This window comes from Rhea pennata, chromosome 1 (assembly GCF_028389875.1).
Source record: "Rhea pennata isolate bPtePen1 chromosome 1, bPtePen1.pri, whole genome shotgun sequence".
Taxonomy (NCBI): Eukaryota; Metazoa; Chordata; class Aves; order Rheiformes; family Rheidae; genus Rhea; species Rhea pennata.
The window spans coordinates 88,175,097-88,434,693 of NC_084663.1; the positions used below are offsets into that span (position 1 = coordinate 88,175,097).

General features: G+C 37.9%; 1 protein-coding gene across 2 annotated transcripts; it reads right to left on the reverse strand.

The window, feature by feature from the left end:
• Positions 1-7,876: 7,876 nt before the first annotated feature.
• On the reverse strand, positions 7,877-203,539 carry STXBP5L (syntaxin binding protein 5L). Of its 2 annotated transcripts, XM_062571688.1 has the most exons (27): positions 203,342-203,539; positions 186,111-186,208; positions 135,485-135,566; positions 133,532-133,632; positions 112,308-112,442; positions 104,560-104,623; positions 97,601-97,684; positions 90,151-90,274; positions 88,948-89,026; positions 87,211-87,365; positions 83,863-83,935; positions 82,458-82,605; positions 80,638-80,705; positions 79,352-79,392; positions 76,211-76,428; positions 72,212-72,384; positions 66,290-66,415; positions 61,289-61,440; positions 56,548-56,619; positions 49,996-50,061; positions 30,203-30,373; positions 14,633-14,872; positions 13,340-13,700; positions 12,183-12,348; positions 9,529-9,640; positions 8,907-9,127; positions 7,877-7,918 (listed from the first exon to the last, which is right to left on the reverse strand). In XM_062571688.1, the coding sequence occupies exons 1-27, from the start codon at positions 203,537-203,539 to the stop codon at positions 7,877-7,879; spliced, it is 3,570 nt and encodes a 1,189-aa protein (XP_062427672.1). The 2 variants fall into 2 exon arrangements, with proteins under 2 accessions (XP_062427672.1, XP_062427682.1); XM_062571698.1 differs by lacking the exon at positions 56,548-56,619.
• Between the last annotated feature and the right edge of the window lie 56,058 nt (positions 203,540-259,597).

Sequence of the window (259,597 nt, forward strand, 5' to 3'; positions counted from 1 at the left end):
CTTGCCTCCTGTGAGAAATGTTCAGGTCCCTATTTATTCTCTCCTCTTGTTTCTGAACTTCTGCTGGATCTTTTTTAAGAAGTGTCATTTTGAAGTTTCCCTTATAGCAGGAGTTGAAAAGATGCATGCTTGGCTTTGAAGAACCTGGTAGCATGCTTGAACTTGTTATCTTCAGATGCGGTGCTTGCGGGATGGCCATTATCCTGACATCAGAAGTACCTTGCGCTGAGGCTGCAAGAACATAGTGAGTTTTTGTAAGTGCTAATGGGGCCTGCAAAAAGGCCATATCCTGGACTTTGATCTACCACCTGCCCGTTGTGCAGCAAAATGGACACATGGTATTGAGTCAGAACGCTAGGTAATGATGCCTTGACTGCCCTTCTCAACATTGACTTGACCTTGTTTCCTCTTTTTTACTTTTGTTTCATTCTTCACTTTGCATTGTGATCTCTGTCTCTGTCTCTCTCTCTCTCTCTCTCTCTCTCTCTCTCTCTCTCTTTGTGCATGTGTATCGTTTCTGCCCTCTCTACACCACATCTGTCACACTGATAGATGAGATCTTTGTGCACATCATTCAGTTCATAAACAGTTGAGTTTTTTTAATTCTCCAAACTTATTAAAGCTTTTTGTTATTAACAGCTCTGAGCCTTGGCACCCTGGTGTCTGAACACTTGTGTGCTCTGCCTGTAGAGATGCTGAGTTGGATTCATTATCAGTTCACATGGCCTAATGATTTCCTGTTCCTGGATGTCATGCAGTGACACACCTGTTCTGTATTTCAGGCCTCACTAGAGTTACTGTAATTTAAGCTGCTTGTTCTTTGGCATATTATAATATTTTCCTCCTGCATTCTGGATTTAGAATTGCAGAAGGATGGATCCTGAGGCCTATTCTCAACAAACTCTGTGTTTTAGGGGGTGGATGCTAATCAATAAAATGACTGACACACAACTAAACTTGTTTGATAAACAAGCTCAATGAATTCATTATAGTTAAGCAGTAATACAGAGCTAATGAGAAGATTAAAGGTGGCCACTGCTCTGTGAGGTGGCTGCTGCATTTGAGTAGTATTGGAATTGGTTCTGAGCTGTTGCCTGACTGCTGCTATCTACATTTCTTAATTCTGATTAGATTTTTAACTACTAATGAGACTAAGCAGGGGAAGCAGAGGAGGACTTCGGTATGGTAAGCAAAGGCTCTGCTTTGGATTGAGCTTCAGCTCAATCAGTCAACAGAGTGATCAGTCAACAGATGATAGCTGTTTTCTGGAGCTGGGAGGCAAGCCAAAAATAGGTTGGCTGCGGGTGTATTTATTTTTTGTTCCCCTCCCTCCTGTGAAGGGCCCAGGCCAACGTATAGTTGAAAACTGGATTTTCTTGTAACTTGGGACCTGACAACTAATGTGTAGGTTAATCTCGATATTCTTGTAGACAGAGCATGCTTCATCCGTGTTTGCTCTCAGTTCCTCAGCTTGTCTGCGTCTCTTTGTAGTCCACTTCTGCCTTCTGTTAGCTGGCACTGCACAGCAGGCGCAATATCACACATGGCCCAGCAGCTCAGGAAGATGATGACTTTATTCTCGAACACTGGGAAAGGGGTAGGAATTACGTTTACTACAGCTGCCTCATCGCTCAGTGTACACAGAATTGTGCCTGCAGCCTAGTTCTGCAGTGCGCCCCGTTCCGCCCTTGCTGGCCTGATAGACCACAGTCTGTCTGCCGCAATAAATTGGGATAGGACCCGATACCAACAAAACACTGTGGTCACCAGGAACATGTCTTCACATTATGTGAAGCAGCATGAGCCATCTTCTCACACAGAAAGCCAATGCCCTTAGGTTGTTGAGTAGCCTTTGTCCATTCAGTTCATACCTGCTTTCTGGTCAAAATGATTCAAATTCTCATTCAACCTACAACTGGAACTGAAGTGCATGTTCTGAACCCCTTTCTTTATCAGGCAGAATTTTCCCGGGCTTAGTAGCATGAACACCTACCACTGATGGCTGAGATAGCTGCTTGGTACTTTTCTTCATGTGTAGGCTACAGTCTTGTTCTGTCTTGGTCTGGGGTGTGGTTTTTTTTTTTTTTTTTTTTTTTTTTTTTTTTTTTTTCCTGATGCTTTCTTTCCCTACATCGGTGCCTACTGGAAGTGCTTATAGTTGGGTGATGGTGGGGGAGAGAGGCATGTGACAAAATAACATGCTAGTAATCTGATCTGCTTTAGTGCTCTTGCTTTTTTCCTGTGCTACTTGCATTTCGTCAAGAGAGTTGTAGAGTGTTTTTCCTGACATTTTTTTCCTATAAACCCGGCTGACAAGAGGAGAGAGGGGTGAACGAGCAGCTTGGTAGCTTTGACCGACACTTTTGAGCCTCTGCTGGCAGAGCAGTTGTACTGTATTGCTGGTACCGGCCCTTCAGTAAGCTTCCTTCTGCACTTGCGGGAGAAAACGGAGAGGGTCTGAGGCCTGTGCGATGACTTGATGTACCGAAAGAGCTGACAGTGATGTGGGACTTGTGCGTTTGCATGTCAGGTAAGGGCAGCGTGTTTCAACTTGTAAACAACTGCTTTTAACCCAGAGGTGGAGGTGGCGTGAAGGGTGTGCCCAGTCAAGTAAGAAGTCCAAGTACAAAGCTAGCACTCCTGAAGACTGATGTCAGGAACATGAGCTCCGTGGAGTAAAGCGTAACATTAGCTGTGGTTCAGGTTTGTTCCTGTTTGAACTGTGGGAGGGAGGGATATGGTCTTTCTCACCTCAGTAACAGCTGTGCCTGGATTTTTCCAAATTCCTGAACAAGTTAGTAGTGTAAATTCCATCCAAAGATGTTAGATATCTCATGCACCCTTTGAAATACTATAAAGAATCTAGCACAAAGGGTTCAAAAAAAGAGATCTACACCAGCTAATATCAACTCTTTCCTTTATTCGCTTTCCCATATATTTCTTTGTTTTTACTGGGGACTCAGAACAACTTCAGTCAAAGGTGCTTAGTTTTCCCTTTGTGATACTGATTTAGGACATCTGTGGAAAAAGGAAAAGGTTAGCATGGGAGTGTGGTTCACCCCGGATTAGCCTTCACTCTGAAATATATGCAATGACTTGTTAACGAAACCCACACGTAATCTGTCCACGCTTCCTTGACACTGAATCTGAATACTGGTTGCTATTTAAAAAAGTACAATGTTTGATTTGTTGATTTACTCACAAAACAAAACACATAAATGAAAACATTCATTTGCCTATTGCTTACACACCTATGTGAAGAGTTGACTACAAATGGCCACAAGTAATTCCTTAATGAGAGAGAGTGTGTACTTGCTAAGACCATACCAATGCAAAAAAAAACCATTCAGAACTGAAATATACTGTGCTTGAATTCACCTTTAGATTATGGAAAACGATGTAGGGGGGCCGGGATATTTAAGGGGCTTGTAATTAAATGAAATCTGACTTTTTGCTTCTGTTACAATACACATTTATAAACGGAGGAGTCCTGAGGTTGAATACAGCTTTTATTTAAGCTGCAATATGTTTTTACTTCTTGAATTGTATATTTAAAAAATTGTATGTGCATTTGCATTATAATATATATATTTGAGTGTAAGATGGCTTCTGTAAAAAGAATATGTAGATTATTTTAGAGAATTTCTGTATGTGACAGCTTTATACAATATGTGCAGTAAATAGAGTATTTCTGTTATATTTATGTAAGAATCTATATTCTGATAATACAGGGAATGTTTAACTGATACTCAGGAGTGCAGTCAGCTCACTTCAACATGTAAATAGTTGAATTTTAGGACTGTAAAAAAATCATTTAGAAAACAGATGATTTTACAAAACAAAACCTGATATTCGATATTTCCTTTAGCTTGTCTTTTAATTCAAGATTTGAATTAAAAATTCAATTGAATTTAAAACTCTAGGAATGTATTTTTTTGAAAAATAAAGTAACTTGTACTTCACTGAAGACTTGCCTACTGTCATGTAAAGAAAACACATAAAGAATCTAATGTAGTGTATAATCTGTGTATCTCCAGCTCGATGCGTAGGGGTAAACACATCTGGTCAAGCCTGGAGATATGCGTATGCTCTTGCAAGCTCTGCGTATCTGGTTTTCAGATGTGGTTGGGATAACGTGAGTGATAAAGGTATTCAAATGAACAAGAAGCGTTTTAAATTTTAAGAAATATTTATAGCCAATCTGGTCTATTTTAACGTGATTGAGATGATGATGATAACTCGAGTTATCATAACTAAAGGTTAGGCTTTTGCTTGAACTGGTGCTGTCTTAGTGGAAAAGGTGAAAGCACATGATTTCAACATACACAGTGACAGCGACTGTCCTTAAATTTCTTACAGCAATTGAAGTCAGATGCTCTGTTGGTAGCTCCAAATGCTGCATCTTTATTATTACTTTCATAAATAGTCTTTAGTAGAGTTCAGGTCAGGCCTTTCAAAAATCCCACACTCCCCCTCATTTCACAAGAGATCAACCAGGCAAGAGTTTTACCTCCCTCATTGAAAATTTTAAGTGAAGGTTTCTTTTCACATACATGGTAAATCTTGATAGAAAGCATTTAACAGAGTGCACTAACAAACTTATACAACATATACATTACATATATATATATTTTTATATATAGAACATTCTATATACAAACATATACAACTTTTCAGATCTCTACAGACTACAAGAAAATTGATAATTATAATCACAAGTGGTGAACTTAACGGAAATAGTAATTTGTTACTCTCTGGAAATATGTAAAATATGTAGGGATGGAAAGGAAGATACAGCTGTGACCTGATGAGTACTAGAGAAAAGTTGCTTGAAAGAGTCTATTATTAAAAAATTGCAAGTTAGAGGGATGCTAAATTCTCACTTTTCTGTTGCATAAAAATGCAAATTGAAGTCTATTGGCAGGCTTTTTCCCTGTTTCTAAGCTAGAGACTGCTGCCAAAGCAAGTCAGACATGGTGTAAATGACTTACTGAAGACACTCCTCTCTCCGGTCATGCTGTAGTGATTAGTAACTAAAAAAAGGTGCTCTTACATTTTTGCATTTGATTCTCAAATGAGTGAGTGCACTCTCGCTCCAGCCTGAAGACACTTTCACTGAAGTCAAGGTAGTGAAGACCTCTGCAATATTAGCAACCTACCTGAGGTCCAACCTACTGAAAATTTATGTAGAACTAGTAGCTACCTTGTTATTTAAGTGTACCAACCGTGACCTGACTGTGAGGTGCTAGCACTCACCTGGGCTGCTTTCCTAGAAGATGACATGTTATGCTAATTTGTAGGGGAAACTGGCTCTGTAGCTATGGGTGAAGAAGTTCCACCCTTGACTTGAAGCTGTCCTCCTCATCTGTACTACGTTAGAGCAGAAGCCAGTGCAGAGCTGGTTACAGAACAAACTCTGGTGGAACGGCCTTCACTCGCTCTTAATGATGCCTACTTAGCTTGTCCAAAGAAGCAGAGAAGCTACAAAGAATAAGGTCTATAAATTCGATTGGAGGGGTTGAAGGATTGGGTGCACAAAATGATTTTTTGTAGCCCAGAGATCAGTGGTTTAGGAGCACAGGTCAGAGCCCAGGCAGAGTAAATACACATTTATGCAGAAAACAGAATTGCTACAATGTTTTTTTTTATTTGTCATTCTAGATGCCTGGTTACAGTGATTCTTCATCATATGCAAGGGGCTAGTTCTGTGATCAGGAAGGAGTTCCTCAACCTGGTTCGTACTGGCATCAGAGTGGTGAGTCCGCTGCTTCCTGGAATACACACAGACATCCTGTTCGGTCATGGCAATTACAGCTCCTTAATTCTGAGCAGAAATCCAGGCGTACTTACTTAGACTTTGACTTTTTTCCACACAAGTTTCTACCATCTTAGTTTTTTAGTTTCTACAATTATAGTGCAGTTTTTTTCCATGACAGAGAAGCTTGTCACGTTTCCAGTTGTTAGAGCTGTCAGAGCTATAATTTTGATATTGTCTGCAGAGAAATGTAAAAATTCTGTAAAGCATAGAATTCCTATTGTGCCACAATGTGAATTTACAGCTTAACACCTCAGATCTGTTCTGTCCCTTTACCTTGCACAGCTGGGCTGATGGTGAAGCCAGACTTCTTGAACCTGCAATGCTGTACGATTTCCTGGGCTCTATTTTATTAAAGGAAAACGAAAGCTTCGGGGGAAGCATCTTTGAGAAAGCTCATCCAGTATGATACAAACACCAGTGAAGTTAAGATCTCTTTAGGGGGGGGGGGCTGTCTGTCTGCATCAAAGTGTCAGTCAAGACTCCTTGAAGGGACAGAGGTTGTTTTTCTTCTCAGAATTTTTAATGCTACTTTTCCTCCTCCTCCTCGCTCTCCTTTTCTAATTTGAACTTGTACCCATGTACTTGAAAACAGGCCTTTGGTGCCCTGTTTCAAAGCTAATTGTGGAAAATTTTTCTAATTTCATACTTGGCCTCTGTGAAAATCAAGAGCTTGTAGGCTACTGTAACTACATCATACTCATGTGGAATAAGAGTCTGTTCACATAAATAGGTAGCAGGTGCTACTTACTGCTCTCTCCTGTATTTACAAGTTGGTGAGGTTTTTGCAGAGTTCACTGTAGAAACCATACAAGCCACTTTGAAGCAGAAGCAAATTACTTCTTTTAGCAATATGAACAGAAAATCTAATTGCCACACACCTGTGGTGTACGTGCCAGTTCAGTGGCATACGCAGAGGGTTGTTCTTCATGCTCCTCCCCAGGCCCGTCTTTTAGTCTTGCTGTAGTGATCTCTGTCCACCAGCTTTATGGGGGTTACCCTGCAGTTCCCTTAGCATAATTTCAACCTCCTGCTTAAGGAAAGTTCCTATTCTGCAAGATGCTGAGCCGCTATTTTGAGTGCAAATTGACAGGACTCTCCACCTCGTAGCACTATTTTCCATCTTGCCTCTGCTAAATTCAAAAGTGATTTCACAAGCTTGTCTTCTATTCCTACTACTGAGAAATAAGGCAACCAAGTGATACAGAAACTACTGGGATGAAAAATATCATAGCCCCCTTCAAGGACAACTGAGATGAATCTAGAGCACATTTTACAGATAAGGTAGTACAGATAAGGATGACATTTCATGTGCTCTGGATTGCAAATAAACTGTCTACTCTCATGTTTAAATGACATTTCAGTTAGTGCCTGCCTAGCTACTTGAAAAAGCTGTAATTCTGGGCACAGGATTTTGAAGTTATTTATTCTTCTCCTAGGAATTAAACAGCACTGATTTCAAGCAAGGTTTTTTCAAGGAAAATAAATAGCAGATAAGAAAATGCAGCTCAACTCATTTTTCTGTCGAGAACAGTAGCAAACATGCTTGAAATGTACTGGCTTTTTTTGTCATTTTAAAAATAAAGGTTTTTGCTGTTTAAGTTTTTTTTCTCAGAATAGAAATAAATCCTGTTTTTCTTCAGTCACAACATGCTTTCTTTTTCTTTTTTTTTAAGTTGTCAATTAGTCATGCAAGTTTTATAAGTGCATTAAAATTCTAGTTTGTACACAGTATTTTTAACCAGACACTCCCCACTCTGTTCATACCTACAGCTTCTGAAAACCTACATGCCACAGTGCTGGTTGAGTTCCATTTGGGGGAAAAAAAATTGGCTGTTGCATAAGCCAGGTGTTGGAGTAGGACCCACATGATTCTGGCTTCAGTCTTACAGTCTGTAAAATTTCTCCTCGTCTCTGACTGTGATGAATCCAATTGAGTAACAGGAAAACATCTTCTAGGAGAAAAATAGTTGTTTCTGGCCAGCGACTGTAGTTTTGGGAATGAATGGCAGTTCCCTGAACAGTGCTCTTAGTAAAGCAACAAGTAGATTCCTTAAACCTCTAAAACTGGTACCATTTTTTGTCCTTGTATTTCAGCATCACCTATAGAAATAGGAAACAAACAAACAAAGGGATATAAAACTGCCCTGCATATGGTAAAGTGGTTGATACAAGCCTACTACTCTAGTATCACAAATGACTTGGGTCAATTACCTGTCACAAACCTGGTAAGTAAAAAAGAAACATCAACATAATGCTTTACTGTGTTGCTAGGTCTTGATTCTGCTGAGATACTTTTAATTTCGTAATTGTTACATTTCTACAAAAAAAAGAAAAATACTTACCTGTTATTCCTGATCATTAAATGATTTTTCCTGAGGAACATTAATATACTTCTGTGCTTTTTAAGGAAGAGTGGGAAATAAGCTCCTATGGAGCACAGTAGATATGCCCTGAATACATAAACTTTTTCCATATTTTAGGGCAAGATCCTATTGAGTATTTTCACCTCACCCTTACAACAGCCCAGGAAAGGCAAAGGTCTTGTCTAGAGATGAGACACAAGTTAAACCATCTGTATAGATAGATGAAAAATGTGCATTATGGGAAGTATTCTTTATTGTTGGTTTATTTTTAGAGAAAATCACTTCAGTTGGTTCCTAACCTTAACACCATGAGATGGAAGAGCATTCTGTTGCCATCTATAAGCACAGATGCTGTCTGTGCTAGCCAGCCTATTCTACACAACTGTACCTCAGTGTTGTACCTAGGCATTTTATGCCCTACTGCATTGATCTACTGTAACAAGTGGCTTTAAAAAAAAAAATTCACGGCGCATTAGTGACAAAAGATGAGAAGTGCTGCATTCTAAATTCAGACGCTAACAGTGGATACTCATCTGTGAAAACAGGAGAGGCCAGCATTAACGCTGGGCATTCCCATTATGTAGGTTAGGGGCAGGAGAAGTGTTGTATAAGTGAAAGCAAGTACACCTAAAATGAGATGACTGACTGAGTGGGGAGAACAGCATTTGAATTTCCTGAAGGTAAGCGTGTTCCTAGTTCTGGCGGTGTGTTGCCTGGACCCCTACCTCGTGTGCATGCTTGGAAAATGCCTCTGCGCTGGCCATCATGCTCGCAGTCCTTTCATCCAGTTCTCCCAGCTTCTGTCCTCTCTCATCAAGGGCAATGCGTGCACGTGTCAAGTCCCCAATAACTCCTCCTGCAGCGCCCCTCACACCTTCGATTCCCCCTGATCCGGGGATGTGCTGAGCAAGACTGCGAGAGGCTTTTCCGGCTGTGGCCTCACCAACTGCAAAGAAGAAGCAGACAGAAGGGAATGAGCGCTCTGCCCTGGCTCTGTCAGTGCCTCAGTCCTTTGAGCACCAGCCTTGCAGCGGTGATGCTGTTTGATGTGCAGCTGGCACACGTGGAGGACTTGGCTCTCTGGCAAGGGAGGACACTAGGTGCCTTGGCAATTGCACTGCAACAGAGTAGTCAGCAACAGTCATGGACCCCCTACTCAGCTGCTCAAAAAATTCTGCTGAGGAAAGGGAAACAAACACACACACACAGATAAGGACCCTCCCCTTTCTTCATGCTGTCAGCTTTATTTTTTCCATCAATGATATAAATCTTGTATACCTTGCCAGTCCTAGCTGACAAGGGCAGGGGATCCCATGTGTTAATTTCTGCAAAAGAAGCAGCACTTACAAAGCTCCTCTCTGTCAAAAGCCTGTCCACTTCCTCCAAAAAGTCCTTTGAGAAAGCCTCTGTTTTGGGCTTCTGGTGTTTCCACAGGCGTAAACAAATCCCCAAGCATGTCCTAGTAGAGTCAGATACAAGTACACATGAAAAAAAAAAAAATCAGTGCGGTGAAAGGGGTTATAGGGGTTTTCTTCATTTGGATTAGGTGAAAGACCCAAACACATTGGATCTAATCAATTACTTACATCGCTGTTGAATGAAGAGCAGTAACATTTGTGACTATGTGGGCTAACCAGATTCACTTATGCTTTTATAGGAACTAGGTTTGTCACTGCCTAGGCTCACATTCATTAATACAGAGAAAACATTTTATAAGCAACACACAAAGCAAAAATAGTGATAACTTTTTTTTTTTTTTTTTTTTTTTTTGATTAGGAACAGCAGTGGCAATACTGTAATTGAATAAGCAATTTGTTGTGAATTATGTGTTTTGCTGTGGTGCTTATCCAGGCAAGCAAGGCAATCACTCTTTGCACTTTGTATTGTATCTGAGTTCAGTGCTTTCTAACAGTTCATTGTGTCTCCCCTTCCCCCCCAATAAAACCAAACCCTCTCTGCCTTTCTTTGCACTGCTCTTGTGCATTTTGGCAATGCCATCAGTAATAAGCCTGTCTGAAGGTTTTGTCATGATGCCACAGGTTTTGGAGTAGTCCAACCACATTTGAGGCAAACAAATCTCAGGCTCAGCTTTATTTGCAAGGGTATTTGGAAAGTGAGCGCTTCAGAGTAAAACTGATAAACAAGCATGGAGCCCCATTAGCGTGTGAACTCAATGAGGCTGTGCTATGAGGACAGTTGCTGAGTCCCTGGTGCTCAGCTCTGTGTTTGCTCAGCCAAGCCTTGGTAGGCAGATGCAGTTTTTGTGCTGCAAGGAGCATGAGGCTCCCAAGAAGCCAAGCGCCTCGGACAGAGCCATGACTCGCGTACTGCTCCTTTGCACAGTCACCTGCTCTAGGGAGAAAAATTAGTGCAGTGCTTTGAGCACAGCTAGACCTTCTCAGGCAGCCTGGCTTATTTCGCTAGGTAGCAAGTGTTACTGGGTCAGCTGCTTTTTTTTGTACAGGGATAATGCCTGTGCAAGCCACTATCACTAGCCTCTGCGTTAAACCCAGATGTGAGTAGCCACAGCATGGCAGTACAGAAAAGTCAGGGCTGTGGGTCCCTTCTGTTGTATAACTATTAAGGTTAATAATATAAAATATGTAGCTCATAAGAGCTGCTAGCTATCGGTCCATCATCCAAGATGCATTGATCAGCCCTTTTGATAAATTTGTTTCCCTGCAAAATAATCTCCTTTCCAATGCACATAAGCTTGCCTCTAATGCTCAGTCCTCTCAGTGATTCTTCAGTCTTGAAACCGACAATGCTGTGATGTGATTCGAGTTGCTCAGCACATGCTATTCCCCAGGGCATAGTGAGTACTGGCAGGACCATTTTTTTTCCTATCCTAGTTCACTGCTAATTATATAACCTAGAACTTATTCCTCTCTCTTTTCTTTTATTACTCATGTGTCTCCCTGTAACCTCTTACAATTCCTGCTTTTCAGTAAATGATATTTTAATTTCCATAATATATATATATGTGTGTGTGTGTGTGTGTGTGTGTGTGTGTGTAAATAAAGTAAAGCCCTTTTGTGCAAAATAAATGATTTTAATTAGACCATCTCCATAGCTACTGTATTTTAATGTACAACAGGAGATGCTCTGCTCATGTGGAAAAATGGGTGGGTGGGCGGGAAGGGGCTGTACCAATTACAGGAGTGAAAACAACAGTAAATAATTAAAAACATATCTAAATTAAGCTTATTTTTTGATACTAAATGTACCAGCTTCTGCTGTGCTCCCACCTGTCTACTGCATGCTCCATGTCTAAAGATATTTTTAGGTAAAATAAGAAATGATAAAATATGGGAAAGAATTCCTATCATCTGCACTAAGGCAGTTTCTGTGTGGCTGGATACTTGCTGGTAGCAACTGCTGTAGGTATGAATTTGTAACTTTCCCTTCAGTCATTTTTAAACTGTAGGTCTTTGGTATAGCAGAACTCTTAAGAGAAGCAGGCTGTGGAGAGTCCCATTTGGGTTCATATCAGGCTGCGCAGTGAGCTAGCAGAGACTGCAATTAGGGGAGGGCAGGCTGTGGCCTCAGGACAACCACTAGGTCATAGAAGTTGGTGTGAGGTGACAGTGCCATGAACAGCAGCCCAAGAGCAGTTGAGCTGCTCACCTCTATTCTGCCTCTGTAGTGTGATGCAGACAGGGCAGACACAAAGGCATATGTCTGTCCTGCTCCTGCAGCAAAGATTTCACTTAAAATACTAACAACAGAAACGTCTATTATTTTTTTCAAATATGTGTGCTTGCTATTTAACATCAAGTTATCATCTCTGGTAATGCTAATATTTTTTTTAACCATTTCAAAACTTCTCTTTCAAGTTCAAATGATAGACTGGTATGAAATGTTGCTCTGAGAACTCTACCAGTAAATGTGTGCCTCTCCAGATAACCTGGTAATTTGCAGATGCTGAGATCATGGGTCAAGCCACTGGCTCTCCCACACAAACATACAGGCAGACAAATATCTAAGGGAAGCAGTCCTACCTGTAGGTTGTCACACATCTCCTGGCTGTATGTCAGGCGCTGGATCTCTGTGGGAGAGCTGAGGTACAAAGCTTGCCCTTCGTTAGTGAAACAAAAGGTCCGCGCTATCCTCATATCTGTTACAGGCAAATAGTTGACGTCCAGCAGTGGGCGAAGGCTGGGCAAGCTGCAGAGAAGTAGATACCTGTGTTAGTCACCAAATGTCACACTTGTTATAGCTAGTCTATGGCTCCACTTCAGACACGTCAGTTGATGGTGTTCATAACTGGAATAGTCAAAGTGCAGTTGGGGAGGGGGGAATTTCTGCCATAAACACAGCACCTTTCGTTCATACTTTTTTTTCCTGCATGGAGATGTTTCAGCTGCCTTGCTTCAGTGATCCTGAAGCTTCTACTGCTTTATGGATTTGTGACAGGACTGAAACACAGCGTGGCTTGTGCCACATGGCTGGGTCAGGGGCTTGCCAGGGTCCATTGCTGGGGTAAAGACTGTCCCCAGCTACCACGTGGGCAGGCATGGGAGAGGGTGTGAGACGGCACTGCTCGCACCCCGTGTGGAAAATTTCCTGTTTCCCCTTTGCTGTGCTCCAGCTTGTCCTTCACCTCATTAGCTGCAGAAGAGGACAGCAGTTTCCAAATTTTGTCTGACCTGGCAAGGGGACAGTGGGGGATGATGAGGAGCTACAAGGATACTGTTCAGTAAGCACAATGGTGGCAACTGCGAGGAAGTGAAACGAGGTATCCTGAGTGGAAAATACTCTCAATGATAAGAGGGGGGCTTGCTACAGCCCACTGGATAAGCAGTACCTCTATACATGAGCTTTCTATACTTTCTATCCTTGATGTACTGTAACTGAGCAAAATTATCACAGGATTCTTTTGCAATAATTAAAAAATCATCGGCAATCACTTTTAAACACGAGAAAGTTCCTATGAACTCCCCATGAAGGGACTGACCATGGAAAAGGTGGAGGAATGGGCAAGGCAGCTCCCAGTGGAATATTTAATTGCATATTAGACATGCACTAACTGCAGCCACAAGGGAGTTAATACAGAGCATCAACCACTGTAAACATGTCACAGCAAGTGCAAGTGGGAAGTGACAACACTGTACCACTTCTTCATTTAGTTTTGCCATAAGATTAGTTAGATAAATACCTCAGTGTCATGATGTGCCCGTTGGCACAAAAGCAAGCCAGACAGACGCTGTTACAGAGGGTGACCACATCTGCTCGCAATAAAAAGGATGTTTCGGTGATGTTGTGGACATAAAGACATGTTTGGGAGGGCAATGAGAAGACTTTAGCTTGTTTTTCTGAACAAATGACTGCAAACTGATGATCACCCATATCCTGGGAGGAAGAAGGGGAATGCATGACAAGTTTCCTTTTTCTTGTTTTTTCACTATCATCAGCACTGTTTGGGTCGCGCCACACTTCATACGGTGGATGTGTCAGAGTCCCCATGCAGTCCAAGCACGCAAAGGTCAGCACGGCTCCTTTCAATGTCAGAACTGTGCCTGCAAAGTATAATTTCCTCTCACTGGCACTGGCATTAAAATAAAACTGGTTGTCAGTTCTATGAACACACAAAGCATAGCTGACGTTCAGGTTTGCCTTCTGTAAACACAGTAGACATTAATCTAGCTCAGGTTGGAGGTCTTTCTTGCTCAGTTCTTTGTGACCACAGAGGAGGGTGAACAAATACGCTGCAGTTACTGAAAACATCTGAGGCAGCCTGTATCAAACACTGTATATAATATATGCTATTGAATACCATAAAAGTAGGCTGTTTTTATCACTACATTATAGTAGTACAACACTGATTCCCTTGTTAGTCACGTGACCTTCCAGGGTTGTTACTTTAAACAAACTCGGGGGCTCTCTAGCAGTCTCCCTGATGAGATTCACTCCTATGTATTCTCTGATTTTTGTCATTATTTTCCTTCAACCATACTAAACATATACTTCCTCCCCTCAGAGCTGCCCTCTCTTTGCCCTCTATTCTTTCTACTCTACCATCTGTCACTCACTCAGCCAAGAATCACTCCCGGTAAATCAACCTGCCAACATTTTTGTTGCCTTTTCTGAGCTCCCTTCTGTTTCTCTGTAGCTTCCTGATAGCAAGAGAGCCAAACTGTTCACAGCAATGCAGACAGGCTCACGTCAGAGCTGTGCACAGAACTGTAATTACCCAATCTGAAGCAACTCAGCCAATTTCCATATCCTTGCAAGAAATGTATGTAACTTTGCCCAAGGTCTGCGGTAATCTTCAGGACTAACACAACCAAAGTGTCTCAGTTCTTGAAGTTACAGGTCTCTCATGAGTATCTCAATGTAATGAGTTACCATCGTTTGATAATTTATTGAGAATTTTTTGCCAAAAAGGCCATACAAAATCATACAGTTATTTCTGCTGTTGTATCAAGATAGTAAGTAGATGTACTCTTACCACTTGGTGAGACCATGACTGGCTCTGTCTGCCGTAATTCATCACTAGCAGGCAGATTAAGAGAGAGGATTAAGACCATACCAAGGCCTGTTCCAACCCAGAGACAGGGGGAGACAGCAGAGTCATTCTTCCGAGCGAAGGACTCCATGAAGTACAAAGCTGTAATTGCTTCCTTGGAGTCCCTGTCGATACTGGACACGCTGGAGCTTCGGGAACGGCTGAAAGAGTTTTCCCGGTTTTCTGCATAAATAAATACAATCAAAAAGGTATAAGCCAGCAATCCTAGAACAGATATAAGCCTTCAGCAAATATGGTAGAATACTGTATTTCCTATACTGAGTTCTTACAACCTGGGCAAACATCCTGATGCTAGCATGACACCACTTTCTTGCCAGTATATAAATAAGTGTGGAAAATGCTGGCAGACCTCATCAGATAGCTCTGCATTAGAAATAGCTGCTTATTACAGAGATTAGCATAGCCTAATTAGAATTTACAACAGCCTTAGCTCAAAGGACTTGTTCTAAATAGCATGAAATAATTTTAGGCCCATATGTTACCAGTGCATTTAAAATTAATCCGTGTATCTCATTGCTGCAGGACACGAAGGGAAGGAGTCATTACCAGCTTCAGAATGTGTCCTTTGCCCTGCTGCTGTTTCCATTGCTGGGGATTAGTAGCACTGCGTTCACAGCCGTCATTTATTGTCAGCCTATTAATAACTAACTGCTCTCTAGGGTAAGGACACCCATTGCTAAAATGGATCCCAGACTCAGAAATGTCGCAGAGTGCAAATCAGCTCTGGCTTCCCAGGTACTGAAATGAGATGCTTGCTTTGCCTCTTTGGCAACAGCTGCACAGCGAGCCTCCACTCACAGGTCATCTTTTTCCCTGTGCTTTAGCAGGCATCACTGTGTGTCAAGCTGAGAACAGAGCTCTATTGTCCTCACTGCAAATGCATGTCTACAGAGAAATGATGATGAGCATGGCCTGACTGCTGCAGGCTTCAAGGTTCTCCTCACTCAGCCTTGCCTTGTGTCCAGAAAAACAAATGCTGTGCAAGGGTGCTCCTGCCATTACCAAGAAGTGTAAGTAAGTGGCAGCAAGGGAGGCCAAAAAATTACTAAATAGTCAAGGAGCCAGAGGGAAAGGAGTTAGAGTGGCTGTTACCATAGCCTTTGCAAAACAATTTGTGCTAGTGCTAATGTCTAACAACCTGGAGCTATAGGCTGCTCTAGACCATTTGAAAGCTCCCATGCTCTTCCACGACATAAACATCAAGAGGGCCAGGAGGCTCTGAAGATGGAGGAATATTTGAAGCTACTGCACCTGAGATACTGTTTCTGATCCTATCACTACTCAGTAGATCTGTGTCTGATAAAGAAATTATCCTTCTTATACCTCAGAGAAAAGAGCTGTCTCTTCAGAGCCACAGAAACAACTAAGATGAATGCTTCCTGTCATGGATGAAGAATAAAATTAGAAAAGGACTCTGTAATACTAAAACTTAAACTGGACTAAATCTGTTATTATATTATATTGTGTCCTGCTCTCCACTAGAAACGGCACACTGACTTTCTTCCTTGAACAATATGCTTCAGCGTTACATTCCCTTACCAAGATGACTCCACAGTAGCCGCCAAAATTATCCTCTTCAGAGAAACTACCTGGGAATGACTGGAGAGAACCACAGCAGAACATTACTACAACCACAGCAGCCCTTTCCTACATATGCCACCTTAAAAACTGGCATACAGGGCTGGGGGGCTCATTGTCATTCTGCTTGTTCATACTGGTACAGCTTCTCTTCTTCAACTTGTCAAACAGACGCTTCACAGGGTAGTGTTCCCTGGCACTTTAGTCCCTCTCTAATGGAGGAGAAACTTATATCCAGTTGCATTTCCAAGGATTGGGTTCTCCTCACCCTGTATCACCTTTATGTGGGCATTATTGCTGCTGTCCAGTTCTGGCTCGGTACTGCTAAATGTAGCTGCATTAAAATGGGATTGTTTATTCCTGTGCAAACACACCTTCTAATCCCTTGAGAATTAGTGTCTCCCATAGCCTCAAGCTATTAGTACTTCTCCTGCTGTGGAGTGGTTGGCCCAGCTCCTTCCTGAGCACTGTGACAGCTGCTGGACAAAGGAGAGGTGGGCAGTAATTTCAAAGCAGAGATTTTCAGGACCCCATGCATTTTTTGTTCGAAGAGTATCTAATTTTTAAAATAGATTATTATATAATCCATTTTGTCTTTATATATAAAGGTATATTACAATCAGAGTCACATTAAATTCAGATATAGTGGTGCTCAAACTGAGAACAATCTTGAAAGGACAAATGCATCTGCTCAGTTAGCGTAGGTGACATACAGGGAACTTAAAATATATGATGTGCCATTTTGCATGTGTCATCAAGCTTTTTCCCCTCCCTTAAATAACAAGAAATGTTCCTCACTCCTGTGCAGTACAATTAACTAATACCTCCTAGCAGAAGTGACATTAACAGATATAATCTTTGGGACACTTTTGGGAACATACTGTGCCATTTTCTATTAAATAGACTCATCAAACTGAAATTCAAAAGACCAGCATGACACATATCTCAAACTTTGATGTCATTAAACATATTTGAACAGGAAAGCAAAACCTATGAAAGGTCACAGTCACTATGAGAGTTTATTGGCTAATTTAAAACAAAGTAAAAATCTCCCGTTCCTAGATTTTTGGGATAAAATTTAATTTTAGGACTATTCCCTGGGACTCCCTTCTCAAAATGATGACACCCCAAATTCTCTATTTAGAAACCACCCCATTATATTTGAGAGAAACATAAAAACATTGCTTGGGAAGCTGTAAAAACTTGTCAGCATCTTTTCTAGCATGATTTGTATCTTCTAAAAGGATGTCCCATCTGCTAAAAGCAGTTCCGTACAAACACTATCAGTCTGTAGTAATCCTTAACTCTATTGCCAAATCCTGAGCTTTCTCTTATATTTTCCTTCCGTTGCACGAGGGTGACTAGCAAGAATGTCAGTTAAAATGCATCTTTTTGCATGATTCTGAATCAGCACCACGACGACTTTCAAGTGCTTCCTGCGACCCACGGCCAAACAAAGTTTATTCGGTTTCTCTGCTTCAGTCAGGCTGTTGCTGCTCCTAGAATCTGGAGTCCCTGCAGATACAGAAGTTTCTCCCCTGGAAGCCCCTGGGAACCTTCCTATCGTCCACGGAAGCCCTCTTGCACAGTGCACCCCGGTCCCTGAGTTTGCTGGGCAGGTCACTTTTATCCCTTCTACTTCTAGGGGTCCTTTCCCTCCTAAAAGGCGAGACTGCCAAGCCTCTGCAAGACTGTGTCTCTTCACCACTTTACCACAGAAGGGACAACCTTTAACTCCAGCAGCATTCCCATTTGCCTGCAGAGTTTAATGATTCTATATTTTCCCCCAAATTTCCACTGCATCACGAGATGGGATTTTTGGTTATTGTTATTTATTTATTTATTTTTAACATGAAATTCTTCATTAAAAACTTTTATTTTAGCTCCTACATTTGAGTTCCTAAATTGGGGAAATCCCCAAGACCTACTACATGGAATTATTTCATTAACCTGGGCAGAAACCATGTTTTTCTTTTATAATACCTTTATTTATTTATTTATTCATTTAGTATTTATTTACTTGCTCTTCTCCAAAAGAGAATCTGGCTGTCTCTACAGCCCTTCGGTCTGATTTCTGCCTATACTTTTCCTCTAGAGGTCAGTTCTCATGTCTCATATGGATGGGCTAGTTAAAAAAACAGACCGTGACACTGTTTTCAAAGTTGTTACTTTAAATCTCATCATGGTGTCTGTGTCAACTAACTTGCCAAGTATATCAAGATATGGGATCAGCTTATTGTGTAATTTCTCACAATCAACATTAGATTATACTTTTCAAGACTTTTCAAACTAGTTCTGCTTTCTTCAAGATGTTCGAACTCACAGTGTGGGTTAGTGAGATGCAGACGGACACTCGAGAATCAACTTCCTTCACAACACTAGACTGACTATTAAATTCCAGTTGTAAGCAATAGCCTGCAAGCTGAATGCTTCTGATAAAAACAAATTGAAAGAAAAAAAAGAGAAAAACCTCTAACTTGCTACCCACCTCACTCACTGACAGAAACAGACAGGACACTTCAACTCACATGCTAGGATAAAAACGAAGCCAGTGTTTTTAAGTAAGTCTTACCTTTGTTCATCCATGTGTGAGCAGTATAGTGACGCTCGTCGTGTGAGAATGTACTGATTCCGTGTAATTGCTGAAGCATTGCCCGTCTGGAAATGTAACCTACTGCCACAAAACCGCATGCATTGCAAAAGGACAAGAACAATTGAGCCAACCGTCATCATGACATTTATGTGAAAGCAGCCCTGAGCAGTTACCGTTCTAGCTGGTTCCTCGCCTGACAGAGCAGGCCCACTGCGCGGGTGTCTAGAAGAAGATTTAATTTAGAGTTCTAGGGTTTTCTGAGAATTTAAAATATAGTTCAAGCAAACAACTCCGTATTTTTCAATGGCCACCTTTACAGAGCACTGGCAGAGAATATTTTGTCTTTTATTTACTTTTTTATTTATTAATTCCCTTTTGTTTAGTGGGAGTAACACTGGAATTTCTGTACTTTCCTATGGAATTAAAAAAAGAGAGAGAAAATACTAAAGAAAATACTTAGGCTACTGGCTTGTGTATCTTCAGCTCTACTCTCAGCTTTAGCAAAAGCCTTACAAGGGGAACATATCCTCACATAAAATCTTTTCCATGAGATTATCATAGTGATTATGCTAAAATAATGGAGTAAAGACTAACACAGAAACATAAAGTCATTCTCTTTCTGAAGTTAGGTATCATGAAAGCAAAATTATCACTTTGTATGAAGAATGAAAGAAAACTACAGGGACAAAGAGGACCATTTCCACTGTAATGTTTACATTCATTCCTGGAGAGTTTTGCAATCAACTGTCAGTGTCCTGGATTCTCTTTGTAGGTTTTCTTATGGTTTTAAATTACTGAATAACTGATCTGCTTGCAAAATCTATATGAAATTTCACATTTTGTAATATGAAAATCAGTATATTCTGGAAACAAAACTAAATGGTTTATGCTCTCTTCATTTGGAAATTTCTGAAAGTTTCAATCCCAAATATCTGACCTAACAGAAGCTAATGAAAACATTAAAACATTTACCAGTCTAAGTATCACCACCTTAAAAATCTTAAGAGAAATTTGTCACTTTTTAAATATGCAAATTGTTATTGATTCAGGAAATCATGCAAAGCTCTGAATGCCAGTGTAAACATACAGTAAAGGAATTACACTTCAAACATGACTTTGCACGCTGTAACATCATACGGACATAAACAGACACTGAATCGTACTAGTGACGGCAATGCTTCAGCAACACAGAGGAGAAAGGGGCAGGAAGTAACACTGCAGGGTTTTCATACATTTAAGAACACTGCACGTTTATTTGGCTGAAAACACCTTCAAACACATTTTAATAGCGCCACTCTAAAGCTGCATTCCACATTAAAGCAACTCATTAGAAAGCAGCAGAAGTTGTTTTAAGTGCAAATGCTGCACTAATAATTTGGAATTTTACTATGAATTATTTCCTACTAGATCACATCAAACCAATTTCCCTAAAATTAAAAAGAATGTGAATGTATTGCTTGCAAAGCATTCAAATCAGGATGGCTGTGTTTGCTTACACAGACCTCACACCTGTGGGACATTTGGCCTTGCTGGAAAATCTCTGGAATAGATTATCCTGCTGTTGCATAGTTATAGCAGTGTAACTCTAAAAGCTTTACAGAATTATACTGACATAAGACTGATGTGAATGATAACAAATAAAGCCCTGAAAGAGAAAACAGATTCAGGTCACCAGACTTGGATCTTTATGTTGATATTTCCAGAATATGGAAAAGTTCAGGCTTAGGTTTTGCTTCAGCATGTTTTAAAAACAGGTACAGCCAGACTAGTTTTTCATATTAAGAATAAGGTAGAAATAGCACTTTTATAGCAAGATGAAAATGTTAGAGATCTTTACAGTAGGTAATCTGTACCAATTTTCCATAATCAATTGTATGAATCACTTGCCTGTACTTTCACAAGCAAAGTATCTTCACATTCAGATCACTAAGATCTCAATTTCAATACAGATTATAAATTTGGATTTGTGTTTTTAGTCAAAGATACCAGAAATCTCTAGAATTTAAATCTAAATCTAGAACCCATTCTGACTGAAGCATCTTCACAACACTCATGGTTTGGAAAAGAATAATTTGTGTAACTTTCATAGGTGGAAGTGCCCAAGGGTAAGGAGGAGACAAAGGACATAATAGAAAAAAAGCCTTAGGTTCATTCAGTAGAGGAGTCAAAATAGCTACTGTCATAACGAAGCAAGTGAAAACATTTTTAAAGGATTTTTTTCAGTTTTCTGCTTGCTTATATGAGTACAGTGTAACTCTACTGTAATTATGAAGTGTTTTATTTTGAAGTAAACATTTGGAATGGCTTTTATCATGCAATTTGAGCTATCTAAAATTATTCATATGTTCTTCCCTAGCTCTGTATATATAACAGCCTAGAATCTATTCCATTTTGTCACAGAAGTATCAGAAACAACTTAATAGTGTGTTCCACTTCAAAAAAAATCAGATATAGAAAAATAATTTATGTTGGTCAGAAGTGATTGCTAACAAGCACAAAAACCAAGTATGTAGTGCAAAATGCACCTTCCAAATTCAACACCTTTAGAATACAGTGTGAAATTAGTTTAACTTGGAATCAAGTCACCATTAACATTAAAACTGAGTAGACATTCAGTAGCTGTAAGAAGAGTAAAATTTTTGTTTAGCTGGTTGTTTTAAATAATAAGGAAAATATGTAGCTTCCTATAAGAAAAGAAGTGAATTCTATTATCCAACAGGTACCTCACGGAAACACCTCACGTGCCTTCAAACAAGGCTCTTGCCCCTTTCTTCCTTGGACTTTCCTAGCCACTAGATGCCTTCATTTCTCAGTCATTCTCATTTCTCAGATTACCACCACCCCACACTGCTTCTTCCAAGGATGTGGACATCTAAAATTCTCCTGTGGCCAGATTTAGGCAGACACACACTTAAACTCTACTCAAATCTCTGAAGGAAGGTAGTGGTTAGATCTGATGAAGATTATGATTATGATTAAGATTAAATGATGACAGCTGGCTGGTTATGATGCTCAGCTGTGAGGGCAAGCCTAAGGCTTCTGACCCTTCTGGTCCCATTTTTTATTTGTTGAGGACCTAATATAAAATGTCAACATGTGGAGAGCTACACTTGAACACCATCCACAGGGTCTAGAAACTGGTCTCCCCTTTGCCATAACAACCTACTTTTTATGCAGGTCCTCTAACCACCAGACTTCTTGGGTAAGTGGCATGCCCCATCCATTTGGTTAGGACATTCATTATGTTAGGCAGCCTACCTAGCCCCCAAGCCTGCATCCTAAAGTGATAGACTGAGGTAGGTGGGCTGGATTGTGCCCTTACTCCCAGGACTAGCTGCTGTTGGTTGTGATTTGGTACAGCACAGGCAGAGTGGGTTTTGTCCCTTGCTCACTTCTAGAATCTTTCTACATCTCTTTTCTAAGAGGAAGCAGGAAAAGAGCCTTAAAAAAAATTATCAGAAAACAAGCAGAAACACTCTCATCTCCTCCATAACTAAAAAGGAATGTACCATTACAGACAAGCCATTCCTGGAAACAATTATATTACCTCTTGAATAATTTGTGGAGCTTATAGTTTAGTGCCCAAATGGAGTACTTTGAAATGGATATGAAAATCTTATAGAAAACACTAGAACATCATTCCCTGGAACACTTACTCTTTTGGTGCCACATTTTTTATTTCAGCTCTGCAGGATTGGCTTTTAATATATCTTTGAGTTTGCAGTGCTGGGGGGGGGGCAGAAGTGATGTGATTCTGCTAAGTATTGGGGAAAAAAATCACCCCAACTTTCTTAATAACTTTCCTCTGCACAACCTTTTGTCTGCCCCTCTTCACAGACAAGAAATACAGTTGTGAGAAGCTGAGCAGCTAGCAGAGACTGTAGCTTATCACAGAGTCTATAAGCTATCTCCTACTATGCTATTCCTATTTTTACTCATTACAACTATGTAAACTCAAATGCTTCTAAAATTGAAATGATTCTCAAGTAGAAGCAATACCCTAATAAATCACTCACTGAGAAATAAAGACAGAAATCTAAAGTCAAGGGCTTTTATATCTGTTGTGAAAGGCTACCTAGCAAAACCCCTTGCCTACTGATGGGTGGTTCCCTGAGTTCTGTAATGTCCTCAGTTGATCTGGCAAGTGTCAGTTTGCCCGGCTAGTTGGGAAAAAAAGTCCATCAGAAATCATTTATTGTAGATTATCAAGAGGCACAACACAGGGAATGCAGTGGAGAATAAAAGCTGTTCTGAAAACCTGCTGGAGATGCAGTAACCTCCTCAGAGAGTCCATTTCTGCACGTAACTCTCCCTATGGTTAGAGTGGTTCCCTCACTGTCTCCCTTAGGTTGTCATTCTGCTGTAGTAATCTACAGCTGTTATTTCCTAGCCTTCTCTCAGCAGACATGAACAGCACTTTCTTTTCCTCTCTGCAGTACCCTGCCCTGTATTTGGAGAATATTGCACTTCCTTTTCAACATGTTTCTAGATCAAGCAATCAAGTTGTTTCAATCTTTCCTTAGAGGCCCAGTGGCCTCTAGAGTTCAAAGTGGCCTTTGAAGATGGTAGTTTCCATCTTCTAGACTATCATCAGTTGGTTAGCATCAACTGTGGGCTTCCGACTCAACAGACCCACGAAAAAGGGAAAAATGATAAAAAATAAAAGAAATTCTCCTCTTCTTGCTCTCTCCCAAAATGAGAACTAATGGCTCCATTCATTCATCCAGCCCCCCAAAATCCAGTGGAATATACATACAACACTACTACAAATAGCATAACAGTTTAGTCATAATTTACAAGAGAAAAAATGATGCAAAACTTATAGTAGTAATGGTAAGAAATACTGCAATGCACAGTGCAAGTCATCAGTTGATCTGGTTGCTCAGGTTGCAGACTTTCTTTAACATGAACACTCAAGTATTACATTTCTATGGCCTTAACTACAGCACACAGGAACTATGATAACAAACATTAGCACTTCTCTAGAGTTTCATCCATGAATTTATAGGCAAATACTGATTAAGGTGAAGAAAGATTCTGGAGCCTTATTACAGAAACAATAGTCCAAAGAAATGGGCAAACTTCAGAAAGTTATCTTAGAATTTGCTGAATCTAAAAAAACAAAACAAAAAACCTCAAAAAACTCATCATCCCCAAAACCTCAAAACCTAAACCAAAATCCAAAAAGAAGAAAAAACAGAAGCCCCTGCCAGGCCATATATGAAGCTTCTTATCATTTTTATCACTAAAACCCCTGAGTAAGAACAGAAGTTTAAAGTATATATCATAGATAGTTAGATAGTTCAGATACTATTCATCTCCAGAACATACTGGACAAAACCAGGCAAGAAACAAAGTAATTTATCCAAAGAACAATTTTAGTCATTCTATATGCAGATTCAAAAGAAATGCTTCAAGTGAAGGTATACTGGATCTATTAAAATGGAAATTGCATTTTACTTGCCGTAGAGTTTTAAACAAAGTCACCGAAGATAATGGCTACCAATCCCTCAGTGGTTGATTCTGCTAGCTCACACTGGCATTTCAATTCAAATACTCTGCATCAAATGTTGACTATGTATAATCAAATGAGTGAACCAAAAAAATGAATTTAAAGATCTTGCCCTTAGCATTCTTAGAAAATTGCAGTGTAACTCAAATCCCTGTTAAGATTCCTTGGTTGGAGACAATTATGTAGCACTAAGACCTAATGAACATGCCATGGGCCAGTTCATCTACATTGAAATTCTTGACCAGAGAGAGATCTCTGAAAATGGAGCTCTAATGAGTTTAATGAGTATGCAGTATTATTTCTTGGACTGAGGTGGACTGTGTAGGATCCGTGCAACAGCACAGAGGGCAAGCCAGTTAGGGCTGCACATTTTCCTCCCAGAAGCTAAACAAAAGGTTAATAGACTCCTTGTTTCAATGTTTCTGTGAAGACACTAGCAGACAAAACAAGAGAATAGCTGGAGCAGATGAAGAGGTGATCAGTGCAAATGGCTATAGCCTGCAAGGAGGTCCACTAAGTTTTGAGAAAAAATGAATTCCCTTTCCACAGGATAATATGGTGGGAAGGAATCTCTGTAAGGATCTCCTTGAATAGTATGTGTTCATGTACATTTTTACAGCACACCGTTAGCTTGATAATCAAAAATGTTGTCTATACCCTGTGTAAGAAGGCTTTATCTAAGAAATATAATTACTAACTCCTAAAGTCTTAGACCAGTCAAAAAGGACTAGAAGAAGTACAGAATTTGGAAGTTGTTCAGCAATGGAATTTGCTGTATTTATGGTTTTATTTTGAATGCACTTAAGTTCTTAAATTAGTGCAAGGAAGAAACAGTTTGATCAAAATGATGTGAATATAGGATTGCTTAGAATCAATAATATGCTATTGAGAACCTGTAAAATTTTCCTCCTACTTTTCCTGCTAAAGTTAGATATGGAGCATTCAGCAGCTCCAGAGTTAATCAGTGCAGCTATGACAATACTGCATTTATGAAAGATACTAAAGATACACACAAAAATCTGTAACATTTTAAATAGCATAAATGGTATTTGAGAAATGCTGTACTAATGTCCAGCAGCAAATATTGACAAAAATATAATCATAACAAGCTATTTAATCTAGATACTAGTCTCTTGGGAAAATAAATCAGCCTTTGAAACTGAAATAGCAGTAATTTTTAGCCTAGAATAAAATTAACTTGCATATGAAGACCTTGAGAGCCTTCTAACAAGTTTTCTATATCAGATGAGGATGCTTGGGAAAGATGTTTAAGCAATAACAATAAAGATTCAAGCAAAATCACTCTTACTCTGCTACTGTTGCTTGGTTTTTGAACTGTTCTTCAACGAATGTGGAATAAATGCCAGCATTTTATGAAGCTTAACAGTTTGCAGTATTGTGACTGGCAGAAAGAAAGACTGCTCCTCTCCATTTTCTTCCAAAGCTTGATCTATCTTGCAAAGACATTCTTCAAAATGTTTTTCTACCGAAGGAATCCTTTTACACATACAAAGAGATAAGAGTCAGCAAAACATCTTGAAGATCATCTAAAGGAATGAAGTAACATCTTGAAGTCAGAAGAATTTACTGTGTGAAGATTGCCTGAAAATAGACTTGAGGAAAGTACTGGAAATACAGATGCTGCTGTACTAAAAGATCAGATTTAAATAAATGGGTTTTGAAACCCAATGTGAGAGTAAAAGAGTGATTTATTATTCTAATATATATGCTATGGTTAGTCACCAAAGTGTACTATTTTTTAAATCAAATCAGTTAGTAAAGGTTGGAAAGAGCAGGAACTGGAAAAATTATTAAAAAATCTGCAAGTGTTTTCAGTGCCTCAGAGACAGGCCCTCAGCTTAAGAAAAGCTAAGAACCATTTACCCCCACACAAAGGACTTCTTTATGTATAAAAAGTGCTTAACATTACCGAGATAGCAATCTCTAATCAAAATTCTAGTCAAGTAGAATAATAGAATCCTAACTAAAGACTAACCTGAAATATCATCTCTCTCTGAAATAGCAAGGATATATTTATTTCTTGTAAACATATTCATTCCTTCTTACAGTATATATTCCCAATCAGCCAAGAAATTCTTTTTTGGGGGAAGAAAGGGAGGTTGAAAGAGCCCAGAAAATGTTTATTCTAAGTACATTCTTTCTCAAATCTTTTAACTTCTTATCTTCCTTCCCCCTCACCTGTCTCTTTACCACCAATCTAAGAACTTTTCAAGGATCAGGTCACCTTCTACCATGATATTTAATATAAAATCCTACTGAGATAGATCAAATCACTTGTGAAAGCAATGTGTCTAGAAATTGAAGATACACGAAGAACTACAAAGTGTCAATCATTCCAAACTAATCAGCTAGAGGAGCTAGCATTCAAAAGACCAATACCATCTAAAAAAGAAGTTTATACAAGTTAGATAGATGGTTTCATTTCAGTGGGAGAATATAAGGCATCAGAAAGTTATTTTAGTTAACAGATGTGCTAAAGAGTGACTTGCGTATGTGTTTGCGCACATAAACCCACATACTCAGGAACAAACTCAAACCATGCTCTATCATATTACATGTTAATACAAAATATCCTTAAGACTCTGGCTAGCTCTTTCTTGAAGCATGGAAAACTGTTTTACAGTCATTTCACTGACCTTACTAAGAGCTGTAATATCATTCCAGTGACACCAGTGATACTTTTAAATATGTCAGTTACACTAGTTTACTCTACATCCCTGAAAAGAGGTTAAATGACCATCTTGAGAAAGATACATATTTTAATATTAAATTTGATAGGTAGTATAGTTAGTGATGAGCATTACAAACTGAATCTTTCATGATATGGATATGCAGAAAAGCATCATGATGCCATCAAAAGTATCACCATACTCCTGAACTTTTTGTACAAGAGTGTAAATGGGGCAGTAGGTTCTTTCTTGCTTCTGCCATTGACACTACTTACTCTAGTAAGGATGGGAGGGAGAAGTAAAAGAAGAAACACATTAAGGATTGGGAAGTATTATAGCCAAGTTATATGTAATAGTGCAAGCACTGCAGCAGTATCAGCTACAGTAATAATTCTAATAGAGTTTGGCATTACAAAGAATCAAGAAACTACTGTGGCAGTGATATATTGCCCACCATGAGCTGTAATCTGACAGGAGTACTTACCATCTTCGGTGCACAGAGAGATGTAGGTGAAAGTGTTATATAAGAACTACATATTATAATCATCAACAATAACTAATCTGGAGGAAAATATGGTGATTACCTAGCTGAAAAGTTCTCTTATGCATAGGTGTTTATAAAGGCCTTGGAGCCTTCTAAATCTACTTTAGTAAAAATATTCATTTAGGAACCATTAATTAATCTGAATTTACTTTTTAGATGATAGAAGGTTTAGTATTTGAACAGGATTACTTCTTATAAGTGATTTCTGGAGGATGATGGAAATGATTACTCTTTGTTATATATTATACAAAGTCTACAATATAGTTCAACATTTTCACTGTTCAGCCTATGACTTCACCTATGAAGAATTCACAATATTGTAAAGCTCACTCAAAGGCCAAGTTAGCTACAGATGCCAGTCAGTAGCACTGTTACTGCGACGCATGGGAGGATATACAACACCTGGGCTAACAGTTTTGGGCAAGTAAAGAAAACCTGGGTCCTGTATTGCTTTGCATTAGTAATAAAGTGAAAACTTGCTACAGTTATCTAAACATTACTTCAGTGAGGTCTGGGGATGTTAAAACACCCTAGTTTTACATGCAGTCTAAGGCAATGGTTGGATGGTCACTAAAGAAACAGCTGTGTCAATTGAAATATCACTACTCTCAGGGTTTTGTTCCTGTTCCTCTGCAGAAGGTTAATGCTCCTCCACTAAAGGCAGTGAGATAATGTGACCCAATACAGAAAGCTGTCTAAATTAAGCTAAATGATTCTGTACTTAAGCAGATGGGGACAGCTCAAACAATTCCTCTTCCATCAGTATCTGTTCTGGCACGACAGCCTCTGGCAATAGGAGGTGACTTCTAGCAGAAGAGCAATGACATAGATGGAAGCTGCTAACACCTGCAGCGAACAGCCTTTTTTGCAGCAAATGTTCAGCCATGCCTCCTTGTATGTCCTGTGGGACAATGTAGGTCAATGCTGCTCTTAAATCAAATGGAGGGAGCTGCTTGAGGACATCGCAGCAATCCTTGGGATATCAGCTCCATTCCAGCCAAGAACATAATCTTGGAGCATTATATACTTAACTAATGTTTTCTTATTAGGTCTCAGACAAATAGACCATATTTTTCTGTGGTGTGATCTCACACTAGTCGTAAGAAAGGCTCGGTAAAAATTCTCCTATTTTATATTATCCTAAAGAATTTCTTTTTTTTTTTTTTTTTTTTTTTTTTAGCAATTTGCAGCTAGTTGCAAAGGTATTTGCTACAATTTCCATTCAAAAATACAAAACTAGACACTCTGAGTGATATAATTCTCCTTTGCTCTGTCCTCATCAACAATGGGTAAAATTGGTGAGTCCTGGTCTCAGCTGTGAAGAACTTCTGTGGCGCAAGCACTTTTGCAGACAGGCAGGTCAGGATACTAATACTTCTTGCAAGAAGTGGGATTAGGGTCATTGAGTTCCTGATGGCCTAAAATACATAGCACCATGGGGGGTGTAGCCAGGGCTACAGTCAAATAGCAGCCCTAGAAGTTTAATATCACTTAGACACTTAAGCAATTATCCTGCAACTTCATTAAATTTAAAAAAAGAATTTTTAAGAGTTAATTGTTAAAATCAATCATTTTTCAAATTAAAAAATTACATTTTATCACTTATATTGTTTAAATATTTTAAAATTTATATTTATTATTAAATAGTCAACACTACAGTTCTATGTTTTTTTGAGTATCTTGCTTTTTCAGTTTTTGATAAGCTGAACCTTTTCTGCACAGATAATGTATTCTTATATTGCAGGAATATGGGAAAAGCTGAAAGCCTGGGAGTTAGGAGTAAAGCAAAGGGCACCAACAACAGAGTGAGAACACTATCAAGATTGAAGGAAGATACATTAGCTGAATGCTCCTGCTTAAACACTCTGCGGTGAAATAGCTGGCAGTGTTGAAATTGAAATGTGCTTATTCTAAGTTTCGAGCACAATGTACAGCCACTTTGTGTATCCACTTTGTGTATCTCAGTTTTACTGAGTCTCTGCGTTCAGGTAGATCAAGATTTGAAGACTGCTTTTTCAGGAATTAGAGGTAGAAACTTCTCACAAGTATAAAAATGAATTACATTATGAGCAATATTTTTATAGTAAAGGGTGGTCAAGGGTTGTAGAATTTTATGAAATATTCAGTACTAATGAATAAATAAATGTATATGTGCAAAGCCTGAACTCGCATTCTAAAAATATCTTACTCATTTTCCCACTTGATAACTAGACACCAGGAGAGTTTAAAATGTTAGTATTCCTGGCTGCCACAATTACTGTACAGAAGCCACTATAAGCAATTGCTTTTTTTGGAACAAAGCATCCGATCGGTACAGGCGAGGGGACGACGGGAAGAGTTGGGAAAGGCTTAGCATCCCGCGTCTCTAGGCAGCACAGAGCTCAGGAGCAGGCTGGTTAGTAACAACACTAACACACAGGGACCGCTCTAGTTCTAAACAGTCAAATGAAGACAGCAGTTTAGGGCAATGACTAAGACAAAGATCATGCCAAATAGAGTGTAACTTATTTGCTTTCACAGCTAGTGAGAAAGTGAAAAATCACAAATACCTAGAAACATTGTCATTGCCACCCACCTTCTGTGGTGACTGGGAGAGAAATCTCCATGCAGGCGGCAGACTGCGCTTTTCTAAAGGGGGGCCTCCCAGGCCCGCGGCGATTTGCTTTGGTGACATCCGCGCTAGAAAGTCGTTTTCCTGAACTGCAGCTCTGGGACGTTGGGCTTGTACAGTGACCATTGACATGATCTGGAAAGTGAATGCAGAAATTACTAGGCAAAGTGTCAGCTCTCAAAATTCAGACTGGAGGAAAAACGGAAGTTCCATTACGTAGGAATGATCTAACCAAATCCTCTGAGATAAACTACTTGTTTTATCAATCTGGCACACATACGTAGGAATAACTCATTATATTTTCGAGGTATATTTTGAAATTTAAAAAGGGACATACAACTGGTACCTGTTCCTACAGCTGCAGATTGGACTGCATTTTGTTGATGTATGTATACAGGCAGTTTATTGAGATATAGATGGTAACACTTATCTCTGATGATCTGTCTCCTCATTAGATACCACATAAATCTGAAAACTATCTTTTTTCTTTGCTCTCCTAAGTAATTGCAAGTGTAATTTACTACAAGATGGAGCTTAGCACGAGATATCTTACCCTCCTGACTTGACAATGCCATGAAGCAGGCACCTATGTTTGGGATAATTGTAAGATTAGCTATAATATTGCTCAGTGTTGGATACAACAGTAAGAGGAGATGAATTACTGAAAGTAATTTTTCCCTCAACATACGAAAGGATACGCAGCCAGAATTATTTCTGGTCTGCATATAATTCACACTTACCATCAGGAAAACAATTCACCTGCTACGTAATTAATGCAAATAACAAGTAAAGAACAAATTCAGAACTATGCGAGCACACTGACTATTTCTATTCAAAACAATGGAAGCTCAACTCTATAGCTAGGGGCAAACTTGGAGCTTCTGCCTTTGTTTTAAATGTCAGGCTATTTATATCTCAAAATTAGTCCTTTAGATTCCGTACATATATATCAAATTCAGTTAATTCTCTTTGGTTTGTGTTGTATCCAAGAAAATATATTTTTAATATATTTTAAATATATTTTTAATATAGCGATACAAATTTCTTTCTCTGTTATTATGCCATTGTACACCATCAAAATTTATTTCTATGTTCAAATGAGAAAACTGGCACAGATCCTATACTGAACATAGCATATAGCATACTATTTTATCTAATCTTGTAAGTCACATCCCTTTCTTGTGAAAGCAGTTTAGTCTTGATGAACAAAACAGGAAAGAATTTATTTTAGAAAGCAATTTAGCATTGGTACTGCATAACGAAATGGCTCTGTAGGAGACAACTTTCATGACTCTTATCATGTTTCTTAATGCATGACTACTGAATTAACAGTAGATTAAAAAAATGACGTGGATGATTCATTCAACTTGGAGCTAGGGAAATTTTCAAAATATGCTTCAACTATTCATATATTTCAGTAGATAGTCCTTAGAGATCAGGGCTTTGTTCAAGGGCACAGGCTGACTGTTCAACCTCAGCAACAGCTCCTCATCCTGCTGCTTGCTTTCTTCAAAATTCAGTTTGTGTGAAGGAGTTTCAGCATGATATCTAATTACCTCCAGGGAGATCCTAGGAACTGGTGAGGAACATTACAGAGTAAAAAGAATCAATTCTATAGAAGCATTCAACAACAGTTTTAAGTCCCTCTCCCTGGACATTGCACAGAATGGATGCAATTCATCTAAGTCCCTATTTACTATGACATATTTTAAGAGCAATGGTTAGTATGCTTGTTTGCCTCAGCTTACCTTCACGGGCCCAAATTAAACAAAAAAAATCAACAGGATCTGGGTACCTAATTCTCTTTAGTTGTTCTGTCCATGCCTTTCCAAACAAGCAAAACCAGTTCCTGTGCAGAAAATAAATCAGATCTCTTCCTAGAAGCTGCCAGGATTCCCTTCAAGAACGGAAGCTGGTGAAATGTTCATGAGTGTTAAAACATTGAAGGAAGGAGGGATTTTAGTGATTAGCTACACCCTTTTCTATATTTTGAAACAGTTCTGTTCTTCCAGTTAGATACAATTATTTCTCAAAGGTATACAATAGCAGCAATGCAACTCTTCAAACCTCAGTAAAAAACCCCAAAACAAAAACAAAACCAAAGAAAAAGTGCAAAAAGACTAGTGTCATTCTGAAATTATGATAGCAACATTTTTGTTGAGACACTGGGGAGAATGAACAAGATCAAACTCACCTAATTCTATGAGAAAACTCTAGTATGTATTTAAAAAGGAATTTCTTGCATACTGTTATGATATAAACTGAACGATACAAAACTTATGTGAAGAGAGGCTAAGTACTGTTTGAGAAACGGTTCCTCACTGCATCATCTGAAAGAGAATGAAGTGTGTAAGAAAACTGATAAGAAAAAAACAATAGTAGCTTGATATAGTATGCTCTCTAAGGGTGACTGTGAGGATGCTCCTGCTATCACCCTTTGACAAAATGACTACAGTGATTTATTAGCCCTTTAAGACTAGAGTCTCCTGATCCTCCTTTCCACTACAGATATCTTCTGGTTACCCCAAAGAACAGACAGAGGTGCCTTTTAAAGACCTGGCTTTTTCCAGTTCTGTTTGGTTTGAGAGACAGGACAGTATTTTAACTTTCTCCTTTGCTGACTTCCTGCTTGCATCATGCGGCCATTCGGGTCTTCTGGTACCAGAAGCGTTGGTTGATATTGAGCACCAGTCAATACCAGAGACATTAAGAGTGGTACTGAAGAAGCAGTGCACAGACAGCTCTGTGCTGTTAATGCCACTAGCTTCTACCTCCAGCCTATTCTAAAGAAGGCAGGGACTAGTTGCTTGGGGAGAAAGCTGTGCACAGAAAACCTCTCTCTCTTTTCTTCTTCTTTTGACAGCTGCATTTGCCACCTCCTCCTATCCCTTTCCAGGGATGCCATTGTCACTGGTGCTATGTGGTCCCATGTAAAAGCCATCCCACTCTACCTGGGCAGCAGTCTTTTCTCCTCTTTGTGGCTAGTGAACTAAATAGCCAGAGCTAAGTTTGAATCTATTCTGGTCATTAATTTAAATGTGTAAGGCTTATGCAATCCATTGCAGGTAATCATAGTAGATTGCCCTACAGTATAACAAGTTACTCCATTTTATGCTGATTTAACTCCACGGATTTAATCAAGCTGAAACAGCCTATTTCCCTGCAACAGGTACCTCTTCCAAAAAGAAATGGAACCATGCTGGAGGGAAGGCCAGTGCATCACACAAAATACCAGGCAGATGATGAGATTAAAAGGAACTGAAGAATTATAAAATTAGTTACTGTGACCTAGACAGAACTACCGATGTGCCGTAAGAGAGAGGCAGTGTGTGACATGGCAGTAAACCATGGCAGGCTGTAATCTGATTTCTTTCTTCTTTTTTTTCCTTTTTCTTTTCCTTTCTTTTTTTTTCTTTTTTTTTTTCAAAGACTATTACACAGACATAAGGCACACAAGATATATACATGTGCTAATTTTAGTTTACACATATTAATGTGTGTGTTACATAGCCTGCATTGTCAAACACTGCAGTCATACAACTTTTTCACAGTACTTGGTGATCTTTTCAAAAAGCAAAAGGAACCAACAATATATTGGTGAAAAGCTGACTCTGTTGAAACAAAATGTACTGAATGTACGTAAGAAAGGACTAACATGTTTTTGCAGTTGTTGCCTAGATAGTTGTATTGCAGTGGACATTACAAGAAAAATGACAAGAAAAACTTCTCTTTTTCAGTTCTGACAAAATGATAAAGTCACACAGAAAAACTAGTTGAAAACCACTTCTAAATAATGATGCAAGAGAGGCTGAGAACAAAGGAATTTAAATACGATTAATCAGAAGTATGATAATATCACCCTAATTTGGAAGGAAAGGCAATAAAATAGCTCAATAAAAGAGCAGGCAGAAGGAGCAGAGAGCACTGTTTTAATATGAAGCAGAAAGATCTGCCAAAATGAGTAAGTCCCAGAGAATCTCCTCAGCAGATGCTGAAGATTACTATCTATGCTATTAAAGGGTAGGAAAAGTCTATCTGTTTGCAGTACGGGATTTTTGTGTGTTATCAATAAATTAGATTTTGGCTGGTAATTATGGGTGTGACTAACACCCTTTTTTCTCACAGCAAAAAAGATATACCCTTAAACCAAAAAAAAATTAGACCTTATATAACTGTACAAATAGCAAGCAAAACAGTCTCAATCTTGCATAGAAAATTATCAAACTCTGTGCAAAAATAGTGTAATCATTCATTAATAAGAATATAAATTGAGATCTTAAATTGTTAACAGATTCTTCTTAACTGAAAATCCCTTGCAAAGTCATGATCACAATTTTCTCTTGGTACAGTTCTGTTAGCCAGGCAAGGGAGAAGGTGCAGCCCCTAGTAGAGATCAGTACAGATGTTCCGCCAGCAAATGTGCATTATTGTCATCATGCTTTCTTCAGTTTGAACAGGAAGGCTGAACTATCCTATTGGCATATTGCTTGTACATTTAGGTCCACACTAAGGGTATAAGATACTGTCATTATAACACACTGCCTGAATAATATAATAGTGTTCCCATAATGGTAAAGAGCTCCTGTCATGCACTTAATCCTAGACATCACCATTTTCCTGAAAACAAGGTGAATGGATTTATTTTTCATAGAAATAACAGGAAGATTTTCAACCACATCACAGTATTTTAACTGTACGAGCAGCAAAGTATGTGTGTTGTCACTGACAGAGCCTCTCAAAAACATTTACTAGTAATTATGAGCAATGAAACTACAATACAAAATGAATAATATCTAAATGAAGAATACAAATAATATATTACTGTACCTCATAACATCACTTCTACTTTATTCTCAATAAGCAGACCTTGTCATTTCAAAATTAAAAATAAATCTGGCTTTGTTCCTTAAGAACAGTGGTAACAATTTAGAATACTTCAGATTAATTCTATTGCTTGGATTCCTCTGCTGGATCTCTAGTGATTGTATAACATCACACTACTGGACCCATTTTCTAAAAAAGTGCTGGTCATGTTGATTTTAAACATTTTGACTTTTCATCCGTACTTGGGAAGATATTTTTTTCGCTGAAAATCTTTGATTTTAACTGGAGGTTAAGAATAGCTGAAATAATTGAGCTAGCAACAGTGCTCTCATTTGTAATATCTCTTTAGTGCTGGCTTCCAGACACAGTTATTGAAACAAATAGCTACTGAAACAAGAACATCAGAAGAACGCAAATTTGTTTTTCCACAGAACACATTGCAGATCTTTTCAGACCTGTTGGCGTATTTTTTACCTTGATATCTGAAATGCCTACAGGATTACAGGTTCTTTAGAATTTTTTGTTGACCTATACCTTACTTGTCAGCTCTGCCTAAGTTATATTTAATTTCTATATCATTATCCCTCACAAGAACTGAAGTTGGTACCATTTTATTTTGCAACATGATCAATAAGTGATGCATTTGTTATTCATAATTATTTTGGGTGCAAAAATTTAATCTTTGTCCAAAGTGTCCTTGGTGGTGTGCCAGTACAATTTACAGGAAGAACAGCTGTTCCATAGATGTTAACATACAAATAACTTGCTTGCAAATATTCAATGGAAAAAGGCACAGATGTGGTCAAACAAAGCATTACAAATATAATTAAGCTTGCATATCATTCTGCAGCAACCAAACAACTCTAAAGGAATCCAAGTTTTAGTCAAATCTTCTAATAGTCTATTAAAATACTTCTAATTCTAAAAAAATCTTTTTATTCTAATAAAATTACTCTGTGCAGAGACCAGAGAATACAATACTACCTATGTGTGTGTTTGTCTTGAAAAAAAAAGGACTTACCTTGATGGCACTCAGTGAGGAGCTCTTTATTAAGTAAAAACTGAGAACTTAGGAAAAGTGAATATCTGTGATACTGTGATCCTATCAAATGAGTATGAGTTTATTAGTCAGCTCTTAAATGTATGATGATCCTTACTGCTTGTTTTGCCGTTCAGTTAACAAAGATGTTATCCTACTTTTCCTTCATGATTAAATTTAAACATATCAGTTATAAACATTTTGACTAAAATATCATATCATTTTAATAATTTTAAGTATGAATGAAAACAGCACTCATTTTTCTTTAATTTTTCATGCCCATGTGCATTCCTTTAAACCACTAAACCACTTACTCACTGGCTAAATCTCCCACATGTATCAGCACACACTCTCACTCTCACACATGCACACACACTTGCATTTTTTTTTTTTTTTTTAATCTGGAAGCTTTAGAAGTCACAGCACAGCCACAGCCCCTTTCCGCATGTTAAAGATAATATAGAGAACATACCTATTACTCTATAACAGTCTACAGAGCTAAGCTGCTGCTAACTCCCATTGCTTTTTTTCCCTCATTCTTATTTGCACTGGCAGGGTGTTAATATTTCAATTAATACAGCTTTTTTTTTTTTTTTTTTTTTTTTTTTTTTTTTTTTTTTAATGTTGGACAGCTAACATTCTCTAATTTAGGAGGAAACTGATGTTGTACAGCTGACATTTAGCATACAAAAGAGACATTTTTATGTATAAGTCCTAGGTACCAGACTATCAAAATCCAAAACTGAAAATGTGAAATGGTAGAGAAACATGTAAAACCCCTTTTTTCCTAAAAATTAAAACTATTCACCCAGTTCAGAGTGTTTTCCATCCCAGTAGTGATCAACAGCGATCAAACTTGTGGCAAGGAAAGCCAACTGCATCCTTGACCGTACTAGCAAGAGCGTAGCCAGCAGGAGCAAAGCCATCATGCCAAGGTAAGAATCTTTCCCTTTCGTCTGACACGTGTGAGACTGCCTCCGAAGCAGTGCCCAGTTTGGGATCCTTCTTACAAGATATTGAGATACATGAGTGAATTCAGCAGAGGTCCTCCAAGACGGCAAGCCACACAGGATGTACAAGGAGAGGCTGACACAACTGCTTGTTTTTCCAGCCTTAAGAAGAGAAGTCTCAAGGGAGACCTGAGGGTTGTCTGTGACTACCTGATCAGAGGGTACAAAGAAGATGGAGCCAGACTCTTCCCAGGGATGCACAATGGTAGGACTAGAGGCAAAGGACACAGCTGGAACATGGGAAATTCTGACTAGGTATTAGGGAAAACTTTGTTACAATGTGGGTGGTCAAATACTGATCAAATATAGCCTGCCCAGACAGATCATGAAATCTCTGCTCTGGGAGGTGTTCAAGGCTTGAACAGCCACAGCCCTAAGCAATCTGATATAACTAGACATTCTTTGAACAGGCGGATGGGCTAGATGACCTCCACAGGTTCCTTCCAACGTTAACTATTCTATGGTTCCAAATATAATTAAACTTCAGATGATTCCTTAGTTCGACTGGTATTCAGACTAAAAAGCAATCAGAAGCAGCATGCTGGACTGCCTATAATCACTTTTACATAACTAAAAAATATATTAATTTACAATGTATAATGTCAAATAGTTCAAGAAAAGTGTTGTTACAGCTGGATGCCTGAGTTCTTTTTCTAAAAATGACAGGCCAAGGGGGAAAGCAATGCTTATAGTCCCAAATTTTCAGGGATACTCTTTAGCGCTGAAAACAAACTTAGAGATTCAGGGTGATAATAATTAGTCGAGAACTCTCCACTTAAAATCAATCAGTTTGTCTGAAGTGACAATAAGCAAAAAGAGACTAATGGCTTCAAATTTTGCTGCTTGAATGCACAGCATTTGTTCTGAGGTAGTAGTGACTAGGAAGCAATGTCTATCATGAATCTAATAAAGTCTGCTATTACAAAAGTTAAACTATGTTGAAAGGGTGAAGAAAGACTTGTGTTACGCTACGTCTCACCCCTAAAATAAAGATAAGAGGTACTTTTCAACAAGTGGGTCCTCTTTTGTAGGCTTAGGTGCCTCAAGGAAGCATCCATTAGATGCTTCAACAGAAGTTTGGACCAGATGATCTACAGATGTCTCTTCCAACATCAACCATTCTGTGATTCTGTGATCAGGAAAGTGAAACTTTCCCTTCAAAGAACCACAAAGGCATGAAATAATCTAACTGCAATATGAAAACATATCATATTATATGCATAAATATTTGGAGAAAAACAAACAAACAAACAGATTCCACAAACCTTGTACATGCATAACATGGAATACAGTCATAACCAAACCTCCTTTGATTCTCTCTTACAATTGCATTTTATGAAGTTAACTTTCAGAATTAAGATTTTGAGAGCTTTGTGTGAGAAGAAATTTCTCAAATCCTTGAAAAATCTGAACTTCACTTTCAGTTAACTGTTACTTTGTGTAATTTTCCACTACTGTATAAAATGAGAGACATAATCGCTGAGCTAAGAATTCATTCACTGCCTAAAAATGCCTGTAGAAAGCATAAGAAATTACATTAATATTTCGAAGAACATAACTTGGCAAGAGGAAACAAAACAATGGCTGTCTCTATTTGAATTTTCTTTTGTTCTTTGGCTAACAAAGTCTAAATGACAGCATAAATTCATACAGTGAAGCCATCTGTTTATGGGAATTAAAAATTATCAGTTACCCAGTATCCCAGTATTAGCAGTTACTCAGTATTAGTAGTTACCCAGCAGTTAGCACTACATGAAAATAAAAAGACATGGAGATCAGCTTCATTATTAGTCATACAAGAGGCAAAATGGAGTCCTAGAGTATCTTTAAGTCATGAAAATCCTATACAAGATAAAACCAGCTGCCTTCACTCATGGGATCACGTCACTCCCTTAAACACTAGCAAACTACTCCTCAAGCAATTGTCAGTACTGGTAGCACCTCCCCTGAAATAGATTTAACCTCTACTTAGCCTCTATTATTTTAATTCAAAGCAAAGTGAAAGCAAGGACATTACATGATCCGGCTCCTAAGAAGGGAGCAGAGCTGTAAGCTGCCAGATGGTAATGTATTTCCCAATTAGCTGCAGTCAGTGCTGAGAGAAGGTGATGTATCTCTTTGAAAACTTGTTACCCAATGCCAATAGATGGATGCGTAACTTCTTATCATGTGAAGGTGCTGCCCTGCCAAAGACCTGAGTATCTTTAATACAAGCCAGAAAATATTGTTTTCCACTGAATATTAGGACTATTGATAGAAACTTAGGTAGCAACCAAGTAGCAGATAAATAATCTGTAAGAGCTCTACCAAGGTAGCCAGGTAGGTACACTTTGGAGTAAAACTAGATGAAAAACTAGATGAAATGTAGACATTATTCATAACCTTGTACAGGAACTCTAGTCTAAATTTAGCTCCTCACTTTGGGGGAGGGGAGAGAGAAAGCTTTTTTCCAGCTAATTGTAAAATAAGCCATCTACAATTCAGCACAGTTTAAATGGGTAGAATAATTAAAAGGAATCTTCCATCCCTTTTTGACAGTCATGAAGCAGAATTAAAACAAGTTCCTTTGTTTTATTTGTTACTTTTTAAGCCTGCTTCTGCAGTTGAGTAGCCATGAACAACTAGCAGCTAACACACTGAATGCTGCTGTTGTGTGAGTTATCCCTAGCAGTCTACTAGGCTCACTGGTGTTGATAATACATGAGGACAGAGTACCCCAAAACTGCAATAGTGACAGCAAACATAACGCTTAAGTGACTATTTGGTATTATCCCTCAGTCTGTAAGGAATTTTTGGAATAACTGAGCTCCACCAGTTTCTACAGGCCAGTGAAACAGACCTTCCCTTATTTTTAGTTTATATTGAATTTGTTCTGTATTATTCAAAAATAATGAATACAGGCAACTAGAAGAATGGTAGAAACATGATCATTTTCAAATCATTAATCTGCAAATCTGCAGTTGTGATACTGCATATTTATTCCCCTCTTGGCTGCCTACCTCCAAAGGAGGGATCTTCAAGAACCTCCCTACAAATCATCCATTTACAATAGATCATTATGTCTTCTACACTCTTCAGCTGAATTTGTTTAACCTTGTAAACCTTTCCTGCATATACTTGTCCTGCATCTCATTCCTTTTTTTTTTTTTTTTTGACATAAAACTGCCTCCAATTTGTCAATATATTTTAGGTAATATTTATGATATCATCCAGCACCCTCACCATGAGCTGTAGGCAAGACTGTTTTTCTCTGATATGTGATCTGAAAGTTCTCTGTCTCAAGATGTTAAACAGAATCAAATCACAATTTTGATTCCCATATTACATAGCAAAGCCCTCACTGCCTCTAGACAGAATATTTTGTTTCTTGCTTTGCTAAATACCTATCAGTAGAGTCTATTAATCAAGAAATTAACCTATTTTTCCCTTAAGATTCAAGACTTTCACATGTGCTAATGAAATGTAAAGGTATTTCACGTTGTGTGTTCCTCATGGTGATCCTTTTTAATAATAGTAACAAAAAGAAGTCTGATCTGTAAAACATGACTTAGCGTAAGATCCTACTCTATGATTATTTCAATACTCTACGTATTCACTTTCCTTTTTAATTGCACCCCATGCAATTAGTGATAAAAATTATTTCTACAGGTCTACAACTGCCTGCCTCTCTCCTTTTACCATTTTGGAATCTCAGTACTACTATTTTCCACTCCAAAATTCTCTGGTGCATTCCTATATTCAGTTTCTCAAATATCATTGTTAATGATGGAGTAAATTATATCAGCTAATTCAGTTTGTACACTGAAATCTGCATAAACTGAATTGAATTTCTCAAATATTTTGCAACATTTCTGTACTGTCTTTACCAGGAGTTATCAGCAGTTTTCTAAGTTGCTCAATCATTTATAATCATTATAATGTGGAAAGCATATTTATTCCCCTAATGTTTGCCTTGGGGACTAGTGCTATGTTGTTCTGTACACACATGATTCCTAGTGACAGAAATTAAGTTCAGATGCATTATGCAAGAATATGATTCAACTTTATTTTCTATCTCTGGAAAGACACTCAGAATAATGAGACAGGGCCACAAGGCTTTTTCAGTCATCTTACATGAGAAACTTCCCATGAGAGCAAACCAGAAAGGACTCCTTGGGACTGAGAATATTTAAAGATAATTATAAAAATTTTTGTGTGAACCATACAATCTAGTCCAAATGCCAGGATGGATGCCTTTAGCGTGCATAATTAAGAGGGCATGATTTGCCCCAAACATTTTTAGGTTATACAGCATCTTAATTTTTCACTTCATGTTTTCTGCAGTCAATTTCTGCTCTCATTATGTATTTCCACTGAAATATTAAAGAACTGAAGAAAAAGTTACAAGAATCCATGTACTTAACAGTTGGTTGAGGCAAGCCTCAAGAAGAGTTCTGAGATACAAATGACTGATTTTTGATCTGATTTCTCAGAAGTTCAAAGACACCATGTAATATACAAGTTTAAGTGTCTTATCAGTGCTGTGGCATGGAATTTGTAAACCAAGTAAAGAAAATGGACTAGTGCATGCATTGGGTGTTACAGACAGAAATAAACACCATTGACAACCAGTTATAATAGTTCGAGCATGTCCAAAGTTCTGGAGCCATTTCATATTAAAATACTATACACCCAGTGTATGATGGTTGGCAAAATGTGTCTATATGACATAAATGAGCATTAAACAAGCAAAATTCTGAGAGCTGCCAACAGAACTGTATGAGTTAATAGGTGGTTTTTAGAAAGCCTTTTCAGACAAAGCCTCCATGGTTATTGTGTTATCTCATGATTCAGTTGGTAAAATGCTTTGCCAATGAATGCAAGGAAGTTCAAAGCTGTTGGCTTTCGCCTACCGTACCAAGATCAGTCTTAAGATCTGTTGGCAGACTTAACTTTCTTGATCCTTTAACTGAAACAACAGAAAAAGGAGAAAGGCAGTTGTTAATAAGAAAGAAAGAAAAAGTAGCGAGGGAAAACAACATGCCATCTTCTGGTTAATAATATATTAAGAGTTTGTGAGCACACTTTTTTAGCACTGTATAAAGGTAGAATTACTGTTTAAATATTTTAATGTACTACTGCTCAGCAAAATAAATGTAACTAAGAAAAGAGGCACTGGAAAAAACACTACTCCAGCTCTCAAGAAATGGATGGTGCATTACATAGCTTTGGCTATGTGTGGCAATATCTTACCTTGTGATGAGAGGAATGATGAAAGAGCAAATGATACTAAAGTAAATATTGCAAATGCTGGTTTTGCAGCAAATTGCAAATATTTAAACACCCAGAAACCAAGTTAATAAGAGGGTGCAATAAAATTACAGGTCCTCATGACATTATATCTCAAAGCACTATTTGAAAAAGAGAGGCCATATTGTAGAGGTAATGGACTCAGAACATACTATTGTACATATTGTGGAAAAGCAGACAGATCACACAGAAATGAAATATAGCAGCTGCAGAATAAAATGTGGTGTTATCTAGACATTAAAATATTACACTCTATTTCCTGAAAATTTAATTATGTGTTGCATACTAATTAAAAACAAAACTATGCTTTTGATTTTGCTTCAAAATGTTTTCATTGTTTTATACGAGCACATTTTTAAACAATGAGCACCAGAGACCTGAAATGAAGCATGTCTTGCAGCAATCAAAAGGACCTTGAATTTGTGAAAGAAAAAAAAGTCTTAAGAAACCATTTATTAATTATTCAGAAGACTTCATTTCCAATATGGTTCTTTCATGTCACCATCATTCATCATTTTTTCCACATTATTTTGTAGCTTTTATAGCTTACCCATACTCTCAATTAATAAAAGTGAGCAATGAAGTATTAGATAATTCTTTTATCACTTCTGAAGAAAATCCCACCTGATAAATATCACAATGGCAGGAACACTGGGACATATAAAATAAGGAACAAGTCATTTGCAAATGCTATTTAATAAGCATTTAGGTCAGAAGGATGCCCAGAACAGTTACTTAAAGCTTCAAGTCACAGAGCCCCTAAGAGAAACTGAAGAACTGAGTGTCAAAAGCTACAATACCTGCAATGTGGCAGAGGAAAGTATCAAATCACATCTACACTAGGAAGTATTTTTTGGGGGGAGGGGGAGGAGAGAAGAGTAGGGGAGCCCTTAACACTCTTGAGCAAGTTTTTAGTATCAGAAGAACCAGCACAGCCCTCAGTAACTCTTTTATAGCTGTCATTACAACTGTGTGTTTTAGGACTAGGTGAGGAGATCATCTCAGAGCAACCCAAAGTCAAAATATGTATCACTAACACGAACAAATGAAAATCAACTAAGTAGGAAAACAAACATTAGGCTCCTAAATCCATTTGAGGCACTCACAGAAAAGGTGATCTGATTTTCAGAACGATCTTTAAAAAATGCTCCATTTATTTGTGCAGATATCATACACTTTCAGGCTAGGATTAAAATATTTCAGAACTGTAAAACCTAGCTACATTTGATACTAAGGAGCCTTATTAGTGCTTTCATCATGGAGGTTTTGAGCTTTGTAAAGTGTTGGTTTAACATCTTGTAATTCTATGTTACAGGTATTTCTGTAGTACCAGGATTACATGTCTTAGGTTTTATGCCACAGCTGTTACCAAATTGTAGCTTACATACCATGGAGATATGTCTGAACTGGAAGATTGCAGAAATAGTTCCCAACTATCTGTGTGCAGGCTCTTGTTAGACATTCCTCTCAAAGACCCTAGATGGGCAGTATCTGTGAGCTCCCATGGCTCCAGGTGTACAATACTGAAGGTTGCAATCTAACTAACACTGTCTCAGGATGCTGAAGTGACTGAGGCTGAGAAAGAAAGGGTGAAGTGTATAAAGCTCATGAGTCATGCTACAGGTACTGGGACAGTATGGGCATCCCAATCTGGGAAAAAAAAGAAAAAAAAAAGAAAAAAAAAGGAAAAACGATTTTAAAAAAAGGAGAGAAACAGGGGCATAAGCTTGAGGTTCTTCTTTAGAGGGAGGTGTTTTTAGAGGGAATTCCATTTCCCTTCCATTTGTATTTAGAGGGAACGTACCAGAGCTCTGAGGGTAGAAAGAAAAAATGGAACTGATTGCTTTCATATTTTAAGTGATTAAAACTATGCATAACACTTTTATAGGTATAACTAATGTTTAATAATAAACTGATCAGGAAGCAGATATTGCTATGTAACCTATTTTTAATATCTAAATCATGCCTATTTTACTAGCTCTACATTTATTAAAAAGGAGGATCATGTTTAGTAAATCCATCTTGCTAGGAAAGAGCTTTTGAAAATTAATTTAATTTAATAATGAAGCAGAGTATAAAGGCACAAGAGGATAGCAGAATCATTTATCATCCTTACTTGTTTGTGTTCGTACTTGAGGTAGCGAGCAGAAACTGCAAGGCCGCAGTGCAAGGCACTGTCCAAACACATATCAAGAAAGCCCCTACCCAGAAGAGCTTAATGTCTAAAGTCAAGACCTCCAAAGATGGAATAAGAAAGAGACTCACAGAGAGTCAGCATGCGTGGCTGGGCCGCTAGCTAAGACGAGAACCCAGAACTCCTGACCAGATAATGTCCTATCAGAGAACCCTATGGTTCCCGTTAGCTCTTCAATGAAAATGTCAAGGCACAACCAACACACAAATGTGTGCTTGTAGCTATGGCATTCGGTGATGTGCTCCTTCCAGCTGGTACAACAGGAGTGTACTCAGAGAATTAAGTATTATTCAAAGAAAGGTGACTTCATATGACTATTTTTCTATTAGACAAATAGAATGGCTTTCAAACACTTTGGAATACCAGGCCTCATATTCAGCTGCTAAAACATGGCTTCAAGAGTCTAATACTTAAACACTCAGTTGGACAATTAGGGCCTCTTCATGCACACTGCAAGGTCCTGCTGATCTGGCTACCAGCACTCAGGGCCAACGTAGGGACAGTGCAGCTGGGGACTGCCCCCTTCCCATAGGACCTGCTTTTAAGTTAAGCTGTGACCATGTGACCCCTGTCTGAGCTACACCACAGCAAAGTTAGTCTCAAGCCCCACTGTAGCTCTGTCCTTGCCTGGCCACGGGCCTGATCAGTTTGGACCTCGGTGACCAGACTGGCTTTAGCCCATCCCCATGGGCCATCACGGGACTGTGCTGGACCCTGGCTACCATGCCTGAGTTTGCCTGGCATGTTTACCTGGCTCAGGTGCTGCAGCATGGAGCCCTCGCTGGGGAGGCCCTGCCTGCTGGCACAGCATCGTGCTTTCCTCATGGCTCCCCAGCCCTTAGGGAGCAGCCAGCCCTTGCTGCTCCCTCATATGCATATCCCTGCTCAAGATATTAAACACATTAATTCATCTGATCAGAAAAATTCTCACGGGCCAGAAAACCGATAAAATACCTCCTGTGTTCTCCATGCAGGTGCTAACCTCTCTTTTACGATTAATTAGCCTTCTGATTAGTAAACATGGTTTTAAGTTCAATATAAACAAGGGGAAATAATTATGCTGGCAGTGGTATCAATAACCAAGTTTCAAAAGAAACCATATTCTACGTTTTCATATACAAAAAATGTTTTGAAACTCATTTGAAAATTTACTTTTTCTTGCTTTCCACCAGAAGAATTTAACATACAGAATCAAATCTCTTCAGCTACTTTGCAGTAACGCAAGAGTTAAAAAAGAATGACTCTTATCAATTTCATAAAATTCTTCTCGTAAAAAAGCTATTTAAAAACATTTCATGTGAAAAAATGGTAGCTTTACATGAGCCCAGTCCTAGCTAATTTAACCAGTGGAATGAATCAAGATAGTAGCACTTGGAAATCACAATAAGCATAAGAACTAGAAATCATTTCATTAAGAATCTGCTCAGAAGCTCAAGGAAATCCCCTGTAAAAGTCTTACATTGCTTTCTCTAATCTATAGTCTTAAATGCCTTTTGGATACAGGTACCCAACAACAAGGTGATTCCCCAAGAACAAATACAAACACACTTTCATTTTAAAATGCACATCGGAGAATTCACTCTCCTAATTATGAACTAATGAAATTCTTTCCTACTAGCCTTTGTAAGAAATCTAAAATGTCCCTTGCATCTTATAGAAAATCTAACAACAAAGTGAAATAATTTTCTCAAAGATACATGCTTTGTGCTCACAATGTGTTCTCAAGCTACATACTTCAATACGAAGCTGCATATATAGAACCAAAGAATCAAGGAACTGAAAACCTGTACTCCTAAAAGCCCCTGACTACATTATCTTTGGTGAGATGATAAAAACAAAAGTAAAGTTTACTGGATTTTGTAATACATTATATGGAAATTAAATCCTGCATTTGCATGTGGTACCATTCACATTTTGAGGGCATTCAAGGCCTTGGAGCTTATACATTTTTGTAAGAGCTACTGAGCACTACAGCTCCCATTGAGGAGTGAATGTAATACAAAGTCTTGATTTTTGAGCCCCAAATCACAAACAGAGACAAACAGATCACAAAACCTTATCATACTATGATTTCTATGAGGATGAACTACATGCAAACTGACATTCTTCATTCAAAGACTATGGTATCCCTGAGTAAGATATTCTGATGCTATTGAAAAATGCTGATCTCAACTTTTCTTTATATGATCTGATTTTTTTTAATCCAATCAAATACCATTTTATGCACCTTACTGCATCACTGTTCACATAAAATACGATTTAAAAAGTTAAGTATTTTCTTTCTGCAATTTTTACCAGTATTATTCCATATATCACCATATGTGGGACACTGCCACCACTCAGATATTTGAAAGTAAACAGACTCTTCCAAATGGTTTTATTAATTTCCTGTCTTCCTATTGGAAAGCCAGTACTGCATTTAAATGGTAATTCAATTGAAAGAAGATACCAGCAGTCAAAAAAGATCATTGCTGTCTTCTGCCTACCATTCTTAGAGAATAAGTTTGAAATTTCTTCATTTGCTGCTACCTGCTGTGTGATGTTGTGAATTTTAGAGATGCTTTCATCAGATGGTTTAATTACATGTTATAGTCTGAAGTTGATCAGATTGGGAATCTGATTTTTCACTTACGTTGTTTGCAAAGCCATGCCTTTCTAAATACTACACAAGGAGCACCTAAAAAGACAGTCCTGCTGTGAAACAAATTTAAAAAACTGTATAATAAAGGAAGTTGGATTTGTACTGAAACTGGAAAATAGTCCAGCACATATGCATTCTTAAGAATGCATAAGAATTTCATTCTTATGAAAGCACTGCATCTTTTGCTCAGTGCTCCAACACTCACAGTACTAGGTTCCACAAGAGAGATCAGTGACAGAACTCAAATGACTAATTTTGATTTGGGAAAAGAAAAAAAATAAAATAAAAAGAGAGAAACATCAAGGCTGAATTACTAAGCTTAACTAGGCCTGGTTTTGTAGCTCCACAGTCAGAGGTTAAAACACTGGAGTCTTGAAATATGTACTTGAATACACCAAAAGTGTGCTCAAAATAGCTTCCATTCTGATGGCTCCAAGGAAGAAGGTGCCAGCAAGTTACCAGTTGGCCATCAAGAGTATGGCGTACTCCAGCAGTTTGCTATCGGAGTATGTACTGCACATACTCAGGGTCAGCAACTGGCATGAGCTTCACTGCTAGTGAAGACTTAGTGTTGACGTTGTCTGGCAACCACAATGAATCATAGCAAGTCAAAATCTGTTCCTTCCCTCTTTGCAACGCCATCAGCTGATAATGTAGCCCTTGGGCAGCAGTTTGTATTACTTGACTCCACAATTTTTTCCCCCTGTTTTAGCTGTATTTCTGAAAGAAAAAGTCTTGGCCTATCTTCAGCAGAGATATATGGTGGCTGTTTTTACAAACACAGGCATCATGGGAATCTAGAGAGCAGAATGCAATTCCATTATGAATCTTTGTGTGCCATGAGCATTAAAAAGATCAAAACCAAGACCAGAAATAGAAGGATCCTGGCCAGTGAACCTATAAGTATGCAGATCAAACAGTTTTATTCCCATAAGGGAGAAATGCTAGCCAGTACAAAGACTGTTGTAGCTGTGAGGCTGTATGATAAGTTAGTTTCAGTCCCAAGTTCTTGGTGATCACAATTTTGAGATTGGTTACTCCAAAAGTTTAGTCTGGATTTTGTTTAGAATTAGAGAGGGTATCTCAAAGCTGAATTATTTCATTTTTGACAACTGTATTACCTTTTGAAAAATAATTAATATCAATCACAACAAAAGTAATGTCCATTATGAACTGCAGTTCATCTTAATAATAGTTACTACCAATAAAATTTCACCTGATTTCGCATTTTAAAGATCCAAATATAGCTTGGGAAACAACATAGAAGGGCTAAAAAAGGAAACATTTATACATTTGTCAAATCTTCCCTGCCAAATGTTCTCCAAAAATATAAAAACAGAACAAATTCTGGAGCAAATTAACTTATAGTTACCTAAAATATCTATTTTTGAACAGTAGCACAATGAAAATTGAAATGAACTCCAGAAAAAGTCAGGTACTATAGGCTTCATTCATCATTATAAAGCTACATATACAATAATGCCAAACCAGTGAACTCTTAGCTTTAGTAAAAAGAAGTCTGTAGCCTGTTTTTGGAGAAAGGAATGAAAAGATGAACCCCAGTGACACACACAATAAATAGTCCACTCATACCAAGTAATCAAACGTTTTGTTTTAAAGTCCAACTCATGATTTTCTGAGACATAGAACATGAGTTTGAACTCCTGGTTCAACAGGAGTTCAAGCAATATTGTTATAGTTGATTTTACTTTGATATTCTCATGTCTGCAAAAGCTCGGTTGCAAAGACTATAAGGAAATACATATTTTTTCAGAACAGCTATTTTGGTTATAGTCCTCGATGTATCAGGAAAACGCTTTTATTAGTTTCAGCTGTTGTAAATTAATAACTGCTAGACTACACTCACCATGAATGCATCTCTTTAAAAACAAATAAAACATCTGAAATAATAACAGAGGATTTGAATGGCATATTTATGGGAATTTATGTTACCATAATTAAGAAAAAAAGGAAAAGTATCTATTAATATTTACCCAAGTACAAGGAAAGGAAGTGTGATACGCATACCACAAGGAAAATGGCTACAGCTGCTTATTTTCCTACTTATTACTAGAAAACAGTTCTAATCAACAATCCTTTAGATAGTGAACTCACTTAAAGAGATAAATGCAGACTAGGCACTTTAAGAAAGTCTCTAGGAAAGTGCTGAACTATACCTTCTGAAGGACTATGGGTAAAATGGAGAACATTTACAACTTTTTTAAAGGCTAGGATTTCACTGCAGGGTCATAGTGGTTGATTAGCTAATATTTTTATTTGAGGTTATGTTTCTACTGCAAATTATAGCACATAAGCACTGGTGAGTTCTCACGGTTAACTTTCCCTCTCTAATTTGTTCTTCATCAAAAAATTTCTGTATGTGCACATACGTATAATACATATATACAATTATCGGGATGCTTTATTAGAAAAAAAGTCAAGAAGTCTTTTAAGAAAACAGGGAAATAAGCTCCTAAGAAAAATCCTGAATCCATTTGAAATACAGGAATATACCTCTAAGGTGTTGTCTGTTCAAATGCTTTCATACTCTTCACCTGAAGAGGCACCATATACATTTAACTTTCCTTTAAATGTGCAGACTTAGTGTTATATTCTGCTACACAGCAAGCACTTTGCCAAAGTATTCTTCCTTTTGGAATTGTGACTGTGCATTTCACTTCTTAGGGATTAACGAAACACAGTGATGCATGACATGAATTGCTTATACAGACTGCAGGAAGAGATGCCAATCACCTTTACCTGAAGTGGGAGACTTGCAACGTTCTAGCTCCAGGGAAACTGGACTGTCACTGAGTTCAGTCAGGCCTGAAAAAATGGAGTTAAAAAGTTAAGTTACAATTTAACAGGGCATGCTTCAACTTCTGTGGTTGGTGGCATTCTACAGTTCAAAGTCAAATTGGAGAAAGGAATGGTGTGAAAGGTAAGGAAATATCTATTTCAGAATAACTGCAGTTATCAGGCTGCCACTACAGAAATTTAAATCTGGTTTAAAATCACACCTCTTAAATAAGAGGTGTTATTAATTAAGATTTGCTTTCTGAATGCCTCTGGGAAGACAAAGACTGACTGTACCTAATAAGTGAAAACAAGTAAATACAGCTTAAAATTTAAATGTCTGTGATATGCATCAAATGAAACTCATTCATCCCTGTTAGACTGATATGGAAACAATTCTGTATGCTTCCGACTACTGCAGAATGCAGGAAGGAAACCATAAAACAGAAGAAAAAGACAGTTCTGGTGAAAGAAGAAAGTAAATACAAAAATTACTTCTACTGCGTAGTATTTGGATCTTTTGTATGAATTCACACAAGGTAGCTCATTTTAAAGAGCAGACATTATGATAATGCTACCTGAATATAACAAACAGTATCTTGGGTAAGACACTATATATATTATTTACTAATGTGTGTGAAGAGTTCATCTGCAGCAGTCTACCATGGAAGATGACAACAAGCAATGTTTACACTGCCTGAAAAGCTTAAGTTTTTGTCTGTTACCAAACCAAGGTTACCTTTGGTATAGATTGCATGTACATTGTGAAACATGCCCTTTGGCATGCAAGGGAGAGGAAACCTGAGCTCAAGTTATCCTTTACTATAGGCTAACTGTTTGTGTAGCCTAGTGAATATCAGCCCACAGTCCTGTGATGTGCATACTGCAATACTGACAGTGTGTCCACACACACACATACACAGAGAATAAATTGAGATACTCTTGAAATCAAGTATCTTATTAGGACTTCTCAATATATTTATATCTGGCACCATGTCTCTTGCAATGTGACATATATTTTAACTTCTATGGCTTCTAGACTGTCCACCTCTGAGACCCTGGCCTCTAAAATTTGTCTAGACTCTGTGTTAAAAAATATTTTCTGGTACCTCTCAGTCACCAGTGCTGGTCTCTTGGTACTAAAAATAGTGGAACCTTGACGTAGGTGTTGACATTTTTATTGCAGTGTAATTTTGAACTGCTCTAAAATATGGGGACAATTGTGAGAGAACTTTGGCAAAACAGCAGTACAGATGTGGCTTGTTAAGTAAGCAGTAAGGGCACATTTGTTCTTGACTTTTACATCATAAAAGATCACAATCTGGATATTAATGTTAACAAACAAAGGCTTTTTTCTCATTTTGAAAAATTTCTTTGAATCTTGCTTTGATTCAACTTAAAATCTTAAAGAGAGTTTTATATTCCAATCAGTTCTGAGTGCAACCACTTTTGGAGTTATGACAGAACTCATGCACTGCATCCACTCCAGGAACATCTCTACATGCAGCTTTCTAACTGCAAATCTGAATTCTACCTGATTCTAAGGACTCTCCATATACCATTTCAATCTGCAGATTTGGGACATACTTGATCTTCGGTTGCACAGCTTTCAGCGTGAATTTGACACAAATGTATAGCATCAGAGGCTTTGGACAAATAAAAAGAAATACTAAATTCTGTTTCTTTTCCAAAGTGTATTAAGTTATTAAAATTGTAATATTACAGTTGCAATGTTGTGATTAATGAACATTTTCTATATTGTGTAGAGTTAGCACTGGTGACAGTTCTAATGTCAAATCCCAGGTCAGATTTTTCTTCTAAATATAATTTCTTTTTTGTGAGCTCACTGAAACACTATCACCACGCAATGTAAATTATGCTGCTGTGAACTATGAAGGAAATACACCAAATCACACCACTGTTCTGAAAAACCAGGAGCAACCACAGTGAGAATACAGTTTTACAACTTACTACTCTTAACATACATTTCATGGTATGATATCTTAAAATAGTGAATATGTGAACTTCTCTACTAACTTAGACTTGTCAAGCCACTAATGGTCCCCACCAACAGATTCTTTAAAAAAAAGTGCAATAAATCACCACATTAAAGAAAAGTGGTTCAATCTGCCCTGCACAAAGGCATTATCTTAATCTTAGATACTTAGATTTGCTTATGCACTGACACTTCCAGAATTTCCACTGCCACAAGTCTTTCTTTTAATCAAATTATTATTATTATTATTATAACCAGTTCCTATCATCACTCATCCGAATATCCGAAGTCGTCTCTAATCTTACTAAATTTTCAGCCCCCAAGATGTTCTGTGACAATACTTGTGCAATCAAAATAATTCACTGAAAGGAACAAACATACCTTTTATCAACTTTTGATGTGCCACCTTTGATTTCAGTAAAGTTTATCTTTTGTTTCTCTTATGAGTTAAGAAAGCAGGCTCTCAATCTTTTTGTACTACTGCTTATTTTCTACAGTATTTTCTTAAGGAATCTTTTAAATAATTCCTCATATGCAATTATTTCCATGCAGTTCAGTTTTCTTTGACTCTCTGAGAGACTACAACAGCTACTGAAGTTACACTAGAAAAATACTTTCAATTTTCATTTTCAAATCCTGTAGGCCCAATTTGTGCAACCACAAAAACAGTCACCTGTGAGAAAAGGTATGCACTGACATTAGAATGAAACTGGCTTTGATTTGAACAAATTATAAACATATGAACATCACACAATGTGAAAATATTGCATATGTGGCAGTTTTAAAGACATATCCCATGGACACTTTTTGAAGTTTATTGTGATTACCATTTTCCCTTTATCAAAGAACCAAAAATGTACTGTATAACTGGGAGTAACCACTTCTGTAAATTCAACACTTAAAATTTCAGTCTATGATTACATTATTTGGACTGATCATTTGCTAAAAGCACCCAATGCTGTCACATCTTTAACACTTTAAATGATACATGGCAACAGATTAGAAGATACTGTAGGCTAGGTTTTAAGTGAATAGCCATATTCTCAGCTAGCTATAGTTTCTGAAGTATGCACTATACTTAAACATAAATCAAACATAGTATGGTACTTCAGTGTGGAGAAAATGGATTAGGATAATAATGGGTTTACTTACTGTTTTATGGATACTTACGATATTTATAAGCAATTACTGATCTATAAGGACTGATAACATACAGTTTTCTGTCTGCTTCTTTCACAGCTAAGATACTTTTGCTTACATCCTCTCAACTGGCATGTCTGAAGGAGGAATCAAGACTTCTCAGTGAAAAGTCTGGATTCTGAAAACTAGTTTCCAATAAATCAACACCCTCTTAACTTGCTGACTTTTTGGATGCTTCATAAAGACTAATCATTTTCTTTTTTTGTCGACAGATAGTATGAATTCCTAGTAAAAAACTGACTTTCTTTTTCAAGTTGCTATTTTTATCTTCTGCTGCCAATACTGTCTCTAGATGTGGTAAATGTACTTGCTTTAATACTTCAGAGTATAACTGACATAATAACACGTAAAACTTGATTTCAGTTGAAACAAAACAAAACAATTCTGCACTACTTCACAAAGATTTTACTTGTCTTGGTACATAGTCTTGCTACAAAAGAAGGCGGCTGCCAGCTGTTGTTACAACAAATAGAACGGGTCATCAACAGCAGAAAGCTAGCTCTGGCTTTCCACCTACCCTTCATTTTAGCCTCTTACTGTCCTGAGATTACTTTCCCTGACAGGATCTAATGGTCCTAAAATAGACATTCCGGTCTCTTTCATTTTATGGTCAGAGTTGAGTTCATTTCTCCTTCAAATTCCTTTCCTTCTTCTTGCTTCTCCCTTCCTATTTTCACTTCACAAACCACAGAATGTGCTGTCTGAATGTTAATGTCGAATTCTATTCCAGACTCTTTCCAATCTGGTTTGCACATGTATATCTTGCTCTTATCAAGCTCTCTATAGATTTATTTGCCAAATTTCAAATTATTCTACTACTGTGCTTTGCATATCAGATGTCCTTGACATTATTGATCATGTCTTCCCTTTGGAAAACCTACTTTCTCCAAGATACTGCTTCTTATTCCTATTTGATGTTTTTTTTCTCTCCTTCTTCAGCTGCAAGACACCCCAGACTGAAACCCTGGCTCTTTCCTTACCTCTCTATCCCAATATTCAAAGAGCTTCTCACCTACAAACAGGGTGATAAATATCTTTGTTAGCCTAATAATTCATGAACACAAATCTATAACTTGGATTCCTTTCATCAAAGTCATAGTGGTATTCTTCTCCTCCTAAAATTTACTGACAAGTGTTCAGACATCAACTTATCATGGCCAAGATGAACTCCAGTTCCTCCTGCAGAAACCTGCTCACTCTTCACTATCTTATCACAGTAAACAGCACCACTGTCTTCCCTTATACTTAAATCTGTGACACTGGTTTCCTCCATGGAACATCACACTTCTTTGACTCTCAGATTCAGGCTGGATATAAAACTATCTTCTTTTCTTGCTACAGTCATCTCCAAAATATGACTGATGAAACTCTAAGTATTTGGCTCATTGATGATATTATTTTTGTCTTTAATACCTGTAAATCTGATTCTCTCAGGCTGATCCTGGCAAGATTATCTTCTTGGTTCATTACTCTAACTGATTCAACTTCCAACATGTCTTTCCATTTTTATTAAAATAACCCTCAATATTTCATATTCATGCTTATGTTATCACGATTGATTCCTGTTTTTGCCTTGATAATACCAACTTCTACTGCACAATTTTCCACCCCCAAAATTTCTTTTCCCATCACCATCCCTTTTAAGAGAGGATAAATGCCTATTCAAAGTCTGTAAATCCATCCTCAATCCCTCCTCCCCTTAAAATTGGTATAAAATATACAGCAAAGCATAACCTGAGGATGATTTAGCAAATGGAGACTTGGCATAGTTACTGCTTACTAGTTAAGTTATTTTACATTCTATTATGAAATAATATTTTTGCCCTGTTCTTTGTCTTATTGTTAGGTGTGTCTTTTATATCATAAGGAATTTTAGGTCAGGGACTATCATTATATTTGTGCAGTACATACACCTATATAAGTAATGACCGGCAAAAACAACAACAGAAGAATTCCTGAGGAAAAGAATAAAGCTTCTAATGACCCAGCGAAGGAGTCAAACTCATATACTTCAGTTAGGACATATCCAGAAAGATTTTGGGGACTTTCCTGATTTTGGAATTATAGATAATAACCAGATACTGCATTTGTAGCTGCAAAAAACTCATGGTCCTTGTCTGTCAGTTTGGATGATCATGTTGGTCTTTCCTGGTCTTAGAATTTATTAACTTTATTTTCGGGGAAAAAAATCCCAAACCTATCACTGCAGTCTGTCATTCAGGTTCTCTCTTACAGACTTGAAATAAAACTAGCAAGACCTGATTAATAAAGGTTAAGACATTATAAACCAATGTTTTACACACCTGCTAAATGCATAACTGGCCTAGTCTTTTAAATAAACAGTCCATCTTTTATTAAGTACTATGAAATAAAATCACAGAAATAAGTTGCTGAGCAATCAGTGTACAGAAAGGAAATAGAATTTCTAGTGTGAGTATACAATTGTATTTTAATTGACATATGACTCCATATTTATGTGAAATCATGAAATAACCACCACCCCATTCTATCTTGCTTACACTGAATATTTAATTTAAAACTGCCTATCCAATTGTTCTGGCAAAATTACTTTAAAAACAGATGAATAGGAGGCATCCTGGAGACCTAATTACATATAAGCATTGCAGTTAATTAAGATACATACAGCTCATCTGTTGAACAGTCATTTTAGCAAAATTAATTACAACTTTGTTCACCACATTCTGCAGTGATGAATACTAATATTTAAATTTCATATCAGTCTATAACTTAACAATTTAAAAATATTAAAAGCATTATTTTTCATAACACTGATGCATTTTTTTTACCCACTTCACATTCTCTGTTGAAGATCAGAGCCATTGGATGGTTCCCTAAAGCCAAACACTCAAGATTAAAATTTAAAATTTCACAGTACCCAGTCCAATGCTTACTCATTTAAACCACATTGCTCTTCTGAAAATAAGGAAGAATTAATTTATAACTACAACCAGGCAGTGCCATTGCAAAGCAAGAAATGCTTCATATAAGTAGATGAACGCTGAAATACATACAAAAACAATGGAAGATACTGTCATCAATAACTTAACATTATTGAAAAATCATTGTAAGGCCCAACCTGCCTCAAGTAAATCAATGGACATAAGAAGAAAATGGATCTGAAATAGCTGTATAATATAGAAAATTGTCAAAACGAAGCACAATTTGACATTACAAGATGTAATAAATTTGCATGCATGCTGAATGTGTTTAAAAACACATTACAAAGCACAAACACATGTTTTAAGTCAGGCATATTCTGACTGTGATAAAGCTATTTGCCTAACCTTTATAGAACTTACTCTGATAGGAAGTACGGATCCGTTTCGTTAAATCTGGATAAAAGTTAGACAGGCCACGCATGCAAAAGTTGTCTTTGGAACATGCCAGTACACCAGCATCAGCAGCAGGCAGAGGAAAGAGAGAAAAAACAGTCTAAAGTGAAAGGAAGTGATATCATAACTAGCATACAGAACAGCCAAGGTGAAGAAATTTCAGCAGATGCTTACCTTCAGATTAAAAGATATAACAAGAAAAATAATCGAAAAAGTAAAGGATGTGGGATGGATGGTAAGGAAGCAGCTGAGCTTTTATTTCAGATGCATAATTTCTCTAGCAATCTCAAAATAGGTACTCTTAATAGTGCTTTTTTTGCCAATGAGCTCCAGTCTAGCAGCACTGCATAGCTGGAACATTGCCTTAAAGGACTGCCCAAGAATGTCTCTGACAGAGAGCAATCCTGTGTGATGCAATGCTGATACAGCTGTTTCCACGTCAGTCAGCCTTCACCTTTTGTACAGGGCTCGGCAGCATACTGCCTGTGGCTGCTCAAGTTATGCTGGGAGCTGCTATGAGTCTGGCCAGTCCAGACAGAGAAGTTAAATGTGGCTTAAAGCTTCTCATCGCTTCTCTCCTCAGCTCTGCCAAATTTAACACCTAGCACAGAGGAGAATTAACCTTGCTATGATTAAATGACTATAAAGTGAGATAAATGGTCTTTCAGGAATAGAAGCAAGCCTGAAGAATTGCATTTTATTCTCTAAGTTTTACTTTTCTTTGGCGTACCACCTTATTTCTAATGAAAACAGTTTCCATTTACTCTATGGAGAAACAGTATTTGATGATTTAGCGCAGGGCCTGCTGATGAACACGCTGATGTCACAGAACCACTATAATCTGCTGCTTTTATAATTTTTTGGATAGATTTAAAACACTGAATATTTTCAAACACATTCTAAAATCTAATTTTAAAACTTTGGAACTGTATAAATAACATTTCACCATTATGTCCGACTCAATTTACTATGAAATATGCAAACAGGTTGGCCAGTCTAGTGAAGAGGGCTTTAAACTAGGTGGAAGGGGAGGGGGGGTGTCATACAGACAGGGTAGACAAGAAAACACAAGTTGGGTTGGGGGGCCTCCAACAGGTGCTTGCAGCTGGGGATGTGGGTTTGGGACATGGCTATGGGCGACCCCCTTACACCTTTCCTGGGAAACCTGCAGGCATGACCACCTCTTTGAAATGCATGTACACCAATGCACGCAGCATGGGGATCAAACAGGAGGAACTGGAGATCTGTGTGTGATTGCAGGGCCATGATCTCATTGCAGTCACAGAGACATAGTGGGATAGCTCACATGACTGGAATGCTGCCATGGATGGCTATGTGCTTTTAAGGAGAGACAGGCCAGGAAGGCGAGGTGGTGGAGTTGCAACTGGAATGCATCAAGTTCTGCCTAGGCGGGGAGGAGGAGGAGGCGGTTGAGAGCTTATGGGTAAAGATCAAAGGGCAGGCTAGCATGGGGGACACTGTTGTGGGTGTCTACTACAGGCTGCCTGACCAGGAAGAGAAAGTTGATGAGGCCTTCTATAGACAGCTGGAGGTAGCCCCACGATCACAGGCCCTGGTTCTCATGGGGGACTTCAACTACCCTGACATCTGCTGCAAGGACTACACACCAAGGCACAGGTGGTCCAGCAGGCTCCTGCAATGCATTGATGATAACTTCTTGTCACAAGTGGTGGAGGAGCCTACGAAGAAGGGTGTCCTGCTGGACCTTGTCCTTACCAACAGAGACGGACTGGTTAGAGATGTGAAGGTTGGGGGCAGCCTTGGCTGCAGTGACCATGAGATGGTGGAGTTCAGGATCCTGCAGGAAAGAAGTAAGGCAACAAACAGGATTGCAACCCTGGACTTCAGGAGAGCGGACTTCGGGCTCTTCAGGGACCTACTTGGAGGAATCTCATGGGTTAAGGCCCTAGAAGAAGGGAGGTCCAGGAGAGCTGGCTAGCATTCAAACATCACTTCCTCCAAGCTCAAGAGCAGTGCATCCCAAGAAGTAAGAAGTGCAACAAAAGGGGCAGGAGACCTGCATGGGTGAGCAAGGAACTCTTGGCCAAATTCAGACAGAAGAAGAAAATACACAGAATGTGAAAGAGGGGACAGGCTACTTCGGAGAAGTATAGGAATGCAGCCAGAGTATGTAGAGATGCGTCGAGGGAGGCTAAGGCCATGTTGGAATTGAGTCTTGCAAGGGATGTCAAGGACAATAGGAAGGGCTTCTTCAAATACATCAGCAGGAAGAGGAGAACTAGGGAAAATGTGGGCACGCTACTGAATGGGGCAGGGGGCCTGGTGACAAGGGATACAGAGAAGGCAGAATTACTGAATGCCTTCTTTGCTTCAGTCTTCACTGCTAAGGGCAACCCTCAGGAATCCTGTAGCCTGGATGTGAGGGAGAGAGTCTGGAGAAAGGAAGACTTTCCTTTGGTTGAGGAGGATAGGATTACAGATCTTCTGGGCAGGCTAGACATCCATAAATCCATGGGCCCAGATGGGATGCACTCACGGGTACTGAGGGAGCTAGTGGATGTTGTTGCCAGGCCCTGGAGAACCGGAGAGGTGCCTGAGGACTGGAAGAACGCCAATGTCACTCCAGTCTTCAAGAAGAGCAAGAAGGAGGACCCAGGAAACTATAGGCTGGTCAGCCTCACCTCCACCCCTGGAAAGGTGATGGAACAGCTCCTTCTGGATGTCATCTCCAGACATGTGGAGGAAAAGAAGGTGATCAGGAGTACCCAGCATGGATTCACAAAGGGGAAATCCTGCTTCACCAATCTGATAGCCTTCTGTGATGGAATGACTGGCTGGGGAGATGAGGGGAGGGCAGTGGACGTTGTGTACCTTGACTTCAGCAAGGCTTTCGACACTGTCTCCCATAACATCCTCCTAGGTAAGCTCAGGAAGTGTGGGTTAGAAGAGTGGACAGTGAGGTGGCTTGAGAACTGGCTGAAAGGCAGAGCTCAGAGGATCGTCATCAGAGGCACGGAGCCTAGTTGGAGGCCTGTGGCTAGTGGCATCCCCCAGGGCTCAGTACTGGATCCCATCCTTTTCAACTTGTGCATCAATGACACGGATGAGGGGACTGAGTGCCTCCTCAGCAAGTTTGCTGATGATACCAAGCTGGGAGGAGTGGCTGATACACCTGAGGGCTGTGCTGCCATTCAGAGAGACCTGGAAAGGCTGGAGAGCTGGGTGGAGAGGAACTTCATGAGGTTCAACAAGGGCAAGTGCGGGGTCCTGCACCTAGGGAAAAATAACCCTAGGCACCAGTACAGGCTGGGGGCTGACCTTCTGGAGAGAAGCTCTGCAGAGAAGGACCTGGAAGTGCTGGTGGATGCCAAGTTGACCATGGCCTTGTGGCCAGGAAGGCCAATGGTATCCTGGGGTGCATTAGGAAGAGTGTTGCTGGCAGGGGAGGTGATCCTGCCCCTCTGCTCAGCCCTGGTGAGGCCTCATCTCGAGTACTGTGTCCAGTTCTGGGCTCCCCACTACAAGACACACATGGAGCTACTGGAGAGAGTCCAGCGTAGGGCTACGAAGATGGTCAGAGGGCTGGAGCATCTGCCCTACGAGGAATGGCTGTGAGAGCTGGGCCTGTTTAGCCTGGGGAAGAGAAGACTGAGGGGGGATCTTATCAATGTGTATAAGTACCTGAAGGGAGGGTGTCATGGAGATGGGGACAAACTCTTTTCAGTTGTCCCATGTGACAGGACAAGAGGCGATGGGCAGAAATCGAAGCACAGGAAGTTCCGCCTGAATGAGAGGAGGAATTTCTTCACTGTGAGAGTGACAGAGCACTGGCACAGGTTGCCCAGAGAGGTTGTGGAGTCTCCTTCTCTGGAGATCTTCAAAGCCCGCCTGGATGCAACCCTGTCTACCATGCTCTAGGTGACCCTGCTGAGCAGGGACGTTGGACTAGATGATCTCCAGAGGTCCCTTCCAACCTTACTGATTCTATGATTCTATGATTCTATGCAAACCAAAAAGACTTAAAACATGTAAGACTTTCTGACTTTTTCCTCACAAAAGTCATTTTTTTAAGATTAATAAAAAATTATGCCAAAATTTATCTGTGCTAATGGACTGATACTTCTAACATGCAGTGCATCATAATAGTCAGGAAGATAAAATACGCTCCTCTTAGTGTCATATTTTAAATAGTGGTACAGCTGGATTTAGTAAGTTTATATCGAGTTTTACTTCGCTAACAAAATGGCTAATTTGAGCTGCTTTTCCTATCTAAATAACATCTTTCTCAGGTATTACGTTATCCTTTGAATACATCTGTTTGTTCAAATACGAATAAATAGCTCTTGGCAGCAGATACAATTAACTTTAAACTGAAGTCTTACCTATTGGGCTGAACTTTGTGAAACCTAGAAGAAAACTGCATACAAGTCAGGTGACCATCAGAGTCAGAGACTGTCAGAACAATTCACTGCTTTACTCATTCCAATTTCTTAGAGACTCAGCTAAGGGGATTACTTGCTGACCTCCATCCCAAAAGCATAAACTTTGTAAAACATTCTGGTTTTGAGAAAGTGTCAGTATTGAAAGCATGTCAGCTTTCTTTCATCAAGTTACAGAAATTCCATTGGCTGGCAGATAGTCATGCATTTCAAAAGCACTATAAGAAGCCACAGGCAAAAAAACAAAGAACATATCAGGCTCATAACCACCATATTTTATCTCCTACCTGCAGCAAACTGCTTGCTTTTGCGAGGAGAACGGGGTTGACGCTGGTAAGGATCATTTGATCCATATAGGTCAAGGGTTCCCATGCTCAGCAGTACTGTCTTCTGCATGAAGTCCACTACAGCCAAACCGTTGCAGTTTCCAAATGCCACTCTGAGAACAGAAATGTTCCTCAAAGGTATTAATATGAAATTAAATAGTACAAACAATAATTATTCTACATTGTACAAAAAAAGCTTTCTAAAAAAACCTCTTCTCAAAGTTTGGATTTTATAATTTTTATAATTTATTATTATGGATTTGTAAGCTTGTATCCTGAAACAGAATAACTGACATTCCAAAAAGCAGACTGTCCACTTTAATTAACATTCTGTGCTACATATATTACAATAATATCCAAATGTTGCTTTACTGAAAAGTATCATTCTAATAATGATGTAAATACTGTAATATAAATTAAGACTAAGTTTAGACTAAATAGTTATATATAAATATAAAATACAGCGATTAATACATAAATATAAATAATGCATAAAAACATTTAGCTAATTATAAATTATAAATGGAATATGTTAAGCTGTGTTGTAGAATACCCAGATCTGAAGGATATTTATAAAACTTCTTTCCAAGTCCACCATTTCAGCTACATTACAGATTTCTGCTAAATCAGTCTGTAACCCTCTGAAACATTTCCACAGCAGGCATTTTGATGGTGGTTAGAAACATGGGCAAGATCTCCCAACTGCTATGAGATTACCTAAGATCTGGAAGGCAATCTCAGTCTAAGGAAAAGGAGGTGGGAACATTTCTTTCCTTTGCTGTTTAGTCATTCCCTTTAGAAGTATTCGGCCCCTGCTTCTGCTTTATTGCATTCTACCAATTTCCTGCTGACACTAATTTCAGAAAGGGGGAAGAATTTGTGTTGACCAGCAGAACTTTCCCCTCCTCTCTCACAAAAGATGCTTTATGTCCCTGTTTTTTTCATAGCTTGGAAGGTGTAGAGGTAAGGGGGGAGACAAAGCATGGATCTAGCTAAGGAAAAAGAATAAAAAAGGGAAAAGGAACAACAAGAAAAAAAAAAGATACTAACTATGTCTCTGTGTAGGAACTAGGAAAAAGCCTGAAGTTAACCCTAGCACACAAAACCCAGTCTATCTCAGCAGATAATATTTTTGTTCCATACTCTCAGTAACACATTGAGCCTATTTAAGATTTAGTATTAAAATAGAAAAAAAATTGACTTATTTCTGTGTAATTTAAATAATGGCAAATAAATTCACAGAGAACTATGGCTATCCAAAGAATCTATGTGCCAAACTCCTGGCTCTGCATTGCTGGAGACTCCATTTAAGCAGGAACTGATAATTATTCTATGCAAGTCTTTCCTTTTCTGTCAGACTACAGCTTTAACTCGCAGATAGAAAGGATCAGAGGTACAGCCACCAGGAAACTCAGAGTCCCAAACCAAGGTCAATCAGATTAGGAATCATTCTTGATCAAGTTCCATGATTTTACATAAAAATTGATGAAAGTTGTCAGTTCAAAGTACTGCAAGGTATTTGGGTACTCTAAAACTGAGCTGTGCATTCACCCCCATCTGACTCTTCTCAATATAGCTTCAAAATACGTTTAAAGAGATGCATTAATTTGTATGTAGAAAAGCAGTATGAAGAGAAGTAATGAGATGGAAAGGGAACTATGATAGATGAAATATGTTCCTTTGTTGCACATTTTCTCCTGCTTCCATCATGCAAATGAGGGGTCCATGTAGCAAATAGAAAAGGAAAAGGGTGAAAATAAGGATTTTTCTTATTTGTCAGTCTGGTGAATTAAGGTACCATGTACAACAGTGGTTCAAATTCTACTGATTGCCACTACATCATGTTTTCTACCCTAGACTTAATAGTGCATTTAGTACAGCATCTATGGATGTACTGCAAGCATGGTATTTTCCTTTAGTTGATTCTTCACTGATTTGTTGTCTAAATAGGAATATACTCCTGCTCAAAATGGGTACAAAATACACTTTTATTTTGCTATACTTTGTGCTTATTTGAGAAGATGCACTGGAGAATAAACTCCACGGTACTCCAACTCTATGTACTTATTGTACAGTTATATCTGTTCCAGAAATTACTAAAACACATTTCATTTAATCACAAAAGATTTTTTTATAAAGCTTCCTTGGGAGAAAAAGGAACACTACCAATCGTATTTGCCAGAAGACCATTCTGTACTAGGTTTTATATAAGTCTTCATGTTTCACAACACAACTGATTGATACAGAAAAGAAAAAAATTATTTCACTATTTTTATTGTCATTCTTGCACTTTTCCTTTAAAGTATTTGTTGATAGGCATGGTCAGATAAAGGGTATTGCAATAAAAGGACTACTTGTATAAATTTTGACAGCAATCCTGTGTTCATAAAAGACCAGCTAAGTGCAAAAATGGAAATATAAGCCAATATAAATGACACATGCCAGTCTTATCTATTAAGGCTTTAGGCAATAAAACTGATAGCCACTTGCATCTGAAAACGATTAACCTGAGATTTATAATTTTAGAAAACACAAACAAACAAAACCCACAAGAGTTAGTCAGTCACTCCGTGGTCAGCAAGTCATCAAATCAACAAAATGGAACACCAATTTGTGGTCAGCAGTTTCCAAAACTTCCTTAAGTTCACTCAAAAGCATGGACACACATTTCCTATCATATCTGAGAACTTAATTACTCTAAGGAGAAAATGAAAAATTGCTCATTTATATTAATAATGCTTCTGAGGAAAGAGAAGAAAAACATTTAGGTGAGATTACTGTTAACAAGCCTTCAAATAAATTCCTAACACTTCAAATCTTTTTACAGTCAAATACAAAATAAGCACAATAAATTTCTCAAAGTTGAGTTCTGAATGGAATTAGTTGCTAGGAGAAATTCTATTCTGTAAAGAAACTTCACAGAAGTGTCATAAAATCCTCCTCAGCTATTCCTTGACAATTAATATTTAGATTGTTGCATATATGGAGCACAGGAGCAGGTAATAAATTTTCAGCAACTGTCTTCATTCCAATAAAAGGTACTTTGAGTTATATTTAGTATTTTCATTTAACCTTGCAGATATTCAAATGCATTTAAAGAATTTTGTAATTTCTGCTTTTCTACTTTCATTATCTTAATAAGTTTGAAAGTACAATTTGAGGATTCATTGTAACACAAATAAGATAGGTGTTAGTATGTTTAATTTGTAGATTACCATCACTAAAAATAAACAAAATAAATAAAAACAGATAAAATTTCCCAATGCCTCTGTTGGTTTATCTTTGCTGAGATAAATTTTTTGCATATCTTGGTTTAGTCCTTTTTCGTGGCTGCAGTAACATCAAGGACACCAAGTTCCTACTACTTGTAATACATAGTTACAGAAATAAAAATCATTAAGAGTACCGAAAGCAGATACTCCAGCACACACTTACTCACTATCCTATTCCTTCCTCCTAGTTAAACTAGCTACTATAGGAAAAAAATAGAAAGGCAAAAAAAAAAAAGATCCAAATAAACAACATCACAACTAGCATTACAAAAACGACATATCCTCAAGCTTTATGCTGAAATAACACAATTATTTTGTCAGATTGAGGCTAGATAGCAGGAGAAAAGTAAAGCATCAAAAAAAATCTGATGAAAAGAAAAGGTTATCACTTCTCAGTATAGGCTGAGGAAAAGGCTGAGAGAGACAACTGAGAGGAAGACAGGAAGAGGGAAAGGACTCTGCAGAAGAAATTCAAAGAAATACTTTTTTTTGGTAAGCTTTGTAGTAATGTTAACTTTAGGCTCTGGGGCTTTTTTTTTTTTTTTTTTTTTTTTTTTGATCATCTTACATGCTTATCTCTGAAACACTTATATATGTAGTAAACTTGTTTTTAAAGCAACTGTCCTGTAAACTTTTACTGTTGCTAGGAAAGGAAGCAATTTAAAATATTTTATTGAATCAGGTATGTTTAGGAAAGCATTGTGAGTGCCTGCAGCCAGATACTGGCTTAAGGCCTGAGACCTGTAAGAGAGCAAATTAGGCAAAAAAGAACAATTTTCACAAGTGACAAATGCATCCTGGTATGGTAAAACAAAAGAAATTTCTAGTCTCCATGACAGGCAACCGTCTGGAAATTCAGGACAAAAACCCAACACAAAACAATCTCTAGGCCACAGTATTTTTGCACAAACGTAAAGGCTCTGCTAAAAATTTCCCAAGTGTCTGAACAGAGTCAAGTGATCTATTGAAAATCAGGGGGGGTCAGGCACTGAATACCCACTGAGGCTTACGCTTTTTATTGAAGTAACATCTCCCATAAAAATCAGTTTAATGTATCTGGGCAGCTCTCAATGGAAGAAAACATTAAAAATCAGCAACTAAATAGAGCCAGAGCAAAACACAGACACATCTACCTGCATTTTCATACAGAATTTAGCATTTAAATGTTCCTTACTCAATTTTCAGTTTCAAGCCCCTAGTTCTTTTGTGAAAATATACAATCTATTTCAATACATGTATGAAGATTAGTGCACAAAAATGTTGCAATCACAAGAGAACTTCTCAATTAAATATATGAGGTCATGATAAATGACATTTAACACTTAATCACATCACTAACTGGTATGAAATGTATTTAATCTTGGTGATCCTTTCAAAATATCTTTGAAAATTATAAATCTGAAAGATGATCAGATTTTGTTTGAAAGGACGAACAAAGTGATCTGAAAAGATTCAGTCATTTAACCAGGGATAGTAAAAGTATTTGCAATAAGGACAGTTTAGTATCTCATATTACAATCATGAGTCACCTGTCCAAGCAATTTTTTCCCAAGAATGTGGGTAACAGCATGCTTTGATTTTTTCACTCTGACTTTAAGGATCTGCAGAGAACTCTGAAGTACAACCAGAACATACACCATTTGGCGCAAAAAAAGAATAAATCAATACACCTTAGTTCTGAGTTACTTACAGTCCATAAGCAGAGTTTACAGCAAGACTGGTAATCTGTTGTGGAGGCTCGCCATCCACCCACACCAACTGAATAACAAGATCTGCTTGGTATCCAGGAGGCATTCGCACAGGTCGAGTCTTAACACTAAAAAGAAAAGGGTAAAAAGTTAGAACAGAGTGGGCAATGAGTAACAGCTCCTTCCCTTGAGGAAATACTAGTGAAGTAGTTACGCCTTAATCAGCTGACAGTAGTTCTAGCATTTGTAACATATTGTGAATATAGTGGTACGTTGACACTATGCATTGCAATTAGAACAGGTATATTGTGGAGGAATTCCAAGTTTTGATTTTCATTTCTACTGTAAGAATAAATCTGAAAACTTCAGCATTCACTAGAAGAGAAACTCTGGAGAAGGTGTAGGTGAGGTGAACAGTTTGGATGAATAAAAATATTTTTTGTATAATCACTTTGCTTTAATTTTCCTTTTTGATAACATTTCCTTGTTTATATAATTATACTATATAATGTATAATTAAAAAATCAACACGAATAATCAACTTAAAAGGAAAATTTCGAGTACTTTCTTCTAAAATTTTGAAACAAGACATCACTATTTCGATGCAACTTTCTTGCTCTAAATTAAAGCTGTTTTTGGTAGTGTGAGCACTTTTCAAAAAACAATTCAGCAGAATTCCATTCTTCTCCTTGCTCAAATCCCAGCTCAGCATACGGACTCTGTCCTGCAACACTGGGTGTATCAGAAGAGCAGAACTGTTGATCTTGCATCACCCATTACCATGAATTCTGTTTTACAGCAAACAGACCTGGGTTCAATGTATTCAGTAACTAATCTCCAATAGGCATAATGAATTACTAAAATAATGAAAATTTAGCAATTAGCCACCCTCATGTACAGGGATGTTGAAATTTAAGCCCAATTTTCAATCATACCCATCTGCACAAACTCCTGGTAATATGAGCATGTCTTGATGGCCTACAAATCATGAAGGAAGAAACGAGAAGAAAATAGTGAGTTTCAACTTTTCCAGAAGACTTCTGATAAAATTTTCTCATCTGTCCTGTAGCAGAGCAGCAGGGTATAGATGCTTGCCAGCGAAATCAAGCAAGCTGAATCACAGCATCCCTGATCAGAGCTACAACATCACAAAAATATATAGAAAGGAAAAAGCTTTGCAAAGAAAAAAAAAAGCTCTTCAAGAAATCTTGACTAGGACCCTGAGGGCTGAAACAATTCTCCTCAAGCTCAGACAGATTTGAACCTTGGCATACACTCCAGTAGGAAGTGAGCTAGAAAGAAAAAAATTCAGTTAGACCCACAAAGATGCCTAGGACTGACCATGAGTTCAGTTGTAGGATGCCATTTGACATTAGAGTATCAAAAGGAGGCTATATAGCTAAAGATATTGGAGAACATGATTCCTTCTTCTGCAGCCCTGACTGTTGTGTTTCAGACTAAGTTCAAAAGGGCTGTCGAGGATGGAAGGTAAGCCATTGTGTTGCCAAGATGGCTGGACGTGTGGCTTGTGAGTGGAATATATGAGTGATATATTTGATAACTGTTTTCTCAAAATACATCCCCACACTGACACAGAATTGTTTAACCATTTCAGTCATCCAGTTCTCACTCTACTGCTTATATTTTTACTGTAGAGGGCTTACTAACCTTCCCAAATCTTTCACTTATTCACTCTTTAATGAGAAAAGTATTCTTCACCTATCTTTCTAAATGGATTTCTTAACAGTGGATTGATACACTATTTGCTTCCTTTTTTTCTGCAGTATTACTCAGATCTTACATATCCATTTATCTGAAAGAATAATCAGTCACTTGAGTCAGATCCTCTCTTAGGAAAGATGGCACAACACAGAAAAAAAGGCAGAAGCTCCCTCCACCCCCTTCTCTTCCTTATCATCCAGGACCAGCTGTGAGAATAGAACTCCAGACATGGATCAGGCTTACTACTCCTCTCTCCACTTAGGGCTCCTGTAGTCACAAAAGCAAAAGAAAAGGAGTTAACAGCATCAATCTTGACCCAAACAGGAAGAGGGCCTGATCATTACATTCAACTAATGGAGATGAATGGTATCTTATCTGCCTAGTTAGAAAGAAAAAAAATAACCACTTTCATTTTATTTCATAAGGAATCTTGTCACTCAAGGCTGATGCCAGCCAGCAGCAGATACAGCAATGTACTAGAGCTACTGCATGCCACAGAAATCATAGGAACCAAAAAGTGGCACTGGCAGGAGTAAGATAAGACTTTGCGATGTGCAGGTTCACCAAAACAGAATAAGCATATGCTATAGTGTGGTTGCATGAGTTACTTTGTAGGAACTACTAAGCAGTTGTGTCAAACCTGAAGAGAGGAAGCAGTAGAAACAGGAGTTGGTACAAGTGCTGAAAGAGTTGAATAGTTTACTGTTAGACATGTGAGGACTATCTTACCATCATTTACAATTTTATTAGGGCCTGTAGCCTCCTCAAACTCCACAGCCTCATCAGAGTATATTTATTAGTCCAATTAGAAAATTAAAACTGTGTCCTATAATCTCCATAAAATGTTGGCTGCTGTGATCATAGCAGAACATACGCAACATTTCAGTAAGAGGAACAAGACCTTCACCTAGAGCTTCAAGACATAACCATCTCTTCCCACCTTCCACGATCCTGATTTTCTCCTACATTTTTCCCATTCTGACTGCGTAAGTGTAGAAAGTTGTAAATGTCAGCAATAGATCTGTATATTTGTTACCTATAAACAGTAAAGCTCTGCTCAAAGTTTTGCACTCTTACCTGTCTGCTGACAATAAAGCCTTGGTCTTTCCACTTGTTCATAAGGCAGAAGTTCTGCAGTGATGTTTCCTATGAGCTTAATGAAGCCCTCGATTACTCAGGAATATTGAGAACAAAGGGAAGAACATTTGTGCACCCAAGCTGCTAAGGGAGAGGGATCCTTTTGAGAGCTGGGGAAGCTAGAAACAAGAGCTGCAAATAACTGCAAATAAGAAGCACAGCAAGCAGAAGGAAGCTGAATACAAAATAGTCCATCAGAGTATCTTCTGTCCAGTTGCCCTTTCAGCTGAGAAGACATAATTTCCATTCCCAGTGGAAGATGCGAGGGAACACTGGAGTGAAGCATGTTGTTATGCTGAGTTCCATCCAGTGTCTGAGACAAGGTAACATATTTATCTCTCTTCCTCTTAAACAAAGTATCACAAGGCTGACACCGACTGCAGAATTAATTCTGAACATCTAAAATATGTTTTTACTATGTTGTTATTACTTTTCCAGTGGGTCTTTAATAGCACATTGAAAAATTTAGAGAACTCAAAGTCCTTTATTTTTTTTTTTCCAAATTGTTGTTACCTGGGCAAAAAACAAACATCTTTGTATACCTTTTACTGTAAGTCTGAGGTGAGTCTTTAGGAAGCTGGATGTTATTTCACAAGGATATTCTCCAAACCTAGAATAAGTTGTACTAGGTGAAAGATCATTAGAATGGAGTACATGAGTTTCAGATTTGGCTCAGTTTGTCATTCCTATGCTTCGGTAGCAACTTTCCCCTTTATGGATGTTTGAGCATTTCCCTGGTTTTAGAGACTATCCTGCTTGAATACTGACTTTCTTTCTTCTTCATCTTTCTTTTTTTTTTAGTCTGCTTTTCTTAAATTGTTTATATCAGTTATGAGCCTGAAGCAGACTGCAGGAGTATGTACAGAAGGAATATAGATATTTTAGAGTTTTTATTGACTTGTTCTTATTATGCTACACTGAATTAACTTGCTGCCAATTTTGTTGTTCAGTTTTCTTCACGAGATAATCACAGACAGATCTTTATCACTTTGGAGATATCTGTCAAAACCCATCATTAACCTAATTTTGAGAAGATAATAAATCTGAGAACAAAGACTTACTTTCTGGCTACAAGTTTTTGATGATGTTATATATGTGACAAAATGTTTTATCAGGATTATTACTGGTAATAAATACATCAGTTTCCTACGTTATTTCAAAAGCATGTTTATTATAAGAACTTCTGAAATAAGCAAAAATTATTTTTTTCACACCTCTCTTGATAACATTTACTTTTGATTTCAGAAAAATGCTAAGCCTTCATTACTTCAGTATGTTCAATCACTTGCTTCCTAGTACCTATCTGCAAAGACAAATATGTTCAGACAATGACTTCGGGTAATGACTATCAAAAGTATGTGGCACACTGCACCACCCATTCGTTGGATTGAGGTGGAGAAGCAACTATGAAAAGAAACACAAAAAATAGTCCGTATACAAAATTTTATGAATAATATCATTATAGTTCAAGTTTTGCAACCACCTTTCAACCATAAGTGGCTGCAGCTTTAAATTACTATCACTGTATCTTAGATTCTGTACTGCTGCCCACCTGTATGACTTGCGTATAAACTCACTACCAGCATCCAGGTGTTTAGTGGGTTTTCTGCATTTCCAGCACTACTTTCATCTTATCATCATACTTCTGCTTAGAATAGAAGTCTTTGGACAGAAAAGGAAAGAGGGCCTGGTTAGGTTTTGGGGAAAGAATGGAGATATTTCTATCTCTTTCTCTATAGAAAGGGATGTGAAAGTGCACATTATACTTCTAAATCAATGAAAGAGCGAATATGCCAGCAGTGGTAGTAGTATCATTATTTTGATTTAAAAAAAATCACTTAACAAAATAATAATATCCTTACTTTGTGCAAAATTGGACAAAAGTCAGTCTGCCAGTTTAAGGTGAGATTATCTAGTGAGCTAAGCAAATGTCTAAACACTAACCAGCAGTACCTCTACGAGTTCACAAGAACCTTTCTACCTTCAAGATAAGATAAAGGTCTGACATTTAGCTGCCTTACTGAATGAGGTGGACAGATTAACTGGATGTCAAGTAAATACTGTCAATTATGCATGAGCAATGTCACAATATTGCTTTTAAATGCTAAGACACTATTTTCAGGAACGCAACAGACTGAATGTCTGCAAAGTTAAGCAATGTTCACTTAAACTGCTTTTGAAATAACTGAAGCATTAAAATATTTAATAATAATTAGACTAAAATAATAACAAATTCACTAAAAGGAGAGCAATCATTGTTGTCAGCAGTGCACTATAATTGCTGTGAAACTACAGTTTACAGAACCTTGTACAGAATACTGTTTTGAAACTATTCAAACCCGTAATTCAGCTGCCTTATTAGAAAGAACACAATAATCTATTCCAAATACTGTCAGTGTACTATAGCAAATAACAATTTGGTACTTTCTAAAGATGTAAAATGCATACACACTTCCACATAGTGAAACTGTTTCATAACTTTATATTTTCAAGATTGTTTTATGATTATACCAGTTCCCCTCTCCCACTCCCCATAAAATGCATACATATTTTTTCACAAAGAAAGATTCAAGTGTTATATTAATTAATCAATGAGGGAAAGTTTTGCAAATTATGGTTTTATGGAAATCTCTTTGTGAACTCAAAAAAACAGTTATGTTCCTCAGAAGTTTCTTGAACTATTCTGTAGTGCTTATATTCCATTCAAAATGTGCCTGTGAGAAGGAGATTTACTCCTACATCATACTGGAAAATTACAGCTGAACCTTTAGTATAACAGTCGATTAACTGTCCTCATATTTTATTTGCTAAATTTTTTTCCCATTTTACTAAAACTTCAGGTTGAATCTCACTTGATCTTTTCAGTCCTTACTTCCAGTCTTTTTACATCCCTTGTTAAATATTTTATTGTAACTCTTTTGTTAATTTTGTATTCTGTTTTCTTCTCATTTTGTGCCACGTACATATGATCAGCCTCCTTTTATTGATGGTTAATGAGGTCATTAATAGAATTGCTACAAATACTTTTTAGAAAGATAAGTTTTTGAACAGTGGCATAGTCTTACCTAAGACATGGGATACTGTCCTTCATCATTCCTTCACATGCTACGGTGTTGGTACTGCCTGAAAGGTTCTTTAAAGAAGGAAGCTGGGATGAGGCATCAGGAAATGGAGGAATTATTTCTGGTTCAGGAGTAATGATATCTTCTACTTCATACTGAAGTCGTACCTCTAATGACTTAAATAAATAAAAAGCTAGGTTATAATTTAATAAAGAAAGCTACTGAAAATTCTATTACTTTCAAATAAATACCAGTAAGTCTGTCTTTCTAAAAATAAAAACACCTTTATCTTCATTATTTGCAGGCAAAGAAAATTGTCACTTCACTCCACTGCAGCCTAACAGCATAAGCAGATAGGAATTACTCATCTACCCTACACTGGTGATGGGTATGTAGGCATATTCCTTCAGGTCTTACTTTGATCCAAGCCTTTTATTGTAAGTGAAAGGAAAGAATATAAATACACATTTCTAACATTTAACATGAAAAGAGAAATTCATCATTCACCCTAAGATAGACATTATTCCAATATATGAAGGCATCATTAACGATTAATGTCCTGAAATTTTCTGCCGATTGTCCAACATTCTTTTCCTAAGCAAATTAACTAAAAGAATCACCAACTCCACCTCCGTACTGCTAGTATACCAAAGTCTCTATCAGACAGATTTTAGCCAGAATGCAAAAACCTGACAGTGTGGAGAGTACTGACCAATGGACTTCACCTGTCCATAGGTAAGGGTCAGGAAATCACACAGAGGTAACAGTCCATATTCTCTAGCTGGCAAATAAATTTGGCAGATTCTAGAAAGCAAAGTCCAAACTAGTTATTTTTCACATTCATTCTAGGTTAGGGAAAAGGAGACAGGCTCTAATCTACATGACTAATTATCTCAAAGAATCATAATAAATGTTGGGTAATTTTTTATATCTTATGAATTGTTCAAGGAGTTTGCTGTTTCGAAAAGAAACAAGGTACAGCCCTCAAAGTGGTAAGGTCTTGGGAATACTATTTGAACAGTAACTTCGGTGCTGTTTTTCTGAAGTGGTCATCAAATCAGAAGCAATTACAGATGCAGACACTGCAAAATTCTTCTCAGTTAGTGATCTCTCTCTGAGACATCATCTATACCAAGATGAAAATGGCACCATTAGGATAATAGCTAGGTTTTAGGAAATCAGGAGATAAAGATCACTGAACACTCTCCTCTTCCTAAATTCAAGTGTTGTGTTAAAACACACAAGGTTTCAGAAAGAAGTGATTCTATTCAATTAGAAGGAAAAATGCTCTGTCCCAAAATTTCACTTTTGCTTCTCCACTCCAATAACTACAGATATTTTTTGCCTGAAACAACGAAGAAACCTACAGACAGCCTTTGCCTTCAAAGACTAATGAGCAAAATACTGTGTTCTAATCTCTTGGAAGTAATTGTTGCCTGAACGAAACAATTTATAATGCTGTTTAATCTTCATGCTTGACTGAAATAACTATTGAAGAATATGTTTCTTCTGTGTACCACGTTAGAAAGACATTATTCTTTTTTGGTCATTTTTCTTTGTGTCTTTCTTTCCTACTAGTTATCATTCACTTGCAGACAGAAAGAAAAATTTAGGCTAATCACATGACTGTGAATTTTTTTTTACGCATTAGTCCTGGCTGACTGGGCCTTGAAAGGAATGCAGACCTGCCATACCAGTTTATTTGACACACTGTGCAAAGATCTTTTTAGAGTATTCCATTACTAGGTTCATTGATTCTTCTTACGACATTCCAGCTAATGCAAACTTTTTTCTCTGGTTCTTTTCAAGAGCTTGAAAGAGGAGCTACACTGAGGAAAGACTGGCACTACCATAGTATTTGAAATTCCTTTCCTTAGAAAGTGATCATGCTTAGTAGACACCTCTTTCTTATAAAGCGGGAAAGCTTAACACATTTTTCTTTGATAGACCAGACGGAATAGATTCAGACAGCAAAAAAGGAAAAACGCTTTTTACATAACTGTATGGCAACGACTCCAGTGCTGGATAAGAAGCAGAATTTTTGTCTCATGTATACTACTAGCCTTCAAAGTCTGATATGGAATGATGCAAATAATTCTATTCAGGAAATCTCATAGACAACACATGCCCTAGGATACACTCAAGGGTAGACTTAACCTGTCACATGAAGAAACCTCTGTGTAGCCTCCATGCTTTCTGTTCACCATAGCAATGACGTTACAAGACTGATGTCAGACAGACAAATTAATATGGTTCCTTCTTAAAATGCTGCCTGCTGCTGGACACAAGGGATTTGCAGACTGAATTCAAGCTGAGTTTAGGCTGGTTGCTAGAGAAGAGAGGACACTCAGTGCTAGAACTTGGGCTCACTATAGGCAGAGAAAGGTCCTGAGACAAGCTCAGGCTCAGTATAAACAAAGCTAGACAACCTAAGTCGGGAATTAATTCCAAAAAAGACTAATACTTTTTATATATATAAAAGGACCAATCACAAGTGAAGAATGAGTGCTTGCAATGAAAATGCTAAAACCAAAAGCTAAGGCACATCTGCAGAATAGGGATGCACAAAACCCGCGGGAACTCACTGACTATGTCAGCAGTATTAGGTAATAGTGGATCAACTCTTTACAGAACAATTCCTTATATAAATGCTTCCAAACTACAGATGAAATTTGAAAAACTGTTAAATTGTATATATTGTTATGTGTTAGAAAATACAACTTCTGCTGCAATTCAGCTGAAAGAGACAGGAAAACAAGGAAAATAAAAGAGAGGTAATAAAAGATAATGTGCAGCTGCTATGGAATAATATAAGGACACTCAGATATAATAATAGCATTATAGATCAACTGGTCAGTAATGCAAAATTACTGTTCATTAGTTTTTAAACATTCCTGGAAGGGTAATGAATCTCCTAGCCAACTGGCACATGATTACAGCCCAAAAGTGACACGAATGTTTTTGCCAGGCTAGAGCCATAGATATCAAAAGGACATTCTAATATTGTGAAAAGGAAAAGAATTTTTGTTGGAGAGGTGGAAAATGGAAGGGAAAGTTTGGTTCTGCCACTGGGGTTTGTTGAGAGCTGGCAGACACAGATAAAGACTTTCTGGCAAGAGAGTGCCTAAACATGCAAACTGTTCTCTAGATTCTCTAAAGCCAGTTAATGGCAAGTCTGAAGCAAAGACATTCATGTTTAGATTGTCTTATGCTTAAGAGTAGTCTTTTGTTAAACGTCTTAGACTTAAGAAAGAATACTTTATACTATGAGTGCTGTTCAGCCACTCCATTAGCAATTGTTGCTGCTCCTGTGCAGAACAATACAAAGTTTAAGTCAGACTTGCTGTGTTACTATGGTAAATACAAGGTGACCGCAGTGCAGTTAAAAGAATATGAACTATCTGCTTCTACGTCAAATCAAGTGAACAAGATGCTAAGGAACTTATCAGTTTCAACTGCTTAGGCATAAGTAGTTTGACATTATGTATAATGTCCACTTTTGAGGAAACAGAGCCAGCATAAACCAAAAATCCAGCAACTATTTTGTTAAAGATAGTGATAATTTGAAGTTCCCTTGTGTTACAAACAGTATGAATATAAACTAAGGAGATGGAATTCTTCAATTAAAAGGAGCAATATTATGTTTGTATGCAATGTATATTATCTGATAAAACATACAGCATCCAAAATTTTTAGAGCAGGTAAGTATGCAGCATCATAAAGTCTTAAAAGCAAATCAGGTCTGAAATCCATACTATGTTGCCATTAATGAAAAAGTGGAGAGCTGGCTCCTAAAACCTCAGTTAGATTTTTGTTATCAACTTCAGCAGGATCAAGACCTCACTTAAAAGGTTTAAAATTGAATGTTCCTAGAGCTTTATTTACATAGTTTGATATAAGTTATATTTAAGTATATAAGCACAGATGCAGCAGGGCACAGAGGCAGCAGGGCACTTAGAAATGGCGGTTTATTATAAGAGAGTAAAATTCTGAAGGACTTACTGCAATTTCAGTATTTACTTCATGTCTGCTGAACTTGTAAACAACCACATACGCAGAAACTCCTGCCACACAGAAAATTCGACTTTCAGGACACCAGTACATCATCTGAACAGCAAAAGGGTCTTCTTCCACAATATCAGCTGTTGCTTTTCCTTCCCCTGATTTCTGTTTTTCAAACACCTTTGATGTTTTTAACTTGTACAACATCTGTAGAGTAACTGCAAAATATTAAAACATATCAAAAATACTGTTTAACATTAAGCAAAATAGTTATAAAATTCCTCAGAAGTGATAATCTTTTCAGTTGTGGCATAACAAAGAATCATATGAAGGCCTACAGGAAAGAAATAGGGGTATTATACATTATATTCTGGTACACGGTATTGGTTAGATATGCATTTAATATTTCCAAAATGGGTATTTGCCTGTGGAGTATTTGTTAATACTTTCTGAGACAGTATGTCAAAGGTGTGTGCCAATCATATATCCATATTTGTGTTCATACTCAGTGTTGAGGAGAAGCTGTGTTATATGTAGCTATTTTTCTAATGAGATAAGATTTCTTTTCTTTGAGATTATTGTCTTGAGAGAAAGTGGATGTATGGCATTTCAAGGGAAAAAATAGGAAAGTAATCTGTAGACTGGGCAACACAAAGACTTTCAGAAAAAGTACAGGAGTTCCAGAATGCTTTGAATAATTGACTAGCAAATTACTAATAAATATATCTACATCTGTACCTATATATCAGACCTTTACATCCAGAACCTGGGTGAAGACTAGAACATCACTGCAATGAGTTTTGGAGGTGAAGGGATTATAACTAATCACATTCTGATTTACTGACAAACCTTTTACAGCTGCTCTGTGTGAGTGCTCCTTAGACACTCACAGCACTGGGGAGAGAGTATAAACTATTAACATCCTTGCCTGTTGTGTTTTACCCTTTTCCTGCATTAATTTATGGCATTAATTAATGACTGCATAAGGTCAGAACAACAGGCAGTCAGACTCAGCACCTTAAGGGTATAAATGTATGTAAAGGTAAAGCTGTTTCATGTGTCAGTGTTATTGTGCTGTATCACTCAAGCTAGCTTGTGTAATAGATAACAAAAAGATGGAAGAACAGTGTCTTAAGTACGTAATGAGACTAAAAATACAGCGTAATTACATTTTAATTTTGCAGTGCAGATATATTCTAGGAGTCTCAGCATATGCATGCTACTAAACCTTCACAAATTACAGCAAGAGCTTCTATAATGAATACATAATTCCTCTGGACCTCTGTGATGGTGGAAGAGGCCCCAGGATGTACTAAACCCCACTGGCAAATCTAACTGGCACTTAGAATCGGACACCTTGGGTCTGTGTATACTGGGACTGGAAGAATTGCAGCATCTTAGAGCATAGTAAGGAAAAAGAAAGACTCTATGCCTTATGCTTCTGGGAATTACTATGCATTATCCGCACAGAAGCAAATAAGAAACAACAATGGCTTTTGAGCAAAGATAAATTTGGAAAACTGCTTCAATGGCTGAGCAACTCCCTGTCTCCAACAGATCTGTGCTCTGAGATACAAAATTGCTTGATTAAAATATGCCTACTGGTGAAGCACTTTCTGCTTTCAAGTATTAGCAGGACATCATGTTTGCCATGAAATTCTCAAACAAAATTTGAACTCCAATAAAATAATTTAAATTAAAACTTTGTAACTAGTAAGTAACAAGTACTGTGCCAGTAAGGCAGTGTGTTATCTTGAGAAGTAGTATTATGACCAGGACTTCAGAGATGCATTGAAAATTCCACTACTGTTAAAAGGATCTTTGAATATTCAGAATCATCTAAGCGTTTACTTCTAAGACCAATTCCCATTGCAGCATGTACATACTGTTTAGTGAGTTATATTTATTCTTTATTTATCCTCGATGAGAAGTTTTTTTCCTTTCCCCATTCCTGTCAATATTTATAGAAGAAATCACAAGTACATTGGTTCCAATGCAACATACTTGCTAAATGCTTTGAAGTCTTAGAACACTCTGTTTTGTTTCAGAGTAACATTATTTCCTTCATTTGCACATTCGTGTCAAGGTGAGAACAGATATGTAATGAAATACGCGCAAGACTAGGTCTAATGCCTCACGTGTAATGCTCTGTATGAAAGTCATTACCCTCATTTTCTTTATATTAAAGCTCTTTAAAACTTGTTGCCTTTGTGGATTTACTCCTAGAACCTCAACACCTGTTTTTGCACAAACTTAGAAGTAAATGTTATCAAGTCACTGTCTCTACTACTGATAGCTTCTAAAATAGGTCTTTTAATCCTTTTCTTCTTTTTGGTGCTCACCATAACTTGGAAATGATGGAAGATACAAACTCTAAGGCTGATATTTTTCTGTTTTTCTTCCATTTTCAAATAAACAAAATGTGTAATAAACAGCTAATATCTAGTCATGTTCATTGGCAGGCCTATAAAAAATTCCTGTATGCAACAAGGCTTTGAAAATCCTCATTTTCTCCTTGTCCAACCTGAGGAGTGAAAGGATTTGCTATTAGACAAAAAGACAATTAAATGAGAAACTCATCAGGTTTAGCCAATACTAAAATCTTGTATATCTTCCTCATATTTGGATGGAACTGGTAGTACTATTACTCATGATAATTCTGCAGTGCTAAGTGGAAGTAGGAGGTAGTATAAGTATTTTATGCTCTGCGTTCTTTATCACTATGTAGACTGGTCATTAGTATCAAACTGAATCTCCTTATGTCTAACAGTTCAGAGAGCTATTCCTTTCACATAAACTTTTCTAAAGAAGTGGGAAGACACTGATACCTCATGGAAGAGATATTCTACTCAGAGATCCTAGGATCACAGCGGAAATAGAATACAAGGTATCTCTACTGCAACGTCTATGAAACACAATTACATCATTTGAATCAAAATATTTTAGATTCCAGCCCAAATATACGTGCTTTTAAGACAGATATGGGGTTTTATCACTCTCCTTGACTTTGACTCATTTCAGCCTAACATATCTCACTAGCAGAGTTTTTTCTTCCCCCTAATTTACTCACTTAGTTTTATCTCATTATTCCAAATTATACTATCTCAGATATTACTACTCATATTAACTTTAAACACTTACTGGCAGAAGCATCCCAAAACTTTACTGATCCATCTGCATGGCTTAAAAGAAAAAACATAAAAATTAAATGTGTTAAAACAAGATGAAACTCTAACCATTTTATACTTTCAGTGAGCGATAAATATAATACTGTACTTTGTGTGGTAACTCTTCATACCTAATTGACAATATACAGTAATGTCCATATTAACTATAAGAACACTTTGTTATTCATTTATTTAGGCTAGTAAGATTTTTTTTAATGTATTTCCTATAAAGAACTTACCCACTAAAGAATTTTGAAGATTACACTAGGATGACAATAGTTGCCATACTAACAACAACTGTAAGACACAGTACCTTTGGCCTTGCAGTGGGCCAGCATCAAGTTTCTGCACTGTAAAAATGCCATATAAATCAAATTTTGAAAAGACAGAGGTGAAGTTCATTTTTCTTAAAAACTTACTATGTGTTTTTATTAATAGAAGATCATTCTTGGAGTAGAATCGGAGAAAAGATATATTTCTGTTTAAAACGAGAACAATATGTTCTTCCCCTTATAGGTACTCCAGTTGATACCATAATCTTATTTTTAAAAATAGCTTTTAGGTATTATTGATTTTAACAATTTACCAAATGTCTTGCTGTCATCTATGTGGTCGAGACTGGCAAACATAGACTCCACTGCGTAAGAAGGCTGTTTTACAGGCTTCTGTTTTATAGCGGAGTGCCTTGAAAACCCAGCAGGGATTGTTCATGGGGTTGCCATTGTGACCTGAGACTTTCTATGCCTTTTTTCTTTGGGTCCATTTCTCACTTGCAAGGTGAAATTCATCCCAGTGCACCACTTCATCACTAATGCTGGTGTATTAAGAAGAATTCCAAAACATTTCTTGATACAGATTCCCCAGGAACTCAAAAGTGTGGAAGAACAACTGGCCTCCTTTTTAATGCTATTCTCTGTGTGCTTCATGGCCACAAATTTCTCTTGCAATGGACACTCCTTTCCAAAGATCCCACCTTCATAATTTTATAGATTTGCCTTTTAGCACTTGGTCCTTACTCAAGAATTCTCACAATAGTTTGCCCCTGAGTACAAAGCTCTGTTCTCTCCAGCAAACACAATTTTCTCTGGTGACTCCAAGAATAGAAGACCAAGAATAAAAACCACTTACTTCAATTAAAGAGGCCAGAATATTTATACTTTGACACCCTGTCAAGATTCAACTCTCATCTGTGGCTAGTCCATAGTCAAAAGCTCTAGACACTAATATTTTAAAAGCACAAAACTTCAGTTTCAATCTCACCCTGTAATAATAATTTCAGGATATGTCTGTGCTCCAAGGTTCCATGCTCCACCACTGACTGGCCACTCCTAAGCAAAGAACAAGAATACTGAGATCAGAACTAATCTGAATGAGTTTTGCTTGACCGGTTAATTTTTGAACTCAAGAGTTGGCAACATCTTCTTCTAAAAAGTAACACAGCTCAGAAAAAAGGAGCTTTAAAATTTACTAGCATTTTTATGTCATCTGTTGAAGTTCTATGTTTTTTAAAATTTCCACATAACTACTTGGGAGGGTGAAATACAGCTTTACTGCAGTAATTCATAATTGAAATTACAGGAAGAAATAGCAAACAATCCTGCCACTTTTTTTCACATGAATTGACTCTTAGAGCTTGTATAGGACACTGAACAGGACTGAGAATCAGTTTTGAGTATGAGGAATACTGAAGATACTTGTCCCCAAAAATTAGGGAATATCCAAGCATAACATCAAGGGATACAAGATGAGGAAATGTGACTTTCACAGAACATACAAAATCATCATCCCTTCTCTGCCTTTTGTGTAATGGCAAGACATCCATTCTCTTTCTGGGATGAGGCTGGTAGAGCAAAATGTGGAGGATGACATATGTGCAGAGTGGGTGAGGATGCATGTAGAATATGAGAGCGTGGAAAAAAATGGGGAGCACAAAGTGGATATGTGAACATATGGAATGGATGTATGGGAGCACAGAAATGGGTGGATGGCAAGTAAGTAATCAGCTACATTCAGAGGGTGTATTTGTGTGTGCACAAATAAAGCATGTGGACAAAAGAGTGTACAATGAGTATAGATGGGTGGGGAAAGTTTGAGAAGCTATGCATACAAAACAAGCACAGATAAGCAGATAGGTTGAAGTGAGAGAAAAAATATTTTCTTAAGTGCTTTTCTCAATCAATAGCCAAAAGAAATAAATAGGGTCCAGTCTCTCTGTTCATGGAACACTATGCAGCTCCAAGGAGAATACTTCTGTTCATATGAATAGAAAAATGATGATAACTCCAATTTGTTTATCCAAAGTTTTTTTTAGATTATTTATGATGGATTCATTCTAATCAAAACACACACCAGATTAATGTTTGAAATCTATAAAATAATAGTATTTCCTCTTTTTATTTCTGCAGCTGGTATAATTTCTAAAATCATTTCATTAAGACTTTAGTAGCTCAGTAAAATAATTATTAATATTCCTATTTAATAAAAATTTTACAGAGATGCTGTGAACTCTCAACTTCTATGGAAACTCTTCCTCTAACTTCTTTTGGTTGTAATGATTTAAGGTGCTACGTTTTCCTCCAGTAGAGATAGCATATTCAGACAAATTTGAGTTTTATACCGATGACATTCCTTTAGCTCAATCTGAGGTGGTATAACTCCAGCAGTCACACCATTAAGTCCTATATAATGGTGGTTAACAGTTGTACTTAACTGATGGTGTTTCAGAGGGACAAATATCAGGCCATAAGGAACCACAAAAGGAAGACTGCCTGCAGCCTCCTCTGCCCTTACCAAATAGGCTCTGTGGCAGCTGCCCAGGTTCTAAGCTCTTGCTGTGTACCATCTGAGGCACTAGATAGGCACAGGCTCCCTGAACTGGATGTTTCCTCTGAGGAAAAGCACTAGGTGTGTTTAAGCACCACTACAGGTCATATTCAACCTCTGAGCTGCTGGTTGGACCAACTTGGAAGTGAGTATTGAAGAAAAGCACAATGAAAAAAAAATCAGCAAGGTATTACAAAAGTATAAGTTGTACATCTAGTTACATGTTTTTCATATAAAACAATATTATTTTCGTTTACCTTATTGCTGTATCCTTGCTTTTTATGTTTTGCTCCTACAGAATAGAGTACAGGAATCAAATCTGGAGGACAGTCGGCAAAATACTCTGTGCAGGTAACAGGTGACTCATGAATGTCAATGGGATATGGATTTTCAAAGATTGGAAAACTAGTCAAGGAAGACAATTTATTAGAACCACTGTGATACTGAAGCATATAAGAAAAAATATTCTTATATTAAAGTACATAAAATAATCTAAGCAAAATTATTACCAATAAATGACATTTCCCTTAGTTTTTCAAACATAGATATCATACTTGATGTCAATAAAATGTGTAGTTATTCAAATAAGGATACAAAAACTATTGTGTTGTGTAAGAACTCTCTTCTTGTAATGTAAATACCCATTCATGTGACTAGTTCCTAATGTTAATAGGACTACTCATGTGAATGAGGATTAGGATTTAATTTTTCCTAATATCTTAAAATTTTATTTAAGAAATATAGGGCTTACACTTTTTCTCATGCATATGATTTATGTTATAACCTAAGAATTAGTATACAGTTGTGGATTTTATACTGAATATTTTTGCTTATTGTGCTGATAGATCGCTGATTCTACAAGAACAATAGCAGTAACAGATGAAGTGGATCTTCTGACTTGCATCATTTCAGACCATCTGATCAAAGGGATGGCCTCACTCCTAGCCGATTACACAGTGCCATTCATAATTCAAAAATGCAGAAAGTCTGATTTCTATTACATCCGTTTTATACTGCTGAGATGACTCAAATCAGTCTTGAAAGTGAGTGAGATCAGAATATGATTCAGCTAAAATATTTTAAGATGTTAAGGGCAAAAATCTATTCTTAGTTGTACCAATGTGAATGTGGATGTACATAACTGGTGTTGTTGGAGGCATAACAAAATAAGAATCAGATCCTGCATTACGTAGCGTATAGTTCCGTTTTCATAACAATATTGATCCCAGGGTGAAAGAATTATTTGTCACTTAAAACAGCAACTGGATTATGAAAGAATCCTATAGATCCGTTGCTATAAATCGATGCCATTATTTATTAACATGCTTGAGTAAATAGGTAAGTGGTAGTCCCTGCAGAGTCTAGTAAAGTCAGACATGCATAAAAGTACTTGTTGAATCTGGCTTCCAACACACAAATTTAGGTCATAACTCAGCATGTGCATGTTGGAGGGCTGTGCTGAAGAGACCACAGGCTTAGATTTATTCCTAAGCTTAAAAAATATATTATCATAAAGTGCCTATCTATTAAAACCTTAGCTATTAAGGTGGAGGTAAACACATAGAATTATCCCAAAGAATGACTAACTTTAGATTGTAAAATGACATTGATAACATTTGGACAGCTTTTACCTGCTAACTTCATATAAGACTTCAAACTTACTTGGTTTGTGTCAGGTCAACAACAATGAGATCTTTTTCCAAAAGCACAACTACAGCATAGGGTTCTTGAAATTCTGTAAGTGAAGAATCAAGTATAAAAAACATGCAGTTCTCCTATTAGTCATTTTAAATAAGCAAGTCAGCTTTATAACCTGTAAACACTCACAGTATATTAAACAAAAGATTTGAGATACAGATCCTACAATAACTAGACACACATGCAAAAAGAAAGCATTTGATTAGGGTCAGAAAGGAACTGAGAAGAGGAACTGGGTAGATGTCTCCCATAACATCCTCCTAGGTAAGCTCAGGAAGTGCAGGCTAGATGAGTGGACAGTGAGGTGGACTGAGAACTGGCTGAAAGGCAGAGCTCAGAGGGTCGTCATCAGTGGTGCAGAGTCTAGCTGGAGGCCTGTGCTAGTGGACTTCCCCAAGGCTCAGTACTGGGGCCAGTCTTATTCAACTTATTCATCAATGACACGGATGAGGGGACGGAGTGCCTCCTCAGCAAGTTTGCTGATGATACCAAGCTGGGAGGAGTGGCTGATACACCCGAGGGCTGTGCTGCCATTCAGAGAGACCTGGACAGGCTGGAGAGTTGGGCAGAGAGGAACTTCATGAAATTCAACAAGGGCAAGTGCAGAGTCCTGCACCTAGAGAAAAATAACCCCATGCACCAGTACAGGCTGGGGGCTGACATTCTGGAGAGCAGCTCTGCAGAGAAGGACCTGGGAGTGCTGGTGGATGACAAGTTGACTATGAGCCAGCAACGTGCCCTTGTGGACAAGAAGGCTAGTGGTATCCTGGGGTATATTAGGAGGAGTGTTGCCAGCAAGTTGAGGGAGGTGATCCTGCCCCTCTACTCAGCCCTGGGCAAGCCTCATCTTGAGTACTGTGTCCAGTTCTGGGCTCCCTCAGAGACACAAGAGAGACATGGAGCTACTGGAGAGAGTCCAGCATAGGGCTACAAAAAGGATCAGAGGGCTGGAGCATCTGCCCTATGAGGAACGGCTGTGAGAGCTGGGCCTCTTCAGCCTGGGGAAGAGAAGACTGAGAGGGGATCTCATCAATGTCTACAAATACCTTAAGGGGAGGTGTCAAGAGGATAGGACCAGACTCTTTTCAGTTGTCCCATATGACAGGACAAGAGGCAATGGGCACAAACTGAACCACAGAAGTTCTGCCTGAATAAAAGGAAGAACTTCTTTACTGTGAGAGTGATGGAGCACTGGAACAGGTTGCCCAGTTGTGGAGTCTCCTTCTCTGGAGATAATCAAAAGCTGCCTGGACATGATCCTGTGCAACGTGCTCTAGGTGACCTTGCCTGAGTCGGGGGGAGTGGACTAGATGATCTCCATAGGTCCTTTCCAACATCAACCATTCTGTGATTCTGTGAAGAGAAATGACTTTTGGGCCAGATAGCTGATCACTATACATGACAGAACTTAAATGGCGTATTATAGCACACCAACAGGATGGCAAATTGAAAGTAAAGAAATAGAATATGTGGAAGCTGCAGTATTATTGCATCACTGAACCAATTACTACACAGAAAATATGTCTTTGTTCTCCAAGTAATACTCTTCAGTGTATGACTGTTCTTCAAAAACAGCCTGTGAACAGCTGGTCATTTCCACCTGATGATGCATAATGACCTCAATTTCAAAGGAATTCCAAAGGAAAATGTTCTCTAGACTCTCATTTCAACAATAACAAGGGAAAATGGAAGAAACAACATGATAGAAGTATTCTGGAGAGTTAGCAGATGACCCAAAAGATACCCTTGTGTAGCAAGTTGGGGCAGAGTTGGGAGGGGGTGGGGGAGAGAGTACCCATGTGAGACTGAGAGCATGAAAAGGAGACCTGCTCATTATTTCACTAAAGTAAGCAGCTGCACTTGATGTGGTGGACTGTGATCTTTCAGTCACTTTTATAAGAGAGCATTTTAATCTAAGCTTTGTCGCATGCTGGCATTCAAATTATGGTGCTATCAAGTTTAGCAGAGTTGATTTTTGCTTTTTAAATATAGATGAGTTTACTTGAGTTCAACACTGACAGTTCAACTGGAGAAAGATATTTAAAACTACGTAATTGTTTATGACTTTTCCCCAGAAAATCCATTTCATAATAGAAGCTTGTATTACTTGACCTGCTTTACAAAGCTGCCTAATTGTTGTAATACTCCTGTAAGTCTGCTATGTTCAATTCAGATTATATCATGTTCCTTATTCCCATACTCTTTAGCAGATTAAACAGTTGTGGTCTATTCTTAATGCTTTTTATCCTCTATAATTGGTAAATATTTTCAGATTGAAAATATTGAAAATTGAGGAGTATATGCTCCTCTACATGCACAGGGTACCTCCATGTTAATAATGTAAATATTATTTTAAAAATTGTAAATATAAAATCAAGACTATCAGTTGAACAGTAGTGAGCCATTTCAGCATGTACAGGCTTACATTACACTCATCAAATAGTCGATGCCAAAAGGCTGATTAAAGTGACTTATTTACTTCCCTTTCAGGCTTGCTATGAATGCATATCATTTGATAGCTTGTTGTCATACCAGCCTGTGAATAACACTGGTTAAACCAAAAATGTAAATATTACCATGTGAGCTGAGGGAAGAGCTATCAATCCTTAATATTGGAAAGTATCACTGTATTTGTCATAATTAAATGAAAGCCAAAACTAACTTTGACTACTGAAAATTAAATTCATTGCATGAGATTGAAATAAATAGGCACTTTATCTTTATCAAGTGCTTTTAATATGCATTTGATTTAGCTACATATAAAAGACTTATTTCACTTTTCTGCCTGAGAGCTTAAAATGTTAATTTCTTCTTGGCTTACAGTTTTTCTTACTTCGCTTTCTGGAGTTTCCTATGAATTTATTTCAGAATTTAGCAGTCCAACAATACGCAGTAAAACTCTTAAAGAACTGAATTCAGGCTGATGAGTAAGAATCTATTAAAATATTTTGCAGAAAAGTGACAGTTTAAACTTAAATAATTTACCAGTCTGTCCATTTCAAGCCTCATAAGAAGTGTCAGAAATATAAGCATATATATGTTATTAATAGCAATATTTCCTCACATTAGCTCACGTGTTTCAAGCTTATATCGGGAGACCATTGCAGGCTTTATTGTTCACACATTATCTGTTTCCAATGTTAGGAACGCAAATAGGTCTCATTTACTTTCAGTCATTTTATTTATTTTGAGATGGAGACAACTGCCAGAATGGAAGACCCCAGTTCACCGAATACAATTAAGACACTAAGGTTGGAGAGAAGACCACTTCATTTACATTTTCTATAGCTGTGTGTTGTTCAGTGAACTCACCATTTGGATAGGGGGTTTCACAAAGAGTTAAAAAATCAACTATAGGGTGATCCATTTCAAGAACTGTAATCGCTTTCCCATGCATGATGGTTAGACTTGGTCTTCTACAAGCTTTGTCATATGACAGTCCACCAGAAAATATCACAAATGGTTCACTGTGTTGAAAGTCAAAACATGGTAATTAAAAGTTTGCATTGCAACAGTACTTTTTAAATAAAAATAGGTTTGCAAAAAGTAAAAGAGAAAGATTCTGAAAGTACTTTATTAACTCAGGAATGTAACTGCACTGAATTACAAAGTTGAAAGGATCCAGTCCTTTGTCAAAATATCTGTTGATATACTGAAATTTCTTCTCTTTAAGATAAGACCTATTATGAAAGACCTTCTACTTTAATGCAGCTGCAAATTTCATATCATTTATGACAGTGACCGTTTTATTCCGTTTTGCTCCCCTGCCTTCTACTTTTTTTTTTTTTTTTTTTTTAAGTTTAGGCGAATTTCAACCAAATTAGACAGATGAAGTTTCCAAAACATTAAATCTCTACTGTCAGCTAGATATAGCTGATAGATCTATAAATATCCTGAGAGAAAAGTGGTGAGGTGAGATCATTCTTTATCAGGTATTTGAAAATCCATATAAATGAGAAAACTTATACAGTCTGTAACCACAGCAAAAATTTAAAACACAGCTGGTACCTCATTCAATACCAAAGTCAATTACTTCCAAGACAAATCTGTCTCTCAGATGCTAAAAGAACTGATTTCTTTTTAGAATGAAAGTTTATCTGAGTTTTTCAAAATTTCTTGCAAAAAAAGACATTCTTACTTTGACCAAAAGTAGATTTAGGCCTACAATACAAAAGTCCTTTTCCTGAATGCCACTTTGTGTCTATCTTTCTACCTTGATCCTGGTGAACTTCCCCAGGCTGCAATGGCCCAGGCAACCTTCCTTAAACATTTCGCTCTTCGAAGAGGGCTTTTCAAGAAAAACAATGTAAGTTCAGTGGTATTTGAAGTTCTGAGAGTTGATGAAGAGGTCTGTGGCTGAACTCAATACATTGCTGCTCACTGCACACTCATATTTGGCAAAAACGTCAGTCCTATGAAGGGACTTTCGTGAGGCCAACAGCGAAGTTGGGGAACAGCAAAGGATCACATGAATGTGACGACGCTACACATGAGGCTGAGGACGAGCCCTTCCTCTGCCTAGGACAGATGAGATCTGCTCATGATATATTAGAACCATAAACTATATACCATTAGTCCTAAAAATCTCATACTCAAATTTTACATAAATTTGGAACATTACATACATTCTCACAAGGAAAAGAAACATTTCATTTCAGACTATTTAGTACACTATGCAAAAAAGCTTAATCGTTATTAATTAATACCAGCACTATAACCTTATTTTACTTTAAGTTTTGTATTTTAAAAAACAGCTTAAGTTTTAACTCAAATGAATTTAAAACACAATATCAAAGCAAAAACTGTGAAAATAAATTTCACAGGCTATCCAGAAACTTGACTTAGATGATTTCTTTATTCCTATACTTCCATTCTATGGTCAAGACAGAGTGTCTCCATAAGAGAGTAACTAGAAAACAGCAGCACTAAAGGTCACAACTGAAGTATAAAACATTTGCATGTCCTGCAGTACTCTACAAATGCAAGTTTGCAAGAGTAGGTCTACTTTTGGTTTTACCTAGACTTCACCTACAGAGGAATAAAACTTACCTGTTTTTACAGGTCTTGTACTCTACTTTTAGAATTGGTTTACAAGATTCAGTTTTTTTTCCATCTCTCTGAATTTTTCCTAGGAAGAGGATGAAAACTTTATTAAAACATCATTATAAGCGAACTATCAAAGTAAAATATACACAGTGAAGCAACTGTATAAGTATCAAAAGAATTTAACTTTAAAGCTATAGAAGATGACAAAAAATTAACACCTATTTCCCTAATATATGAACTTGTCTAAACTATGTTTATCAAGGCTTTAAGCTTTTACTGCCACATATGTCTAAAGGACTGTATAGTACACTTTAAAGACATCTAAAAACCATCTGCACTACTGTCAGGATGACACTCAATCAGTAATTAACAAATCTGAACAACTGTGTACCTCAGTTTTTTACTAAGTCATTCTTAGATTGACTCAATTCATCCTGTTGACAAAATGTTATTATATGCTCTGGACTGTGACCAGGTCAGTGATAAAATTAAATGAAATATACAATTGAAGTTCACAGGTTCTTTATTAGTTACGGCTCAGTACTATCTTTCAGTCAGAGAAGAATCATTTGTAAACCAGAACATGAACAATTATGTTTTGATTGCTTTGGAAGGCTTAAGTTTGCTTTCTACAGCAATCTGACTGGAGGATACAGAAAAGACTGAGCTAAACTCTTCTTGAAGATGCACAGTGATAGAACAAGAAACAAAGGACACAAGTTGGAACATTGGAAATTCTGGTTAGAAATAGGAAAAAATTATACTATGAAAGTGTTTAAATACTGGAGTAGGTTGCTTAGAGAACATGCGGAATATCTGTCCTTGGATGTGTTCAAGACTTAACTGGACCACTCTGAGCAACCTGATCTAATTTGGCCTGTTTTGAGCTGCAAGTTCAACCGGAGGACCTCTGAAAGACCCTTCCAACATAAATTATGATTCTATGTTTCTAAAAATGATAGAAAGATGACATTAGAGCAACATTACCCAATAAGAAGTATTTATGAAACTGATAGAAAACAAAGCATGTTTGTGAAAACTGTTATCTGATTTTGACAATATTTTGCAGCTACTTTGCAGATTAAAAATATTTACATGAAAATTATCTCTTCATTAGGGTTACAGTAATGAAAAAAGAAATGAACATAGATATTAGCAAATAACATAGGCAGTATTGCATTGCTTCACTTTAATTAACAAAATTACCATGTGGAATTGTTGTCTGGAATGGTCTATTAGGACTTTTCAGGTTCCAGAGGGTCAAGCTGCCATCAGAGTGACTGCACATGAACTGTTTCCCTTCATGGTGCCAAGCAACAGAATGAATAGCCTATAAAAATGGTAGAAGTTGAGATGGAATACAGTGTTTTTACCGATGATATTTTAATGTATGACTTTGGATTATTTTTATCTAGTGGTATATCAACAATTGAATGGTTCTTGTTTATCCACAGTTCATTACCAGCACTGTTTAGTAACACATGACTATAATCAGTTGTTCATTGAGAAAAAAAAATCTACCATAAATGCTAACACAACACAGGAACATAAGGAAGTCTGTACTGTATCCGACCAAAATGGCAGTAGTAGGTTGTTAAGGGAAGACAATAAGAACAAGGGATATACAGTGCAATCATTACATCTCTGATAGCTCTCCTTGAAATATTTTATTGGGCAAATGTATAGGGAACGCTGTGTAACAGGTTTTTACTTGTTACAGGTAACATAAAACATATGCAAGCTTCCCCAAAAGACTATTTAGGAAAAGCAAAAACAGTACTTTGTTCTGTAATCTATTTTTTCCCCACATTCTTCAGTTTCTGATTGAGTACACAGAAATCTGGAATATTTAGGAATAAAAACAAAGACTAAAGTGACCAGGACTGTTTCAGTGATATAGAAAATTAATAAAACAGTAACATAAGGTAATTTTGAAATTGGCAGTGCTTCAGAGAATGGGAATCTGGCACTCCTATGTACATAATGCAAGTCGCATGTAATGAATATTAAGTATACTGAAAAGTAATACTTTTAAATTAATAGAAATATCTTAATATTTTATACACAATTAGTGAAATTGACTGGCACAAAATATCGGAAGTTAAAATAGCTCAAGAAGGATAAGACACTTAGAGTATAATGAGACTATCCACAATTACATCAGACAATCTCAAAAGATAATAAAACTACCAAAAAATATTTTCTGACAAGAACGAAAGTTTTGTCTCGTTGAATACCAGAGTTTCTCACACACTCCCTTTGGAAGCACTTGCTTCTGGTACTGTAAGAAGCAGAACACAGCACAGAGTCGGACACTTGTCTCAATTAGGCCAACAAGTTTTATGAACTATTATGGCAGGACATTGAAGTGGAGAGGGAGGCAAGATGAAGGAACTGAGGCTTTTTTAAAGTTTGGATTCTTCAGCATAATCCACCAGTTGGGGAGGAGGTAAGCAGAAGAGAAAAATTCCTTCCTGTCTCTGGCATACAACTACACTATGTGCAGCTCTATCTTGTCTTGATATTTATCTTTTTTATCTATATTTAACAAGTGACCAAAAATGTTTGTTTTTTTTGGAATTTGATTAATATTAAACAAAATTATTTTGGTATAATCTGTTGGTCATTTCATTTAAAAACAAGTTAATCAATGGCTCAGATAACCAATGTGTGACTAATTCAACAGGAGAGGATGACAATGTCAGTTGCAGAGTCTTATGCAAGACAATAAATACTGTAAATGAGGTACAGGTAAACCAAACAAATAATGGAAAGATGAGATAGGAAGAGAACAGAAAGAGCAAATGAGTTCACAGAAGTGAAGGAGTCAAGGATGGTCTTTAAATAATGAAGACGCAGCTGTAAGAGGCAAGTGTGTGAAACTGGAATGATAATAAAAATGTAATTTGCATTGGAGTTGAGGATGATGAAGAAAAGAGCAAAAGTTAACAGGGAAAAGTCTGGAAAGAAAAGGACTAGTACAAAAATATCACCTACAACTAACTTACAACCAAATAACGCAAGTAAACCAAATGCAATTTCACACAGATATTGAAGAAAGTTTTTGGTAGACATTTTATTTAAATACATTAAAAGTTAGAGATCCAGAAACAAAAAAGTTGAATCTTAAAAAAGTAAACAGCTTACTGGAAAAAAGAAACCTGTGCAGATACAATTCTTTTCTGAGGCCTGAGATATGTTTTTTCCTTTCTTTCTTTTTTTTTCCTCCCTCGCAAGAAGCAATATAATTGTATCTGGATTGCTAGGCAAAACAGGAAGTGAAGGAATTGTAAAGTGATTCTGTTAAGTATTTTATTTTGCAAACCATAACTTGAAATTTACTGAATTTTCCCTGGAATCTGTTTTCCTTCCAGAAACGTTAGTTGCCAAATAGCATAAAACACAGTGTATTTTTTATGTAAGTGTAAATAAGTGAGATATATTTTTGAATGTAGTTCAATAAATTTTCATTTTTGCACTCCAAGAAATGCTAACACCTTGTGTACACTTACAGTTGTGCATAGACTTTTTACCTGCTTTATTCAAATAACTTTAACATCATGCCTGGATAGTCCTAAGTGCTAGAATTGTTCAAATTAGTTTTGCTTAAGCTGATAAGGAATTATCCTAAGTGTTGCTGGTCACTACTCAAAACTCCTTGTTGGTCTTGCTCTCTTAATAAGTATATTGATTGATATGGTTGGTAAAGGCTGATGGTCCAGAGATGACTTCAGAAGAAACCAATGAAAAGGCTGTGACCCCTCCCCAGAACTTTACTCAGCACCTGAGGTAGGAAAGTACATCCACAAAATGAGCCTTGGCAGTAAGATGTTTCAGATATTGCAAAAGGAATTTGACATGTCTTGTATCTCAACAACTTGCCAACATGCTGATAAGCTAGTCATACCAATAAAGACACAGCAAATGGAGCTGAACAAGCTGAACTGTAGATGTTTATCTTAAAGTGAAATAATAGATGTCACTCAAACCTTTTACTTACCAGAGTGGGGTGGGCACACAATTCCTCATAAAGACCCATAAGACACCAAAGCGAGTATTGAAGCAATGAACGGTAACGCATGAAGATGTGTTACCATGCACAGTCCAGTGCTGCTTCTCTCAAGTAATAAGCCTACGATCTGTGGGGAGCACGGCTTCACTTACACTGAAGGCATGTCTAAACTTGTTCAAATTAATTCTGACATGAGCTCATTCATGCTTGCTATCATGTCAAATTGGAATCCACTTTTGATATGTTACCACATATAGAGGCATTTCATGTGGTTAGAGTTGCTAACTGTGTCCGAGCAGGAGCTACTAACTAGTAGCTAAAAAATATACCAAGCTGCTTGTTAAACTGCCTCTCAGCTGCTAGGTGTAAACTGCCAGTATACACCTCCTGTTAAGTGGAGCTGAGGAGGAATGCTCCCACAGTCACAGACAGTTGGCTTAGCAGCAACTCAAGTTCACCTGTTAGACTTTACTCCAAAATGAGCAAGAATTATTTAGAATTGGTTTTGAGGGCTCATCTGGGAGTCATGACTGTTACTGAAAGGTGTACAGAACAAGTTCCTAACTTTCTCTCTGCTAGAATATATCTAGCACTCTGATTGACTCCTGTAGCATCCACATAATAAAGGAGCACTAAGAACAAGTCTTTGCCACAGTCGATGACTCATGTGAATATTCACACAGTTTACACATAAACGTTATCACTGCAGATTGGATATACGTCTCCTTCTGCAGTATCCACAACTGCTGCATACCTGATTCTATATACAATCTTCTCCCATATTCAGCATGTACTGAAATTAAGCATGCCCAACACCTTTTCAGTTCCCTCCCAAGCACAAAACTCTTCCAACTGGTGAGAACTCAGATGGGACTCCAGAACCATTTTTAATTATATTTTGAACAAGCACCACATTTTCTTATCACTTGAGTCTTAGGAATCCTTTGTGTTAGTAGTACTGCAAGACTATCACATGAACGGCCACATCAAATTTGATACCTCCATAATTGCACAGTACTTGATAAAGGTAGGGAAAAGTCATGTGGAAAATATCTCTGAGGTCTCTATTCCTCATTTTGGAGATGTGGTCAGATTAAAGATGATGATTATGCTTCAGTAACCTCAGAATATGTTTTGACACAACTTGTCAAACATTTAAACAATCTGCATATGAAGACAGCTGCTTCTTTGGGTCTGACAACTTTCAACAATAACTTGCAGAGTCTTTGAAGGATCTGGATTCTCTGTGTGCTCCCTTTCCAAGGTTTCCTCTCTTTAGAAACAAACTTTTGAAGGAATTTAGAAAAGGGTTTGCAAGAGGAGCCCTAAACAGAGGGCATAATGTAGGAGCATTGATCTAAAAAGCCTGAATTCACACTCAACAGATAAGATTGCCACTGGGAAGATGATGATCATCATCACACAAAAAAACAACAAAAGCAACAACAACTCAAAGAGCAGACACAAGAGTACTTATCAGAAGGTTCAATCTTCATTCTGGCATCAGGTGTTTTACAAGTGAGAATGTTTTAGTTAGTTTTTTGAGAAGCTTTGAAACAGGAGAGGAGAATATATAAAAACTTCCTGCATCTGGAGCTGATGACCTGAGGCAGCTTCCAGCTGGACTTCAGCTCAGCTATGAGAGAGTCAGGTGTACTTTTAGTAACTCCAGTGAATAAGCCATGAATATCAGGAAGAAGTTTGAAAGGGAAGATACGGGCTTATAAGAACACCAAGCATGGGAAGGAAAAACAAAGGACGTACTTCTGCAAATATTGGACAGATCCTGCTAACATTGTAGGGAACAACTCACTTCCCAGTGAAAAAAATACTCATACGTTGAGGACATGTCTGCAGCATATGTCACATGTCCAAGTCTAAGTCTCATGTGATACAAAGCATCACACTGGTATGACAAGGCATGCCCCCTAGAAAGGATAGGCAAGATTTAATAGAGGTGAAAGCCTAACGAACTGAGAGCCATTATCTCTTGATGATCCCTTTGTTAATCAGCTATCCAAATGCTGAAATAAAGAGGATCTCTTACATCTGAGCTTAGTGTCCACTACCTCTAAAACCTTGATTAAAAAACAAACAAACAAACAAAAAACCAACCCAACCCACTCAACGTGTTGAAAAATCTGAATGGAAGAGGTCAGTGTTTCTGACTGACAATGAAATGAAGGCATTTCTTGTAGCTGTATGAAAACAAGGATCTTAAGAGTCAAAAGATATGAAACTATTCCTGTTTTTAACAAATGAATGAGAGAAGATACAGTATCCATCCTGAACTTAGAAAAGAAGAACATTTAGATTTGCAGACACACAATGTTGGCTTCCTTTTCTCTTCAGTATCAGAAAACACCTGCTGTTAACTTCTTGCCCTAGTGCTACACAGTAATTGATTCTACAGATTTGAGTAACAATAGAGAGTCTGCTTCCCAAAGCCTGGTTTAGAGTAGACAAGGACCCAATACCATCAGGGAACCACAGAACTGTGAAAGGATGACTATGGGGACGGAATCTTGAGCATGCTTACATCTGCTCCAAGCATCATGTCATTACTAGGATGCACACCTACTTGAAGAAGATGACAAAGAAGAATGAACTTGCCTTGGTGCTGAATGCTCACAGTGAATCCAAGACAACAGAATAAGTTGTGTCTCACAGTAGGTACCAAGTACTCCTTGATAGAGAAGTCTGGTGCCAGGAGAATTTTTGACATTAAACAGAAGCATCTGCTTCACTGATGAGCCAGATAAAGCTGGTGCCATCTGACTATCCTTAGAGATGTCACAAGAGGAGGTGGTGAGTACAAGTAGTGGACAAGGTACCCAGGTGTTTCACTATCAAATATGGTAACTACATTAGTTTAAAGTCTGGTGCTAAGAAAGCATACCAATAGTAAGAAAAGCAAGGCTCGACTAATTTAATCCAGACTCAGCTCAAAGAAGCATTCAGTGAAGATACAGATCATCTACTACACTTTATCTGAGATTTCATAGGTATCCTGAAATTGCTGGCTGGCTCAGTGTCAGAAGAACAATTCTGAAAAACTGGTCAGAGTTTACAGGGCACAGAGTCCTTGGATCAGTCCAGATGGAAAGGTGAAGGGAAGCAGAAAATGTTTTCAGATTCTAATACCACATAACCAACCTATAAGAGTTGCAAACTTGGGTTAGTCCCAAGTACAACCCCTTTTCTAGCAGATGTGGTACATTATCAGTCTAGGTCCTACAAGTCTGGAAAAAAAAATACAGCAGTTAGTCACACAACCCTTTTGAAGACAGAAGAAGAATCTTGCAAGTGTGTCAGTAGACAATAGCTAGCCCTCACAAGATGTTCAAGGCTGAGAAATGACAATGCAAGCAGCCATCAAAGAGAAAAGCATGAGACTGGGAAAAAGACCAAGCCTATTTCCTGAGGACAGTAGTAAAAAATGTGGAAAAAATAAGTTGTATGAGAAATTTTGAACATCTAAGCATTCTCTCTCAACAAGCAATTAAAAAGAATGGAAATAGTATTATGACTGTCCTGCTTTACATAGTCTTGTTTGGAGCACAACAGAAGACATGAACAGGTCCCTCTAGGAGTCCTGAAAAGTGAAAATGTCCTATCTCAAGTAACAGAACAGATGCATTTTCACAAGTGTGCAGGTATGCACAGGTAGACATTCATCACTTAGATGAATGGGACATATCTTGAGGATTAAGTGCTGGCCTGTTTTAACTCTGAATCATCCTGTCTTTTATGGTATTTGCTATGTGGATGCTTAGAATTTTAATCTGGCAGCTCAGTATAGTGTCAATGTGTCTGCACAAACATGCTTTAAAGAGTGCAGGATTCAGAGACTCAGATTACTTTTTGGAGGACAATAACTGTGTGCACTCCTTATACTTTATAAGATGATGTGTAGAAGAAGGAGAAAGATCTGAAAGAAATCAGGTATACCCTGGATCACTCCACAAAGACTTTGCTTTGCTACCTTCAGTTGTAACTGCACTTACATTCATCCAAGTTAAAGTTTACAGAAAGACTGGCAGAACAATGCATGTTTTCTTTTGGGGTAAATCGTAATAACTAGGAGTGTATCTATTTTTGAAGTAAAACATTTATTGACACAAGAACTGAATCTATGTTTGATACAACTTAGTTACAAATGATAAGAAACTATAGTCTGATTGAGGTACGAGAATAAAACACAGAAATCCCTTTACTCAAATCTTGACTATTGGGTAATACGAAGAACCCTACAGAGTAATTTACCTTTCATACTAATAATGTACTAGCATTATGCAATAAAGATGATAATATGTGGTATGTAAAATATATAATAATTCCTAATGTAGCTATATCTCAGAGTCATTTCATTACTATATTCTTCTAAGACTGGGGATCCTCACACAGACGAACTTCCTAGAATCAAGGGGAAGAGACTCTCTGTCTTAGTACACTCAACAGAGGCTAACACGTTGAGATCTTGAGGTCTAAAGATTTCATCTCTATTGTCAATAACTCATTCAAAAGCAGAGCAAACAGTATTTCTAGAACAAGAAGTACCTTAAAATAAATACCCACCTGCTAGTTAAAACACGTGACAAACTGCTGAATAATACTTTCGCTGAATTAATGGAAATTGCTTACCTCATCATAATAGGCTCTCAGATCAGCTCTTTTAGATCGTAAGTCCCAGAATACTATAGTCCCGTTTTCATAGCCTATCAGTAGCTGGAGGAGGGAAGTGAACACAGTTATAACTTCAGATTCAAAAGGTGTACACAAACAATTAAGAACCTCATGATTTTAAGACTTTTTTAAAAATATAAGCACTACAAAAAGAAATGCCAAACTGATGTGCAAAATTGTAGTTTACACTATACATAACCTATTTTCACATTATCTGACAATTCAGCTTCTGAAATGGAAGGAAAAAAACACAGGCTTTATACGCTTCCTTTTTTTTCTACAAGACTGTGCAACTGGCCAGTCCTCGCAATTTTGTATCTGCTGAGAAATTATGGATGTAGCATGTTCCTCTCAGCTGTTACCGTTTTGCGCCCCAGTTGTATGAAAAACTGTTTGACACCTAAGTGATCACTTAAATAACACTAAACCAAAGAGTTCCCACATTAAATTCTCACTTAGCTACAGATATTTTATTTTCTACTGCTTTAAAAAGATTTTGAAGAAGGAACTCTTGCAGCAAATAATGAACTACATATTTTCTTCTGAACTGAAAATAAATAAACCAGTAAGTCAATTTCTGCTTCTTTCAGAACTAGTATGGCCTATAAACACCCACAATTGAGAAATACCAGTAATAAAGATTTGTCTAAACAGGAAAGAGAAGAAAAATAACAAGTAGGAGATAAAGAATGAACAAATGAACACAATGCTTTCTCCTGCATTGAAAGACCTGAATTAGCGGTTGGATACAGTATTGAGTACACTTCATTTGAACAATTTATTTTCACAGTAACACAATTAATTTCAGTTCTTATAGAAGATGTCAAGTCTGGTCTACTTAGGTACCCTGCAGATTCTTTCTTACAGCCCGCATCTTTGTAAGAATCTGTCTTGGATGTGAAGATTCAGGGAATGACCAAATTGGCAGGCTCACGGATTTCTATTATGGACTATTTTATACACCTAGCAGTGATAACTGTAATTGTTCTTTGCCCATAAAAACATGGATCACAGAGTACAGGAAAGCATTTAGAGTTCCTATATTAAGAATTTGAGCAGAAGAGAGACAAGAATATTTCTTAGTCTGTGACACCTTATCAGGATCTTTGCAATCATTTTAGCTTGCATAAGTCATAAAAAAGGAACTTTACTGAATTGAAAAAAGTGATGTTTTGTTTAGCAAGATAAATATCATTAGTGCATAAATACCACTGCAACAGTGTCTGGGAACTCTCTCAGATCTACTAAATATAATTCTTTATATTGCTGTGAGAATATTCATTATGAGAAGATCCATTACATAATCTGGGAATGATTTACAGTTCAAAAATTTAGTGTTTGAATATGAATTATATCTCATTATTTAAGAATTTTGCTCCTGACCAAAATCCAAACTGTACTGGAGAAATTCCACAGATTCTATGGATTCTGCAGCAGAGTAAATATGAAAAAACATCCTGTTTAGACAGCACAGAATTAACAAGACAGCACTGGTGTCAGGATGCTGCATGGTATTCTAGTTAGTAGATTCCCATTGGGAGAGTAAACAAAGAATCTTACTGCACTTTCTTTCACTGCTACTGTACTGATCCTAGCTGGAAAACTATTGCTCGTGGAGGACTTAGTGATCAACATAACAGTAAATCTGAGTAGGTGCAGGCCTGCACCTGTGCTATGCTGTGCTGCAGTGCACACAGGGCTGTGCTGTGGCTGCAGGATAAACTCACTTGGCTAAATTGTAACAGAGGAGCCCGTAGGCAGCATCCACTTGCCACTGTGTCCCACTGCACCACCTGTGCATCCTTATCTTTAAGTTCTCATGTGAATGCCTTTATACTTGACAGCAGAAATGATGAATAGAATTGTGTTGTTCTAAGAAAATCCTGTTAGAGGTCTAAAGACCAAAATGGTGAACTTCTCCACAGATGCGATAGGCACAGTGTGCAGTGCCCTGAGCGGAGGTCTGTTTGATGCTGCACAACTCAGTGTTCCCAGCATATGCAGGGATGTAAGATTATCTACCCTCTTTTTCCTTTTTGTGTTAGCTCCAATAAATAGTATTTTAATCAATATCTTACGGTGTTTGAATGCCTTTCTTACTGAGATCATAATGAATACTAGCACTGGTACATTATAGCTGGGTACTAAGCCAGTTGAGTTGAGTTTCTATCTTCCAGTATTCTTCTCTCCTCAGCTTTTGTACAAATGTAATCAGGAAACTGAAGGAATAGAAAAACATTTAATATGTGACTCGGTTTATTATAAACCTTTCTCGCTGGTGAAGGTGGTTTGCCTTTTGATTGTTGTCACTCTTTTGCAGAGACATTGTGCTCCAGGTAATTACTGTAAGGTCAAATATCCCCTTTCAGAGACAGCTGAAATACTTATCACACAACAGCATTATAGAATTGCAAGATACAAAGCAGTATGAATTCAGGAAAGAAGTCCACTGAAAGATGATCAGCTCTGCTGCATAGCTTGGAATCTCTCTATCACCTGCTCAGATATGCCATTGCAGCCATGTTGTTTAACTGATTATACATTGATATGACAATAAAGTCAGAACTCCAACAGGATGAATGGGATTAGTCTCATATCCAGTAATTTTATGATGGTCTGAATTCTGACCTGTCTGGACCGTAGAGAACTCAAAAGTTCTCATGTCTCTGGATCACGAAAAGCACTAGAGAGATCTGTAAGAAAAACTCCATGTCTGTAATATTTAATTCAGTAAAAAAGATAAAAGTCCATATGTGTGGTTAGAGGAGAAAACAAAGAGGAAAAATACCAGTAAATATGTGTAAAAGAGTTCAGAAAGGAAGAAGAAAAGATTTCCCTTTAACTTGAATTTCATGGCATCTCTTTTAATTACGTATAATTAATTAGAATATTAATTATTACCTAGTATAGCTCAGACTTCTGAATACATTAAAGGCTTTTCATACATCAAGCAAAGTACATTCTTTATTTCTTTGGGAGAAGGACTCCCTCTGTGACTCCTACCTGTTAGATAAAAAGTGGACATATTCCTGTACTATGGAAAGTCCTGGAATTTGTTATTTATTTATTAGTTATAGTGACTGTATTTAAATTGCATTCAGACACAAAGGTAAACAAGAGTTCTATTTTGCTACAAGCTATACATACACATGATGCATGCATGATAGACATGTAGCTCCTTACACTGAAGAATTTCCAATCTAAATAGAAAATAAATAAAAACTGTATTGGCATCTACATTTTACATACTGGTGTTGAGACAGTGCAAGCTTTTTAAGGAGTATGTGATCTGGAAAAGTGTTACTTGGGAAACTTTTAGCACTACAGGGTGACCTAGGGAGTATCTCTTTCTTGGACACAGTTAGAAGGGAGAAAAGAGAATGGCACCTCTTCCTGCTTTCTTTAAGTTTAGAAGTGGGCAGAAGGCTGCATGAAATTCAAAGGGGAGAGGAGCCAAGGCAAGATCTTTCACATCCAGTGCAGTTGCTGCACATTTTGTCTTAAGAAAGTGCTTTGGATGATGGTGTTTTAGGGAGATTTCTTCACCATCAGCAAATTGCATCCTGGTACATGCCAGCACCTTTCCTTGTCCTGGTAGCGCTAAACAGCTCTGTGTATGTTGTTGGGGGAACCCTGCCAAAATGCACACTGTATTTAGGTGTTACTAGATCTCAGAATAGATACTCAGTGACAGGAAATTTAGTCCTCCAACTAATGGTTAATAATATTAAACCGTTTCCTGTTAAGCTTTCACCAATTGCTGGAAAAGGTTCCTGGGCAGGTCACTACAGCTAATGTCTTCTGTGTCAGCAAGAAAAAATATGTTTACTACAGATCCGCCACTTACAAATGTCTACGCACTTCAGCCTGTTACTAATGCACACTTACTCACTGATTTGGCAGACACAGTTTTATTTCATGTACTCAGTCATCAGGACCCCAAATTGTTCTTAAGCGACAATCTAAACGCCCAGATTCTCTGTCATCTGTCTTCCAGCCACAACTTGCTAGATCCATAACAGAGATTGTCTTCAAATTCTGCCTTGATGATTTCTGCAGGGCACTCTGGAAAACTTTTGAATGGGAGAAGTCTTCTGGAACAAAATTAACCCTTTTGACACAGAAAAGCTGGTCATCAGTCATTGATATCAACTATTGAACTGTTAGGAATAGGAAGAATTTTTTGGAAATGAATATACAATTGGCATACAAAAGTCCTGTAACTAACTTCCAAAAAGAGATCTTATAATTGTCCTAACTTCAGACTTCAGACTGTCTGTGTTTTAGGACCCTCCTCTACTCAGTACTCTCTAAACATCAGTCCCACAGGAAAATGCTACTTACTTTCCTCAGTGAAACACGCCTAGATCTGTAATCAGCTTTGTGATATCCTTGAGCAGGATAGCCAAGATAGAGCACAAGAATATTTGTATCTTCAGCAGTGATTATGACCAATTTGTACTCAACATTTAATTTCTGAAGCATATGTAAATGAACACAAGTATCTGCTGCCCCCTCATGAGGTGATTGGGGAGTCTGATTTCTTCCATAAACATCTCACGATGGTCTTTGGTTGGCTTAAGCTGAAAAGCTAAGTAGGGTATGCTTTGAAACTGCGCTTTGTGAACTATTTCTTAAGGACGGCTGTACTAAATTAAACAAAAGGTCTATCTACCACAGTGTTTTGTAATTAAAAAAGCAAACACCAAAGAAGAGTATGTGAAGAAGGCAAGTAGCCATCACTGATTTTCTTTTTTGATTGCTTCTGAGTATTAAGTTGACATTTTCACTGAATTATTAACCATTACTGTAAAAGCTTACTAAAAAACAGTAATGATCACTTCAGACCCATTGCTTTATATACCAGAATTATTCTTTCCCCAATATGTAATACTTCCCATAATTTACAGTGAATTTTAATTGCCATTTTACTGCTGAGTTTGAATCTCCTGAAGTCCAACAAACTTGGCTGCATCACTGCTTACTCTCTTTTTTATATGTCAAACAGCAAAAGTCTCAGAAATACTTTTTACTCCCCCCATCCTTCTGAAGGGTGATTGTTTTTTCCTTTATTCTTTCAACAAAAATTTGGTAAGATTTATTTGAAAGATTTAGTTTACAATTTTCTCAACTGCTAGTTCTTGTGATCTGGAGCTATGTCCTACATTTAGTGCTTGGTTCTTCTCTTTGTGTACCTTTTCCTGCTATCTTCCAGTAAACAACAGTGTATTAATTCCACGGTCTTCTGCACTTACATGTAATCATCAGGCACATTCTGCAAATCTGCTAATGTTTTGCTAGCATCATTTGTTCTTTACACTACTCTCAATCTATCAATGACATGAAAAGCTGCACTGGAATGGTTTCAATGTGGCTTAGATTTTATACGCTCTCTCTCCATGTTTGTTCTTCATAGAGATCCATCTGATTTTGTCATTGCCAGAGCCTTCTTAGTATGCCAGTACTTTAGCAGGGCCCAGATGTCTCCAATGTGTCCTCTGAGCAACAAGCAATTGTATTTCCAAGCAAATTCTTCCATAGCTCCCTTTCCTGAGACCTTTTCATGGCAAAATACTTCAGATTTCTGTTTGGATATGGTCTATGATATCCGTTTAAGGAATGTTCGCTCTCAAGAAAATTTTAAAAGAATTATTGTATCCTTATTCTTTATACTGTGTACTTTAGGTAGGTCATCAACAGCTCCTGTTGTGGTCAGAGGACAAGAGCTACACTTGAGTAATAACTACCTGATAACAATCAAGGTATAGTCATCAATACTTAAATAACATTTCTTGACAACTTCTGGTTTGAAGCTGAAACACTATGTAGGCTTCATAGTGTTTAATTGCCTTCATTTGCTCTACCCTCAATTGTTTGATCTTTTGTAATTCTTCAAAAAAGTTTTAGAGGTCCAATCTGAAATAACGAGCAAATGGAGAGCTACCTGGCAAGTGCATTATTTGCACATATTTCAGCCTGCAATATAGAAAAGTCCAGGCAATGACAATACAAATGAAATTCAGATGCAGCCTCCAGCCTTTTTTTCCTAAGCATCTATACTAATTTCAGCATAAAGTCCTCTACATCACATAAGAAATTCAGACTGCTGGTAGTTTCCAGTTACCATCAACTGTTATATAACTGAGGGACACAGTCAAATAGATACACTATTTGCAAGATGCAGTCCTGTATAAATGCTCACTGAAATGAATTTGGCAAAAGTCATCACAAAAAATGATTATATAGTTATATGTCCCTTCTACACAGGCAAAATGCTCAGAAATTCCATGCCATCATATAAATAAAGACAACACAAATAAAACTAGTACCGTGACAACCAAATTTCATTTTGAAAAAGCTACTGCACAAATAAATCTGACTCAGATTTTGCCTCCTGATGTTATCTATCAGGGCCCTATCTTTCACACTATATATTTTGCTTCCATTAGTTGACAGCTCCTTGCTATTCTGAGCTCTGTTCACAAACAGTAACATGTTCCAAATGTGGGATATTATCATTAGTACTATTGCAGAAGAAAAGATTTATGATCTCAGAAAAACTTATTAAAACTTATGAAGATTTCCTCAAAATACCATGCTTGTTCAAACCTGAAGTCCTCACACAGTCTTTAGGCAATTCTTTCTTAAGTAAAACTCAAATTTATTTAATCAGGAACAATTTTGACTGACTGTAGATTTCAAAGTTTCGTTTATATCTCAGAATCATACCATTTTTCCCTCATCAAAATTTCCACAGAGATCTGCTTTCTAAAAAAATGTAATTTACTAGAAGTTCCCTTATAGATATAATAATGAAAGCAGATAATTAATTTAGTGAGTAAGCAAAAAGAAAGTGCTATTAAGGTCAATGAGGGCTATGAAACATTGCAGTATTTTATATCATTAGTTGTACTCACTTTTCCCTCATCTCTTGGGCTGTCACTTAAATGTACTACTGGCCCAGGGTGAGTCTTTGTGGATCTGCAAAACAAAAAATTAATTCAAATCTGTGATTTTTTTTTTTTTTTTTTTTTTTTTGTATAAAGAGCTAGATGCTTACCTTAATTTTCAGGTATGTTAACTGTACTTCAAATGGTTTAAAAGCCAAACAGGGGAAAATACTTACCTTAATGTTATCGATATCTTTCTCTGTTGTCTTCTTAATTCCTTTTTTTGCCTTGTTATTGGCAAAGACTCTTTTTTGTTAATAAATCCTTTCTTTTCTAATTTTTAATCTCACTGGTCTTCCTATTAAAGTTTTCATCTAATTTCTAGGGAATTTTGCTCTTTCTGTGGTCCACTCCCTCTCCCTGCCCGATTTTAAGGTTAATCTGTCAAAAGTTCATTAAGTCTTCACTGGTTTCGTTTCAAAAACTGCTATCAAGCCCCACCAACTTCCAGTGTCATGAATGGCGAGGCTTCAGTAACCTCACGTACACTGCTCCATCAGCTTCACTGAGGTTTCCAAGACAGAGCATCTTGACTTTGTCCATTCTACAAAGCCTTATGGCATCTTCAGCTGAACTATTAAAATTACACTCACAGTGCATGTTCAGGGAGGCTCCCCAGCCACCAGACCCATCCCATGAGCTTTCATAACCCACTAAAAAGATTCCCTATTGTTCATGCTATCTCCTACCTTTTTGTAATAAGTATCAGCAACTTGCTATGCGGCTCAGAACAAGGACTGCCACACAAGTCATCGCTGTCAAGCACCTGACAGCAAATGCAAATCATAGGGAAGCAAAGGGACAAATGAAGATTTTTGAATTGTCACCTTTTCTGACCAGTCCTTTGCAGTCTGCTTGTCGTACAGAGTACAAAGATGAATGCCAGCCCATAGAGCTTCAGGTTATTTGAATGCCTGAACAGAAGAGGACCTTTCCTTCCTCAAGATTCTGGGGCCAGAGCGCACAAGACATAGAAATCAACATAGGAATTAGACTTGCTCTCCCTACTTATTTGGCTGCTCTGGGCTCGGCAAAGCTCACTAAGAGAAGAAATATGGCAGAGACTGGCAGAGTCCACAAAGCTAAGCATTCACATGTGGAAACTGAATCTAAAATTCCGTGGGTTCCCAGTTGAAAAAAATTCTGTAGCAGGCAGCTGTATAAAACCACAAAAAATAAAACAAAACAAAATGTTCTCCAGCCAGTGTCCTCAAAGGAATCCCCCAAACTAACGGTGTCTCCCTCCATTTGGCTCAAATACTGAACTGTAGCAAAACTGGCTTCAAAACACTTTGTTCTGCCATGTCAAACTCCAAATCAAGACTGAGGTTGATATGCAAAAATTTGCAGGCAACTTGAATATTAAAACGCTGTAGAGTAACACATATCCTCATAGACCACTCCTCTCCATAACAATATATTCCAACATTCTTTAGAGCATGCATGCTTTCCTCTGCTCTCTATTTTTTCCCATGAGATGTTTTAATTATCTCAACTGTTAGGATCACTCGGGTTTGGGTATGTACCCTAGAAAAATGTTGCACATAGAGGGACTGCCAGGCTGTAAGCTCTAAAGTCAATTTTGCCTAGGGGTAGACACCATGGCTGCACTAAAGCAGGTTTATGGGAAACAATTATTTAGTTAACTATGTTATATCAATAATATTAGTTTACAGAACTCATGAAACACTATCAGAGCTACAGATAAATTAATTACTACTTGTATACAGTACATCATACTGCATGTGGAAATGTCTACACAAGCCAACATTTTGCCTCGTTGTAGCTTTAGTGTTGGTAAATATAAAATATTTTATTTCCTCTCACTCCTATTATGGTAGAGTTGTCAACGAGATGACAAAGTTGTATGCTGTCATACAGTGGCAAAGAAAGTAAAATACTGTTGAATTAAATTAAAAGCAAAAGTACAGATCCAGAAGTTCCTGAAAAAGGATGAAAGTGTGCTTGGAAACCAATCACATATGAGGATATCTTGAATAAAACACACTGCTGTTTATGTCAGATATTTCTATATTGGCATTCCTTCTAACTGTCTTTGTGACACTGCATAAAAAGTAACTAGATCCTAACTCTAGAGAAGTGGGAAAATAGGGAAGAAGCAGCAGAAGAAATAAATTGGAAGTGAAATGCTTGAGCAGAGAAATCTTCATTCCCAAATACTAACTGGAATACAGCTGAGAGTGACTGAGAACATAAAGCTCTATAAAGAGATTAGAAGGATAAAAAAAGAAGCCAAGTTCATAAATAGCAGGTCAACCCCCAAAATATCAGCTATGAGCTGCAGTAAAGAAGCTCAAAAAATTATCTTCAACTGAGCAAGAAGAAAGAATAAGCTGCTTAACCATGGGAGGAAAAAATTTCAGAAAAATAAACTGCAGAAGAATTGAAAAATGGAACAAAAGGTTCTCATAACACCTGTATAAGGCGAGAAGTGTGTTAACAAATTATTGATGTATTGAACTGTTTCCTATTTCATCAGAAGTTATTCCAGAGAGCAGTGTGCATTGATTTATTTGGTGCATGTTCATTATCGGAGAAGAGATGATATGCCAACTACATAAGACTTTACTCCTAATAAGAAAAACAAGAATGAAATGGAAAAACTATTTACTGTGAAAATGAATATTGTAACGATATAAGGTTTTATATTATTTATTTATTTCAAAATTAGAAAGCTCAAAAAATAAGTTATCTTAGCAATTTTATACTTTGGAGTGGGGAAAATGTGGAAAATATATAGATGATGTAGGAAGACATCCCATCATTCTTGGAAATTCTATTCACTCTGAGAAACTGAGTGGCATAAGTAATGTTGAAAGAACTTCATGAAACAGCAAAACAAGGTAGGTAAAAATGATACAATGACAAAAAAAATTAAACCAAGAGAAAACAATTTTTCTTTTGAAAAAAATAGCAAGAACAATTGTAGAAGCACTAGGCTGTAAAGATTTCTGAGAAGAATGAAAATCAGCATGAGATAGAAAGTGATACAAAAAGTCGGAAGAGAAAAAAGGAAAACACCTATATTAGTCACTGTTACAGAGCTGGAGATGACTGAATACTACAGTGCTGAGAAAAGGATGGGCATAAAGAGATACTCCTATAGTACCAGTAGTTAGTGATCACCTGCAGTTCTGCTCTCACAGAAGTGCAGTGCACTAAACATTTTAAGATTTCTGGTTCATTGGTAGAGTCACTGGGAAATTAAAAAAAGTGAGTAAGTTACATATATAGTTTCCATACTGTGGATCAAGGCTGGCTCTTGGGGCAGGTAAGAATCAATTCAACTTCAGGATGCAATTCTGGATTTTTAGACAACTGATTTCTAAGATGTCTAGAAGAAGGACACCATGAAGTTTGCACTTTCTTTACACTAGGAACCATTTGCATTTGGATCACAGCACAGAGGCTGTGATTGAGTTGCTCCTGGGCTGCTACCTCTGCTTCTGTTTGCTGCTCTCCTTCACCACAGTGGAACTGCTGGCTTCCAGACACACCTATGGAATGGAGCTGGGCAAGGAAAGGGCTAAGAAAGAAAAGAGAAGGTTTGATTCTGTCATAACTGACTTCTAATTTTCCCACTTCTGTGATACTCCAAAACCTGTAATTTTTGACAAGTTTCAGTTACTCATTCATTAGTGGGACATTCAAACACTGGGATCTGCACACTTGGGAAGGGTCCAAAACATCTGACTCTGCAGGCTGAGAAAAACAATCCCATAATAGTTGGAGTAAATGGAGACATATGTTGAGGTCACTGACTACTCCTCTCTTCTAGATCTCTTTCAAAAGGATTTGATTAGAGAGTAGAAAACCTAGCAGTACGATGAGCACTAAACACCTCTGATCAAGGAGTAGCTCTGCTGCACGTCAGAGAAATGACAAGTGAAAAAGTTTTAACTTATTATGTCTTCTCAGCTGAAAAGATGCTTTTATTGTGCTCTGAGGTAGTAGTAATGTATGAGATAAAAATGGCTGAGACAAATGTTTCTAAAATTACCTGTATTCTAATCATCTTTCTTAGTTCTGAACAAGGTGAGGTCCACCACAACTTAAACAGTGCACATTATATAGTGATTTATAAATTTTTTTTCTTGTCATTTCCAGCACTAGTTATGCCTTAGTACTGAAAATCACTCGAAATAAAAAGAAGGAAAAAAAATGTTTCTTTTGCATTATTTCAGACTTTAATTTCTCACTGATGTTACATACTGCTTTAAAGCAGGCTGGATGATCTCTTCTATATGAGAACAAAATAGTATCATACCACAGATAAAATAGGTATTTCCACCATCCTTCTGATCTATTTCTCCACTTGATACTTCTGAATTATTTGGAAAAGGAGAAAAACACTACCATTCCAAAATGTAGTGCTCTACAGCTCTTTCAGGATATTTTGATACAAAAAGAGACAAAAAAAAATCATGATAAAAACAAACAAAAAAAATTGAACCCTCTCATTTTAAGTCAATAATAGGCATGTAGGGCAAAGCAGTAAGATTTCTTGCATCATATGCAAAGGTTACACCTGGAGTTATTTGTCTTCCAAATCTCTAAACTACTGCTGAGTCACTTTACCTGAACCTTGCCCTGCAAAGAACCACTATATTTTTCTAACACTGTTAGAAAAAAATTGTTGCAGTCAAGTCATTTTATAGGCCTCACTGCCTGACAGTAGTTTTTTTTTTTTTTTTTTTTTTTTCCTTTTTCCCTGAGGATGAGGAATGAACTAATCTCAGTCAGTCTGAAGAAACTCTTTGTGAGGTTGAAACCTTGCTAAGTCCAGAAATTGGCTAAAATGAACTGTTGGAATATGTTTTCTATGCCCCATATTTTTTGCACCTATGCAATACCATTTGTTTTATTACTTATTGAATAACTTCATCATGACCTTACACGAAAAAATTTATTCTGTGATGAAAGGCTACAATATAGCTTGTATGTGAAAGAAAGGAGAAAATGACAACACAGGTATTTTAATCTTTTCAGGTTATGTTGACCGCTACTTTATGTGGAGGCCCTCCCCATCCATGATCTGGAGAACTAACAGAACTGGAATTTTATCTGTTTTTTTGTTTGTTTGTTTTTCACTCTCACAAGACCAAAGACATAATCTGGCTTTACAGTGACTCAGAGATACAGGGATTAACATTCCAAAGTTGAAGCAGTTCAAGTTTTAAAAAATTTTATCAATTCCATCTTTTATTGGTTTTCAGGGTAAAAACTTGAACTCTTGAAGACAACTGAGTTAAAGTCACATTATGAGAATTCACTGGGATTTCAGAGGGGAACTGAAAATCAGTGCAAATAATAAAGATGGATTTTGAGAGAAAATCAAGTTGTTAGCCTGCAAGCATAGAAACTTCAGATGAGAGTTACACAAAGGGAAAACTCCTTCAGGCTTGTTTGGGCAGATGACATACATGCCTGACACACTCAAAATTCTATTCATAAACTCTCCACATAAACTGAGGATACAAAAGCAGCAAAGCAATCATTTTTCCTGGGCTTATTTTGCCTGTAAATTTGACCCAAATATGCCTGCACAGAAAGCAAATGCTCTGCTTCCAAGCTTTACAGAGAATAGTAACATCTTTAAACTAATCCCATACTTTGAAATGATATATCCCGCAATGAAAAACAATGTTATGAGCACTCTTACATCTTAAAAGATTCATTCACAGTCAGGCTGAAGCGGTTCCCGAGAACATATATACATATGTTTTGCTGTTTTCCCTCACCTTTGAAAATACCTAGCATCAATAGCCCCTATGATTTTATAAGTCCTGAGCAACCTGGTCTGACCTCGTAGCTGATCTGGTTCAAGCAAGAGGTTGGTCTAGAGACCTTCTGAGGTGCCTTACAATCTGAATTATATGATTCTAGAATACAAAAATATGACAGCAATACTATAATTAATGGATTAAAAATATAATCAAATAAGAACACAACCATTGGCCCAAAATAAAGTGAGTTCTTGCAAAAATACAGCTCAGTGTGATTGAAAAGGAAAGACTGCTACCAAAAGCTCATTCTCATGAAATGCATCTAGAGTTAATAGTCAATTTAAAGGTAATCTAAGTTATGCTTTTCCCACAAGAAAGCGATTGTGCTGGAAAAGACATGATAGTCTGTTATTATCTTATGCTGTAAGACAGAGTTCAAGTAACTTTATCAGGAGAAGTTATCTAGTTTCAACATCAACAGTGCTATAGCATCTGCTAAAGGTGCCTGCTGTCATAAGCGTCACTGTCATCCCCAGCAGCCTCTCACTTAAATATAGACAAACTAATCTGAAAACATACAGCATCCCAGTATCTACAGGTAAGGACAACTTCTTCCATCCAATATCAAGCAGTACAAGAGGAGACTGAATGGAGATGAGACAGCTTTCTTACACTAGCACACTGCTTACAGGGATAAAGGTACACTTGAAAGACTGATTGAACTAAAAGTAGTAATGAATGAATACTTGTACTCAACTGTCACCAAAGTGGTACATGACAAACTACAGATTTTTTTTAGAAGAAGAAATGATTATGGTAACCATACAATCTCTCTGAGTACTTGAGGTGACAAAACATATCTGCATTGTATTATTGTCTTTAACAACTTTCTGGAAGAAAAACAAATCAGAAAACATAAACATACTTTTGCATAGCCAAAACACAGCAAAGAAATTCAGGAGAGGCTGCTTGTTTACCAAAAAGTTCCCGGTAGCCTCTTGCACAACAGCTAGCCTATCTCAGCAGCTCAGCACCTGAAGCTCACTAGCAAGCAGTCCTCGCATCCCACATACTTTTTCATTGAATAAAAGCATCATTCCAATAATTTCTCAATAAAAGAGCTACATGATAGCCATAAAAAAGAAATAAAAGACTTATGCAAAAGAGTTTTGAACTCATTAGGAAGTGGAATGAGGTAGAAAAATTCCATTTAGTAAAAACTTAAGTTTTGAAATTGGTTTCTATGCAGAAGAAAAGCACTCTAATCTCTGGAGGAAGAAAAATTCCAAACATTCACAAAAACAAAAATGTGTTGTTGTTCTCAAATTTTCCAAGACATTATATACTCAACATAATGCATATAAAAACAAAAGGAAAGAAAAGAAAACTAAACTAAATATATCAACATTATCAAAACAAAATGAGAAAGAGGAAATAGCTAAGATACTTCCCTCCTGACACCCTTCCCCCACCAACCACCATCACCAAAATGAACATAGTAATTCTGGCCTAAACCCTAAACCTAACCAAGCAGCAGCTTGGTCTAGAGACCTCCAGAAGGCCCTTGCTATATAAACTATTCTACAATTCAATAAAGAAAAGTAATACATAGAGTCTGAAAATCAATATGCTCCATTATTATCTTCTGAGGATGTTTGGAAGAGATCAAACTATACTGATAAAAACAGTCTGAATTTGTGAGATTCATGATTGTTATCTGTATTTAATTGAACCTGAGTGTAATACAGGTTCCCAAGTAACTTAAGAATATAATTACACAATCATATAGCTAATTTCCCAGTCTCATAATAAACAACGAATACTGTACAGGTTTTCATTAAAATAAAAGGTTTTTTAGAGACTTGTAAATACTTGTAAAAACAAAATATTCTGAAGAAGGAATCTTTAGACAGCTGCCTGCAATACGAAAATGACCACAGACACAAACGCAAAAACATTTGCACTTACAGTTCTATTGCCTTGTTCCACATGATAACATATCCAGAAAGAATGAAGGACTCAATATTTACAATATGTGTATTTCCCCTCTCTGTTCCAACATAAAGCCATTTACTCTGGAAAGGTAGATGGCAGTAAGTAATCCTGTAAAGGAGAAAAAAAAAAAGGAACTAAACACTGTATCAGGAGTATTTTCAACACATTTACAGATGAAATATGTGTCCTTTGCATTTTAGAAATTGAAGAAAGGCTGCACAGCCTTTTTCAGCAAGTGCAGTTTTTGCAGGTCATCTGCAAGAAAATCACACTAGAAAACGTGAAACAAAAAAGGCCCATCCCGCCTGCCTACAGTAAGGGCAGGCAAAAAGCACCACAGCACTTGAGCACAACACTAGTTACATCATCCCTAAATTTGCAAATTGCACTATGCAAGTATCCAAGATTCTCAAGCTAGGCTTTCTTATTTTCATCCTTACAATAAGCTATTCTTCCAATTCATAAAGAGGAAGTTAGTGGGACATCAGCACGATCCATGTTTTGAACAACGGATGTGTAACACCGGCATTCACACAAGGAAACATTCACTTTATTGGCTGCCAGTTGGGAAGAGTAGGGCACTAGACAGAGCACTACCAAATGCAATTAAGCATTATACGATATATGCTCTGAATCCTAAATTCATCTCATTCTTACAGGGTGATACACCAGTGCTGTATTTGTTTGGATGCCAGGATAATGTCTCAGGATAATACCTAAAAATTTGCACAGATACGATGAATGAGTAGATTCAGGTTTGTTTTATATTATAGTACTCACATTCAAACAAAACTGATTCCACATAAAATATAAAACCATTTATGGCTGAAATGTATTTGAAAGCATGCTACCTACACAGACTGAAACTTCATCTGATCTTATGGTAAAGCCTTGGGAATTTTGGCAAATAGCAGTTATTTTGCTTGGTAAGCCATATATGATTACATTTATCAGTCAATTCCACAAGCAAAGTATTTCTAGCTTTGATACACAAGCTGGAGTCAACAGCTATGCAATACTTTTAACCTTAAAAAGAACAAACAAACAATGAGCAGTATTCACGAACCTATATACTTCCAAGTTATATTCTTATGGTATACCAATCTTTTTGAATTCATTATAAAAGAATGAGAGGAGTGCTGACTATCTTCCAGTAATCTAACCTTACATCTGTAAAGTCCCCTGAGTAGACAAGCATTTGCCGCCCTTATAATTAAAGGATTTGTTTAACATTCATACAGATTTCACATATTTTCTATAATTGTTCCCTGTATGGGAACTCTCATCAGACAGAAAGATTCCAAACAGATTTATACAGTATTTGAATAGTTTTACAATTTTCAAAATATCTGCTCAAGTGTTAGAACATTTACTGCTGAATGCATTAAAGTGAGCAAAATGTATTTGCACTTTATATATCAGTCTAGATTGAACACAGTTAAGATATGTAGTCTTCAAATCCTGATTTATGGGGAAAATTGTCACTAAATAAGGACTCCAGCACAAGGCTTGCCCTTCACAGATATCCTATTTTGTTGATTCGGTTGAGACTGAAATATGATACAAGCTTTGTTCTGTCCTTCTGTGCAGGAGTACATTTTTTTATTAGTGGTGTAATTATGGCAGTGATACTACTGCCTGTAGTGGGAAGAGAATTAAGTTTTTCAAGACAATGACTTTCAAAATGGGAATTACAGCTTAGTGTGTATAAAATAAAAAGTCTTCAAGCAGCAACTTGGTATTTGTATTGTGGGTGCAGCCAAATCGACAATTACCTGAAACAAGTAATTGCAGTAGTAGTATCTCACCTACATTTTGCTTGCTGGAACTTTAGCTCTTAGCTTTATTGCTCCCTTCATAACAAAGAAAAAAATACCCTTCCCATTTTGCAGTTGTATGATGTGAAGGTACTTTTCATGTTTCTCCTGATCCTTTTGTTCTTTAAACTAAACAACTCAAATTTCTTTCTCCGTAGAAGCACCATTTACTGTACTTCTGGTCAGATTCAAATTTAGACCAAATTTTTATTTTTCTAGTTTCTATACTAGCTCTGCTTTTCTCTCTTGTACTCCAAAGTGTTTGTGGTACATGCACGTTTTATTAGGTCCCAGTCCCATGCAAAAATCTCCCTGGATGCCTGGCTGATTAATCCTCCTAACCATCTCACATTAATGCTTATTCAATGCTTGCTTGTAGTAAACTGTTAAATTCCAGGAAGAGAAAAAAAATTGTGTCTTTGATGGTGAAAGCTGTCTAATGACTGACAGATGACTCGTGAGTGACAGAGTGAACCCTATTTGACTTGAATATTGCTACTCCAAATTCTTGCATTAGTGTTATCAAGCTAGCAGGTTTAAGGTAATGTAGAACCACAATAATTTTCATTGTTCTGACAAACTCATTCACAAGCCAGTACTGTATACATTAAAAAAATAGATCTGCCAAGCACAAGCCTGAAGCCAGTATCTAGATGATGAACAAAGAATCAAAATCACCCCTGACCCAATGCAACACTGTTTTTGCTTGCTATTTTTCCATTTTTGAAATTTGCTTCTAATAGTTCTAGGTTATGATCTCCAGCATGTACTGCAACCACCTTCAAATGGAAGTCTAATTGCCCAACTATTGCATTACCTCTATTTGCCCACCATGAGTTTAAAAATTCAAGAGCAATGTTTCAAGAGCAATGTCCTGCTTTAAGAGCATGATCAAACCAGAGCATAAATCAGTGGCCATCAGTAGCTATTCTCATTTTCTGATGTGGCCAGTACACCAACAGCTACTAAGTCTGGATATGTAGTACGACCAGAAGAGATGACAACAAAGACAATGACCACAAAGACTACTGCTGTCTTAAGCACAGCTATTTCTTCTTAAATAATTTTGTTTTGTTAAAATTATAAGACAGCCAATGAGAAAATATTCTGCATAGTCTTTCTTCCTCAATGAAAAGACTACAGTATAAGACTTGTTTACCAAAATTGTTACTACACAGTATCAAACACTGCCTTTTAGAATATGTGAGTTGATAAGAAAATGCAATCTCCTTAAAGAAATCTGTGTCTAAAAAAAACCAGCAAAAAATAGTGATCAGGATGAAAACATTGAAGTCTCTGTACACCTCTATTTGTCCTTCAATATCACAGTATAAAACAAAGTCCAATATGTATATAATATGAAATTAAAACAACAGAGAAAATGCCAAAATATACATAAAACATCCTGGTTTTCCACTATAGTAATATAAAAATAGTACACAAGTTGTCCTAGCTATCGACTGACTACATGTAATAAACTTACAAATATTTTAGAAATTAAAAACATATTAAAGCATAGGACATTATTAGGTGTTTTAATACAATGTGTTGTTAGGCTTCACCAAACAAAGTAAATGATTTTCACTTTCTCAGAAAACTATGCACTTTGCTGGAGTAGTTTCCTTAACGTTATATAAACTGAATGCAAACTGTTTTATGGTATTACTGAATTTTGTTTTACAGAAAGTATTAACTTGACTTTAAGACTTGAAAGCTTTGACTCAGATTCATAATGAAAATATTCCATTTCAGCAAGTACTACAGCTATATAATGATTTCTTCAGGAGAAAATACTAAAATTTTTACTGTGCAAGGAAGGCATCTCTCTATTAGTCATATATTCCCCAAGTATATTAAGGTGTCTTTTGATGCCTGTACAAAAGCCAGTCAACCATTTTCACATTAAGAAAGCATGAATCAGAGTGGTTTTTGCAAGTATGAAGCGTTTCTACTTAAACAGGTTTTCAATCTGAGTGAGATAACATGAAACCTGATTAAAAGGAGTCCTGAGAATTTGCTCAACATTGGCTACTTACAGGAAGTCAACAACAGCAGTGGATATTCAACATTCTTAGGAGCCAGATGTTAAATAGCAGCAAAATCAATACAAATTTCATTGGCCATTACAAGATATAGTAAAAAGTATGGACCAATACCATTAAAGGAGTTCCTATGCAGCCAAAAATAAACTAGAACATTGTATCAGTTTTTCAAGGTATTCAAAACACAAAGCAGGATATAAAATGTAATAAAAATTAATAAGCACCAAACAAAACATCTAAATCAGAATTTATTAGGCAAAAATTCACTAGATAATTTTAGAAGTGTTTTCAGGATTTTTATATAAGCTATGAGAAATAACACCATAATTTAATGGGACATTATCAAAAACTAAAACAAAAAATTAAATCTCATTTTAAAAAGGAATTTATTATTCTTGATTAGCAAATCTTGAGATAAATTTTTTAAGAAAATCAAAGTACTCCACAGACTAAGCATTCTGACCAAAAAAAGTTCATTGCAGCCTACTAGAATATCAGGAGTTTTTAGTAATTTAGACTGCTACATTCCCTCATATACTAGTAAATTGTTTAGATGGCTTAATATCATCTTTCTTGCAACAATACTGAAAAGTAAAGGGAAATCATATTGTTCTCAGAAATATAAAGGATAATGTCCAGAACACTTCCTGCTACTTCGTTATTTCTGTTTTTTCCTGGGGGCTTTGATTTCATATCTTAAATTCAAAACTGTAACTGAATTTATATTACCATATGCCTTTCTTCCCATAGATAATCTTAAATATGGGCAAGCATTCAACACGAACCAGCCCTTACGCCAGGAACTGACTGGCAGTAAGAAGGGTTTGGTTTCTAAAAGTTCCCACTAAAAACAAACATCAGCTCAAATCCCCCCTCAGAAACTACCAAACTAAATTACTCTATCTCCTTATTCAGCATGTTTACAGAAAGAAGGTTTAAGCAGAATGTAAGAAGACGAGAAAAATAAGGGATGACAGAAGGAAATGTAACCCTTCGGAAATGTAAATAACTAACAGCAAGCAAGCCTGCTAGCTGCAAGGCAGAGCAGCCATAATGTGGCCCAGGCTCCTCTCATAGCTGTAAGTGACTACTAAGCTATCTAACCATGGTCTTAAACCTAATTCATAAGGCATTAGCATCCAAACATGGGTAAGTCCTTCTGCTGAGAAAGCTGATCTGCTTCCTGAAAAGATTATACCAGTCTTAGAAGTCTAACTTTTAGTTAGTGATCACAACTTCCCTTCTGGCTCATGGGATTGTCTCCAAAGTGCTTGATTGAATCCAATGTTTTCTGTGCTCTCCTTTAATTTATGTTACTCACCTCAGCTGGCCAACACCAGTAGTTGATTGCCACCTGATACGCTAGCCATCATCCTCAGAACTAGCAAATGACTGGCTGCTGTTCTATCAGATCCTCTTTTAAAACAACTCTTTTTAGAGAGAAATCTGTGGCCTGTGCAGCCCTCACTGAACCTTCACAACAGCAGAGGAAAAGTGCTAGGGAAAGGCCTTTCCCTTTCTTTTTGACCTGTGCAAGATTTCTTCCTGCCAGTATGGCATCTACAGCTGCATAGGTGCCTTGTGACTTTATATGCAGTCCTCTTCTCCCTACATCAGCAGGCAAAAGTGTTATTTCAAATCTCCTCCCCCCCCTTGGCTTTTTTTTGAATAACACAAAATGTCCTCACTGATGAAAGTAAGGCTGGGCTCCTCTAGTCAGTTCCCCCTCATTCTTCAGTGGTAGAAAACAGATTACCCCTTTCTGAGAGCAGTTATCTTCAGAAAGTGTTGGGCTGCTTTTCAGTGGGTTTATGAGCAAGCGTTTCAGCTGAAATTATTGCTTTAAGTCACAAAATGCACACAAGTACATTTAGATAGGTATTCATGTGGTGTAACAAATCAGTAGCCTCCCTGAAATACCTAAACAGAAGCCCAGGCTATACGTACAGTCAATGAAGACAGTAAGTTGTCTCCAGCAGACCATTTAGAGGATGTAAGTTAAAAGATGGTTGCACTCTGGAGGTATCTTTTTTTCTTCCCGGACTATGCAGAACACCAGAGCTCATCTGCTGCGTAAATACTTTATAAAACGCAACCTTGAAGTATCTAGTAGTATATTGTTAAAGATTAGTTAAAATTCAAATCTCAAATTTATAACTCTAATATATTTATGTAAGCTGATTCTGAATTAAAAAAGGAGAAAATAGAATGATTTTCAGAATACAGTTTAGAAAAGCAACTTCCTTAAAATAAATGATTAAAATAGCTGATATTAGGTAACTGCATAATAAATAAGAGAGAATACTTAAGAATGCTGCTTTAAAATGATAAATAAATGAAATATTAGCAATAAGAATATGCAAATAAACTTACAATTCTGAAGAAAAAGTCATACATTTGCCTTAAGGTCCAACACGCATAGGGTTGTTTTGGTTATTTAGAAAATGAAAAACTATAAGGATGATTTCTGCACATTTTAATCATCCGAATAGTTAAGGTGTGTAAAGGACATGTGCATTAGCAATAATCCATGCAGTCTGCCTTTCATATATCATGTGTTTGCAGCCAGATGGCTGTGCAGTTCCCCAGGCAGACTGGAGTTGTGTCTGCCCCTAGTAATCCTAACAGTGTTTCCCTGCAGCATATAAGAACTATTTAGCAGGAAGTTCTAGGAAGGCAAAAATCCAAGATGAACTCCATTATTAGAACTCCAATGTTTAATTTAAACATTTAGTTTAATTTAGTTAAAGTATGTGCACAGTGTATAAGGCTGACATAGAAATATAGGAAATACTTATTAATTAATAACTTGCCTGACTCACAGTCAGATGAAATACAGAGCAATTCAATACATCTGGTCAGTTTTTCATTTCAGGGTTTTTATGACACCATATTACAACACAGAGTTTTATTTCATTCAGAATATATTCTCCACATACCACACAAGGTCAATCCAAACATTTATAGTAGTCCAACTCAGGTAAGCCAGATCAGTATGGTAATTTCACATAATTTGAACAGAAAGAAAACTACATAAAGGTGTGGAATTCTTGGCATGGAATCAGGCACTTTTTTTTAGGAAAAAAGGAAAGTATAAACTAAATAAGGGAAAGCATTGCTCAATTATCAAAAGATGTACTTTTTGCTTATGTATCTTACCACTTTTTAGTCCTATATAGTCAATAAAATATCTGACAAATAGACATTTTTCACATGCTTGTGCATCAGCAATTATCAAAATAATCCAAATCAAGTCTTATTATTAAAAAGGAGGTGTTACACCTCCTCCATCACTTATCACATCCTCAACCGAACAAAGAAAGATTGGGAGATTAAAAAAAAAAGTCATAGTTAATGGTGATTACTTTAGTACTAACCAGAGACAGGCTGGTAATGACCATATTATAGTTTAAAAAGAAAAAAAAAAAGGAAAAAAAAGTAGTTATGGGACATGAGGAACAAATCAAAATTAAATTGGAAAAGCAGTATTTCAGAACTGAAATTTAATGAGTATTAAGAGGGAAATATGAATATTTATATATATATACATTTATATAAAAGAGGGAAATATCATATAAATGATTTTGGTTTTGTATGTCTGCAATATTTCCTCCAAACAAATTTGGAAAAATACTGAGATGGATGAATCGGAATTGATAGTGATCCTAGTAGAATGAATCAAACATGCCTTTGACACTGATCTTTGTAGTCCATTTTCGTTTAAATGCAATTTGGCTATATTTAAATTAAGAAAAATCCTCTATGTTCCATGTATATTTTCCTCTAACATTGTCAGTCAACCTTTGTTTTGGATTAACATTAATTGCTCCTTCTTATTTTGTTTTCATTAATTACATAGGAAAAATTTAAGCAGAGCTGAAAACCCACTACATAACTTGTTAGATGCTCATGACAGCATAATGAAGACATTGCGGTAAAATCCACCATTATTATTTGCAGTTTCTGAACACAAAAGCAGCATTAAGGAAAATGATATTCTGAAAACACTGCATGAACATTATCTTCTCTAGATTTTTCCAGCTATTATATAGGCTGCTCAAAATTATTCTTCATTGTTTTTGACTACAGTGTATACCCTACAATTACAGATTATGAAAGTACAGGGTGGGTGAAGAATATTTAATGACTAGTATAATAATTAGAACTTCTATTTTCCCATCAAATTAATCATGAGTTGAATGTGACTCCTCTGAATTTGCTTACTTACTATTTATAACTGCTTGGTGAATCATTTGTAGCAATAAATTACAGCTTATTAATGAAAGTCACAAACTGTTGACAATTAACAAGTTATTCAGTTTATTGGCTTCTGTGACTATTCACCGCCTGAATTGTCAATACTTACGGCAATAGGACCACTTGAAGATACCACTTAGTCTTAGTCTTTTTAAAGGGGCAGAGTAGTCTTTAGAGAGCAGTATTTTAAAGAAGGAGATGATAAAGTGAATTGCCCCCACAAATATGTAATCAAAGCAGTGGTAACAGTCTAATCTAATCCCATACTGAGAAGATGCCATACATCTGTTTGCCAATGCCCTTTTAAAGTATGGTATCTCAGATTGTTCAACATCTGAGCAATGCACAAACCAATTTTATTTGTCTCTATTTTACAGTATGTTAGCTACAAGTGTTCATCACAACAATAGTATTTTCACCTATAGATTTTAAGATAAGAAATAAATACTTGAAGCTCATCTCTTCTGCCTAATAAGGACTGCAGGATTTCTTCAAATAAATTACTGCTTGATCTAGAAAATGTTAAAAGATATCTGTCTTGATTTAAGGAATTCCGTTGAAGGAAGATTCCCTACAAATGAAGTACAATAAATCAGAATTCTATCTCTAAACTATAACTTCAATATAAACATCTGAAACAAAACAAAGTATTCCTCTGTTTGCGAAAACACTGTATATAATTAAAACAGTTAATTATATACACTATGTATATATTAACATAGTTAATTATATACACAGTTTCCATAAATACTATTTGGAAGGAGTGTTGAAAAATCATTTTGACTTAATGTATTTACAGTTTTATTTTAAGAAAATAGCCTAAATTGCGTTGATGGCTATTACAAATACTGATTTGTTTTGATACACCAAACAAACATTTGCTGCTATTCTGCAGTAAATTATTTAACTTGTCAACTGGCTGGTGGTTCACTGCTGCTTTTGAAGTGTTTAAGACATACATGTGTTTTTTATGGTATTCATTACCTGAAATATTTTACTTAAACAAGCTACAAGAATAAGAAAAAAGGATAAAAGAAGCAGTAAAAAAAATGTGCATAAAATGTTTCTTTCTCAAGATATCTTGGTTATGTCATTAGCTGGATTTCTTTTTTGGATCTACTGGAGCTTTCTGAAGCATCTAGATTTTCCTGATCAACCCTTTAAAGTGTTAGAAGCTAAAATAGAGAATAAAATAAAGCATTATCAGTAATAGTTTCAGCTCTTTTTCCTTCTTCTTGCCTATTAAAATGGTCCTGAGTAACAGCAGATCATGCTTCTGTTTCTTCAGAAGTGATTAGTTCCTATACAAAACTTCTGGGCAGATGAAATAATTCCATAAGCCTAAAATTAAGGTTATTATTCCGTTGTCAGTCTACCATTTCAAGCAAGTTTGCAGTCACAACTACAAATAGTAGTTTACAGCATTCCATAAATGTTTGTCTTAAGGCACAAATGATTATGTTAACTATACAAGAAACAAAATGTTACGGTAGCAACTGTAGGAGCATTTATAGTAGGTGTTATAAATTATTTACGAGCAGTTAATTCAAACTTAAAAGAACCTAGATAACTCAGAAAATGCAGTTTTAAAAATATATTAGATGCACTACGTTTTACCAGACTAAATGCATAAACTTGGAGCTCTCTCTTCAATACAGACTGAAGTATCTAGAATTTATATAAGCATAAATATAAGGCATTTAGAAAAAGCCTTACAAGGTTATTACAGCACTTTATAGCGACACTCAAAATATAAAGTATGCAGCAAGTCCTTTAAAAAAAAAAAAAAAAATCCTATTTTTTACCTTTTATTTCCTAATTCTCTTACAATTCCATAAAACATCATCTGGTCCTATTTCATACTTCATAACATACCCCAAAAGACCACTGCACTATATCTCCTTATAATTAAAAAACCCAGGCACTTAAATCCAAATCCTCAGTAACTCAGTGGCTCCCTGCAACAGCAACACTGCATCATTTTATCCTGCATTCCTAGATCTCCAGAACATTTTAAAGGTCATCCTCAAAAACCCTGCTTGCAAGAGTACCCCAATTTCGGTAGTCTACACTAACTTTTTTCATCTTCAAGATGACAGAAAACTGCTTTCCTTTCTCTGGGACAAATGCACAACAAAGAGACATGCTCATTTGTCAACTCCCATTTTATGCTTTTGATTGTAAACTCTGATTTCTTGTATGTTGGAACAGGTCACTGACCATGATGTGCTCTCCCTGACTAGATCTTTAATACAATATAGCTGTGTAACCAGTGGGCTTGGAACTAGGGAATGAGACAAGGAAACTAAACGTATTTTCAGCATGGAAACTTGCTTCCTTAGCAGAAAGAAAGCACGACAGTGTCCTACTTTCCATTGCCTTTCAATTTGTTTCTGATGTCAGCTCAAGGCCTTAGACAACAGAGCTGAGAAAAGTTCCACAAAATCAGTGAAGTGAGAAAATTAATGAAACGGTGTAGGCAAACAGACGAGATCGTTGCTTTCATCTTTAAGGGAAAGACGGTGCTCATGATTTTTCTCTTGTCTGTTGGCTTGTGAAATCAGTTTCTTTTTAATAGCACTTCATCTGCTCTCCATTAATTTTTTTGAAGGTTAAATAAAAATGTAGTTTTTACATCACCATCACAATGCTTGATATTGTGATGGTGATGGACATTGCAGTCCACAATAACAGCATTCTGTTTCATCTTAGCAATAATGGAAAACCAAAAAAGAAAAGATAAAAGAGTGGAGTGGAGTTCTCAAGAGAAAGTTTTTGATTCATTTCCTTCATTGATTCTGTAAAAGCTGCATAAAAAAATAAATAAATAAGAATAGTTGCCGCCTTCATTTCATCTAACACGGATGCTATAAAAAGAAAATGCATTTTTTGCTTCCTAACCTTACGGCTTCAAAATAGTAATTTGAGACTTACCTCAGAGATAAAAGGTTGAAGCTAAACAGCTTGGCTTTTCATAGCTTTGAGAAAGGTAAACTAAAGATATGCCACTGCTTCATCCCCAAAACAATTTGCTGCAACATACAGAAATCTGTGTTCTCACTATTTTATATCAATACTGTTATTTTCACAGAACTGGTAAGGTTGGAAGCGACCTCTGGAGATCATCCAGTCCAACCCGCCTTCTCAAGCAGGGTCACCTACAGCATGTTAGACAGGGTTGCATCCAGGTGGGCCTTGAAGATCTCCAGAGAAGGAGACTCCACAGCCTCTCCGGGCAACCTGTGCCAGTGCTCTATTTTGAGTGATTATCAGGATTATATCAGTCTTTATAATTGATTTCACAGTAAAAAAAAATTTAGTTTTATATGTATGTGCATGTATGTGTGTCTACATTTTCTGTGTATACGCACTTTATTTTTTTTAAAAAAACAGCTTCCATCAATTATAATCATGTAATAGTATTGGAGACCAGCTGTTATTGTTTGTTATGCTTCAGCAGACAGGGACTCTGTGATTAACAGTCTCTGTTTTTCTGCAATCTGTAGTCTCTCTTCTCTTCTTGCTCGCACACTGCTTAATGAAATAATCTCAACATTGTCATTACTGGCTCTATTTCTGATTTACTGGAATAACGCCTAGAGTTTATCATGACAGAAGGAAAAGTGTCCTAAATCACTACACTGGATTCTGCTTAATGCTGTTATGTGCTTGAACAGGAAAGGGGTGATATGGTTTCCAAGAACAAAATGACTTCATGGGAAAGACTGGTTATACAAGATGTCTTAAAATTTAAATTTGAAAATGTGACAGTAGTAAAATGTAAAATTAAAAATCGAATTCCTGTAACAGTATACTGTAACATTTTTTCAGGTAACAACCTGAAAAAAAACAACTGATAATGTAGACTATTCCACACTGAATTGGAGTTTACACTCTTATCTGAATTTACTTAAATTTTTGATGAAATCTTTTTGTGCTGTTGTCTAATATATGTATGTATGAATGATATGAACGGGATGACCTAACTATGACGATTAGGTTATAATGTATTTTTGTTTTACAATAGTGGAAATCTCATTTGTTATAACTAAGGCTGAAAACACTGACGATAAATATACGGTAGAGCGTATATATTTTGTTTTCTGCTATCCAAATTTGGCAGTGCAGCTGCTATTGGGAATACAACATAACATGTCATCCAGTGTTGCCTCAAAAAAGTGGAAATTTTATGACAAACATGATATATTTTTCTACAAGCTATTAGAAATAACAACCATACTGCTTAGTATAGATCTAAAATTTTTCAGAATATAGTAACATGTCTAGTGCTGAGAGTTAAAGGATTTTTCTGAGGAAAGAAACCAACACAAACAAAATACTCAGACAGATAATCAGTGGTGGCTGGTTGACAGAAGACTTGAAATATTATTTCAGAATGTGTTTTTCTTCCCTACTGTAAGTACAGTAGAACTGTAAGAACAAAAGTAGAGTAGAAAATAAGAACAAAACTGCACAGAGATTTCTGCAACACGGAATTTTGAGGAGATATCTGTTTTCTCACAGAAATAAGAGAAGGAAGTAGAATCAGAGTGACACAGAGGAAGACATAATCTGGAAGAGAGGGTTTGTCAGGGCATAAGGCCCTCTCATATCCATACTGTTGCCAAGTCCTCAGCTAACCGTACTAAGTAGGCATTCTTCTCCAGCAGTTCTATGGGTCAGGATTGTTTCATATATGTGCATACACACATGTAGAGCAAATTGAAAAAAAATATTAACTCTAATAACTAAATTTCACTTTTCAAACATTTTAACCATGCTGTATTTATAGCCACAATATTTGGCTTACTACCAGTTAGGAACAGCAACTCTGGTGTTTCAGAGCTGAGAAACGTCTTGCTTGGAAACTTTCATTTAATATGCTTTCTGCAGCACAGTAGAGTCCCAGATCAAATCCAATGATTCTCCTATTCATTTCAATGGGCTTTAGATCAGGTCACAAAATATTTTTTGTTAAAAGCTTTAAATAAACTAATAATGGCCAAATGGGGGAAATGGTCATGATCTGCTACGGTTTTAGCAAATAGGGAAAAGTAGAAGTGACTGGTTGTAAGCCACCTTTTCAGTTCTTTGGTCCTTGCGCTATTAAATGCTGCTGTGATATCTAGAATTAATCCACATATAGGATATTAGCTGATGTTAACCTACTTTAATGCACAAATTTGAAGAAAACCTGAATTGATTTGCAATGGATTCAAAGCCAAGGAAAAGGAAAATATTTCTCAAATTATTCATCATACGTTGTCGTGATCCTTTTCAAGTCCTGGACAGATGTTTTTTAAAACAAATATATTACTTAATCAATGTAACTTGGTAGCTATATTTGCTATTTTGAGACTTTTCTGAGTAGCTACCACAAATCAAATTACTATGCATCAAATTACTATGCATATACATTACTATGTATCAAATACTGTGCTCTGTAATGTTGTTATTACATGTTTTTTAGTCTCAATATCGAAATAATAATCAGCATATATATTGAAGATCTATTTTTACACAGCTTAATATATCTTAAATAGGTCTACTTGCCTTTGTAGAAGTTAGGGTTTTTTTTAGCAAACGTGTATAAAAGCAGACACTGTGGCATGAAGTATGTTAAGGACATTTTTAACTGAAATTAAACTGAAAATAATAATGGGCAGAGTCTAGGTGGATTAAAAATTACTTTGAGGAAAGACTGTGAAAGTCATCATTAAAAAAGAACAAATACTTAAGTTCAGTGCTGAATCTGGATCTTTTTATTTTTCTACAATGCAAAATATGACTGATTCTTCTAGAAGAGAGTTTATTGCCTCATATACAGATTAGAAAACATATGTTGCTAATCATGGTAGAATCTAGATATTTCTGGAAATAGCAACCAACAGATTTCTATGGTAAACACTCAACAAATCAACAAAAAGTGACGTTACTTTAAAGTAACATTTACTCTATAGTAATTAAGCGTAGAGCAACAGTTTTAAACTCACCAGTTTAAGTACTTGCAGCACTTTCACTATTCTAGCACCAACTCATATTGCACTACAAACCCATCCAAAAAGATAAGCATAAAAAAATAAAACCAAAATAATTAAAATTAAGCTATGCTGTTGTCTATGCTGCTGTGACAATATATATTGTTATTACTAGCTCAGATTGATCAGATATGTACAATGCACACTAACTAAGGTTTTGATTTTCAAAAGGAAAAATTTTGAAAAGCCAGGGTGAAGTGAGGGAACAGGTAGACTACAAAATAAGGAACTGACTACACTCAAGGTAGATGCAAATTAAGGGCAAATTCTAAAAGAGAAGATAAATGAAATTCCAAGTGTGGTAACAAGGATCTTTAATAAATATCTGTTTACAGCTATAGAAAATATCAGAAATAGCACCTATATTTACAAGGGTGAAACATCAGTGTGAGGAATGACAGACCTCTTAAATATTCACATGTGAGACTCCTAAAGTACTCAGAATTACAGGATTAAAAAGTAACATGAGTTTACCATTGGCAGACTATTCCAAAATATCCTGATTTCCTTCTAAAAGAAAACATTTTTAGACAAGGGAAATGTAGGAGATCTAGCATATGTTGATTTAAATTAAGTATTTATAAAAAGCACTACTATAAAATTCTAGTTTTAATGCCTATTTTCTATTTTATTTTACTGGAATACAGATATTTTATTTGATATTTAAGAGGTTCTCAAGGATTAGCCTTATGGCTGATCTTGCAATTTCATAAGTGAGCTTGTCACTTACACTAACATCTTGTAAGTGGGCAGTATTCCAGAGGAGGGACAATCTGTACTAATGGAGTACAGGAAATGGGATGAAATTTAAAGCGGAAAGGGTGAGGCCTCAAATGTCAAAGAGTAAGACCTTCCACTTTAGTGTTGGAACTCACGATGTAGAAGCAACAGAAAAAGTTCATTTCAATTTCATATGTCCTGCTTTGCTTCCATTCTTCAAGCATTATACCGAAAAGCGGAGTGGTGTATGGTAGCTAGATATACATCACTGAAGTGTATTGTATGTGTTACTTGATCACAGCAAGACAATAAGCACTGATGAAACAAAGCCATGTAAAAGGAAGACGTTATTTAGGTATGCACCAGAAAACATATTCCTGATTACAAGGAAATGGTAATGGTAAAGTCCATAGCACAGATAGGATGCTTCTCCTTGTCTAGTCATTAGCTCAGTGACACTGGATGTGAGAAGACCAACCAATAAGGAAAAAAGGGAATTTAAGTACCAAATTTATGAAGGAAAATACAGATTTTTGTAGTGAGAAAAAGAGAATCGGTTATGGATATGAATGAGCTGTTTAAGTGCAAAGAAGTGAGACAAAATATTTAAAATACATGACTGGATACTAGACTGTGAATACTAGAATAAATGGATATAAAATACCCACAAATTAAGTTTATTCTAGAAACTGGAATGTTTCTTGCCATCAGAGGGAAGAGGTTCTAAAGCCATTTTCCCTAATAAGGGTAGCGGACTTGAAACTGAGTAGTTAAAAAATAGCTTGATCATTATATGAAAAGAACTATAGGAAATGGTTGGCCTGTAATCGCAGAGAACAAGACTGAGGCGTCCCTTGAGCTCCAGCCCCCACATTTAAGCCCCATTAAAGAGAAAATATTAGAAATTATGTAAATTTTCACTGTACTGTTGTGGAATTCCATAATCTCGTAAGTATAACACATTGAAACTGCTGATTCTTGACCTCAAGATGCTGATGTTTAGTACAGTTGCTCTCTCTTGAATGGTGTAACTTGAATGGAGAAATAAAAATGATATTTTTGTTTAGATACCTGCAATCCTGTGAAGTTCATCTTTGTGTGCATCTTCCTCTCATGCAGCATTTTTTTGTAATTTTGTATTATTGTATTGTAATTGTATTGTAATTTTGTATTATTTTGTAATTTTTGTATTATTCCATGCCATTTAGATTTGAAAGTCTGTAATAAATATTTTTCAGGTTCTCCCTATCTGCCTCTCTCATTAAGACTTTGAAAGATATTTTACATACTCATAAAAAAAATCAGTTTTTGCCTTGTCTTGAGCATATTATACTAATTTTCACACAAAGAATCTCTGCATCAGGAAGTTCTGTAAAAAATTCTCCAAGAAGTGGAAGTGAATGAATATCAACACCATGGCTTCTTTTGCCCTCCTCAGTTTTTTCTATCATAATCATCCTGGGAAAGTTTAAATCCTTTCCATAAACTTTCTCTCTGTGCAAAACATCGTTATAAAAATTGTAATTAGAATCTGTACTATAATAGAGCATGCATATGTCACTGCACCGAACCTATTAACTATTTTCATGTTTGACAACAGACCTCTGTCTAGTTTGAAGTATACAAACAATACAGAATTTGCAGTCAGGTAAATCAGATGCCTCCCTTATGAGCTAGGCAAACTATTACAGGAATTCAGTTCCTTGAATAGCCAGTGAGACATAATCTAAGTTTAGGAGTGTCTAACACACACGTACAGATTCGGATAGTACGGAGAATGCAGAGCCAGTCACCAATATTAATTTAATAGCCTCTTGCTGTCACTTTGATGAGGCAAACACTTACCAGCACAGAATATAAAATCCTGCCAAGATACAGCAAGGCTCTAACTGCTCTCAGGAAAGAATAAAGACCAAACGTACAAAAGAAAATTCAACTGATCCTAGAAGGTCTCCATTTTTCCTCTTTATTTCCAAGCATTGTAGTAATACCCTTTTCCACTCTATTTAAATATTGCAAAATCACCAATGTATGTACTAAATATTATTCAGCTAAAACTGACTGAGAACTGCTCCAGAAGTTACCCAGTTAAAAGGCTCTTCTTCCTCTGTGCCAGCATACCCATTACACTGACGGAAGTGTTACAGATCAGTGCCCCAGAGCCAGTCATACAAACTGTCACCTGCTGTTTGCCCAATACAGTTATGGCAATTGGGCCCAGTGCATTAAGATGGATTTAAAGACCCGACAGAATTTTTACACTGTATTTATGTACGATGAGTATAATGAGGTAATGCATAATCTGATGTAGTGCTGTCAGCTCACTTGTATTATGCCAGTTAGCACTGGATGAAATAAGAAAAAGAGGAAGGCTACCCACCAGGTCAGTTACAATGCAACTGTACTAGCTCAGTTTTGGAGAAACAGGAGATGAACCGTATTCATAAGTGAAACTAATACACACAAATCTAAAAGACCTGGATTTCACACTGTATTTGTTGCTAGTTCCCCTCTTGCCCTCCTTTATTTAAAACTATGATCACTTTCTTACACAGGAAAACTGTGTTAACTGTTTGATATTTAAAGTCATTTTTACTGAGGTTGACTCTGATTGTACTAAAATAAAAGATTAAAGTTTTTGGTAGTTCAGTTTAATCTTAATGCTCTTTACAGCGACTAAAGACAGCATCTAGTCTCACTAGCTGAGTTATTTATCTTGCCTAAAATATCCACTGAAGATGAATCTGGCATCTTCTATGATATCAAAGAAGTAAAGGGAAGGATGAATCTATGGAACATCAACATAATGTTATTCTTCATGATAACATTATGTTGAGTTCCATACTCCAAATCAATGGCTTCAAGAGCTTTGGAAGCCATTGTTATGGAGTATTCACACAAGTCAAAAAGCTTTACCTATGCTTCCTATTTGTAAACAGAACATCAAATCACACAGTATCAACCATATGCTACTGTCAAGCATGTCTAGGAGTAACAGTTTTATCATTACAGGTCTTGATTTGGTGCCAAGCAGTAAAACTAAATGCTTACATTTACATTTTTTTGAAGGTTCCTAATACTCTGATCTACCTTTCAATTGCAGCAGGAGGAAATTAAGATGGTAGTTTTGTATGTGGATACAAGGCAAAAAAAAAAGCCATATTATAAAAAGCCCAGGGCATTACACTGCAAAACAAAAATACCAGTTTGCCATTATGTCTCATTCTTCAGTGTTCCTTCTATGCATATGCCAAAGTAAAGGAGCAAAGAATTGTCAGAGACAAGTTAATATAGTTAATGTTGAAACAGTATATCCTGGAATTATTTATATTCTAGGAGTTTGCTTGTTCCCAAGAGAATACCCCTCACTAGAGGCAAAATATGTTAACAACAAATCAGAACAAGACGTAAATCTAGAAAGGTTGCTATGACTTCACGGCTACAAAAGGACGTTCTGTTAGTTAAGTGTTATTCACAAACCGAATGTTACATGGCAAATGAAAGATAAGCTGTCTTCTGTAAAACTATTAAATGCAAACACAGATCTGGTTGCAGAGTTCTCTGCACTATTTATCTGTGTTGCTGCCAATATCTGAGGAAAGGAATAAACATATTTTTGATGTTTGGGAGAGGAAGAATGTATACACTTGGGGAAACTGGACTCAAGTAGTTAGTTACACATGTACATAAATGCTAAGAAGAGCAGATTTTGGTCCACTATCCTGCTACCTTAAATGTCATGAAAAAGAATCAAATTAAATAATTCAACAATATGAAAACCGGCAAAACAGAAGAAAACACACTGACTAATGCACAAAGACTTAAGTAGCATTTGTCAGTCTAACAGAATCAAACAGATGTACGAATCTTGCTTCAAATATTGTAAAAGCTTAAAATGAACTGGTTCTACGTGAAATCTAATTGATTTAAGTCAAATTAACTGAGAATCTGGACGACTACAATGATCTTCCATGTGGAGATAAAATACTAGAATTTTAAGTGCATTATGTTGTACTATTTTATAAAATAAATCTCTCAGATGTTCAGGAAGAAAGATCTAAGTCAAACCACATCAAGGAGACAAAAATATTGTATGAGTAAAATTACCACCTTAATAATCCCTCAAGGGAGAAATATGTAAATATTTAAATATGTAAAATTAGAAGCAGAAACATGCACCATTCTCATAGCTAAACTGCATCTGAACTCTCCTCAAGAAAGAATTCCTGTCTATAAAGTTATTTCTTCATATTTACCAAAATCTCTTGTTAACTTAAAACTTAATGTGCTTATTTGCCATTATTATATACCACTGGATCAGGACATCTACTTGACAACCTTTGATGTGCCAATTAAGTGCTTTTCAAGGATTGTGCCTGTACCAGTTACTTAAAATACGCACAATAGAACTGATATTAGTTTGTTGGGGGGAGGGGGTTTCTCCCACTCACAATTTACTAGATTTTGATAAAAGGCTAGCTAGCTAGCTAGCTATGCTTTTTTCTTTCTTTCCCTTTTCTTTACAGATAATTCTACCTTTAAACAAAAACATTTTTTAATCTCAATTCAAATATGGCATAACACAAAATTTAGTTTTACACAAAGCTTTCCAGGATTCCAAATATCTTACTTCCAAATGTTTTGCCTGGTGTTTTAAGCTATCAGAAGCAAAAGAAATGTGCAGAAAATTTAATGACACCTTTTGCTCTCATTTAAGCCCAAATATGTGTTTACATATATTAATACGTAACATGTATATGTTTACATATATTAATATATTTACATGTATTAATTTAGAAATTCTAAAACAATTCTGACCAAGATACCATGCTAGCCACTCCAAGGAAAAAAAAAAAAAAGAAAAAAAATACCCCAATCCCTCCCCCAGCTAAATAGATGGACAGACTCTGCATTCTTTTAAGTGTAGTTTCCTTAGATTTAAGGAAGGTTGCTGACTGGAAACGTTAGACTAAGACACGCTGGAATAGATTCTACAATATTTAGATTGATCAACTACAAAAAGGAAGTAATTTACCTACCTCATGAGCATAGCAAGATTCAAATTTTTTTTACATATGTAATATTATGACTTATTGTCCAGAAGCAGCTAGCAAATGTACGTATGATTTTTGCCATCCTCCTCTATACCCACTTATTCACCCCAGTCCCAACCACTTAATGTATTTTTCCTATACGTTATAAACTCTTTTAAATAAGAATTTATATTTTGTAAATTATTATATAGTACTCCCCACAACAAACTCACAACTTGATGACATTTAAGTGTAAGCACAACATAGATACAGATTCACAATATGGATGTGAATAATAAATACCAAAGAAAAAATCTATTTCCATAGCAATTTTCAGATTTGCTCCAGACAAAGATTTGATCAACTTGTTTACTTTACAGCTGTGATAAAGTTAGTACTGATTGCTTTCACCACTGCACCTCCAGAAAGACCAAGTGCGTATACTAACAGAATTCAAATCTCATTTAGAACACTAATCAAAACTGTGCTATGCACTGTATTTATATTAAAAAAAATCCATCTCAAAGATGAAGTACAGAATAACAGTTCTGCTAAAGGATTTGCAGAAAGCTACTGCTGCATTTGTGCACTGAAACGTTCTTCTGACTACTGACCTAATTCCTTAACAAAATGACCAAACTTTTTCTTAATATAACTGTAACAATCAGCATTCCTAGTATTGCAGCATGCTTTATTTGAGCAGCTAAATACAGATTAAGGTGCCTAACTTCTGTCTATCTGAGTATGAAAATAACAACCATTGATGTAATCTATTTTGTGTAGGGATTTATAAAATTTTGTACGGTACAAGTAAAATTTAGAAAAGCAGGCCTCAGATTTATTTGAGATTTACCATAATAATGTAAAAGTCACAAATTATTTATGTCAAAATTCCAGTATTTGACAAAAAAAGAAATCCTTTCAAGGTAGAGAAATGAATTCTTACCCTGATACAGCCAGCTGAGGTACTTTGGCTTTTACTTAACAGACCAACCTAAAGGTTGACAGTGCTCATGCCCTGCCTTTAAAAAGAACTACTAGTCACATCAGGTCATGTAAATTAAAGGTCAAATAAAAAGACTTTGACAAAAAACTGTTTCTAGTTCTGAGAAGGCTGCTGCAACACAAAGTCTTTTTGCTCTTTGGAAATAAGATTCAAAGAATGGAAGAAAAAAATTCAAGACAAAAATTACACCTTCTATTAGAATGACAAAATAATAAGTAGGTATTATTGAAAACATGTAAAGTAATTTTTTTAAAATGAGATTATTTTGTGTTATACAGTCTTACCGTTCTCTATTAAATTTCAGAGAATGAAGGATAGCTGGTCGTTTCTGTCTGAGATTCCACAAATGAAGTGTGTCATCTGCACTTGCACTGACCAAAGCACCCTATAGCAGACACAAAATATGGCATAACAGATTATTCTTCTGCAGATTCTGTCTTGTTTTTTAAGAAATTCTCAATGTCAGTGATCCAGCTGTAGAAAGCTGTACAGTTTCTGAGAAATATTTGCTACCATAAAATCCACTCTATTTGAGCTGACCTGGTAAATGTAAACATTTTAAATGAGTTCAAGATTAGACAAAGTTAAATTAAAACTCCATCAATTTAAAACAAAAATTAAAGCTTCATACGAATCTTATACATCTGAACTCTCTGTATTTCTACAGTGATGAGAGGAAGAACAGAGATTTACAAAAAAGGAGAGAGAGAGCATTTATTCCAAAAGGTGATGCTGAAGGATATAATTGAAGGAAAAAGTGATTAGTGAGCAAACACACACACATATATATATACACACACACACACACACATAACTGTGCTAAGCAGAGTTTAGAGGTCACATCAAGACAACACAAAATTCAAAACCGGAACTGGGTAAAGCAGGTAAGAGAGTAGGCACAGTTAGCACGGGGAGAGGAACTATGAAGATCTAAGAGATACAGACAAAAGGAAAGAGTGTCTGTCACAGATCAATAATTCTCTGAAGACTGGCTGTGCTTCTGATTCCCAAGAAATGGGCTTCTTCCAAAGTCCAGATCTCTATCTGCCTGGACAGATGGAAGTAGCCATATTCTTTCACCTTTCTATGTTTCTCCTCACTATGGAACAGTGAGGTCAGCTACTTCTGCTACAGAGGTTTATTAAACTTACACCTCAAATCAGGTCTGGTAGAAAGAAAAGATCAATTCTCATGTACCTGTAGGGCACAGAGGAACTAGATATTGCCTAAACAGCAGGCAATGCTCAATTATGGGGAGAGCGGAGGATATAAATGAATGATCAGGTCATACCAACCATGACTCTCTAATGGAGATAAAGCTCTCTTTTGCATCTTGGATATTGTTCCTAATCCTAGCATCTGTTCTTTTCAATATCAACATATGCAAAGACAATTTACGAAGGTGAGACTTCTCTAATACAGAGTAATCCATACTTTCTCATTTCCCAAGGAGTTTAGGCCAATGTTAGAGAGAGGATTATCTCCACCACAGAGCTCAAATTAATCCCATGTATTTGGCCGCCTTCTGGTCACCTAGCGAGAAGAAAGAATACTGATTCAAATCTTGGATTCCCTATTTCCTCCCCCCACCTTCCTCTGAAGGATTTGACTGGAGTGATTATTTTTAAAATATCAGACACTTTTTCCAAACAAGCCTTTTTTATCTTTATGCTCAGAACTCACAGATCATAGTATGTTCAGCAGAGTCCTTTTGCCTATTACTTGCAAAGACTTGCCAGAGAACTTCTGCACAGAGCAAGCTACAATCTCATACCATTCTTATATATTGTCCAGACTTGGGTGTTGACAAACCATTTACAAAGACTAACATGTTGGTTTGAATGATAATTCCTGTAATTGCTTTTCCTTGCTACAAGTAGTAGCATACCCTCAATTTGTGAACTTTCAGGCAGTCACCATCATCATCCTCCCATAGAAAGATTTAAGCTCATTTATTAATTTCTACTTGAAACAGGACTGTGCAGCAGATTCAGTAACTTAAAGGATTTTATATCTACCTGCACAGCCTGATGTGTTGATTGCCTTTTGTTCAGTATTTTATACTGATGTATATGAAGGTAACACTTTCCCCCACATTAATTCTCTTAAATAGTCTTCTAAAAGCCCATGCAGTAAATGTCTTTTGGATGTAAGCTGCTTATCTGTTGACCTAATTTGCCATATGAAAGTTATTTAACTAAATTTATATGGAAGAACCTGAATAAGCATATCCTTACCTCATTGATTAAGAACTGAAGCTGCAGGACTGCAGCACCACTCTCATGTTGGCAGTAGCAATCGACACCAGGCCTGCCCAATCTGTTTCCGTCAGAGTCAAGGGTTCTAATATTTTTGTTATCACCAGAAGAGGGGAATAATAATAATAAAAAAGACCTATCAGTTAACCTCTAATTAACCTCAATTGTTCTTGCTTGCTGTAAACTAAAAGAATTCACACCAACTTTACACTGTTAACTTTACACTGTTTTAATTAAAATATGAACACATGCAATTATGTTCTTGGCTGCTTTTGCATATGAAATAAAGAGTACAAATTAACAAGAAGATTCAGCAGGATTTACTTTAAATTCCTTTTTACACAATATTGGTTCACATTACACATGAGTGTGTCGGATTTTTATACTTATTAAGATAATACAAAATTAGTGATTGAGAATTAAGATCAGTAACAGTTCTGTGGCAGTTTCTTTTTTTTAAACTAAACAAGTGCTTATTAGAGTGAGTCATATCACACTTACATAAAAGTCCACAGGTGACTCTTGCTGTCTCGTCAACACAGCACAGTGCAGTGCCACACAGAGATACTCAAGCCCAGCCGTGCATTACATGCTCTATACCAATTCTTGAGTGAAATCACAATTACGCTGCTTCTGCCAACCCACCTACTTCACTGAGAATTAATGTAGATTTTTCTGCAAAGCAATGCATCATGTTGCCTAGATGTATCATGGATGCAGCTTTCTGCCTGTTTCCTTTGGATCTTTCCTTCTACATGCTTAACTGCAACTCTAACTTAGATACAGCTTTTCAGTCTGAGTCACAGAGTTTAACCAAAAACTGCTCTTCCAGAAATTTACCAAAAGGTAAAACAAAAGAAGAGAAGAATATGAAACATATTATTAACAACCATGTTGTAGGAAACAGATGAAAAAATTCCATATGTATTCATGACAGAAAGCATTATGATTGGAAAAAAAAATTACAAGATGGGACCCTATCTACTTGTCATACCTTCTCCTATTAGCATATTTTAAATTCCTGAATAAAAATGCCAACTGCTCACCCAAACTGACTGCAAGTGTCAGAAGAGCATAATCTTTAATTCCTCCTTAGTAAGTGAAGAGATCTGTAGTAAATTCTTCCAAAATTAGCCACAGGGAAGCAAATTCCCTAGTCAGTAAATTTGAAGGTTAAAACTTTTCTGTGTTAAGTAATTACTTTTCCAGTTATTAAGCAAGTAACTTAGTTGGCAATCATGCACCTTTGGAGACCTGAGTTCCGCACTTGACTTGGCCAGCTGGCTTGCTTGATAACCTTGGGGGAAAAAAAATCCCTTTTCCTCCCTATGCCTTCATTTCCCTGTTTTTAAACTGGAGATACTGGAGATAGTGTTTTACAAAAAAAAAAAAAAAAAAAAAAAAAAAAAAAAACGGTATCTCTTTTAATAATGATCTCCGTGCACTACAGATGAAAAGCTTTACCTAAAACTCAAACATCATAATTATATTATGGTATGGCAAGAATAAATTACTGGGTGACCCTAAATGCCACTTGTTCCCAAACTGTTGTCCTGAATACAATCCTAAGTGAGAAAATATTAAAGTGTACATCACTTAAATTACCTTTATAAAATGGACCTTTTTAAAAATTACCCTAATATTGCCCTGATTAATCAGCTATCACCATTCATTATCAAGAGACTAAATCAGTTTTCCGGGAAACATCCTAATGAGCTACATGATTTTACTCAGCATATTCCAAACAAAGTACTCACCAATATTTCACATTCACTTGCATACGCATTTGCCAAGAAGTACTTCACAAATTATTATGTAAGAGATAAAATATACTGTCTGCTTCAGTCTGGCCAGTTGCCCTGAATTAAGGACTGATGCTTAAATAACAGCATTGTCACTGACCGATGGTTGTATTCAAATACTCTGGGAGTGGCACTGGGGTCCTTCCAGCAGAAGAAACTGAAGAAATAGGATGACCCAGCAGATGTTTTTGGCACTCTAGCCTGTCTTTCACAAACTTTGTGTTTTGTTGCCAAGCTTGGAGAAGTACAGTCTTAATTCATCAAACTTGCTTATACCAGTACCCCCCAGGACATATAGCAGAAGTAGTAGTAGTGGAAGGTTTGGACTGAATTTATTCTTTTACTTTTATCTTTTTATTAAATAATGACGCTGCTACCAGGGAGAGTGGAATACTTTCTGAAGATATTAAAAGGGGGGGACTAATACTGATGCAACTGAATACCTTACATCATGAATTTTAAGCCTAAAAGCCAGTCTCTGTCTCTTCTCTCTTATCAGTATGTGGAAGTTCCTAAGGACCTTTACAGGCAACATGTCAGATTATATTAATTAATATATACAAGGGAAAAAGATAAAAATTAAGTTTGGGGTCTAGAGTCAAACAAACAGAACCAGAAGTACATGTATTAAGCAGTATTAGTGTGACAGTAGTAACATTCTAACAAGGAAAAGTTCTTTTAGAGAGGAACATTTAATGCCCTATTTTTATGATCTGTAAGTATGAAATGAAGTATTTTGCTCTGTCTTCCCTTACATGCAACAGTGTTTTGGAGAATATTTCAGCATACTACATACATGCATCACATCTGACCTTCAGTGCAGTATGCTGTTTATACTGCTTCAGGCTTGTTCTGTAGCTATACAAATAAGAGAATCTGAGGAGTCAGCTAAATCCTTTCCCTCAGTGGTTAGAGGAGCACAAATCTGAAGAAAAACTAAAAAGAAAGGAGAACACCTTATAATAAAAATTAAAACAAACACAACAATTTCTCTGATCTTTTCTCCTACTACCAAAAATATGGATAATTATTCCCAAGATTCTCATAAGCATGGTATATAGTAGCAACCTCCATCAGTGCTCCAAAGCTTTCTTAATCCAGCATTCATTTTTACTATGTGGTACAGATAGATTTGATGTCTCTCATTTGTCTCAGAATTTAGTACTAATAAAATCTAAAGACTTGAAGTCCTGTGTGTTTACTGAGAACCAAAAGCACAGATACTTTCAAACTGACTCCTAGACTTGAGACTAGGGTTTCCTGCAGCAGGTGTTCAACTCCTCAGAATCAGAACATCCAAAGGTGAGACATGTTCTTCTTTCTCAAGATGTGCAATTCTTTAGTATTGTCAGATCTAAATGTCGTCAAGTTAAATCTTCTTGGAAAAAAAAAAAAAAAAGGACTGTAGTCTGACTTGTTTCTCCTGGCATACTTGCAAGGTAGAGGAGTTGAAGTCATGGTATCCCAAAGGACCTTATGCCAAGGCATGCCAAGTAGCTAATATAAATATCCAATGTCAACTAAAACAGTTGAATTATATATGGCACCTTTTCAAAACCAAAACTTAATAGGAGAGAAAAGCGAAAAGAAGAGAAAAGCGAAAAGAAGAGAAAAGCGAAAAGAAAAAGCTATGTAAATAAATGACCCCAGCATTTTTCAAATATTTAACTAACTTGTCCAAGACTAAAAGCAATCTGCATACAGAAATGAACACTGAAGTAAGGTATTAATAAGCAGAAATCATGATCTGAAGAACCTCACACTCATGATTTTTATTAAAAGATACAGTGGTGGAAAAGAGCAATGCCATTAATAACCTCTCCTTTAAAACATTCAGGAATTGTGGGCTGCTGCAGATGTAGCAGTGCTGCTTGCAGGAGGCGCTATCATTTGATTTGCACTGACTGGTGCATGTTTGAGTAGGAAAATGCAGCACACTAAGAGCAGATGCTTGTGGGATGGTGTTACTCCATTATATAAACCAACTGTAAAATTGATATAGCAGGTTACTTGAGAATATAGGACAGCTTTTTCTTGCAAAAGAAGTACTCCACTGATTTGATTTCTTAGTTAAAATGTGCCACTGTATCTAACTAAATAATGAATAGAATGGTCAAATGATTAAATCAAAACACTAAACAACCAGAACATCTAGAAGGTTAGTCAGTTGTCACCCTGTCGCAAGATGAATTTTGTCAAAGATAACAATTAAGAAAACACTAGATATACAGTAAAATTATCTTTAGGTCAAAGTTTATCACCTAGACTTGCAGTTCTGGACTGATGCACTGATTATTCATATAGTCACTTCCAGTTCCTGGAACATTAATTTTTACGCTTCCTTCCCAGAATGTCTGTAAACCTTACATATGTCAATTCTCTGTATTGTATGGATAGTCTATATTCTGATATAAATAAAATTCTATAATCCTAATTTTTGTACTTCATATGGGTTTCCAGCTGAGTTACTCTCCTTCCATGAGATAGTGTATTTTAATTTAAACATTCCAAGTAGCAAAGAATTCATGATTTCTGAAGTATATTGCTCCAGTGTTAAGTTACCCTCATTATTATTAGAAATGCTGTGTTATATGTAGAATGCATACATTTAACTTCAGTTCCTAGCTCTTGGATCTCATTATGTCTTTGTATGCTAAATTAAGTAACTTTATTAACAGAAATTTCCTACTGTAGGTGCTTTGAAACTATGTATTTTATCCACCTTTTGCATAATACCCTGAGCTTCTTTATTTTTACATTGCACAATAGTTATGTTAAATCTTGAATAGTTCTTGCTTTTTTATAATTTGTTTTCATCATCTTTCAAGCATGGAAAACATAGCCACACATCATCTTAGTAAAGATTTCTTTTGTAAAAAAACACACAACATTATTATTCTTTAAATTCAATATACCTTGGTTTATACAACTATGAGTGAAAAAAATCTAGTTCCCAATTTGACAGGGTAACTAAATGTTCTTTATGTTTTTTGAGACTTCCCTACTGCTTTGCAAAAAACAACTCCCCTGCTAACCCCTTATTCTGTTAACTATGTTTAACTGAACTTACTGAATTTCTCAGGAAGGACATGCAACCACATTCTAACTGTATGACCTTCTATTTGCTGTGGATTCACTGGAAACTACTTCATTAAACAATAACTGTTAGTGGCTTTTTTTTGTTGCTTTAAACATAAAGGGATTCAATTTTGCAAAGAGCTGCAGTATGTCTTGAGTTCATTCAGCTGTTAATAAAGAGCTCTTCTCTCTTCCCCTTAGCTACCAAAAGGTGAAATACTGCTGCGTGTGGCTGCTTTTTTAAGATCCTAAACCTCTATCTATCTGTCATATATTCAAAGTACCCAGGAAGTCAATCCTTGGCAGACACTTATATGTTGCTGTGTAGTGCAGCCTAATTCTCAGTGGCTGAGTCCTTCTTTATTTCCTGTTTATCTCAAATACAGAGATCACCTAGCTTTAAATTTCCCCCCTAAAAGGAGCTACTAGCCTGTGAAAGCTCCACATATAGAGCTCGCAGAGTTTTCCCAGCAGAAACACTAAAAGCTCTGTATTTTGAGACCATCCTTCTATCACAGTAGTAACAAATGACATTATGAATTTGCATTTACAAAGGGATACCTCTTTTTCAGGTAGTCAGGAGTGCAAGCTCACTAGCACATGCAAACAAAACGAGAGGCAATGAAGGAAGACTGAATCTGTAGAAATGAGTGAAGGGCATATTTATTATATAAATAGATGCTGTTATTTCAGAGAAACTATCAGACACACATTTAGTCAAAGGCATAAAGAATACAGCAATGGACATGAGAGCTTATCTGTAAAAGATTCCTTATATACAAATCTGATAAAATGATACAGAATGAACAAATAAACTGGGAAAGAATAATACTTTAATCCTGGAGATTACAGAAAACTAAGCTGAGCTACAAATAGAAGTCTGCACATTTTGGAATGTCCTAAAGCCAGAAAGGCACTTTACTACAACCAAGGAGCCTGCACAACATCACACAGAGATACAGATAAAAATCCAATGATAAAACTACTTTTTTATTCAATTTGCTGCCTTTTAGGAAAACTACGCAAATCAGATGCTTTACTGGCTATCTATAAACATGGGGCACAGACAGTAGTCTAGCACACTCTCTCTTACAACAGAAACCACACAGGTAGTTTTAAGTCAGCCATTTTTAAGTCTGCTTTCTCAGCTTTCAGATACTATTATTTAACACAGTATCTATTTTGTAAATCTGTATACCCACAAAATATATTACACAGATTATTACATCATGTACAGCTAGTGAAAAAAAATGTAATCATCTATAATGATTTTATAATAAGAAGTGTTGCACTTGAAAGGTAAGTGTGGATGTTGTGTTAATACTTGCTTTATCTGTTTGTACACATTACCCTGAATTTGTTCATAATAGGTTCAGAGTAGGTTTTAAGAAATTTTGTCCTTGCTCTACAAGAAAAAGGGGAATATTATGTATACTCTACATAAGATCAAAACTTAACAATCCTCATATTTTCTGACAGCACAGAATTAAAAGCGCTCGTTGGATTTTTAGCAATTTTATAACAGCAATCACAAAGTGCTGATTTTCCTTATAGCTGCCAGTTATGAGGAACAGTGATCACAATCATTTTTTTTTTAATGGTCAAAAATAATATCTAAAAATAAAAAGACATTTTCCAAATATTACTTCTTCCCATCATTGCTATAATTAAAATAAACTATTAAACCTTCATCTATGTCACGAAAGAGCTTGAGAACACACATTGCACTTTCTCTTTTAAACAGAGACAGCAATTAGACATGACTGGACATCTTTAAGATAAGACTGCATATTTTCCCAAGTTCTAATTTCATCCACAACCACTGGAATTAGAACAAAGTCCTGAAGATGATGTGGCCAGGCCTATAGTCTGCAGGAGATGAGATTAGTTGATTGAATAGTGTGCCCTTCTAATCTGAAAGTGCATGAGTATCTGTTTTGGCTAATATAGATGAGGGGAAGAAAACCTCCTTGTGCTTTCAGAATAATGACAGATTGCCCTGATTACATCTGATCACTTCTTCATACCGGATACTTCACACCAATGAGTGCCAGACAATCACACTTCTGTGTTCCGTAAGCATGAAAGGAGCTTTAAGCCAAGCTCTGTGTACATTAAACATGCCATTTCCATACTCCCAGTTTGATCAAAGCAGAAGCAATTTATTCCAGAAGCACACAAACAACTATTTAACATGGGCCATTTTTCTGCTTTCAAACATCATAGATGTTTGAAATATAGATGCAAGAAGAACATCCTGGATTTTACTTTTATCATGTGATAGGATTCCCCCCAATCTACTTCTGCTTAGACTTGTCAAAAAAACAATTCAGAACTGAAACAAAGAATGAAAAATTTCAGCTGAGAAGGTAAGATAATTCCATACTTCTTCGAAAGAATATGAGCATCTCAGCAAGACTTTCTATTGAAAGGCCTTTAACTGGAAAATAATTGCTTTCTATAATTACTGCATTTGCTCTCAAAGTTAGATTCACAATGAAATGCAAAGCCTAACAAATCAATCTGATTTATAAAACTGAACCTGTTTTTTTTTTTTTTTTTTTTAAGTTACTCCCTGAAAACCTTCCAGACTACTAGCTATTAAGGCAGTTAATCAACTAGGAAAATGAGGTGACTGTCCAATAATAGATTGTTAAGTAGAGCTTGTATTCTGAGTCACATTTTTACTGGAAGAACTCAACTTCATAAATCAAACTAAGGCAATATTCCATGAGTTTTCTGATTATATTGGAATAAGCAATGAGCGGTACTGTACATATATAACCTTAAGGCATTGAAGTAAGAGTGGACGGATGATGATTCTTGTCCAGTCTTATTTAGTAACTGTGAGAAAATTTCCTTGTTCAGCATCACAGAACGCTTTTGTTAACAGAGTAGTCTAATTATCATTATCAGTATTCCTATAGAGATGTATTGTACAAGCGCACTTTATCACACAGAAAATTACACTCACACAAGGGCACTAATGCACTGAGAAAGACAGTACAAAGCCTGAGTCAAGATCAGGTAAGTGATTAGTGGTTTATAGTTCATTTGTTTGATTTCTTGAACATTTCCCTTGTTCGAAAGGCATGCTCTATAATATCAAGATGCCAAAAGAAATATTTTAAAAAGACTTCAAAAATACTTCGCCTATTTTATTGTTTATCCATCCACAAGATAATATAGATGCTGAAGTCATACACCACATTCGTTTTAGACAGTGCAGTGCTGCCTAAATTATTAAAATTGTTTTATTACTTAAAAGAAAACTGCTCACAGCTTTTTAGTCAGGTTATAAGTAACTCCTCGAATTCATCAGCTGCTTCAGCTCTGTTATCATCTATTTTGAACTGAATGATTTCAGGATCTCTAGTACAACACCAAGAAGACTCTACATTCTATGACTTATTAAAAGCAAGTTGTAGAATTGAGTAGAAATTTCATTCCTACTCCAGGAAAATAGAAGAGTGACGCTTCCATAATTTCAGATGAGGTTTATTAATACTCAGCATTTTCGAGAATCAACATATTCTGAGAATAAAACTGGATCTAACAGATACCTTCCAGGATTCCAATCTTTCAGTGCAAATTATTCAAAGTCTGCATGCTTCAGAGAAGCAGGACACTGTCCCCAAACTTGCAATAGTAATATGTCATTTGAGTTCCAGAAAAATCTAATTCTGAATCTTGCTGGACTAGAGTTAAAAGGGATGAGAACTGCTTTTACAATTCCTTGGCAATTCAGATGAAAAAAAGGCTGAAGGCATTCCTACCCTCTAAGTGATTATGCTTTGTAGAATCTGAGAGAACCATAACACTGGCATAGCTGAAGTGTAGCTCTCGTGCAGAGGCTGTATCAGGTCACTAACAGCAAGACTGTGCTAACATGGGGGGCCTTGTAATAATCCAAATCCCTCTCTAACAGGATGAAAAGGTGTTGAGGCTCGATCATTGTCATGGTAGCCCGGTCCTACTATGGATTGCTGTGTTGTTTGGCTAGCTCTATAGTGCTTGTTACCTACTTCAGAAAGCAACTTGTATGCTCTCAGCCAGCTGGTACAAGCTGACATACTCAAGCTGCTCATAGTGAGATCCCATGCAGAGGACATTTGCATCTATATTGAATAGCTAGAATCAGAGTAATCCTTGGCTTGAGGCTTATCCATAGTCCTTCACATGTCCTTACAGATTGCCTAGCATGCCAAAACAACCACATATAACACCACAGGCCTGTTCTGCACATGATTACATGGAGACTTAGTGGCTTTCATTACAAGTCTTGATGTGGGCTAATTTTTGTTAAGTAAATGTGCTGCCCCTCAGGACTAGGCTTACAACACTTCAGCATAAAGCTGCATAGCTCCAGATATGGCCATACAAACAGCTGCAGATCCAGCACAAGATAGAACACCAGAAGGACCTAGGTTCTCAAAAGACCACGAGAGAAATGCCTTAAGTCCATCTTATCTGTGTTTTTCAAATGTGATGTGAGAAGGAAGCCTGCAGGAATATTACTGGAATATAGAACTGGCAAAAGAAGCAAGACATGCTGTAGATCATTCACATTGCCTATTTTAGAAGTCCCTGTTTTAATTATAATTACTAAGCCAGGTTTTGCCTGGAGAGAGACAGTTGTTGCTATCTAAAAGGGAACTTTAGAGCAATCTACCATGCACATAGCATGAACAAATGGAGAATGGAAACCTGGAGCCAAAGAGGAAGAAATCCAGCCTGACAGCAGCATGCACACATCCATTGGGTGAGTTTCTCCCACACTGATTTTGAGAAGTCTGAGGTATCAACTGCACAGCCGTATGGCTATGTATATAGGCTTTAGTACATAAAAGGTAGGTAGGATTAGGAAGGGTGGCCACCTTTGACTAGCTAAAGCCTTTGGCCCTATCATGAGAGGCAAAACAGAAATCTTTTTTGAGAGGTTAAACACATGTATATACTGTCAGCTTTCATGTTGCTGGAGTTATATTTCTTTAATCCTATACTATATACAAGACTTGAAAGCAGATACAAAGGTCAGATGATTCCTTCCAGGTCACTGACCCAACATCAGATAATGAAAACTCTGTGATCAAGAAGTATTTAAACATCTAAAAATAAACCATAAACAATCAAAATTCACACATACCGTTCTCAAGCTAAGATTTTTATCCTTTTGAAAGATTCTCTGAATCTTCAAAGAATGGATAAACTTGAAGCCTATTAGCTGCCACTACTCTGACTGATAAAGTTTAGGTCTGCACAGGGAAATGCCAGTATCTGTGCAGATAAACTTGGAGCTGCACTAGAAGGCCTACTGAAAAGAGAATAATGCATTAGAACAAGCACTGACAAGATATACTTACAGCTACTGACGGTACTTGGAAGCTTTCCTGACCAAATTTGCTGATGGATCTCTCTGAGAAGAGATATACTCTGAGATGAGTATATATACTCATATCTTAATAAGCAACAGAAATATAGGTGCATTTTTTAAAGTTATATGGTTTAGATACGTAACACCAAAACATTGAATTTGGCACGAAAAATTGAACTGATTTTTATGCGAGTGGAAAGAGATGAAATGCTTCAAGAAAGGGAAATTTCTCCAACTGTCCGTGTTTGAATACAAATGTTTATTCTTACTTGGTCTTACTCCTTCCTCTCTGCCAAAGACAGGCATCAGAACTTGCAAATGATCGGTGCCTACAACAGCTACTTTCCTGCAAGTTAAGCTGTGATTATGTAGAATATACTTGTTTTCACACAAGAACACAAAAACCTCTCAGAAAGTCCTCTGCCTTTATATCCTACAGCAAAACATTCTTTATTAAGCCCAGATTTGCCAATGAGTTCAGCTCTATATATATAGAATAGGCTAATTAATAAATTACGCCTCTGTTTTCTAACTCATTGCCCATTTTTTCTTGTAACTTGATTTTTTTGATTTTGTTGTTCTTTTTATACAATCAACAGTAAAGAAGGAGCCCATGCCGATCTTGTCAGGAATAAACTCACCACCTTGAAGCTTTTCCTGGGACTAAAATCTGCACTTCCCCCACTACAAAGAATTAGAGATCACTGGTTGCTCAATACGATTTCTATGATCTCATTACAAAATTATGATTTTTTTAAATTAAAGCACACACACCAAAGCAGATTTAAAATCCAAACCACAAAGACATATTTCTTGCAGCCTACTCAGCATTCATATTCATTGCACATTAATCACCTGAAGGCCTTATTGTTAATGGTACTACAAAAGGATAGTGATAATATCAGAATTAAGTAGTCCCTCTGACATCAAAAGAAGAATATATTCAATAATATTTATCAAATTGCAATTTAAGTCTCTGAATAGTTTATCTATCTAATAATTAAAATATACACAATGTTTCATAAATTTGTATTTTATAAAAAAAATTCAAAGTTCAGCCTACTGTAGACGATAGAAAAAGTAGTCTACTAGCGTTAGGAGGATTAAGTTTTGTACTGGAAATCCACAGCATGTTAGAATCAGGGGTTAGAAGTCAGGCTGTTCTATTCATTTATTATCTTTCTGACAGCGAATAGTGGTATTTTGTTCATTCCTTCTAGACTACAGTTTTACAATGGGAATACACAAAATCCACTTGCTAGCTCCAACCACTAGAGTTATGCACAGAAATTTAAACATTTTGCTTCATTGGGAAAGTTCAAACACTTATACTGTTCATTGAACACACATTATTATTCTGTACTATATTTGTTCATTAATGAAGAGGGTGCAGAAATAAAAGTGGGTTAAGAAATTAATTTATAGTGCTAAGGCAGGTATCTCCTCCATACTAGCTATTCTACCCCATTACTAGTATATTCTACACTGGCTGGAAGAGGAAAACAGTTTTTGATACTTTGAGATTCATCAGAAAGAGGTTTTTTTTGATGTTCTTTTGGTTTGTTGTTGTTGTTTTTAAGTGATGCAGGTATAGCCTAAACTTCTGACAACTTGAAGACATTTATGCTTGTGGATGATTAATGCATCCATCCCACTTTACCTAACAGAATTCAAGATAAGGACACCAGCTTTAACGCACTCTATTGCTATCTTTTTAAAACAACGTTTTCTATAACAGGCAACATCTCTGAATACAAAATATTGAGATGTGGGTCGTATTTGTCCCACATTGCTATCACCAGCAATCATGTTCATCTAATTCAATACAGATGACACAACTGGACCCTACTTTAGCTGTTTTATATTCTGTCTGAGAGAGGGAATTTATCAGATGAAGGAAACAGCAGAAGAGCAAAGCTACTGTAGTCCTCTGCTGGCCCAATGCCTGACAGAAGTAAGCGCGGCAGAGTATAACTGAGGGCAGCTCCTCCTTTGTTTTAAGCCTGTTTGATTCACATATCATAAATTCCAAGCTCTGCACTAAGTCACTTAGTGTGCCAAAGTGTCCTGCATTAATTCAGGTATGTTTTGACATATTGTTTGCAAGACAGATTATGAAACTTAAAACAGATTTATACTTCATTTGCCAAGATTCTCACACTTTTTCCAGCACTGAATTTATTCCGCTTCACCGTACTACAGAAAAGAAAGAGTAGTCAATTATATGTTGTCTAGCCAGAGCTCTTAATACTACATCTTTTCATCAATTGTTCTTTCCTTCCAGGTCCAGCTTTACAAACCTTACTAGAATTGCTGGATTAAAACAAACTGAAGGAGAAAAAAAACACTAGAGAAAGTACTAAAAAAAGATTACTCTGGCTGATATTATTTTTTTAGAACTAAATATCTCTGACAGTTTTATGGAGGAAAAGGAAAAATTCTTGGCTGTTAGTTTTCTTCTAGGATGGGAGACAAACGTGCATGGGTTGTTTTAGGAAGAAATGACTGGTAGGAAAATCAAACTTTTGGCTCTACAACAGCAGAAAGGCATGATCACCCTTTTTTCTGACTGCTTCATCAAATTCTAAGCTGCAATTCACAGGCAGCAGTGTGAAGCCTTAAAAATGTTGCAGGTCTCATTCAGATTATAGTAATTCAGTGGAAAAAGTAAGTCTCTGTAGTATTTTTTTCTCCAGTGAAGTCCTTTCAAGAATATTTAATTGCTTCATATCTGATCTATCTTTGCTGCTTTACAGTAAATATTTCCTGAACAGTATTGTGGGCAACCTTTATTCATCCTCCGTATACTCATCACATCTGTCCCCAGCAGTGAAACCACAACAGGGTGTAGAGTAAGCAGAGGCAACATATGTAGATGTCATGTCTAAGATGATAGCCACTGCAGTCTTTTAACGTAACCAACGATACATCATAAGAGCACATGCACTGACTTCTCAAGAACCTTAGCACTTTCTCCACCAAGGCAATTTCATTCCAAATACGTATTCCTCAAGAGATTCCAGTGGGGCCATGAAACTATCTGGTCTGCTCTTCTGTGTTACAAAGCCATAAATCCATTTATTTATCTCCCAATGAAGCCAATAGCGTGAGTTTAACAGAAATTTGTCTTCCAGAGAGCCAGTAAAATTTAAGACATCGAGAGACAAATATCTTATGACTTTACTTGGTAATACATTCCAAAGACTATGTACAAACATAGTGAGAGTGACGGAGCACTGGAACAGGTTGCCCAGAGAGGCTGTGGAGTCTCCTCCTCTGGAGATCTTCAAGGCCTGCCTGGATGCAACCCTGTCTACCATGCTCTAGGTGACCCTGCTGAGCAGGGAGGTTGGACTAGATGATCTCCAGAGGTCCCTTCCAACCTTACCGATTCTATGATTCTATGAAACATTGTGAAAAATATGATGCCAATTTCTAATTTTAATTTGTCAGACTTTAATTTCAAGCTAGCAATATCATGCATTTCTATGAAAGTGAACCTCTTTAGTACCCATTTTCTTCCTGTGAAAGGACTTGTACAAAGCAATAAAGCCATCACTCAGTCTTCTTTTTAATGAACTAAAACAGACCGAGATCCTCAAGTCTCTCAGTGTAACATTTTTTTTCGAGTCAAATCACTTCTGTAGCTCTCCTGTAAAGATCTCTATTAAGATTTCTACAGTTCTTTCATATACACAAAATCAAAAAGACAAGACAAGCAAAAGAAAGAGAGAAAATAGCAAGAGTATCCTTAGCAGGCACTGCGTTCTGGTTACACAGCCCTTGGCTGAGGTTAGTATTTACATTACACAGCCTAGTAATTTAGCACCTCCGCTACTGGAAATACTTCAACCAGCAATGCAAAATTAAACTAGTAATGAAGCAGTCAGTTGTTAAACTTCAGTTTCAGCAACACACCTTCCTATTGGTAAGGCAAGTAACCAATTCTCTAAACAATAACTCTTACATTAAGGTATAGAATCATGAATGGAAACCTTTATCATTTATTTACTGCTCCAGAAAATGATTTCAGCCTTCTGCGTCTTCAATGGAAGCGTATTTGTCCATTTTATCGTTATCTATGTTACTAAATGCTCCTTGAAAACACAGCTTTTTCTCTGCAGATGAAGTAGTCTACTGGCCTTTTCCTGCAGCCAGTCAGAGAGATTTTCCAATATGGTCCTCTTTAAACTCAGGGGCAATAAGTATGCCTTATATCAGAAAAAAGTAAATACATTCTTCTCTTTTCACTTTCTTTTTGGATAAAGATAGACAGAGCTGTGACTTACTATAGCAGGTATGAAGTCTTCAGTATGCTAACCACAGTTGCTGCTATTCACAGTAGCACCAGAGCTTTTGGAATGGCTTGGGCTGCCACTTATAATTAGATTTGTGTCCTTTCTAACTAGGAAGGCTGTCAGAAAAGTAATGGTCTGTTGTTAGTTGGTATAATCAAAGTCTCTGCCATTGTACAGCAGAAAGAAGAGATATACTGCCAGATATATTTTTAGGACACTTTGGGAACATTTCTGTCCAAGGAACAGATTTCTCAATGGTAATTATTTTGCTGTTTCTTCCTCCTCTCTCCTCCCTGGCTTCTAAAACAACATATGATTTAAAAGACAGGTGGACCTTTCTAAGTCACAGACTACTCTTGAGCACTAAGATATTACCCTGTGGCTGAAAACATCAGTCATCTCAGCTATCAGGCTTCCATCATACTCAAAACTAGACTTTTTAAACTGAAGGTGAATCTCAGTACCATTGCTGGACAGAAGGCAAAGACAAAGATTTCCCCAGTCCTAAAGCAGGTTCTCAGAGCACGGTTCATGCTATAGAATTATTCTATCAGCTACAGATACCTACAGAGTCTTTCCATGGCACAACTCCAGATACTGTATTCAACCTATAAAGCCTTGGCTAATCTGAAACCTCATTAATAAGAATATTGTTAGCCTTGTAGTGTAGTTAAAACCACAAGCACCGAGAAGAACACCTCTCATTTGGAGGCTTAATTTTTCATGTGATTCATGAATGTGATTGTCATTTAAAAGTTCCTTTTTTCCTTAGTACTGAGAAAGAAACTGACAAAAAGCACTTCAGAGTGATTATGTCTGAAAGTACGATTATTATTGTATCATTACAGAACTACATAAAACGCCTTTTATTTAAAAGAAGGCACCTAAACCTTTAGGAATAAACATTTTGGTATATACTGAAAAATACATACCTCCCAAGCACAACAGTCTATTTTTTTCAAGAACTGAGAGATTAGTAAGCATTGACAATTGTGACTAATAAGGAGTTCCAACCTAGTGCTCCTGATTCCCTGGCTTTCACTAACAAATAACTATAGCACAGTGTATAAAATAACAAGAAAATTCTTTATTAGACTTCAAACAATTAGAGTAGCAACAGTATTCTGTAACAGCTGTATTATTCAAATAAAAATCTCAAATTTCAGATGGACAACAAATAACACAGGCAATGTCAGGTAAGCAACAGTATACAAGAATTTCCTGATATTTTGGAAATAGAGTATTTTCTGTAGCCCTTCTAACTGTCCACATCCCTCATATTGTGTGAAAGCATCCATGTTTTCTGCAAGCTAGTATCATTTGACTTTCCACCAGCACAAACACAGCATTCAAACTGACTCAAGAACATTTTTCATGGTATACATTTCAATTTGCTTTTTGTTTGTTTATTTGTTAAAGAAAAGAGAGTACTGGTCAAGAACGCTCTCTTTTTCAGAGAGAAAAACTTAATCCAATGACAACTGCTCTAAGTAGATTAAAAAAAATACTTGTAAAAAGAGTACATTTCAAATACACAAGTAAGAAAGTTTCTCCATACACAGCTTAGCTCTCCAGGCTCTCAGGTCTACACAGCTCCAGATGTGCACCATAAAAAGGTCTCTGAAGCAGGAATAAGCACAACCTGTGAAGGCTTTGGTGACAAATACTGTCTACTGATCTGTTTACAAGTCTAAAATTGTAAGGAAATCAGGACAAGGCCTGAAGACAATTTTTTATTCAGGAAAGATACGGAAGAGCATGAGTTCCTCCAATCCTAAAAGCCACATTTACCTTCAGCAAGAAGATACAGAAACAAAAGAAAGTAGCCACTGAGTAAAAAGATACATATTAAATCATGCAAACCTACGACGAAGTGGCAGAAAAGGAAGGCTTAAGAGAGATGAAAAGCATAAAGCACCGCCTCACACATTTTCCCACAGTGTAGGGAGAGAACACAACCCAGCCTTGCCCTAGTTCTTCTTCCAAAGTTCATGTCCTGGGCCCTGGTGAAGCATTACTCCTGTGCCCCAGCATGATTGCAGACATTACAGCAGACCTGCCAGGTCCGTCATTTCCAAGGTAGCAATCACCAGAACTCCCTGACAGCTCAGAGCTGCTGACATTAAATCTTCTTAGGACACAAAACAAAGGAAAGGAAAGGAAAAAAATTCAGATCAGCTAGGGATGCGAGGGCTCCAAATAAAAGTTCATGAAAACAAAGCTCCCCACAGCATACTTGCAAAGAAGGCATGCTAACTCCATACAGCCCCTCTTTGGTGCCTAGGAGAGATCTCTTTATCATCCATCATCTCCATGCTCCAAGGTCCCAGTGTGCTGCCTCTCACCCCTGACCCTCTCCCCTTCCCTCCACATGCTGGAAACTTCCCACAGCTGAGAGAACTCAGAGGCTCACAGGGAAAGCAGTCTTCCCCTGGAATCCCCCCAGCAAGGGTAAGGCAAATAGAAAGCCTCTCTTTCTGCTACCCAATTACAACCCTTTATCATAACACAAGCAAGCAACCAAAAGTGCTGTTGGTTACAGCTACATCTGTTGGTTTAGGAATAAGAAAGAGGTCTCTCAGACATCAGCTGGTGCAACAGGCACAGAAGAACAAGCCACTAGAGCATTCCCTCTGCAGAAGATAAGCTGACCTACTCAGAGGCTGTGGCATCACTGCTGTGCTCTGAGAGGCCAGATACATTTTGCACTGTACTTAGCCAATGATTTAGAGAGGAAGAACAAAACCTACAAAATCTATAACCTCTTCTCAGAGTTTGTGTCACATTAAGAAAATGATATCCGTATTAGTCAGTCATCCAGAAAAGGGTAAGACCTAGAGTCCTAATGCAGGTTCCCTCTGCAGTAAAAATCTTTGCAAATCTTTTTGATAATAAAGAAATGCCAGAAGGCAGAACCCTGTACTGGTAGTGGTGTTTTTACCACGCTTCACAGGAATCTTGTGTAGCTGAGACAACTGTAGCACTAAAAAAGTTCATTGCAGCTGTAGAACTACGGATTAGTCCAACAAAGTTTTGAAATGACAGAAACTAACCATTTATTGTTGATATGTCAAAAATACCAAAGAACCAGAGTTTTACGAAGAGTCTTCCCATGATCTTAAAAAAAAATACATAACATAAACATAGAATAACAGTAATTCAAATGTTCTCAGAAATCAATAAAAAAGCACATTGTAACATTCCATTTTATAAACAGGGAGTAAATAGGAAGTGAAATGTGGCTGAAGATCTGAGCAATTGTTGAAAAGTATTGGCATGGTTAAAGCAGACACAAATATTCTGAAAGAAACTTATCTCATACTTTAAATGCATGTATACCTATGGGGGAATCCACAACTGATTACTATCCAAAGAAGAACACATGAGCCTTCTCAGAAGTTTCATAGTTTTCATGATCTGGTATCAGAAAATAACTTGGGGAGACATACTGGGATATTTTTTACATTTTTGGTTATGTCATACAGTAAGACTTTCCAAGATTTTTTTTTTATCACAATAGGTATATGGTATCCCACTATTACCATAATCAATATTAAAAGGTTTTAAGTGTAGCAGATACATAGCAATTTATCATTTTTGATTTTCTTGAATAGAAAGCGATACAGTACAGTTCCACAAACTTCTATGCATAGTTCCATATCGAGGACATATAAACACATGCAAAAGCTTGCTGTAAATTGCGAACGTAACTAATTTCATATTGTTATTTTGTTTCATAGGCTCACAAAAACTCACTCTCTAAATACACTTATTCTTGAAGAATAGTTGAGATAGCTGTTTTACATTACTAAAAACTAGGAATCTTTAAATGACTGCCACATTTTGAGATTTTGTTTTTAAGTCACTGGGTATTTTCTAACAACTGCTTTCTGTCCATCAGAAATTAAGTACTTGGAGGTAATGCAAGAGATTTCATCTAATTCTGCAGATTACTTAATGTGAATTGTCCTTACATACATACAGTTAAGAGTTTTCAGACTATCAAGCCATCTGTTTTATTGCATATGCAGAACACTATTGGTCTTTTCACAAAGACAAGAAATCTATATATAGGATGTTACATAAACAATGTAATAAAAACAGCAATATTTTGAAAATTCAAAATCTATTTTACAGAAAAAATGTAAATCTATAACATGAAAAAAGGAAAATAGAGTTGTTTATTATTATGTATAAACTGTAATCTTTCATAGTTCAGCCTACAGTAATAAATTATAAATTAATTTCATTTCACACTGTTCTTACAGTGTGTTCTTCTTCTATTTGTGCTTTAATATGTGGGCTCCCTTGTAACTCATGTAATCACAGATAATATTCATGTGGCTATGTAATTGTATAAATACTATTTATTAAAATAACAAGGGTGGTAATTTATCTTTCACTGTCAAGTTGTAACTCCTCTTTATTTTAGAATTTCAGTAAAACAGTTCACTATACTTATTTCTCCAGAATGAAAAAGTGATAATTAAACAGAAGTTATTGTTACATTGTGTGAAAACTGTAATGGTTCCCTAAATTGGAAATGAAAAGACTACAGTAGAGAAAAGAGCAAAATAGAACATTTAGGTATTTGGAAACCACAGAACAAAATAAGTTCACATGAAAGAAGGAATAAAAAATAGCCTAATTAACTTCAAGCCTAGCCTCCCTGATGACAGAAGACCTGCTAGCTATGAGACATTCAATCTGTAGTATCTTTCCATAGCCCTTGGTTAAGATCTGAGAGAATTCAGATGAGGGTAATCCTTTCTCAGCCCAGCTCCAAAAACCATGTACTAATGCAGATGAGAGAGTTACCTGTTCAGAAGAGTTTAAACAATGTTATGCATAAACATAAACTGATTTTCAAAAATATTTAAAATCTATAAACTGCACAGATACCTTCAAATGATAAAGAAAAAATCTTTCACTTCCTCCTATTTAAGGACATTACTATGATACAAGAATTCTCAAATCTGAACAATGCAGCACTGATGAAATACATATATACCATACGTCCTTGCTTTATGAGGCATATACCAGAAATCTCCATTTAACTGTGAACAGTACCACACCCAGACATCCCTAAATTTCTCCTAATCATACTTCATACAAGAGCACATGCATGCTCCACTCTTTCACCATAAGCCTATACCCTGCCATCAAAAGTAGAACCCTCACTGCACACCCCCCACTTTGCAGCTCTGTACTGTCTATGTAGAAGGCTCACCCTGTTCCGTCAGACGTGCTATCACGCCCTGTCACTTCCTACACGAGTCACAGTGAGGCTTGCAAGCAGAGCAGAGGAGCTGAGAGCTCACACACTATCTTGCTCCTCCTAAGAGCAGCAGTGCACCCTAGACCCCAAACCTCCTCATTTCAATTTCTCACAGACTACTTTTTAGAATATGCTTCTTCTACAATTCAAAATTAAAAGCCATCCAGCCTTGAAAAATCTCCAGGAAATCTCTAGGAAAAATCTCCACTGGATTTTTTAAAATTACTTTCAGAGATCACTCTCAAAGTTGTAGAGATTCAGTAGTTAACTAGCAGGTTGTATAGAACAAAACTTACTCTATAATGTTCATTGTACCTGCTGTAAGAGTCACTAACTCAGCAGCGGGTGGGGAAACCGGTAATGTAAGTTCTGATGAAAGCTGGACTGTGGGATTACCAGGAAATGAAATAATTTTTCTTTAAAAAGAAAGACAAAAATCAGAAAAATTAGAGGTAACAGGAGAATAGACTGCAGCACTCTCTGTAGTCAGTGTGCATTTATCTGAACCATTTAAAAGCACACCAAGCAGAATGCTGAACAGAGAGCCTAGAAAAGAAGTAAGGAAGTACAATACCCAAGCCTAGAGAACTGCAAAGAAAGAGTAGGAGAAAACACTATCCAACTTATGAAATTCTATTTCTAAACCATCGAATTTCCATGTCAGACTGATATGTATGTACATCTTGCAAGCGTATCACAGCAAGAAAGGAGGAAAGAATCATCTTCTTAACTCCACTTGACTGTAGCCATTTAAATGAAGTTTTGAGGTCTGCACAAGCTCATGCTGAAATTCTTGAACAAATGCCAAAAACTATTACTGAAATTACATCAGAATAAAAGAAAGAGATTCCTGTATGAGTAAGAAATTAACTAGAAGTCAAAACAAAACTCAGAAAATAAGCAGCTATTTGTGTCATTCCATCATGCGTGATTTCAAAGAATAAATACTAATATTCAAGCAACCCTACTAACATTATGTTTCTGTAAGAAATGTTAACTATAGAGGTATCTCTTTAAGATATTGTTCAAAGAAAAGTATTTTTGCTTTTTCTTATATATATCATGTTTTCAATTCTGTTGTTAAGGAAACTTTTGATCAAGTAGTTAAGAAGTTGATGATGTGCTTGTTTAGAAACCCATTCAGCTTGAATAAAACATTCCATAAACGGTTCATATAAGCTACCAGAGCTCCTATCTTTTCCCCATAACACAGCAATAATGAGAATAAATGCTTTAGCATTCCCCAGACACTCCACCATTATTTATTGTCTTGGACCCCCAGAATCTGGAATTTTAAAGTGCTCTCCCTGTCTAGTACTGGGTGAATCCAGAATGCCTTAACTTCCTATGTCAAATATAGTCAACCTAGTAAGTCTGAAGAAACAATAACTACTTTGAAAAACATACTATCCAAAATGAATACATTTTGAAAAATAAATTCCTTTCTTTGGTGTTAGGTGTTGACATCAGTCTGGAGTACTGTGTGAGCTGATGATAATGTCACAGAGAATGAGATGTAAGTACCAAGACAAGATACTGGACAGTCTTAAAGGAGGAGAAAGGAAGTCAAAAGACTTCTAAGGAATCCTTGGGGCCCAACAGTTCATTTATTAGAATCTAGCAAACATTATCTGTTATCATTCTTTTTTTCTCTTGCAACATGCAGAGATAGAAACTAACCTGAGATAGTAGCCATCAAAGCAAGCTTTGTAGGTAGTCTGGAAAAAAATAGACAAAATAAAGATTGTCCTCATCCTGGTACTCAGATCCCATAGCAGAAACTAACACAAGCTTTGAAGGAAGGTGACCTACTGCATGTCGCTTAATCTCTTTTCAACTGCTGCCAAATCCTTGGAATAAAACAAAAATATTGGGAAATATATATATAAAATAAAAATATGCAAGTATAAATACATATGTATGTATGAATGCAACTGACGGCATATGACTGCCATGTTAAAAATCTGTATTTTTCCTAAACATCACATGATATTCTTATTGTTCAATTCAGTTGCTCAAAATTCGCCTCTTGAACTCAGGGAAATAAAATAGAAGCAACAAATTTCTGCAGAAATCCCAGCTCAGTTTACAGTTGAAAGGACAATTTTTACTGAGCTAACTCTAATAATAACCTCCGTCTAAGTTAGCTGCTTTTTGCTCAATCACTTTCTCTTTTACAGTCAACATAACCTTTGGTTACAAGAAGAACTAGATCAATAGCATCAACATGGACTGATCGCTCCCAAGGTTTTTGTCCATTGTTAAGCCAAAGATGTCAAAATTGCCCCAACTCTCAAGTCATGTTTGCGCCTCAACTATGTGCTGAGATAATTTTAAAAGTAAATTGATTTTTTAGATCTTTCTATTTTATTCTTCATTTACTGTTTTTGCACCAGTAACATATGGATAAGAATGGATGTCCAGCTTACAGATGAGGTAATCTCCAAAAAACACACTGATGTAGCTTTCACAGTTTGTCAAATTCAAAAAGTCAATGTATGATAACGGGAATCAAAGTTCCCCAAATTTGATCCTAATCCAGATTTGTTATTCAGTCATCTTACGTATAACAAGTACAAGGGACAGAGAATAAAATATGTTAAATTCTTATTCAAGTAAAACATCCAAAAGCTAATAAAAAGGATAAGAATTACTTTTTTTTTTTTTTTTTTTTTTTTTCCCCAACCTGGAAAGCAAAGCTATAAAGCAGGATGTTGACAATACTGAAGTTACTCTAAGTTTCTTATGTCTTTAATTGCATACAACATGCATGTAGGAGAGAAACATGTATTAAAGTGGAAAAAATCACATACATCTAGTTAAGTAGGGCTTTTTGTATACATGACTGTACAGAATAGAAGAGCAGTATCTATTTATATGCAGTGTTGTAGGAGAATATATTTTCAGGCAGTTTTCAAACTATATGCAACCCAGTTATCTTGTGTAACATAAAAAAGAGAGATAGAGCTCAGAGAAAACAGAGCAAGAGACTTTAATATATCATATCCATCCTCTTATCCCACAGCTTTCTGCCTAACTGGTGTCCAGAAATCATTCATTGGAATTATTTGTCTTCCTTACAGTCCCTACTTGCAAAAGATAAAATTGTAAGCTCCTGCCATTTATTTTCCTTAGATATCTATCTAGTTTTATCTCCACTTGAAACAGAAAAAGGAATACCTTCAAAAGAACCAGCTTAATTTGCTAGAGTTTCAAGGTCCTGAAAACTTATAAATTATTTTCCTTTTTGATGTTACCAGATGTCTCTTTCTGCAACAGTAAGTTACCTGTTTTGCCCACACTCACACTGCAACATCCCACTTATTTCGTGCATAATTTTAGCAACTGTTCTCAATACATGCAGTGTAATTGCAATGCTGATGTGAATACCTGAACATAAATGGAAACATTGTTTATAGTCATATTTTTGTTGCTGTGCACTAAAGGATTCAACATTGCAACGCTATCACAGACAGACAATTTAAACCTCAACAATCCTACCTCTGAGACAGGGTAATGAAATTTGGTCAACAGAAATTAGGACTGTGAATCACAAGCAAATTATAAAGACAATTCAAGGGAAGAAAGGGGATGAGAATTCAGGCCTTCCTGATTTCCAGTTAAAGAGAAAAGTTATTAAGGAAAGCAGCAGAGAGAGGTTTTTCTACAGACTTTGAGACTCCTGAAATGTGTTTTGGGAACACATTTTAATAATATCAATGAGTTAACCTAAATAAATGAAAGAAACTAATAGAATCTATTCCTTTTTCCCCTAGAAGGAACAGCAATTAAGGAAAAGGCAAACTCTGCATAAGGTTTTGAAGAAGCCTGCCAAAATTCTGCTCATTTTCATTTCTCAGCTATTTAATAATTCAGGTAGTACAATGCAGTCAAAATGCAGTCAAAATGCCCATTTACCATTTCTGCTTTAGAATAAAGCATTAGTCAGTGTTTTTTAATTGTGTTGCCTGTCTTTGAAACTGTCATTGCCCTTTCTCATCTTACAACCTCGAGGAGAAGACCAGTGTTAATACTTCCATGTCTTGAAAAAATCATGCAGTGCTACATCCACATCTTGTAAAGTATGAGAAGGTCCTTTTAAAAATTGCATTCACATATATTTTCAAAATGCTTATTTTTCTTCAAATTCCAACCAGGTAAAATTGCTTCTGAATAGTTCTATTCTGCTACTCTTTCTACTTGAATGTTTTTTCCCTTCATTCTTTTAATTCCCAGGTATCAGTTTCAAAGAACACATGTTCTTTGTTAAGGTCACCATAACAGAATATAACAATAGGTTGTATTTTACACACATTTTGTAATGAAAAATGTAGAAGTTAGAATTCATGGTGGTTTGGCTTGGGATACATTGGAGGCTGTACAAACACATGATGCCATATTCATACAAATGTCAGTATTCTAGGACTCCTGAGTCAAGAACCTTCATTTATATAGAGGTCTGATATGTGCTAAGCCCTTAGCTCCCTGGCAACGTGATCCATGCTGGGGCTGTGCTGTCAGTGCTTCCTGGAAGACGCCTCAAAGAATGAAAACACTCTGTGGATCAGTCATTTTTTCTTCTATTTTGTGCCCAGAATTAAAAAGGGAAGAGATCCAAAGCTCATAGCAGCAACTGGAATATACACAGCCAGCATACTTGTGTAACTGGCAGTAGCCTGAAGAATTTGTAAGGGTTCTTACTAAAAACATTGACATTACATTAGTGCAAGATCCTGGCTAGAAATGTCAGAAACTGAGTGGCACTGTTTGAAAACAAGCAGTGCTTTCCCCTCATGGGCATCAAGTGACATAGATTTAAGCAAACAGATATATACTGAATGAAAAAGAGGGACAAAAGTATAGGTCAGAGTTTCTTTCACAATCTTGAGCGGCTACTGAAGTAACTTACCACTGTTGTGCCTCCTTGCTACGACCCTGCCCCTTCACTGTGGTGGCTTAGCAGAGTATAGCTGCTGGGCAGATCTAACTGGCTTATAATTAGTATGTGAGTAAAGTCTGTTCCAGCTTACTAGCTTCCCTTGCTTTTATAATAGATATGAGGCTATTGTCCAGATGTTGCTCACACGGACAACCTGACTTGCTGTTTATTCTTTAACAGATGTCACCAATACCCTTCTGGCGTCCTTTTTCAAGACTTCCAAACATCAGCCAGAAGGCACTGCTAGTTAAGTTTACCCAAACAGCCAGACAACTGCAGTCACTCATCCAAGTTTTGTGGGCTCCAAGCAGACAAAATGCATGCCACCTCCACGTCTGGAATCTATGTAGCTGCATTACAATGAGTTTGTGCTAACTATTGATGATTGCTCTGAAAAGAATATTAAAAGAAAAAGAATGTATTCATTGCAACATTTGGCCACCGGACAATAAATACGATAGAGGTAGGTAACCAAAATATGTTCATAAAACTACTGAATGTACATTATCTCAAAATTAATCCATCTGCTAACTTTAATGAAGTCAAGAATCACGTTGACAAAAATACTGCATGTTCATGTAATTAAATATTAACTCTAATTTATTTCTAAGAGACAGAATTAAAATTAGAACTGCAGACATAAATACAGCATATCTTTTTTTTAATACACTTGACTTCCTGAGTTATGTTTTCTCATTAGCATAATAAATAATGATTTCTCCTGTCTTTCTAAATAAAAATAAACACTTCATTGGATATAGTATTGCCATTATGTAAAAGATAAATGAACAATAGTCAATTTGTTGTACATAAACTCATTGAGAGAACTTTTAAACGTTCCCTTGAGACAACATAGCTATGATTGATGTACTGATTTATTGCAGCTTGCCCAGAAGTTTACATTCAGCAACTGTGCAATGGATTTCACTCTTAAAATCTATGAACTTCACGGAATGATACTAGTTTTAAGCTCTGAACCTTCTGAAAAAGAAATAGTCTAAATGAAACCTCAAAAAGCCATTCTAGAACTAATAATAAAAACAATCCAGCTTCTTTTTGGACTGTTGCAATTCGTAAGTATTGAGTTATACAGTATATTTTTGATGCTATTAAATTTGATCATGTCTTGCTCAGAAACTGCAAAGGAAATAGTTTCATCTAATGCAATTATTTGCTAGCAGGATCTCTGGAATATCTTCAAAAGACATATGAACAAATGAATGGAAAATGGAATAGCCTTCCTCATTTTCCATGTGATGTGTCTTTAATAATATGAGTGTATTAATGATCACATTAAAAAGAAAGTGATTCATAATAAGCTTTTAAGGTAAAAAGTGATTATTATAATTAGATAATTTTATCTTTCACATAATATATAATTCACACAATACACATAATCACAGGTTTTTGTTATGTGATTCATGTGCTATTATTACTCTGTTTCAGCCGGCAAATGTACCTTATGGACTGAATATTGATTTCAAGACGTCAACACTGAGTGTTGTTCAACAGTGCACATTGTGCATTCACCCTTTCGCTGCTAAACTGCAGAATTGTTTTAAAAGCCTCATTTAGACAAGATGTTTGCATAAAAATGGTGCCGTCCTCTACTCAACACAGAGAAATACATGCTTCCTCCTGGCTTGTTTGTCCCCCGAGACCACAGATCCTAATATAATAAAAAACTTTTCAATACTTCTTTTGCATCTAAGGCAAGATGGCCAAATTCTGTTTCTCAGAGATTTTGGATGGTCCCAAAACCCCTTCATTAATATGCAGTGCTAACCTGCGAGAAGCATGGGTATCAAATTATTTCATGAGCTTCTTTTTTGTGGCCAGGGAGATAATGTGGCTAGTGAGGCTCCATAGGGTTGCCTAGGAGGCCAAAGTTACTCACCCTTTTCATTTGTGACTTGACAGCTAAACTAGTGCTGGTAAAATCTGCAAGGAAAGCAAAAGGTATTCTTTGAGAATAAATAAAAAGGGGGAAAGTCAGCTCTGCAGAATTCCAGACTCTGAGGCCCAGGCAAACAAAATGGAGTAATGAAACCCAAAAAGTAGTGACTAAGTAGTTTTCAGGAATCATGGCACACAAGCAACTCATTATGAACTTCCAAAAACAAAGGCTACTGTGAACTTTGGATATGTGATTACAAGATTAGAGGCATTATCAAAAGAGATAATAGAATATTGGGAATATTGTCTGTGAATATCACAGACAAAAAGAGAAAATGCACCGAAAAGAATCAAGGACAAAGAGAGTATACAAGCTATCAATACAGTTTATCAAAAAGAAGACTGAGATGATCTGATTATTGTCTATAAGTCTGCTTCAAGAAGGAAAAATGGATACTAAAGAGCTCTTTAATCTGAGAAAGTCATAACAAGAAGCAGTTGCTAAATGCTGAAGTGGAAAAAGAAACAAATTAGAAATACAGAAAATATATCATTTTTAAACAATGAGGATATTTCAGGAAATCAGTATAGAAGTAGAACAGTGAATTTTGCATTTTATATCTTCATATCAAGTCTTACATCTTATTGATGCATACAGTTCAGCTAAAGCATAAGTTACTGGGTTTTATACAGAGGCAGGTAGATGGAATTAAAGGGCTTACAGTATCCTGGGGATCAGTCTTTGGATGTATCTATGAGGAGCTCAAAGTCTTTGTTCATACCATGGGGACACAAAGCCTGTGCTCAGGCACAGATTTTTATATAAGCCTTGGAACACAATGGGAGACAATTAGGGCTTAGTCTACCCAGAACACGTGTCTAGCTATAGCTGCACAGGGTGCTGGAACCACAGTAAGAGTTGGAGAATCTTTAATTACAGTCTGTAATTATGGTGCCTGGTCCCAGGAAAAGCCCTCAGTGACACTTCCATTGCTGATACACTCCTGGTTAATCAGGCAGGAACCTTCAAGTAACCAGATTGCCTGATTCCAACAACTGTCATCAAATGCCTTTATATCTACAGTTTAAAACCAAGGGAATATAAAAGACCATAGAGGACTGTGGAAATCATCTAAAATGTAAGGTGCCACTTGGAAAACAGATTACCATATCTACGCTGCAAAATAAAATAATACTAAGGGCAAACCTAGGATCAGGTTCACTAATTGTCTGTGTGACATAATTGTACTTAGCTCCCAGGCTCTCTTTTGGAGTGCCCCATTTATCTCAGTCTGAAATATAACCAGGGAGAGGTTCACAGTGAGGAATATTCTAGGGACTACTCCCCATTGCCAATATGAAAAGATTGTACTAGTTTGGCTTTCTGATGTGTACAGTCATTCAGCTCTATCTCCAAAGGTTTTTCATCCTCAGATACCACATTACGCATTCATACCACATCATGGAGCTTGCAAGCCACATCCTTGGTCTCATGTTATAACAGCACCATGCACTGAAAAACACCCTTGCTTTAATTCAAAGGCTTTGAAATGAAAATAGAAAACAAACCAAAACTTTTATCTTGGGCCCATGGAAGATCTTTGCTTGTTATGCTGAGTGACTGTGGCCTTATTCCATGAGGCAGAAAGACCTGTACAGTTTGGGGAAAGCCATTCCATTTTCTGGAGTCCAGTAAACATTCCTTAAGATGGACAAATTTTTGCACTGTCCATGGAGCCTCACTGGTTCACTCAAGAATCACTGGTTCATTCAAGCTTTTGAAAAGGAAGAATAGATATCAAAAACTTCCCTTGGCACCAGGAAAATCCTGAAGTATGACAGAGGTCTATCCTGAACCTGTTGCAATTCACTCCCATCTATCCCCTCTACCTTTACAGTGTAGAGGGTAACATCTGACAGACGGATTGACTTTGAGGTCTTTCTTGGAAGAGCACAGTGTTTTTGCAACAGGAAAAAACTTCCCTTGGCACCAGGAAAATCCTGAAGTATGACAGAGGTCTATCCTGAACCTGTTGCAATTCACTCCCATCTATCCCCTCTACCTTTACAGTGTAGAGGGTAACATCTGACAGACGGATTGACTTTGAGGTCTTTCTTGGAAGAGCACAGTGTTTTTGCAACAGGAAACTACTAACCTTAGCTATTCATATCCTACATTCTGAAGATTGAAGTATATGTGCTCTCCAAGCTTCCAAATACGGTCACATGAAGTATAATATAAATCTAATGTAGGTAAATTGTCCCATGCAAAAGGACTAGAGGCAATGGGCAAAAACTGAACCACAGGAAGTTCCGCCTGAATGTGAGGGGGAATTTCTTCACTGTGAGAGTGATGGAGCACTGGCACAGGTTGCCCAGAGAGGTTGTGGAGTCTCCTTCTCTGGAGATATTCAAGGCCTGCCTGGATGCAAACCTGTCCAACACGCTCTAGGTGACCCTGCTGAGCAGGGAGGTTGGACTAGAGATGATCTCCAGAAGTCCCTTCCAACCTTACCCATTCTGTGATTCTGTGATTCTGTGTAAATTAATGTCATTAAGTCTCTTTGAGCTCAGTAACTTCTCAGTGTTTAACAAAGAAAACTTAAAAATTGCTTCAACATCCAGCACTTCTGAATTTAAGCCAATTTGGAAGTGACACGTTCCAAAGCATTTGCTCTGTTCCAGGCATACTGTTCCACGTATATTGATTTGTATACTGGGTATGTATATTATACCACTGTTACATGTATATTGTTTAAGTTCTAATCTTTTTTAATCCATAAAGTTATGCCTGACTGACTTAACAGGCCTGCATTTTTATCAATTTAAGTCAGTATTTTTACTGAGAACTCAGTACACAATAAAAACATATTTCTGTCAGTAATAATGAAACAGCAACATGGAAATAAAAGGAAGAGAAGTACAAAGAGTGATAGCAGTGTTTTACTGCTGTTAAACTCAGCCACCAAATAAATAACAAATTCTTAAATAGAAAATCAAACTACCAGGAGGGAAATGCTCACTTAGAGAATGAGAATGGGGAAAGAAATGAAAAAAGGAAAAATCAAGACAGAAACATAACTCTTCACTGTTCCAAGAGAAGCTATCATGTAATTATACACTAAGATCTGACAAAATTATATAAACATAATAATAGGCAATAGATGACATGAGAAAAATTTTGAGTACTTGAATGTCACGTATCATTGAATGTCATACCAAAAAACATCCATCTCAGCCACCAATGGTGATTTTTTAACAAGAACTGTACTTTATATTTCTAGTCTTCATAAAAATCATGCAGCAGCCAATATGCCAACAAAATTAGAGAGTAACCCTCTGCGTAGCTTACTTCCCGGGACTTTTTTCTCCTTTTGTTATCATCACTGACTACACAGAGGCTATAAACAATTTGTCCAGGAAAATTCCTCAGAGTATTAGAAAATGAAAGGATAAGGGGAAAGAGGATGGAAATCAAAGAAGCAGGCATGAATTAAAAATATGTATTAAGATTTATATTAGACTTAGATTTATATTAAGAGTTTTTAGACAATCTATGTGGTTTGTCTGAAGTAAAACAAGATAAAGCAAAAACATGTTTAAAAAGTATTCATATAAATAACTGTCAAAGTTAGGAAGTGCACAGTCATATTTGCATATAACATCTGAATAGGAAAGCTAAACTTACAACTAAAGAGTAATTTAAAACTAACTAGGTAACTGTTGCAGACATCACTCTTTCAAAGATGATGACAAAAAAAACTATTCAAAAGAAGAGTTTGGAACTTTGCATACAGATATTATTCTGAAAGAAACAAAAGTGCACTTGACAAAATCTTGCATATGGAAATTCTAGTTAAGGAATAGCCATCCTACAAGTTAAGAGAAGCTTCTAAAATAGAGATAGTTCTCATTGAATCTTACAGGCTTCGGTGAACAACACATATATTAATAAAATCTAGACTGTTAGTTATATAATTGCACTCAATCTTTTGAAACATCATGTTGTATGTGGAACTCTGTGACCTGACTCCCTCTTGCTCGTGTGTCTCATTTTTGTGCTTTACCTTGCTTTTTTGATGGCAAATTTTAAGGACAGATTTAATCTACCACATTTGCAAGATGCTTGGCAAACTGAAAATCAATCTAGTTAATACTTCCAGTTCTTCTGTAACTTCAAATGTTAAATACTAAAGGGAGAAATCCTATTGAGTGGTTTCCTGATTGGTCTAAACAAATTTCAGTTAATGCTACCACCAAATGTTATGCTGCTGCTTTTCTCATTGCTGCATAGTCCTATACTCTTCCTTGGGCTGACACTAGGGCTCATTCCACTGCTACACAGGCACAACAGGAAACCAACTGTGCTGAAAAGCAGCTCCGCAACAAAGCAGCCCCTTCCTCTCAAAAGTCTAGTTTTCAGTGAGATCAGTTCGTGGACCTGGCTCACCAGCCAGCAAGAGGGAGGAAATGGCAATTCATGGTTGTTGGTGGAGGGTACTGAATGGAAGCAACCCTTGCAGCAGGAATACACAGAGCTTTGTTTAAATCAACTGCACAACTGCACTCTTTGAGACAATGTTAAATATTTTATTCTAACATTTTCAGATTTCAGTACTGACTCCAAACATCCATAATTAGAAATCACAAGAAAAACAGTTTGATTTTTCTGGGTGTCTATTACAAAAAAAAAACTTATTAAATTAAATAGGATTTGTCAGGTTTGGTTCTTTCTGAAAGAAATCAACCCATTCCTGTATGTGTATACAGTTTAGAAACCTAATACTAGGCAACAGAGTTCTAAAATTTTGTTATCACCTACAATATTTTGTTTTTCTACCCACTATTTTCTGTAACACATTTAACTTTTCTTTGGCATTTTTGTTTGCTTTTAATTTAAATTCGTTTTTGTAGATTTGGAACCTAAAGCACAGTAGTATTAAATTACTATGTGAAAATCAAAAGTGAAAGTGTCATACCTAATAACATTGCATATATTAAAAAGCAGAAAGTCAACAAGTATAAGCAACCTGCGATTGATTCTGTATTAACATTTTTCTATTTCTAATAGTATTTTACAAAAGAAAACTGTAAATTAATTATCTTATCTAAAGGGAGAGGGAGAATGCAAACAGGCAAACCACCTTTTATTTTTTCTCATCCCTTGCACTCTCTGCATCAGCACAGAAAAAGGTTTTGATGAATGAATCCATATTGAAAAGAAGAGAAATCACACTTTATACCTAGGTTAGAACAACATACGGAGAATTTCCGTATGGAAGCTCTCTCTTCCAGACCATATTCAACAAAGAGAAATTTCATTCACCCTCCTAATAGAATAAAACTAATAAAATGGTTAGAACCTCAAGCAAAGCTGGCTTACACTATATAGTGTATCATGTGAATTTGTAGATAACGGAGAAAGATCCAAAGCTTTAGGCAAGTTTATATCCTGTCATACAAATTTTAATGGACAAGGAATATTAAAAAAATTTTGAAGTGATTAAAACAAAGGCTACTTTATTTCATGTGTGAGTTGGCTCTGAACACATTGAAGTAGCAAAAACAGGAGACTTCTGGCTGTAAGGTTTTCTTTTCTCCTGAGACTTAAGTTATTCCAAAAATGGAAATTTCAAATTTGTATCACATACATCAAGTAGTTATCTTGGAGAAAGTAACTTTTGTTCAATTTGAGTATTTACTGTGGCACAGTATTTTCTTGATTATGTTTCAAAATTGGTTATCTTGATTTATTGTAGTCCTGAATTCTGAAATAGTTCTTTTATGGGAAATCCAATTACAGGACAAAAGAACTAGATCTGCATATGCTCAGGAACATTGGAAATCATACATCAGACAGCTAATGCTGATGACCAAAGTTAAATGATTGCAGTGATTTTTTTGATCTTTCCTCTGAAGGTGATAGAAATGGATCCCCCTTCAGCCTGTTCCAGCAGCTCCAAAATCCACACACACACCAAGGAAAAAAGAAGGACGAAAGAAGCAACTCTGCTGAGAGAAAGGAGAGGTGGAAAGGACAGTCTCTATTGTTGTGGCACCTTTTGCCTTAGTACCCCTTGATGCAGAGCACAACTCACCATTTAAGTTACCCAAATAGCCCCTACCTGTGTCAGGCGACTTTCTTAGAGAGGCAGGAAAACAACCAGCCTCAGCTGCAGCTCAAGAACTCATCAAGACAAGAATCCTCAAGTGTTTCAGGAAGCATATCAAGTCCAAACGATCACATTGCTAGAGGTGAATGATTACAGATAAGCAAATAGATTTATTTTCCAACTTGTCCTCAGAAAATGTTTGCTAATGGTCATAAGTCAAAAATTCATTCCCTTCCTGTCTTTTTGATGTAGATTTTTTAAAATAAAGCTACATCAGTGTTCTTCTAGTGCTACACCTAGTATTACATTGCAGGATTGCTCTTTCACTCTACAAACCACTTCAATCTGATAGGTCATGCATGAGGGATGAATAAGAAATGTATGATAACTATATCTTTGAAGAGAAACAAAACAACAACAAAAAAAAAAGAATTTGTGAAAAGATTTCTAGCCTAATGGATATTTTTAACATTTCCACAGCTGCAAAGGGTTATTTGTATTTTAGCATTACATTTAATTGTATTTTCTCTTTGTAAATAGGAATCACTAGTGTGGGAGCCAGTGAGCTGCTAACCAAGGTAACTCATGTGTAAATTGCTTTTCATGATGCATTAGATGTGTCAGCAGGTTTCCAGGCTAAGAATAGAATGGAATAAGCCATTTGTTACTTTTTCATGAAAATGGATTAGAATTCTTATTGCACATTATTCATGCAACTAGAAAAATGCAATCTCACATGTTTTCAGTTTTACTGCTTTTCTCTGCCAAACTGACTGAAATCAATTAAAATGACACATTATGAAAATCATTGCACATAACAATTCATAGCTTCTAGAGCAGAAGCAGCACTAATTGCTCTCAAACTGTCTTAAACATTTATGAGTTGTTGTAAAATATGAAAAGAGTACAGCCTCTAGTTACATAAAGACAATCATACAGCAGGCAAATATGCGACTACAGCTCAGGCAGGTAATTCACAATGAGCTCACAAACCTTAAGTATCAGTAACAATGTTACCTGCTGCAGCACAGTGATCAGTACAGGCTCATCCCTCACTTGGGCTCACATTCCCAGACAGGCTTTATAGCGTTCACTGAGTTCTTTCCCACCCCAACCGTATTCCAGGGAATAAGCTTAGTTTTGTCTTCTGCTGGTGGTGTCTGCCGAGTGGCTATACTCAAAGAAACTTCAAACTTTTTACAAAGAATAGAAAAACATATTTGAAAGTGCAAGAATATTAAAACAATCTCTGGAGACTTACTAATGAATTCAGAGAACTGTCCAAGTTAGATGATCTTTATTCTCCTCCTTTTCAACTGATCAAATTGTATTAAAAGAAGCTAAAATCACAGTACATTTTTTTTCTGTTTGTTCCTCTGTTAGCAATTGCTATAGCTGTCACCGGAATATTCCTCGATTGCAAGTATAAGAAATTTTTGCCCTACTTTATGATTGTCAAGTCCTCAAGCTCTGTTTTTAACACAAATTATTTAGTGAGGTAATCCGTATGCGTGCAAATGCTTTGTGTATAGGCAGAAACTTCAGTGTATATGGTATTAACAGCAGTGTATCTTGCTGAAAATATTAGGAAGGAAGGTCATAACTCTGCAAAAATTCAGCAGCTACTGCAGGTGAACCACAGGAGTATACACAGACATATATATTGTGTGTATGTATACATGTATGTTTAGGTATGTATCACCAGGTGTATTGAGAACCTTTGGGACACTGTAGAATGAAAGGTAATTGCTAGAGCTGAGTAACATGCAAGAACATTGTAACATACAGAGGAATATTAGGCAGATAGGAGTAAAACGATCTTCAGTTTGTTAAGATGGCTGTGATGCAGGTATCCGCTATGAAAGGCTGCAGGAAAGTGGCTGTCGGTGGAATATTGTTGAATGCAATAACAGAAGTACCACGTTGTACAGGAAATAACTAGCATGAACATGCTGGAACTGAGTATTAGACCTCCCATGATAGCAGGACAGTATTCTACAGCAGCAGTCTTCAGAAAGACTGTAGCCTTACCCTGAGATGATACTGTCTCAGCTTCCTCTCAGCTTCCTCTTCTCCTGGTTGTCTTCCCTTGTTAGATCTCAGCAGAATAGTCAGCCAGACAATACAAGGTTTCCTGTCCAGCAGGTATGATAACTATCACACATGGCAGAGCTACAGAAGACCACCCATTGATTTCCTAAGTTTTGAAGAACATGAGAGTACATCCAAATCTAAGAAATATTTCAGGATTGTAAGATGTGGACTACATGGTAGCTTTACTTGATTTGATGGCAGAGAAGGTTGCCCAAGTGGTTTGAAAATACTAAGAAAGCACAGCTGGAAGACAAGAAACAGGAGTATGATTTGCTTATGAAAGTTTTTCCCTTAAGATGTGATCCACAATGAGAAACTTGAGGACTCAAGACTGGCTATGGTAATAATAACAATGTGCTACTGGAGGCTGAGATCTTCATATCTGTATTCATAATGGTGGTGAAAGACCAGTATTTAACCTTGCCTCATCCTTTAGACTGAAAAATAGAGAAGTGGCAAAGGAGAACCCAAATGTTTCCCATCCCCTGTTTGGGGAAACGGGGTTGAAATAAACACTGGGATTCTATAGTATGGATGAAAAGGTTGGTGGCTGCTTGAACCCATAAATGATAAAGATGAAAATTTGTCACTGTGGCTGAAATTAAACTGAGTACTGAGTGATACTAAGGCAAGAGAGAAATGTAAACAGAAGTTTTTATCTATAGTGTCTAAAAAGTAACATACAGGTCAACTGATATTGAGAGCCAGTTCCGTCTGCTTGAGACTTTGATATTATAATATACTGTACAAGCAATTTATTTAGTCTTTTATTACTCAAGTAAATAAATAATTTGTAACTCTTTTAATAATGATAATCCCATCAACTGTTTGCACTTGCAGCAATACCACTATTCTGCTCCGTCTGTGTTCTGAACAACTAAGATCAAGACAGGTGACAGATGGTAGTTTTCCTGACAGGTGGCAACCTTACAGAATATTTTCTCAGAAACCCCCCAAAACGCAAATGCAATCTGGTGGTATTCAAATGCCAAAATATCCTCTCTTATTCTCTTTATATGCACATTGTTTCCTTTTTCCTCACTTCAAGTAAGAACTAAAATAACACACAGTGACGCACATTTGGGCAATGAAATTTTTAAAACCTCTTCTGACATTTGAAGAATGTGCATACTGAATCCATTCATCCTGGGATTTTATATAGCATTTCTCTACGTAGCAGAACATTAAGCAAATGCCTGTCCACGTCACCAAAGTGCTCAAAACCTGACTCTAAGAACAGTTTCCATTTATACATATTACAGTCATCTGATGGAATATGTGTTTCAACCATAGAAATGTATGTGGCGAAAATAAAGCATAGAATGTACTTGATTCATCTGTAAGTCATTACATTGTTAGGCTGCTCTTACAGCAGTACAGTGCAAGAGAGTAAAGGAATCAATCCTGAAGCCCTTATGATCTAGAAGACAACACAAAAGAGTATAATCAGAAACATGAGCACAAGGTTTTAGGCTAAATGCCATTGAATGAAGCAGCTTGGGGCTAATGTGCCAGCCTAGAACTCAAAGAACATATGCTCTTTACACATCTCTTATAAAAGGCTAGGTCAAATCACTTCATCACTCTGTCTCAGTTTCCTGCTCAGTAAAACTGGGATAGCTGTATTGATTCCACCCTGATATCTGCTGGAAGGACAACACAGCTAGGCACAAACAGTCCAGGAGGCTCCTGCAGTGCATCGATGATAACTTCTTGACGCAGGTGGTGGAGGAACCTACAAGGAAGGGTGTCCTGCTGGACCTTGTCCTAACCAACAAAGAAGGACTGGCTGGAGATGTGAAGGTTGGGGGCAGCCTTGGTTGCAGTGACCATGAGATGGTGGAGTTCAGGATCCTGCAAGGAGGAAGCAGAGCAGTAAGTAGGATCATAACCCTGGACTTCAGGAGAGCGGACTTTGGGCTCTTCAGGGAACCACTTGGAGGAATTCCATGGGTTAGGGCCCTAGAAAGAACAGGGGTTCCAAGAGAGCTGGCTAGTATTCAAGCATCACTTCCTCCAAGCTCAAGAGCACTGCATCCCGATGAGCAAGGAGCTCCTGGCAAAACTCAGACAGAAGAAGAAAGTACATAGAATGTGGAAGAGGGGGCAGGCTACTTGGGAGAATTATAAGAAGGCTTTCAGAGTATGTAGAGATGTGATGAGGAGGCCTAAGGCCCATTTGGAATTAAGTCTGGCCAGGGATGCCAAGGACAACAACAACGGCTTCTTCAAATACATCAGTAGCAAGAGGAAGACTGGGGAAAATGTGGGCCCACTACTGAATGGGGCAGGGGCCCTGGGGACAAGGGATACAGAGAAGGCAGAATTACTGAATGCCTTCTTTGCTTCAGTCTTCACTGCTAAGGGCAGCCTGGATGTAAGGGAGAAAGTCTGGAGAAAGGAAGACTTTCCTTTAGTTGAAGAGGATAGGATTAGAGATCTTCTGGGCAGGCTAGACATCCCAAAATCCATGGGCCCAGATGGGATGCACCCACGGGTACTGAGGGAGCTGGCGGATGTTGTTGCCAAGCTGTTCTCCATCATCTTCGAAAAGTCCTGGAGAACCGGAGAGGTGCCTGAGGACTGGAAGAAAGCCAATGTCACTCCAGTCTTCAAGAAGGGCAAGAAGGAGGACCCAGGAAACTATAGGCCGGTCAGCCTCACCTCCATCCCTGGAAAGGTGATGGAACAGCTCCTTCTGGATGTCATCTCCAAGCATACGGAGGAAAAGAAGGTGATCAGGAGTAGCCAGCATGGATTCACCAAGGGGAAATCCTGCTTCACCAATCTGATAGCCTTCTGTGATGGAATGACTGGCTGGGGAGATGAGGGGAGGGCAGTGGACGTTGTGTACCTTGACTTCAGCAAGGCTTCTGACACTGTCTCCCATAACATCCTCCTAGGTAAGCTCAGGAAGCGTGGGTTAGACAAGTGGACAGTGAGGTGGCTTGAGAACTGGCTGAAAGGCAGAGCTCAGAGGGTTGCCATCAGTGGTGCAGAGTCTAGCTGGAGGCCTGTAGCTATTGGAGTTCCCCAGAGCTCAGTACTGGGGCCAGTCTTGTTCAACTTATGCATCAATGACCTGGATGAGGGGACTGAGTGCCTCCTCAGCAAGTTTGCTGATGATACCAAGCTGGGAGGAGTGGCTGATACACCCGAGGGCTGTGCTGCCATTCAGAGAGACCTGGACAGGCTGGAGAGCTGGGTGGAGAGGAACCTCATGAGGTTCAACACGGGCAAGTGCAGGGCCCTGCACCTAGGGAGGAATAACCCTAGGCACCAGTACAGGCTGGGGGCTGACCTTCTGGAGAGCAGCTCCGCAGAGAAGGACCTGGGAGTGCTGGTGGACGACAAGTTGACCATGAGCCAGCAATGTGCCCTTGTGGCCAGGAAGGCCAATAGTATCCTGGGGTGCATTAGGAAGAGTGTTGCTGGCAGGATGAGGGAGGTGATCCTGCCCCTCTACTCAGCCCTGGTGAGGCCTCATCTCGAGTACTGCGTCCAGTTCTGGGCTCCCCATTACAAGTAGCATGGAGCTACTGGAGAGAGTCCAGCGTAGGGCTACAAAGATGATCAGAGGAGGGCAGCATCTGCCCTATGAGGAACGGCTGCAGGAGCTGGGCCTCTTTAGCCTGGGGAAGAGAAGACTGAGGGGGGATCTTATCAATGTGTATAAGTATCTGAAGGGAGGGTGTCAAGGGGACAAGGACAAACTCTTTTCAATTGTCCCATGTGACAGGACAAGAGGCCATGGGCAAAAACTGAACCACAGGAAGTTCCGCCTGAACGTGAGGGGGAATTTCTTCACTGTGAGAGTGATGGAGCACTAGCACAGGTTGCCCAGAGAGGTTGTGGAGTCTCCTTCTCTGGAGATATTCAAGGCCTGCCTGGATGCAACCTTGTCTACCATGCTCTAGGTGACCCTGCTGAGCAGGGAGGTTGGACTAGATGATCTCCAGAGGTCCCTTCCAACCTTACTGATTCTATGATTCTATGTATTCAGATGCAGGAAGGGTCTTGTGCTTCTCCTTGAGGCTGAGATCAGAGAGACAGTATCTTTGCTTACAGGATGGGTGCTCTGCTTGAGGAGCTGTGTCACCAAGCTAAGGAGCAGTGGAAGGAAGTGAACAGACTGCAGCAAACGAAAAAGAGATTGAGAATATCTTTAAGAGATAGAGAACCTGACAAGAGACTAAACCCCTAACTGCACAGAGAGGGGTGCAGTGAGACTATGCTCAACTGAGCAGCAAATAGAGACTCCCAAGATAAGGATGGCTGGAAGCTTTATTGGTCCTTTGATGCTGTGAATAAGAAAGCACTACTGTTATAATGGAACTGGAACTTGGGCAAACATCTTGCCATATCTGAGATCAAGAAATCAGTTGAACTTGTGACCTCATATGGTAGAAACAATGAGGACAAAAACGATTAAAAATAATTATTTGTATAGACTAGATTGTAAGTCCTAATCATAGGCTTCCAAGAGACTGTGTACCTGAATAAAGTTTTTCATTTGCATGTCTACTACATGCGTTTACTCAAATAATTGCATACTTCTACCACACATTACATTGATTCATTCAAGTGTTTCTCACCTCACAGTAGGAGCACTGTGCATTTGAAACTGATGTGTCTCACATCAGTATAGACTGCATAATTGAGCCAATCCTTATTTATTAACTGAAGTAGTTAAAATAAGTAAATAAAATGTCATAGAGCTATCAGTTTTGCATTGTAGAAAATACAGATAAGTAACAAAATGGAATCTTAAAATCATCTGAAAGTCTTAGCATTGTAAATGCACCTGCTGTGACAGCTTAAAAGCTAGCAGTTTAATGTTATATGATTAGAACTTTAACTTTCTTGGAGCAATCACTAAAAAAACTCACAAATCAACCAGAACACAAAAGAAGCAAGTGCCAATACTTTCTGGTTATGTTACCTGTGAGCATTTTTGGAGCTAACTTCAAATAGCAACACTAATATTCCTAGAGACTTGCTAATATATATTAAGTAAAATGAAAAAAATCAGATAATTCAATATCGTTTACTAGAAAGCATGATTATTACCAATTATCAGATAGGGAATTGTGAATCCTGCTTCTAATGAAGTCAGTACAAGTTTGGCAATGATAGCAGGTAAAGATCACTACTTTTCTATAAATCATTATTTGTAGATCATAACAATCCAGGTAAATAATATTTTAGAACTTTAGATAAGAAGCTATCAAGTGAAGACATTAATTTTAAAATCTAGGATGTAATACCTTATGTAGTATGCCCCCAAAATATTCATATGTTTATAGAATAAGAAGGATAAAATGTAACAGAAAGGACTACACTTACTAGTATCAAAACAAAGGACTACACTTAATATGATCAAAACCAGCATCACTGAAGGTTGGTTTGCTAATTCCATCTTGGCTTGTGAGTATTTTAGCAGTGGGCTGCTAGCACAATGGCAGAAATTCTTTAAAGAATGACATTCTTTAAATAGTGTGCAGTTTGTGTTTTATTCTACTATTACTAGCCTTTAAGGTATTTATTATGAATGGTTTTATTGTAGTAGTTTTTGTATAACAACACAGTATCAGAAGAGATGCTCAGGGCATTATAAAGCAACACAGAGCATAATTCAGAAACCTTGCCACAGATGTATTTTACATTCCTTTGCATTGCAAGGCCAGAGAAAAAAATTTGAAGGATACTTTCTGCAGCGGGAGAGCATATGTCTTTTGAAATATGATTCCTAATGCTGTGGACGTATGCTTCCTTACCTGCTGCTAGTTACATTTTAGTCAGCATCGATTAACCATAAAGGATTCACCTTGCCAAGAGAAAACAAGTAGTCACTTGAAAATCTGCCTATTCCAGTGAATTTCTTCCTCTGTCATATTATCACCTCAGATGCATCTCAATAAAGAAACATTTTTGAGTAGCAGCTGAAAGTTGTTATATGGCTTTAGTGGGGGGAAAAAGCTATCTAATGGATCTTAATTGAAGATAGGTAGATGGAACTCAACATCTGCATCATTCATGGCTCTTTCCACAAGAAAATGCCAGCAACATTGGCTATGCCTATATTATAATTGTAGCAGAAGTCTGTGCTGAGACTCCTCACATTTACAGTCTATGTGGTTCAGGGGGAGGCCACAGAAGGGGAGTGCAACTTAATCCTGCAACTGCAGAAGCTATGTTGGGAGGACACTTGAACTAGCCCATCTTTCTGGACATCCTTATTTATGGAAGAAGAAATACAGAATGAATTTTTGGGAGTCCTTGACACGGTGTTTGTTTTGTGTATCACTGACTGGAGGTTCTTGTCTCAGGAGACAAGCTTGGATTTGTGGGACAGTACTGTCCTCAGAATGTGAGATGATCAGCAGTTGATGCAAAACTTTCAGATATGCAGCAGAATTGTTCAGGCCCTCTACTGTAAGCTAGCACCAAGATTTCATTATCCTTTATTTAGTTTTGGAGTTTCTACCTGTTAAGCACGTCCACCAAGTTGCAGAGCCTTGAAATTCCAACTCTTTAGTTTCTAACCAATTTGCCATGAGTAAGTCCATCAATGGTGACTGATTGCCACAGATACCATCCTTCAAATTATCTCCCTTCAAATGGAGAGAGCAGGAGAGACCAATTAAATAATTCAAGTCTTTGATCTCTGCGGGTTCCTGAACTATGGAGTTCATGGTATCGACATTTCCACCTAGTGCCCAACTCAGGGTTTCTATAACTACCTAAACCTCAGGAACTACCATTTCATTCTATGCAAGCACTGGAGGCCCACCAGCGCAGACTTATAAGCATTTTAACAGGGTTTACAGAAGAATTTATGATGCTTCTGCCTTCCACAACTCTGGCCTAAGACCTGATGGAGACTTCAATATCTTAAAAATATGACTTAAAATATAATGGATATAAAAAAAAACTTCTAAAAATGATATTACCACAAAATAGAGGGGCAAAACTTGTTTGCCCTATACCCCTAGTAAAACTACACAGTTAGCATATGTTTTTAAACTTTATTACTTATCAAAGTCAATCTGCACCGAAACCTGAAACCCAGTAAACAGTGCCTACTACCTTAACTTCACAAACCTAATATCAAATTCACATTCATGCAATTTTTGCATTGTAATACAGGATAGCCAAAATGAAGAAATGAAGGACTGAGCAAACCTATTTCATTATTCTTGTCAAAAGAATAATAAAAATCTTCTGTCTTTAATCCTTGACTTGTACTATATACTTCTACTTTTCTGAATATTTCTATGGTGTCTTTCTTAACTCAAAGGAATCTTTACCTTTAGCATCTATTACATTTAGTGGTATACAATAAGAAACAAGGCTAGCTGAAACTATACATCTACTATCAATCTTGTGCTTTGAAGAGTTTGCAGTGCAGTCACATGTCTATAACTAAGGTCTTTCTCCATGGCACTGTTGTGTATCCTGTTTTCAGAGATGAGTGTGTTGAGGAAGGAAAGAAAAAACCTACATAATACTCTTTGGCCTCCTGAGGTTGGAAATGAGCCCTGAGCTAGAAGTCAGAAGCATTTACTTTCACATCTTGCTTCCTCTATTGACTATTCTGAGTAGTACAAAAATCTCATTAGTGAATAGAGTCCCATTCTATTCCCTATTCTGACAAAAACAACTAAAAATGACCAGATGTTAGATAAAAAATATCTAGATTTATAATGGTATAGTTTTTCACTAGTCCTAGCTAATTTTACTTTAGATTTGGGCCATCTGTTTTCATTTCTACATGTTAGATATCCTTCTAGTTTTCCTTTTCCTGAAGGGGCTGACTTAGGAGTACAAAGCAATCAAGTGCCAAGTTAAAGGAAATTCTTTCCTACTAAGAGATTTTCAAGGAGGCCAACTAAGCTGAAAAAAAAAATTACCTCTATAGAATTAATTTTTGTATATATACCGAACAGGTGAGGTTACCTATTTTTTAATTACATACTGGAGGGCTTCTCTCCTTAAGGAATCACTGGACCTGATCTTATGTGGTAGGCAAGTAGAAGCATCATTAGAACATAGAGCCTAGATTATATTGTTATAATACATATTGAAAGAACAGCAGCTAATGTGGGGAGAAATTATTATGGTTTGTATTACAGTTGTTTAGATAATGAAAAATTATAAACCAGCACTTCTTCCTGCACATACTGATTATTACATAGACAATCAATGATAATAAGCTAATCATTTTTACAAAGGTACAATTGAAATTGCATGATTTTTTCTTTAGGGCAACAGAAAATGCATTTCCTGAATTTCCAAGTTTGCTTGTTTAACATAAGTGATAGACTTGCAAAGTAGTGTTACTGTTTCACTGAACCGATACAGTTCTATGAGCTTCCCTGATTCATACCTTACCTACCACAGGCAAAACTGTAAAAGTGTTTTGTGTTTTTTTTTTTTTTTTTTTTTTTTTTTTTCTCAAGAAGACATTTCATGCTGGCAAATTTTGTATTTAAATTTTGACTTTAACTCATATTTGTTGGTGCTAACATTTAGGGAGGCAGGCAGGCATTTCAGTAAGTTCTTCCTGTATTGTTTTTCCTAGAAAAGGAGGATAATTATTAAATCATTTATTGGGTTCCATATTTAAGTCACTGAGGCAAACAAACCCTTGTCCTAGTCTCTTTCTCTGAGTTCAGTAAACCAGAGCAGATCATATACGTTAGGATTTTCCCCAAAATGTAACCCAAACTTTCTCTCTTCTGTGACCTAGATCTTGCAATTGTCACAATCTCTGGCTCTTTATCTCCCATTCTTCAAGCCTTGCTGGCAGTATAGCATAAGTAAGGGCACACAGAGGCCCACTAGCTTCAAATGAGCCCCTATATTCTCTGCATACTTGCTGCAGTTTCCCAACCTCTTTTCTTGGACACAGACAGAAATAGTGGGTTTTTTCCCTTTCTAGTCCCCATTCTTTGGGCTTCAGATCAACTTAGACAAAATCTGGGAGTCAGGTCCTGCTTGATACCTAGAATCTAGGTGGTTACTATACGTAGAAGCTTATCCAGCTTTTAATGCATCCTGCCCTGCTTATTTACCTCTTGTTTATGTCATCCAGACAGAGCAGAGTAATGGCTTTCTAGGATACATCCAGTACGGTTTGATTGTACATTTGAGGACTTCCCTTAAGAGGGCAGTAACATTGCTTCATAACATCATTTTCAAACTATTTCACAATGCAAAAAGAATCTCAGCATATGTATGTACCTATACGCTTTGGGTTTGCTTTTTTGCGAGAGAGTAGTTTTCTTAAGTTATTTGGAGAAATACTACTTCTCTCCTATCAAAAGCATCTCTATGCAAAAGACAAAAGCAAAAGAAGAAATAAGTCAAAATAAATAAGTACATAATATAACTACAAATTTCTGCATGTAAAGGATGTTTTAACTTTAGTCCAAGGATAGATGTCTAAGAAGATAATTAGTAGACTAGAAGGGAGGGCAAATTGGTGTGTATTATTTTCTGTGTATGACAACACTTCTGTTGATGACTGAAAGCTTTGAATAAAAAAGGTAGGCAAAGAGGAGATGCTCTGTACCTCACACAGAGTCTAACTGAGGCTCATCATTTCTTTAAGGAAGTTGCCTATCACCAATAAGCATCTTTTCATTATCACAAGTAAGTTAAAAAAAATTATTGAAGCAAACGCCCAGATCAGTTTCTCCAGACAGCGATCATGAATATATTTCTCAGCTCGAATTAAAATGTTGCAATATCCATCCACTTGTATGTCATTTTTATGTGCAGCTCAGAACATACAAAAACGTATCTTTTCTTAATAGATTTGTTTGCAGACGTTAGATTCAATTTTCGTCTCCTGGATAACCATCAATTGAAAGTGATACATTTAACTGTAATAAACCTATTACTTAAAAAGCATAAATGGAGACTGGAAGCTGAATGGACCCAAATATATGCATATATGCATGGACTTAATACGTACATACATATGAGGCACATACAACCAAATGCATAATAATCTCAGTACAGATATAAAATTCCCCAAACTCTGGTCCTTTCAGATTTAATGATACAAGTGATTTTGATATATTTTCTATATTTCGTAGTACCTTTGTATTCTTGTAGATTTGGCAATAAATTAATTTCCATAACAGCCTATTTAGGTATCTGTACATATAAAGATACATACATACATATATATTTATAGATCAATGATCAGAGGAATATTCAGAAGAACTTTTGTCACTGACTTTCAGTGACGTTAGTGTTCCCAAATCACTGAAGTGTTCCGGAAAAATCTCAGATATATTGTACAATGAGATAAAGATGAAATACATCAATGATTCTTCCAAGTCAAACAACAGAACTTTGGTTTTATGATCCTGTCTGTGCTTCCCCCATTCCATCTGCCCAATAAATCACACAGAGTAAACAGCATTGAACACAGTTTGCTTATTTTAAGGATAAAGATCTAATGAAACCTTGTTTAGATCAGGAGATAGCAGCTGAGCAGTTGCAAGGAGTAAATATGTCACACTTTATATTTAGATGCTATGCCATCCTTCTCAGAGACCAAAACCTCAAGTTATTTTCTCTTCTTTCTTTTTAAGGACATCAGATATGATGTCAAGCATTCTTTACCACACTTCCTTTAACTACTGCAGATTTCCATCCCTCCTCTGAATTCTACATACACAACAGGTCCATGATTTAATTACTGCTATTTATTCTCTTTGTCTTATTTTTTTCCAGATTGCACAAAGAGTCAAATTGTACTTCCCAGTAATGCATCTCTCGGTATACATCAGCTGTTAGTCAAAGGAGCTATCTTAGATTTAGATTCCACCTTCCCCTTTACCTGGGACATGAACTCTGGAATCAAAAAAATATGATTATTGTTTGTTATTGTTTGTTTCATGAATGGAATTGTAATAGTCTTGAAGCCATGCTTTGTTTTTGCAGAAGATGTTCCTATTAAAGTAAGCATTGCTGTACTATATTTGATATTCAAAAATTACCCTTGCTAAGAAAGTATGGGAATAACCACATCAAACAGGTCAGAAGAATGATAGCCAATATGATGAATAAATAAGAACCTCTGCTGAGCAGAGCCTGTAGAATTTTTGTTCTGCTTTTATGCGTCACTCTGACAAGTATCAGAGGTAAGCATGAGACAGTTCAGCTTACTAACCTGGTAAAAAAAAAAAAAAACAGTGAAAGAGAAAGAGGAGTGTTCTTTTTTTTTTTTTTTTCCCCCCAGGTTTGTGAATTGAATTGCTTGTGGAAAGCTATGATGAGCACTAGACAGAGTCAAAACAAGGATGCACCATGGAGCCAGGTGAGAGAGGAGGGCAGAGCAACACCTCTACATTCATGTGACAGTGAGTCATAATAATTTTGTTTGCTGAAGTATAAAATGGCTACTGTAGGTATAAAATGGCTGCTAGATTGTCTGATGACATTGGAAGAAAGAAAGGTGTTATGCCTTTTAGAAAGATGTTGTACGTGTTGGGGATGGTTTGCTTTTTAACTTGAGCTACGAACAGTGAAAATGATTACCCTAGGGCCAGCATCCATGACAACATGAAGTGCTTAAGTCTTGAAAAGATGTATTATGAATAAAAATATAACAGTTTAAATGTGCCCAAAGATATTTTATTAATTTAAATGTCCTTCATAGTGGATAAGCTTTCACTGGCATGGAGGTCAAGGCATGTTATTTGCACTGGATTTAAGACAGACTTTCTCTCATTTTTTAATAAACTAAGATGACAATAGCTATAGAATGGTCTCAAGATGTTTTAGGATTTGACACTTCAGCTGACCACAAGCTAATCAATCACTCAATTACAATTATATTTAGATGCTCATATGCTTCAAATAGGTCACTGAGCTGGCTAAGTACATCTTTGATGTGATAGAAGACCACTAAAGAAAGGATTTAGTGACTCCAGAGAGTACCTATAATGAATTTTAGCAAGCACTTGCAAGCTGGATAAAAGACAATATAGATATTTGCATCCTGAAACCTGAGAGCAGCATGACACTTCTTCAGATACGATATTGGAATAATCATCGCCAACAACACTGATTTTAATGTTCCAGCCAGGATTTTAATTTAGATTTAGGATGTGACAAAACCCCAGATGCCTTTTCCTTTTCCTCTGAAAAGAGGAAGAGACTTCAGTCTCATTAAGTTTCTTAATTTCTCTCCCCATTGTATGGTGACACAGAATCTTCTCTGATAGCAAAACAAAGTGTGCAGTCTCTTATTATTTCATTTAATGTCATAAGGTTCACCAGACTACAAAGGAGAGAGGAGGATTATGGAGATGGTAAGAAAAGGAATGCAATTTCATAGCCTTAAAACTTGAACCTGTTTGCCAGAAGCAAGGATAGGCCAGGTAGAATGGTAATGAGCAATGATCTGCATGATGATTTGGGCAATGATAAAAAGTATGGGAGCTGACAGAAGGGTTCAAAGGGGATATAAATTGTTTTTAGAGGGAAGATGAAATTTGCTGTGTTTAGGAGGAAGGAGAATGATGACTAGATAACATAACAGATAGCAATTGTTTAAAGAGTAGGGGGTTTTGCCTTTTATTTGTAGATTTTGGTAGCTGTGTTGGTAATAGAAAGAAAATCTTTCATAGATAACTTGCAGTGCATTCATTCTAGAGTTGGAGCATAGTTGTCCCTATGAGGAGCCAGTACCCAGTAATCATCAAATGGTAAAGGTCATTGAAAATCCCAAGGAGACTGCTAGGATCAGTAGAGCATAGCAACAGTAATTCCCATTGCTATAGAAGCTATAGCAGCTGCATCTAAAGCAACCCGAAAAGAAGTCTGGGAGAAAACAAGTTGATTCTCATACCAAAATGAACTTTCATTATCTCTGTACTCTAATGGCAACTTCTGAATAATATACTCTATTTCAGGCCAATATAGCATGATCAATTTTACTAGTACAGTCTGAACATTTGAAATCACCCAAAGGCTTGATGTTAAACTATAATTCCCAACATTGAGATGTTCATTTCATATTCTTTGGAAATATCTTGACTTCTAAGAGCTCTTAACATACTACCAACAGACATCCTAGTTCTTTGTGAATCTTCTGGAAAGATAGGGAAGCAACGATACCATTACGTGATTTACAGTGGTCACAGGAAAATCTGCTCCCTACCACTACATGAATACTAAATATAAATTCTCTTATGTTATGGCTTTGTGCTGCCCAGTAAAACAGAGTTTGATCCAGACTAGGCCCTTTTGGTTCTACCAGAATAAAAATACCAACACTGGAATGCATTTCTCTGATGGTAACCAAAAAGTCCGTCCTTTCATTCCATCCCCAGTTTTGCTTAGAAGCACCAAGAAAACAGAGTACAGTGAATATCTGGAACAAATTATCTCATTCTATTATCTGACACTAATCAATTTCATGGCAGAATGAAATTGTGTTGCTCTATTAAGAATATTTTTACAGTATACTGTGGAAGATTGAGAGCCATTAAAATCTGTATTTTTTTTTAGTTTGCTTTAAATTTTTTCACTATAAATTGTATTTTCAGAAGTGTAACACTAAATCTGTTACATCCTGCCTTAAATCTTATAGCTTAACTACAACAATTACAAATGATTGTAACAAAGTCAGCCTAAACGAGTGGTGTTCAGTGTGCGGCCCTGTTTTACTGATCACCGCTCACTCCTGTGTACAAACACAAACATATTAGTCTACACCTAGGTTTTTATGAAGTAAGTTCCATAAACATTTCAGTGTCACATGGAGACATCTGATTTAAAATAAATAAATAATTCCTTTTACACCACCCCCTATCTTCAAAGCACAGCTTGCAATGACTCAATGCCCAGTTCTGCAAATCAGGCTCTGTGTGCCAAATCAGGCAAGCATTTGTTATGAGATGAAAAATTAATATTCTTAAAAATTCAAATGATCTGGTAATCTGGATGTTTTTGTTTGATTCAGGTACTAGAATTGGTATAAAGTTTTCCCAGAACGAAGGAGGATTTTGCTAGCAGAACCAGAGAAGAGATACTAAAGGAAGAAACGCTTGAAAAAACATTCTTCCCACCTGTTCCTCTGACCCTTTATAAGTCATTTGCGTAGGTGATCATTATATAGAGTTTTATGTAAAATTAGGCATACAGCTGTTTTCCACAGTATGTTCCATTACTGTAGCAAAAGATATACAGATTTAACTTAATGCTGTATAAAGAAGTATTAAATCAGGCTCTGTACCTAACATTTTTCTTAAAGGAGGGATTTATGCAGTGATAGGATGTCTAGCCAGTAGCAGCACAGATCCTAAAAAAGCCTAGCTACTGAAAAGGAAAGGAGAGGTGAACTATGGAGTCAACCTTCTGCAAGGTCTTCTTACTACAACACCTGTATTACCTATGAAATTCCCAATCCCTCCTTTTACAGAAGATGATATGAATGAAGCATACAGAGACAAAACTATAGCTTCCTAACTTAGGACAGCTCCCAGGAGAAGAAAGCATGACTATTAAATCTGCACTTTCTCAGGAGTGCACAAATTCACGGGAATTTTGCACTTAGAATACATTCTATTCAATATATAATCACAATCTACTTCATTTAGGTAAATATTGAATACAATCATCAAAGCAAACTTTATGGTATAAATGCTTTATCTGAGTTTTGTGGAAATCCCTGGATTATAATTAAAACGAGGCTTATAAAAATGCAACTATTCAGAATAAGAGCACCTAAAAATGGAGGAAACAATATTCCCAGTTTTAGTCAAGTTATGTGAAGCACAGTCATATTCTCCAGGAGGAAATTTTTCTTTAATTTGCAACCTGCCTTTGGTTTCATAGCTATCTTGAGAACAATAGGAGCAAAAGAACCAGAAAACATTAATTTGGTATTTTTTAAAGCACTGTCCTCTACTTTCAACCTTGAATTTATTTAGGAATAAGTAATTATAAAAAAGTGTTATTTTTATTACCTTTGTATTCTGTATCCCTTAAATCTTCCTGTAATATTATTTTTTCTTTTTCTTACTTTATATGTAGTTTCATCAAATTTGAATATATTCATTATATTTATGTTCAATTCATTCTGTGTAGACACCTAACTTAAAATTACTATAGTGTAAAAATGTAAACATAAGTTACTGTCACTAGAGTATCTTTTAATTAATAAAGAGAAACAGGTACTTTTGGAGTGCTTCATTTGACCTTTTTGAGACACTTCCTCCAGGAGATGGACTGTGCCCTAGAATTGCCTATTTCCCATCATTCACTGGGGAGAGTGTTAAAAAGATCTCAATCATAGATATCTACATTGCAAACTCCTCCTTTGTTTGCTGCATTGCACCAATTAATGTATTTATTGCTAGCACAACATTCACACCTTGTTCATTACCACTTTGTGGTTCTATCTCTACCTTTACATACTGAAAATCAAAAATTGATTCTGCTTTACATTAATGAATATTGATCATATGCCAAAACTGTGATCATATGCCAATCATATGTTGAAAAAAATTCTCTTTTAGACACATTAATAAACCAATAGTAATTCCTCAACAACACATCTTTTTCTGATCCATATAGGAAAACAGAATGTTATATAACATCATAAAATGTAATCTTACCTGAGTGCTTGTGGAAGTAAAGATGATTCATATCACTGTATTGCAAATATACAGAAATCACGCAAATTCTGAATAAAAAAGGATACATTCGTATGGCTCCTGTTCTTGTCCCAATTGCCAGAATTTTCTGAACTGGGTCAAAAGCTAAGGCAGTGGGTAGATAAGGAAAACCATGGCGAACCGTCTGAAATAAAACAAATGAACAAAGTGAATGATTTGTAACAACAGAGAACAAGTTTATGTTTTATTTCACTTGTACAGGAAGAGAATCTGTATTTTGCTTTATGTTGTATTGTTTGCAATACATTTCAAGAAAAGTATTAAAAAAGATGTAACATTCTGAATACAGAAGTAAATTTCACTCATGCCAATTTCAAATTATGCTATTTATTCTGTACTGTTTTATATTCTTTTATTTTAACAAAGTAGATGGCAAAATATGCCAGTATATAATTAGTATATTTTGCTTATATGGTATACTGTAAGATAATCTTAATATGTCAGGCAGCTGTAATTTTAAGTTGAAAAAAAATACATTTAGTATGCTTTTAAAATATTGTCACAGACAGTAGAAAGGAATGGAGTATGTCCAGGGTAAGAGATCCAAAAAACCAAAAAAAAGAATTGAGTCTATGAGGTAAAAATCCTTAATATCATTTAAAAAAATAACATATCAAAGATATTCTTAATATGAGCAACTGAACCACTCATCCTTTCTTAATCTTTATTTATAATATTATGCTTTTAATTCTAATTGTTGAAGAGAGACTTTGGGGAATAAATGAACTGAGCATGAAGTAACGCATGCTTGAGTTTGAAAACAATCATATTTAAAAAAAATATTAGCCTGAGGGCTATGACCAATATGACCTACCCAATTTTCACGAAGGAGTAAGACTCCAGCATAAGAAAAAGAGTAACTACACTAGATTATACAAATAATAATAAAAAAGAAGTTGTAATGGGTGTGTCTGCCTACCTAAGGCTGGATAATAAATTGCCTTTTTTAGTACACAGCTGGGATGGAGAGGAAGTGCTTGGGACCAAATGAAATTTAACATTTTCAGATATTTTTTCTTCCTTGAAATGATCTGTGTCTGCTGAAGTATTCAGCAGTCCCTATGGAACAACTTCAACAAGAGGGAGTCCTTAATTGCAGACCTGTTGAGTAAAAGGCAGCTGATGATCTCTACAGCTGTATCACTCCAACTATGATTTCTTTCTTTCCAGCTGAAAACACTTCAACTGACATTCACAAGTAGTTTGGGAACAACCAAAATGCATGTTGTTCAGTAAATAAATTCTTCCCTAAAAGAAATCTTACTCATCTCATAGTTTAATTATTACTGATAAGGGTTGTCTTTAAAAAAATGCTAATTACTAGTTTCCAGACTCCAAAAATTTAGAAATATATACTACTTCAGTAAATTGCAAAATAGTAACTGATTTTTTTATGTTAATGCAGACATTTATTAAAGATCTCCCTGACTCCCTGACACTGTTTCTGCTTTGGTGTTTTGTATGCAGGTTTCTTGTTTCTGTTTTTTTTTTTTTTTTTTTTTTTTTTTTTTTTTTTTTTTTAATTTTCTCATCTTCTCAAGTGGTAGGATTGCTCAGACTAAACAATTTGATTTTAAGAAACCTAAAATGGAACTAGACTTATATATTGTAAAAATGCTTTTACCTCTCTTGTCACAAAACCCTCTGGAATTACTAACTGGAATATTTCCTAATGTGTCTAATGTTTGGCCGAACTGCATTACTAATTTATTTAGTAATAAATAAATAATAAATAATAGTAATAATAAATAATAGTAATTTTAATAAATAATAAATAGTACAGAAATTTCAGATTTCTGTATTCTGGTGAATAAATGTTCTTCCATACCTGAAAATATATATTTTTCAAAAAGGTTTTTTTGAGTATTATTTTTTTAAAATCCTTGCTATGATAAAGTTTGAATTTCTAACAATTCCAATCATGACAAAACTTTTCCAAGGTTTACCCCTGGCTGCGGCTTATAGTCCTGCTTCTTCAATCTGAGAAACTAAAGATAAGTATTTTAAAACACTTATTTGAATCTTGCCTATGTATTTAGCATCCTCCTTGTATTTTCAGTATTCTTGCGGTCTATATGAAGTCAGACTTCTCATCTGGAAATCTTACTTGAATTCTGCTATTGAGGCAAAGTAACTTGGAAGGGAACTAGCTGTGTGCATCTTTAAGGACCACAGCTCAGTAAAGATTCCTGACCTCTAGGACTGACTCAAAACTGTTATTTCTATTTTTCAGCTGTTTTTGAAATTAAGAGGATTTATAATAATTCCTATATGGAGTTAACTTAAGATCTTGTGAATACATAACTCTTCCATTTGTAGAATAACAAATATTGTTGAAATGTACTGATCCTTCAAGTAAATTACAATTTTCAAGTAAAATATTTACATTTATTAGAACTCCCAATTAAAAAAATAATAAAAAAATAAGGACAAACACAGTCTAGAAGGAAAGTCAAACTATGCTGTATACCATTGAAATGGAAAAAATGTCTCTATGACTGAGACTGTGGCATAAATTGGAGCAGATTCAGAGGTCATTCTGGAGATCAAGTCTATTCAACAGAAGAACAAGGACAAATTCTAACACTTTAGATCCCCAGCCTCTTGCCTTTTGTAATACTCTAACAACCATCCAATTTCCAGGGACTATGAGAAAAATAGACATGAGAACACAGCACTTAAAGTAGATTTTTCAATAATATATTGATACTATTAATATGAGCATATATGCAAGAATTAATAATGATTCTAGAAGTGTGCCTGCACTTCCTTACAGCATTTAGTAATACAGGTGAGGAAGGGGAGAGGACTACAGAAATAACTTGATCCTAAGGTGATAAACAAAGTATATTACCACATGCTCTGTGCTGTGTCTGGTAGGAACAATGTAGATCAAAACTCTCAGCAGTGACCAGAAAATGCAAAACAAAGTAGAAATCTTTTCCAAAATCAAACTATTTCAACAGCAGACAACAGCAAAAAAAAGAAGCCTAAATATATCAATCAGTGTTCTCATAAATGTAGGACCTGCTTATTCCTCTGTCCTAAGAAAGGTGCCAAAAGAAGGGAGAGAAAAAGCAGACAGCAGATGGAGCCAAGACTGCTTCTCTCTGCATTATCCAGCTTCTTTTATGTCTCCTTTTTTAGCATGTTGTCTCTAGAGACAGTCTCTGCTCCCTAGGACATTCAGTGTATATGCAGTATTTAAAATATTTTATTTGAAATAGAACAATTATAAATGCAGCTACGATTTCAGCATAAATCCTTGTTCAGTTTGTTATTCCATTTTCAATGTAATGAAAACCATTTTAAATAAATTTTCTTATGGTGAATTGCATATATGTACTATTAAAATAAACTTTATACAACCAATTTACCTAAATGACTATAGGAAATTGATTATTTGGGCTTGAAGCATTTTGCAATTTATTTTAATATGCTGTACAGAGTGAAACAATGAGCTCTTTCTAAGATACAATGACACATTTTTGTAGCCAAAAACCAAAATTCCATTAGCAGTAATAGGCAATATCCAGTCTAATTGTTCACACAGTACATAATGTAGCCTTTCAGTATAAGAGCATTTCTTAACTTTTATCCTATTGTACTTTATATTAGACTGCAAAGTCATGATTTTTCAAAATAATTTCGATCTTCTTTAAATAATTTCAGAAAATACAGGACTAAACTCTATTTTGAACACTACCAAGGCATATGATGCAAAACTGTCCCTCCTAAACTTGCCTAAAGGTAAAATTTGTAACTGTTCTACTTCATATGTATCTCATTTTGTGTAACATTTGACAACAAAACTGATTTACCTAGGTAAATAATATTTTGAGTGTGTTTGTTAAAATTGAACAATGTGGTCTAAGCTTGTGACTCAGGACACAGAATCTGTTTCCAATTTGTGACTAGCCTGCCACATGCAGAAGTCTCACTGAAGCAAGTAATTTATTTGTTTGTGGAATAAGGGATGAAGTGCTGATTGAAGCCTACATATGATTCTCAGAGATCCTTTTAATTTAGCTGTGTAAGAAATTAATATATGTCAATGATTCTGGCTTTCGCTGACTTTGTAGTGGTGAAAATGGGCCTTTCTGAAGACGTATTGCCATGCATTATAGTCCTATACAGCCATGACTTTCCTCATTTACAGGCTTCTGTGCCTGGATTCTCTGATTGGTAAGACTGTTTGCTCCCTGCTCAGGAAAGATGAGAAGAAGACAAGATATCAGTGGGCTTCCATCCCAAGAAGATGATACAGAAAGGGTACATTTTTATAAGCTAAAGTTTCATTTTTTAAGCAATATATATTTACTTTAATTTAAGCTTAGCTAAAACTTTCCAAAATTTCAAACTCAAGCCATGGATTCCACTTAGCTTTTACCATGCATTACAGGCCATGGCTTCTGAGTATGTTCATAAATGGTTCTACAAATTGCACATTTTTTTCTCAGATAAAGATACCCATTGATGGTTCTTTCACTTTGTTTCTCTCTGCACACAAAAGCTAGAGACAATAGCATGGAAAATTCCATCTACCAAAAGGACTCTAGAAGGGATCTTGGGAACTACAGACCAGGAAGGCTGACTTCTATCCCTGGCAAGATGGTAGAATGAAGTCTAAGATCACTGAATGAATGGATAAAGATGCTCTGGTCGAAAAGTCAGCAGGGTTTCTGCAATGGGAAAGCCTGTCTGACCAGTTTTTTTTGAATTCAATGAAGCTGTTAGTAAGTATGTGGACAAAGGGGATATGAATATATTTGAATTTTCTAAAAGCTTTCCAATAACCTTACACAGTAAGGTAATTAAAGAAACAAAGTTGCTGTAGGACTGGAGAAAAGGTTCTTTTACAGACTGGAAGTTGGTAAAGAACAGGAAACACATGATGAGGTTTAATGTTGATTTTTTACCACGGAGAAGTCAGAAACAGGGTAACTCACTTGCTTGGACCAATTTTATCCAACATCTTCTATGATCTACAAAATGTAGTGAACACATCTCCAAGTTTGTAGCTGATACTAAGCCTCTTTGGGTAGTCAAATTCAGTACCAATGGTGAGCAACTCTAAAAAGACCTCATTAACTGGGATAGGTGGGCAAAAAATGATGAATGAGCTTCAGTGGGGACAGACATAAGATATATAGGAAAAAATAATTTAAACTAAGCTTATGAGATGATGAATTTGGAACCAGCATTTACAGCTAAGAAAAGTGATTTTACAGGCATTGTAGAAAGTAGCCTGAAGTCTTTGGTTGAATGTGAAGCAACAACCAAAATAGCCAATTAACTTTGGGAATCATCAGGAAAGGTACTGAGAATAACACAGAAGGCATCATTTTGCTCCTATGTACAGCCTTGGTGAGCCCAAACCTAGAGTACTGCATGTAGCACTGGTCTGCACATCTGAAGCACTAGTGGAGTCAGAAACAATATAGAAAGGGCAACTAATGCTCAAGGTGATGGAACCATGAACCTCACTAGGAGAGATTAAAAATGCTGGGACTTCAATTTAGAGAGAAGGTGGTTGTGGAGGTATATGTCAGAGATTTACTGAATCAAGAAGGCTGTGGATCAGGTGAATGTGGAACTGTTATTCATCAAATCCACACAGGCTCTCAAAACAAGAAGACCATTCAACCAGAAAAAGTACTGCTGTACACAACAGGTAATGAACTTCTGAAACCTAGTGCCATATGATGTTGTAAAGGCAGATGGCATCAGCAGATTCAAAAAGGAATTAAACAAATTCATGGACAATATCAATAAACGAATACTAAAAAGACTAGGTAAGGATATAGTCGCTAGCATCTCCAGTCCAGTGATTGTGGATGATGGGCGTTTACAAAGGGAATGGACTACAGAAAGTAATCTAATTGATTATTCTCCCTAAATGACACAGTCTAATACCCCTGCTAGAAACTGACTACTGGTTTATATGGACCTTTGGTCTATCTCAGCCGGGCATGTCTTATGAGCTTACAACCTTCATGTATAGCAGCCCATTTGAGAGAGGAAGAAAAAGGGGATTAGTATTGGTTGAAAAAAACACAACAGAGAAAAAAACATGGAATATGTGGATACGCAAAGAAAAAAGAAGTGTTAATGAAATAGGCAATATAGTGGTGAAAAGAAAGAATATATACACACAAACAGATCAAACTATTCAGCAAGTTTCATAGTATTTATATAGGCATCTTTCAGCATAGAAGAATAATAGTTTTAGTAATAGGCAAATTCATTTTGTCATTTAACTTTTAAATTACAAAATTGACTTTGTTACAAAAGGTCACTTAATAAGCCACAGTAGACTTTAAACACAACCTGAAATTTTAACAGTTTGGTATCACAAATATTATACACTGGTAATTATATTTATAATGAAAAAATCAGAGATATATTATTAGTATTTGAACTGAACTGAATTGTATATTATACATCTTTGTACTATGAACATGAGCCCTTTTTTTCTTTTAGAAGCAGCTGTACTTCAAAATTCTACTTCAAAAATTTAAAACATAAGACTGCAAAAAATATTATAAAGTATATATTTTTAATATGTATTTTTTCACTCTACTGTTTTAAAAAAGTCTGCATGCAGACCATATGATCGATTTTTAGAAACATGCCAGTTCTACTACACATCACATGAATTTTGAATTTCCTCAAATTGCTTTGGCCCTGGAAAAGAAAATACATCCAAAATACAACCAAATGCATCTTTCAGATGCATTTTATTTAAAAAAATAAAAACATTTGCTTTTAAAAATAAACAACAATAAACAACAGTAATAAATAAAAGACAAAGGCCAAATCTCGCAACCCTCATAGAATTCCTCTTTGCACGAGAAAAATCTCTGCAGAAACTTTAGAGATGTGATTTTCCACTTCTTTGCAAACTACGAAGTCAGAGTGGTCATATTCCACATCGGAATTATATAGATATAAACGGCCAAGTGAAACGAAGGGGACAATAAGGTCTTATCAGTTCCAAAAAGTATTTTTCCCTAGCCTGTTTTCTGATATACAGGAGAGTTTGTCAAAAATACAAAATGAGCAGAATTCAGATATAAAAATTCACAAATAAGTAAAATTATATTGATTGACTGCATTATTCCTTGGATTTTCATCTTACTTGTTTGATCTATTTAAGTCATTGCTGCTGTGGCCAAACTCCTGACAGCTACTCCCACTTGCCAAATCTACCACAGCACTGAATTACAGCATAAATATGGCAATTCATGAATATAATCATCCCAAGGCAAGTACCATCCTCTTTGGTGCAATCTTAGCTCTACATCATGAGTAGAGGGATTTCACCTCCTCCCTCCCTTTTTTCCTGGAAGAGCTCTAACAATTAAAAAATGAAAAAGTGAAATACACAAAAAGACAGGGAATGGAGAATGCAAGAAAGGAATTGCATCCCTTGTTTAGTAAATGTGCTATAACAGGCTTCCCACTCTCGCCAGTGAAACAGTAAAACCGATAAGAATAAATGGGGCATCAAATTTTTACATAAATACCTATGACTTCAACTTTTGTGTAAAATAAAAAATGTCATGCACTTTAATGAACCTAAATTTGGCCTATTTATTTAAATGAGACTTCTGTCCAAATGGGAGCTTATTATAGGCTTTATATCAAAGTAATTCAAACAGTAGTTTAGCTTGATCTTCTTTTGTTTTTGCTGCAGCATTTAACGATACTACAATAAAACTCAAAATTATGTTCTGTTCAGAATATCAACAATACAGCAGAGATCTGTTTTATGGATATTTACAAGAAAGGCAAAAACATTCAACACATCTGATAACTCCGAAATGAAAACATTTCTATCTTCATTCTGATTGTGGATGCAGAGAATAACACGATTTTGTAATGATGATGGGAAGGTTTTAAAAAATCTGTTTTTTATTAAAGTTATACCAGAACAACACAGCAATATCTCAAATTAATATTCTGTGTCTTTCCATTTTCAGATTTTCTGGAAATTTAATATTTCAGGCTGATTATATCCAGGTCTAGTTACTGTCCTGAAGTGGATATTTTGTTTGATGTGTTCAGAATATTTTAATTAAATTTCAGCCACTTTGAGGAATTCAAAAATTCTGCAGAAAATTCCCATGATTTTACTGCTGTGAAAAAGCTCTTGAAGCTTCCTTTTGAAAAGTAAACAAAATAAAAGCATAATAAAAAATAGAAAACATAAAACACAAAAATAAAAGCAGTTTTACATGCCTATTTTGATACAGAGATAATCTGCATTTTTAGTGTAGAACCATCAGGATTCCTTTGAAAATGTTCTATTTTGCACCATCATCTTCTGTTTTTGTATTACCACTACAGACCCCAGGACACAAATGCCATTAGCAGAACTTAGGATAACTCATCATGTACAACATAATTTATAATTTATTATTCATAATTAATCTTTTCCTAACTTTTTACTGTATGCATATTGTATATAATTTGAGCACTTTTTTTTTTCTGATGTTGAATATAGAAATATTTCATCTTGCATAGGGTGAAAATACATTCTGAATGGAACAGATATTTTGTGGCAGCTTTTCATTCTCTGACAGCACTGAAATCCAGCAGATCCTGCACATTATTATTCCCCCCTACATACCTATATGGGCATAGCTTAGGGACAAAAATGAAAATGCAATACCCAAAGATCAGAAGAATCACACAGAATCACATCCCTGTTTACATAATCACATATCTCGTTTTCCTGCCACACACTTCACTTAAAATACACTTTAAAATATATTTAGGGAGAAATGATGAATGAACAAGGGTTCTAAGGACCTGTTTTTTTACAACTTTTATCAAGAACTATGAGGGAATATATCTGTAAGAAAACTGACTATAGACAGGTGTAACTGAGAACGCATCTCCATTCTTAAAGGACAGGAAAGATGGAATGGGGTGAATGATGCAGAGGTCAAAGTTCCTAATTCACTTAGTATGACTTTTATAATGCCCAATGGATAACAGAGATTTTCTCATAGGAACCATGGTGAAGAACACAAACAGAAGAATGTGCATCCAACCTGCATTTTGTATAATGTTCAAACCAAATGTAACAGAGGATATAACATAATATAAGCAGACACTTCATATGAGAAAGACTGGATTGTCACACATGCAAGCATAATTGAATAAGAGCTGAATAAGGGTCCTGACTTCTGTTTGTTTGACTTTACGTCATTAATGTTCATACACAGTAAATTCTTCCATGAAATATAAACATCGGCTTTTAATTGATTAGACTCAAATTCTGCAAAAAGGATACACTGGATATGTTTGAGTACATGCATTCATCAACTCAAACTGTTAAATATTAAAGATGAATTTTTTTTCAGTACCTTACTCAACTTAACTTCAATAGAACCGTAAAAAGTGTATCTCAACAGACTTTGACCCTAGCTACAGGCAACAGATTGTCTCTACTATTTTTTACTATTCAAAGTCTTTGTTAGTGAACTATTAGAAATGGACATAGCACTGTACAAAGATAACACCTTATTACATTTGAACATATTTACCAGCCATCTGTACCTAACAATATTGCTTTCTCTCCCCACTCCTGATGCAGATTACTTGTACTTCTAATTACACAGTCCTCTAACTGCCTCCATACCAAAATTCTAACATATATTGTGACAAAATTAGCCAATCTATATAAGCTGCTTTTATAAGCAGTTTCTCAGTACAGCCAGTAAACCAGTACATTTACCTAACTTAGAGTATATTACTTTGCCTCTCTCTTGCTTTCTTTTCTCTATTTATAAAAATGATGATATTGATATTTACTTTTCACAATATTTTGACACAGAGCCCAAAAAGAGATTTTGGAATCTAACATACACTAAGGAGCATCAGATGCCTCAGAATATGAGTCAGATACAAATGGAGTCATCTAAACTAACCAAAGGGAATGGGTCTGTCTTAGATTTAGTCCATCTTCCTTGAAGACAGCTGTTTATTTTAGGCGGTATATACATTTTTACTGAGGAAAAAGAAATCTCCCACCACTTCATATTTTTATCCATGAAGCTCTAACTGCAGACATCTCAGTCATTTCTTTCAGAACCGAGCTACAGGTCTTTAACACATAAGCAGAGGAAGAAGAGTTGCTTATGCAGCTAGTGTTTTGCACAACAGTTCTATGATTAAAAAAGTCCCTGAGATATGGGCAACCCAGACTAAACCTCCTCCACCCTCATGGAAGCAATTCAAAATCACTTTTTGCAATACAATAGTGAAAAACTTTCTCACTGACCAACTGGTGACCCAAAAGTGAGGTACAGCATATAGAAACAGTGTGTCCAATTCCCACCAGCTGAGGATAACAGGTAAGAGGATAAAAATTATGCCACTCAAAAAGAAAGGAGTGGGAACAAGAGAAAACTCGGGGATGAGAAAGGCTCCAAATCCCAAGTATGAATTCATTACAGTTCTCACAGAGTGAGAGACTACATCACCTCACCAGATTGCTGGAGGCTTGTTCTATGCAAACAGGAAGGCACTCAGTACGCTCCTCATGTACTGAGGAATATACTCTTCTTCAATGCATTCCATGAGAGTTTTTTCCACAATTTCAAGGTTATCCCAGGATTTCCCAATCCTATCATCTGCTCAGGGAAAGAAGAGTGGAGTGTAAAGTCATCCTGTTATGATGGTCTGACTTCTGAACAAGTGGCTGTGAAAAAGTGACGCATAAATACTGGGAAGTTAGTTATCCTTAAGGTACACTACTAGTAAGGAGAGATGTTCTCAGTATCTTATGTGGAAAAAGTATATCCTAGGTTCCAATTCTTTAACCAAGGACTTCATATAAGTGAGATTATGGAATCACTAGATAAAAGAAAAATAGAACTATTGAAACATCACACAAAATGTGATTAAAATCATATTGCCAAAAATGCAAAGTCAACCATGAAAAACAGAAAAATCAGGACATACACAAATTAAGATAATCTATGCAATGTGAATTTGTTCCCCTTTTGTGTATGCATTATGTTTCATTTATAGAACTTTTGCCTCCTGACATGCATAGTATAATGTGGTCTGTCCTATGCACATACCAAAGGTATGCAATAGAAAAGATACTTCTGTCAAAGTTGTCTATTTGGTATAAAATAGGAAGGTGCAAGGTATAATTGAGACAGAGGATTACAGAAAGTAAATACTATCCATGTTCTTACCCTTCATTTTATAAATGATACAGCCAAGGGGAACAGATTAAACTTTTAACATGTGGCACCTAATCATGTATCCTTCATTTTCTGAATGACCAGTTTCAGATAATGGAGGTTGATGGCATTTGGACACCTTAGGTACAATTCACAGGTCCAATCTGAGGCCAGAATTCTGTCTAGCCCAATGGAGAAAGGAAGGAAATTCAGAGCCATTCAGACTATCAGGGGTGCACATCTAAATCAACAACATGAATAACCAGCCTAAAGAATATTCAGTGGATGTGCAAAATGTTTGTAACAGAATGTGAAAACAGTAGAGCACAGAAGACATAAGTAGTATAAAAATATTAAATATATTTAAAAAAATCAGATTCATGGCAGGTCAAGCTGGACACTCAAAATTAGTGGACACTTTGCAATCTGGCATTTTGGATTTTCTGTGCCTCATTTGCTCATCTATACTGTCGAAATAATAAAACCTCAATCTCACAGAAATATTGTAAAAATCAATTCATTAATGTTTATAAAGCTTTCAAAACTACAGTGATGAGCACTTAGTATAAGGGTATGTTACGAATGGTAAGTATGCAAAGAAACATTGAAGAGTTTTCAATTCAGCAAACACTATTCATTTTATTAAATAAGACATATAGAATAAATATATAATTAAAGGTTTTATCTACAAGCAAACATAATCTAGGAAATTCAGAATTTTGCAGTGCTTTATTTTGCATCTTAACATTCCTCTTAAAATGGTTTTGAGGCTGTAATTGCATGTATTGGCCTGGATGGATCTTTCTTAATGCATTTAGGGCTAAAATTTGATTAACAAATCACAGATATATTAATGCAAAAAGGTTGGTATTTTGTTTGCAAAAAAAAGACAACAGTGTCTCTAGTATGCTACCTATGGTAGTATAACTGTCTTCAAATTTCTTAACAAAGAAGCTTTACACACGCTATACTCTATCACAGATCAGCCTTATTTCAGATTAACACAGAAATATAAAAAAAAATACATTACATTCATCACACATCCCATAAAATTACCGTTATCTAATTATGGAAGCATCATTTCTGGCTTGGTACTTTTAAACAAAATTTGGCTTTGCACCAAACATTAGATTCAAACTCTGTTATATATGAGAAATCCTTCTCAACATTATATCTTATTTACTATTTGAATATAGAATGAACTCTGAACACTAATACGTACAGGTTAATATTAATTTTAAAATGGGTCTTCTCTGAAATATAAGCACTTCACATAATTTTCTTTATTTTGGCCCTGAATGATCTTACAACACAGAAACAGCACCGACTAATCAAACAATTCAAACTAATTAAAACACTGTGCACTGCTTACACCAAAGAATTTTTTAAGGTCAAAAGTAATTTTTCCATTATTCTTTATAACCAAAAATAATGTTTCTGAAACAATTGTTCTGAAACTTTCCTTTAAAAATTCATCTTCTATTATCTTTTAACTTAGCTTTATGTTGCATCCAGACTTAAAATTATCTACTGAACTGCTGTCAGAGGGACTGAATGCTCCCCTTCCTAGGCTTACCAAATAAAGTATCACCATCTATAAACCGAGGAAGTTAAATTTTAAGGTCAGCTTATAGGGAAAATGGATAATAAAGATATGTAAATACAGGCTTTACAGAACTATCAGACTCTTTCTCTGTCCTGTTGGGACATCAACATGATAAAAACATCCAACAAGTCTTCAAAACTCATCTGCATCTAAATTGGCATCATAAACTTTGAAATGTCTGAATCAAAATATTTTTAGATAATTTCAGTCTTTGAAACAAGAGTTCAGCCAAAAAACAGTACACACTATTATAGTTGTGATTCCAAAGAAATGCCAGTGTAAGAAATGGTCTTTAAAATATGACTACTGATTGGATGCATGTTGAGGACCTGCTTTTGTCAAAAATAAGCGGGATTAGGAAGGCACCTTGGTAATCAATCCATGGGCTTCCACACGGGTTTCAACAAAATCCTAAACCTGTTCTGACCTCCATGGGTTTTCCTATAAGTAGGAGGTGATGTGCATACTGAAACTATGACTATATCATCAATATGCGTAATATAGCAAAATTCAAAGGGATGCTTATTATGAGATGATTATTATGGGATGCAAAGCTACTCAGTAATAACAGTTCAGATCAGTTTGGGAGAAAATACAAATCTCATGCTTCAGGGTTTAAAGGTAGTCACATAACCATCAGTTTCAGGGGGAAGTCTGTCACAAGATTACTCCGAGGCTCTTGAACTTGGCTCTTGGACATTTTCCAGGGTATCTGGCTGCTGCCTACAACTACAGAAAACATACTGGACTGGATTAATTTAGATAGACCTAGTCAAGTATAACTGTTACTATGTTCTTAACTGAGGTCTTGATTTCAAATATTTTCTACATAGAATTATTAACACCATGCTCTACAAATTCAATCCTGTGATCTTTCTTCAAGACAAGCTCATATAGTTCTTTATAAGAGACTTACTTTCATAAAGAATATGCACTATATGTTTGAAAAAATTACATCTTCATTCTTATTCAGTCTTCTCCAAACCACTTTACCCCCTAAAAAATGACCTTCTGCAAAAGTAATGAAATCACTAGTTCCTCCATTTATGCTCTTACTGCTGAAAGTTCTACTCAAATGATTTGCAACATCCTAACTGTGAGTTTCTCAGTTCCTATACTAACATGAGATTTCTTCCCACTGCTATATGGTAATTTCTACATACTATGGACAAACACAGACTAGCCTAAAAAATCCTTGCCAGAAAAATATATGAGGGGAGAATATAAAGGAGGATTAACTAGGAGACTAGCTCTATCCTCATTAAAATTAATATAAACTTTACTAAAACATTCTACTGTATCATACCTAGCTTTTGGCATGACACTACTGTCTCACACATTCAATTCAGCTAATGTGAACTATAATCAATATCTTTATGATTTGCATGTGGATACTCAAATCCCAAGGGCAGCCCTAAGTATAGCATGAACTATACCTCAGCTTGCTGTTGTCCCAAAATACAGCTGACAGTTTCACATCATTAAATTAATACTTTTTAAAAGGGTGCCATTGATTCATTAGTATAGCTACATAGATTTATCATACCTAAGAAAGGCTGCAGCTATTTCATACATAATAGTTTCAAGAACATTTCATTTGTATTCTTTAAATCATTAATGTCATCTTCTATATAGAAAAATAAATGCCAGAAGTAATTCATTGTGAACATCTCAGAGTAAAATAAAATATTCAAATTTACTTCTATTAAGTTTCATCTACATCTTGAAAAGACACTGTAGTTATAAGAATCCTAAAAATATTACAAAAGGGTGATGCAGCTTTCAAGTGTGTTGCTAATAAAACCAATGTTCTGATAGAGCATCAAATCTGTATTTGTAGTCTAGAAGACCTCCCACAAACTCCAAAAAGGTAATTTATTTAAGTAAAGACTGCAGGGTAAGGCCCTTTAGTTCTTAAGTATGAGTCAGCTTTTATGTTTCACATCTAAATGAAGATTTAGCAATCAGCAAAGAAATGGAAATTGTTTTAGGATATTACTTAGGCTGTGGGACCATCTGCCTTGATCCTGTATATCATAACAACCTAAACCTGCCATTTGCTTTAATCAGTTCTGTGTGCGGCAGGATCACAGATCATGGGTCCTTAAACATGCAGGCAATATAACTTATGTAACTTAACACAAAAATACACAATTGAAAAGTCAGAAGTTCTGCACGACAAAAGCTTGAGAAAAGAAAAGCTTTCATTATCTGTGTCCTGCTTTATTTTTAATTTAATTCTGATTGATTGAGGTACAAACTATGGCTCAGATCCTTCACCCTGTAGCATGCAGATTGAAAGCTGCGCCTGCGTAGAGTCCCACTGCTTTCAGTCCACTTGCATAGTACATAATGCAGGATTGGGGCCTGTGGGTTTTTTGCTGGTTTACTCGAGCATGTTTGTAATGTTACTAAACCGCAATACAGCTGAGTAAGGTAAGCCTGCTGAATAAACATTGCAGTATTTTGTGCACATAATCACAAAGTATTTTGGGAAGTTTGCTTTTAGTATACTTTCGTACTTTGAAAAAAGGAAACTGGTATTTTGTGTACTATACAGTTGATTTCTGCAGCACCATGCATTCATAAACAAGTGCTGTTGCAACCAAAAGCAATCCTATACAAATATTTACTTTTTAACCTGAGAGTTAAGTCTTCTAATTTATAAGGGTGGCAATTATTGCCTGCTGAAATCTTCTCAAGATGATGTATTCCCAGTACACTCATATTCCCAAGCAGATCTATCAAACCGTAACACACAACTGTCTTGAAGTAATATTAAACCAAAGAAGGGAACTTGAGAGATAAGGTAGAGAATTAAAGGTTTTTTTCTTTACAATTCATCTTCTTTTGTCTATTTTTGCAAATACACCACACAAAATAAAAATATAACATAAAAATATAGATCTTTGGCACTACCAGATGACTTAAACATGGAGAACTGTGGTCAGTTTTAGCCTTACTCAGAATTCTCAGAATGTCAGACCTAATGATGTTTCAGTGTATCTTGATTATTTGCATTATCTTTTTACTGAGGTGTTAAAAAGGGAAAGTCATGTACTGAAGTATCTAGCATTTCACAAGATACAGTATACATACAGGTGAATTTGACTCAAAAGGCCTGAACCTGCTTTCATGGATGGCAAAGGACTGTAAAACTCACTGCAATTAGAATTTGTATAGAACTGTTCCAAAGCTCTTTAAGTCATGGTGGCTAATCCTTCTTGCCCTGAAGTTGATATGAGTTTTGACATTAGCTGTATCTGAAAACAGAACAGAATGTGAATCATGGTATCTGAGATTATGAAAGCTCTGTTTTTCACTAAGACCAGATCTGTACACAACTGTTTTATAAGGTTGTCTTGCTTGTTTATACTTCTTCCATCTTCCCGCAACACAAAAAGAAATGACAATGTGCTGAAGTAGACTATAACCTAAATTTTAAATCAGTGGGTGTCCTTAGACTAGCTAAAGAAAGGATGGTGTATTTAATGGGTGAAACTCATTTACTCTCTCTTAATAATGTAAATTGCACTAATTAAAAATACTGTTTTTTGAAGGTTATAAGCAAAATAAATATGCAAACAAAACTTCTGGTGAAGTCTACAGAATTAATATCAAAGTTAAAGATAACAGCATAGGCTCAGAGGATTATAATATAATCTCACTCTTTTTTGTTGTTCATTACAGAAGTGTGATTTTCTATTCCAAGGTCGGTCAGTAGTTTGTACTGATTTTACTCTTGTATTTAAGAACATCACTGAAAGCTCCATTGCAGAAAAGAGGCATAAAATGTAGTAAACACAGCGATATCTTACATCTTCTACCAGAAGGACCTAACCAATATATAAAACCAGTACCAAACAAATTTGGAAACTTTCAATATTTACGCTGTCCAACTACATTTATTGTTATCTAATGATATTTTTCAGGGCTAACACTAAAAAATGAACAAACAAACCCTGAAGCTACATCCAATCCTTCACAAGTAATAAATGAAAACACTATGTTCAGCAAAAAACTGCGCTGCTTTTACTTCTAGCTTAAGGAAGAGAAAAGGAAAGGAAGAGAGGATGGGATCAGGGAGGAGAGGTAGTAGATGTATACAGTTTTAAATTTGTAATGACTTGTAAGTTTTATTTGTACTAGCATCTACTGATTTGCTTTTCTGCCCACGATCTTGTTTCTAGTTTTGGATTTGAGAATGAACTCAGGATTTGGCCCTCAATGCTGAAATTAAGATTGTTATGAATTTACTGACTACCCCAACTCTGCAGCAGAAAGAAAAAAACATCAGTGAGATTTCTGTCCTTTCATGCCAAAGTCCTTATACAACCACTGCAGTTCTCAAGCAAAAGATTTATTGGTATCATATTACCAAGCTCCCCCCCACCCCAAATGCAGGTTTTGTTATTTCCATAGTAAAAATACTGCCAGTTCTTACCTTACAAATTTGAAAATAATCTGAAGTCAGTGTCTCCTGGATCTCATCTCTGGGAGTCCCCGCAGCTCCTGCAGTTCCTCCTGGGTGCGTGGAGCCACCAGCAGCCCCACTTCCACCACCACTGCCACTACCACTGCTTCCACCAGGGGATGAGGCAGTTAAACCATCCAAAACTTTGCGAAAATTAAATTTCTTCATTTTGGAAAAATATTTAGGAGAATTTTGAGGGGGGGAAAGGATGTGTTGTAACACGTTCAGCTACATGTAGCAAAAGAGAAAGTCTTTAAGGGTCCTCTGAGTGAGGCAGCACTTCAGTCCCTTGTACAAAACAGAAGCTCAGTATTAGGTATAACTGACTGAAAAATACCAAGGCTTCATTTTGTCAGATGTAAAAGCTACCTAGAAAGGTCCTTTTAAGAAATAAAAATCCACAAGCAGCGAAACTAAGATTTATGTTCAGACAAGGAACAATGGAACACCTGCCATCTGATTTCTCTCACAAAATCCACATTTATCAGTGGCTAAAAAGTAAATAAAAAAATCAAGCCAGCATCCAAAAGAGTAGAGTCCATCTCTCTATCTTTTTTGTCTATGATTTGCCCTCGGTACCTGAATATTTTAAGAAAACTGCAAAAATTCAGCCACTTGCAATCTCTTCTCCCTCCTCAAACAAAACCCTGTCAATAACAGGTATTTTTGCCTCCAGGGTTTTAGAAGAGTGGATTCTCTTTCTCGCTCGCCACTCTCCTCCTGTAGCTGCTGCTACTCTTGCTACCTATTTACCTATCTCTCTGAGCAAGTGCCAGCGACGGCTGCTGCCCTTGATCCTCTTCTCCCCGCCGGGTGCCCGACCGGGAGGGTGAGCAGCCGCTCCCCGGCCCGGGGCGGGGGAGGGAAGCCCTGGCTCCCTTCGGCGCCAAGCTGCTGCCTTCCCCGGGCGAGGGGCCGCGGCCGCCCCTCAGCGCCCGGCCGCTCCGCGAGGACCGAGCCGCGACAACCGGCGATCCCTTCAGCCAGCCTGGCCGCCCCGGGCTGGCCACCTGTCCCGTCCCTGCCGCCGCTGGCCCGCGGCACCCCGTGCCTCCTTCTGCCTCCGCAGCCCCGGCGCCCTCCTGCCTGCCCCGGCCACCGAAGCTGCTCCGCCGCAGCGGGGACTGCCCGCCGTTCCCTCGGCCCCGCGGGTAACCGGGGCAACGCGCGTGCCGCGGCCGCTCGCGCCGGGGCAACCGTTCCTAACGGTCGCCGGGGGCGCAGGTGCCTGGCGCGGCGCGAGCCGCTGACGGGGAGAAGGCAGGCGGGAGCGGGGCAGGGGAGCGGGAGCTGCTGTTCCCGCTGGCCCGGCGCGCGCGCCAGCCGCTCTCCGAGGTACTGAGCCGCAGCTCCTCCTCCTCCCCCTCCCCTTCTCCCTTCTTCCTCCTCCCCCTCCTTCTCCGCTCCCCCCGCGGCCACCCTCTTCGCCCGACTCCGCCTGCTGCACCAGCGCGCGCCCAGCCGCTTTCGCCCCTCCCCCCCGGCCCGGTGCGCGCGCTCGGGAGGGGGAGGGGCAACACTTGATGATTGACAGCAGCGGCAGGCTCGGATTGGCTGCCTGAGGGCCAGCTGAGTGACATAAATGGAGCGGAGGTGGGAAGGCGGGGCCTGCTCTCATTGGCTCCGCGGCCAGTCGACTCAAGGCTGGGCGAGCGGACCAATAGGCAGAGCCACAGGCAGGGTCGGGGATGGAACTTGCTAGGGTGGGTCCGCATGACTGACAGCCGCCGAGCCCGCAGCGCCGGCTGCGCGGTATCTGATTGGGCCACGGCAAAGATGGGCACGCATCTCCACCAATGGCAAAGCCGACAGGCCGAATTCGCCGCGAAGCCGTGCGGTGCTCTCCCCGCGGTGGCGCCCCTCCCCCAGCACGGCGGGGCCAGCAGGAGCGGGCGGGTGGCCAGGCGGGCGGGGGAGCTGGGCCCAGCCCAGGAGGCGGGAAGGGGGGAGCGCGCTTGTGGTTGGGCACGTGCGGGTGGTCCCGCGGGGCGGTGCCGGCTCGCCCGTTGGCCACGCCCAAATGCGGCGGCGTCTGGCTGGCCCGGGAGGTGGGTGGGCCCTGGGCTGAGGTGGCTGTGGCCTCAGTTTCTCTGCTCTCCTGATAAAATTATTAGATCTATATTTTTAAACACCCTTCATTATGTGGAAGACCAAGCAAACATAAAATGTCTCAGGAAATTGCTGTTTCTACCATTTCCACCAGTAACGGGGCGGCCATTGCAGAGGCCCTTTACATCAAATTTGGAGTTCTGTTTTCTGCTGGAGTGAGTTCAGGCACAGGACAGTCTGTTTAGTCTGGCACCCAAGCTATTTGCTGATACTGCTTGACACTTAAAATACAAATCCCTTTATTCTTCCTGAGAAAAATGCTGTGGTAAATAATAACCAGCAGTTACCACTTTTTTTGCAAGGATAGTTACAGAGGTTGTGGAGATTGAAGAGAGTTCTGGATGCCTGCTTAGGACAGCATCTCCAGCCTCTGAGGTATGATGTAGCAAGAGAAAGGTTATGCTGCACACAAGATCCTGTAAGGTTATTCAGGCCAGAAGCAAATGTCTATCGAAATGAGTCATGACACAGGGCTGTCGAGGTAGGTGGAAGCTTAGAACTGACTGAAAATGTGTAAACAACAAGCTTATTTTGTATAATACTAAATATATAGCATCTATTCATGTATAATAATAATAATATAATAACTCATAAGTGATTCAAATTGCTCACCCTAATCTGCAGGTTCTTCAGGAGCGCTTAGTACATACAGTTATCATACTCATTCTAATGCCGAATGCATTTTTTGCAAACCCTACAATTTGGTAAAACAAGGTAATATGTGTTTATTTCAGCTTCTTGCGCACAGCTCCATGCAATTTTGTTTTTACTTCGGAGCATGCTTCTGTGTTCCAAAAGAGCTTAATTCTTCCTATCTGAACAATAAAAAGATTCCAGTGAAGCTCAAAGAGTCACTATGCCTTCTCTTATATCATCATGGAACATAAAGGATGCATGACTGATGAAACTGGAAAGGTTGATAAGTTTCTACACCCTGAAGAAGGAACAGATCTTTGTGTGATAAAATATATAAGGACTATGGCCAGGAGGCGTACATGAAAAAGTGGAGGTCACTTTGTAAGGAGATCTATGAAGATGGAAGTGCAAGGTTTTGGAGAATAAGGAAAAGTCAAACTCAGTAGAGGCTATTTGAAGAGTGCCATGTCCTACTGATGTTATTTTCTCCATAGGAATTGGAGGCAAAAACAAATGAAAAAAAATGAATTGTACATAAGAAAGAGAAATATAAGTTCAAAATGAAACAACTAGGATGAAGAATCTGTCATGGGCAGACATGCAAAAAAGAGAATGAACTGGGACTCAGGGGAGGCTAGAGGGAGAAAAACTGATAAATGGTCCCACTGTTCTAGGAAGAACAAAGATACCATGATTAGATTTAAGTGAAGAAAGACAAGGGCTGAAATTAAAAGAATGAAAAAATGCTTCTGGAAGTGGAATAAAATACATACATTTCTGAAATACCAACAACATTGTCTTTCAGAGAATCAGTATTAAGAGATGGCTATTTATGATTGCATATTACTTCAGAGAATCCAAAAGGGTTAGGAACCTCACAATACCAATGTGCTGCTAGAAAACAATTGCAGAAAAGAGAAAAAAAATAGATACTGCCTAGTAAAACATTAATCAGTCCTGTTTAGAAACACCAATGGAGAAAAATGCTTGAGTTCACTATTTACATATGTAAGACATGTAACCCCTTCTTGAAAATTTTGCACTAAGCTGGAAATCTGCAAATCCAGAAGCAGAGGCAGAGTAATGCAAATGAGGATTGGGGGATGATGCTGCAGGGGACAGGACAGCGCTGAACATTGGAAAACTTTCAGTAATCATGATGATGTACACAGAAACGAGTCAAACCAAATGATCTAGCTGGTGGGGAGTTTTGTAAAATTAAAAAAAGGAGGGGGAGAAGAAAAAGGAATGATTTATTTTTTTACATAGAAAATACATTTGCTTTTTCTTCAGCTGATTAAAAAGCAATAGTCTGATGAGGTGTTCAGTAGTTGGTTTACACTGTTTACATGACCTTGAGGATGTTGTGTAGATCACTTCAGAGGTTGGATGGTTTTGACATTAAGAGTTTTAGTAAGATATTTGTAAAATTATGGAAACGTGGAACATTTACTTAGTTGTAAAAATGACATATTACACATGAAATAAGATCCTCCTGCATTGTGGGATATATGTATCTGAACCTGTACACTAGATAGTAAGTTACTGGGAGAGAGCATATTCTTCAGTGTTTTCTTCTGGATAATGTCTTTTACATTTATTGGTCATCATCTTGTTCTGCAAGGTCAAAGAGGAAGCAAAGATAACAGTTTGCCTGCACCGTTTTGCTGAGGAATAGTGGTTTCATATTCTACATAGTCTACATTATTATATATTCCATAGTCTATATTATTAAAATCAGTGTAAAATCTCATTTTGATTTCTGCTTAAGTAACCCTGTGACTACATGTAATAACATTAATGAGATTGGTCAGAATCAAACCTAGTACAAGAGACTAGTGTTAGTTAAGCATTATCTAATCTCAATTCAATCCAAGAGCTGATAAAGAAAATGATGGATCAGAGAATGGTGTGCATAGATGCACTGGCAAAAAGGTGATAGTGGTAGAGATCATGTATGTTTTGGAAAGGACTGATGATTAATCTTTTATTCAAAGCTTTCTTTCGAATATTTTTGCTTACTACTTGTGGCTTTTTTTTTTTTTTTTTTTTCTGATAGCAAATTATACTTCAGCCAATATGCTGGAATTTCCTGATTTGTTAAGATGCATATTATATTGTTGGTAGTTTAATTAAAGACATGTAGAAGTGTACAGGAAGGCTTCTTTCCTTTTTAAAGATCATTCATAGTTTCCCAGTTTGCACTTTTTGTTGTTTTGTACTGTTCATTTTGGTAATACATAAATTAGTGGCTAAAATCAATGACCCTGTGGAGAAATCATTGTTTTCCCACCAGCAGCTGACTAGATCACAACCTCACAACTGCACCCTACAAGAGAAGCTCTGCACTTGAGTGGAACTGAAAAAGGGGTACAAGCAAACACAAGAAATTCATTTGTGCCAATGTAGGCAAACCTTTGACTTTCCATAACTGCCTCTTCCTTATTCGTCTTTGGGGCGTTTCCCATTTTTATAGGCATTTCTATGTAATTCCAGACACTAGAGGAGAACATCAAATGGCAGCAAGCATAGTGTTCCTGTCTGCAGAATCCCACTAGAAATACCCCCATTCAGTGCTGAGGATCTGGTTCAAACAGCTTGCTGTACTCTATCAATTAGCTAGATCTTAATCTATTTAATGTATTTTATTAAGGCTATATAATGCTAATGTTTTAATCAAAACGTCAAGCATCACTAAATCAAATTCATTAGGAAAGTTCATGAATGTCACGTCTATGTGGTTACCTTGATCAAACAAACCTGTAATCTCATCAAAAAGTGAAGTCAGGCCTGCTTGTCAAGACTTGTTTCCATAAAGCCATGTGGACTTGCTTTCATTATATTCCTACCCTTTAACTCCTCATTGATTGAATCACAGATATCATGACTGTTTAAATTCACAAAACATCATTATTTTGTCTAGGATTGCTCAGGATATTACCTGGTCATTCTGCTTCTGTTGATTCTTGGGATACATAGGTGTTCCTTTGGCCTTTCAATTGTGTTGCTGTATGGAGAGCTCTTGAAAATTTACATTAGAAGGCTAGAAGTCTCTGAAGCTCACTATTTAGGATCATCAGATGTTCAGGTGCCTGGGGTATTGCTGAATTTAAACCAATAATGCCATTTTACACCTTCATTTGGTATCAGTGCATAGGAAAATAGTTCATCATCCTCATGTAATTTTAATACATTATCCTGATTTTTTTCACAAGTACAGGATTGAAGTATTTACTTAAACATTAGATCTCTTATTCATGCTCTGAGACCAGATTTCTTAATGAAGAAGCTGTGACAAGGTGGGATATGTCTGTACAAAACTGAGCACGTAATTTTATAAGAATGCCACTTTGCACAGCGGGCCAAGTACAGGTGTAAATTAGCCTGTGGGTAGAGTTAGGCATTGCAATTTAAGCTAATCTTTTCTCACTGCTGTTGAAAAGGAAGATCATGCATCCACTTGACCCCTTAGATTTTTGCCCAATCAGCAATAAATTAATTTGCTATAAAAGTCAGCAGTTTTATTTTGGGTCAATGAGTTGGATTAGCTCTGTGCAGGGTCAGACAAGCACCGCAGCCAATAGAAAGAAAGAGTCAGAGCTATAGACTTGGAGAGAAAGAGGGGACTAGTTTCCCTATTGTTAAACTTAAGTTCAGCTCAAGTGTAAAATGTAACTTCATTCTGATGGAGGCCTGTTGAATTGTATTGCAGATAAATCCCTACCCAAGAAGGGCTGCATGTGTCACTGAAGAACTGTCACAAACAAGGCAGCTGTTAGGGTGTAAAATTTTGAATTTTATGTTACAGTTTTTACAGACTGACCTTTTGCAGTAAAACAATGTATTTCTTACAGATTGTTCTCCCAAGGCAAAAAAGTGAGACTGGAGCTTTGCACATCAGTTTGAAGTAAAAGCAATTTCTTCACTACTGCAGCAGCTGGCCTTGCTGAAGCTCCACATGTGTAAGCAGATGGGACATGAGGCTCTTAGAAGCTTATTTCAGACCACAGTAGGAGGGCAACGACATCCCACAGCCTGACCTTGAGGATGCACTTTCAAGTCTTAACATTTGAAATAGTGACTTGACCTAGATTTGGTTACTCTGGAAGCATGGTTCCTTTTGTAGCAGACTGTAGAGTACGCTGTAACAGAAGCCTCAGAAAAGTTAAAGCCTCAGTGATTATTATCTGCACAACAGTTACTTTCCTGTCTGCACTATAGCAAGCATATATAACTGGGATGCCTAATTTACGTAACTTAAATTCTAGCCATGAGTGTGGACCTAGCCTGGAACACAAAACTTGTCTAAAAGCCTGAGTAAATAATAGCATAGTTAATGTATACCACACACCATGTGGATACAGACTGCTATTAGTACCCAAGTTGGTGGGTTTAAAGTAAGGGTATACCATCACAATATGCTGCCCTCTGGGATGGCAGTTTAGGTATGCTTTGAGTCCCTGTTACTGCTAAATCACTAATGATTACAGAAATTTCTCTTCAGAACTATGAATGTCTGTGGTAAGATAGAGAAGGCTTGGTTCTGTTATGTAATTGGGTACTGCTATAGACCTGGAACCAGAGTATCTGGCATCTCAATGGTTAGTTACTAGACAACAAAGCACCATGTGGGATGATTTCTGTCTCTGCAAATCTGGTGAAATCACTTAAGTCATTGAAAGATTGCCTGACTCAGAAACCAAACTTGCACTGCAGTTTGGATTCTTATGTTAGCAGTGTTCAGACTTAGCACCTGGGCAACCTAGTCCCCTGTCTTCTCTAAAAGTGTATTTAAGCCTTGTCCTCTTCCCATTGATCCATAACTCAATCCCATAATCTGAGATACTAGACTCCTCCAGACCGTAGGAGCTTGTAAGCTTCTCGTTTTTGCTGCCACTGTTGCTGCTCATCTGCGAGCCTCTGTCTAACTCCTAGTTTGGCAGTTAATTTCTCATCAGCCTATGCCTTAATTCTCAGGCTAACTTTTTTGGTCTTCCCTCTGCAGCCAGCTTGTATTGTACTCCTTGCACAGTTTTCTAGTCCTTCCTCTTAAGCCTTTTTCTTAACAGTTCATTTTATAGATCACTAGCTGTCACAGCTTAGTGACATCTTCCCTCTCTTAGCCCTTCAGTAAAGACTAAGGATAAGCCAAAACTGTCCATCTTTCCAAGGTCCTACTGTGAGCCAGGTTATTTGAACTTGTAATGGCCTGGGTTGCAATCCAGCCTGTATATCTGATTGGAGTTTAACTTATCTGGACATCTCATGAATCTGAAAGTGTAATGGTTCACTAAAATACTTCTAGTAGTATTTAAGTAGTAATATTTTTAGTTTCTTACAAACAGTAAGAAACCAAAGTTGGTACTTCCCTATCCTGAAGAACTCCGTCTTAAGATATGTCTGACTTGCCATTAATATGTACATTTTCTGATTTTTTTGCAAAATATTTCCATTGGTGCTTTTTCAATTCTGAACATTTTCATCTTCCCTGTCTGCAAAACAGCAGGAATGAATGCATTTTCAAAGTCAGTTGTTAATAGTTCTGAGAACAGCTTTCTAAAAAAGGCTGCTATGAAAATGTGATAGATCTGAATAGAAAGAAAGGCTAGTGGTCTTTGACCAAATATGTACTTATGCTGATAACATATAGCAAGATCGCCAAACTGACCAATCACCCTCCCAAATACATTAGCGAGAGATCACAGATTTCTATGAATCAAGTGTAAGCTTTTAGATAACGAAGTTAAAGCATTAATTGTGTTAGATAATCTACTATATTTAAATCTCTTGGGAGAACAAGATGCTTTATTAAAGCAGAATCAGAAAGAGCTTTAGCAAATCAGGAAGACTGTAATTCACAGTGAGTATTCTTTTTGTTGTCAGTTTTGCTACAAATTTGACATTTTATGCCTTTTTCCATTAGTGCTCTGAGGTTTGTGCAAATTATCAGTAGCATTTGAAGTGACAGCTAATGTATTCCAAATTGTTAGTTCATTTTGCTAGATTCTCCACTAACAAAGGTCTCAATTAGGACTGGGCTACTTGTCTTGGTTGCTTTCAAACCCACACAGTCTTGTGAGTTTGAAACATAATTTTTGAATTCATATTCCATTTTCAGGAGACTGTAAAGTAAGAGCATAAGGAGCTAAAAGAAAAAAATACATTTAATGAGTCTACACTTGTTCTGTAGAAAAACCACCAGCATATTTTACATTTTATGGGGGTTTCTTCCAAAGCTCGCAGATAAGAGACTTCTTTTTAGCTAGGGGAAAATTTCAGCTGCGCTTCAAAATCCTTCAGTTTAAATTTTAGGGTAGAAGGGTCCATTCACTCAAACTAGTTCTATGAATCATTGAAACCAAAAATATGTGTTAGTTCACAAAACATCAGATATCACATCCTTGATCTCTGTGCAAAAAAAACTTCATAGAAAAGTTTGGACCAGCTATAATCTTGCTCAAAAAGCAGGGGAATGGCGTAGCCTTAAGGCATAGATAGCCTTATATTTACTGTCAATATTTGCATAAAATAAGTCAGAAAAATGAAGGCAGAGAGAGAAAAAGAGATGAGCAAGGGAAAATGGAGCCAGATCCCACTATTTCAATCCTTTTGTCATTGAAGGCATTCAGTTTTGTGTCTGCCTTGGTCCCTCATTACAGAGAGACTGAAAACCACCTAAGCAGCTGTCTAAGGATTACTTCAGATTGAGCTAGTTGCTGTGTGAGTTTAATCAGCTCCAATGGCTCTTATGCCTTCCTTTCCCCCTCTTGCCATCCTTCTCCCCTCCCTTTATTTAAGAAAAAATCAAAGGAAGATGGAACCACTCTGTATCTAATGCAAATGTCCTCCACAATATTCCATTCTAGTCTTGATGCTTCGGCAAAAGAAAGTCTGTCAGAAATGTTTGCAGTGAAAATACAATCGGTTCTAGAAGTTAAGAAAATGTTTCTTCTTGCCAGGAATGACAGCTATATTATTCTACAGCCCTTATTCTGTCTCTCAGTCGGGGATTTTCTTTATGCCAATATGATGTATCAGATAAGAATTTAGTTTGTAGTGCCCATATTGTACTGAATTGAGTTCTCAGAGGCTTTGGATCCTTGCTGTCCCATTCATATTCTTCAGGCAGTAGATATTTTGTAGAGTGCTTTTCCACTGAAGAAGTTAGTGTAGTACTGGTCTGCAACACAATGTTCCATGTAGCCTGTGTCTCTGCAATTCATATGCTGTGTATAATCCTATTAATGGCCATTTCTTCAAGGTGTGAAGAATATGAGAATCTTGGCCCTTCTCATTATTAGAGTTACCCTTATTTGTCCCCCTCAGGCCAAATTCAGGATTAACTCTTCAGCATGGGCATTTCAGTTGGCAGAGCCACAGTCTCCATGGATCCCAGTCAACCATTCTTCTGTTTTCTAAAATGAACAAGAAGGATCTAAGTGACATATTCCTCTAACTCATCATCTTGGGTCCAGGAGCTCCTGTCCACAAGCAGTGCTGGCAATCAGCCATTGCCAGAGGAAGGCCTTCGTACATGACACATATAATAAGGATTCACTTCCAGTAATTCCAAATTGCTGGAAAGGTATTCAGGTGGGCAATGCCTTCACCGAAGGCAGAAAAACAAACATTTTAGTAGTAGCTGGCTATAGTGAATTGGGTGCAGATAGTACACCATAACTACTGGTTTGAAGAGGTCTAAAATGTCTAGAGAGCAACTAAGAAATAATCCTGTTATATTCTCTAAAATGAAAATAGAGGAATTAAAGCTGTATTTGCAGCTGACTCAGTAGATCAGCTATCATAGTTTACTGCTTTCTTCTGTTCTGTTGAGGCATGGTCAGAGACATCTTCCTTCTTCATCTAACTCCCCTTTTGCAAATTCTATGAATAATTTTTACTGATATTTTCGGTGATCCTTCTTCAAAGAAGAATTAATACCTGATGTTTCCCAAAAATCCAAGCGAGGTCATCAGTATGGTAATCCTGTAGAACAGATATAGTTGTTCTTGAAAATACATATGCAGATTTTCCTTTTTTATTCATATCCCAAAGGCTGAGGTTTGTTCTACCTCCTATACCTTCAGGCAGAACCTGCAGAATTTACCTGATGTTATAATCAGTGTATTTTATTTAGAGTGATAGGAATAATTTATTTTCAAATTCCCTGGAAGTTCAAAAGAGTGTTAAAACATTTGCAAATATACTGTAAACAAATTCTAAATGTAAATTCAAATAGAAAATGTTTTATTTGAAAATGTCAAAGAGGCTTTTTCAAAATGTTGTTTATATTCTACTTATACCAGAACCACTTTCTAAACCTGACATTCTCATTCAGCATTTTCATTGGCTCAAAACTGGCCAGAGTATCTGTCACTGACCTCTATTCCTGTCCTTTGGTCAGGATTTACCAGTGACTTAGGTCTGTCCAATTTCAGATTTGTTCCCTGCATTTCAAAAAGTAGAGAACTCATGTTTATTAAGTTTTAGGGATATTCTGCAGCTCTGTTGTACCAAGCTCCCTATTCCACTGCATTCCAGAGTAATGCATCTCAGACAAAACATGACCAGAGAATAGTCTGTCCTATGAGAAGATTATGTAAGAGCCAGGATTTGTAGTTTTGTCTCCCTAGTGGCAGTTTCCATTTGTTCTTATGGTGCAAAGCTCTTCATTTGCACTGCAGGAAAGGATTATCTGTTCTCTTCATTTCACCTGCATATGGCAATTGCTTTATTTCTTTTCCCATATAGTTTAAAATGTATCTCCACAACACATAAATGAGAAATGAGGGAAGCAAAAGTAGTCCATTGTTCTACTGAAGAACCAAACCAGAACATGATGAAGAGTCTATTTGAACAAGCATTTAGAAGTGAGAATGAGTGTCTCTCATTCTGAGAGGGGGAGAGGAGAAGCGCAGATCGAGAAGCAGAATTGGTAGGTGAGGTCATGGGAGAAGCAGCTGCCCTGCAGAACTGAAGCCCAGGGAAAGTCTCCATGCTCTTAGCAGGAAAGGGACAGAGGTGGCCACCAAGCTCCACCTCTGACCCTGACATGAACCAAGCTCCCAAGCTGGGGCTAGAGCTGTGGCCATGTGGTTGTGCTGGAGAATTACAATTAGTGTCAGCAGGTCTGTGTTTGAGGGAGATCATCATATTGGCCAGAGCCAGTGCAACCCTATCCTAACCTTGGCCAGTTAGAAATCATTATCAGAGGAGGAGTAAATCCAGCAATCCAACATCTTAAGCTTTGTGTCATGACCACTGAACCAAAGGAGTGTCCCAAGAAGCAGCAGGAGGAATTTCCTGAATTATCTAGAATAGGTCATGCTTCTGCCTTGCAAATTCAAGTCTGTCGTGCAGACCCACTGCCTTCTAGATGAGATCAGATCTATGTGTTTAGTTAATCTGCATCATAAAGCCGTACATTATTACCCAGATCCAGGAAAAGAATTCAGAAATTTTCCCTCTATTGTTCTAGTAAGTGACTAGCAAGTAATTGTGAAGCCCACTGATGTACGTCACTACATAATCATCTCTACCCACAAGGAAAACTGCATTTAATCTTTTGGCTCCAGTGTTAGGAAAGTGTTCAAACTGTTTTGATAAACCCATATGGAGAATTTTGATACTTTCTTTCTAACAAATTGCTTTTTTTGAGAGAGAGATTCTTCTCATTCTGTAAAGTAAATCAAACTATCCATCCTAGTCTAAAGGATAACACTGTAACAATCTGGCAGTTACTAAACAGCAGGCACACAAACCTAAATACACTTCCTTTCAGTCATTTGTCACATACTTTGGTCGTTTGTTTCACCTGTTGGCAGGTTTGAAGGTGAATGGGTAAAACAGATACAAGTAGGAATTTATTCAGTATCTAGGTTTTCATGCTAGTGTCTGGACTGAAGCAGTTGAGCTCACTTCTCCTTGTTCCCCAGACAGTATAGATTCTGGCATTTTCCTCAAGTACCCCACACTTCTGGAAAAGTCTGGGCTACACTCTCCGTTCTTGGTTAAAATGAATACAGCATCCTACCACTACTTTGCCTCTGCCATCCACCTACAGACAAGTTAAAAATTCAAAGTTATTACTTGAACATTAAGACCACAGAAACTGTAGGGATTGTCTTTCTTCTGAAATACTCAGTTTTGAACAGCTGCAATGTATAATTCTTATTCATTGTTCAGCAAGCTAACCTATGTAGGATGATTGGCATTCATACTAGAAATGCATTATGCTTTCCTACCAGTATGAATTACCGCTTTCATCTCTGAATTTACATACATTGATGCTTGTATAGATTCTAGACACACTTGGAAGGAAATGCTTTTCAAGCGACTGATAGAACAATGAAGGTTTCTAGTTCTCAGTCTGTTCTTTACAATATATTACATAACTGGCTGACTTAGCATTCGGAACATTGTATTTAGTCTAGGCTTACCAAAAATGGTTCTGGCTAGATTAGTTTGGCTTTTCTTTCCAGAGATAAATAGTAACTTGTGCTAAAATTCGATCTATGCTGGATCTTTATGACAAAGACCTCTTTTTTCAAAAAAAGCTTTTTTAAAAAATTCTGATGCTACTGATGCCTTATGCTTATTTAGAATAAAAAATTGGATTCTTTTAAATTCCCCCTCGCACAGTTGAGATTTGCCTCCCCCACTGGAGAAACAGTTAAGTTTCAATATTAGATCTCTCCATAATTTGTTCTGACTCTGCTATAGTAAAAAGCACCACAAGTGTAAACTATTGCTGTATTTTGTGGAATCACAGAATACTTGATGTTGAAAGGGACCTCTGGAAATCACGTAGTCCAGCTCCTCTGCTTGAGCAGGCTTACCTGGAGTAGGTTGCCCAGGACTGTGTCCAGCTGAGTTTTGAATATCTCCATGGATGGAGACTTCAAAACCTCACTGGGCACCCTGTTTCAGCGTTCAGCCACCCTCATAGTGAAAAAGTATTTTTTTACGTTCAGATGGAATTTCCTGTGTTTCAATTTGTTCCTATTGCCTCTTGTCCTGTCACTGGCTACCACTGAGAACAGTCTAGCTCCATCTTCTGTATATCCTCCCATCAGACATTTATAAACATTGTAAGATCCTCCCAAGCTTTCTCTAAGAGTTCCAGCTCTCTCAGCCTCTCCTTATATGAGATACACTCCAGTCCTTAATTATCTTTGTGACGTTTTGCTGGACTTCCCCAGTATGTCCACATCTCTCCTGTACAAGGAAGCCCAAAACAAGACACAGTACTCCAGATGTGGCCTGACCAGTACTGAGTAGAGGGGAAGGATCACTTCCTTCGACCCGCCACATAACCTGCTCTGGCTTGTACACAGAAAGATGCATCATTAGTTACTAAGAGATTAGTATGGTAATAATATAATACCTATAAGTAGTAAAATCATAAAAGGCCTCTATAATGCTGAAGAATACTCCTGGGCTAGAATTATCTATTACCAATCTAGCTAAGAAAGCAATATGCTTTATCCAATACAGACAGCTTTGCAAAAACAGTGGCTTCTGCCTTCCACTACCATTTAACTCTGCAGGAGAGAGAAAAAAAAAAAAGCTTCAAGTGTTTTGCATCTCAGAGCTTCTCACTAAAAATAGTTATACATACAATATTTTGTTACATATACCTGCACTCACTATACTCTTGTTAATATGGCTAAAACAAGAATAAATCCTACCAATCCAATATAATTTCATTTCTTGACATGTCTACCTTAAAGGATAAGGAAAAAGCAATAGAAGTGACATATCTTGATTTTAGTAAGGGTTTGAACACTATACTTTGTGACATTCTCACAAGTAAAGAAAAGAAATACAATCTAGATGCAGTTGCTATATGCAGGGTCAAAACTAGTTTGAAAGCAATTATTAATGGTTTGTTGTCAGACTTAAAGGTCATTTCAGGAATCTATCCTTGCTTTTTGATTCTATTTAAAATTCTAATTTATGATTTAGATGATGGAATAAAAGCATATTTCTACATCTTGCAGAAGTTAAAAGGATTTGCAAGCAGTCTAGAGAAAAAAGATCAGAATTCAAAGTGATTTTGGTAAACTGAAGAAATAATCCAGAAATCCACCTGGTGAATTATAAGCCAGACAAGTGCAAAGTGTTACGCTTAAGCAACCGTCTCTCTAGAATGGGATTAAAAACTACAAGAGAAGTGTCAGTAGACAGACTCTTTACATCAAGATTTTTTTTCTTGTTTTATAGACTTTACAACGAAAAAAGATTTTAAAGAGAGATTTATGAGAGGACCATGAGATGACCTTGCAGTTATGCTTTAGAAGTAGTTCCCAAACCTAAGAGGAAATTTTGAAGATAACACGTAAGTGCTTATTTGAAAGCTGTTCTTGAAAGCTGTGCCCTATTTGAAGTAGGAGCTGATAAGCCAATAGCGTAGAAGAGATGTAGCTGAGTCAATAGAACAGATCAGATTTTAGAAATTATTTATGATAGGAGCCAGCAGGCTCCAGGTGAAACAAAACTTGAATGAGATACCTTGGAGAAAGCTGATTCAAAAGGATACAGATGCTAGGAGAAGGACATGGATTTTAGGAATGCAGTCAGAGTATGTAGAGATGCTGCAAGGAAGGCTAAGGCCAAACTGGAATTGAGTCTTGCAAGGGATGTTAAGGACAGTAGGAAGGGCTTCTTCAAATACGTCAGCAGCAAGAGCGAAAATGTGGGCCCGCTACTGAAAGGGACGGGGGCCATAGGGACAAGAGATACAGAGAAGGCAGAATTACTGAATGCCTTCTTTGCTTCAGTCTTCACTGCTAAGGGCAGCCCTCATGAATCCTGTAGGCTGAACATGAAGGAGAAAGTCTGGAGAAAGGAAGACTTTCCTTTGGTTGAAGAGGATAGGATTAGAGATCTTCTGGGCAGGCTAGACATCCACAAATCCATGGGCCCTGATGGGATGCACCCACGGGTACTGAGAGAGCTGGCGGATGTTGTTGCCAAGCCGTTCTCCATCATCTTGGAAAGGTCCTGAAGGACTGGAGAGGTGCCTGAGGACTGGAAGAAGGCCAGTGTCACTCCAGTCTTCAGAAAGGGCAAGAAGGAGGACCCAGGAAACTATAGGCCGGTCAGCCTCACCTCCATCCCTGGAAAGGTGATGGAACAGCTCCTTCTGGATGTCATCTCCAAGCATACGGAGGAAAAGAAGGTGATCAGGAGTAGCCAGCATGGATTCACAAAGGGGAAATCCTGCTTCATCAATCTGATAGCCTTCTGTGATGGAATGACTGGCTGGGGAGATGAGGGGAGGGCAGTGGACGTTGTGTACCTTGACTTCAGCAAGGCTTTCGACACTGTCTCCCATAACATCCTCCTAGGTAAGCTCAGGAAGTGTGGGTTAGAAGAGTGGACAGTGAGGTGGCTTGAGAACTGGCTGAAAGGCAGAGCTCAGAGGATCGTCATCAGAGGCACGGAGCCTAGTTGGAGGTCTGTGGCTAGTGGCATCCCCCAGGGCTCAGTACTGGATCCCATCCTTTTCAACTTGTGCATCAATGACACGGATGAGGGGACTGAGTGCCTCCTCAGCAAGTTTGCTGATGATACCAAGCTGGGAGGAGTGGCTGATACACCTGAGGGCTGTGCTGCCATTCAGAGAGACCTGGACAGGCTGGAGAGCTAGGTGGAGAGAAACCTCATGAGGTTCAACAAGGGCAAGTGCAGGGTCCTGCACCTAGAGGAAAATAACCCTAGGCACCAGTACAAGCTGGGGGCTGACCTTCTGGAAAGCAGCTCCACAGAGAAGGACCTGGGAGTGCTGGTGGACGACAAGTTGACTGAGTCAGCAATGTGCCCTTGTGGCCAGGAAGGCCAATGGTCTCCTGGGGTGCATTAGGAAGAGTGTTGCCAGCAGGTTGAGGGAGGTGATCCTGCTGCCCCTCTACTCACCTCTGGTGAGGCCTCATCTCGAGTACTGTGCCCAGTTCTGGGCTCCCCACTACAAGACACACATGGAGTTACCAGAGAGAGTCCAGCATAGGGCTATGAAGATGGTCAGAGGGCTGGAGCATCTGCCCTATGAGGAACGGCTGCAGGAGCTGGGTCTCTTTAGCCTGGGGAAGAGAAGACTGAGGGGGGATCTTATCAATGTGTGTAAGTATCTGAAGGGAGGGTGTCAAGGGGACAAGGACAAACTCTTTTCAGTTGTCCCATGTGACAGGACAAGAGGCAATGGGCAAAAAGTGAAGCACAGGAAGTTCCGCCTGAACGTGAGGGGGAATTTCTTCACTGTGAGAGTGACGGAGCACTGGCACAGGTTGCCCAGAGAGGTTGTGGAGTCTCCTTCTCTGGAGATCTTCAAAGCCTGCCTGGATGCAACCCTGTCTACCATGCTCTAGGTGACCCTGCTGAGCAGGGAGGTTGGACTAGATGATCTCCAGAGGTCCCTTCCAACCTTACTGATTCTATGATTCTAAGAGAAGAGAAAATAATAGAAAAGGAGGGGAAAAAACAAAACAAAATTAACTTTCTCTTTTGGCCATATTGAATTTAAGTTGATAGCTAACTAGCCCCCAAAATGACAAAAGAAAAAAGTTAAGATTTTAGTTTAGGCACAATACTGTCTGCATTCTGTTCAGTATTTGTCAGTATAGAAATGGTAGTCAAATTTGTGTTTGTGGGTTAATTTACCCACAGGGAACATGCAGAGGGAAAATAAATTAGGACCGAAGCTATGGAACCACCACAAAACATTTAAGACATTAGAACCAACACTCTGCAACTTTGGAGACATTAGAAAGGTTATACTGTTCTAACCAAATGTTGCTGACCAAGAAGCACGGAGGCCATGATGCCATGTCATCTTTTGAGCTTTGAAGGCAGCATATGCCATGCCCTAATTGGAGACAGTTACTGTAAGAAACTCATTTTTGAGACACCCCTTCAGAGCAGTTTGGGGTTTTTCTCCTTCTTAGGGGAAAACTGTTGGCAACTCAGATGTCTGGACTGGTGCCACTCCTGTAAGTAATACAAAAATGTTTGGCCCTGTGCAAAGTTTGTTGGCCCACAATGAACTAAGGGCTCTTCTGAACTCATCATGTGGAAGGACAGAACAATTCATTCTGCTTTCTGTCCACTGTCTCAAAATTGAGTACAGGCTTTGTGTTTATGATGATAGGGTAATCCTGGCCTGACTTAATCTAACATCAGACCAGCCATCTCTGCTTTGTCTCATGCCCCATCCCTTGCATCAGATCTTGCATGGTCAGAAGCATATGTCAGATCAATATGCTGAAACTATTTGCTTTTTCATTGGGTCAGTTTTCTGATAGATCAGCTTGTTCATTCAACTCACCCTGGAGTTGCACAGTCTCTAAAGCTTAGAGTTGGTGCAAGAAAAGTGGCAGGAGCACACAACTGGGACAGGGGAGATAGCCCCTTTCGGCAGTCACTGGATTAGGTAGCACTGGAGCCAATCTCCCTGTATTTAGTATAAAGTAAAAACATCCTTGTGAAGATGAAGCAGGCTGTATTTTAAATCTAAGTTGCCACAGCAGAATAAACTGCAAGACTTCAGTTCTGTATTGTGTTTACATGTGTTAATGGTAAAACTAATTACTTTGATGGATTTTACTTTTAGCACTTTCTTGTTCATCTTACACTATGAGCAAACACTGCTTAGATTTCCTTCCATAGGCACAGCTTACATTGGTGTTCGAATGTAAACATTTTTGGGTACAAAGTAGAAGAGACACTTTTAACCTCTGAGATGAACAGATGTACTCAGTGGTACTTTATCTCTATCTTTAGCTCATTCTTTTTTAATAAATGAATCAGTAAAGCCAAGTCCTCAGAGCTGGATACAGTTCTGAACTGTAAGACCAGTCAGTAGGTGGGAGATGGAAAGGATTTGCCAGTGTGACCAGGGGGATAATAGATGAGAGTATTTTGACACTGCATGTTTCTCTCATGTACTGTGCCTGCCTCCTCTCACCTTGATTATGAAGTTTTAAAAAATCCAGTTCTTCACCACCTACACATATACTATTAAAATCACTGTGTCTGTTAACAAAAAAACCCTTTCCCAGCTGGATGGGAAATTGCTGACACTATTGCTAACAACAGAAGCGGGCTCTTCATTGTGCAGCCATCCACCATAATGCCATAAAATCAAAACCTGGCAGGTTTTGTAGTTTTATAGATTGTTAGTTTCTCATCCGCTCCTCCATCTTTCCTTCCTTTTTTTGATTTTCCTCCTCTCTCTTTGGAAAAATATAAACTGCCAAGATTGCACGATGGAGGGGTGACTCAGTATTCCCTCACATATTCCATTCTTCTGGAGAATGAGGTGGGAAGGAGCAAGACAGACAAAGCAGACCTGCATTCTAGGTCCTCGTTCAAGAATGGCTGGAATTGCTGCTGCTCCCCCTGTCCCTCCCACCATTCTTGGTAAACAAGTATGGATGTGGATGAGTCATACAGCTAAGCTATTTTTAAGAGAGTAACAAATTCCATTTAACAAGAAACCGTTTTGAAGCAAGTCCCAAGGCCCATAGTATCTCTCAAATTTCATAAAATTCAGACCTAAGTCCAAACTTCACAGCTGGCTTTCTTTCATAAAGCTGTGAAAAACCTGACTACTGTATTTATGCATTTTGAATGGTGTTAGGGTGCAACATCACAATTTAAGGCCCCTTACAAGTATGAAGTAGTTATCCTTTATCTGGGAAATAGGTACTGTTTTACTTTACTGCTTCTTAGTAACTTAGTCCTTCCATAGTTTCTATTATTTTTCTCTGAACTCTCTTTAAGATTTCCAATTAGAAATGTTGGAAAATAAAAACAAAAGCACAAAGTTGATTTCTAGGAGGAGAGATTTTCTCTGGAATTCATCCCAGAGAGGACTACTGCTATTTTAGTGTACTGTTCAGGAAGAATTTAAATGCTAAATATCGCATACCTGTGCTGGCATTTAACAGCTATGGTCCTGAATGGCTCAGTCTACAACAGAAAGATTGCTCTGGTATTAGTAGTCCTTGTTTCTGCTATAGTCTTTGCAACAGTATTAAACAAGAGTGACTGACACATAGATGGAAGTATAGGCCATAGGTAAAATAAAATCTAGGCAGTTAAATCCCACACTGGAACAAAATACATTAAAAAACATTAAGGTATAAATAGAAAACACGCCTCAGTCAGAACAGAACTCACAGCTGCTAACAAATCTAATTTTATTGCCACTGTCTTTTGAGCCCAAAGGGGCCTGAACCAAGTAATTAATGAGATGTCTCCTTGTGTCTGGGTGCTGTAAGTCCATTGCAACCACTTCTGAATGTTTTGTCTGCATTCATTTAACATCCCCCAGTACTTTAACAGGAAGTAGCAATTTGCACCTTGTAATTAAGACCTGTCTTGCAAGCATAACAGACTCATCTTCTGCACAACTGTGGGACCTGTAACACTTCCTCTCATCAAAAGAAGCTTATCTAAAGCATGTGAGGTGAGTCTCTATCTAGGCCAACAAAGCTGAGACAGAAGAATGGAAACATCCCCACCAAGCATATATCCACATAAAAACTACTAGGGCTACAGCACATTTCTTCCATTTTAAGGCATTTTAAGGACAGTTTAATAACTGGCAAAGAAAGAAACACTAAGAAAAACTGTGTCTTAGGGTCACAGGAGCTCCCTGCTGCAGAAAGTACAGAGCCATTCTCTAGAAGTGACTAACCATGGTGACTGCTCTACTTTTCATGACTTGGCCTGAAGACCAGGGCTTATCTCTTAGCATGGACAGTGTTTAGCAGAACAGATGTAGCCTGTAGTAACCAGATATTCAGTAGCTATAATCACTGAAAGATAACAAGTTCACAGGAATTAAAAGGCTAAATTATCATAATTTGTTTCCAGAGTTAACGGCACTTTGGGATGCCTCCTTTATTTCTGTTGCAGCATGAGGAATCAGCAGTTTATATTCAGCCCGAGTTCAGAAAGTTTTCTGGCAATAACTAAGATAAAAAGCATATTCTAAAATAACTACAGATGAAAACTTCACCATCACATATACTGTGTCCATCCTGGTTGCATTTTAACTTTGCTTACTTTCTTTTTTGTTCATGCCACTCATTTATGCATGTGGAGGATTTACAGTAGATGGAAAAAAGAGTGGACAGGGGCCTAAAGGTGTCTTTTTCTTCTTCAGCACTAGTGTTACATGCTCCCCAGTGCTAGATGCTGTAGTAGCCACACAGTTGCATAGGTTATTTACCACACCTACATCAAGCCTTTTCATTACACCACTGACTGCCACTCTTGCTAGGCAGGCTTTTTGGAGCTTGCCTTCTTAATGGCTCTTCACTTGAAGCTCTCTAAAGAGAACAGCTTGTTTCTCCCTTGTGTGATGTACCCTACATTTTTTTCTTCCCTCTGGCATCCAATTCTGTTTCTCACCAAGGTAATAGCCCATGCTGAACTCCACTCTCATGTAAGGCTGAATTGGATATCTCTACACTGCACAGCAATTATTGCAGTAGAAATGGAACACAGTTGTTCCAGGTTACTCACAGGTGTGTGTACCAAATTGCCTGGAGTTTTTCATCTTTTCCAATACAGATAAACCTGTGCCTTCTGGTCTGGCTTATCACTTTTGGTTTGTTCTGCCCTTCTTTTGCATCTGACACTGCCTGTCTAAAACACTGAACTCCTGCCACTGCTGTTGGTTCAATCAAGTATCATACATGTCACTTATGCACCTTTGAAAATGGTCTGATATGATCTTTGCTGTGAAGATAGCTTGCCATTTAGAGGTGCAGAAACCAACCCAGAGTCTCTTCTGAGTCTGGAAAGTGTAGACTCCTCAAGAGTGATCTAGATGGTTTTAGGCAGAGCTCTCTTCCCTTTTTATTAATTTCCCGTCCCTGTCCCCATTCTGGAAAGATAACAAAGCTGTGATCCACCCATTCTAAAGCCTATCATGTGCATTCTCTGTGCCTTTTGAGGGGCACAGTCATAGCAACAACATAGTATTAGTCAGGGGTTGTTTGTTTGTAAATAAAGCAACAAACAAACAAGAATGGTGTATATGAAGCCATGAGTAAACAAACTAATACATGTAAAAGAGATTGACTAGAATGTCTGATTCCATTTCATCTCTTGGAGTGAACCAAGGGTCCTATTTCTCTAAGTCCTGTAGTTAGATGTGCACATATCAGCATTAAGTTTCATACATTTTTTTTTAACACAAACGAAATAGACCTAGATTCCCTGATTCTTGCATTCTTTCATCTCATTTCCATCCATTTGGCTTAGGTATTTTTTGAATTGTGCTGACCAAAGCATGCCTTGATACTTTCCAGCTACGTTATTTGCTTAAAGTCATGACACCTATTAAACCCAGTAATCATTTGACAAGGCATTTTGTGCATTTGTGCCAACCACATCTAGCAATTCCCTCTTGACTGTGTTCTCATTAACCCTTGGATTTTTTTCTGTGATCTCTCAATTTCTCTATACTGATGTTTATTCATCTCTTCCTTTATACTTATTGGGGTCGAACTTCAATTTATTGATTTCAGCTCATTCCTCTAGCTTGCACTTTGTGTTTCTCACTCTCCCCAATTATGGACCTTCTTCCAGCTTTGTATCCTGCAGGTTAAGTTCTGCATGGTCTCTTGTCTGGCTGAGAGAGGTTGGGCTTGCTGGGAGACCTCCTTGCTTAATCCTCCTCCACCAACAACACTTGTCCTGGACATCTGGTTATTTTTCACCAGGTCTGTTACCAGGGCAGGCCTATCACTATTTTTCCACGCCACTTTACACTCCTTCAGTGGCTGGTCTGTCCTCATCTCCCACAGAAAAGGCACTATACCATTTGTTTAGTAAGACATAAATCTCTTTAAAAAACGACCACCACCACCAACAAAAACCTACTACTACCAAGGAACAGGTGCTTACCTTTAAGCCCTGAGGCAATGAGGTACAGTTCCACCTCTTCTCAAGCTTAACATTTTTTCTGCTCACTTGATAAACCCTATTCCTAACCAAAGCTTGCCTTTTTTCTTTTTTTTGTGTGTCCTTGTCATTCACACTAAAGAGAGGATTCATGCCGTACAAACTCATACAGGACATAGTGAAGGGTAGGAACCAGTAGAAGATAGAGACCAAGCACTTTCCTGCACAGTCTCTCAGGAGAAATGGATTAAAGTGCATATTCTTGTCTGAGAATATGGCTTTTTGTCCTCCTCTAGTGGCAAGACCACAGTGAGGTTTATGAATTTTCTAGTACCTTTCTCTTTGTTAGCGGATCTGATCCTGTCATTCAGTGGCTCATGTTTTTTCCTCCTATTACTGACACTAGAAAACCTCATTATGCTAGCTAATGCTATTTTTAACCTCTAGAGCACATTGTGTTCCTAGAGCCAGAAACAGGACCCTAAGAACCAAATACTCTTTACTACAGACATGCCAATATACTGCACATTGCCAATGTTTAAAACATAGCTCTATAGCCCTCTTCAGAGAACATCTATCATGTTATAGCAATATTTAGATTGACACCTTTCTCTACCCCTCCTAGTCCCATTGCTAGTTGCCTGAAAAATGTGTTATAGAGAAGACTAGGGAAAGATCTCCTTCAAAACTACCCCAAATCAGTAAGAATACTTGAACAATTTCACCTCTCAGCATGAGGGATCAGGCAGGCAAGGGGCATGATAGACAGCAAGGACGGAAAATGTATGCATTCCTGGGCAGTAGCCTTCTTGATGAATTTGGAAGAGGGTGTCTGTTCACAGCTTACAGTTTCTACCTCCAACGAACTGCTGACTACTAGCTGATGGCAGATTTGAGTTCATCACCTCTGCTGGCAGCTCTGATAGCAAATGTCTGCATAGCTGGAGTTTTGAGCCCCTCTGGAATGCTGAAGTTTAAGATTCAAATCCTTCTTATAACTCAAAGGAAAAAGAGCATATGCTGTAACCTGCTTTTCATTCAATAGCTTTTGAATTTGTGAAATGAGAAAGCATCCTTAAACCAGTTGTATAGTTTAAAATTGTTGTATGTTGGCTGCAAAACACCATACATAGCGTCACATACTTCCCTGCATTTGGTGCACACACTGGAAGAACTGGAGTTTGAGAATTGCCATTCCGATTTCAATTATCTTCATGTAAGAACATCTCAGCAAACTATTTGAAAAACTACCCTGGGATATTTTTTGTCCATTAGGCTTGTTATCCTGTCAGAGAATATAATTAAGGTGGTTTGCTTAGATGTATTATAAACCCCATTGGCTTGCTGTTTATTACCTTATTTTGCTGTAGCTACTTAAAAAACTACTGCCTTATTAATTGCTCTACCAATTTGTTAGCTATTGATATTAATGTTTGTATTCCATGCAGTCTCATTTTCCTGAGATGCTCTCTCCTCTTGCAATAGCCAGATGCACGCTTTGGGTAAAATGCTCCCTAAATTTCTCCTGATTGTCACTCACAAGAAAAAGATGGTTCTGGAAGTCTCCCTAGTCTTATGGTTTTACTGTGTACCCTGAGCTTCTTAAAATCCTTTTGCAGAGAGATCTCTGCCATGAGATAAGACAGAGCTAGCTCTAGAGGTAGAGAATATGCTGCGACTTATAGTACAGAGTATTAGGTTTAGCAAAATCTTCGTGGCTTTTTTTTGCCTACATTCTAAGTCAATGTCACTGGAAATCAAGTTACATGGTGTTAATGGAAAATAAAAAGAGTTTCAGTATTTGGAACTTGGGGGGGGGGGGATAGCAGGTGTTAAAGCTAGAAGGAGCCATCCTCACTTCTCAGAAGCAACAAAATCAACCCTCCAGGAGTTTCTCCTACTTCTTCAGTCCAGGTCTGTCCTTTCTCTCCTCTCCCTTTCCCAAGACCCTCAACCTTGGAAGAGTAAAATTCAATTTTGCCAAAAATTACTGAAGCTTTAAGTCATTCCTGAGCTATTACCTCTCTGGGTGGTAGGTGTTTTCCATACCCCAAATGCCGAAGACCTATGATTAAAGGAGGCTTAAAGCTTGCTTTCTTAGAGAAAAATAGAAGGAACTTTTTATTAAATGTGCTTCCAGGTCCAGAATGCAGAGGGTAAATAAATACTCAAAATGCGTATTCTTAAGTTTCATGAATTTTAAAGACAATCTTGTGTTTTGAGACATGATGCTTTTATTTATTTATTTATTTATTACTAGAGTAGGCAAAAGCATCTGGGTGGGGAAGTCTTAAATCCTGTTTGCATTATTAACCGAATTCATTGCTCCCATTTCCCCCAGACCAGCTTAAGTGGTTTTAAAGACATACACAGCAGAAACAGGAACATCTCTGCTTCTGCTGTGGGGTCAGCAGAAGCTCCCCTGTAAGCATAACATATGTGCTCTAGAATATTCAGGTCCACACGTGAAATTGGGCCCTGACATAAATGTATATTGATTTGGAGGAACTGCAAGAGGGATAAACAGCTCAGGGCCATCCTTAATCATGCAGTGATACAGGTGGTCAAGTGAGAGACAGTTTGGCAATGTGATGTGAGAGGAAGCTGGCTCCACGCCTGCCAAGACTGTACATAGCAGAAGCTGAGATATTAGTCCCATGCTACTGGGAGCACTGAATACTCTCAAAGTGAAAATAAGGCAGTTATAAATGGCAATGGAGACTCAGGGTTAACTATGATATCCTGCAGGAGAAGATAATGCTGAAGTGTGAGCAAGCACTTCCACATGTCCAGTCATTTAATCTCTGTGCTCAACACAATGGTCAGTGAGGGAGCACAGCATTTAAGGCTCAGAGGGGAAGGAAAGAAGGGGTAGAGGCAGCTGAAAGACCTGAAAGTAGGAGGAGAAGAGGGGAAAGTCTCCCATATTTCTCACAGAAACTTGAGTAATAATCCTGGAACATGGACACAGTTGCAACAAACAAAAATGATGCAAAGCCAACAACAAAATCCCCTTGGGTTTAAGAAACGGTAAGGAGCTAGACTGAAAACCAGACACATTTCAGAATAAATTCAGTGTTTCAAAAGCAGTGATGTGAAAGGCACATGAGCCACAGTAATAAAATGTGATATGAGCCTTTACCGTAAACAAGGAGGAGTAATTGACAGGGAACTAAAACAGAGCTGCAGAGCATGCATAGCCCAAGGCTCTGGCAAACCTATGGCAGAATGAGAGGAAGAGGGGCTGCATGGAGAGAAGTTAGAGAAATACTGACAGAACCACAGGCAAAAGAATAAACTGCACGACAGCCTGTGATCCTTAAGACTGAAAAACTAAATTGTCACTAAATAGTTCCATGGTAGAACAGCATATAGAGCAGTCAACTGGTAGAAAAAACAGCTGCCCTGTAATTGCATAGGATATCCAGAGAGACAGTCTTCCCTGAACATATAGAAAAACAAATGCCTTGTGTGCTGAAGGACAGTTAGTGGAATGGTTAGCCAGGTCAATGTTATTGAAAACCTGTAGCTTAATACACAACAAGACATAGCCAACTTCAGCAGAAGGAAAGCAGAGACATAGAGCTGCAGGCCACCATCAGACAGAAAGCTAAGTGAAGAGGGTGCTGGTGAGGCAGGCAAGGACCCACGGTAAACAGCACGGGGTACAGAAAGCTGCAGTTGAGCAAAGACTCTACAGATTCTCCAGTGGATTATCACATCCTCTTGACACACACCATACACATACAGAACTATGTACTCACACACACACATAAATATAATGCACTTAAAAAAACCAGATAATAATTCAAGGCAGTATCTGTAAACCTATGAACAGTCTGACAGTACAAAATTGTTATAACAAAGAAGGGAGTTGCCCTCAGTGTAGTTATTTCACAGTACAGCACAATGATGCTGTACAGCCTCTTTCATGGAAACTGTATCCTAAAAATGCTTTAGTGAGTTAAATAATACAGGCATAGCTTTACACAATAAATAATAGTGTACAATAAAAGGAAGTTAAGGCACCACAGAAAAAGAAAACCAGTGATTTTTTCATCTGAGATTAGAAAAAAAGATGGAGGAAAATAGGGATACTTGTGACTGACTGACTAGAGGAGAAGGCTGCAAAGCAGTTAGCTAAGACTAGGTAGGCAGAAAATCTTCTGGGATGGAGTTTTTGGTTAGTATCCCACAGCAAGTAGGGAGCCAGCTACAGCAAGGGGCCATAGTCACTCTACTTGTCATGTACAGAGTTGTTCAGCAACAATCTACACTCACAGGCATCAGAACTAGGAACTTTTTACAACTGTCATCTCTGTAGCTACAGACAAACTCACAAAGATAGATGCTGATGGTATCACTTCCTCTCATTTATTCCTATTTGTGATGTTTTCTCTTTCTGCTACTTTTATAGCACCCACTGTTGCCATTTCCCAAGCAGTCCCTGCAGATGGGACTTGCAACCGTTTCCCTACACCTTGCAAGCCACACAGTTTACACCTTAATTTGGATGTAGATTTTTCAGTGTTGCTTCTGAATAATTAAAATGTCTTTTCATACACGTGAAGTGTGTCATGCTTTGATCATCATTACTTTGCCAGTAACCATCCTCAACCTAACATATCAATGACTATTGCAGTGTCACTTCTTTGCAGCCAAGAAATATTAGAAGAGACAGGCAGATAAACAACTGAAATGAAATTTCAAAGGTAAATACAAACTCCTACCATTACAGAATATTCATGCTGTGTTAGAAGCCAAAAGAAAACGTCTGAACTTGCATACTTCAGACGTTCTCCTTCCCTACCTGAAACACATTGCTCAGAGAAGTAGAGTAAAGGAAAGCAAATCAAAGCCATTGTTGACCAGAAGAAAGAGTAGGAAAAAAAAGACTTCCCGTCTCACTGAACTTTGGGATTTGACATTTAGGGTGTTTGATTCTCCAGAGAGGTCAGTGAGAGATAAGTGCTTTCATCACCTCAAAGAGTGCTTAGAGCTTTGTAGACTCTACCCTATATCTCTTGACAGATGTTTAGATTTGTTTTGGTGAAATACGTAAGACAAGTAGTTAGATCTCTCCTACATACTTTCTCTCTCTCATTCTATATGCCTTAATTTTGTAGACTCTTTAGAAAAACCTGCTATCATGGTACATCTGAATCAGTGCACTTCAGCTGAAAAACAACTCTTTGAGCCTGTTACAAGCCCATCAAAGATAAAAGAAGTTTTCACTGACTTCTACAAGCTTTCAATCAGATTCTACAGGATATATATAACACTGATTTTGCATTAAAAGCAGATACTTTTATATACTAAGATTCAACATTTTAGGAGGTCAGCTATACAAGAAGGGATGTACTTGTGTCGTTTATATTTCCTTCTAGTGTCTTCCAAACAAGCTATGTGATATCTGCATATATTTTTTTCAAGTTTCCTGTTCAGGTGAGAAAAAACAGAATGAGCGAGATTGGCCTTCCCATGCCATTATCAGCCAAGATGTGATCAGGAAGAAGTTTCATTGCTTTAATAGCAGAAATGAGAGTCTAGCACTCTTAGAAAGCTGGATGATCTTCTGTGATGACTTAAAGGAAGAAAGCTTTCCCTGTTAAGCAGCTTCCCCATAAGAAAGTTATGTGCCAATGGTAGCAATTCTTATCACAGTTTGATAACCCTAATTATTCAGCTCTGTTGTCTTGTGCATACTGCAGTGTGAACTTCTGTGAGCATGTCAACATCAGCATTTTGTTTGGACTGGATGAGTGCTTTTGATGAGACTTTTCTGGTTCTTACACTTTGGCTTGCCAGGTGGAGCAGCCTGGGAGCACAGAAATGGGATTCCTTTCATATGAAGTGGAAGCAAAGGACATGCTCTAGAAACACTTCAACATGCTCCAGCTGCTAATGGGTAATTCAGTCTATGAGAACAAACTATAGCTAAACTGAACCAGGCCCCTCTTACCCTCTTCTCAACCGACCCCCCCCCCCAAAAAAAAACATGTAAAGTTGAGATACTAGCTTCTGAACACCAATCATTTCACTACACAGATTTGCTCCAATTCTACCTCAATACCTGCCTCTGTAACAAAGGCTGACGTACTTTTACCACACTTCAGTTTGCTGTTTGTATGTCTACTTGTTTTAAAAACAGAATTGTTTATCCACTAACCCCAAGGTATAGCTAGATTCCAGGTGGAATTTGCCACAGACCTAGAGGGAGAAAAGGATTCTCATGTCACAGGTTTGGTACTGCAGGGCCAAAATGATCTTCCCGCTATTAAAGTGTTCCCTCTCACTCTGCAGTCTTGTGGGCTTTGCTGGTTATCCAAGTCTGCATCATTATTTCATCCCCGCCCTGACCCACTATTCTAGGCTTTTCAGATTATCCCAAAAGTGGTCCTTTACTGAGATTAGACACTTAGGGAACTGGTTATACAGATTCCTCCTTAAGTTTCCCAGAGTAATTTCACAGAAATTGCAGTGCCTGACGTAACGTGATATGATGCATGAATATCTAGCTGACCGGTTCCTGTACAACAGATCAGATAATGAAATTCAAGTGTGTATCTGCAATACTTGCAAGCAGCTGATTGAAAATAGTGCAAACAGCTGCCTGGATATAGTGCACACAAGCAATAATCAGATGCAAGAGGTATAATGAAAGTTTGTTGTTTTATCTGACCCTAGGTTCACAGGCGCTACCTCACACACCACCATTAGAAAAAAGATACAGAAAACAAAGCTTAGAAGCAGTGACTGGCCCGCTGAAATACTTGTGGTTCAGTGCATTCTTACTCATACTTTGCTGTCCTCTGGGAATTTAATGGCTCACGAGTGAGAAGCTTAAAATGATGTATGTACTGTGGTGTGAGCTGACACCACCACTTAACACTGTGGAATTAAATTGAAATAACTAAAATGGAAAGATACCTACGTACCTTTTCCAAAATTTTATACCACAAATGGTTCCTCTGAGTCATCTAGTCAAATTTGCTGTCTGACACTGGCCACCAACTCTTACATGAGGATTCCTACACAGACTTATAATCTCCTTCAGCTAAGAAATTTGTCTTGGCAAAATGTCAATCTTGGTATAAAGATTTCAAATGGTGAATCTACCACTTGTCTGATGAGCTGTTCTAAGGGTTAGTTTCCTGTGTTAAAAGTCTTTTCTTCTTACTCAGAGTTTATGTAGGTTCAGCCTTTTTCTTCCTAGATTAAAGAGCTCTATAGTGTCAGAAATTCTTCCCCATGCATGTATTTACAGATCACAACCAAGTCACTTCTTGATCTTCTCTGGAGTGAACTTGAGTCTCCTATATAAATATATTTCTAGGCACTTTCTTTTTTGACAATTACTTGGAGATCTATTAACCATTTTTAGTCTTACCAGTGTAGTACATGCTATACTGATTTTTGTATTGCATTTGTTTTTTAAATCAGAAAGACACACGGATCTGTCAAATAGGCATCTCTGATTTCCAGAGATCTATAAAGATAACTTACCTTGATCAAATAAACTTGCAATCTCATTTTTATAAAAGGTTTCATTGATTGCTTTTAAGGAAATAGGTTTTGGCATTGACTGGCACGACCATGCTACCATTCATTAATGCTTTACTTGCCTCCCATATCTGCTTAGCCATGACTTTGTCTGGGACTGCTGTCAGGCTAATTGGACCTGGGATATCTAGGTCATCACAAAATCATTGTAAAGTATGGACTCACTTTTTTTCGGGGATATTCTCCTGACAAGCCTGTGATCAGTACAACACCGGACATGCTGCACCAACTGCTCTGGCACTTGTCTGTCTGTAGAAAACCAGATCTACAAGAGTTCTCTGCATATACAAAGGAGCTGTACCTAGGACCACATGATTTCTGAGAACAACTCTGGTTCATCCTCTTTAATCAACAGTATAACTTCAGCATTCTTCTGGTTCTTTATAGCTTCCCTCATCTTTCAGGATTTTTACCAATTGCTATCAGTGATTCAGGAAGCTTTTTTGCTTCCTGAATGCAAAAGCACACACTTTTTTTCAATATTCTTGGTTACAACTTTTTTGGTACTACTAACTGTGCATTGCTGTAATTGTTGCTATTTGACATCTTCCATTGCTGCTGATGAGGTAGAAAATGTTTCTTCATTCCTGTTAAATAAGTGCATCCCATTTCCAAAGACAAAACAAATATATTCAGTGAGTATTTGTTCTTTCTGTATATCGTGATTGACAGCACTATTTTTAATACTAGATCTAGAGGTACTAACAAAGGGAGGAGGAGTTACTGAAGGTGATGAGTGATGTTTTAATCAGACAAACTGGATATGAGATAGCCACACATAATTTTGAATAGAAAATCACTAGAAGGTTATAACCAACCTAATTATCAGGTTCTAAAATAGTTTCTACACTCCTCTCACCTTGGAATCTGGACAAAAAGAACTACTTTAAGATTATATTCAGTATCTTCATGAAGAGGATAGTCCAGTGTGGCACTACTGATAGCAGAAGGATATGATGATTCAAGAGGTCCCTATGAATCCTGTTCTCCTACAGTATAGCAAGGAATTCTTTAGGTCTCAATATATTTAAATAATGCCTTCTTGCCCTTAATCCTTAAAGTAGGATTTTTTAATTAATGTTTTATCTTATTCCATCATCTGTGTGTTTCCTAGCTGATGGCTTGTTTGGACAGCTATCAATTTTTCTTGTTATATATAATAAGATTTGTAATGATCATATTTGGTTGCTACTTTCACTTGTTGTCTTTACTAAGATTGACTTAAGATCAAAAAACCTCTTGTAGAACTACAGTTTATTTTTTGGGGGGAATCTAATTAGGTTTTCTAAAAATTAGCTTTAACATTAATGTTTTTATGTTAACATTTTTCCTTGTAACTATTCTTTAATTGTAGTTGACCTCGGGAATTTGTTTTTGGAAAGCATAAAATAAATTATTTCAGGCTGGAAACCTGTTCTGCTTGCCTATAACAGACTTCTTCAGCATTTCCACAGAGGGAGGCACTCACTAACTTCTAAGTTCTGTGAATGACTTGTTTTTATCCTTCAGAGAAAGGACTAACAGACTGTGAGTCATAGTTGGCTGTAATAACTTTCCAAAAGAAATTGTATCTATCATTCCTAGCAACTACAAGATTGTTTTACTAGTGCCAGCTCCAAACTTGTAGTGTCCAGCTCCTTTGTTGAGACTTTATCATGCAGCTGGCTGCAGACCTGAGCTGGCAGCTGGCTAAGCCAAGGGGCAGCCACAGGGATAGACTGCCAAATCCAACAGCACAGAGTAGCTTGTGATCCAACAGCCACATCCTAGCCTGGAAATACCAATAGGATGCTGGGAGGTTGAGAAGAGATCTTTTGTCATCTGTGAACAATTCCCATGGAAAATCTCAGCAGTTTATGGTAAGTAACACATGGCTTCTCGTTACATAGAGGTTTTGCAGCTTGTAGGGTAAGGAAGCTGGAGCATTTCTTCCCCACCAGGTTATTACAGGGGTGAAAAAAAAATAGGATCTCACTGAATCCCTTTCAGTTTCTAAACTATTAGCATCAGAAAAATTCCCCCTGTGCTGAAGAAATACCACAGCTCCAGACAGGCTAAGGCTTTTTTCATGCATGACATGCAGTAAATTCCTACTTTATGTTTGAACTTTAATTCTTGGTTAGCATTGGAGTGATTGCTTGTTCCTCCCTATGAAAACCACGTATGCAGCATTAAACAGAGTTAAACAGGAACAAGCACTTTTCAATTAATACCAGACTTTATGACACACAAAAATGCAGCAGCATTATAAAAGCACAGTGCTGGGCAGTGAGAGACTGCTGGTTTATATAGGCATGTAGCAGGGCATGAAGAGGGGGATAATTTGTGTTAGCCATGCAGCACCATTCTTTGAAAGGAAAGGAGTTTTCTCACTGAAAGTGAGCTCTGAGCTGTGCCTGGAAAGACAGAGCCAGAAGGAGATCTGAAGAGTGAAAGAGGAAAGAGATTTGAGGTTGCAAGCCATGGGCTGCTGGAAGGCAGGGACAGCTGCAGGCATACGCTTGCAGTTCTGCCACTTTGGAGCTGCACCATCTGCAATGCTCCAGAGCACAGCACTGCACCAGGCTGGTCAGGTGGGAAGCTGCAGGGGAGGGTGGGAAGCACCCAACCAGGGCACCTCAGCTTCAGGAGTGAAAGGAGTCCCCACAGCCATCCCTGCTGTAAGACTGCTTTCTGGCTACTTTTCAATGGAGCAAAAGGCTCTCTGTCTATTAAAATCCTACTTAAACTATAAGAGACCTATAGCAGTGAGCATTCCTGCGAATCACAGCCCTTTGGCAAATGCGGGTCAGGTCTCCCCCTGCTAAACTGCAGCTGATAACACTGAACTCAAAAAACATGACAGGCAATGGGGTGAAGTCAAGTGGGACTCAGCACCTCTGCTTGTTTGTCAAATTTACTGCTCATTTAGAATCATAAATAAAATGTTTGGCTGCAGCAGTATAAATAACAGGTGACATTTTAACAATGCTGGCAGCACAATGCAGCAAATATTTTAACATTAATGCATTATGTGAGGCCTGTATGAGTTGTGTGAGGTTTATTCATCTCCTTTTCTGAGGCAATTGCCTATTTACTTCTGAAAAAAATAAATTAAAAACCATTCACATCCATTGAAAATAGCTTCTGAAGAGCATTTCTGACATGGTAAAATGACAGAGCTATAGTTCTGAGATGTCTCTGAGAGGGTGAATATGGAAGACAAGAGATGGATATCTATGAAAGTATCCTACATGCACATGTTGGAAGCAATGGGATGGGAACTATTCAAAATTGCTTCCCATAATTCAACTTTCTGAACACAAGGACTTGGCAACATAGAGTTTGTTGTTAGAATACATTTTCTGTATTAGTGTCTCCCTGTAGGTGACCTAAGCCTCTCACATGCCTAAAAAGTCCATTTAAGAATAAAATGCGAGATTGATAGATATTTATATACAAACATATATATAGAATTATAGAATCGATAAGGTTGGAAGGGACCTCTGGAGATCATCTAATCCAACCTCCCTGCTCAGCAGGGTCACCTAGAGCATGGTAGACAGGGTTGCATCCAGGCAGGCCTTGAAGATCTCCAGAGGAGGAGACTCCACAACCTCTCTGGGCAACCTGTGCCAGTGCTCCGTCACTCTCATAGTGAAGAAATTCCCCCTCACGTTCAGGCAGAACTTCCTGTGCTTCAATTTCTGCCCATTGCCTCTTGTCCTGTCACACGGGACAACTGAAAAGAGTTTGTCCCCATCCCCTTGACACCCTCCCTTCAGGTACTTATACATACATGCACACAAGTATAATATATCAAAACCACCTCTCATTGCCAACACCTTACTTTTTTTAAATGGCACAATAATTAAGATGAGTGATTTGTCACAAAAGTATATGGAAAGTCACAGCCTGATAACAGAGGGGGAAAAAAGAAAAAATCAGTCACAAATATAAATAGTAAAAGTACTGAAAGTCTGTACTTTAATCCAAATCTCCGTGCAAATTTTAAGCCATTTAACAATATTTAGCAAGCTGTTTCAAGCCATATGAAGATATTATCCTAGTGTCTGCCAGTAACAGCAGTACAGCAACATGGTGGGTGGTGGGAGGGAGGGCTTGCTTTTGCTTCAATGCTGCTTTCCTCCTCAAAGCCAGAGTACTCAGCAGATGCTTCTTAAAATCAGCCATGTTAGCTCAATTACTTCCCTCCCCCCACACCCACCCACTCAATGCCAAAAAAAAAAAAAAAAAAAAAGTTGAACTTTCATAATCAGAGCAAACTACCCAAAGAAAATGAGATTTCCTGCTGCTCTCAGCCTTGCACAGCTGCTTTTGTTCCAGCAGGGCAGCCCTCAGAACTCCCAGCTCCCACCATGCATCCCCATGCCTTCCTCCTCTGCATTCAAAAGCTACAGAACATCAAAGGCTGGACATTTAAAGTAAATACAGCTGAAACCAACTCTTCTTAGGTCTCTTCTGTAACAAAAATGGAACCTGCAGTGGAATCCTATTTCCCTGCCTCCTTGGAATAGTCTTCTACCTGCCATTAAGAGCAGGATTATCTGTGATATCTTCTTCCTTGGTCCAGAGATCAAAAAATGTTGCTTTTCTTTCAAGCCTTGTGTAATTTGTGAAAAAGACTTATCTGCTCCCTCTAAGAAACCCACAGGTGTCAACCAGTAGCCCTGGCTGTCCTTAAGCTCTTATTTGATGTCATTCCTCCAGGCAACTTTGATTTGCCAACCCCATCTTGCCTTGAATGCTGTTCAAGAGTCCTGTAGCTGCTTCCCCTCCCACTCTGTGTTCTTCCAATCTTATGCAACAGAAAAGGAATAGGCTGTACTCCCTACCTGCCTCTGGACTTGGAGGAGTACTTACAACCTGGGAGCATCCAACCTTCATATCCAGCTGCCTTTTTTGTTATGATTTGACTCATGTCCAGAAGTATTTGCATATCAAAGGATATTCAGATTCTGAACCAGTGACATTTTGGACTCATGGATGATCTGCACCTATTTTTATTTTTAATGATTTGCCAAACTTATTATATTCTAATAGCATTCCTGCTATTAGATATCATCACACTCTGCTCAGGCAGGGTCACCTAGAGCACGTTGCAGAGGGTCATGTCCAGGTGACTTTGATTATCTCCGGAGAAGGAGACTCCACCATCTCTCTGGGCAACCTCTTCCAGTGCTCTGTCACTCTCACAGTAAAGAAGTTCTTCCTCACATTCAAGTTGAACTTCCTGTGTTTCAGTTTGTGCCCATTGCCTCTTGTCCTGTCACTTGGCACCAGTTAAAAACAATCCAGCCTCATCCTTTTGACACCCTCCCTTAAGGTATTTGTATACATTGATAAGATCCCCTCTGTCTTCTCTCCTCTAGGCTAAACAGGCCCAGCTCTCGCAGCTTTTCCTCATAAGAGAGATGCTCCAGTCCTCTGATCAAAGACTGAAATAAGCACCCAGAGGAGTTATGAAATCTCCTTCCTTGTCAATACTCAAAATTTGACTGGAGAAGGCCCTAAATGACCTACTCTAGTTAGGCCTGCTTTGAGCAAGGGTTTGGGCTGGGTGGCCTCCAGAGCACCCTGCCAGCTTAATTTGGTCTGTGATTCTATGAATTACATTTACTGAGGTGTGCTTTTTCTTCCCCTTGTGTGGCTAGCATTAGCCAAGCTCAGCCCCATTTCTATTCCCTGTGATTTGGGAAGACAGTGTTATCACCAGAGCAGCAGATGAAAATTGTTTTCTTCTCATTGTACTGAGCAGTACAACTGTACCAAGCTGTTGTTCCAGGATTAAGAGTCACAAAATTAAAACTTCAGTTTTATCAGGCTTAGTACAATCATTTGTATAAGAGATCCAGCGTTCTTCCCAAAGCACCAAAGACAGCAAAGAAATCCTATCCCAGGATAAACTAAGCCCTGCGGCATTAGGTGACTCACAAAACACAACTAAAACACCATGAGATTATGCTCTTAAGGCTTTTTGTAATGGGAAAATACTCCAGTTTACCCTGTTCCCTCCAGGAGTCTTTGACACCGTGAACAGATGTATTTTAAGGAGCAGTCATGTTTCCATTGATCTTACCAGAAATTTGGATAAATTTCAGCAAATGCTACTCCTAAAAAAATCTTTTCCTAAACACCCATGCAGGAGAATAAACTTCTGCCTATGTCCAGGGATTTGTGTTGCCCAGTAGCCATCTTCACTGTTAGTCATGACTTTTACAAAGCTTGACTTTTCTATGACTGTGAAATGTCAAATGAAAATACCCTCTTTGATGTGGAGATAATATAGTCGTTATAAAATTTATCCCCTAGCATCTCCCAAAACTGGACAACTGAAGTACTAAATATATGCACTAACCTCTCAGAGCTGGTATTATATTGCCAAGTTAATTATTTCAGCCTTCAAAGGGGGAAAAAGTAACTTTTAAATTGGCTTCATCTCAGTCTCACACCAAGAGTATTTCTTATTGCATTCTTCTATAAATCATCAATAGCATTAATTAGCAACTTCTTTTTTCAGTTCCTTCTTTCACTATGAAGACCATGTTTTTTAAATGAAATAAGTAGTTATTATCTCAGTAGTGGATCCTTACAGAATCCGTGTTAGAACTTAGAGGATGAGACCCTCACCTTGACTCTTGAGGAAAGGGCCCACAATAGTATCAGAGTTATAAAAGGCCTTGTAGAGAGAAAAAAAAATCCTTCCTTTCATATTATGCACAAGGGGGGGGGAAAATGGACCTTGTTATAAGCCATGGCCCAGGTAAGCCAGGCAGCACCACAGACCAAGGGGCAGTCTAGTACTCAAAGCTGTATTACCCAATGATCTTACTAGCTCCCATGAAGACAAGACCTCAGAGGACAGAATCTCTTATCTCTCCATTTTAAACTTAAAAACATCCCTACTGTGTCTTAGTAAGACACTGGGACAAGAAGCCAGTCTGATCAGTGATCAATGGAAGTAGTTTAGGAGGGAGTAAAAAACAAAACCAAAATCCCACAGGAAAGGACACATTCCTAAACGCCTGTTACTGTATCAGAAGCCACATCATTTCTAACAGCAAATTATGACTTCATCTGCAGATTCTTTCAAGCCTATTTGAACATGTTCATAATTTTTGCCACCACCACCTCACAATGATTAGTTCCACAGTCCATGGAATACTATGTGAAAAACTCCTCCTGGTGATTTTAAAGATGCTGCTTGATAACCCAAGAACTACAGATACTCCATGAAATTATGTATGCAAATGAGCAACACTTCTTCTGTTAACAGGCTCTATATGAAATTTCAGGAATTCATCATCTTGTTTCCAGGCAAACATCTTAATCTGTTTACTCTCTCCTCACAGAGGGCCACCTTCCCTTTGTGTAATGCTAGGATCTAGAAGTGCTGCTAATCTCCTAGGTCTGGGTCATTCCAAACCCATGACAGCTCCAAAGCAGGGAAGAGGGGTGACTGTAGCACATGCCAACCCCTATGTCCTGTTTTTAGAGGCTGAAAACTGACTGAGTAGGCCTCTGGGTGAGAATCTGGAAAACAAGACACTAAAGTGACAGGATTTTGTGTGTTTTGTCACTTTTCTGTGTACCTTTCCAAATGCTAATACATCTCCCTGAGGTCAGGGGACTGGAACTTGTAGAACTGCAGTCAGTTTTTCAAGATATGGGCATACCCTGGTATTACCGAGTTCAGGTTTGTACCCTACTCCTTTCCATGTCGTTGCTGTGACATGAGTGGCTCATGAGAGAGAGTGGCTCTACCACTCAGTAGAGTGGTCTCTACTGAGTTTTGATAAATCTCTTCATGGGGTCATCCATGATGACTCTCAGTGCTTACTGAGCAGTAAAAACAGAATGAAGGCACATTTAAGGTTGGTTTGTTCCCTGCCTGCTCCCTCTACCAGTTCCCATTGCTTTATATGTATAAACAATCATTTTTCTGATCATTTTGTGCTGTGAAATCTTTCCAGCAGTTCCTCTCTAGTGCACTAAGTTTTAAGCTCTTCCATCAGACAAGTAATGACTGTTCTGAACAGCACCAGACTCAACAGGGATTTTCTTGGAGTACTCCTCTCTCCAATGGGAAAGTTGAACATTTCTGCCTATCTTTGCTCCTAGTATCATCCTTTGTTCATTTAGGAGCATTAGATGTAAGAGCTGGTTGGAGAAAGTGTGGGATATAAGCAGAATAGCCCTTCTTCACACACTTAATGACCCCTTTAAGAGCATTAAGATCAGGAAAATGCAACTTCTGCCTATAAACTTCTATTGACACCTTGTGTGATCATCCAAGAATTCATTAATTCTGTTTATTTCGGTTTCCACTATTTGATGAGTATGGAAATAACATCCTGTAAAGAAATTGGACACACTTGGCTCCTGCTGCTGCTCTGATACCCAGCCTGTGAGGCTGTGCTACACTGCTGAGTATGATCGCAGACTCACTTTTGCTTTCCACCCTCACCTTCAGACATTGCAAGCAGTGATCTGTACCAGAAATGTTCTGATCATCTGCTGAGGTTTCCTATTCATTTAGCAATGAAAACAAATTCAAATATGCATATTTCAATACAGAATAGGTGAACCCCTTCTACCAGCGAGTACTAGCGTACATTTTAGCATCTAAAAAATCCCAGTATATACGGGTAAAATTAGTTAAATTCAGGAAGGTATATAGATTCCAGCCCAATCAGCTCACAGTTAGCATTACACCTGTCAGTTTTGCTTGATGTTTAAAGACATGCAAGCTTAGAGGTAGGTTAGTTATTTCTAAATACAGGAGCTAAAACAACTCCAAGTGAGGGCACACCGTTCCACACCAAGTTACTCATGCAGAGGACATCTCAAGAGCAAGTCATGCATTTATTTCCAGTACTAATCATTTAGTATACTACACATATAAACCTATATGCATGTTTGCATGTATACACAGATGCACAGACACACGCTTATAGCTTCAAAGTGTTTTGTCTGGAATTTGCCATTCACTGTCATTTGCAGTGTGAGTGCAAATAAAAAGAGACATGGTATTTTTCAGCTTGGTCTGGTGGAAGGTATCCTCTGTTTTTAAAATACACAGAGTAAGAGCTACTCCTTACGTTTTCAAGCTTGCAAGGACTGCCATCAATATCCAGCTCTATCCATCATGGATTTCTGTGTACCAAGTAAGTTCTCTGCCAAGCTTGCTTAGGAAAATCATCAGAAGCAGTGACAGACCAGAACAGCTTGCAGGTCAAGAGGAGGCAAGACATAAGCATTTAGTCTTTATACACCAGAAGAGAAATCAGATAGGATTTTTTAGATTGTCCAGCTCTGCACTGTATGAGAAGAGAAGGAACTGGGTTTGTCAGACCTATGTTATCCTTTCTAAGCCGTAGTTCAGATTACCAGGCTTTTATCTACCATTATTTCTACCGCTTGTTTAGTTTCAAGGCTATTTGTTCACCTTCATGATGTTTGACATCTCACTGTAAATAGTTTGGGTTATAAACATTTCATATGTCAAAATCTGAGGATTTTTATCTGCCATGGTTTGCATCTATTTCTTATTTTGCTGCTTCAGCAGCTGCGTCCCTGGTGGCAACTGTGTTTAAACTTAGAATCTAATTTAGACACAGGTTGGGTATAAATCAGTTAGCAGAGCTGCCTGAAAGATGAAAATTCAGCTCCAAATCAGGAAAACCGACTCCAGAAGGGCTGACAAGGAACAGGGAGCCTGGAGGTGATGAGCACACAGGCTGAAGAGACAAAAGGCTGGGAACAAGGGCTCAATCCCACAGCAAATAAAAAGTCACTTAAAGAACCAGGCATGTCCTTGCTCCTATCTGTTTCTACCAGAATTTCAGAACTCTCATGTTTCTGCAAAATATTTCCTACCACATCTGGTGAGAAGTATATCCTTGGAATATTGGACAGGATTCAGAGATTCTTCACATGGGAGAGGTTAACTAGTCCATTTCAGCCTGATATTGCACAGCCAGGCAGCCTACAGTCTGCTGAAAACTTGCCTTTGATATCTCATCCAACAATAATTCAGGGGACAGGATTGTCAGAAGCATATCAACTTATACTTTTATTTTATAGAATTTCAATGAAGACATTAATTCATCAAAACTGTGTAAGGAAGTAACTTGCCAATCCGATCAGCTTTCTTCCCGTATGCAAAGAGACCCAGAAGCCATTATCTTCATGTCCTTTTTCCTAGGCAAGTGGATTAGTATCTTGTCTCCATCCCAGAAGATATTCAAATTTGACTTAAGATTAATTAAATCATAAAACACCTGGAGGGAAAGTCAGAAGCATATAAACCTTCAGTCATTTTTAAGTGAAGAGACAGGAATATTTTATCAGCATGACTGTTTGGACTTGATGGGAAGTAGGAACAGAAGGCCTGCTTGGGAATTGCAGAGCAGAGAGCCAACGGCACAAAACAACCCAAATCATGAAAGTGTACATACGTGTTAGTGTAGCTACCACCTCTTGTAGCTAAAGGGTTCTAGTATCCAGCAGCAGTTGAAGGGCTAATGAGAGTTTTTCACAGGTGCTGCACATATGGCATGCAACTACTTAAATTCAGGTTATCTATAAATCAACAGCAGACCCCATTTATTGACATGACCAATCATAACACCTGTTGGAGTGACCCTTGTTTTCAGTTACTTCTAACTTGATGCAAGTATCTAGCTTGAAGTTTTCCACTGCCAGCTGTGCCTACCACAGCTTGAGAGGTGAGGTATCACTGGAGGAAGGATAACAGGGACTAAATAAATACAGGGAAAGTGAACAAGATTATAACATGAACTCAGGAAGACATAAAAAAACAGAGGCTAATGAACCAAAGGAGAAGAATAAATACTTGGCTGTGCAAGGAGTTTGGGAAGCAGAGAGAGAACTAGAAAAAAGAGCTCAGGATTGTAGTAGCAAGTCTGTGAATCAAAGCACTAAATCTATTTAGCCATGGATGTTGCTTGGGGATGTTACAGCCCAGCCTTACCTGCTTGTAGTGCCTGCCCTTTTCTTTTCTTTAGAAAACTGTATAGCTGGTATCCTTCCCCTCAGAGCTGCCATGGGAGGCTTTGTCAATGCTAGTGTGTACTCAAGCCCTCCTCCTTCTCCAGGAAAGCTGCCAGTTCCATGAGCAACTACCACCCCTCCTCAGGTACTTCCTGGAGGAGGGAGGCCCCAGCTCTCTCTCCTTTAAAGCCTCTCTCTGGCCTGGGAGCTACAGGCCACCTGGCACTACTCACACCAACAGCACCTCTTTAACTCTTTCTCATCTGGCTCCTGGAGAACAGCTCAACCCCCTTAAAGCAGCCAGCTAGGGACCCCTACACATAACTTTGTGAGAAGAGGAAAGGCTGCAGAGGCTCCAGAGAAGCAATAACGTAGCCCTCCTCTTCCTGTAGTGCAGTGATGGAGATCCGGCACTAGTTCTCACCTATGTACAGGGCCATGGCATCAGGCACTGGACAACAGCAGCTGGAAGGGGGCTTTGGTATCTCTGTGACAGACTGACAGCATCACAGCAGACCACTGTTGCTTATGCTCCCTTCCATCATGGCTTATAGAAAGCTGGGTTCGTACTATCTATCTATTCAGATTTTCTAATTTTCTAGTTGGCCAGGACTCTCTCTGCTAACCCTGTTCCCCAACCATATCATGTGCTACCTTTGCTTTTTTTCCAGTGGGTCATTGCTGAATGTAGAGCTGAGCCTGAGATCATAAGGCATGATCCAGACTCCTCAGTCTCACCTCCTACAGACAGTCACAGTGTTGCCCCACTCACCTCTCCCATCTTTTTCCTGCTCTTTTGGCAAGGAAAGATGGGCAATGTCCTCCACTTCCACGGAGAAAGCCCCTGCAGCTGATCTATCATACATAAGCCTATATGTGTCAGAATCTCTGGAAATAAATTTGTCTAAGATCAAAGTGGAGATGAAGTCCTACTGTCCCTTTACTCCAGTTCAATACTTCTTGAGCTTTCCCACCATGCCAGTTGGTAGCTACCCAATAAACCCCTCATGTTTATCTAATTTCCCAAATTAGTAACATTTTTCTGAAGGATTAGAGACCAGGAAAAGCTTTAGAGTAATACAAAGGAATTAAGAGGAAGGAGAAAGCCAACATCATCTTCATTTGACCCTAGAGCTTAAGGAACAGTGAAAGAGAAAATGTTATTGTGCATCAACTGGAGCACAGTAACTGTCCGAGTGTATGCTCTTACCCTGTGGAGGAGAGCAGGTATCTCAGCATAGCTTTGGTCCCGATGAAATTGTACAATAATTGTTGTGACTGTGGTTTTGTCTGTGTACAAGAGCATGCTAGCACAGAGAGGCGATGTTGTTCGGGTCATGTGAGGTACCTTTCTACCCAAGGCAGTTCATTTGTGTGTCTGAGCCTCTAGTAGATTTTAACAGATATCTAGAGCCATCTCCCAACCAATGTCAACTGCTATGGCTACTCTGGCTACTGCTCCTACTCTCTTTTTTAATAAGCTTTTCTCTCTGCAGGAAATACTCCTTACACAGCTTTCTCAGTTCAGAGTCCCTCCTCTTCCCCACACCCACTCACTGGAGGCAGAACTAGATCCGATAGTGCTATGCCAAGTTACAGAGACTGTCTGATAACCACAGTGACAGCGCACTTTATACTTCAAAACTCATGCAACTATTGCCTAATTAATTCCAATACACCATCCCCCATCCCTACACCCAGAACAGGGTGAGGATGCAATTCGCTCCCAGTCAGCACATGAACAAGGCTGGAAGCCATACAGGTAGCAGGTATACTCTGGATGACTCCCAGCTCTCACTGTGATTTCAGGAATATTATAACAGAGTCAAGAACAGCCCTCAAGAGAGGAAGCTAATGCCAAGACCCCCCCAAAATAAAATACAGGGAAATAAAGAGGAAGGAATGATATGAGCCACTGTGCTTCTGTAAAGGCTCTTGGATCTTGGATGTCCTGAAGTCACTAAAGGAAGTCCTAAAGGGGGAGGCTATCGTGGGTACCTGATGACAAACAAATCTGGCCTGTGTACCTCTGGAGATTAGAGGCCAGCAACACCACTTACCCCTTCCGTAATGGAGAAGATTATTTCCTCTCCTGAGAATGCAGTGAACTGCCTTGTTGGCACTGAAACAAGGGATGAGGGTGAACTGTCTTCTGAGCAGGATGCTTCATCACCATCATTGCTCTCCACCTCTCTGAATTCAGAGGACAATTAAATTACACTGCTGCTTCCCTTTCATTGTGATCCAATTAAAAGAGGAATTAATGAGGGCAGAGGAAGAGGCCTTTTTCTTTTCTTTTCTTTTCTTTTCTTTTCTTTTTTTTTTTTTCTTTTTTTTTCCCAGGCCTGCATGGATCCAAAGCCAGAGCAACTGGCAACTATGAATGTTCTTGAAAAATGAGATGCTTGCCAGGATGTCTTTATTAAAGAGGAAAAGAGAGAGAAGAAATGACTGTTGTAGGAAAGAAAGGCAGATACAAACATTAGGTTTGTTTATAGCAAGACATTTTGCACTGGTGTAAACACAGCTTTTAGTTCAAAGTCTCCAAACAGGTGTTTGCCACCAGTATAGCAAAGCATAGGGAGATTTCCAATGGCTGTAGAAAGAATGAAGACTGCAATACGAGAAACCGGTTGGAGTTCAGCTCACTTGATTGCACAGCTCCAGAGCATATGCAACACCTTTGAACAATAATTTCCCATTCTTCCCTAAGGACTTATTCCTCCCAGTAGTTGAGAGCATCTACCATCCCTATGGAGCAACTTGTAGCAGCACCCCAATGATACCAAGAAGCTCCCACTAATGCTGCTGGGATTTAAAGATGCTGTTGTGTCCTTTACCAGAGAAGAGCTGCAGCTGAGCAGGATGGCAGATTGCCAGATGCTGTCTTGGTGACATGCATACATAAGACTATGGCAAAAATCTCTCTTCTTGCAGGCAATTCCAAGTCCAGCTGTGGCCTTGCTGTGCTGTGGATGCAGACATGGGAACTGGTTCTTGTACTGACATTTCAGGTCCAGGATAGTGTTGTAGCTTGGATGCACCCAGCTATTGCTGTTATTGCCAGCTCTGGTCCAGAAGCAGGTTGGCAGTTTTTGCACATGGAACCACAGCTAATAAAATGTAGGGCCAGCTAGCTCTGTGCAGGATGCATGAGGGAGATGCTTTGTGAAATAAATACCCTGGATGAAGTCAACTGGAGTCCAAGGATGTTTTTTCGGACTAGCTCAATGCCACCCTGGCTCCTGCAGAACAACTCATACATCCCTCTCTGTACACCTCATTGCCTCATGCCCTGGGAGCAGTGGTATGTAGTGGCACTGGGAGACACCTGCACTAAGGGGAGAACTGGATAGAGCAGGAGTCAGTGGGAAGAAGAGAAACCAGGAAGAAAGGTTTTCAAGTCCACACTCCTCTTTTGCAGGGTACCTCTGCATTTTGCTCTTCTTTATGTTCCACGTTATCTAGATATTTCCACTGGCCTGGCCCTTGGATGACCTCCAGTATCTTGGAGAGTATGGACTTAATTACATGTATCCATCTTCTGGAGTCCACATTTCCAGTGTCTTGACCAAGGAAAGAGAGAGAGGGGAGACGTGATTTTGCTAGGAAGTAAGGTAGTTGCTTTGGGTTATTTGAGAAGCGCATCCTTCAGTCTGCTTTTTTGGTGTGTCTGGCATGGCAAGGTAAATTTTTTTAGATCTATTACTGTCTGAAAGTTCACATGTATTCAAATTGTTGAGACGTGCCTGAATCCCTCAGCTCATGTTAACTCTCTTCTGTGTGTGGGATAGTCTCTCCAGATGGCAAATCATATAACAGATGAGTGACTTCATTGTTATTTCTCTCCAGAGCTGGGGAACAGCAACCCAGGGCAATGGTGATTTTCTGAAGGAGCTTCCTGCCCACGCATTTCTCCCTGATATTAGGACAGTGATGGTATTGGCACAGCCAGGGACCAAAGGAAAGCGCTAACCCCTCTGTGGGGCTCTAGTGATACAGAGTGAAAGAAATGGATCAAAACATTTCTGTAATACAGACATTCCTGGACAAGAAGAAATCAAAGGAGATAAATCACCTACTCATAAAGCTATGAGATGGTTAGAAATGCCCAAGTGGTAGCTGGGGAGAGAAAAAAAGGTGGTGGGTAAGGAAGAAAACGACACTAAACACGTGGCTGAATTATGTAGCTTTGCATGTGCTAACTATTATAACTGCACGAAGCTCTAACTGCTTCTCAAGAGCACAAAGAGAAGGAAATGCTGATTCTAATTTCAGGAACAAAATGACAAAAGGAGGCAAATTAGAGTTAGAAGTTATTTGAATTCAAAAGAAGTCTACCATCTAAAATTGCACAGTGAGTGCAAAGATGGAACTGTGTGTGTGTTACAGCCTAGCGGGTAACAAGCTCACTATGTATTTGGGCTCATGTTCGTGGTAATGACAGTGCTGAGGTTTGGCTTGGCTCGGTTGACCACAGCAGTGCCTAACGCTCAGGGACGTGATCTTACACCTACTGGGCTTCAGAGGCTTCCTTCTTTACCCTCTTGGGAGTGCTCAGTTCCCACTTTCCTGCTTAGGCAGCCATACCAACACTGTATCTATGAATGGGATGGGACTTTCGACAGGCGCTGCAGTAGCAGATCTCAGAAGCAGGCTCACCAGGAGTGTGTGGGGAGGAAAGAGTGGGAATGCTTGGAAAATAAGTTGATTGGGAAGCTCTTTGGCTTAGAAAGTTTCCTACAGAATGAAGGAGCTGAAAAGTCCCAGCAAGAAGTAGGCTTTGGCTCTTACCTTGGCAGCACAGGCTGACTTACATTCCAGACAGCAGCTTGTATGCATTGCATATATGCAGGACTAGCAGGCTCCAATTTAGGACATAGAAATAACAATCACCAGAGCATCTTGTACGTATGACTTTCAGAGATCCTTGGACGCCCTACAGCTGAAGATAAGTAGATGAGATAGCAATGCCCATGTATATCTGATGAATGATTTAACTATTAATTTATAATTTCTATGCTATCTCCTGCCTCGCAATTTTCACCTCAAGTTGCCTCTTGACCAGTTGTGGTGCAGGTACAGCTTTGACAGTGGAACCACGGTGGTCTGGGGTAGCCCAGAGGTCTGAGGACAAATGCTCTTATAAGAGAGATTTGTTATCCAAATAATATCCTGCTGCTCTGTTGTAATAATTGTCATTTCAGTGCTGGCTAAACGATGCCATTAGATCCTGCTTTTCTGGTTAGTTAGACCATGTATGATATTGATTGTACCTGGCAGATGTTAACCAGCCACACGGTCACACAACAAAAGACAGACTCCATCTGGGGGAGGGGAAGAGGAGAGAGAGAATGAAGAAGAGCTTATTACACAGTGATGGATATCTTGCATCATTGTCACCATTTCTCTTCCACCATAAGGCCCCAAGATGTAAAGATCTGTGCTTTCAGGGCATGGCATACAGATGTTAAGAGCTGTTCAGCTCTCAGCTAGCAAAGGGATGTTGCTGCACAACTGCAGGCTCCATGATACACAACTACCCAGTCTGGCTGCTAGTGGTAAGGCAGGAGCGAGATTACATTCCCAGCTGGGAGTAGCTCTTCACTGTGTTCAATTCTCTCCTCCTGGCTTCAGGCACCTACTTCAAAACTTTGATGCAAACCGCAGTTCTGGCCTCATTCTGACTCAAGTAAGTTCCCTTCATCATCCACTAGCCCAAAATGAAGCCCCTAAACCTGACCTTCAGAGCTCCACACATCCCAGTGCTTGGCTACACCTCATTAACTTGGCCTTTTCCCACTGTCAAAACAGCAGTAGCAACAACAGCAGTGTAGTTTTGTTTAAAATATAAGAGAGGAGTTTGTACTCCTAGTCTTCCTCAAGCAATCTCTAATGATAATTCAGCATTTAGTGCTTATATAACACAACTGAAAGGTGTTAATGGAGTGTATTTACAAAGTATTACTTCTGTTGAAATTTTATTTAGATGGTAATGCCATCAGGATTGTGGAAAATAGACTTCCTAGCCACTGACCTTCCAAAAACAAAGGGGAGCCACACCATGTGTTAGGAAAGGGAGAGGGATCTGGAGAAAACTAATAATGTCACCTACTTCAAAAATGCAGTATTCTCTTTATACTATGAAAGTGACTGAATAAAATGACTGTCATCATTACTTTGCTAAATAGGATTTTCTAGCTTGTGTCAGATTATTTTAAACGTCAGTTTGACTAGTCTGATGCTGTTGATTTGTCCCTAAGAAGTGTATTACATTAATTTAGCCTTATAGCAAGAAAAAGCTTTGAATGATGATACCATTTATTAATGTTTTTTGCTTTCATTCAACAGACATGTTGGCTTTGCCCATGTACTCAAAGCTTAGGTTTCAAAGGTAAGTTTACAGTGTTAGTTTCAGTCATGGGTAGACCTACCCTCTGCAATAGCCATCTGGTTGTGAAGGGGCAGCTGGCTCCAACCAACCCATCCACAAGTACTAAAAGGGGCAGATAACCTCTCCTGCTCCACTGTACTACAGGCATGTGAGCAGCAGGCCTGGTTCACACACCAAAATTTTGGAAAGCAATGTTTTTCCTAATGTTTTTAAGGAGACCTTAATCTGCTGTGAAGCAATTTAGGAGAGTCACAGACTATCTTAGCAAAGTTATTCTACATATGGCCATGCAATGACTAGAAGCAGTACAGCAGGTGCTGAAAGGAAGGTGGACAGGTTTGGAGAATGAGGTCAGGTTACCTTTCTCCAGGAAATTCACTGGTTAACTGTGAGCCTAGTTGTAGCTGTGGGCTGAATAGAGCTGACTGTCAATCAGGATCCCAGTGGCTTTTCCCATCTGCTGTTAATAGGTACCCCCCTAGACCATGGATGGCCGTTCTTCTGGGACAGCATGCAGGCGTCTTGTGAGCACACAGCTAGCAGGGAATTTGCCACTTTTCATTTAGACAGAAAGCTGGTCCTCAGTGCTGATGGGCCCTAAAACTCATATGGCATAAATTGCTAGGTGCACAGCTTCCTGATGGTCGTAGGTTTATTGAATTGTTTTCCCCGTATTCTCTGCTGCAGCTTGCAATTCCTGTCCTGAATTGCTCTGCACTATGGCAGGATTGTTGGGCTCCAGCTCAAAGACAGCTCCAGTCTGGGGAAACCATCCTTCTGTGGTAAGTTTTTAAAAATGATACTATGGGAAGCTAGGTTCAGATCCTTGTGCGTAGTACATCAATACAGTTCTACAGATCAGTGAGCTCCTGTGGTCCTCACTGGTCAACATCCACTGTGCGGTACTTAGTAGAGTGCCTGTAAGCAAGTGGAAAGGAATATCCCCTGCGGGCTGGGGTAAGGAATCTGTCTCTTGATGGCTTGACTTTAGACTATAGTGGGGCACTCCACTTGCCTGCAGATTCATCCGTATGCATTGCCTGTGCTTCATATCGTCTCTGCATTACACTGTTCCCCCGGACATCTTTGCTGTGCTGACCCTGATGAAAGGTTTCATCTGTGTTTTGAAATTTAGATGAAGCTTTACACTGAGTCCAGTCCTACCTCCACCGCTCTGTTGTTTGGAAAGGGCAGTTGTTTGGCTGCCTGTTGGGAAGCCTGCTCTCTGAGCTGCTGTGCCTCCTGAGCCAGGTACTTAAATTAATTGGAAGGACCTGCCTGAAACCTCTTCAGTCACCCATTAACTCAGCCTGGCTCCTTCCTGTTAGCAGTTCTCTTTCTCTATGCCCAGACTGGAAGGAGCGCTCTTTAATTGTTGCAGCCTATCTGTTTTGATGAGTTTTAACTTGTGTTATTAAATATGCTTCACAATAGCAGCTAATTGTTCCCTAAGTGCTGTTATAATTTAGCTCCTACCTGGCAAAGGAAGGAAATGAACTAGAAGCCTTCTTTCCTCCCTTCCTCCCTGCTACCAGTTTCCCAATGAGTCTTCTGCTTTCAGGAGAGGACTCTGTCCTTGGTGCAGGTGTGAGGGGGCAGTGAAAAGAAAAAGACTTTGCCCCTTGCTCTGTAATCTCTTTGGAAGTTGATGTCCTGCACTGTTTTTAGCTCAGTCATGAAGACCTGCACCATCACCTGGGGGCAGCCGAGCAGTCACAATCGAAGATGGAGGCAGATGGCCTCTTCAGGAGGCCAAGTCCTAAATGCCTTCTTCCCTGAAATTAGTGTCACATGAATAAAAATCAGTAGTGTTCAGTTTGCTTTCTTTTTTGGAGCGAGGGAACAGCTAAGAAGGCAGTTCCTGTTGCAATGCTCTGTATATTATGCAACTTCCAGGAGAAAAGGGAGGAGGAAAGCTTATTGGATCCTTGCTGAAAGTACTACCAAAGGTGAGATCCTACGACCCAAAAACATAGCCTGCATAAAAACTCACCACACTGAGATATTTTATTAACAATACATGGTGCTGCCTCCCTTTCTCAGTTCTGAACAGTTCTGCCAAGAGTTAGTGGCAAAATGAAAGGCTCCACTCAGGCCTGTGGATAAAAGATGTCTGTCACCAGCTTTGTTCTGACTTTGAGACAGATGGTCCTGGCAGACAGCTGGATGAGCCCTGAACTACATCTTGTTCATGCCTCTTTGCCAATGTCTTGTATTTTTTCTTCTGTTTGTATTTCATTTTTGGTTTTGTGTGGCAGAGATCAAACAAGCAAAAGATCAGATTTTTGCCAGGAGTAGAGCAGCTGACCTGACCTGGGTGTGCTGGTCCCAAGCCTCTTTTGTTGCCTTTCCCACTGGGATAAGCACTGAGACAACAAGTCCTTTGGATTTCTTCCTCCAAGAGCAGTCCTGCTTTGTACTGGACAGTGTGGGCAGTGACCTGCCTCTCATAGATCACACAGGACAGGTGTGCTTTTACCTACTGAAGCCTTCCTGGGAAGCTCCTGTCCACATTTGGCCAGCCGGGGCACCAGGACAGAGAGCACTCTTCATCTTCCACTAGGTATTTTGGAGGCTTCCTTCTGTTAAAGGGTAACAACACTTTATGCTTCTGATAAAAGGACCCAAATCAGCATTTTAAGGACACTCCGGCTAGATTTTGTCTAGTTCATATCAGTGGCAGGTAGGATACATCTGGAGACAAACCTCTTATGATGCTGCTGTAGTTTTTGGATGTGGAAGAGCTGCAGCTTTCTGCTAATACATCCCGTACATGGGCACATGCCGACTATGGCAGGATTGTTGGGCTCCAGCTCAAAGACAGCTCCAGTCTGAGGAAGCCATCCTTCTGTGGTAAGTGCCGTACGTGGGCACGGGGCACAGCCCTGGAGCAGGCCAAGCATTCCAGCAAGTGCCCGTGGTGATATAGAATGTATTTATCTCCTCCTCAGACTAAAACAACTTCAGAATAAGCACAGGGCCAAATTCATTCAGAATTGCTAAAGAAACTCGAGTAACTTTAGAATTGATCTTGGCACCAAACAGACAAAACCAAGTTATTAGACCAGCTGCAAGTAAATTTTGCTTTGGACTCCCTTTACAGTGGTTGCTGACCAGCCCTGATGTACTACACAGTGCTGAGAGTGCTCTGTAGTATCATGAGTGTCTTTAAGGTGAGGCAAATGTTTTCAGGATTTCATTTAATACCTGCATTTAATCCATTAGATTTCCCTGCAGACCTCCTGAAGGCTGGGCTGTGATTAAGGAGGAGATAAGTGCCCTGTTTATTGCTCTCCTGATACCTCTTCTCCACTTTCGCCTCCACTTCCACAGGCAGTCTTCACCAAGCATGTTCAGTCATGCCAGGCCCCAGAAATGCGTGTAGGACCTGCCTGCCCAGTAACACTTGTCCCCTTGGAGACTCTGAAGCATCCGCCTCACTGAAGAGGAGACAATCTCAGCTCCAGCAATGCAGCTTTTACTCTCTGGTGCCAAAAAGCCTTTCATGACTGCCACAAGCTGGTAGGTGTCTTGTTGCACCTCCTGACCATCTGCTGGGCATTCACAGTGCGGAGACCCCCTGCTCCCTAGCCCGCTGGATGTTTCATCTGGAAGCCAGGCCTCCAGGAAGTAATAGTAATAAATGTTAGATTTCTTTCCTTTCCAACATGGGTTTCTAGTGTTGATGCTTTTATAACTGAGCTCATCACAAAACAGTTTTAATATCCACTGCAGGCTTGAATTGCACTAGACATTTTCCACACACAGCTGCCATTCTTTCCTGTGCCATCTTCTGTTCACTGTTTTTGACCACCTGAACAGATATGCCTCCATGCACAGTATTCAGTGCACTTGCTTTCAGTATTTCTAATGGCTTGGCTCACATCTTTGCTGGGGCAGACTCCAGTAGCTTTCAAATTAGTGATCTCCACAAGGAGCTCATTAGTACAACGGCAAGTTGAAGGTCTTTGGTTGATGGCAGCATCTGGTCCACTGGTGCACTGAAGACGCTAGTGCCCACTGTATGACGGTTGGAAAATGCAAAGTAAAGACATTGAAAGGCCTGAAAAAGTGGAGAATCTTGACACCTGTCTTAGACTAGAAACATCCACATGATTCTTCATGGCTGCTGTTTATGCAGATAAGCTCTTCAGAATAGCTGCAATGATGTGACTGGCTCGATAACAAAACCTGTAACTATTATTTACTGCTTTTGGCAGCAGCTCCTGTCTAAACTGTACACAATCTGTTATCTATTCACTGTCCCAAAGGGAGACATGTTTCAAGAGGGCTGGGAAGTCCCCTCTGTGATTTTACATACTTGTTTCCCATACGCATATGTAAGCACACACTCAGATGAAATGTTCAAAGAGAACATAGGTGTGACATTTTAATGTGATATTGGACTGTTGTTTGCAGCTCACTGCTGCAAGGTATTCTTGCACTGAATCTTCTGGCTTGGTGAAAGGAAGAGTCAGACCTTTAAAATGGATCTGCAGGCTTTTGCTGAAGTTGACTGCTAACTTGGGAGCTTCCTGGTCCCTTTGTGTAATATCCAAGAGGTAGCTGCATTTGGAGAATATTACCCTTCCTAATGGGCTCTGAGACAAAGGAATATATGAGGCTAAGTGGATCATAAGTGGAGTCCTCCTTCAGCCTGTCGTATTTTTCTTTGCCTGTATATAGCACCCATGTGGCCTGGGAGAGTGTATGAAAGAGAAATTTGTCTCAAGATTTGTCATTTGCAAAAGGCCATATTTCCCTGTAACTCCAGCTCTCTTCAATTGTCCCTGCTGTAATGGGGATAGTTCTCATCTCCTGACATCACTAGGAGGGCTGAGAGATGATCAAAGCACATATTCTTGGAAGAAAGAATTGTATGGCAAACGAAGTATAATTATGGTGACAGTGCAGGGAGAGCAGATAGGTCTCCCTGAAAAGATTTTACAGTCTAATTTGCATTTTAAAAAATAAAGATTTTTTTTGTTAGAAGCAGCAGGGAAACATCATGAGAAATTCAGCAACTCAAAATATTTCAAAGGGACAAAAAGAACAAGGTTAAAAAAAAAAGAAGATCAAATCCAAAAGATCAAATCCCGTCCTACCAAATCACATCTAGCTCAAGGATAAATAAAGATTGAGTGTAAGGGACAGACCAGCCTAGGGCTGATGCCGGTGCACCGGGACCTGGAGGTACCATGAGCTAAACACCTCTGACTTGTCCTTGTACTAAAGAGCTCCTTGTGAGGCTGTTAATTCACAAGTTAACAGAGTCTGCCCCAGAAAGGGCTGAACCGAGTAAACCACCTCGTAGCTCCCTGGGGATTCAGGTTAGAAGGTAGCTGGAGAACTTGCCTGAAACCCTGCACGGCTGTAAGGGTGACGGCGCCTCCACCTCCCTGTCAGGCATTGCCCACCAGGGCTGCCCCGAGGCCAGCCAAAGCCTTGCTCCTGCTGTCTATAGAGCCAGCTGCGGTCATGGCTGGGATCCATGCGGGAGACGTGTGTGACAGCGCCGAAGTGCGAGGAGTGCATGCAGGCATGAGGCCGTGGTGGGGAGGCCACGGGGGGCTGGAGGTGAAACTTGTTTTCAAATTCACACCCGTGTATGATTGCAGGGGCGGTGGTTGATTTACAGTCAGCACTGCCCAGGACAAGGAGAACATCCGGCACCTCTGCAGAAAGCAAGTATGGATAATTAACTGGTCAAAATGACCTACCCTCTCACTCCCCCGTAAGGGGCAGGCTTGGTTCAGACTCTGCAGCCGAAGCGTACCCTGATCAGCTGGTTGCAACCATTAAATGGTGTTTGGCATATTTCTCCCGTCCCATACATTAAGAGGGGATATGAAAAGCATCAACTCCGCTGAAAGTGTCTGGCAAATCTGGGGACGGATCAGGCAGGTTTCCACTGTCAGAAGTGCAGAAAAAAATGATGGTGAATAAGAGAATCAGTTTACCAGATGGATGTGAGCCAGACTTCTCGGCTCTACTCACAATTTTAGCTCACTGCAAAAGTATCACTGCTCATCCTCCTTCCTACAGCAAGTAATTGGGCTGGAAGATGCTGGCAATATGGGTTCCAGGTGAAAAATCAACAGAAGCAATACGTCAGCTCTTTAAACACATCTGTATGACGCACTCGCCTTTCTCTTTTTGCCAGATATATCCTTTTTGTGCACAGACATGAAAACCTGTGGAGCAGCATTTGACCAACCTTAATTTTAAAGCTGGATCCTCTGCTCATTTCTCTGGCTGCGCAGCCCGAGGTTTCCTCCTGCTGCCATGCTCAGCTCTTGGCAGGATTTGCACAATCCTGTTGCTGCATGTAGCTAAGGTAAAGCACAAGGTCTCCAACACACTGCAGTGGAGCTGAATCGGTACCGACATGGCTGGCTCAGCTGTCTCTCTGCCATCTCTGGCTGATTCATTAGGCTCAGACTGTTCAAAGGGATGGAAATCAAATTATATTTAGGTCAAAAACATATTTTGAACAAAAATACCTATTATATTTAAAGTATTTTATTCAGAGACTCTCTGTCTGCTGCCTGCAGGATGGCTGCACAAATACTCACTGTCCTTAATATATTTTTTTAATGATATAGAAGGAGCTTCCAAAATCTGATTTTTTAAAAATATAAATTAGGCTCAGTCTCTCCATCAATTTAATCAATGCTGATAAATAAGAAGGCACCTTCTGGCAGCTCATTAAGCATCCCAAAGGGGGGGGGGGAATACCCACATTTCCCTGGGTAACTTTGAAAGAGACCAAAAATAGCTCTGCCACACAGAGTGCCAGGGTCGCAGTCCTGGCTGGGCTCTCCTCTCTGCTGGGAGGGAGGGAGCAAGCAGGCAGGCGGCATTTCGGGAGCACCAGTAACCAAGCATCGCTCTTTGCGCTTTGGGCTGCCGCTCCTTTTAGGCAGTGGCCTCTCAGTGACACTCTGTGACACATGCGCAATCATGTCTTAAACCGCTGCTAGCACCTGGCTATGCCTCCTTTCAAGAGCACACGCGTGATGATCTACTTGGAGTTTATAATAGCGACCATTACTGTGGAAACAGAGTAATACTCTGCAGTCCGTACCTTCTCTTCAGCCTCAGCTCCGGCCCTCCTGGCGAGGAGGCTGTGTTCACAGTCAGTATGTTTTAAACTGGAGTGGATTGCGATGTTTTGAGACCCACGCTCGTCCATGCTTAAATCAAAATGCTAAAGCATGCTGTCAACAAACTCGGGTCGTGGAGACCTTGCCCAGGGCTTCCGCTAGGATACGACAATACGAGGCCTACAGAGGCCCAGAGGGATCCTCTGCAGCACTGTGTGACACCCCAGCACTTGGTCCAGCACTTGCTCTTCTTCCTCTCCATATAGCAGGACGCACAATCGTTTCCTCTGCTCACTAACCACTCAGGAAAGCATTTCAGACAGCCCCGGTGACTTGCCCTGTCACTGAAAGGCCGCATGTCCTTCAACCTGATTGTAAACTTTCCATTTCCATGAGAGCTTCATTTCCCATTTGATCCCTGATACAATCTTCTCACTGCTCCTAAAGAGCCCAGCAGGAGACAGAGACCCAGGCTAATGTGGCTGCTTTCCCCCACCAGGCCCTGTCAAACCTCTCAGCAGCCACCCCGCAGCTGCTGGCAGCGTGGAGCCAGGACTCTTTGGATGTCTCAGGGAGGAGGGGATGCTATTTTTCCATCCTTCCTCCAGGGGATCTTCAATTCCCTTGGTGCTTGCAGAGCAACAGTCTGTTTAATTTGAGTCTGTTTGAAGGCACAGCGACACAGGAAAGAAAAAATGGATGGACAGAGACTCCCTGCTGGTGGAAGCTGCTTCTTGGGAGCATTATGGAAAAGATTAAACCACACCTGTTCTCCAGTGTTGAGCTTGGAGATCTCCCCCTTCATCAGCACCTTCACTGATCTGCTTTGGCCAGTTCTGCGCTGGCCGAGCCAGGGAAGGTGCCGTTCTGCTGTGGCCTCCCTGACCTGGGAAGGCTGCAGCCCTTGTGATGCCTGGTAGCTTTTGTAGCTCTGGCGCAGAGATGGAGGCAGCTCTCACATGGCTGGGAGAGGCACCTGGCGCCCGGGACCTCTGGGGACAGGAATACGAGCAGCTTTTCTGTTTGAACTGCCATGCCCTGGCCTTAGGCTCACTCATGAGATAAACCACACATTAGGCTGAAAGCAGGCATAGAAACTGGTTTGAACAGCGTTAGACAAGGCATTTGCACGGGGAAGGCTTCCGAGCTGGCCCATACTCACAGTATTATTTGATTAGAATTAGCAGAGTACATGCAGTTCAGCAGCCAGAGGAGATGGCTGGGCCTTCCTCAGGATTGATGGGCTCTCTCCCGTGCATTAGCATCAACCTGCTGGCAGTTGCTGGCTGCCCAGGCTTTGCTTGCAGCAGGGACCATTCTTCCTGTTCTGGCATGCGCGCAGAGCCCTGCTTCAGTTAACAAACAAAAAAATCCCAACACTATTGATCCTACTTCCTCCTGTTCATTCAGGCAGTGTTTGTCCTGACAGGGGAGTAAACGTGTTTATCTGCCCTTCAGCACAGTCCTGACCAGCTGGAATAG

Coding starts and splice junctions, on each gene's coding strand:
- STXBP5L (XM_062571688.1), bottom strand. CDS start 203,539: ATGAAGAAATTTAATTTTCGCAAAGTTTTGGATGGTTTAACTGCCTCA. Junction 76,429..79,351: donor GTTTTGGGATGCTTCTGCCA/GTAAGTGTTTAA, acceptor AATATTTTGCAG/TTACTCTACAGATGTTGTAC. Junction 30,374..49,995: donor TTGCAAGTCTCCCACTTCAG/GTAAAGGTGATT, acceptor TTCACTTTCCAG/ATCATGTCAATGGTCACTGT.